At 44.3% G+C, this 288,358-nt stretch overlaps 2 protein-coding genes across 2 annotated transcripts; both read left to right on the plus strand.

The window, feature by feature from the left end:
* The first annotated feature begins 31,589 nt into the window (after positions 1-31,589).
* On the plus strand, positions 31,590-144,634 carry CHST9 (carbohydrate sulfotransferase 9). Its single transcript, XM_065399985.1, has 3 exons — positions 31,590-31,710; positions 122,207-122,244; positions 143,543-144,634. Exons 1-3 carry the CDS (start codon positions 31,590-31,592, stop codon positions 144,632-144,634), a joined length of 1,251 nt encoding a protein of 416 aa, XP_065256057.1.
* A 42,117-nt stretch (positions 144,635-186,751) lies between these two features.
* Positions 186,752-191,718, plus strand: AQP4 (aquaporin 4). The gene is made up of 4 exons (XM_065398228.1): positions 186,752-187,159; positions 188,004-188,168; positions 189,538-189,618; positions 191,443-191,718. The coding sequence occupies exons 1-4, from the start codon at positions 186,779-186,781 to the stop codon at positions 191,716-191,718; spliced, it is 903 nt and encodes a 300-aa protein (XP_065254300.1). The 5' UTR covers positions 186,752-186,778.
* The last annotated feature ends 96,640 nt before the right edge of the window (positions 191,719-288,358 follow it).

Consider the following 288,358-nt stretch of genomic DNA (forward strand, 5'->3'; position numbering starts at 1 on the left):
GGACTCTAAATGCATTTCTCACTTTTAATTGAATTTCTACATGCTTCTATGATTTTTCCTTTGGTCTGATAATTAATTTCTTCATTCCCTGCTCAGGTTTTCATGTTCACACACTAATTGTCTTTCTCAGGCTCCTGCAGTGTTGTGCGTCCCTTAACCTTGTGTCGGAGTCAGAGTTCTCTTCAGAATATTCTGGTTTTTAATTTGGGGCCAGAGTCTGCTCTCCCAAACCATGTATATCTAGAGTTACCCCATCAGCTTCAATGGAATTACTCTCGATTTACACTGATGGTGTGATCAAGGGCAGAATCTGGCCCTCAGTTGGAAATGAACTGCTTTTTCCCTTCTATGCAGCTCCTGCCATCACCTAGTAGGGTTCTGCTAATGCACCTTGGGAAATTCTTGACTGTTCTGCATGATTGCACCAAAAAGTAGAGCTAAAATGCAGGAAACAATTGCAATACTTGCTATTATATTTCTTCTGCCTTCCAAATGATTGCAGTGAACTTGGTACCTAAGAGAAAGCCAGCGTGACTAAAGGTTTAGTTCACTTCTCTAGAAAGAATGGCTAAATTCAAATTCAGCGGGTTATGTCTGCCTGGCCAGCTGCTATTTCTTCTTGTATGCCTGAGGAACTGCTCATTCACTGTTTGATTTAGGGACTAAAAAGACATTTACAAATAATCATAGGGCCTATGCTTCCCTCTATTAAACAGCAGTTAGGAGCACAGGAGCAACTAGTCATACTGAAAATTGGCAGCAAGGAACAGACAGCTATATGGTCTGATCCAATGGCACAATATATCAGCCATTAGCCCCTCTGCAGCAATTACATGGTTGACCCATTATGCAGTGCCCCGGGGTCTGGCCTGCCAGTGTGGGAGGGGCCAGGGGCTAGCGACTCACAGCATTGTCAACCTGGAAAAAGTTAGGCCACATTTTTGGCAGTATTAACTTTCTCTGCACTAGAATTGCCAACTCTCATGCCGAAGAATTAGGGACATGTTTGAACAAATCCGTTATAAAGTACTTAATGTAACTTGTTTGTTAATAACAAGCTTTCACACAAAGAACTGAAAATTACATCTACTGCACTGAGGTGCCTTCCATTTAAATTTCTGAATAATGTACATCAGTACTGAAAGATACATCTATATAAATGGAAATTAAAGATATGAAAATCATTAAATGTCCGATCAGCAATTAATAACACATTTCAAGCACTGAAAAATATCAGATACTAGCTCTCTTGCAACACCAGGTGATTCATATTGTATTAGGCAGACTATTCAAGTTATCCAGGAACAACCATAGAGTTAGGCAGTTACCTTAAACATACTTCTGTCAAATGTTTTATCTATCTATTGTTAAACGCAACACCTGAAATTACTCCTGCTGACCGGTACTAGAGAAGTGATTTTCTCTGTTTTTTCAGTTTGCGTAGTTTGTTCACTTAAAGATGAAAGACCTATTTAGGCAAAAAAATTTCACCAAGGAAGACATGGGAAATCAGCCCCTTGCCCTTCTGTGGAAGGTCATGACAATGAGAAAGTCAACCGTGGCTGGAAAGAAGAAAGATTGGTAAGAAATCTACTTTGAACAAAGACTGTAGCTTATTACATTTAGTCTTAGCCACTGAAAAGCATATTTTGTTTTGTTTTACTTGTAACACTTTATATCTTCATTCCTCTATATTTTAACTCACTTAATCCTACGGATATTTTCTTAATTTTTTAATTGTTACTATAAACCAACTCAGTGCTGTGTTTGAAGGGAAGTGTTTATTTACGCCAGTTAAGTTAATAAGATGTAATATACTTTTGTCTCTTTAAAGGAGCAACAACATATTTCTCTGAGTGGTCCAGGTGAGGGCTGGACACATCAGGGCACATGGTTTTGGGGAAATTTGGGACTGGGAGAGTGTTGGGGTCACCTTGTCAGTTGTAACCAAGGCTGGTGGAAGCCAGAGGAGGGCTGTAGACAGGCCAGTGGGATCAGGGTTGCTGAACCATGGCTGGCTACATAGTACACAGACACTTAAGGTGTGACCTGCATGCTTGTTGCTGAATTGTGAGTGTCCCAGGCAGAGACCTACAGTAGGAAAGCATTGTGAGGCACTCAGGATTACAAGGTAAGAAGTGACAACCGTTCAGTGGTCTGGATTGCACCTCAGTTGATGACATAGTCCCTAAATGCATGACTTTGCACTATTAAATTTCATCCCATTGCTATTACTCCAGTTTTCAAGGTTATCCAAATCTTGTAGTTGAAAATTCCGGCGCCCCCTATATTGGCAATACCTCCCAACTTCGTGTCATTTGCACACTTTATTAGCACACTCCCACTTTTTGTGCCATGGTCATTAATGAAAATGTTAAATAAGATTGGTCCCAAGACTGATCCTTGAGAAACTCCACTGGTAACCTTCCTCCAGTCTGACAGTTCACCCTTCAGCATGACCTGTTTTAGTCTTTCCTTTATCCACTTTCAATTCTCATATTAATCCCCATCTCCTCCAATTTAACTAATACTTTCCCAAAGGGAACTGTTTCAAATGCTTTATCTAAAATCCAGGTAGATCTACTGAATTTCGTTTGTCAGAGACCAACCTGATCTCTTTCTTTTGTAAAAATCATGTTGTATTTTATCCCAATTACCATTTACCTCTATGCCCTTAACTACTCTCTTTTTCAAGACCTGTTCTAAAACCTTGCATACAACTGAGGTCAAACAGGCTTGTAGTTTCCCAGATCACTTTTTTCCCTTTCTTAAATATAGGTACTATATTTGAAGTTCTCCAGTCATACTGTATGACATCCCCCCCTCCGAGTTTTCAGATTCATTAAAATCTTTGCTATTGGGCTTGCAATTTCATGTGCCAGTATCTTTATCTGGGGCCCCTGGTTTGGTCCCATTGAGTTGGTTGAGTTTAGCTTCCACCTCAGATGTGATCATTTCTACTTCCATATCCTTATTCCCATTAGCCACCCTGACCCAAGTTCCTCATTACCCTTATTAAAAACAGAGGCAAAGCATTCATTTAGGCATTAGGCCATACCTAGATTATTTTTAATCCCCACCCCATCCTCAGTGTTTAGCAGCCCCACTTTTTCTTTCCTTTTTTCTTTTTATTTATATGGCTAAAAATATTTTACTATTGTTTTAATTCCATTTGCAATGTCCAACTCTGCTTGGCTTTTTGCAGTTCTCACTATTTGCAATTCTCACTTTTTCCCTATACTTTATGATCTCCAAGAGGTAGCTTTCCTTGTTGATCCATCCCATCCTCTATTCCTTGTAGGCTTTCTGCTTTCTCCTGTTTGAGATGCTTGTTCATCCAGTTTGGTCTGCAACCTTTCCTTACAATTTTTTCCCCTTGCTTGGGATGTAGGCTTCAGATAGTTTTTGCAACTTTGACTTAAAATAATTTCAAGCCACCCTTACATTCAAATCCTTAAATTCTTCAGTCCAGTCCACTTCCCTAACTAATTTCCTTGATTTTTTCAAGTTTGCCCTTTTGAAATCAAGGACCCTCTTATGGACCTATTTTTTGTGTGTTTTGTTTATCCTTCCATTTGGTTTAAACTGAATTAACTCATGATCACTTGAGCCAAGATTGTTCTCTAACCGGTTCTTCTGATGTCCTTGCTACTTACCAATGCTAAATCTAAAATGGCATCACCTTTTGTTTGTTCAGTGATTATTTGGTGAAGAAATCTGTCAGCTGTCACATCCAGGAATATCTGAAGCCCACCATTATTAGTAGCAGTTGGAATATATTTGGCCCTCTTTGATTGCTTTGAAATCTCTGTTGATGTTACAAAGTCATCCTAACACCCTTTGTCTCGGGGATCTGGCAATTACCAGGGAATGTGATGTAATTAATGCAGGTGTTGTATACAAGACAAATTATTATATAAGGCAAATTTCACATACATTTTGCAGGACTGGGACTGAAAATGTGATCCACCATCAGCTCCTAAACACAAGCATGTGCTGCAGCTGAAGAAGCCTTGTCTGCTGCTAGTAGTAGATCTGTAATCCCTTTTCTATGACCTCAGCCACAAGAGGGCTACATTACTTACAAATGCAAAGCATTAATAGCTGCCTGTGCTATATGTACCATTCTAAAGGGTGAAAAGTAACTTCCCAGGAACTGAGGAAAGCTGGTGTCCCCCCAAAAATCTGTTTAAGACAAACAACATTACTCCTGTTTACTAAACACTGTTTAGATATGTACATTTAATAAAAGAATAGTACTAAACAATTTAAACGTCATTTTTCCTGCAAGTTGAATTGGCTGTTGGTTGTTGTAACAGGCTGGCAGTGTTTGCCTGAAATGCCCTATCTTGTTAGCAGGTTTTGCTGTTGCTTGGGGATACTAAATAGATTCTACTGTTTCATTGAGACAGGTGGCTAGTTACCCATCTGGAAAGAAGGAAAGTGGAAATGATAGTCTAGAGAAGGATGACCTATGGTATGGGCTGAACATTTATGACATAGAAACCCCTGGAGCAGCCAAGGGTGAGAAGATGGGTTGAGCTGAGCTGAGCTTAATGTTGTGTTAGTATGAATTTCTGTGTTAAAATCAAATTCCAGGAAGGGGATGAATTTGGATTTTATGTACTGTGTAGAGGGTTTCTATCTTTGGTACTTTTATGGGGACCCCGCACTTTTGTTTGAGTTCCTCACATTTTTTAATGTATTTATATTCACAACACCCCTGTGAAGTAGAGAAGTGCTATTCCCATTTTACACAAGGGGGAATTGAGGCATAAAGAGGCTAAGTGACTTGCTCAGATCACAGAGAAAGTCTGTGAAAGAGCTAAGAATTGATGTTTGAGAGCAGGTTGCAAATGACACTCACTAATAATGATTTGTGTGTGTATTTTGCGGCATACTTGATATTTTATGAACTGGGGAGCCTGAAAATGTACATAATTGTTTGTTTGCTTTTAAACACAATATTTAGAGAATCTCTTCACATCAAAGCCTAAAAGAGCTTATTGAAAACAAAGCTTCACAGTCTTAATGCACTGACATGAGCAGAAAATGAAAAGAAACTGGTGTCAGGAATGTACATAATGCAAAATCTGATGTCAGTGAAAGAGAATAAGAGAAGTCAATAAAAAAATCCTGTTACTTTAATCCACTGTTTGAAGTTTAAATAGGATTTCATCAGTGCTACTCTTTACAGATGACCTGGAAATCAAAACTAAAAACAAAAACCCACAAACAAACAAAACACAAAATGTATTTGTAAAACTGCAAAGGTGTTTGCCTACAAAAAATTGAACATTGTATTTTGACTACATTTGAGAAAATTGCAGTAGAAAGTGTCCAGTAATGGGGTGTCTATAGTGCCCAAAGCTTCTATTGAGGACATTCATGGTTAACCTAGGCCCACATCCATCAGAAATAAAAACAAACAGTGATGTTTAACTTACAAATCTATGGTCATTGCTACATTATAGGATGTGCATTTTTATTCCACTTCAAGGAATAATATTTATGTTAAAAATGCAAATTTATCTCGAAATAAGTGTCAGTGTTTGCTCCAATGATTGTAAACCTTTTCCAATGTTTAGCTGAACGTTTAGCTTTTAGCAACTAGTATTCACAAAACCAGAAAAAGTAGTAAGTAAAAACATTTTCCTTTACTCCTTAGCTGCTTTTGTAAATAAGGGATTTATCTTAATATTACAAAGCAACAGAGACGGTAAAGCCTTGTTGTGTCCAAGGTTTGGTGAAACTCCCAAACTGAGTTTAAGTTTACAAAACTAGCTTGAATAGGTGAACCTTTCTCCCCACCATCCCCTCTTCCTATTATCTGGATAGTATTAAGGCGCCCATCACAGTCAGTGATATATGAGCTCTAAAATAAATTAAACACATTCAAATAAAATGAGCACACATGCTTAAATAAAACACTCAGTCTGGAAGGTCTCAATTCAGGAAAGCACAAATAAGTCCTTTTGGGTATTAAATATGTGGGTATTAAGCACATGATTTCCTGGATAAGGATGGAGTGAGGCACATTCTTAAGTGCTCTCATGAACTGGGGTCATACTGCATTTTCCTCCCTTTCCTCGTGTAGCATTGTGAGGGTGTGAGTGGTAAATGTTATGTTTTCTCTATGGACAGTTATCGGGGGAGGAAAGCTATGGGTCAAGTGTTTTATTCTGAAGATAGAGCAATGCAGAATCATTATACTGTCTGGCAGAGGGGGAGTTCATTAGTCATGGGTCTGCTGCCAAGAAAACCTACAATACAAGGGGGCTCAGACAGTTCCAGCACCTCTGATGAATGCAGTTGTTGTGGTAGGTCACGGAAAGGGAGATGGTGTTTGAGATAGCTGGACCCCAGGCCACTGAGGCCTTTGAAGACCGGGGCCTTACGTTGGATTCATTAATGGACAGAGAACCATTGCAGCATCAGAGCAGAGGGTGATGTTTCTTTAATCACTCTTTGCTGCTCTGAAAGCAAGCTGCTGCACGTATCAACTAGAGCTGCTTCATGGCATTCACTTTCAGCTCCTGGTACATCATGCTCCAACAGTTGATGCTGCAGGAAATACATAGCCAGGTTTGCATTTGACAGAAAGGGACAGAGCTGAAAATGGTAGAAAACGTTTCTGGCAGCCAGCACTGTCTCTACATGGAGCTGAAGACTGGACTACCCCATCAGTGGGCCAGCTCTTCAAAATCTTCTCCTCTTTGCCACCAGCATCACCTCCGTCTTGCCCAGACTTAGGCCTTGTCTACACTTCAGGGGAAATTCGATCTAAGCTACGCAATTTGAGTGATGTGAATAGCGTAACTCAAATCAACGGAGCTTAGTTCTACTTACGCGATGTCGATGGGAGACGCTCTCCCGTCGACTCCCCCTACTCTTCTCGATCTGGTGGAGTACAGGAGTTGACGGGAGAGCAATCTGCGGTCGATTTAGCGGGTCTTCACTAGATCCACTAAATCGAGTGCCGATGCATCGATCACTGCTCGTTGATCCCCCGGTAAGTGTAGATATGCAAGTGCTTAGAATATCTTGTTGTAGCACTGGGAAGGCTAACTTGTAATGATGGCTGTGTTTGCTATGAAGGAGATATGGAGTCCAGTATCAATGCATGCTCCTGGCACTTAAGTGCCTTTTGTCTCACAATCTCTTCTAGGAATTTTGAATATATCAGGACATGCACAGGACTGAGCCAATATGGAATTGCACACAACGCTCTGAGGTCTGTCTGAGACAATAGGGTGCAATTCTGTCTGTCCCTGTCAGATCTCAGGCAAATAAGAAACACATCATGGCCAACTTTGTCAGAGGTGAGGGTGGGGATGGGGGCACACAGGGTCACATGCTGCCCTCCCCCCCCTTTGTCCTCCCCCTTTGCAGGCCTGGCTCACGCTGGCGCTGACCCACAGCGACCCTCCAGCCAGGCCAACGGGCCCCATGTGGGGGGCAAATTCCGCACCTGCCCAAGGATTGCAGGGCTGGACCTTCCAGGGGGTCACTGCTGGCCTATGTGGCCAGCTGCCTGCCCCAGTGTTTGTTTGGGTCTCGCACAGAGACCCAGGGGGTGGAGGGATTTAACCAGAGCCACGGAGTGGCTCATGTGCAGGAGCCCCCAGGTAGGGGGGACCTTGGAAGCCCTGGGTGGAAACCACCCACCCTCCAGGGGCTCAGGGCGGGGTTGCCCCACTCCTGCACATAGGTTTCCTGTTGACTCAGAGTCGGCCCCGCTTGGTCACATGGTGCTGCCAGGCCCAATCCCTGCACAGCAGCTGGCAGAGCTGAGCCAGTCAACTGACCTCGGAAGCTGGGCGAGGTGAGCTGTGAGCTGCACCCTGTAGGGCGAGGCAGGAGCAACAACTGGGCACTGCAGTGAGGGGCCGCTGCTTTCCAAAAGGGGAGACTGAGGCCAAGATAAGGGCTGCCGGGGTGGGGGGCATGATTCAAGTTGTTCGGGGGGTGGCTGAACCTTGAAGTTGTGTCCCCCCTACTATCAACAATTAGGTGTCACCTCTGAACTCTGTCAAACCCTGTTGACAGATCTAATGACTTTGCTAATGTATCTAGTCTACTGTTCATAGCTAAAAGGAGGCTATTCACTAAAGCAATTGGTGCTGTCTCAGTGCTATATCCTGGTCTGAAATCCAGCTGTGAGAGAGTCTAGGAAGTTGGCAGAAATCAGTTGTTAAAGTTCCCCCTTGGTTTTGCACCCTCCAGGGTGATTCAAATTTTTTGTTCAACTTCTAGCGAAAGGGAAGCATGTACTATGAATTATAGGCAACGTAAAAAAACTCAAAACAAAATTAAAAAACCTTCCAAACTTAGGCTAGCACAAACACATGTCCTATATAAGGCGCACATACTTCGATTCTTCACTGGGTTGCACCCCCAGTGTGAAGTGGATGTAGAATGATAGAGTTATCCACCCACTTTGCCACATGGAAATGACTACACAAAGGACCAGGCAATTGAGAATCAGGCCCATTGTATTTATATTTTCATTAGCAATTCTCTCTTCCTGTCTCTGCTCCTTTACACAGTCTATTTTTTCATTCTACCTAGTCTCTGTTTTTGCACTGGAATTTCCCTCTCTACTTAGGATTGCCGATTTTGGTTGGACATATTCCTGGAGGTTTCATCACGACATAACCTTTAATTCAAATTTAATCTTTATTTCCTGGAGGCTCCAGGACAATTCCTGGAGGCTTGGCAACCCTATCTGTACTACTCTTCCCCCTGCCAACCCCATAGTGTATGCAAGCCCAAAAACATCGTAGGTTTGAATTAGCCTTTTGAAGCTAAGTTCTTTGAGTGGGTTCAAAATGTTATCATTTCTAGTAAGCAATGTAAACATTCACCACGTAAAATGATCCTGTCTGGATAACCAAACAATATAATCTTTTATTGCATTCGGTCTTCTTCAGAGGAATTTCGAATTTTATGTGTGACTTCAGGGCAGCTGCTGGACTGTCATGACTTCATATTTCTGCCCTGCTTTTATTCCCAGTATTTAGAGCGTTTCAGATGGCAGTGGAATCCTAATGCGGGAATTACATATTTAATGGTGCAGTGTCTTCATTCAACAGATTGAGAGTCACTTTATAGGCACACTGCTCCACATATCACATTGTCCCCCCCACATCCATCTATAAAGTCACCTTGTCAACAGGTATAGAATCAGCATAGAACTTAACTTACTATCTAGAGTGCTGCTGGAGTGAGAGAATTTGGTGTGTCTGGCTGTGATGGGGCTTAACCCCCATCACCTGTAAGGCAAGAGAAAGAATCCCAAGTAGTCATGCTCTACACATGGGGAGGGAGGGTGAGTAACTAATTGCCTCCTAGTCATCTTATAAGAAGATGCGGGGAGCTCCATAGGGGAGAGACTATAGAGGACATAGGTCTTTCTGGTGGAGATAAGCACTGGGATAGGGTTTAACAGTGAGGTAATAATGGAGGAAGACTGCTACAGGAACAGGTCATTCTTCTGCAGGGAAAGGCCAGAGGTAGAGTCAACAATGGAATTATAGTGAAGCCTGAGGGGGCAGAAGGGCACTAGGTTGAAAACTTGTTTGGACTTTGTGTTATCCAGAAGACGTTTAGATTTGTAACAGCCAGAAGGCAAGTCAAGAGAAGAGGCAGTCTGAGAGGCCACTGTAGGTCTAAGGGAAAAAAGGACCCTGTGTAGTGTTGTGACCAGAGATAAGGAGGTGCTGCAAGGTGAGGACATGCTACTATATGGGCATACAGGGGACATGTAATGACTAAAGGGCATATACAGATTTTACTTCTCTGCCTTTAGTAGTTGTGTAAAAGATAAAACTTTTTTTATCTGCGTAATGCATTAGTGCAGTCAGTTGTAGCTGAGAAATGCAGAGTCCACATCTATGGTGGAGATGATCTGTTAAAATGTTCCTTCAATCAAAATGGAAAGGCATGCATGAAGAATGGAAAGGCATGCTGAGGTTTTCAAGAATGCTTTTTACAGTATTTAATCCAAACATTTTAGAAGTTCATGTGTTTAACTCTGTGTGATCACTAACAGCACTGGTAGATGAAACACTAAAAGAACTATCTCTGATTCTTTGCAATATGCACTAAAACTACACACTAGTCCTTCTAAGGACATTACAGGAAGCTAAGATTATGGTATTTTGGAAGGTATTTTTTGGAAAACAAAGATAAACATTTCCTTTTCCCAGAACACAGACTAGAGAATTCTAGTGGGGCCCAGGTCTTATAATGAAATTCAAAAGCACTAGAAAATCAGACCTTATTTTGAGCTTCCTGGGGGAAATGAATGAGCCCTGGTTTTCAATTGAACTTTTACCTAGTTTTGCAAATGAAGACAAAGGGTATTGGCGACCTTAGGATGATTCTGGTCGACCCAGGCCTTCTTTCAAAAGAAAGCCTCCTTATCCTAGGCCTGGTCCACACTAACCCCCCACTTCGAACTAAGGTACGCAAATTGAGCTACGTTAATAACGTAGCTGAATTCGAAGTACCTTAGTTCGAACTTACCGCGGGTCCAGACGCTGCAGGCAGGCTCCCCCGTCGATGCCGCGTACTCCTCTCGCTGAGCTGGAGTACCGGCGTCGACGGCAAGCACTTCCGGGATCGATCCGGGATCGATTTATCGCGTCTAGACAAGACACGATAAATCAATCCCAGAAGATCGATCGCTTACATCCGGACCAGGAAGTAAGTATAGACGTACCCCTAGATAAGGAATCCAATTCCTAACTTAAAAGTTTTTGGGGCTGAGGTAGATGTCTTCAAACCTCACTTTTAAGGAGAAAAGAGGAGCCCTGGTGAAGTTGCTGCCTCCCTGTCTTCACAAGGGTTTTTTTTGGAGAGGACTCCCTCCCCTCTACTAAAACAATGGGGCATTCCCTGCTTCAGAATACCATATTCTGGGCATAATTTAGGTCTCTAGCCACAGTCCTGCTGGGACTGTTTCCATCCCTGTTGCTGAAGGCAGGGCAGTAGCTATCATTTCTCCTCTGAAGAAGAGCCTTCTAGGACTATAGTGCAGTAGACATATCAACCTAAAGAACAGAGACCGGGGAGGAGGCATTTGAGGCCTCCTTAGGAAACTGGAGCCCATTAGATTAGTCTATCCACACAACTATTTGATCGGAAAGCTTTCAGGCATTTTAAATATGAAGCTTTCTCAACTGAAAAGAACAAACTTCATTTGAATCAATAGATATCTTTGAATGAGCAGACAACAGCAGTTCTTGCTGAGAGGCTTTGATGGCCCCTTCAATATGTGAATTAATGGGTGAATATTTTTTAGGCTGAAGTGCTATTGAGCTGGATGTCCCTACTGCCATAGCATTGCTTGACAGAGTCAAATTTTAGGCTTTTGACTGAGAAAGGAAGAGGTATTTCACTTGGTCTATTTTATCATGCAATATCTCTGAAAAGGGGATTCTTGTGGGACTTACCTTTTGTGCACATTTATTAACCACCAGCAAACAACAAAAGAAAACATAAATAGATTTATATTCTACTTAGACTAGCTGAAAACCTAACACTCAAGGGATCTTTAAAAAAGAAATAAAACTTTGATTTACAGTGTGAGTCTTGAAGCAGAGTATACCACCAGATTCACGTTTCCTCACTCAGGGCATGTCTATCTTGGATGGGGGAAATCAACACTATTAATGTAGCTATGCTGGTGCACGTGCACCAGTGCAGCGTCTACATTGGGTAAAACTCAACTTGCATCCATGTGACTTATCCTGGTGATTTGCTGGAGTAAACTCCACTGGAAAAGGATCAGGCCCTACAGACATATTTTCCAATCATGGTTGCTACTTGAGTCAAAGATTTTAAGTTTTCTAAAAATGTTTTTTAAAAATGTATATGACACCTTTGGGTTTTTATATATATGTAGATGGTTGTGTTAGGGAATATCTGAACCTGCTTTTCTGAAAACTGCTAAATTAAAACCGGGGCTATACGGCAGGCTCAATTAAGGTTAGTGCTTTGCTACAGCAAGTCTCAGATCCTGTGACTTCTGAGATTTGGAGGAAGGGGAGTGAGCCAGAGCTTACATAGCTGATAATGCTAAGTAGCAGCAGCTATGGCTTTCTTCCTGCACTAGCAGGAAGCCCGACCTTCCTCACTTCTGCTGCTGTGGGGCTGATCTGGCAGTCTACTCAAACAGCAGTTTTAAATAGGTTTTAACAGGTTTTTATTGCAAAACAATTGCTATTTTCATATTAAATAATTTGATCTGTAATTTTGGCAGGTTTCATTGCATTTGTGGCTTTTGCCTTTCTTCTGTGACCAGACCATGATTTCATAGTTTGCCATGGCAAACCATTAGCGCTATACATTGCTATCCAGCAACTGGGTCACTACTACTTTCAAAAAGTGATATTTTCTTTTAATGATTTAGATCAGGGGTCGGCAACCTTTCAGAAATGGTGTGCCGAGTCTTCATTTATTCACCCTAATTAAAGGTTTCCTGTGCCAGTAATACATTTTAACATTTTTAGAAGGTCTCTTTCTATAAGTCTCTATAAGATATAACTAAACTATTGTTGTATATAAAGTACATAAGGTTTTAAAAATGTTTAAGAAGCTTCATTTAAAATTAAAATAAAATGCAGAGCCCCCCGGACCGGTGGTCAGGACCCAGGCAGTGTGAGTGCCACTGAAAATCAGCTTGCCATAGGTTGCCTACACGTGCCATAGGTTGCCTACCCCTGATTTAGATACTACCTCGAAGACTGCACCATGCTGGCAAGAAAATAGTTTATTTTGAGTTATGAAAGTTGTCTCCCACAACTCCAGATGACTCAGACAGCCTGCAACCACCCTTTCCTATTTGTTTCTCTTCTGCCACGTGCCAGGCTTCAAAAGGGTGCTGACTGGATTAGGAAGGGCAGAGACCACGTACATGCAGTGTCTAATCTTGGGAAGATTCTTCAGCCCACAGCTGGAATATAGCCCCTGTGTTGTAACTTGTAGGGGTAGTGTGGTATGAGCTAAGTAAACTTCTAAAGTTGCAAAACAAAATGTTCCTTTTTGTTATGGGACAATTAATCTCCTCCCTTTTCTTTGAAAGGTCACTGGGCCTGACATAGTTTACAGATATAACTTTAATCAGGTGAGGACTGTGGCCTTTAAAGGCTTGTCTACACTACAGATGCTGTAGCTGTGCTGCGGTAACATGTACACTTGGTACAGTGATGGGGTTTTTCCACAGCTGTAGTTCATCCACCCCCCCAAGAGGCAATAGCTAGACTGATAGAAGAATTCTCTCGACCTATGGTGTCTATAGCGGGACTTAAGTCTGCTTAACTGCATCTCTCTTTTTTTACACCCCTGCGTGATGTAGCTAGGTCAACCTAAGTTTTAGGTGTAGAACAGGTCTGAGATCAGCAGATACTTCTCCAGGTAAATCAAAGTTATTGAATTCAGGGGTTATCTTTGATAACTACTAGAAGAAATTTGAGTAAACCCCATTAGAATCTTTCAATTAGTCTGTGTCGTCCCAGGAACCTGTAGCCCAACACGTTTATTGTTTTGTTCCAAAATTTAAGTGGACAATGCAACCAACTGAAATTTTCTCTGTAGTTTTTGCTAGGGAGTATGGCTACCCTAACATCAGATGCCTGCCAAGTTAATTAGGAAGAGGCTCTGAACCCAAGAAAAGTGGCAGGGAGCCTACATGCTCATGTGTTGTGGGGTCTTGCTGACATTAAACCGACTGCCCAACTGGTGTATGTACATTTGAGCCATGGCAATAGTGATGGCTGTGATAGTCTGTACTCCTATATTCACCCCCGTTACAGAACTATAATACTTTGTACAAAATGTATGCGTTGTGAGGTATCATCTGAAAACTCATAATATGCTGATCATTATCATCCTGGTGAAATGTGTGGCAATGTTGCATGCAAGGTTATAGGATTCCTCTGTATGGTATTACTAGACATGTTCCAAATCTGGGGGGAGCAGCCACAAACCAGTTCCTCGGAGACAAAAGGCTAGCCAATGTCTCAGTCAGCTGTCCACAAAATCAAATGGATCAAGTGGTCATTCTTTGGCAGGAAAGAGGATGTGGGTGAAAATCTACATCTTGACAAAGAAACAGCTGGGGGACCCCCATACAGGAGATTTTTCATCTCCTGAACCTCAGCTGGAGATGATTCTCAAAGAAGAGCAAGAACTATACCAGGAGAAAGGAGATGCCCCAAATGATTCCCCCCTTTCTCTCAACCCATGGCCTCCACAACACCTGAAGAACAAAAGAAACTGCTTTGGACTCGAGGAGTGATCCTGACTGAAAGGAATTCAGCCAGTAAGACCGCTGAAGCATGTGGTGAGAGAGACCTTTGCTTTGAATTCACGTAGCTTGTTAAGTTAGGTATTAGTTGCATTTTACTTTTATTTTCTTTAACCAATCCTGACTTTTATGCCTCATTACATGTCACTGTAGTAAAAAAGGAGCCTGAGACATACGCCCTTGTATCAGAAGCCCCGTGTGAGGCCTGAGCTAAAGTAGTGGCCGCGCCCTGGTAATATAAAGCAAAGTTAAGAAAAGTCAGGCTGTGAGCAGAAGTCAGGCTCAGCCTGCATGCAGTTCATAGAATCTGGCAAGAACAGGGCTGATATTGCAAAAACATATGCATTCCTAAGAAATACTAGGCACAGGACATTCAGGCAAACACAATCCAGAAGGGTGGTACCAGAATACCCCAATACCAACTATGGTACAAACACACTCCCTGAACATGATTCAAGGACAAACTTACTAAAGGTAAGGTCAGGATGACAGTTTTGATAGAGATGTTTTGATCGAACCAACATGTACAAGGTAATGGGTGGTAGCAAACCATGTCAGGGGGCAGTAACTAACTATGTCAGAAGGGCAATACATAACTTGTTTGTATCGGTGTATAAAATGGAGTCTCAGAGGGAGTGTCTTTGGCCAGCCAAGGGGGAATGGAAAGTCCCGCCATTCACTGAGCTGAGTCCATTGCAATGGGTATACATGTGTTAGTGTACCTGTAATCATTGAGCCAGGGCATTAGGACCATCCTTCGTTGACAATAAATCTGACCGAGTGCCTTCGCTTCTGAAACAGGTCTTGTGGTCTCATTGGGCAGTTTGATCGAGGTCTGCTGTGCCAACTATCTGCGCAGAGCTGTGACAACACACAGAGAGAACACACACGCAGCCAACATCTACTGGGTCATCACTTAAAATCTACCTATTTTGTAGTTAATAAACTTGTTCTATTGATTTATCTAAACCAGTGTGTTTGGACTGAAGTGTTTGGGAAACTCCATTTGGGATAACAGGATTTGTGCAGGTCATTTTCTATTCATAAAACAATGGACTTTATATGAGCTTGTGTTGTCCAGGAGAGGGCTGGGCAATACAAGACGTACATTTCTGGGGGAAAGTCTGGGACTAGGAATTTACTGGTGTTGCCCTGCAGTGTAATTCATGAGTGGCTGGCTGTACATACATGAAGCGTCCCCTCTCCACCCGGTTACCTTCTTTAATGCCAATCTGCTTACAGGTTTTGATGGACAGGTCTGGGTTCTTCTGGATCCCGCCACCCACTCAACAGGGTGTATCTTCTTTATTTTTTCCTATGAGTTTATTTGGTGGTGCCTCCACCCACCTTGCTCCTTCCTGGCATGGTCACCAGGGCAGCTTGGGAGGAAAATTCTAACCACAGGGTAATCCCCACTTATTTGCCAGATAGTTGGAAACTTCCAAGAAATAACAAACGCATGCAATATATTCAACACAATAACTATATTAAACAGGAGACAAATATAACAGGGTAAAACGCTGTTGTTAGGGTCACCGGTGCCCACGCTGCTAATACCTGTGACTTTCCCCAGTTATGTGACTTGATGTAGCGAATGTAAGATTAGTGTCCCGTTGGTACTTTGTTGGGGCCCTTGAAGACCTATGACAGGGGTTCTCAGACTTTTGTACTGGTGACCCCTTTCACACAGCAAGCCTCTGAGTGCAACCCCCCTTATACATTAAAAACACTTTTTAATATATTTAACACCATTATAAATGCTGGAGGCAAAGCGGGGTTTGGGGTGGAGGCTGACAGCTCGCGACCCCCATGTAATAACCTCACAACCCCCTGAGGGGTCCCCACCCCCAGTTTGAGAACCCCTGACCTATGACCACAAAATTCTTCTCTGCAGTGGTTTAGCAGTGTGGCTGACTGGGTTATAGCCCAATGGACTCACAAGTGGGAGAAGGTGGTAAATCCCTCCATAGGTTTAATATGCAGCGGGTTGTAAAATCCCCAAACCCTTACTCCCGGCTTGAGGACACAGTTCAGGGAGTAGGGGGTCCCCAAAACAAATTCCCTGACTGACTAACTAAAAGATGGTGCACTCACAAACTCCATGAATTTTCCTCAGGTTCAGATATGACTCTGGACTCCTCAGTCACTGCAAAGGGGCTGATCTCTGCTGGCAGGGATCTTCTTCAAGCAGGAATCAGGCTGCTTCGGTCCCAGGATTTCCCCTCACCACAAATGGGTGCAGGGCTCAAGGTGCAGGTTACACAACTATACTAAGATCCAAACTCTAGTCTCCTAGCCCAGCGTCCAAACACACACACAGCAGGCAGCAGCCCTGAGCTAGCAGGCAGAGCAGAGCTGACCATGTGGTGACTGGTCTTACCTAGGGAGCTGGAGGGCGAATCCAGCCTGGCTGGGGAAGTTTCCCAGCAAAACTCTACAAACTGGGAATTATCAGTGGAGAAGGAAAAGCCCAGCTGAGGGATCTTGCTTTCAGGTCTGTAGAGGCCAATTCTCAGGGGGAACCCTGCATGCAGGCCTGGGACTCACCAGCTCCCCACACAGCCAGTCCTGCCCTTGCCCTGGCTGACTGACTCCAAAATGGCTTCTCCACTTTCCTGAACTCCCTGGGAGGGGCATCTCACTCCCTATTGGTTTCTTGTTTGTTTGTTTGTTTTTGTTTTTGATTGACAAAATATATTATTATTATTATATTTCAGTATATCATGTTAACAATGCAAATTGGGATGAAATAATCCCCATTTCCAATTTTACATATGTCAGAGTTACTGTTAATAATGATGTGTCATTTTGGAAGAATGTAGGGTCTGGACCTGTAAGGTGCTCAGCACCCACAATTCCAGTTGAAAGCAATGGAAGATAAGGATGCTCAGAACACTCCAGAGAAGCTCAGCGCTTCACAGGATTAGGCATTTTGGAATAGGATTGTAAGAAATTTAATTCTACATTATTTTAAATTGTTTTGACTTTTTATTTTTGGACAGCACGTGATGATAGAACATTTTTAGATTATAGTAATGACTATGAGCTACAGCCTTTACATTTTTACGCAAAGTAATGGATTCTGAGGTTGAAATTCTTCCCCTTCCCACACAAACCTGTAATCAGACTTTGTATAGGGAACTCCATACTGACTGGACAGAAGGAATTCTACTTCAATCATCAGAAAGATCATCGTGCTACATCACAGACCATCAGCAGTTGCTATGTTAAGCTTATGGCTTGGAAAAGTTGCTGCTTTATCTGTGTTCTCCCCACACATGAGCTATGGGTCATTGAATCCAGGATCCCCACACTCATCCATCTACCTTAGATACATCACAATCCTCCTTTCGATGACAGCATTATTTGGAGCTGGCATGGAATATCCCTTTGTGGTGTGCTGGCAATTGGACCTCCCTCTGCATGGCTATCTTGCCCATGTCTATCCTCATGCAGCACAACTGTAAATGGTATGGATTGTCTGGATGGTCTCGTTCAAGCTTCCAGGCTGGAGTGAACTTCACCCTAATAAGCTCCGTACCTGTTGGGTTCCGGGAAGTGGGCGGGTGGAAGCCCGCCCACTGCTAAAGGATCCCCTCGCAGCCTAAGAGGAGGATTTACAGGACCTGGAAACCAACTGATTTCGGGGGACAACTAATGAAATAACAGGGATAGGAGTGCGGTCACAGGGTCAAAAGAAGGGAACCTGACGGGGACACTGAGCAGAGAACCCCGGACAGCGCCCACCGCTCCTCAAAGGCGTCAAGGGAGCCAGTGGACGCCGCTGAGGGGAAAAGTGCAGCCAGAAACATAACAGAATATTTGTGAGGAGCCGGTATAGGGGCTGCAACCTGGTGCACTCCAAGTAAACGTGCGCCAGGGTCTCCCTCACACCGCAGAAGGGGCAGGTGTCCGGGACAGGTGTAAACCGCGCCAAATACATGCCCGTGCTCACGGCCCCATGAAGGAGCCGCCAGCTGATATCCCAGATTCTGAGTTTGCCTTGGCTCCCCTTCCCTACCAGGGATAGTGTGCCTCACCCCTGAGCTGTCAGCAGACAGAGCCCCAGAAATCTTGGTAATCTCCTGGTAGGTTACATACAGTATAGCTGGGAGTGACTTACATGCTGGAGGCTGTGTGTGAGTGGACGGTGAATGGTAGCTCTCACAACAAAGTAGTGTAAAAGGCAATCCAGGTTGGAGAACTGAGCTGTTCATCAGCCCAGATTATATTCTGGGTAATGTCACAATGGCGATAAGGAGTACGTGTGGCAGCATGGAAGACTTTCTATAACCACCAGAAAAAATGTTGATTCCATTGTTGGCTTTAAGAAACAGGCGAGACTTCATTGCGGCAGAGTCAAGAAACCGCCTAGGTCTTCTGTGAGCTAGTAGCCTCCATTGTGAACTAAGACTAAAGAAATCCCTGAGGTAAAAGGGGGACTGGAAGTTGAGAGGTTATACCACCATCTTCTGCCATTGTCTGCTCACACAACACAAGCTAAGCAGAATCAGCATGTTAGTTCTTGTATGGGAAATCCCCAAGGAACATATGTGTACAAAACATAAAAATGTTGTGGCCATTTAATGTCCCATGATTCTTTTTATATTAAATTGGTATTATCTCTGGAGTCCTGGCTAAATTCTATTTTAGAATGCTTGTTTAGAATGTTAGCATGTTCCCCTAGCTAAATCCCTCTGGAAACTTCAATTGCAAAAAATTACATTTGGTTGTCTTGAGTTGCTTTGTGATGTTCAACAGTTGTTTCACTCCAAGATTGGTGTTAAAATGATCCTGGGACACCATCTGTAGCTAAACAGGGCAAACAATGAAAGGATACATTACTGTTACTCTATGGAGGGGTTATGCCTATAAGTGAGTGATGGGACTGAGTGTCAGTGAGTAGTTAGCAAATTAAATGCTGGAGTAATTCTAGGAGCAAGGTAGTATAGCGTTTTAAATTCAGCTGGAGCTATCTGGAGTAGAGTTGCAGTAAATATTTTCAACCCCCCTGAAGTTCTTACAGTATGTTGGGGGAGGAGGCTGTGGGGGGCTCTGGGAAATACTCTAAGAATTTAAGCCCTATACTTCAGTAAAATGCTTAAAGGGGGGAGAGGTGAAGACTAGTGTTTGGGGCACAGGTCTGGGAATTTGGACCTATTGAGTGCTGATTCTGGCTCTAACAATAGTTCACTATGTGGTCTTAAGAAAATTGTCATTTTGCCTCAATTTCCTTGTCTGTCAAATGGGATAATACTACTTGCCTGCATCTCAGGGCTATTTTGAGAATGTTAGATAATCTTTGCAAAGCATTTTGAACATGTAAAGTGCTATATTAGTCTTAATTAAGGTATTTACTGTGGATTATAATCCCTAAAAGTCTTTTGCACTGAATTCTATTACCCGCTGCTGCAATCTTTAACCAGCAGTACCAGTGTTACTCCTATTACCGGTGTTACTCCTATTACTCCTAGCTTACTGTATGTGCCACAACCTTTATCTGGACTTATACACACTGGTTTGATATTGCTGGGGAGTCAACCTAGGTTTGTCCAAACAAAACCTGTAGGATGTTGGTGGGGATGCCATTTAAATAAAGAACTATATGGATTTTGCAAACAAACTTGTCCTGCTACCCTTATTGTTCTCATTTACCAACCTTAGGTGTGGATTTTTTACAAGCTGATTCTCATGCAGTGCAGGGGGTGCGGGGTCCGGGGCAGAAGTGATGAATCCATCACTTCCAGGACTGACGGTGCTGGCCCACAGGGCCCCCCAAAGCATGGGACCTGGAGCAGTTGCCCCAATTCGTTGTATCCAAGGGAGGGCTCTGGCTAGCAGGGAATTTGATTGAGTTGAATAGGGCTTTATAGGACTGACTGTGTGGACTGGCTTGTTGGAATGTAACCCTGGGCTGGTCCCTGTTAGGTCAAACTGGCCTTCAGTTTAGATTTTATACTGAAAGGTTTATTTTTAAACTTCAGACCAATACAAATATCTCCACTCCAGTTTTGTATGCAGTGTAGTTGTACAGAAGACTAGAGAAACATGGGTTAGATAATATATCTCTTATCGAAACAACTTCTACTGGTGAGAGAAACTGGGAGGACTGGTCCCTTATAATATGTGCTAACTACTTAAGCTAAACAATCTGTTCCACCTTGGAGTTAGCTGTGAAGCTGGATGTTTCTTTCCCACACCTGAAGAAGAGCTTTGTGTGGCTCCCAAAGCTTGTCTCTCTCACCCCCCAGAAGTTGGTCCAATAACAGATCTAACCTCACCCACCTTGTCTCTCCATGCCGTTTAAAAAAGTGTCAGGCTCAAAACAAGGGCAAACCGTTTCTACTGCAGTGTTTGCAAGTCAGACCTTGTAGTGGTGGTGCCTGGGAACAGGAAAGGGAGACTGACCACACAGACGCAGGGGAAACTGCTAGTTCCAAACTAGTGGAGAGCAACGGCGACTTCTCAGAGGCGTCCGCTGTTAATTATCTGGTGCGTTGATGTTGATCACGTGGGTGAAGAAACGTGTAATGATTTCTAAGCCATAGTAACCTCGCTCTCTGGGTTAATTAACGACGTGCCCCCTGCAGGAGTGGGGGGATTAGACAGTAGGTAAATGAAGAACTGAGTACTGGAAGGCAGGTTCTGGCAGGACCGCGAGGAAGAAGGCGAGTGCCCCGCACGTGGAGCTGGGGAAGGCGGGCCGGCGGCGCGGGGCAGCCGGGCGTGGCTGTCCCTGTCCCTTAGTCCGGCGAGGGGGTGATTGTTCTGCCTTCCTCGATCAGCTCTGCGGGGGAGCAGAGGCTGGGCTGACTCGGCGTGCGGGGCTCCACCCTCCGCTGCCCTGGGAGCTCTAGCTATAGAGGGAGCAGGGGAGGCTGCGCGAGGCTGGGAAGTTTCCGCTGGGACCTGAGCTCCGGCAGGCGGAGATCCCATGACCTCCGGGGAGCTCGCAGCTCGGCTTGCGGTAAGTGCCCTCTGCAGCAGGAGGTGGGTATGGGGGCTGCTTGCTGCGTTTGTCCGGGGCGGGAGATAGACACGTTCTCAGCTCAGGTGACTTTGTCTCTGTGCAGTTATCCATGAAATGCGCTCGACTCTTCCCCACCAGGCTCCCTAAACCTGGGCTCTGCACAGAGCGAAATTACCCCGTTTCTGCCTTCTGCCTGTGTGCCTACCACTAGCTCTGCATGGGGCCAGGGTTTGATCGGACGCGGTTCCGATCTCTCTCCCCCATAGAAAACATCTATTGATCTCTCGAGAGCCTAGGTGGTTCTGCCTGGGGTACCAAAGGATTCAGGGGTGAAATGTCAGTGCTCCTATAATGCAACTTCAGTCCCTTTGCAAGGCTGGAATGAAGGTTTGTTGTTGAGGTTTAAACTAACTCCCCCCCCCCCATCTTAAAAGTTATTTAGTTCATTCACATCCGTTTATTTTCAATCTATTTGTGGTGATGGCTTTCACTAGCTGCCCTTGAACTTTTAGGTCCTGATCCAAAGCTCATTTGAGGTCATCCGGGGGGGAAATTTCCACAGACTTCAGTGGGTTTTTGGATGAGCCCCATAATAACTTAGTGGGTTCCTCGGTTTAATCAGTGAATGAAGACATGTAGAGAGTACCTCAGAAACCAGACAATTTATCAAAAACTTTATGCAAACTTACCTTCTGGTTCCTTGAATGATTAAGTAGTATCTTCACATAACTGGTGTTGTATAATACTATAGATCACTTGACAACTTTTGAGTTCAGTTTTGCTGTTTCCCTTACAGTTTTGTTCAGTGTATGCAAATGATGTATAGCATTGTCATTTTAAATGTAACTAATATTTTATTATGTATTTTAGTGGCACTCAAGTGGAAACTCAGCAATGAAAAACACTTCAAAAAAATCTTCATGGGAATAATAAAGGAAAGTGAGATGGATTGGTTTAGTGGGTTTTTGGGGGGAGAGAAGGGAACAGAAGGAAGACTTGTTGTTTGGGGTTTTTTTAGGGATATCAATGTGTTATGGACAAATTATGTCATGAAGAAGTTAAAGAGACTCTGTAGCTACGTTACTTTATTCTGTGACAAGTGAACTGAGTGGAAAGGTACAAACCTCCTACCTTTCTACTGATTGACTTTGGGGGGGGGGGGCAAATATTGTTGCACAGCAGAAACCTAGAATTCAGGACCTGGGTTCAAAAATAAAAGATTAGGTAGTGTTCCCTGGACAGTTTTTTGGGCAGCAGAGTGAGTGAGTGGGGCAAAAAGCAAGTCATCTTGGCATACTAATACCACTTTGATTCACTGCAGTCAATAAACAAGTTCCCCTATTTGAATGTAGAGAAATTATTAGACAAAAAGCAAAATCTTTTATCTAGTTATACACACACACACACTCCAATCCTGCAAATGTTTAAACATGTTTTTGACTTCACGCGTGCTAATCCCATTGCCTAAAATTAAGTATTTGTAAAAGTGCTTGCAGGATTGGAGCCTCAGGTGTTTTTAGGCAAGCATGTGTCTTTATTACTGCTCTACCTCCCACGTTCCCTCCTATTGTTTATTATGCCTCTTGCCATAAATTTAACTGTAAGATCTGCAAGGCAGAGATTAAGTTGTTTTATGATTATTTACAGCATCTACCCAATTCCCCTAATCATGATTGAAGAAGAAAGTACTGCTTTCTATGCTTATCACTGCCCCCTCTTCCTTTACATAGTCCCTGTAGAAAAGAAGAAAAATCTCATGACATGAGACAAATAATTTTCTCTCCTGAAATGATTTTTGTTTGTTTACTGATTAATTAATGTGAATTCCTTATATATGAAGCATTTAAGGGGTAGGTGCCATAATACACCGAGACTGCAAAATCGTATCCCAAAGATAGGGTAAATAGGAGCACATAGTTTACCTTCTGTATACCAATTCATACTATACAATATATGGCATGGTATAAAGTGCAATAATAACAAGGCATAATTCCTATAACAGTATTAAGGTTTACACTGTAATAAGGAGAAGTGAAATAGAAAAATGCTAAATATGTGTGCAACTGGGCTGAGCTGAGCGCTCTGGTAATGTTTGTATTTGGAATTTCCTGAGTGTTCTTGAAGCCTTAATATTTTTCAAGCTGTAGGGATTGGAGGGGTTTTGTTTGTGTGTTTTTGCTTGTTCTTTTTTTTAGCTTTACTCTTTTAAGTGACTTGGAATTGTCATTTGAAGATCCATTTTTATTTCAAAGTCCACATCAAATGTGGAACTTTACAACTCAAGATTTTTTTCTTCATCCTGAGCTCTATGAAAGTTATGTTGGCTTCCTTACTCACAATATAATATTGCTGGTAATAAGGGTTCTGAAAGCCAAATGATGCCTTCAGTTACATTCGGGCATGGCTGTATTACAATTGGTCTAGCAATTTGAAGAAGTGTTGATGTCCGCTTTCTTCTCCACCCCCCTCATACTTCTGTCTCCACTGGGTTCCCATGCAATCAAAGTGGCTGCCATGTACCTGTACTATCTGACGGCTTCACTGCCTTTTAGTTCAATGCCTCTAATTGGCAGTTGTGCAAAAAAAAAATTTTTTTTAAATCCTGCTCTTGAAGAGAAACGTGAATTGACACCTTGGAGCTAAAGAGACCCCACAGAACACAAAAAGGAGAATGAGCATGGAAGGTGAGAAACTGAAGCCTAAATCATCCAATATGTAAAAGAAATCCTCTAAATTCCTCACTTTTATATTCCAGGAGAGGTAAGTGATACAAGTCCAATGGCTGAAAGGTGCAAATTTTGAACAATGAAGGTAATTAACACCAAGTGTCACGGTGGATTCTCCATCACTGGAAACTTTAAAATCAAGATTGGTTCTTTTAGAAAGACGTGCTCTTACTGAACTTGAAGCAGTAACTAATTCAGGGGATTACTTATGTATTTATACATATGTATGTAATACTGTTATACAGGAGGCCTGGCTAGATGATGATCTATGAACCCCTTAAAATATGGATCCTTAAACCGGAACCTCTTTTAAATCCGGTATCCTGTTTTGCTTACCCACAGTGCACTATGTCCACATGCAGCACTTGTTGCAAACTTTGCAGCATCTGTGAGCTATTGCATCTATCCCAGAGTGCTCAGCTAGGTTCTGGGAGCAGGAAAATAGCAATGGTGAATAGTGCACATGTTCACAATTTTGATTTGTTCCAATGACTGATAAGAATAGCTCTGTCCAGTATGAGGAACCACGTGTGTTATGAAGGGCTAGGGCTATGACCTTCCACTTGAAGTTGCTATGGTAGAGTGTCAGCACCTTCCTCCCACCTGTGTTCCTGGAGGTCTGGCATATGACCTTTTGAGTTTTCATAGTTGAAAAGGTGAGGAGCTGGATTTCTTTTTCTCCTTTTAATTCCTTCAGTAACTTTTTTGTTCCTTGGTTCTTGTTGCTGAACTAACCGCTTTTTAACTTCTTGTTTCTAGGATACAGAGAAGGAAATAGGCTGGGCCAGTGTCCAGGAGGACATCCCTCTATGGAGTCCAGAAAGTTCTCCCCAGCATGCCACAGCACTACAATGGAGTCACTAAAAGACACACTGTTCTTTGGGGAAGGCTAGGGAAAAATGAGTGTGTGCTGGGGGATTATGGAGAGGTAAGTGGCTTCATCTGTGGTATGAGGGGTTGTGATAGCTCTACTATGTATCTTTCAAGTAATGACCCTGTTCTGTTTTCTGTTTTTAGGAGCATGTGAGGAACCACTGAGGTAGTGGGTGGACATCTGTGGTAACGACCAGTAAAATAAATGCACAGGGAGGGGATTGTCTCAGTGTCTGTGTCCATCTCTCTAACGGTTAATCTTCGTCCTTTTCTGTTTTTCAGGAGACTACCAAGGAGAAGGAGGGGCGGGGGGAGAGAAGACAGTGTTGCCAAACTTCTGTAGTTTACTATTTAAGTTTTTCACTCTGTTTCTGTGTTGATTTTGATTTTTGGGGTTGTGAGGTGGCCGTTATAGGGAGGTTTGAAAGTAGGAGTTACTCAGCTGCGCTATGCTCTGGCTACCACCAGATTTTCATGTGGACTTGCATGCTAGGAATCAAAAAAGTGATATGAGTGTCAAATATCTCTAGTGCAGACAGAACTGGGAAGTGCCACGTAGTTCCAGGACAAGAGTGTTGCTTAAGGGAAAGAGTGAGGACTGAATAAAGTGGGATTACTTAGAAGTTGTGGCAGAGGCATCAGGAGCTGCTTTCCCTCATTTCTGTGGGTCCTAGTGCCCAGAGTATTTTACCAGGTGGTGCTTATCCTGCAATGGGATGTACTTCTCTGGATTAGACCTAAAATCTGAAGGGAGGAAAAATAAAATGACTGTATGTTAATGGAGTGGGAGGTTTCTTGTTAAAGATGACAAAGTTACTAAATACTTTTGCTCTTATAAGAACTTGAAATATTAAAAGTTAATGAATATGGGCTCACTATAAAATTTCTAAGCTCTCATTGAAAACTTGTTGCTCATTACCCCTGGAGTTCAGTGCTGAAAACTGATATGTGCACTTCTGTTCTTCTAGCTTTCTGTATCACTTATAGATCTGAGCAACATGTGGTTATGTCTCCTAGGCCTCTAATGTCTAAACTTTTTGGTATGTATCTTATTATGGAATTCCTCCATAACTGCCTTTATTGAAGTCAGTGGGGCAGATTGTGACCCTGTTGATCTGTGCAGGAGGGGTTTGCCACCACCAGGTGAGTGCTGGTATGGAAATACCAGAAGGGTCATAACATACCAGTCTGGGTCCCCAAAAGGGTGCTGGGATGGCATCCTGGAGCATTCTGGCAGGACTTGAGTATGGTTAGCCAGACTTGGCTCATCCCTCCTTTGTGCAGAAGCGGGGTTTGGGGGCTCCCATGGCACTATCTCACCCATTTCCCCCTCTGCCTTTCCTGGATCTTGCGGAGCCCCGAACCTATGTATCCAAGCGTTTGCTTGGAGAGTCAGATTGGGCTGAAGGAAAAGTGGAGTTGGCTTGGGGGGAAAGGGGTGCAAGTCTCTCAGTTGCATTAACATTACCCCATAGCCTCCACTCCCAAGATTGCCTGGAGTAGTTGAGGTCAGGGGGGAGTCCCTGATAGTATATTTCCACTGGAGCCACACGGTCAAGGAATTAGGAATAGAGGGTGACCTGGAGTTACAGCTAGTGGGGACACAGGCTCCACACAGATGGCTCCACTGATGTTAGAGTAAGCTTTGTCAGGGGGGAGGAGCAACCCTCCCATCCCCTCAACAAGCAGTGGGGGCTAATCTCTGAGGTAATCCTTCCAGAGAGTCCCTCTTTGTTTGGGGGGGGGAGAGAGTTGTCCCCCTCCTGCAGTTTTTAATGCCAAAGGGGATAATCTGTCACAGTGTCGTTGTGGCTGCTTAAAATGTTCTGCAGTAGATTTGTAGACGCAGAGGTTTTATTTTAACTACTGCTCTGATTTTTCATATATAGATTATAAATCATTGAGTTAACTAAATTGCACTAATTATTCAAGCTAGGCAGTTTTAAAATTGTATAATGTAGCTGTAAGGCTCTGTTCACTGTGCACATAATAGTCTGAGCTGTGCTGTCTGAAGTGAAACTTGGCCTAAACATGAACACACACAATTTAAAACAACACATGTAGTGAGCTCTCAATAAGGAGATGATTGTACTGACTTTAATTGATACTGTTCTTGTAAGATGGGTATATTCCTAACATACCATGACTAATGCTAATTTGTGTAATTTCTCTCCCCCGCCCCAGCTTTCTTCCACAAATAAAAAATATATGGGAGTGCATCCTGAGGTTTCGCTAAAGAAAACGATGTGGAATTTACAATATCAAAGCAGAAATTGTCCCCATAGCAAGATGTTTGCTTTTCTTATTAATGGACTACCTTAGTCTGGTATCATCAGAAATAATACTAGATATCTTCCTACATGATTGAACTGTGTCAATGAAAGGGCTGTACTGGCAGCACAAGCCATTGGAGGCACACTTTCACTTAAGGCGCCTAATAAAGTGTTTCTCGTAAACCCCAAATATTGCATTAATTCCCAAGTAAGGTTTGATTCCAGCCACTCCCATATGATCAGAGAAAAAAGGACTGGAAAGAGAAGCAAGAAAACTGCACGTTTGGTTATTTGTGAGAGAAATTCCCATTCAGTGCATGTATTCAGGTTGTTTGGCTTTATTGTAATAAGACACACACAGCTATGCATCCCCAATAACTTTACCAAAAAGCTCAGGGTCTGGTAACTGCTAGAGAACATATTTCTTACCATTATGCATTCAGACTTGCTGAGCATCAAAAAATGTTACTTGTTTTTTGTTCTGAGTTCTTATCCAAACGAATGTTATGTAAATAACGCAGCTTTCTGTGGGCGATTGAATTAATTGTTTCTCCTTATAACCAGAAAGGGATCCCAACTCTATGAAGCAGGAATGCTTCTATCTGTTTGTTAGAGCTAATCCTATGGATATGAATATAGCCACTAAAACAAGTGTGCTGCAGTTCAGGTACAGGGAATGACAACAATAAGTAGGCTTGAGAACACTGGGAGCACCATGGGGAAGGGGTTGAATGGGAAGAGCCTCCTAGTTAAAAGAATGGAGGAGTTGGATCCTACCTCCCCCACCATTCTCGAAGCAGTTCAATGCTCCCTCCTTTATATTCAGCATGTTTTTAGTGTGGTTTCTCCTTCCACCAGTTTCTTACTACCACTCATAGCCAGGCACTGTACCATATCGGTAGCCGGAAGTGGAAATAGCTTCCATAGTAGGAGATGACAGCTCTGCATGTTAGTTAACCAGAAAGGAATACTATGAAATAAAGCTACTTAATTGCCTTCCTACAGTGTTCCATGTCTGAACTAGTTGTTTCATGACGTATACAAAAAAAATCAGCCAGAGCATAAGTTCAAAATGGTGTCTGTCACACTTGTGTCTAGGCATCTACATTCTTCATAGGTATAATGCATAAAATGGCAAATATGACATTGAGATATAGCTTAAATTTAAAGTAACAGGTTTGCAAGCACTTTTCATTGTACTTTACAAAGTATTTTAATTAGGGTTGTCAAGCGATACAAAAATCACTATTAATCGCACAATTAATCACACTTTTAATAGAAAACCATTTATTTAAATGTTTTTGGATGTTTTCTACATTTTCAAATATATTGACTTCTATTACAACACAGAATATAAAGTATACAGTGCTCACTATATTTATTTTTTATTACAAATATTTGCATGGTAAAAAACAAAAGAAATCGTATATTTCAATTCACTTAATATAAGTACTGTAGTGCAATCTCTTTAGAATGAAAGTTGAACTTACAAATGTAGGTTCTAAAGTTTTACATTCTTTTATTTTTGAATGCAGTTATTTTTTGTACATAATTCTACAAGTCAACTCAGTCCTACTTCAGCCAATCGCTCAGACAAACAAGTTTGGTTACAATTTGTAGAAGATAATGCTGTCCATGTCTTGTTTACAATGTCACCTGAAAATGAGAACAGGCGTTCGCATGGCACTGTTGTAGCAGGTGTCGCAAGATATTTACGTGCCAGAGGTGCTAAAGATTCATATGTCCCTTAATGCTTCAACCACCATTCCAGGACGCATGTGTCCATGCTGATGATGGGTTCTGCTCGATAACGATCCAAAGCAGAGTGGACCGACGCATGTTCATTTTCATCATCCGAGTCAGATGCCACCAGCAGAAGGTTGATTTTCTTTTTTGGTGGTTCAGGTTCTGTAGTTTCTGCATCGGAGTGTTGCTCTTTTAAGACTTCTAAAAGCATTCTCCACACCTTTTCCCTCTCAGATTTTGGAAGGCACTTCAGATTCTTAAACCTTGGGTCAAGTGCTGTATCTATCCTTAGAAATCTCACATTGGTACCTTTTTTGTGTTTTGTCAAATCTGCTGTGAAAGGGTTCTTAAAACGAACATGTGCTGGGTCATCATCCAAGACTGCTATAACATGAAATATAGGGCAGAATGCAGGTAAAACAGAACAGGAGGCATACAATTCTCCCCCAAGGAGTTCAGTCACAAATTTAATTGTCTTTTTTTTTTTTTTTTTTTTTTTAACAAGCATCATCAGCATGGAAGCATGTCTTGTGGAATGGTGGCCAAAGCATGAAGGGGCATATGAATGTTTAGCATATCTGGCACGTAAATAGGCTACAAAAGTGCTGTGTGAACGCCTGTTCTCACTTTCAGGTGATGGGGTAAATAAGCAGGCAGCAGTATCTCCCGTAAACGTAAACAAATTTGTTTGTCTTAGCACTTGGCTGAACAAGGCTGAGTAGACTTGTAGACTCTAAAGTTTTACATTGTTTTGTTTTTGAGTGCAGTTATGTAACAAAAAAAAATCTACATTTGTAAGTTACATTTTCACGATAAAGAGATTGCACTACAGTACTTGTATGAGGTGAATTGAAAAATAGGATTTCTTTTATCATTTTACAGTGCAAATATTTGTAATCAAAAATAATAAAAAGTGAGCTCTGTATAGAAATGTAGAAAAACATCCAAAAATATTTAATAAATTTCAATTGGCATTCTATTGTTTAACAGTGAAGTTAATCATGATTAATTTTTTTAATCGCAGTTAATTTTTGAGTTAACCATGTGAGTTAACTGCAATTAATCAACAGCCCTAATTTTAATGGCACAGAGTTGAAAGGAAAAAATTATACTTGACATAGTATGTTCAAGTTCTGAACATCACTTTACTTAACACACATTTAGAATTTAACATGAGCTTCCCATAAACAATAGGTATGTCCATACTAAAATGTGCTGGGTGAAAGATTAAGTTTTCATACACAGTAAAGTCAAAGTTATATGTGTGAAAGCACTGAGTTATTGAAATAGGTTCATATTTTCTCTTTCTTTTTGTGAATCACACGAAGCTCTGCATTTCTCTGGAAAGCATATATAATGCTTTGGTCATTCAAGTATGACTTGTTAAATACCTGCTACCTTTTTGTTTCCACAAACATGCACACACTAGGAATAGACTTATTCCTTTAACCGAGCGCTCATTTAAAACACTGCTTCAGTTGGTTACTCGTGTCCTCTGAAAGCTTAAGTTTTCATTGTATTTTTGCTTTAGTCTGCTAAAAGTGTCTTTGATCAGATATTCATTTACAGGGGCTTCATTGTACTGAATTTCAGAATATTTTTATTTGCTCTGCAATCTAATTTAACATTTACTTCTACATTGTACTCCATTGCTTTCAAAATCCAGCACATTCTAATTCACTTTAAGAAGCTTTACATTTATATTGTACAAAACCTTTTGTACCTTACTTTGATGAACTCTTAACATCAGCTTTTGAGTGGCAGGTGATGGTTGTTAAATGAACAATTTCCTTCTCCTGTGGCTCTGTGCCATACAAGAAATAAGAATTTTTCAGCCAAGTTTTGGACTTGATTCTGCTACCAGGGAAGTCGGTGGCAAGACTCAGGCTTTTAGTCTGTTTCTCTTCTCCCTCCCCCATATATTGGTAATGATTGCAAAGTGGCCAGATTCAAAATTCCATTAGTTCTTGTCACTTCAGGCTGGGTTATGTAATCTGATATAGGTTCTTACTGGTTTAGAGAAGGCTACATTTGACCAGCTGTGCAAGGGTGACTGTCTGTCCCTTACTTGCTGTGGAAAGGGTCTTCACACTTGCCTTGTGTAGTCTATAAAAGACTGGACTGGAGCAAGAAGAGGAGCCACAAGATTCTCAACTGCATGGATTTAGTAACACAACATTCTCCACAACTGCTATGGAGGCACTATGTCCTTTAGCTTTATAGTTAATAGGATGAAATGACAGATTGTGGGGAGCTGTATGTCAGCTTCTGGACTTGGCTTCAGGTTGTGGGGTTGATTTCCTGTCCCTCCCTTGACTCTCCATATTGCACATTCACAGAGCACGAATACTCTGGCTTTATGTAATGAATTTTTGCCTTCACTCCAGAAAAAAATGATTTCTCTTTGAGGTTCATTAGGGAAGTGTCAGTATTATGGAAAAATTGTTAGGACTATGGACATAAACTCAAGTGTTCCCAGTCCCCCTTGCTTAGTAGCTTACGTAACCATTATGCTTTGTGTTTATACAGGTTCTCCTGAAGAAAAGCCACTTAAGAGATACAGCTAGTTCTTGTGTCCTTTTTTTTATTCCAGGTTGCTGTCTCAAAGGAAAGGATGCTAAAGAAGATACAGCTAAATTAAGAACCTATTGGAAAGTGAATCATGCAGCTTTCTGAAAGGAGCTGAAATGCAGCCCTCTGACAGGGTCATGAACCTGAGACAAGTCTTTGTGACTGTATTGATGTTTGGAGTAGCAGGTCTACTCCTCTTCATGTACCTGCAGGCCTGGATTGAAGAACATCCTACAGGTAAAATAGTTTTCTTAACTGTATTGCCTCCATTGCTTTAAGTTGCTGCTTTAAGCTAAAAGAATGATTTGTTGAGAGGGTGTGGTGTGGGTTTTTTATGGGGAGGGGGCAGTGGAATGGGACTCTAACACTCTATACTACAGTGCAGCAATCAGCATATGTATCAAGGAATTGCCCCATGCTATGACTTGCATTTGTCGAGCAGCTACCTAAGGCCTTGTCTACACTACGGGGGTAAGTTGACCTAAGTTACGCAACTCCAGCTACGTGAATAATGTAGCTGGAGTCGACATAGCTTAGGTCAATTTACTGCGGTATCTACACTCTCCCGTCGACTTACCTTATTCCTCTCATTCTGGTGGAATACCGGAATCGACAGGAGAGCGATCTGCGGTCGATTTAGCAGGTCTTCACTAGACCCACTAAATCGCCCCCTGGTGCATTGATCGCTGCAGTGTCGATCCCGGTAAGTGTGGATATGCCCTAAGTGGTCTGCGTGAAGAAACATAAATGCAGGCAGGAGTGCCACTGTTGTACTAACACATTAGGATCTCCGTAAAACAGATTTTGGCTTTCTCTGAGTTTCATCTGAGTGACATGTCTCATGAAGAGAAGGCTTTAAGTCCTCCCTTCCCTTCTCTCCCTTCAACCCTGAACCCCCCCCCCCCCATTTAAAAGCAACTCTTTTTATTCCAAACACCTGTATCTCCTTTACAGCACCTCTCTGTTGCTTACTGTCCCCAGTTATGGTCTCTCTTCTAAAAATATGGTCACTTAAATGTTGCTACTAAGTAAAATAATTTGAAACACTTGTGAACATACAGTGCAATTTGAGATTACTCTAATATGGATGTTGAATTTACTCTTCAGCTGGATTTTTTACTTTATGCTCTGTATACCTGTGGCTTTTTGGCAATGAACTAGCTTGGAGTTTTGGAGAGTCCATAGTTGACAACTATCTTCAAAAAGCTTTTGTGTGCTTCTTTAATCGTATCAGTAGCAGCGTGCTGCTACTAAAACAGCTAGAGATTTTTAATCTGCAAATGGCTGTATTTTTTTGTTGTTTAAAAAAACGTAAAGCATGCTTTGTGCACTCTTCTGAACTGTCACTCTAAGAGTCTTTAGGGACAAATGTTTTTGCTGTAAGCAGAACTGGTTTTAGCCTTTGCAGTGTCCTGCTCAAAATGTACAAGTAGCACGTCTGCATGCAACGGCTATGTGACTGAAAACTGGCTATGTAGGAGTTTAGAAGACAGGGCCGGCTCTAGGTACCAACAAACCAAGCACGTGCTTGAGGCGGCATTCCGGCCATCTTTTTTTTTTTTTTTTTTTTTCTTGGGGCAGCAAAAGCCTAGAGCCGACCCTGGCAGCAGCGCGTTGTGCGCGGGGGGCGCCCTGGGGCCGCTGCGGTTTGTGTCGGGGAGAAGCGCCCGCACCTTGTGGCTAGGACGGGTGGGCTCCGAGTGCTGCACACTCCGGCTGGGGGCCGCCCCGTGGGGCACACGTAGGGTTACCATTCGTCCGGATTCCCCCGGACATGTCCGGCTTTTTGAGCTAAAAATAGAGTCCGGGGGGAATTTGTAAATGTCCGGACTTCCCCCGCCCCCATGCAGAGCGCGCGCGGCTAACAGGGCAGCCGGCCGGATCCTGCCACTTACATGGGGCTCCGACAGCCAGAGAGAGCCCCTCCTCCGCTTCCCCTGCAGCAGAGATCGCTCCCTCCCTCCCTGCATTCACAGATCGCCTCCGGCAGTCTGGAGCTCCTCCCCCGCTCCTCCTCCCCTGCTGCCCAGCATGCCGGGACGAGTGGCAGGGTAAGGGGGCCAGGGGGTCAGAGAAGGGGCAGGGAGGTTCTGGAGGGGGCAGTCAAGAGACGGGGGGGGTCGGGAGTTCGGGGGGGGGCTTTCTGGGGGGTGTGGATAAGGTTTTGGGCAGTCAGGGTACAGGTAGGGGGTAGGGTCCTGGGGGGCAGTTAGGAGCAGGGGTCCCAGGAGGGGGCAGTAAGGGGACAAGGAGCGGGGGGGGGGGGTTGGGAGCTCTGGGGGCGGGGCTGTCAGGGGGCAGGAGTGGGGAGAGGGATCGGAGCAGTCAGGGGACAGGGAGCAGAGGGGTTTAGATGGGTCGGGAGTTCGGGGGGGGGCTGTCAGGGGGTGGGGAGTGGTTGGATGGGGCGTGGGAGTCCCAGGGGTCTGTCTGGGGGTGGGGGTGTGGATAAGGGTTGGGGCAGTCAGGGTACAGGTAGGGGGTAGGGTCCTAGGGGGCCAGTTAGGATGGGGGGAGGGTCTCAGGAGGGGGCAGTCAGGGGACAAGAGGCAGGGAGGCTTAGGTAGGGGGTGGAGTCTTGGGGGGCAGTTAGGGGCAGTCAGGGGACAAGGAGCTGGGGGAGGGTTGGGGGTTCTGACGGGGGCGGGAAGTGGGAGGGAGTGGAAGGGGCAGGGGCGGGGCTAGGGCAGGACGGGGGCGGGGCTAGGGCGGGGCTCCTCCCGTCCTCTTTTTTGCTTGCTGAAATATGGTAACCCTAGCACACGAAGCTGCCTGCAGGTGCCGCAGCCGGGGCCCGAGCCTCCCAGGGGCTGCGGCAGGGCGTCCAGAAGCAGCAGTGGGGACATAGAGGGGACCGGTGCCTGGGGCGCTGCCGTGCGGGGCCCGCTCTCAGGGCTCCGCTCCCTCTGGGGCTGTCCTGCCCCGGCTCCTCAGCCCCCTGCCGGGGCAGTCCCCCCCCCCCGCTCTGCCCTCCCGAGTGCCGGCCGGTCCTGGAGGCGGGAGCCCTGGCTGGAGGGAATCTGTAGTGAGGCGTGGCCCAGGAGCCCTGTTGCTTACCCCGACCCTGCCAGCGGCGGACTGGCTGGAGGCGAGGGGGGAGCGGGCGGAGTCAGCACTGGTGGGGGGAGCCCAGGGCTGGGGCGGCAGGGGGTGCGGGTGGGGTGAGGGGGAGAGCCCAGCGCTGGGGCGGCAGGGGGTGCGGGTGGGGGAGGGCACTGGTGGGGGGGGGGTGAGAGCCCAGGGCTGGGGCGGCAGAGGGGTGGGGGGGCAGGGGGGGCAGGTGGGGTGAGGGGGAGAGCCCAGCACTGGGGCGGCAGGGGGTGTGGGTGGGGGAGGGCACTGGTGGGGGTGGGTGAGAGCCCAGGGATGGGGCGGCAGGGGGTGCAGGAGGGCACTGGGGGGGTGGTGAGAGCCCAGGGCTGGGGCAGCAGAGGGGGGCGGGGGGAGCCCAGGGCTGGGGTGTGGGGCAGCAAAAAAATTTTTTGCTTGGGGTGGCAAAAAACCTAGAGCTGGCCTGTTAGACTATCTGCTCCTACAGCACTGAACTTTCAATTTCTTAGTATATCTTACTTGAAGCCTGGTAAATTGCTGGAGCATCTGCTAAACTTCATTCTTGCTAATTTCAGAGTAGCAGCCGTGTTAGTCTGTGTCCGCAAAAAGAACAGGAGTACTTGTGGCACCTTAGAGACTAACAAATTTATTAGAGCATAAGCTTTCGTGGGCTACAACCCACTTCTTCGGATGCATTCTTGCTAATATAAATGTTCTACTCTGGTTTCAAAGGCTCTTCTAGTTGTGGTGTTACATGCCTCCTAACCAGACCTGGATTTTTGTAGGGAAGCAAAAAACTACATGCTCATTAGCACTCTGTCCCCTGCTAGGTTACAGGTTAGATATTTACTTCCACTCTTATCATTTTTTTCCTCATTAGAATACACTCTTTGCTATCTCTCCTCTTCCTCCAGGTGCTCATGTATTCTCTCACTGGCCCTAACTCCACGTTCTTCTATAGCTTGATCTCACTCACTCACCAGCCCCTCACATCTTTGATTTTTCAACAGTGCTATGACTCCCACATTCGCCTTATGAGTGTCCTCTTGACCTGGTCTTCCCCAAGCACCTCTGTGTCCTCTCTGATTTAGCTTTTCACACTTGCTCTGTCACTCGCACCCAGTTTTGAAAGTGACTCGCTGATCTCAAATCTTTCCTGAGCCATCTGTTGAATCAGTGATCTCAGCTTCCAACTCTACCATGTACTCTACTCCTCTGTCCTCTGCTCCTCTCTCCCACTGCTCTGTGCACCTGGAATCATCTTCTTGCTCTCTGTTCATGCTCCCTGCCCTTGTGTATAGCAAGGAAAGGGGAAGAATAGCAGCTAAAGGGGTCTCAGAAGCAGAGCTACCAGCTTCTTTCAGGAGCCACCTCCTCTGGTTTGCCAGAAGGGACAGTCTGATATGACTGAGCAGGTGCATCATACTAAGTGTCTTCAGTAAGAGAGGATGAAGGCCTCCCAGAGGGCGAGGGTAAGCATGCCCCCCCACACTTTTCTTAGCTTACTAGAGCACTGTTGTCTGGTGTGCTGGATTGAACTGAGCAGAGAGTGGGGGATCAGACCTGTATGGGGTAGCACAGCACTTGAGGCATCAGTGCCTGAAGGGTTCCCTGCATGGCTACAGGCCTTACCTGGGCAGAACTTCCATTGAAGCCAACATGTATGCAACAGCCTTGAAGTGTGGCCTTTTATGTGATGTCAGTGTGAGTTTTGCCTGAGTAAGGATTGCTGGGTTTGGCCCATTCTCCATGCCATCTTATGTATTTCAGAGAAAGCATCAAGTATTGTGGCATGAATTGAAAGCTGAGGGGTGAAAACATTATCTACCAGCTATTTCTTAATGTTTGTAGTGGGGCAGCTCCCCCACTCCCGCAGAAAAAGGGTTAAAGTCAGCCCTGGGAGAAGGTTGTGACTGAGAGCTGCTAAGCTGCTTGGGGAAGGGGCCACAGCTGGGCCTCGCCCCAATCAGGCCACAGCTGGCCTGCATAAAAAGGCTGTGAACCAAAGGCCCAAAAGAGACTCTCTCCAGGCTGGGAGAGAGCAGGGCCTGGCTGCCTGCAGAAAGGGTACTGGAAGTGAAGGAGGGCTGGGGAGAGCCAGTGGAGCAGGGGCGCTCCAGGCTGGCAACTCCCCAGGCTGCAGGGCCTGGTCTAAGGCCCATAGAGGTACTGGGAGGCAGAGGAAGGCAGCAGGTCTGAATCCCCTTGCCTATGATGAGTGGCTTTTACACTGCAGTCTGCCCCAGGGAGCGGGGGCTTGGTGATGACTGGCAGTAGCCCAGACTGAGGCAAGGTGGGGATTAGAGGGTTGGGGGGTTTCCCAGAGAAGGGAGGCCCATAGAAACTGGTGGGGGTATTGCCAGGGGGCAGCCCCAGGGTAAAGGGGCACCAGGGTCCAGGAGGGACACGGGGCTAGCTACAAGCGGGACACTGGCCTGCAGAGGGTGCCCAGGCTGGAAGAGAGCTAATTCCCAATGACCAGCAGGAGGCGCCGCAGGGGTGAGTCCCGCACCTTTACATTGTTGTTTAAATTTAAAGACCCTGTGAATAATAGCTCAGATATGTGGTCGAGGGACAGATGGCCTTATACCTGGTCCACTTCATACCTTGGCTTTTGTTCCTCCGTCAATGCCACTGGTCTGTTTCTGGATTCCTTCTGGAGTTCTCTATGCTCTGCCTCTATTAGTGGCAGTCCTTCGTTCCTGGCCTCCGTGGGGTAAAGGGCTTATGGCGGCTCAGCACTGGGGCCTGGTCTCTGCCACATGGAGTCCCAGAAGCTTCTCTTCAGGAGCTTGCAGTGCAGGACTCTGCACTCAGACTGAGCTGAGCTGCTCCCTTTTGAGCCCCACCTCCAATGTGAGCATGACAAGTGGCTGTGGCTAGGCAGGGCCTTCTGGGCCCAGAGCTGTTCATCAGGGTGTATGAGCACCACACCGTCACACTCTTGCACACCAGCCCTGCAAAGTTACCACAGCACACCAGCATTCCAAAACATACAGTTAGGATCCTTAACTCCAAAATTTCTCCTCTTAGTTGGTGTCTGGCTCCTGACATGACTTAATGTGGCTTAGTCAGTAAGTACAGCTGGCTGAAGACTACAAAATAATTTGTGAATAGATGCTGTAAGTTTGGCAGCTTGGTTTCATTGTTGTTTTTTTAACGGGGTTATATTGTTTGGCAAATATTCCGATGGGTGCTTGGTAGTCATGAAAACACACATGAATGGTGAATTTTCTTGGACTTCAGAATGAATGATTCATCTCAAAAGTTATGCCATATGCCCTCTCCTAGAGCACCACTGGTTCCTGAGGATGGAAAAGTCCACTTATGCCTCCCTCCTTGGTGACTTTGTAGCTCACCTGGGATAAATCTGGGTTCTCTATACACTTCTCTCCTTCCCTTTTAGAGCATCAGAGGAGCTGTGTCCCCTCCTGCAGCAGTTAACTTTCTTCTCCCCAACTCCCACTCTGTTTGGGCTCAGCACTAAAGCTGATCAAAACAATTCTGCCAAAACATTTTTATAAGAATTTGCCAATTAGTCAAAATCAAAATGTTTCACTGAGATGGTTCAACTTCCACAAAATTCCACCCGAACCGAGACAGGGTTCCATCACAAGAGCGTCTGGTTTCCTGCCAGCTTGCTCACCCAGTAGCACACCAAATGGACTGCCTAGGACCTGGGGCTTGATTCCCTTTTATGGAGACTTCTGAAATTTTTGGTTTCTCATTCAAAATCTGAACAAAATCAGATTTCAAAATATTGATTTCCTCTGCAAAATAGAACAGCTTTTTCTGCCTAGCTCTACCCATCACTCATTCCTGGGTAGTCTCAATCATATGCAGGCTACCCGGGGCATGTCAGTCAGGCTCCTTGCTCCTATAGACTGTTCATGTTTCAGCCAGGTTAATAGGCAGATCCTTAAGGACCGGAGAAACCTGCTCTTATCTGGAACCTCCAAATAGCAGGGGGATACATACCTAACGTGTCATATTTAGTATTTCTCATTTGTTAAGCTTTTATTAAAAGTCAATCTAATCCGGGAACAGAAAGAAGCAGTATCATGTGACTTAGATGGCCAGTCACACACCATGAACTGCCAAAGCAAACAATTCATGAATAAGCCTTTGTGTGAAATTTGTCCACATAAACTAGTCTGTGACTACCTAATATACTTGTAGAAACTGGGATCAGTGTGCAAAAAGGGGCCAACTTAGCAATAGACATTTGCAATGAATAATTTTAACCAGCTTCTTTTTAGTAAGCTTGAAATACTTCTATAATAGGAGTCTTGGGTAGCTTATAGGGATCATTTTGTGTCTGTCTATCTTACAAACTCAGCAGGAGCAAAACAGTACTACAGTCTAGTCAACCCTTCTCCAGTTACTGGTTGAAATGCCCCATTTCTCCTGAGGCTGCCCTTCTGGGAGTATTCAGTATTTATCCCTGTTGTCTAAATACCCACTGTGCATAATTTTTATCGACCCAGTAATGGCTTGAAGCAGAAAGAGCGGATTTAAAGGGATCAGTAAATGCCGTTTTGAGGGAGGTTATAGTGCTATTGGAAAATCTCCCAGAGAGAACAGGATATAAGTGGATGAATTTCACTCTATAGATCAAAACAGAGTTGGCTTTTTCTCTCTTAAATGTATGTCTGCTGAAGGGAGGTTGTACAGTCCTTTTCTACTCCTGTATTTGGCAAATATCTGTATCAAGGGTAGAGTTTGATACTTTGCATTGTAACAGTGTTATGAGTAAAAATACATGAAATGCCATATTGGATCAGAGCAGTATTCTAAGTTCATTAGGTGTATCTCCAGCAGCAGCAGCCAAGACCAGATATTTCAGAAAAAAGTGTAAAAAATCCCCATAATGAACCAGAACAACCATGTCCCTTGAGGGGGAAATTGCATCTGAACTCCAAGCATCTATTGGTTGGCCACTATCCTGAAACCTTTCTTCTAACTTTATATTTAACTGTACGATAACTGGGCATGCATTATCTATATAAATATTTAGTCCCCTTAGAACCTACTATGCTATTTTCCTCATATTGTGGTGGAGTTGGTTGTGTTCGAAATTATTGATTTTAATTTCCTTATCTTGTACAGCAAGAACAAAGTAATCTGAGTGCCTTGCTGGCTTTCTCAATGCCATTTATTCAATATGTGCTTAAATATGGCAAGTGAAATCTATGGATGTGGGTGGTCCTAAGCACCTGTATTCTAGCTTCAGTTCTTACTATTCTGGATAGTTATCCGTTCTTGTGAAGTTGAATGGGGGGAAAATAGCTAATATGTGACAGAAGGTGGGATATCAATCTTTAAATACACTGTAGAATTATCAGGCACATGATTTCTTTTGTTCAATTTAAACTGAACAGATGTTTTTGAAACAGGCACCTACAGCTTTGCTGCAGTAATGGGATGGGATTTAACTGAATTGTTTTTCATTCCTTTTTCCCCCCCTGGATGATTGTCTGCCAGTTTCATTGTCCTCAATGTAACCTCTTTGCCAGAGTTGAATCTGGAGCATATATTGAAACAGTGTGACATCTTCAAATCACTTTCCTGTTTTTCATACACTTGAAGCAAAAAAATGGATGGGATCTAGAAATCAAAGCAGTCAAATTTGCTGTACGTTTTTGTGTGAAGCCTATGGTGGATGATCTGAAAGGGGATATCTATTAATTGACCACACTGCTGATTGCACAATAGGCCAATATAACGTGTACTGATTAATTTATTTATGATTCTGAAACAAAAAGTGAACTTTGTTATTGGCAGCCAGTGTAGTATCAATCCCCCGTAACGGCCCAGGTTTGACTTTTATAACAATTCTTAGTTTAATAGCTGTATGATTCCAGGTAGTGCTTTTCTTAGAGATTGACAAGACTGGCAAGAAAACCTGCCTTGTTTCCTGACAGCTCGCCTGCCAGGTGGGCTACTGCAGAGCCTGGAGGCTCTGGAAGCCCCAGCTGGAACCCAAGCTCCTAGGGCTGCCAAGAATCCTGTGCAAGGGGGGGAACCTAGAAACCCGGAGAGCCTCTGCTCCAGCCGGGACTGACAGACACCTGGCTCTGAGTCTAAGGCAGCCTGCCAGGCGGGGTGGTGGGTGAGCTTTCAGGAAATCAGGCAGGTTTCCATTGGACAATTGGATGAAACTGACAATTCCAGCAGAACATGTAGATTGTCAAATTGGTATTTTCCAATTTTCAAAAAAAAAAATTGGAAAAATGTCCAGGCAGCTCTAGTTTATAACATTACATTAGTCTTACTGCAGACCTGGCATTTCATTTCATTTGGGGAATATTGAGGAGAATCCATCGTCTGACTTTTGATGATCATTTGGGTACATAGGAATTGAGCTACATATTATATTGGTATATTAATGGAGGAAGAATGATCCAGTGGTTTGGGGCCCAAGTTCAGTTCACAGCTCTGTTTCAGGCTTCCTGTGTGAAAGTAGGCAAGCCACCAGGGATAATAGTGTTTCCTTATTTCATTGGGTTGTTGAGGTGTTTAAAAATACTATGATGATGGGAGGGTGGGCGGGGGAGGCATATATACCCAGAATAGATCAATATTACTATACAAACAGCATATGATTTAGTTGGAACTATTCAGGACCAACTCTCAGGGTGCAAAGTGTTCAAGGAAGAAAACTCTCTCTACGTTTTTTTTTTTTAACTAAAGAAAAGAAGAAACTCTGAAGATGATGTAAAAGAAAAAGCAAGACTAAAAGGCAATCACGTAGTCTTTATTATAGTACACCTCTACCCCAATATAACGCGACCCGATATAACACAAATTCGGATATAACACGGTAAAGCAGAGCTCCGGGGAGGGGGAGGCGGGGCTGCACACCCCGGTGGATCAAAGCAAGTTCGATATAACGCGGTTTCACCTATAACGCAGTAAGATTTTTTGGCTCCCGAGGACAGCGTTATATTGAGGTAGAGGTGTACTTAAGCACGTGGGGACAAACTATTTTCTAAATTTTTACTGTGTTTCTCTGGAAAACATCCCACAACTTTTAATTGGATTCAATGCAACCTATTCGTGGTTTTATATTTTAATTTGAGGCTAGCATAGCTGAAAAGTGCATGTCACATCAGGAAGTAACTTTTTTTTCCTTCTCTGCCACTTCAAGTTTTGATCCCTGGATGTATTTGTGATGTGAACGTTACTACTCTTAACCAAAATACGGAGTAAACTAGTACCATGTGTTACTGTGGCTTCTAAGTCTTTGAACACTTCTGCCAGTCAAGTCTGGTTTAGTGGTCAAATCAATTAATAAAAAAAAAAAAGTTTCATCTTTGTGTGAAATCTTCACAATTCATTTACTTAGGGTAGTGATTTTTATGTCTTCTGTAGGACAATGAATTTTAGACACTACTATATGTACACTGTGGAAGAAACTGTACTCTGTTACACCTGTGCAGCCATGGAACTAAATAGGGTTGAATGTATGTAATGAAGAGCAGAATTTGACCATTTGGTTTAGGTGATGATTAATAGAAAACGTGGCTAAATCCCTCACTGCTTGGAATATCTCTACCTGTATGTGTATCCCATAGGTATTAGCAATGTTATGTAACAGCACTCCTTCCAATAAAATTCCCTACTGCAGGGCTTCTCCTGGAGACCAAACCCATAAGTATTATTGTCCTCTTACACAATGTGCATCTGTATCTTCTGGCAAGTATTGCATCATGAGTGACAAATTTTATAGCAAGACTTTTTGGCCTTGTCTCCACTACAGAGTTTTATCAACAAAAGGCAGTTTTTGTCAACAAAACTGAATGCGTACACACTGCGATGCAACTTTTGTTGGCAAAAATGCCTTGTTTTGCCGACAAAATAAAACCACCCCGATGAGGGACATAAGGCTTTCTGCACACAATTTTTGTCAACAAAGTGCCAGTGTAGACACTACGCTTGATTTTATCACTCTACTTGGTCTCCAGGAGGTGTCCCATAATGCCCAATCTGACCACTCTAGTCATCAATTTGAACTCCACTGCCCTGCAACCAGGTAAACAACCATGCTCCCCTCCCCCTTAGAAGCCCTGGGAATTTTTGAAATTCCAATTCCTGTTGACTCAGCATGGAGAGGTCGCATCACATCTTCCCAGGTGACCTTGGCGGGTTATCACAACAAATGCTCTCCCGCTTGGACCACTGTGGTGCGGGTGGATCTGATCAGTATATGGGGAGAGGAGGCTGTGCCATTCCAGCTGTGTTTGAGCTGTGGGAATTTTGATATCTACGGGCAGATCTGTCCAGGGTCGGCTCCAGGCACTATCTGAGCAAGCTGGTGCTTGGGGCGGCAGATTGCATGGAGGTGGCATTCTGCCCAATCCTAGGGTGGCACAGCCGCTTTTTTGTTTGTTTGTTTGGTTGGGTTTTTTTGGTTTTTTTAGTTCTTGTTCCGCTCCGTCCGCCCTGTAGAGGGCGGCGGCGCGGAGAACCAGAGTGCCCTGCAGGGCAGTCCTCTTCCTTCCCTCCCCGCCGACTGGAGCGGAGCCCTCGCGGCAGGAGGGGCCACGTGGCAGCGCCCCTGCTTTTTTTTTTTTTTTTTTTTTGCTTTGCCGTTCTGGCCGCCCCGTTTTGTTTTGTTTTGTTTTTTCGCTTGGGGCGGCCAAAAAGCCAGAGCCGGCCCTGGATCTGTCGAGGCTTGTGTGAAAAGGATTATGATCGGGACACGCTGCAGTGCAGAGTGAAGATAAAGAAACTGAGGCAGGCGTACCATAAGGCGAGGGAGGCAAACAGTCACTCCAGTGCTGCACCTAAGCCTTGCCGGTTCTATAAGGAGGTGGACGCTATCCTCAGTGGCAACCCCACCTCCACTGCCAAGAGCCCTGTGGATACTTCGGCGGGCCTGGAGGTGGTGGAAAGAGAACCGAACCCGGAGGACGAAGTCATTGATGAAGAAGTGGAGTTAGACAACAATGTGGAGCTCCCAGTGGGGCAGGCAGTCAGGAACTGTTCACCACTCCGGAGGTGTCTAGCCAGTCTCAGCAGTTGCTCTCCAGCAAGCAAGAAGTAGGAAAGGAGATGCCTGGTAAGTGGCTGTGGTTTGTCGAGTGCGGAGGTGGGTTCAGGGTATAGAAATGTACACGGCTGGCTGTTTCTGTATGCCGGACATTTGCCCATGCAGCTAATCATTACGGCTGAACAGGGTGTTGATGCATGCCGAAATCTCATGGGAATCCTCCAGAGAAATCTCTAGGAAAGTTTCCTGGAGGGTACTCAGCAATCCTCTGCCGAAGGTTCCTTGGCAGAGCTGCTTTGTTCCTTTCCCCATTGTAGGAAACTTTCCCACACCATTCGGCAATCACTTGTGCAGGGACCAAAGCGGCACACAGGCGAGCAGCATAGGGATCAGGGTGGAAGCCATAAGTGTGTAGTAGATGTACCCTCACTTCCCTGCTTACCCTCAGCAATGAGATCTGCTACAATGACCCCCACCTGTGGAAAATTGTGGGAGAATTTTTTCCCTAGTCAGCTGCACCACAACCCTTGCAGAGTGCTCTTTTTCCCCATACAGAGCGCCACCCCCAGCCAATGCTCATCATGCTTTGGGTGTTCGTCAAGATGTGTGCCGGCCAAGGGTCAGTGAGAAAGTGATTGTTATGTTGCAAAAGGTGTATTTTGCTGAAAAGTTTCAATGTTATGCGTGAACTTAACAATCATGTTTCTGTGCATTGTTCCTTGTGCTTCGGAAAATGTGGCCTTCAGGAACACCCCCCCCACACACACGCTGGCCGAGTGTCTCCGCCAGATAAGAAAGCGCCCAAAACAGAGCAAAGAAGATATGTTCCGGGAGGTACTGCACTTCTCCAATGCAGAGAAAAGGGAATGCAAGGAGTGGAGGGAAGTGGACAGGCAGGACAGAAAAGAAAATCAGAAGTTTGTAAAGGACGCTACTAAGCAGATGATTAAAATAATGGAGGACCAAATACAGATGCTGAAGTCCTTAATAATGCTGCAGACTGAGTAGATGCATGCCTACCCTCCCTGCAGCACATTGAGAACTCTTTTACATGCCCCCCTCCCCTCAAAAAAACCTCTGCTTGCACCGTCCTTTCCGGTTCCGGGTCTTCTCGGTTTCCCCTTCACTCCTTCCTCTCGGACAACTTTCAAAATGATAGCTGGACATACACACAGCTCTGAAAGTCTGCACTTCTATGGTACCACCTTTCCCACCAAGCGCGCCTGTGTGTGTGTGGTGTTGCTTTTATTAAACAAGAAAAGTTTTTGAACAGTAACTCATCTTTGTTTCCTACAAATTGAGATAACAGGAACTTTCCAATACATACACAGGTACTGTAATCATTTGCTTACTGGAATATAAGGCCCCAAATGTCATCATTGCTTCCTAGGAAAACTACATGTAATGTAACATTGCAGCACCAATCACAGAGATTACTGGTTCTCATTTTCAAAGTGTTGCTTCAAAGCCTCCCTGATTCTAATTGCCCGCGCTGGGCCCCTCTGATAGCCCTGGTATCTGGCTGCTCAAAATCAGCAGCCAAGTGGTCTGCCTCAACATTCCACCCCTGAGCAAACCTTTCACCCTTAGCTTCACAAAGATTATGCAATGTACAACATGTGGCTATGACCATGGGAATATTATCCTCATTGAGGTCTAACCTGCCACAAAGGCATCGCCAGCGTGCCCTTAATCTGCCAAAGGCACATTCCCCGGTCATCTGGCACCTACTCAGCCTGTTTTTGAACCGCTCCTTACTGCTGTCCAGGTTTCCTGTGTAAAGTTTCATAAGCTACGGCTGTAAGGCATACACCAGGACTCCCAGGATCACTATGGGCATTTCAACATCCCCCACTGTAATCTTCTGGTCTGGAAAGAAAGTCCCCGCTTGTAGCATAAGAATGGCCATCCTGGGTCAGACCAAAGTGACCACTAGCCCAGTGTCCTGTCTTCTGACAGTGGCCAGTGCCAGGTGCCCCAGAGGGAATCAACACAACAGGTAATCATCAAGTGATCCATTCCCTGTTGCTCATTCCCAGCTTCTGGCAAACAGGCTAGGGACACCATCCCTGCCCATCCTGGCTAATAGCCATTGATTGACCTATCCTCCATGAATTTATCTAGTTCTTTTTTGAACCCTCTTATAGTCTTGGCTTTCACAACATCCTCTGGCAAAGAGTTCCACAGGTTGACTGTGCGTTGTGTGAAGAAATACTTCCTTTTGTTTGTTTTTAAACCTGCTGCCTATTAATTTTTATTTGATGACCCCTAGTTCTTGTGTTATGAGCAGGAGTAAATAACACTTCCTTATTTACTTTCTCCACACCAGTCATGATTTTATAGACCTCTATCATATCCCCCCTTAGTCATCTCTTTTCCAAGCTGAAAAGTCCCAGTCTTCTCATACGGAAGCCGTTCCATACCCCTAATAATTTTTGTTGCCCTTTTCTGAAACTTTTCCAATTCCCATATAACTTTTCTGAGATGGGGCGACCACATCTGCACACAGTAGTCAAGATGTGGGCGTACCATGGATTTACGTAGAGGCAATATGATATTTTCTGCCTTATTATCTATCCCTTTCTTAATGATTCCCAACATTCTGTTCGCTGACCGCCGCTGCACATTGAGTGGATGTTTCCAGGGAACTATCCACAATGGGATTATGTTTTCCAATGTGCATTACTTTGCACTTATCAACACTGAATTACATCTGCCATTTTGTTGCCCAGTCACCCAGTTTTGAGAGATCCTTCTGTAGCTCTTCGCAGTCTGCCTGGGACTTAACTATCTTGAGGAGTTTTGTATCATCTGCAAATTTTGCCACCTCACTGTTTACCCCTTTTCCCAGATCATTTATGAATATGTTGAATAGGACTGGGCCCAGTACAGACCCCTGGGGAACACTACTATTTACTTCTCTCCATTCTGAAAACTGAGGGTGGTGTTCCTGAAGATGCATGCATTATGCTCCTTCCGGACCACCCCAAGTTGATGTCAGTGAAATGCCCACGGTGATCCACAAGTGCCTGTAACATCATGGAGAAGTGTCCCCTTCTTACTGATGTACTCCATCACAAGGTGGTCTATGTATGCTATCTATCACCCCATCACAGTTAGGGAAACCCATTTCTGCAAAGCTGTCCACTATTTCATGCACATTTCCCAGAGTCACGATCCTTCGTAGCAGGATGCGATTAATTGCCCTGCACACTTGCATTAACATAATGATTGACTTCCCGACTTCAAATTGATTCGTGACTGACCGGTAGCAGTCTGGAGTCGCCAGCTTTCACACAGCGATTGCCACACACTTCTCTACCAATAGGGCAGGTCTCATTCTGCACAGTTCCAGGAAGGTGGCTTTCCGTATCTGAAAGTTCTGAGGCACTGCTCATCATCCCACACCTGCATGACATATGATCCCACCATTCAGTGCTTGTTTCCTGAGCCCAAAAGTGATGGTCCACCCTCTGAAGCTGTAGTGTGACTGCCAAAGCAATCTAAAATTAGGAACTTCGTGATTAACTGCACTGTCATCCACAATGTCTTCATGACAGTTGTCAGAGCATAGGAGAGCAGCGCGGGATCCATCCCTTCTCACAAAGATACCCGGGGTGCACAGCAAACAAGGGCCATTGAAAAATGCCGCGAAAGAAAGCCGGAAGCCCCTGGAATGCTGGGACAGAAAGCAAAGCATCATGACACATTGAGCCTGGTCCCAAGATGTGCCTTGATCCACTCTGCCTTCCCACAACACCTAGTGGCAGAAGGTGTCGAGCTGGACAGTACATTGCTCACACCATTGATAGTGCTCCAACTGTGGACACACTCTGCCAACACAGGGAGCGAGTGTGAACATGACATCCCGATTTTTAGCATAGCGATTTTTGAGTGTCTATCACTTTTGTCAACCAAAACTCTGCAGTGTAGACAAGGCCTTTGTGTTCATAGTGACAATGCAACTTTCTATCTGCATGATCATGCCTGGAATTCACAGTGCACAGCTTAGCAAAAGCTGGCTGTGTAGGCAAAGTCATCCTCCAAGTTCCTACTAGCCAGTTTATCACCCTCCATTAAAGACAATAATATAGCAATTATCAACATACCCGAAGGCTAATAGAGATTTTCCTCTGAGCCTTTGCAGTGTATGTGGGCAAAATAAGACTACTAAGCAAAGACAACTTACTTCTGGCTATTGCCTTCACATCTTCTTATTGTAGTTTAAACTCAAATGTTAGCCTAAGATTCTTTCTAGAATTTTTTGATTAAAAGATAGTCCTTTGACTTGACCTGACTGCAAAATTAGGATATTACCATTTTAAAAAAATCTAACTGACCCTTGATACATTTACCAGTCACTGCCTCCTTGACTTTGCCACTACATGCAGGGCCAGCTCTAGGTTTTTTGCCACCCCAAGCAAAAAAAATTTTGGCTGCCCCCCGTCCCAGCCCTGGGCTCCTCGCCGCACCCCCCTGCTGCCCCAGCTCTGGGCTCTCCCTACCCACCCATCCACACCCCCTGCCGCCCCAGCTCTGGGCTCCCTCATTCCCCCCCACCATTACCCCCCACACACATCTCCTGCCGCCCCAGCCCTGGGCTCTCTGCCCCCCCTCCCCCACCTGCACCCTCCTTCCGCTGCAGCCCTGGGTCACTGGTAACTCGCTCCCACGGCAGGTCATTCAGCATGAATTTTAGATGTGCACAGAACACAGACAGGATTGGTTCCCATATGGTTACAGAACTGCAGTAAAGTGGAACAATTTTCAGCTTGTGTGATTGGAGGATATCTGGATGCATATTATAAGACTGTCCTACATAAATGAGGAAAAGTTGAGGTGCCTTTATTATTCTTTTCTTCCACTCTTTCTTTCTATGGGGAATTTGCCAAAGCAATATCACCGTCTTCCTTTTAAACAAACAAACAAACAAAAAGGCAATGGCTGTTGAAAATAGCAATTCCAGTCCTAATAACCACTGGGAAGCATTTCTTGCTCAATTTTATCCTACTTTTTCTACAGCAAGTTACAGTGGATCAGTATATTTGATTTGGGAGAAATGACGTAACAGCTGCCCAAACTGAGCTTGAGCACTCCTGGATTTTGAGGTGTTCAAATCTGGAAGGCAGGTGCGGGGGCGGGGGGAAGGGGAAGGGGGCTGTATGTATGCAGCAGTGTGTCTGGCACTGCACGGAGCCAGACATGCTGGTCTGAGTGGCACGGTAAGGGGGCTGGGGGGTTGGATGGGGCGGAGCTTCGGGGGGGCAGTCAGGGGCAGGGAGAAGGGGGGGGGTTAGATGGGTCAGGGGTTGGGGGGGCAGTCAGGGGACAGGCAGCGGTTGGATAGGCATGGGAGTCCTAGGGATTTGACAGGTAGGTGAAGGATCCTAGGGGAGAAGTTGGGGCGGTCTCAGGAGGGGGCAGTTGGGGACAAGGAGAAGGGAGGGGGGTGATCAGGGGACAGGGTGCAGGATGGGTTGGGTAGGGTTACCATATTTAAAAAATAAAAAAAGAGGACACTCCACGGGACCCTGGCCCCGCCCCTTTCCCACCCCCGGCCCCGCCCCAACTCCGCCCATTCCCCAAAGTCCCCGCCCTAACTCCCCCTCCTCCCTCCCAGCCACGCGAAAAGGGCTGCCCAAGCGCTACCGGCTTCACGGTTTGCCGGGCAGCCCCCAGACCCTGCGCCCCCGGCCAGCGCTTCCCCAGCGCAGCTGGAGCCTGGGAGGGGAAGCGCCCAGCCGGGGGCGCAGGGTCTGGAGGCTGCCCGGCAAACCTGTGAAGCCGGTAGCGCTCGGGCTTCGGGCAGCCCCCATGCCTCCGGACCCTAGCCGCCGGCCGGGCACTTCTCCTCCCCGGCTCCAGCTGCTCTGCTCCTCCCCTGACTCAGACTTCGGCTCTGTTTAAGAGCCAAGCTGCCCGAGCCAGCGCTACGGGCTTCGGGCAGCCCCCGTGCCTCCGGACCCCAGCCGCCGGCCGGGCTCCAGGCTTCCCGGGCTCCAGCTGCTCTGCTCCGGTGGCGCAGGGTCCGGAGGCACGGGGGCTGCCCGAAGCCCATAGCGCTGGCTCAGGCAGCTTGGCTCTTAAGCAGAGCCGAAGTCTGAGTCAGGGGAGGAGCAGAGCAGCCGCGGGAGAGGAAGTGCCCGGCCGGTATTTTTCCCGGACATGTTCCGCTTTTTGGCAATTCCCCCCGGACGGGGGTTTGATTGCCAAAAAGCCGGACATGTCCGGGGAAAAAACGGACGTATGGTAACCCTAGGGTTGGGGTTTCTGTGGGGGGCAGTCGGAGGGGTTGGATGGTGGCAGGGTGGGGCTATCCTCCCTCCCTGTGGAGTGTCCTATTTTTTGAATGTTAAAATATGGTATCTCTACCCTTCAGCGTGCAGCTTTCCATTCATAGCAGGCTGCAGCATGAGGTCTCAGCTACCTCACTCCCTCCCCCTCTTTCCTGTTGGTAGTGGCCAAGGGAATGCTGGGAAATGTAGTTCTTTCCCTGCTCCAGGGCTGGCTCTATAGGCAGGGAGCTAACCAAGGAACTACAGCTCCCAGGGCCCCCTGCTGGTTCTCAGCTCCCATGCCGGATCCCTGCCGCCCCTGAAAATGGGCTGCCCCAAGCATGTGCTTGCTTTGCTGGTGCCTAGAGCCGCCCCTGATTATATGCATTTCTTGGTTCTTGTGTTATTTTGCTCTTTCATTTCATTGTGATTGGGTTTTTCCTTGCCTCTGATTTGGAAATATATTTTATTCATATACAACCAAAACACTCAGCCCAAAACAGAGGAAGTTTTAATGTACTTATTGACAGCATAGCTCTACTCAGATAGTTTAGCTTAGCTTTTTACATCCCGCCCCCTTCTCTGGTCTCATAGATGGGCTCCTATCGTGGGTTTTTTTGCCTCCCCTCCCTTCCTCAAAGTTCGAGAGGTTGCATGAAGTATTTCACTACAAATAGAGCATATAATGGCACCATTTACCCTCTAATGGTATATCTATACTACAATGCAAGTCCATGCTTGAGACCAGACTCAAGCCTAGCCCCCCCTCCCCCTTGCGTCTACACAGCAATTGTGCTAACCCCGGGCTTGTACCCAGAGTCCCAGGACCTTGCAGGGCTAGAGGGTCTGCGTTCATGTTAAGCCAGGATCCAGGGTGTGAGCCCTATTGGTTTGCAATGTACATGTAGCCCTGCTTGACTTCAGTCCTGGGAGTATCCCACAATTCAATGGGACAACTTCCTTAGTCCTCTCTATCCTACCAATCTGCAATCCACTCTATTGAAAACTGAAGCTATCCCCTCTTTGCAAACAGCAGCAACTCAGGTCAGCAATAACCCATTCTCTTCAGATCACTGATCTGCAAGCACACGATCACAGAACTTCCTGGGTTTGCAATGGAACGCGAGCCAATGAAGCCTTTTGCAAAGTGAACTGCTTCCTGGAAATGAGCAGGGTGAGCAGTAAAGTTTTTTTACCATAGTCCTAGGGGTGGAGTGGCCACATTTTGGGGGAAGGAGGTGCTAGGGATTCTGGGATATAGTTACTTTGACTTGGGTCAGCGCACTGCAGTGTGGGTGTCAGAGCATGGGTTAGAAGAGCCCTAACATAGGGTTAAAATACAGTGTAGATGCTCAAGCCCAGGGTTCCTTGGCATGGGTCAACTGACTCAAATCCCACTAACTCTGGGCTTACTTTGCAGTGTAGAGTGAGTGTGTGTGCATGTGCACACACTGCTTCTCTAAAGTATAGAAAAGTTGTTCTAAGATGAATAAAATAGACTACACATTTTAAATTATGGAATGTGCAGGGTGAGAAGGTCACTTTGAGCTGCTTGAGCACTGTATCAGTGTATGAAAGCTCTAACTCTGTGGTTACATAATGTAATTTAGGTTGTATTAGCTGCATAATGCATAAGCTTCACCCCAGGATCTCTCTTCCTCCTCATGCTCCATTCCTGCACTATGCAGAATTTAGGAGGAAAGAGGACAAAGCTGGCTTCAAGCTACCATTTTACATCTCCTGTGTTCTGCTGTGATGGGGTCTACAACTCCCACACAAAACATAGGCATGAAGAGGTGGAGAACTTCCCTGTATGCAAACACCAAAACCAGCCCCAGACCTGCTCAGGTCTGATAAATCTCCATATGGAGAGTGATGACCCCAGCAACAGAAGCTGCTGGAGCCAAGGCCCAAGTTAAAAGAACGAGGAGTCCTTGTGGCACCTTAGAGACTAACAAATTTATTTGAGCATAAGCTTTCGTGGGCTAAAACCCACTTCATCGGTAGCCCACGAAAGCTTATGCTCAAATAAATTTGTTAGTCTCTAAGGTGCCACAGGTAGTCGTTCTTTTTGCTGATACAGACTAACACGGCTACCACTCTGAAACCTGTTCCCAAGTTAAGAAACCCAAGTAACTTATTACAAGCATTCACTTAAAAATAACTCCCATGTGATCTGCGATCCTCTTAAGCCGTGGATTGTTCCTTGGGTTCACAAATCCCCTTACATGAGTTGATTGGAGGAGGAGAGAGTTGAAGGGCTGTTTTAATGTTAATCACCCAGGGAGAGCATGGTGTGTTGGTTTTAGCTAATCCAATTAGAAACACTCATTTGTGTTAAATGTGAAAAAATATTCATGTCTGGCACTTCAAAAGTAGAATTTTGTAGGTGCATTGTGAAGTGAGGAAAGCATTTTTAGATGAAAAATGCTAAAATAACTTTCCCCACATAAGCTGTTTTTTTATTTCTTAAGGAACAGGCAGACACTGTCAGCTGAGTTGAGGGGAGCAAGCCTGTTTGCTATTGCAAATCTCTTATTTCCAAAAATTCTCAAATTTGGACAAAAATAATGCCTTAATGGGGATATAAGTTTTGATAATCTCCATTCTCTTTTGGGAGAATGCAGTGGAGGGGGAAGTTGTATGGTTTAAATGAGAAGGCATTATTCTTGACCTGGAATGGCCAGTGCTAATTTATTAGCGTGGTATTTTATCTGACCTGGTAAACCCTAAATTCTGATAAAGTGTTTACTTTCTTGGTCTGAGATAGGACAGAAGTAGCAGATAGTCCCAGCATAGAATACTCTAGTACTGCTAGGCATAAGGAGATAGACTTCCCCCAGTTCTCATTCTCATTAAACCAGCCATTCAGTGGCTTTGTGACTACGGTTGGCAGATTAAATGAAATGAAATGTATGCTATGCAAACTCCATGTGAGGATCAATGCTTTTTGTGGGAATGGCACAAGTTCAGATCAGTACTCTTAAAGAACATGCACAGTCAATCCAATACAAAACAGCTGTTATTGATGGAGGTTGGGAGAGAAAAGTCACAAACTTTGTGACCTGGTGTTCAGGGTGTTGCCCTTTGTAATACATTATTGAGCGCATCATTGAGTAAGAGAAACCACAGACCCTTCGTAACAGGATGGCTACACGAGAGAGTACTGAATCCTTATGGGCCTTACACCTTTTTCCTTTGCCTTCCACCTCCTACTCTGTTGCTAACTTTGCTGTTATAGCCTCTGACCCACAAACCCCTCAATGCCAACCAGCAAGGGGCTTACAAGGCTATTATGATTCTGGTATGTACATTCTTGTTCTCCAAAGAAAGTCATGTGAGGTCTTATGAAAGCCAGAGTCGCACTGGTGATTAATATCATTGTAAAATGTATGGATGGATATTCAGTATGTATACTGAAACTCTGTTCTAACATCTATATCATGGGAGAGGTGGAGAAACCAGTTTCCTATCAGAAAATGTTTGTCTGTCTGTCTCTGTCGCCATGTAAATTTAACCTTGTAAGCTAACCCAATGGGGGAGAGTTATTTACATACAAAGTCAACAGGGGCAGGAAGGGGATGTGAAATCACTAGGCAGCACATCAGAGAATAAGTCGGGGGTGGGGGGGTTATACTGACTCTGAGAACAGACAATGAACTCTTGGGGATATAAGGAGAAGGCAAGGTAGACACCCCTTTATCCTATACAGTAACTCTTCACTTAAAGTTGACCTGGTTAACATTGTTTCGTTGTTATGTTGCTGATCAATTAGGGAACATGCTCATTTAAAGTTGTGTAATGCTCCTTTCTAACGTCGTTTGGCAGCCACGTGCTTCATCCACTGTTTGCAGGAAGAGCAGCCCGTTGCAGCTAGCTGGTGGGGGCTTGGAACCAGGGTGGACCGGCAGCCCCCCATCAGCTCCCCGCTTCCCTAAGTTCCCTGTGCTGCAGCCGCCCAGCAGGCTAGCAATTGCAGCTGTCCCTCCCCCCACTGCCATGTGCTGCTCCTGCTCTCTGCCTTGGAGCTGCTCCCAGAGACTCCTGCTTGCTGGGAAGGCGGGGGGGGGGGGGGTTATGTCAGGGTGTTCCCCACCCCCCTGCTCCTGCACCACACTTACTCCTTCTCCATATAGAGCAGGGAGGGGACACCGACGGAGAGAGACAGAGCGAGCTTGGGGCAGCAGCTGCTGTCTCAACTTCTTGATCCACTTAAAAAGACAATGCACTTAAGAGTGGGTCAGCTTACTTAAAGGGGCAGTGTGCATCTCTCTCTCACACACAAAGTGTGTGTCTGTCTGCTATGCTGTCTCCCCTCCCTCGTGTTCGTGCTGCCTTGTGTGAGAGGCTACATTAACAACAATGTGTTAACCCTTGAGGGCTCAGCAGAGTGCTAGTTCATCATTTAGCAGTAAGGCATTCCCTGGGAAATATCCCTCCCTCTTCCACCTTCCTTAAAACGTAAACTCTGTGTATATCTATATAATATATAGTTTTTTGTCTGGTGAAAAAAAATTCCCTGGAACCTACCCCCCCCCCCCCCCCATTTACATTAATTCTTATGGGGAAATTGGATTCACTTAACATCGTTTCGCTTAAAGTTGCATTTTTCAGGAACATAACTACAACGTTAAGCAAGGAGTTACTGTACCTAGGAAGCAATCGGCTAGTGCGATTACAGTCATGAAAAGAGATCACAACCAGCCTTGGTTGAAACACGGCAAAGGGCATTTGGGGTGAGAAACTTCGTTAGACAGAAGATGAGCCTGTTAATTTTAATTTCTAGAAATTACGGCTTTATTTTATATGTAATTTGTTTCCATTATCCTTACTCACTAGCTCTTGAATCTTTTGATAATAAACTTGTTTTTCACTATAAATATATCTGTGCTGTGGTATCAAGCAAGAAACTGATCCTGAATTGAATCTTGCCAGCTGGTGTGTACACTGTCCTCTGGGGGACAGCAGACCTGTACTTCTGTGAGCCTGCATTGCAGAAGGGGCTGGACATTATAGGAGAATGCTTCACAGGGGAGTAGGGTACACTTATGATTAACCTGCAAGACAAAGTAAGAACTGGCATAACCCAGAGGAGAGAGTTTGGGTGGCCTACAGGCTGGTAGTGTCAGAGAGTTGACAATTAAGCACCAGCAACTCTCCTTCAAGCTGGAGGCAGGCCAGGTAACGAGAACCTGGGTACCAGACTGTCAAACAGTCCCCACATTATAGGAGGGACTTTAGCTCTCAAAACTTGATTAAGACTAGCTGTGAAGATTGGTGAGACTGGAACCTGGCTTAGCAGAGCCACCAGGCATTGTTCACCTCCCCACTGCTGCAGCAGCTGTAACCTGGCAGCTTCCTGCAAACCAGTGGATGTACACTATAGGAAGTCCCACCTAAGAGACTGACTGGCAGTCACCTTGAAGGCTCCCGATGGGCCCCATAGAAGCCCACAGGGTGTACCAGGAAGTGTTTAGGCAACCACACGGATTCCTTGCAAGCTGCCATGACAGAGTGTGCTTCTCTGCTCCCTAACTCCTGGCATCAATCTTGGTTCTGACTTGGATTTTGACTTGGGACCCCAACACAAGTTCAGACCTCTGGTACTGACCTCGGGCCAGAAACTTGGCCTCGAACTGCTTGACCCCAACCCAGGGCCCTGACAGTTTGCGTGGACCACCCCTTAGCCCTGGTGAAGGCCAGTCCAATGGGAACATGAAGGTGGTAGGTCATCCCCTACCCAGCATGTCTCAAAGGGCACCATAAATGCCTTACAGATTGACTGTTTTCAGGAGGAACTTCCCACACTGTTTGTGAATCTCACCGGAGAACCAGACCTTGTGGGTGCAGACGACACAGAAAACATTGTGCTGTGGACTTAACTGGCATAGTATGCTGCCGAGAACCAGTCCTTGCAGACTCCCTTGCTCCTAAGCAAGAATACTACACTACAGACATGCACCGCACCCAGCAGCCCTGGATACGGGGCTGACTGTTCCCATTCTTGAATGCTTCAGCAGAGACTGCTGAAAATTCAGGGGGTTTCTTAATGTCATTTGTTGTTCCAGCTCCACCCCTAATCCTATTCCATTGACACTTTCTGGTGTTTGCTAACTTTTTATAGATAACCCTGCTGACAGCACTTCTATACAAGAATGCCTCCTTCATCTGATCCCCAGCAACACAACAGGCGCTTTGTTGTCAAGATTGATGCCCCCAACCGTGCCTTCAGGGCCATACTATCCCAAAAATACAGTTCCCAACAGCATCTTCTCCCTTGTGCCTACTGCTCACAAAATCTTACTCTGACAGAATGGAATTATGAAATCATATATAAAGAACTTCAAGCAATCAAGACTGCCATTGAAGAGTGGTGCCACTACCAATACAGGTGTACACAAAGCAGAAAATTCTAAATGCCTTCACAAGGCTAAGCTGCTTAACCAAAGACCACTCTCCTGGGCCCCGTTCTTCACTCATTTTAACTTCACCATCACCTACCAGCCTGGAGTCCAAAACAAGGCCAATGATGCCCTGTCTTGAAAAGGGGAGCATCTCACCAGGCAAGACCTCTCTTGCACAGAGCTATCCCTGCGATTTCCTGGATGCTGCTATTTCTCAAGACCTCATGTCTTTGATCAGCTCAGTGGTAGGAGGAAGCCCCCTCCCAATGAACATCAGATATGGGATGTCTTACTCTATTTCAAGGGTTGCTTGTACATCCCACTGGGATGCCCCCAGCTGGAGGTCCTGAGACTCAGCCACAGCTTCTTGCTAGCAGCCCACTTTAGCAGCCTCAAGACCCTTTGCCTGACTGCTCACATCTTCTGGTGGTCCTGGATGTTAGCAATGGTGCACTCATACATACATTATTGTGAAGTATGCACTCGCGCCAAGAGGAGACACATGAGACCCCCTTTGTCACTCCAATACTTAGAGACCCTGGCTAGACTTTGAACAGCTACCACCCTGGACTTTATAACGGAGCTCCCTGTGTGATGGATACACTGTCAACCTCACCATAGTTGATGAAATAACCAAAACGGCCCACTTCACTCCCATTGCACACCTGCCTGTTGTAGAAGAGATGGCTTAGTTCCTGGTGATGCACATCGTCCATCTCCATAGGCTTCCCAAATAGGACACATCCAACCAAACTCTGCAACTTTTCTGGCACCATTCTGTCAGAAAACCTTGTAGCTGTTCAAGGTCCTCATCTACATGTCCTCTGCCTACCAACCACAGACTGATGACCACTTTGAGAGAATGAATCAGGTTTTAGAACAGTATCTACGGTTCTTTACAAATAATCACCCAAATGATTGGTCGTCTCTCCTACCTCAGGCAGTATTCGCCCACTATAACACCAACCATGTCTACACCAGGCAGAGTCCATTCTCCATGAATGTTCCATTCCCACCTTCAGCTGGCGCTACCTGCCATCTCCACGACAGCCACTGCATGGGTATAGCAGATCCACAACGTCCAGGAGGAGCTTAAGACACATCTTGAAAATGCTAAGAATAACTCCAAGCGATATACTGAGTGCCAGCTCCAGAATGCCCTGATTTTTTTGGCAGTTGGACAAAAGGTCTAGATCTCAGCATGATACCTCCCACGTGGACCATCCTTGTTGTAAACTGGATTACCAGTAGCTCAGCCTGTACCCCATCAGCCAGGTGATCAACCCAGGCTCCAGCAGCCCAGATCCTTCAGGGTATCCCTGGTGTTCCATGTATCGCTGCTGAAGCTACATGTCAACAACTCCTTTTTTGCTGACAACGGCCTCCACCCCCTCTAGTACAGGTCCAGGGTCATGATGAATATAGGGTGCATGAGATTTTTGGATTCTAAAATCAAACCTGGTTCCTGTTTGGTACCTCACCAATTTGGGAAGATTATAGCCCTGAGGGGAGCAATCCTGGGAATGGGCCTCCCAGCTCCTTGTGCCTGACCTCGCAGCAGCCTCCTATGTAGTCCACATAGACAAACACTGTGCTTGGGCGTGGGGAAGATGTCCCTGGAAGGGGGAGGTTAAGTAGGGATTGGTGGGACTCAAACCTGGTCAGCAGAGCCACCAGACTGTCACCTCCACACTGCCACTCAACGGCATCTATAACCCAGCTGCTGCCCATAAACCATAGCAGAAGTACACTACAGGAATTCCCATTCAAGAGACCCAATTGGTAGCCTCCTTAGAGGCTCCTGAGTGGCCCCTTGATCCCACAGAAGTTCACACGCCATGCCAGGAAGTGTCTAAGCAACAACGTGGATCCCCAGCGAGCTGCTATGACCAACTGTGCTTTCTCTGCTCCCAACATTGACCTTGGCTCTGACTTGGATTCTGACCCTCGCTCTGGACCCCGACCCCCAGGAAACTGACACTAGTGCAATAAAATCTTTGTTTATGCTTCACTAATTTGCACAAAAATCTTTGTCAAAGATTAGGAGAGATCATTTAATAACTCAGCACTGTACTGAAGGCGGTTGCTAGGACTTCATTATTTTCACAAAACATATTGCAGTAAATTAATGTATTGTAAATTATTAAAATTAAATTTGTCAAAATGAGGAAATTACTCTTTGATGTATTAGGCTTGCTTTTTTATTCACTTAGTTGCTAACTCAAAAGGTTCATTAATTCACAGTGGGCCTCTGTCATTACTGAAAATTAATACGCTTCATATGTAAAAGAAATGTATTTGTATGGGAGGAATAATCCATTTCTTCCCCTCACTTGGAGCTCCTGATGATGTCAAACATTTTGATGTTGAAGTACCAAGGAAGAGAAAAGGAAGACTTGCTAAAGTGTTACTACTCCTATTTTTTTAATGTTACCTAATCCAGAACAAAATATTTATCTATTTAATAGACACAAAGAATAACACAGACTTGATTGTCATGATTGTGATCTACAATTGTTTTGGCCCATTACAGATGGGGAAATCATTTCAGCATTTTTGCCCTCTATCTCCTCTGTTTTACTGTCCCACTTACATTTTCAAAATGAGCCTGCAGATTCTTGACTACTTGTGTAGGCCAAAATAGTTACTGATAAAGAGTGAATAGTTCAAAGATTTCATTAGCCCATGAGCAGAATTTCCTTCCTGCAAGAATTCATCTCAAATGGCTGAGGTATGTTACTTTTATCTTTTAAGATATGATTGATCATGGAGTATGACAAAACATTGACGTCATGCTTGAGACTGATTAACCCAAGTCATGCTACTAGATTGTGTGACTGATTAGCAGGTACATGCTAGCCTAGGTGGGGGAGCCAATTTTATGTCTCCAGTTACATAGGCTCACTTAAATATAGTGGAGTTGGGATGATTGTTTGCTAAGGAAAACACATTTTGGATGGCAGTTGGGAGGCAATTTAAACCAAGCAGAGACTGAGTTCTGTGATGACTGCCTAATGAATGGCTAGAGATGAATAGGCTACTTTCTCAAACTACAAGTGAACTTGAACATTTAATATTTTTTAAATGCGACTATACACGCTTAAAGTGGATGCCAGTCTGCATTTCAAATAATAGTATTCATTTGGGAGATATTTATTTTTTGTATCTTCTTATGCACTATCCATTTTTTTCCTCTATCCCATGGGGCCCCACTCCTTGGAAAAAAACATTTCAGTCAAATTGTAGAACTGAATTTTTGCTGTGGTCTGTCTTTCACGTTTAGATGGGCAGGAGGTTCAGTTACAATTTCCACTTCCCATTAGAAATGAGGAAACTTGAAACTGCTTGTGAAACTTACTATCCCTTTTGTCCTGTAATTAGATATTACTTTATGGATCAGTGGAATGACTGCACTTAATTCTAGAAATGATAGCACAGCACTTTCTTCTCCAAGGGCAATGATCAAAGTATTAGCAATAGAAAGTGTGAGCACTTAACCAAGTTCTAATGTTGACAGCAAAAGGCATATGTAGTAGACTCAATGGGGTTTACTGAAACACAGTTTCGTAACAAAAAAAATTGGTGTAACTACCAACAGTTTGCCATTAGCCCTTTTAATCTTTCTTCACTGGTCAGTCTGCCTTCCTCTCTCCCCTCCCCCCCCTTTTTTCCCCCTGTTCTTTTCTTCTCTTCTTTGACCTGCAATAAGTATCTCTAGCACACACACACAATAAAACCTTTTGCCAGATAAATTAGATTGCTCTGTTCAGCCATCAGGTTTTTTTCTATTAAGTAATGCACTTGCAATTTAGTAAAACATCTGACACTGTCATCTGAAATCTGAACTAGAAATTTGGTTATATAGGAATACAATCATGAAGAGCGAAAAATGACTGAAGTGTTGAGGAATAATGAACATCCATGTATCAAGCTAGAGGTGTCTATTGAGGGCTTGGGGTTAGTTCTGGTGCACCTTAACATCATTCTTAATCTGGCATAAAAAGTAAACAGTATCTTAATAAAACTCACCACTGATAGAGGGGGTAAAGTAGGAGGAATAACTTCTGCTGACAAAGAAATAATGTAGGTGGAGGAAGGATCATCTGAAATCCAAGTATTTAGTGGAGGGAGGAACCTGGAAAGCACCAATAACCGTGCATCCACAGAGGCATCATCTCACAGCGATGTTCTCAGAAGGGAGGTAAGAGTCCCTCTCTGTATTTGTCTGAACTAATCACACCTAGATTAATGTGTTCAATTCCTCTGGAAACACATTGCCAGAAAGATACTGACAAATTGGAGGCAAATCAAAGAGCAACAAAAATAATATGGTGAGCTTGGCCAATAAGGAAAGATTAAAATTATTAATTATACTTAGTTTGACTAGTTTATGATGTGCCCAGATCCTTTATCTAAAAATATTTCAATGTAAATGCCAAGGATATGGAAAAGAGACATTTAAGGTGGTGTAATTAAAAATGTTAAAGAGAACTTTCCAGACTGAACACTGGGAGAAACATCTGGCAGTGAGATAAAAATTCGGCTTTGGAATTCCCCAATGCTTAGAGCTAGATTTGACAAAACATTAGAAAATGAACTGTAGAAAAAAAACCTTCACTGGCAGATCTTCCGGTCTATTTATTTTCCCCTCATATTACTCCTTTAATTCCATGGAAATGTTTTTCACTAGAGGGCGTGTGGTCTTTTATTGCGGAAGGCCACAAAATATTTTTCCCATTTTTGTCTCTACAGGGACAGGAACTTTGTTTTGTAAAAACGATAGTTAAATAATGTGTGTGTTCTGGATCTACAGAAATGCACTTCTAAAAGTGAGATTTTTTTTCTTGGTGATCAGTACCTTCCATGGATTCCTCTAGCAAGTATTAAATATAATAGGTTACGGATGATTACATCACACTAACTACATATGTGCCAAAGACTCTGGTTATATCTACACTTAAAACACTATAGTGGTGCAGCTTGCCACTGCAGCACTTCAGTATAGACACTCATGACAGTGATGAGAGGGGTCTCCCATCACTGTAGTTAATCCACCTCCCTGAGAGGCGATAGCTAGGTAGATGGAAGAATTCTTCCACTGGGATTTAAGTTCCATTACTTCTAAAAAAGTGAGAGCTTGCTGGCATGAGAGGTCACAGGTCTGCTGGAGTTCTTGGGGTCAGGGTGAGCAGCACTTCCCTCTAAGCCAGTGGTTCTTAAACTTTACTGCAGCCTGCCACCCTTTTGGTTCTCAAAAATATGTTCTTGCACCCCTTAAACCGAGATATATTTGTTTGTATATTACAGTAATTGTGAAATGTATAATGTTAATAAATACATAGGTTTGATGAAACAAAGTAGTTGTACTTAATTTGTGTTTTTGATGATTTACCTTCTAAAAAAATCTGGCATGTCTCGCACCCCCACAGGTGCATGCGCCCCAGGTTAAGAACCACTGCTTTAAGCAGATCAGCATTTCTCTGCTAATGAGGACAGTAACAAGTGTTGAATGAAATAGTCATTAGCTTTTGTTAGATGAATGATTGTTTATGTTCAAAGCTAAGAAACATGCTTCTTCCAATGCTGAGATTCAAAGAAGAGAAAATAAATAAGGACTCACATTTTATACAAACTTTCATTAAGGTGGGCAGAATCCCATATTTATTTAACATGAACATGAGCAAAATACTGTAGATTGTGTAAAAATTGGCAAGGGTATCTGATCTTGTGGGGGGGTGGGGAGGGGAGAAGCATTTTACCATGAAGGGATACTATGTACATGTTACTTAGGCATTGATATTTTTCTTTTCTCGCCTTCTAGGATTAAGTAAATGGTAATACAGGCTAACAAAGACAACAGTAAATTTGACCAAGTATGTGGAAGTAACTGTCGGCTTTCATGGCTGTTTTCATTTTGTTTTCCTGTCTCTTGTTTATATTCCCATAGATAGAAGCTAGGAAATTAAACTGTAGATATTTTTTCGGTAGTGGTGGAATATTAAGAAACTTCTTAACTATTTATTACTCATAGTGGGATATAAATTCAGTTTATTGTATGCAAAAACCTCCTAAATTCACTCGAATACATTAGAGATCCATTGCAAATAACTGAATTAAATGAATGTGAGTGAGAAAGCAAATAATAATGCATCACTTCATTTATTTGACAAATGTACTTTAATTAGTTATGATAGTACTTCATAGAATTCTTTCAAATATTCTGTAATATCTTGTAAAAATAATTGATTCCTCTGAGACCTCACTACATCACTCTGCTATTAAACTTTGACTGAGAGATGAAGAAGCCTCAGAATTTCGTGAATGAAATTCTGTGTGAATGGATGAATGAAGTGTGAATTAAAGAGGTTCTAATACATCTGCTTTTGACTGCACTTGGTTAAACATAGCTGCAGATGAAACCCTCTTGGGGATGCAGTTCTTTCAAGTAAAACCAGCATGACTTTACAATACAGATCGCTGTTTGTTACAGGACTGTCAGCTACCTGTAGTAGTCTCGGCTGAGGTTCGGCCCTCAGCAGGGCTGTGGGGTATCCCACCGCCTCGCTCTGGTCCGCCGTCAGTCCTGGTCCAGTGTTAGTGTGGGACAGCAAACACACGGTTAGGGGCTCAGGCCCTCAAGCAGGGGCTGAGCCAATAGTTCGGGAACCCAAGCCCCTAAGCAGGGGCTGAGTCAATGGGTTGTAGCAGCCTAGGTCAGGGCGGGGCAGCAATCAAATAGTCAATCCGGAACCCAGGCCCTTAAGCAGGGGCTGAGTCAATGTTTGTAGCAGCCCAGGCCCTAGGTCAGGGCGGGGCAGCAATCAAATAGTCAGTTGGGAACCCAGGCCCTTAAGCAGGGGCTGAGTCAAGGAGCAAGAGGTCCCAGCCTCTCTAGGCCAGGAGAAAGGGGGAGTGGGTGGCAGGGGGGACGCAGGCCCTCCCACTCCACTGCATCCCAGCCCGGGGCCCTAGCAGCGGCGGAAACTCGCTGCTGTCAGTGGGGATCCTGGCCGCAACACACTGACATAGGCTCTGGCAGTGCTGCAGCCAGACTGGGGTCGGCTGCCCCCGGGCTACTTCCACACTCCCCCTCGTAGGGTACCTGGGCCGTACTAGTGTCCTCAGTGCTCTCCACCAGCATCGGTTCCTCCGGGTAGGTAGCGAAGGGTATGCTCGGCTCCTCCTCGGGATAGCAGGAAAGGGGCAGGTTCGGCTCCTCCTCGGGATAGCAGGAAAGGGGCAGGTTCGGCTCCTCCTCGGGATAGCAGGAAAGGGGCAGGTTCAGCGCCTCCTCGGGATAGCTGGAAAGGGGCAGGCTCGGCTCCTCGGGGTAACTGGAAAGGGGCAGGCTCGGCCAGTCCTCCTCAGGGTACCGGGCAAGGGGTAGGCTCGGCTGGCTTGCTGCTGTCTCCCAAGCGGGAGCTCGGCCACAGACGTCTGCTCTCTCCGCCGGCTTGTTCTCCACTGAGCTCTGCCGGCGGGCTTTTATACTTCTGGGTCAGCACCGTGACCTCCGAGGGGCGGGCGCCGGACCCGGTGGCTCCGCCCATGTTGGTGTTAGGGGAGGTTCAGCCCTCAGCGGGGCTGTGGGGTATCCCACCGCCTCGCTACTCTACCCTAAGGGTCGTTTTCCCGTTTAAGTTGTTTGCAAAAGGACGAAAGGGAAAGGCAGTCTTTATCCATAGACAGGGGCGGCTCTATGTATTTTGCCGCCCCAAGCACGGCAGTCAGGCGGTGTTCGGCGGCGCGCCTGCGGGAGGTCCGCCGGTCCCGCGCCTTCGGCGTACCCGCCGCCGAATTGCCACCGAAACCGTGGGACCGGCGGACCTCCCGCAGGCATGCCGCCGAAGGCGGCCTGACTGCCGCCCTCATGACGACCGGCATGCCGCCCCCCGCGGCTTGCCGCCCCAGGCACACGCTTGGTGTGCTGGTGCCTGGAGCCGCCCCTGTCCATAGATCTAAATAATCCATAACTAGAGCAGGTCAACACATTTTAAAACTTTCTGAAAGGTAATTTTAAGCCATTTGGTTTTGTGAGGAGTCCAAGTAGTAAGTCTGCTTTTTTAACCTAGTTTCTGCAGAAACATATTTTTTAATACATTTACTCGGACTAAAAACGTCTTACAGTATCAGTAACTATATTTGGTAATTGTCCAACAACTAACAGGTATAAAAACTATTTTAAAAATTCTAGCGGTTTTCTGCTGACCTACCTAACATATTTCTTCTAATAAATCCTCATTCTTTTCTTCAGAGCACTGCAATAAACTAGAGCATGGTAATCACTCTAAGTTCCATTTCTAAATTTATAGGGTTTTATTTAAAAAAACCCATGCTAGTCTTACTGCTACCATCCTAAAACAATACTGGGTCCCTGAATCTAAAACTGGATTTCTAAAGCTACATAAAAACATTACATTATACATAAAAACGATTCAAAGTTTAGTAGCAGAAAGTGACACAAGCACTTGAACAAAGCGACAAGTAGTAGAGGAGACGGTAGGTTTATGTAACCTTCATATAGCTTTTACTCGATAGAAGTGTCAGTATAAATTGACTATCCTGCCCCTTAAATTGCAAAACGTCAGTCAATTGCAGTTTTTTTACAGAAATTAAGTTAGTGTCAACTCACTTCAATGTTACACTGTTGTTGAGCCTAAAACAAATAAGACTTTCAAGCTCACTTGTGGCCAAAGGAGTTTGAGATATTTCTTTAGCTGAACAATAAAATGATGTAACTTGATTTTCTCGTTACGTTCACACATGACACAGCAGTTGCCACTAAACCAGCTGCATTTTCTGTGCCATGGTATCGTAGCATCAGAGATACACACCCACACCCCAGAAGAGATGAGACTACAGTGTATTTAAATTCAATAATCCTTTAATACAGAAACCCATTATGCTGACCCCCACACCCACTACTACATTCAGTTGTGTATCTGACATCCAGTCTTCTCACAGTAGAACTAGAATTCTAGATCACCAGTTGCAGTTTGTCACCATTTCTGTTTCAGAAGGATCTAAACAACAATGCAGTGTGCCATTAGGTAAATGACCATGCTGACATGTGAGTGGGGGCAAAAGTATCAAAGTAAGGGGACCTGGGGGGAGCCCTGCTACAGGCTTATATTTATTACGCATGAAGATGTGAAAGTAGATCTAAATGACTACTCATATCTTGTTTGACCACTGCCTGAGCTGGAAAGCAGGAGAAAAGACACATTGGATACCCTACTGCACTATAGTATACCTATCATGCATCCCCACAGTGCTGGACAATACCGCACATACATTCCCACCACCACCACCACCTGCATGACCACAGTCACGCTGCAGGGTGGATGCCATTTTGAAGAGCATGCTGCCCGGCCCTGCACCAGCATGACCTTGCAAGTCCAGTGCATGTGAGATCATACTGGCAGGGGTGGAGTGGCGCACTCTTCAAAATAGCGTGCCCTGTCCATGATACCAGCCAAAACCATGTCTGATTTTGTCTCAGTATCAGACAAGAGATGAAACTGTAGAAAAAGAGGACTATTTGGCGTAAAGCCAGGCAAACGGCTTACCTACAATGCTATGTGCTCTTTATAAATACCTGAAAAAGTGCAGAGGGCTTCCATGGAGTTCAGATAGCATCCAGACAAGAATATAAGGAAAGATTCATAATGCTAAGCTACAACTTGCTGCAAAGGTTTGCCAGGTTCCTTCTTGGCCGTACTTTTTTTTTCTTGTTAAGTCAATTGGTGGAACACTGATCATGGAGGGCTAAATGCTCCTGTGAGGTAGAGTGCAGCAAAGCACACGACTGGTGGAGAGGGCCTGATGATGATGTGGCTCAGTAGGGAGGAGATATGGGGCTACACAACATACTCCTTTCTTTTCCTTGCAGTAAACCTGTTGCCGGCACAGAGGCCCGAGGACAGCAACAGCGGGGTTCGTTGCCCGGCGTGCTTCGCGTCAATAAACATACCGGGGTGGAGAAACAATCAAAGTTTATTTGAGATCTCAAAGTGGTGCAAGGAGACAGGCAAGTCTCAAATCAAGCACACCAGCAAAAAACAGTTTCTCTCCTCATATACTTTTCACAACTAAGCCCCCCCTCTCTCCCCCTCTCTACCACACACACCCCCTATCACCCCCCCTCTCTACCGAAGGCATGTTTATACCTTTAAGCCGTTAAATCATTCTAGGGCTATACATCTAGCTTGTTAGTAACATTCCTCTAAACAGTTATTTGGTTCTGTTTACCTTTAGCTTATTACCCCTTCTCCAGCTAAAAACATGCAAACCTCATCATTATTGCTTGGTATCTGGTATGAGCAAGGTCGTAATTGGTAACTGGCTATTTACACATTCCAATTCCTGTCCTTGGCTCTTGAGGTCGATTAGAGTTAAACATGGAAGGACAGAGTTTAAACATGGAAGAACTCTGGTTCATATATATAGGCCTAATGACGTAAACAAACCCACAGAAGTCCCTCTGTGGATTTTGAGGGAGCACGTCTGCTCATTGAGGGGTAGGCTCCATGTGACATGTTCGGCTGGTAAATTGCCAGATTTCCAAACAAAATTCTATGTGAGCATTCATTTGCCCTTTACATCATGATTTCATCACAAATCCATTTACCCTGTCCTTCAAGTACCTAGATACCTAAGTCTTAACAGGCGCTTTAAGAATGACTTGTAATTTCTGCTGACAACCACTGGAAATTTTCTTTGTTGGATATTTTTAAATCTTGCAAATAGAATCCATGGAACTTCACATTCTTATTTTCTTTTTATTGTCTCAGAAAACTAAAGGTTGTTACATTTGGAATACCAAGATTTTATCTTGTAATTCTGTGTTAAAATTCAAGCTTGGCTTTAATTGTTTATGAAGATGCTGTAATCCATTGATAGTATTTTTAATATTAAAATACTACTCACCTAAATATAGTCCTTATTAACCAGTCTATATAAGTTAGTAACAAATGAGTCTCCAATCTAGATAGCCCTTAGCTGAATCAAATGAACACAAACCAAGCTGCCTAAACAAAGGCTATTGCTCTTTAATGCTATGGTGTTCACTCTCCTAAAGGAAAAAAAAACCTATTGACTTATATTACTGTTTTCCCATAAGAGTGAAATACTCTGTACTCCAGGTGTTTCCAGTTGCATGCACAGAGCCATCTAGATGGGGAGACTTCAGGGTGAAAGTGTGTGGCTGAGACGACGGAGTCAGGAAGATGGATTAAAATGTATTGGGCACAGGAGAACTTGCGGATAGATGGAGCGCCTGTACAGCAGGGATGGACTCTTCTTTAACCAATGTGTAGCCATACTGGTGACACACAGAACTAACTTTGCTTTGGTTGTTTAAATTACAAATGTGGTGTAAAGCCAACAGGTACTGAAGAGCACTTTGGTCAGATAAAGACATCTGTTGGTGAGGTCTGTAATATAAAGGCAGCTGGCTATCCGGTAGAAAGGGCAGGACAGAAATTACATCTGAACTGTAAGAGGGGATGGATTGAGATCAGAGGTACATTTCAGGAATATAACAGGGTGTCAGCCACTTAAAGGTAGTTGACATGCTAGGTATTATTGAAAAATTAATGGAATATTTGCAGTGAGGGGAGACTAGGTTGTAGAGGTGAAGAAATAGTATTAAACCTGAAAGGATTTAGAGATTCTAAAGAGAGAGAATTTCTAAGGCTATGGCTACATTTCAAGATGTAGAGTGCTGAGAGTTAAACCAGCCCTCAGAGACCGTAGCAGGGAAAGTGCTGCCGTGTGTTCACACTGTCAGTTGCCATCTTGCAACGCCACAGAAAGCAGTGCACTGTGGTAGCTATCCCAGTGTGCAAGTGGCTGCAGTGTGCTTTTCAAATGGGGAAGAGGGATGGAGTGTGACGGGGAGTGTGTTGTGTGTATGTTGGGGGAGAGACTGTGTTTTGGGGGGCAGAGAGTGTGTCAGCAAGCTGTCTTGTAAGTTCAGACAGCGGCAAGGGGAAACCCCAACATCAGCCCCCACCTCCACCCCGCGCCCCTCTCTCACAAATACGCACACACAGCAGCAGCAGCATTCCACAGTAATGGTTTGCTTTGTCCCGGAGCAGATAAGCATGCCGGCTGTCAGAAACGGAGCTTTGAAAGGGGATAACCGTGTGCCTGCAGCCAAGTTCAAAACAATGACCAGAGTGGCCACTTGACTTCAGGGGATTATGGGATGTTTCCAGAGGCCAATCACAGCACAGTAATGCAACATGTCGTCCACACTGACACCCAGGCGTTTCAGCCAGGGCGCAGCAAGCTCTATGCTTCTCATGGAGGTGGATTACTAGGGGCACTCCAGCCATGGAGTCCAGGTGCTCTAAGTGCCTTGCCAGTGTGGACACCTCAGGAGTTAGGACGCCCAGGGCTGATTTAATGTGCTCTAACTTGCAAGTGTAGCCAAGCCTTAAGTCGAGAGGACCATACTGTCTAGTAGTAGTACACCTCTACCCCGCTATAACGCGACCCGATATAACACAAATTCAGATATAACGCGGTAAAGCAGCGCTCTGGGGGGGCAGGGCTGCGCACTCCAGTGGATCAAAGCAAGTTCGATATAACGCGGTTTCACCTATAACGCAGTAAGATTTTTTGGCTCCCGAGGACAGCGTTATATCGGGGTAGAGGTGTATCTATATAGATACAGTTCCTAACTCCTAAAAATAAAATAGGGTTATATTACGGACTACTGCATTGGGTAAAAGATAATTGTTGCCTCTAAAAGTGACAGCACAAACAACAGTGCCGCTCAATGAATGGTAATAACTCAGGAAAGGTTTTCATTGTGTCTGGCCATCTAGGTATACACCTACCAACTTCCCCATCAACATAGTAGCTGGCTGTCCAAACAGCTATGGACAACTCATTGAAAACATTGTGTTTAAGGCACAGTAGCAGTCAAAATAAAAAATAGGATAAGTAGGTTAGAAAATAATTCTGAAAATTATTAAAATGCCACTGTATAAAGTAATGATATTCCGTCACCCTGAATGCCAGTACCACAAACACAGAAAGGGTTTAGAGATGAGTGGTGAAAACTAGAGATATGGAAAGATTTCCATGGGGAAAAAAGATGATTCAGAGAAGAGATAAATAAGGGGGCAAAATGTAAAGCAGTGGTCCCCAAACTGTGGGGCGCATCTCCTAAGAAGGCACAGAGGACATTCGGGGGGTGCACGGCAGGGCTGGCCAGCCCCCATAGGGGGCAGGGAGGGAGCACCCCCCAGCCGCAGTTCCAGCCACAGCTCTGCTCCACTCCGCCCCAGCCACAGCTCTGCCTTCATTCCCTCTCCACCCCCATCCTCAGTTCTGCCCCCAGCCCCTCCTTCAGCCCAAGCTCCTCTGCTGAGGAAGCCTTGGCTGTGCTGTAATGGAGGTGGGACGCAGACAGATTCCATTACTGGGAAGTGGGGATGCGACAGGAAAAGTTTGGGCACTAATATGTGTAAAGGTATGTAAAAATAATGAATGATATAGAGAAAATAATCCAAGTGCGTGTTTCCCTTTTCTCATAATACGTGGACCAAAGGACATCCACTGAAACGGAGAGACAACACATTTAAAATTGATAAAATACTTTTGCAACACGCAATAAATCTGTGAAACTCACTGCCAAAGTATACCATTGAGACCAAAAGCCTACCAGGATTTTCAAAATGGTTTAGGCATTTATATAAATGAAAATGCCTACAGTTACACTAGGCAGGGTAAGAAATATGAGAAATGCAAGCCTTTCTACTTGAGGTCATAAGCCAATCACTTAAGTATCTGAAACTAGGAAGAAGCTTCCCTTATGGGCAAGTTATTCCTTAGCTGTGCATTAAGGGGTTTCTTGCATGTTCATCGGAAACATGAGGTATCGGCCACTGTTGGAGTTAGCTTACTGGAGTAGATGAACCACTGAGAGTGATTTGATTTAGCAATTACTAAATTCCTCCTGAGCAAAGCTATAGTAACTGAATGTTCATCACAAAATCATACTCTGACTGGTACTGCTTGCTTTTCTTACCTCAGGCTCTGACACCCATGTTTTAAGAAAACCTTTATACTAATTCTTGACTGAAGCAACTTTATAGACTTGCATCTTTCCACATGGTGTGGGCTGCAATACTGACCAAGCCAAATAAGATTTTTTTTTCTGAGAATTGTAACTATTAACACTTGTCTGTTATCAGCTTTCGAGGCTAAATGTAGATCCAGAATACTACCACCATCTCCAATCACCCTCCCTCCCTTAAATAAATAAATAAAAGCAGAAAGTGTCAAAATGGTACTTTGGGTACTGTCCCTCTACTGAAACTGACCGTCACAGATTAGGAGCTGAATGCATTTACTGTATCCCGTGTGAGGAAAGAATTTTCTTCTATAAGCCTAAAATAGGGCAGAAAAATAAGTCCGGCAACAATATGGATTTACTTGCTATGGAACATTATTAAAGCAGAACTACCAAACCAGAAAGCATAGCCTTGTAAACTTAAAGCAGTGTCATTTTTGATCTAGGTGTTTTGGTCTCAGAAGAAATGCTTAATCTTCTAAATGAAGCTGAACATTTTTTCCCTGAATGGATTTCACGAAAATGTTAGTGTAGTGTCAGTACAGTTTACTTGCAAGTAGATTTCCACCAGGATGAATCTCCATTGATAGAGTAGCATCATAGAACTCTTATTTTACCATAGAAATCAGTGCTAGGTGTGGATAGTTGTAAACAGTGCTTGGCATAGATTTTTAGTAGCACCAGCAAGGGTGAATCTATAAAGATTTGATGAAATTTAATAATGATTCAGGTTGGCAAATTCTGGCTTTATATCCAGGTCTGATTTTTAGATTTGGAAAAAAATGTTAACTAATGGTACCTACTAGGGCTGTCAGGTGATTAAAAAATTAATCGTGCAATTAAACAATAATAGAGTACCATTTATTTAAATATTTTTTATTTTAATTACAACACAGAATACAAAGCGTACAGTGCTCACTTTATATTTATTTATTATTACAAATATACCTCTACCTCGATATAACACTGTCCTCAGGAGCCAAAAAAAATCTTACCACGTTAAAGGTGAAACCGCATTATATCAAACTTGATTTGATCCACCGGAGCGCGCAGCCCCGCCCCCCCCCCGAACGCTGCTTTACCGTGTTATATCCGAATTTGTGTTATATCAGGTCGCGTTATATCAGGGTAGAGGTGTATTTGCACTGTAAAAAAACAAAAGAAATAGCAGTGCCAGTTACAAAAGTGCCATGCGAATGCCTGTTCTCATTTTCTGGTGACATTTTAAATGAGAGATGGGCAGCATTATCTCCTGCAAATGTAAACAAACTTGTTTGAGCGATTGGCTGAACGAGAAGTAGGACTGAGTGGACTTGTAGGCTCTAAAGTTTCGCATTGTTTTGTTTTTGAGTGCAATTATGTAACAAAAAAAATCTACATTTGTAAGTTGCACTTTCATGATAAAGAGATTGCACTACAGTACTTGTGTGAGGTTTAATTGAAAAATACTGTTTCTTTTGTTTATCATTTTTGCAATGCAAATATTTGTAATAAAAAATATTAATATAAAGTGAGCAGTGTACACATTGTATTCTGTGTTGTAATTGAAATCAATATATTTGAAAATGTAGAAAAACATCCAAAAATATTTACTGAATTTCAATTGGTGTTCTAGTGTTTAACAGTGCGATTAAAACTGCAATGAATCGTGATTAATTTTTTTTAGCTAAGCGTGTGAGCTAACTGCGATTAATTGACAGCCCTAGTACCTACATATGTAGTTGATTTTCTTGTTTGCAAGACCTGTGTACAGTGAAAGACTCCTGGCTGCACGTTTTATTTAAATATAAATTCAACTGTAAACCAAAAGTAAGATTTGGCCCCATACAACAAGTCTATGCAGTCCTCCATCCCTGATATTGTCTTTGAAGATGCCTGGTACCTCCTTGCCTTTACCAAGCAGTCTTGCCAAAACTGCAAATTTCTTCTGTTAAAGGAACAGAGGTATCTGAGGAGGGATCCCATACATATTCACAGTATTATGGCCCCTTCATCTTCCTTCAGAGCTTATTGGAGTCCATTTTAACTTTCCACTCCAAGCCCAGCTGATGAATAAAATTGGGCCAGCCTCTCATTCCAGCCACTGTAGGAACTTTACCACTGGAATGCCAAGGGCTAGTTTGATTATTCAGCACCGTTGTGCAAGGCACCCCGTCCATTCCCTTCCACAAAATCTTCCTGTTATTCATAAAGATATTGAAGCCAATGTCCAAAATAAAAATGCTGCCATCTTGGTAAACCTCATGCATCCCATACACAATCTGCTTGTGTCTGAGAATCTGACCCTTAATGGACAGGATAAGCATCCCAATCTCCTCTTTCTAGATAGTTTGGATGCCCCTGCTGCTAGATAGTGGAGTTGTCCTTCGTCCTGGTGCAGAGGGATGCCTCGGTCACCGGGATTTAGCCCTTGCGCTTCATGCAGCAAGTCTATGCCTTTGAGCGAGCTGCCTCAAGTGCTTAGGGGAAGCTCATAGGAAAGACCTCTGCCAAATTTGTAAAGAATTCAAGCCCCAGATCCAGAAGGACAGTGCTGCTTGTCTGAAGGTCCTCCTCGGGGAGGCAGCCCTAAGACTGGCCTCAGAGCCACACTGAGACTCAGCACCTCGACCTCAGCGCAGAGCACTCCTCCATCAATGAGAGTCCCTCAGCACTGATCGTCTTCGCTGGTGCCTAAGAAGAAACACTGCAAGTACCAGGAGAAGAGCTGATCTCCGGTGCCAAGGGACAAAGGGGACAAACAGAGTGAGACCCATGTCAGGCTGCTTTTCATCCCCAGCGCTGCATTGCCTGGTGCCCACAGCCCCAGCTTCACAGCGTCATACGATGCCCACTCAAGACCAGTGTACCCATCAATTTGTGGTCCCGTCAACTCCCAACGCCTTTGTGGCTGCAAGGAACCTTATGACCCTGTTGGTGCCACTGGTGCCCCCAAGTGGCAGGGAGTCTGTGCCAGCACCTCGACCGGCACTGCGTCAGCTGACCAAGGGGAAACCCGTGCTGAAAGCCTCCAAGTCCCCTAGGCGACCTTCTCCAGCACCCAATGCCATGGCACTGTTCTGGTGTCCATAGTGCATCTCTTCGCCCCCATCGGACTCAGAGGGGGAATTGTATTCCTACCGCTGAAGCAGTCAACCGCACTGTTCCGCTGGCCACTACCACTCTGTCACAGCACTGAGCTCGTTGGAAACTCTGGGGGCCTGGCCACAGTACCCATGGGCCCCATCCGCCATGCAGTGGCCTTTTTGGAACCAGTGGGGGTTTCCACCACCTCAAGGGACCCCTTTGAGATTATCTTATTTGATTGTCTCAGAGGCTAGAGCACCCCCGGTACCACATACCAAACACGATACCGAACCCCAGGGGGAGGACTTGCAGGCTGCTGCTGACATTGAGGCACCAATTGAAGCTCCCCATCAGGTTCTAGCCTCATCCTCTCTGAATAAGGCCTCAGTGGCACCTGGAGTCTCTCCACCTCCAGATGACCATAAGGCATATCAGGACCTAATGAAGCAGGTAGCCTCAAACCTATGGGTCCAAAGGGAGGTGGTTATTCTGGCTTGTGTTCTTCCCCCTTGTTGTTAATATTAACTGTGTTAATTATCTGATGAGAATTTTTTTTTTTTTTAGTGAAGACTGAAGCAAATTTGGCATTGAGCACCTCAGCCTTCTTGATGATGTCTGTTTTTAGCTCTCTTTCCCTGTTAAGTAGTGGACCTCCATTTTCATTTTTTTCTCTTGCTCCTAATGTATTTATAGAACCTCTTCGTATTGCCTTTTATGTTCCTTGTTAGATGTAACTCATTTTGTTCTTTATCCTTTCTTACTTTTGTCCGACATGCTTGTGCTATTCTTTTGTACTCATCCTTAGCAATTTGTCCATGCTTCTGCATGTTGTAGTATTCCTGTTTTAATTTTCAAGTCCTTAAAGAACTCCTAATGCAGCCACATTGGCCTCTTAACTAGTCTTCCTATCTTGCCTTTGCATTGGGATAGTTTGCTGTTGTGACTTAAATAGTCTTTCAGAAACTGTCAGCTCTCCTGAACTCCTTTGTCCCTTTTATGGGGGAACACACGGAAAGTAATATATCTAAAAACAGACATTATTTAAACATCTAGGAAATGAATTTTATGCAGTAGATTTTGCCTCAGTGCCGTGTGTGTGTGTGTGTGTGTGTGTGTTTGTCCTGATCCAGATCCATTGACATCTATGCAGATGTGTCAACTCTGTGGGTTTACCAACCCATCTTTGGGGAACTCTCCTGTGATTAGTTGTTCTTCACCATTTTCCTGGGGAAATGCAGCTAATCAGAGATACTGCACAGGCTCAGGGACAACCCAACCTTTGGCTACTGGAGCAGGCAGAAGCCCGACCACGCCCACCATCTATGAGCTATAGAAACAAAGGGCTGAGGGCCTCAACTGTGCTCAGCCTTTGATTCTGGTCAGCTGGGAAGCAGCTACTCTTCCTGCCCCTAGCCCCTCCACCCAGACAGTGTGGACTAGGCCCATGTTCTCCCCACTCCTTGAGGTGTGTGCTTCCCCCTCTAAGTGCTGCTGTCCCTCACCGAGTGTAAGGTGGCAGCCATTTGCCTCATATGTCCCATGTATGGACTGCAGGACCCAGCTTCCTCCTTAATATGGGCTTCTTCTGGGGAAGTACAGTGATCTCCTCTCCTTCTGGCTCGAAGGGATGGCCAAATGCTTCCTACGTGTTCAGGAGACTGCTGTCCATTCAGTCCCTTGGAGTGCCAGGATCTTCAGGAATGGGCTGCAGCTTCCCCCCAACCCAGCAGTGCCTACTTCTCAGACTAAGTGGTGTTGAATTCCACCCTGCTGGCTTTGTTCAACTTCACCCTTATGGGGGGTGGGGGGGTTCCCCTGGGCCAGCAGGGTTGGAACCAGAACTTAACATCTCAGTCTGCACATCATGGAGTGGGAAGCAGCACCTCAGAGGGACATGGGGAGGGAATAGGGTAGGAGCAGCAGCAGCATAGGTGCTGGAACTACGGGTGCTGGAGGCGCTGCCACACCTCTTGGCTTGAAGTAGTGATAACGGCCCAAAGGCATGGTTTCCACCTTCACCACCACCGCTATAAACATTGTTCCAGCACCACAAAGAAGCAGTAGCTCAGGGGAATATGGGCAGCAGCTCAGGGGTCATGGGGAAGCACCAGCACTCATCCTAGGAGGGATGGGAAGGGGGCAGTAGAATGTCTGTTTGGGGGGCTCATAAGGAGAGCACTATGGGGAAAGAGCCAGTTGCGTGGGGAGATTTGTGGATTTCTTGGCCAGGGGAGACAAGAAGAAGATCACAGAGGCAGGGGTGTGGTGTGGTGTGTCCACATGCAGGAATGGAACTTCTGAATACTGGGAAATCTTGCTCTTCTCCTAGGCTCTGCGTCTAAGCCCTTTTATTCACAAGGAGAAAAGGGGTGGTGGTGACTAGAGTTAACTAACCTGAGGTAAAATCCTAGTGAAGATAAGGCAGGGTGTAGTTTTCACACGATTTAGCAGGTTGTGTTAAAGACCATGAGAGATCCTAGGATATATCTTGACCTACTAACTTGTGTGAAACCTATCAACTGCCTTGTCTTCACAAGAATTTTACCTCAGGTTAGCTAATGACTTAAATACATATCCTTTTTCCTAGTGAAGGTGCCCCCCAAAAGGTAGATCCTATGTTTGTGCTGCCCCACCCCTTATGATGTGTAGGGGTTAAGTTGGTGGAGGCAACTACTAACTGTTCTGGTCCTCTGAGGTGTACGTGCGGAAGGCCTGTAGGGAACGTGTGAGGATGGAGTAGCGGAATGTATACCAAATGAGTGGCTATATTTATGTAGAATGAATCAGAATGGGTAATAGCACTTTCCATACCTACCCATTCATTTATTTTCTCTGGGGAACCATGTGTGGGTAGAATGAAAGTGGATGTGAAATGACAATGAGTTGGGTATGTAATGGAATAAATGCAGGGAGTGGGTATGAATGGGAGAAATGGCAGTAGTGCTCGTGAATTTATACAAGTGTATGTATAACCTATACATATCTATGCTAATTAGAATCTACTGGGTTTCTCTTTTTAAGTGTTGGTAGTCTTCCCATTAACGTCAACAGGTATTGGATTAAGCTCATAGTATGCCTTATTTTGTAATAAGGACATCATTCTACTTACACTGCCTTCGTTCCCAGAATTTATAAGGCAGTACATTTATCTTTGGTTTTTATACACTATTGCATAGCTACCAGTTTTCCAAAAACATCCACTTTCCAAATGAAGCTGTGCTATGCAAGCTCAAGACTAAATTTCACTTGTTTTTTACCTTTAAAAAAAATTCTTCTTGGTAATGCCTGTTCTACTAGCTGATGGTCTTGATTTAAAATGTAGTTATGCAAGGTAGTTTTTGTGTGAAATCTCTGCATTCCTCATGGCACTTTGTTAGAAAGAGGAACATTAAGTTTAAATGAACATTCTTTGTATCCTAGCAACAGGATATGATTAATAATACCTCTCACATAAGTATTTGTAGATAAGTGCCTGAAAGTGAAAGCAGATTCAGAATTGGTTGATGAGAGATTGGTAGGGCAGTCAGAGAGAGAGAGAAAGTAATGTGATAATTTGTAGTGATCTTAGCTATAAAAAGAAAGAAAATAAAGGATATATTTATTGAGAGAAATCTCTCCTGGTGCAAAACAGGATGCATAGAGAAGTTCCCTTCCCCCCACCTATTAACAATTAAATGATGTAAGGAGGGCCTTTCTATACAAAGAGTTATTCTGAAATAGCTATTCCTGAATAATTCCATTGGTGGACACGCTTATTCCAGAACAAGAGTACCTTATTGGCAGGAGACGAGGACATGGGTGGCCATGCCTAGTGGTTGGAGCAGGAGTCAGCTGCCATAGCCTAAGGCAGGAATCAGAGCTAAGGTTCAAAACCTGAGTCAGAGACCAGATGCCAGACCCAAAGTCAGAAAACACATTTGAGGGTCAGGACCGGGTTACCTGGAGTGACATGGGGCAAGGGCAAGGGCAAGGCTGGGTTCAGGCTATGAGCTATTACAGCCATGGGTGAATACTTTGACCAGACACTGAACTACTGTTGCAGCTAGTCTTAAAAGCCAGTCTGCTGACTTTTCCATCCAATCAGGTGGGGTGATCCATCAGATGATCTAGCTGATGTGGCCCAGCTGTGATCATTAAGCTGTTGGGATTCTGAGCCGACAGAGCTGCTGGGGATTCCTGACACTTATTCTGACTTAATTTAGTGGATTAACCTAATTCAGAAGGCGGCACTCTTATTCTGGAATAAGTGTCCACACATGGAGTTACTCAGGAATACTTAGTCTGTTTTAAATTCAAACCCTATTTTATTCCAGATGAACATTCATGTGTAGACAAGCCCTGAGAGAGAGTATATAAATATCCTTGTTTCCCACTGTTAATTATCACTAATTTACCATCCATGTTTTCAACTTGTGAAGAAGCTGAAACGATGAACAATAATTACTGTACTATCATAGTTAAAAAGAAATGCAGTACAATTTGATACTTAATGTCTTCATAGGACAGTATCAGCTGTCTTTGGTCTAAAACAGCTCTTTTAACTCAATATTGGGCTTCTTAAAAATAAAATACCTCAAACATAGGATATGGTATTTAGTTTATAATTAAACTTTTTTAAATATAGAATTGCAGTTCTTTTGTCACTGACCAATTCTGTATTAAATAACTGCGTTATTCAGCTATTAAAAATAAATAAATAAAAAGCTTTTGTGCATCTCTAAATTTAATCGTATACAAAAAACATTATATTGAAACATGACTTGTTCTATATAGTCTTGCATTCGAAAGTTAGGAAATGCCAAAGTTTAGGTTCCCTCTTGTATGCTTATCCTATACATTGAAAGAGGCACAGGTCATGTGAACAGTAGCATGTGATCATGTAATTGAAGACTGTAATAGTGCATATTCACTGAAGTAAGGATGCATAGGCAACTGTAAATATGGCATTACTTAAGTTTCAACAGTTTGACTATGCAGTCATTTACCTTATTCAATTGTATATAGTTTCTAGGGTTTTTAGGAAAAGAAAGGTAAATGTAAATTCAGTAATGTGTAACTGTAGCGACCTCCCTGTGGTATTCCAGGCTTGAACCCTGAACCTTCAGCAATGCAGTACAGATTTCTGTCACTTGAGATACATAATGAACTTTGTCAGGTGACAGTAGGAGCAGGCTGTTCTCTAGTAGGGGCAGGGGAAATGGGCCTAAGGGCTTGACACTGGCCTTAGGGGGCTAGTTGTCAGGAATTGAACCTGGCTCAATTCCCCGCTATCCCCGCCACCCTCAGATGCTCCAGCACCTTCTGGCTGTTCCCAACCCAGCATGTGCTGCTGCTGCCAATTTGGTGGCAGCACGAATCCAGCCTTAGAATGTGTGTTCAATTTATTAATTTGGCAACTTGCCAGAATTTTCCTGCACAACCCAAACAAGAGACAGGAAATTATATTTTATAACAGTTTAGATCTCAGCAAAACCTGAACTGAATTTCATGGCACAAAGGAAAGGTTCTTCTCTGGCCTCAGGGCTTTTTTCCCCTGCCAAATATTAAAGGTCTGCTTCAAACAGTCAAGGTATTAGACTGTCTTTATAAAAAAAAAATAAAGAAAGAAAATGTATAAGAATCTTGTATGATGGAAGTTGTTACGCAACCTAAATGTAGAAGTTGCTACCTGCTCACCCTATAATACTGGGCAAATTAGTGTTTGTTTAAAAAATATGGAACAGCATAGCTCCTCACATGCAGGATATACAGGTTCTAGTTATCCCCAATACAATCCTTTGGGTTTTACCATAAATACCAGCATCTTTATTCTGCCATCTTTTTTGCCAACAGCTTTTACAGAAAGCCTGAATCTTTATAAACCTCCTCCATTTGGAGCAGAAACAAGCTATTATGATGCAGAAACACTGAAGACTATAGCTCAAAACCTGAGGAAGTTATTTTTTTTCTGAATTGTTTAATTATACTGATAGTGCACTATCTTCTACATGGAACTAGTAGGGAATTTTTCCAATTTTACAGGCCTGCATATAGTTTATTTTTATTTGCTGTTCAATGTCAAAGTGACATTTTCAATTTATTACTTTTGAGTCACAGAAGCTGTGGAGAAAAATCTTTTGCAAGGTTAACTGTTGATAGCATACATTGTAACCGGCCTGCTACATTTTCAGTCACTAAACTACAGACCAGCAATCATTCTCCTCCTCACTTTTTTTATTCTATACATGCAAGACTATTCTGTCATGCATGATTCTATACTTTACTAATAAAAGAGATGGGAAATGTTTCCTAATATACAGTAATTAGAAAATGTTATTTTGCTTGGTGGGGCTACAGTTTGTGCATCATAACATAGTCTTATGTTGTAATTTTGTAATGGAGTAGAAGGATAGGATTTGCTGTATTAAATTAGGAAATTGGTCCAACTCAATTGGTTAACTCTTCCTTTTAGAGAGAGTTAACTTGTTTGTGCAACAATTGACTGTTTTGCATCGATTGTAGCACAAGAGCGTCGGCTCAGCCATGCTGGACATTATTGGGTGAGAGAGGTACTGTTGCCTCATTTCCCTATTAGAGCTGCCCCAAATCTATTCAGCTCCAATGCTCTCTCCCAGCATGGTGGGCTATCATGTCTGACACCTGTCAGAGCTGACAGCTCCCTCAACCTGAGAACCTTTACCAGCTGAGACTCCCCCACAGAGTCTGCCCAGTTTGGCCGTGCCCCTCACATTATGGCCCTCCCCACAGTGAGTTTCTCACTTTCCCTCCTCTGCTCTGGTTCAGGTCTTCTTCTGGTAATCAGTTTGTGGATCCCTGGCTGAGACTCCATTTCAGCCCTACCAGACATTCTCTTCCCCAGTATTGTCCTTTTTATGAACTTTCATCCATTTCTAGCAGTGTTTGCAAATCCAATTCCTCAGCCATCAATGGTTTACTGGCTGGAGCCATAACATGGGGAGTGGAGCCTTTGGTTCATCAGTGTGGGACTTGCAGCTGCTGTACCTGTAGAGTTAAACCTTCAGAAGTTTCTACATTAGAAAAAGAAAATAAAGTTAACAAATTGTACCTTCTCAGATATGAGATTAGAATCCATAGAGCCAGGGATGTGTGGTAGGCTGTTATTAAAGTATAATGTCAGGGACTGGTATTCGGTATAATAAATACACTCCTGAATATTGACTGTTGAAGTATTGACGATACTGTAACAAAGCCATTGGGTTTGTTTTGCCTTTTTAAAAACTCATAATGCTTCATAGGAATTCCTCTAATATGTCCTATCTCAAAAGGATTAGCTAAAATGAATCCTGGGGGAGGAAACAAATTATATATTTTTTCACTCGGGGGGCCTGATACTGCTCTGACTAAAATCACCAGAAATTTTGCCATCAACTTCAATGGGAACAGGATCAGACTCAGCTGGCTCCATTTTCAATGAAGTATCTCCAAATCTCTGCCTGTGACCTACGCTATCCATCTACTACAAGTTAGACCTTCAGAGCAAATTCTGTCATGACAGACACATTTTCCTACCCGCATTAATGGATTCTGTTTAAAAATACAAAAAGGACAAAAACCTATAACCAGTTTCCTTTTCGATTATGGTTTCAGTGCAGCATTTGTTGTGCTGGCCAATCATATTTTTCACCCACAAAAGAGAGACTCTGGCAGATCCCTCCGTTAAAATAAAATCAGAAATTATTTTGAAATGTTATTTTCCAACCAGCCAAGTTTTAAGATGGGGTACAGGTAACAAAACAGCTGTGCTCTGCTGTTATAGAAATGCATAAGATTTTATTGTTTAACACAGTATTGAAATACAGTGTGTTTATGCAAGCAAAACAAATCTGAAATGATAAATGGCTAATGCAGGAAAAACTGACATGTTGCCTCATACTGACAAAACACAGATATGAAAATATTTCCATACAAAATAGGGGGATGCTACAGTATAAGATGAAATCAGTTACAATGTAGTGAAGTCTGTTTTCATTGACTAATAACTAAGGAAGGAGTAATTGCAGGATATGCGTATTGCGGTGTACATGGCCTAAATTTTCAGAAGTCATTTGTGATTTGGAGCTAATTTTCAAGTGCCTAACTTGAGATTTCTTGAAGGTGCTTGGGTTTCAGAAAGTGCTGAGCATCCACGTACCGTAGGTTGGGGAGTAGGGGGACAAGGAAGAGAGGTAAAGGACTGTGGAGTTTGATACCATTTTTTTCCCCTGACTCTGTCCTTTACTGTAACGTGTCCCAAGGTTGTTTTTTCTGAAAGGAGAAAAGCAGCTGGAGAGGTAGAACGAAAGCAGTGATTTGGCTGAGGAGAGGGAGGGGTGAGCATTGTTTCTGTCTCCCTGTTTAGTTAGCAAAACTCCTGCACCCATTTTTGTGATGCTGAATAAAATGGTCTCCTGTGCCCCACTGTTTTGCTTTGTGAATCTGATCACTGCATCTGTAAGTACTCTCAGTATCACAGCATTTTGCTGTATTGATGAGGAGCTACTGCATAAGCTGAGAAAAACCTTTGCTAAAATATTTGTCCCTGGTCAGGGTGGCCAAAACATTTTTGGGGGCTGTGCTGGGGTGCGCAGAATTGGGGCAGTGGGACACTCTCCAGAAGAAGATTCCAGGAGCGGTTTGAGAGCACTGTGTTGAGCTCATACCAAAGAGCAATTCAACTTCATGTTTTCGTTCTTGTGGAGGTCTATGGCAGGCACAGGTGCACTAGTGAGTATATTACATTTGCTGAATCTTGTTCTGCATACACAGAGTGGTGTTCATATGGACTCGCCCAGCTTTCTCTTTCACACACGCTTACTATGTACAATGTTACCATTGTTCCTTATTGTGGAATGAAGAGAGATACGAGTTCCTTTTTTTCTTTAAAAACAAGCAAACTGTCAAGTCAAACGAATCGTTTCTGCTTTCAGATGGCTTCTGGAATCTTGTCCTCTAGTAAATAGGTAAATATGTTGACCCAGTTGACATCCTTTTTAAATGTAACTTAAAATGGCTTTGAGGCTGTTATTTTCATTCATACTTCTGCTTTCAAGTGTTTGCGGGTTTTTTTACCCTTCAACTTGATATGTTTGGCCTTTTTGTTCTATTCTATTCTCCCTGTGTGTTCAACATTTAACTTGGTTTTCTGCAATTCAGTCTTTTTTCCCCCTCTGCTTGTGTGTATTTTCCTCTATATCTGCCTTTTGTTTCATAAATATTTTAGAAATGTCTATTTTTCATATTCAGGGGGGAAACTGTGCAAAAATAACCTCTCTCTTTCTTTGCCCATCTGTGTACACTTATGCTATCCCAGCCTGAGCACTTCCCATCAGTTTTGCCTGGCTATGACAACCCAGCTCCTGATCTGAGTGGCATAGCTGGACAAGACAACATCACCCTTCCACTGCTGCTCTTAACAGAAACACTCTTCAGCTATAATGCTGCTTTGATCTGGAACTGGATTGCCTTGCACATCTGTTTAAGTATTCAGTTGTAACATTCTGATCTTAATCTTTGTTTTCCCCCGGCTATCTGAGAAGCAGTGTCACATTGCTTGGCCGTGAATTCATATTGTCCCAGACTCTTGGGGAATAACATTTTTCCAGTCTGCTGATCTATCTTTATTGCTTATATGAAAAAAAAATCCACCAAAAAAAATTTAACACATACTCAAACTGCACTCAATAAGCCTTAGCTAGTTCAGTGAAAGTCCAGGAGGACTTGTGGGACACAGTGGTTGAAATGGTCTATTTTTATACCTACATTATCTGATTGTGGAAAATATAGACATATTAGCTCTCTGGATAAAGCTGAAAGGCTATTTTTAAAAAAATCTCAAATGCCCCTGCTTGTGAACACTTTTGTTCTAGTAAAGTTTTACCTGTTGTTGGCCTTCAGTTCAGGAGAGTTTTTCACACCTGTTGTGCTTGTATTTGCACATGCAGACAGGTATATGTGCATGCACACTGAATAACAAAGAGCTGGCATTTAAAAAAAAAAAAAAAGGAAAACAGAAACAGAGCCTAAAAATGAAATGGCAAAAACAAAGCCACAATAATACAGTAAGAAAAGGCTTGCAGGGAACTAAGAACAGTTTATTTTTAAAAATGTGTTAATGCTAACTATGAGACATAAGGGAAACAAGGTGAAACTTATAAAGATAGGCCCTGATCCTGCACTTGACTTTGTAGAGAGCCCCATTGCATCTTGTGGGCATTGGCATTCACCTATACTTACACTTTTATTCTCACTTTCTCCATCTGTAAAATGTGAGCTGACACTGGTCTGCTAAATGGGATTTGTAAAAGTACACTATGCGTTAGATCCTGCAAGGTACTAAGAACCGGAGCATGTAAGAGCATTGGTAACTTTCAGCATGAGTTCCCATGTTGACCTCAGTGGGACTTCTCATATGCGCTGAAGTCCTTTGGTGGGTGCGCCGCATCTTGCAAGATCAATTTTGTATAGCACTTTACAACCCCTCTTTAGTAGATCACGGTAATAAAGCGCTTACTATTTTGCATTTAAGATGAGTCAATGGCAGAGATGAACGGAACTCAGCATCTGCTGGATCCCATTCTAGTGCTTAGTCCGTTAGAACATTTCATTTTGTGTAGGCATTGCTCTAACTTCAGCAGCTTTTTCAATATCCATCAGGGTAAATTGAGAGAAAGCGACTTTTCAGCTTATCTCACACAGTCAAATTCAGTGAAGCTGTGAGTGCTCAGTGAAACTAGAGCAAATTTCAGAAGTTTTACACACTGTGAAAACAGCCAAAGTTTGTTTGGGGGAGGATTGGAGGTTATGCTTATTTTGCCCGGCTGTAGTAATGCAACAATAAGCAGTACAGTCTTATAAAGGATAAATCCATCCAGATTGTTTTCTTTCCTGATAGGAATACAAAATTAACTGTTGAAGGGAAAGCGGTAGGTATACAGTATGCTCCCAATTATCTGAATAGCATGGGGGACATGGATTTTATTTGGATAATTGGGAGTTCAAATAATGGAGAGGGCAGGAGCCATTCAGCAGCAGGGTGGCCTGCCCCCTGGCCAGTGGCTCATCCTCCTCACAGTCCTGGCCAGGAGCCTCTGCTCTGCCCTGCCAGGACCACAGCCTTTTCTGCACCTTGCATCTGCAGGTGAGGGCTCCTTGCACTGCTGTAGGAGTCATTCAGCAGCACGGCGGCCTCCCCCCAGAGCTTGGGACTTGTCCTCCTTTTTGCAGTCCTGGTCTGGGGGGTCTGCTGTATTATCTGAACCTCTGCATTATCCGAACCGCTTCCTTTCCCCCCAGTATGAAATACATGCTGCAGAGGGCATATATCTCATGCTGGGGGACAAGGAAGGGATTCAGATAATAGATTTCAGATAAACAGGAATATGCTGTAGTATGTGCTTGGATTTCAGTAAAGCATGTGATACTGTCTTATGAAAGTTTACCTGAAAAACTAATTCAGATTGGCTGGGATAGGAACATGGACATATGGACTTTAGATTAGTTGAAGGACTGTAAATAAAAAGCAGTGATAAATAGTGATGTATGGGGGGGGGGGGAGGGGAGTGGACCAAGGGGTGCTGTAGGCATTCAAGTTAATCCCAATTTTTATTATTTAACATCTTCACTAATACAGCTCCTGATTATACTGTTTACTCCCTTTTCCATTGCAAGCACTAATAGATAAATAATACAAAGGCAACTAATGAGATTAGACATGGCAGAAAACAATAAGATTCATCTTGGAAACATTCAAACTAATAAATCTAGTGAATAATAACCAGAAACACTTACCTGAAAGCAGGAAGAAACAAATTAGTAATTCTGAGAGAGAGATAAGGGTTGTAGTGGGTAGCAGTTTTGTGAGATCGCTTTGTAACGTAACTCTCCACAGTGTGCTTTGTACTTAAATATCTTGAGTAATTTTGTATCATCTGCAAACTTTGCTACCTCATGGTTTACCTCTTTTTCCAGATCATTTATGAGTATGTTGAACAGCACTGGTCCCAGTACAGAACCATAGGGGACACTGCTATTAACCTCTCTCCACTGTGAAACCTGACCATTTATTCCTAACCTTTGTTTCCTCTCTTTTTACCAGTTACTGATCCATGAAAGAACCTTCCCTCTTATCCCTTGACTGCTTACTTTGCTTAAGAGCCTTTGGTGAGGGACCTTGTCAAAGGCTTTCTGAAAGTCCAAGAACACAATATCCACTGGATCACCCTTGTCCACATGTTTATTGACCCCCTCAAAGAATTTTAATAGATTGGTGAGACGTGATTTCCCTTCACAAAAGCTGTGTTGGCTCAGTAGATTGTGTTCATGGATGTCTGATAATTCTGTTCTTTACTGAAATTAGGTTTGCCAGCCTATAATTGCCAGGATTGCCTCTGGAGCCTTTTTAAAAAATTGGCATTGCATTAGCCATCCTCCAGTCATATCTGGTACAGAGGCTGATTTAAGCAGTAGGTTACATAATACAGTATTTTTGTAATTTCACATTTGAGTTCCTTAGGAACTCTTGGGTGAATACCATCTGGTCCTGGGTGACTTATTACTGTTAAATGTTTCCATTTGTTTTAACACCTCCTCTATTGACACCTCAGGCTGGGAGCAGTTCCTCAGATTTGTCACCTAAAAAGAATGGCTCAGGTGTGGGAATCTCCCTCGCAACCTCTGCAGCAAAGACTGATCCAAAGAATTCATTTAGCTTCTCTGCAACAGCTTTGTCTTCCTTGAGCACTCTTTTAGCACCTCGATCACCAGCGGCCCACCAATTGTTTGGCAGGTTTCCTACTTCTCATATGCTTAAAAAAAATTATTGTTGTTAGTTTTTGAGTCTTTTGCTAGTTGCTCTTCAAATTTTTTTTTGGCCTGCCAATCATAATTATACCTGACAGAGGAGACTGGAAGGCTGCATATGACAGGAGTGGCTTTACTTGCGGGTCCTTCAGCCATTTTTCACTAGCTCAAGATGATGGATTCTGCTACCGGAGCCAGATGAGGTATGGGGAGAGGAGAATGGCCCTGCCCACCTGAACACACATGGTCCCCCAAGGACTCCAAACAGGGCCAGCCCTAGGTATATTGCCACCCAGAGCGAAAATATTTTTGGCCTGCACCCCAATACCCCCTAAGCAAGCTGAGTGATGTGGCACACCCAGAAGTTGACACTCAGGGCACTCTCACTGATTGTCCACCCCCAAGGCTGGCCCTGACTCCCAAGGAAAGGGTGAGCTAGAGTGAGTAGCATTGTGTTTAGCGTGTTTGTTGTTATCTATATGATCTGTACCATCTGTGTGTTTCTCATGCTTGAGAGCAATGCTGTGTTAGAGTCCTGTGCAAAGTGCATATGCGACACCTACCAAATGGCCCTTTGAAGAGGGAAACTAGAAGGCTTACACGTTTGGGTGAAGTTCTGGAGGAGGGGGTCTTTAAGCTATGGGGGAGCCTATGGAGCCAGCACTTGAGCCCAGGGGCTAGGCAGCTGCGTTGTGTGGTCCCAGCTCTCTGGAAGGGATCCTAGATAGAGGAGCTGTGCCTTGAGAATGCGTCTAGGGATCCTAAGACAAGGGCAGTGACTGGACTCTGTTCAGATTCTGAAGGGTTTAAAACACCAAGGGAAACTAGTGGTTGGCTCCCTTCACAGCAATCTGGTGAACTGCCAGTAGGGGAAGCCCAGCCAGATCTTTGACAGGGCCTTATCCTGACATTGTCTGAAACAGAATGCAACCACAGGTGTGGTAGAGACAGGCTCCATGTTTACTGAGTGTTAATCTAACCCCAAGGTCAATCCCCTCTCTAGTTTCTACAGAGCTGTTCCATGGCCACCAGGCTTCACTCCTTTCCCTAGAGTCTGAAATATGGCCACTAAGTCCACTTCCAAGCAAGTGTGTCATGAAAGGGGAAAAATCCAATGGACCCGGATGGGGAATTACACTCTAAAAGGTTAGAATTTTATACAGGTTTCCTAAGGTGTTCAGCCATATGTGGAAAATGACTGGAAAACCTTATGCTGAATAATCAATACTGAAGTGCCGCTGCTTAAGGATTTTAACAGAATATTAAAGAGAATATTCTCCAAATAAATTAGTACACAGATGGATTGTTTAATACTGAGCTAGAAGTTGCTTCTGAATAAGAGACCATTGCCAAGAATTGGACTGATCAACTGGAAGTTAGTCTGCCATACCACAGCATCTGCCAGTAGAAAATATTTTTGTTTTCTTGAAAACATTTTGCAACAAATGAATCCTAGTTCAAGCGTGAACTAAAAGAATATGTCTCAATCCCTCTTATTTTGGAGTTGTTAAATGAGAAATCAGAATTCTCAATAGGAAAATGATCCTTCTACTTAATCTGTAAGCGACTTGGGGCAAAGACGGTCATATCTGTTTTGGCCAGAGTCTAGCATACTATACTCCTGATCTTGGTGAGTGCTCCTCACCACAACTGTAATGTTTAAAAATTATACTATGAATTTGTTTATCAGGAAGTGACTAGGCATATTGACTTCCTCTAATTCATGCTGAGCTACATAATGGGAAGAAGAAGTAAAGCAGGCATGGGAAGATTAAGAATGTTAAAGAATGTAGTGATGTTATATAGATCAACAGTGACACATAGCATCATGATGCTTGAGCAACCATCAAAGATATTGAAAGATTATTGGCGATGTTACACTGTTTTATAAGTTCATCAGTAACAATGAATATTACATTAGTAGTGTTAAAATTGTACAAACTGATCACCAATGGTGTGATCCGGTTTCTATTGCATTCAGTGGTGGTCTTTCCATTGACTTTTCTAAGATGAGTTGGGCCAGGTAATTATAGAACAAAGAGATTTGAGCATCTCAAATGAGATTTGAGATGCTTTTTCACAGATTGTATAGGAACCAGGCCCTGTGTGGTAACTGCAAAATCCCCTATAGTTGAAGTACATGTAAACAGACAAGCAGCTGGTAAGCAGACTGCTGATAACATCACATCTTCTAAATAAATTGAAGATTATAGCTATGAGACCTGGACTTTCTGCTCAACAAGTTAGAGACCGAAATAAGTTTCTACTATTTCAAAGCAGAATGGGAATGGAGGGGAGAAGATGAGACCTGCACATGTAAACCCCAGAGCTAGAAAGCTGGGAGAAATGGAATTCTTTACTTCTCATTATGGGTAAAAGAGGGAAAGCCAGCTCTGGGTGGGTTAATTTACATATTCGTCCCAGCGTTCAATATGTATGTAGTGGTTTGAATTTCTGTTCTGTATTTTGAACTTATATTAAATGATTCATTTAATTGTATTTATGAAAGAGAAGAGAGCTTGTGAGAGGTATAGCCCGTGACAGTTGGGTCGCCCTGAGCTAAAAGGTTGTGAACTCTGGGTACAAATCCCAAAACTCCGGGAGTGCTGGAGGACTGTCTGAGGGACCAGGGACTCTGTCCAGAGTGCTTTTGTCTGCAGTCCTTCTGTGCCCTAGGTTTCCCATCTAAATCCCTGAATCTGTCGGACTGGACTGATGACAGTAGCAAATGGGGTTTGCTAACTTTATTCTCTATAAGTATATGCGGCTTGTGTTTTCCTAATTAAAGGGTGTTGGTGGTTTCATGTTACAGAGAATTCTGAGAAACACCTGGAAAGGTGACTAGAGAGGTTAAATTGTAGTTTCTGAGAAGTGGGAGTATGGCTCTGGATGGCAGACAGAGACATATATTTTATTTATTTAGAAAGGGTCCCCTGGGCTTATTGAACCTCTGGCCATTTCTGTTACCACCTATACCTGGCAAAAAGGTTACAGTTTGGGGAGGCTCACTCAAGATTTCTGGTGTAGTAATCTTTCCTAGCAAAGTCTTGGACACTCCACTGATTAGAGATAAAAGAAAAGTTGGTGTATTTGGGGAGATTTATGTTGGATTTTCATTATGGTTTTGTATATGTTAGAAAATTGGTGCAAAGGTGCATATTGAACGCAAGAAAATCACTTTAGTCATATAGGTGTATAGGAAGCATTTAATGAGGGCACCACCGAGACAGTGGAAACAACATGGGAAGGAAATTTTTGATGATGCTAAGGACTCCTCACAGATGGTCAGAGAGATGAGTCTAAAAGATGTACTCAGGCTGAACTCTTGGAAAGTGACAAGTATGCTTCCTTCAGTGATCTGGAAGAGACCTGATGGGGATTTCATTCCTTAAAATTGGATAGAAAGCCTAGGATGGGTGTGACAATTAGCTTCCCTTGCTGAAATCACATAGCTTCTCACAAACTGAAAACACCTGCATGTGAGTGCTAGATCTGTTATCTGTAGGAGAAGCCAGCGGTGGCCAATGACCTATCAGGATAAGCACCTGTCTCTCTGTCTCTCTCTCAAGCCCCTAAGGGAAGACCACAGCAACCCAAAAATTCAACCAATTTCATGAGAAACATGGTTTGGGTGATTCGTTAATTAATTTTTTTTAATCCGTGTGGTGTATGTGTGTGTGAGAGAGAGAGGTACTGTAAATATCCTACCATTCTTGCACACGCTGCTACAGAGAAAATCATCTTCTTTCCTATGGCATGACAGAGTAAATAAAATCAATGGAGTATCCTAAATGTTATAGTAATAGAGAGAGGGAGTAGGGAGAGGAGCAGAAAACATTTTTTATTTTTTCATTGTGCATGCTGGTAAAATTTACAGAGAGTGAGAGGAGAGACTTAAAGCAGTAACCGTAGACTTTTGAAAAAAAATATGAAAATAGCTGTGTATGTTACAAGTAGTGGTACCTATTTCAGGAGTTCAAATACTCTTAATAGCAGCTACCGTCTTGTTGATACTTAAAGGCAAGTCTGAAAATGGACCTTTAAAGCTATCCTCCCACTTCACAATCACAATCTAAATTAAAGAATACTTAACACGGACTCCCTTCTATGGAAGCTACTTTTATACTAAAGCAATTTATGCGCTCTGCTTCATTGAAAAGAAAACTAATAGAATTTTGATCATTTTAATAAGAGTATCCACTTAGAATGAAGTGTATGAGGTCAAATGTTACATGCGTTATAGTAATATTACATTTCCTAAATATCTGCAAAGCCCGTGAGCATTTGTGCTAGTGATGAGATGGACTCTTAGAAGAAAGTTTTTATACCTTTTGAGTACTTTCATTTGGAAAAGACATTTTATTTCTTGTTTATTGTTATTGAGTTAAATTTCTGATGGTCTTTCAAATATCAACCCCAGAATAATACTCATAATAGCAGGCAAGATCAGTTGGGCTCTTTGGGCTAATATAACCAATATTTAACCATAGACAGGTTGAGGCATGTTGTTATCAGTGGAGGGCACTTGAGTCTGAAATTTTGTTTCTGCCACTCATCCAACAGAATAGGAGTCTGGTGTTCTTTAGGACATGGTGCCAGCACCATCTTTTTATGTTGGCTCTTTTGCAGGCAGAATGATTAGATTGGTTGGTGTATAGCTTGGTTTGGGAAGGGGGGAGGAAGGAAATAAAATGGGGGTGAAGTCTTGGTGGTTGTTTTGGTGGGAAGGAAAAGTTATTTTTGTTCTTTACTTCTCTGATTCCCATAGAATAGTGGTCTATGTGTGTGCTAATGGAATTAATTGTGTTCCATGACCCTTCTTCCCTCATCTAGAATCAAGTTCCCTGGCTCAGCAGTTGTCAAGATCAGATTTCACTCTGGACCCATGATCTTTTTACTTGGCCAATCCGAGTCATCCAGAAACCTGCAGAAATGTTACCATTAGCCAACTGCTAGAGCCAGGCTTAGAGTATGTATTAGCACAAAGTTGTTGGCGCTCCCTGATGTGAAGGTGTCTAATCTCCCATCAAGTGTGCAGGTTTCAGGGATAATGCTACTGCTCCTCAGGAGGAGAATTTACATCATTTTTGTATTTAGCTTTAAAAACTCAGATATAACCTGTGATTATACAGTGTGGTTCTTTGGCTGGAGCACATGGAGGTTTAAGCCTATTGTCTCTGAGCTAGCAAACTTGACGCTTAACTCAGGCAGTAGATGCTTATCATTTTAGATCTATAGGTCCCAGGTTTCAGTCCTTCTGATGATAACCCACCCAGTGACATCTCATTAAACAAATATAGGGGTTGTCTATACAGGGACACTCAGCAAAATTAATCTGAATTAACAAAAGGTGTGAATTTAAAGTGGATTAGTTAAACTGTATTAAACCTCTGAGTGGACATTCTCATTCAGAATTAAAGTGGCTTTCGTTCAGCTTAGTTTAATTCAAAAAGGAAAGAGGCCAACACCTCAAACCAGGTGTGGCCAAATTCCAGGGGCTATACTATTAATTTGTATTGTAGATTGCAGAAAGAGAACATTTGCATGGTAAAATTGCGGCAGGAAGCATAACATGGGAGCAGGGGACACCTTAATCAAGATGGAGTCACCCCCTGTTCCCCCAGAGGAGACAGGAAACTGAACCCCAGGGGATCAATTTGACCTTGGAAACCAAGACAGACCTTGAGATATAAGGACACACAGAAAGACTTGAAGTTCTCTTTCATGGGAGGAGACAAGGAAAATCAGCGCCTTGGACTCTGGAGGGATCCTGGTGAAGAGTTAGCCAGCTATTGCTGGGCAAGGAAGATTAGTGAGGAAACTATCTTGAACAAAGACTGTAGTTTGTTAAGTTAGGTCTTAGACATTAGAAAGTGTTTTTTTGCTGTTGTTTATTTAACCATGTCATTTAGCCTATATACTTTTGTTAATATTTTTATTTTTACTATAAACACAGTGCTGTGTTTGAAGGGAAGGTTTTGTTTACCACACTTAAGTTAATAAGCTGTAATGTACTTTTTGAAGGAGCAGCAAACTTAATATCTTTTGTGACTGTACAGTGATAAGTGTTGTGCATTGCAGAGAAACACCTCTCAGAGGAGCTCAGGGACTGGAGTTCACTGATCGTTACCTGCTAGCAAAGGTTAAGAGTGGTAGAGTATTGAGGAGTTTGCTGGTTAGGAAGATGACTGGTATGGCAGAGAGCAGAGACACAGTCTAATCTCCAGCAAAGTTCACTTTTGCTGAGGCAGAGAGGTAACACAGTGGCTCACAGCTCTGGGTATCCCCAGCAGCATGTTACACCCTTAAACCGGAAATCCTAAATTTTGACCAGCGCTAATAGCAATTACAAATGATTACACAGGGTTCCTCACTAGGGTATCCTTGAACTGAATATTAGATATGTAGATAGCCAAATACATAGACTGAAGTAATAATTTTAATATAGCAGTGAAACATTTCTTGGGGGAAGGCTTATGCTTTTTATAAAGAAGCTGTAGTGCTGTGTGATATTAAAGGATATAATTTGTGAATACTAAGTGCTATAGTCAATGCATTCAGTGAACCTCCACAGCCTGAAGCTTTTCTTCTCTTGAGAGCATCTCTTCTACTTCCCTGCTCCGACCTGAGGCCCATCTGTCCCTAATGCTGGTATAGTTGGGTTGAGGTTGGGAAGTGTCATTGCCCAAGGGCGGTGTTGTATATGTGGCTGTGGGTTTGGCCAGATGCTGACAAAATGGTAGACTTCATGCCTCCCTCTCATGTGACAGTACACGTAGAAGCTAAATGCATTCCATGCTCCACCACATCTCCTCCACTAATGCCAAAAAAATAAGTTCTATGGTATTATAGGAGGCCAAGCTGCTGAAAAGACTATTAGCTGGTAATTGTCAAGGACCGTCTTCTAAGAAAGTGCCTACTTATTTGCCTTTAACCAGGAAATCTGAATGCAAAAATCCCATTCCCTGCTTTCAAAAGTCATACCCTCTGCTATCCTTAGTAGTTGTCGGTATTCAAACAGGCTTATGAATTTCACACACAGCCTACTTATTGGCAGCACCTGTTCCAGATATTTATTTACTTAGGAAACTACAGAGTTTACCTCCCTTTGGTGGAGATTTGATTGTTGCTGTTTAAAGGAAAAATAGAAAAGAATGACCAAGGTTTTTATCTCATTTTCTTAGTACCATAGGGTTTCTAGTGGGATGATTTGATGAGCTGGTCTGAGAGAGAGAGAGAGAGAGAGTTTGTTTCACCTTTCATTCAGGAACAAAGTAATCTTTAAAGGCTCGACATTTCTAATTCCTCACATTAAAATAATTGTTCTTTCTATTGTGTACACAACCCAGCATCAATATTTTTATATATTTCTATATTTCTGTATAATTTACGCTGGCTGAAGATAGAAACTTCTCAAAGTGTAACTACTCCCCTTGCTGGTCTGTTGCAGTAATGACATTTATCTTCTACTTTTTAACAATTTCCTCCCAATCTAGGACAACGAATCATCACTGTTTAAAGTTAGAAAATGTGAAACTAAACAAAGTCAACCTTGTGATAAGAATCAAAATGCTGGTTTGTTGATATACCCAATATAAGAGTAAAGGGTTTTTTTCTGTAGCTCAATGTTTATTTGTGTCTCACCTCTTCTGCAACAAGACAATTTATTGTCACTCTTGTATGCAGATCTTTCAGGAGAGTTTCAGATTCTTATTACAATAATTATTGAAACATTGACATGATTATATTTTCGCTATTTTTGTTTTATGCTGTGACTCATCCTGTAGGATGTGGATAGCGGTAAACAGAACTTTTTTTGTTCAAGATTTGGTGGAGAATTAATTATATTAAACTCTTGAGTGTTTATATTTTTATTTACATTTTCAAAAATCAGTAATTGAAACCCACTTCAACAATTGTCAGTGTTGTTTTACTAGTAGGGTGACCAGATGAGAATTCCAAAATATTGGGACCGCCACAGGGGGAGCGCCTTTTCAGTTGTTACAGTCACCCGTCCAAGTCTTCGGCAGCACTTCGGCGGAGGGTCCTTCAGTCGCTGACAGTCTTCGGCAGCATTTCGGCAGCGGATAATAAGCCTTGCCGCCAAAGAAGGAAGTACCCACCGCCAAAATGCTGCCGAATACCGTCGGCGACTGCGGGACCCGCCGCCGAAGACCCGGACGTTCCGGGTGAGTGTAACAATTGAAAAGACACTCCCCCTGCCGGTCACCGCAGCCTAAGCAACGGGGGGGCGGAGGGGGGGAAAGCACCTAAAACAAAATATCGGGACAAATTACATCCCAACCGTACTTCGGTCGGGATGCGGGACAAACTGCTCAATATCGGGACAGTCCCAATTTTATCGGGACGTCTGGTCACTCTATTTACTAGCTACCTCTGACTAAAGCAGCATAAGCACTACATTATTCTGACCCACTTCACCTCCAGCCTCTGTGCCTGGCTATGCAAGCCACCAAAATAGTAAGGGATAGAGGAAAAACAACATAGAAGCAACATCAGATTTTTACTGAATTTGGAGCCTTCATGAGGTACTTGCTGTGGTACATATATCTTTCTTCCGATCTAAGACTAATAAACTTATCAGGGCTATAACACACATGATCCACAGCTATGTTTAAACAATACACTAATTGCAACCTATTATAATGGTCAACTTGTGTGTTTGGTGTTATGAAGTTGTAGCCTGAGACTAATCTAGGGTGCAAAGTGCACTAGTGACAGGTAACAGGTTCTTTACTCTTGAGGCTGTGTAAGATATTATTAATTATGAGACTGGTGAAACACATGTAGGGACATGAAGATTTTATTTAGTATTTAGGTACAAAAATTATAGAAAAGCAAGATAAGTACAGGAACATATAAATATAGTAAAGCACCCCTTAGCTCCCAGCATTGCATTGTCCATACTCATAACCTGATGGAAGCCAGTGCAGACAAAGATGGAAACAAAGTCAGAGGAGAGCATCCTAAAATGGTTAGTCCAGGGTTCCACCTTCTTATCACCCCAATGTCCCAGCTAGGGATGGGTTAACCCTTTTATACCCCTTTTTTCCAGGCCACCCACATACATGTGGGACCATATCTGATCACATCTCAACCCCCTACTCGTAATTGGTATTCCAGTAGAGCAATTTTAGGATTCTGGTTATCCATATATGGCATTTTGATTGATTGTCATTACATTTCTAACAATTAACCCAACCATTTATATCCGTCCCTTTCCCAATATTTTTGATACATCAGTGCCGTTAGCTCTATTAAAATGCTACCATGTGTCTGTTTGTGGATTACATGTTTATCATGCATTGCCAAACAGTAACAAGATACATATTGCTAAATTGTATAGCCTTAGATCAAGCACGTATCATTTCATAACCTTCAGTCAAGCACGTAATACTCATACTAACTTATGCCAGAAGCCAACTTCTACTAAACCTCACTCTAAACCTTTAACACTTAATACTTAAGACGTATAGCCAAGCCTATTTATAATACGTATATTTTGATTCTTCTGCTTGCTGTTACAACTTCAATAATTTCTATAAGCATGCTTAGCAGATAGGTTGTATTTTACCCAAAACTATAGACCCTCCAAGATCAAGTCAGGGGTCAATGATCAGTGTGGAATAGATTTCCTCTGAGGAGACCTCAAGGGACTCAACATTAGCAGAATGTGGCATGTCTGCCTATGATTGTCCTGTGAAACAATAGAAGAATGTGTGATTTAAATTAATATTTTGTCCTTATACAGATCTTTAATGAGATCACAAAACTCTTTACAAAGGTGGATATGTCTTAGCCTAGTTTTGTAGATGGGGAAATGGAGGTACAAATTCCTTAAGGGTGAAGTTCACCCTGTTGTAGAGGGCCCACACAAGGTCCTTGCGACCATGTAAGGGCCTATGCAAAGATGGAGCTATGCAGAGAGCTTGAGGTTGGAGCAGGTAACAAAGTCTTCCATATGCCCTATATGCTGCAGAGATTTGTGCATTGGCCCCAAATCATTTAGCATGGACGGAACAGCACCACTGCATAGGAGAGACTGCAACCTCTATTCCGTCATTTGCCAGTCTCCCCATCATACCCTGCACAAAACTTGATTATTTGTGCCTTCTGCACTGTATTTCACTGAATAAGGGCCTGATACAAAGCCCGTTGAAGTGTGGGGGGGGAGGGTGGCCATTAACTTCAAAGGTCAGACCATCAATTTCAGTATACCTACCATCTGGAAACAGAAAATTGAATTATCAAATTGAATATTCAGAATATAAATGACTAAATTGAAACATTGTTGCTACATTTCTGTATGAGGTTCGTATGATGCAGTGATGGAAGTAAGTATTGAAGAGGTCTGTGCCTTTAAAAGGTTTTCTATTCAAGTGGGCTAAATTGCCTATTTTTTTAAATTAAACCCCCTGAGGCTAAATAGGGCTAGTTGAAGGCACTGTGGGATTGTAATCCAGAAACACAGAACTAATTTCCTTGTTTTACTTTTAAATTAGTTTTCTCTCTTCTGTTAACTAAAATTGAAATGTTTCAATTATGAATAATGCCAGGAAGAACTAGTACACTTCAGTGGAGTTAATGAATCACATGTGTTCTTGCAGCTTTGTGAATGACTGCACGGAAGCGGAGTTTCTGAGACCTGTCATTTAATATATGCTGCAATGCATGTTTTATTTATGATATATTAATTTTAACCATCTTAGCTTTTTTTGTTTTATGAACATGGTTTCTGTAAAATCTTGAGTTCATTTTAATATGTGCCAATGAAACTTCCATGAACACTGAATTGAATAGGTTTCACACCGGAATACAGTTAAAGCAGCATGCTTCTTGACCACATTTATTAGCCTTAAGAAACCACTGGATCAATCTATAATGATTTAGAAAGTATTAAATGCCAATTTATTCAGTGTATTATTGTATGTACAATCTAATTGTCTTGGTCAGCTTAGCTGAATTTTGAACATCAACAGAGTGTGATGTAAGTACTGTCTTAAAATCAGAGAATGGAGCTGTACTGATGCTAGGATTTTGCCTTATTTTAAAGTAATTTAAAAGGCTAAACTTGAGTTCAGAGCATGTAGTGATGATTTCTATTGGTCTAAAGCAGGGGTGGGCAAACTTTTTGGCCCGAGGGCCACATCTCGGTGGGGAAATTGCATGCAGGGCCATGAATGTAGGGCTGGGGCCGGGGGTTGGGGTGTGGGAGGGAGTGCGAGAGGGGGTGCAGTGTGCAGGAGGGGGCTCAGGACAAAGGGTTGAGGGCAGGAGGGGTTTGGGGTGTACGAGGGGGCTCAGGGCAGGGGGTGCGGAGTGCGGGAGGGGACTCAGGGCAGGGGGTTGGGGTGCAGGAGGGGTGCGGAGTGCAGGAGGGGACTCGGCAGGGGGTTGGGGTGCAGGAGGGGTGCGGGGTGTGGCAGGGGGCTCAGGGCAGGGGGTTGGGGTGCAGGGTGCAGGAGGGGTATGGGGTGCAGGCTCTGGCCCGGCGCCGCTTACCTGGAGCAGCTCCGGGGTGGCAGCGGTGCACAGCGGGGCTAAGACAGATTCCCCATTCCCAGCCAATAGGAGCTGCGGGGGCAGTGCCTGCAGGCGAGGGCAGCGTGCGGATCCCTCTGTCCCCACCCCCGCTCCCCAAGGGGCCGCAGGGCCGTGGTGCCGGCCGCTTCTGGGAGCGGCATGGGGCCCGCAGCGCCACGGGGGTGGCAATCCCACAGGCCAGATCCAAAGCCCTGACGGGCTGTAGTTTGCCCACCCCTGGTCTAAAGAGACAAAGCATTCTTAGGGAGTTTGAACATACATCTGTGTGTGTTTATACAGTGTGTGTATGTGAAAACAGTTACATCTTTGGACACATTTTATTCAGTTTTATTTGTTTTAATCCAGTATGAACTGTCTTCTGGATTCCATATCCTGGGTGATTCATTGTTAAACAGCTGTTTTAATTACTTAATGTGATATTCCAGAGCGGTGTATGAGCTCTTCCAGCTGGATCTAACTACCAAGCATTCAGGAGGGCTGTGCCTATTCCTGCAGACACCTTTGATTATGGTAGCGCAGACAATGAAGCAAACAAAACAAACTTAGTTTAGTTGTTACTTCATTAGAAAAGCAGGAACATAAAATTGATATTTATCAAGTAAGGGGGAAGTATGATTTCTTTCTTTATACAGAAGAAATCATATTCTCAAGCTTCCAAGCAAGCATTACAGAGAATAACATTATTTATTTAAAGGAATTGACAGTGGCCTTTTTAAAGATGACCCAGAATTATCTTGAAAGCTCAATTGTAATTAATATTGTGGTGTTCTCTAGACTGCATAATGGAAGAACACTTGAATTATAGCGAAATTTCCATTTTCTTCAACACGAGCAGAATTAAGCCTATGACAAGCACTTTTGAAATTCACACACACAAACTTGATAGACTATTTAGGAAAAAATGGAGGGAGGGTCTTAGTGGACAAGGAGTTTTCCTCAACATCATAAATTATATATAAAACTGATCAGTTACTCTTCTGCTCTCACCTATAGCGGGCAGCAGTATAAAACAAGCCCATCTGTAACCCCTTCTGAGATTGTTTCCAACTACATTAACTGGAGAAGAGGGAAAGTTATCTTTTAAACCTGCTTCATTTGCAGCCCCAGCAGCCCCTGAATATTACCCCTTTAATCCTTTTGCAGTAAAGGCTGAACAAATAAAGCCCAAGGAGAACAGAGATGGTTATGTCCTTTAACATATTTCCTGTAAATACTACAGATTAGACATCTTTGCTTTAGCAGGTGAGGCTTTTTGTAGTAATGTCCTAAGGGCTGCAGTGTTAGCGTAGAATGGTGATTTCTCCTTTACACTTTTTTTCATAGCTGTCAGTCAATGAGAAGCATAAGTGAAAACAAAGATGTAATTGTTATGTTGGATACTTAAATTTATTTTACCAAGGGCCTGATCATGCAAATTCCTTACATGAGTATTTCCATTGATCTCAATGTGAGGAAAGACTGAGTGAAGAGTTTGCAAAGTTATGCTCCAAATAAATGAGGCTCTTATTAGGCTAGCACTCTGATTTCACAGAGAGGTATTTTTCTCAAAATTACATCTGTGATTTTTGTATACTAATGTAAATGTAATGACCTTATTTTTATGGGAGATGGGGAGAAGTATATATATGGCTTGTAAATGACTGTGAAAGTTATCTGGAGATTGACATTGTCACTAGGGGGCACTTAACCACGCAAAATCAGCTTTAGTTTCCTTGAAAACCTTTCTTTTTGAAAACAGATGACTTTTTGAAATAAATATGTTGATCTTTATGAGGGATCAAATATATGAGCATATAGATATGGAACACACCTATATATAAAAGAGAACAGCAAGAGCGCAGATCTATAGTAAATCATTTTCTCATGGAAAGAGAGCTTGACAGAGTATCCTACAGTATTCCTACAGTATCTACATAGCACAAGATAGACAGATAAGAACGGCCATAGTGGGTCAGACCAAAGGTCCATCCAGCCCAGTATCCTGTCTACCGACAGTGACCAATGTCAGGTGTCCCAGAGGGAGTGAACCGAACAGGTAATGATCAAGTGATCTCTCTCCTGCCATCCATCTCCACCCTCTGACAAACAGAGGCTAGGGACACCATTCCTTACCCATCCTGGCTAATAGCCAGTAATGGACTTAACCTCCATGAATTTATCTAGTTCTCTTTTAAACCCTGTTATAGTCCTAGCCTTCACAACTTCCTCAGGCAAGGAATTCCACAGGTTGACTGTGCGCTGTGTGAAGAACTTCCTTTTATCCATATATAAGCTGCAAATATGGCAATGGAATTTATTATTTCAATAGCATGTACTGTGCTTGTATTTAGTCTATGGAGAGTTTATCAGGTGATAAGAAGTATGGAGTGTGGGTAAAGATATCACTGATATGGGCACTGGAAAACCTACATGATTTTAAAAAACAAAACTCAATTTAGGACTATAAAAATACTTCATTAAAATTTCAGCCTGAGAAAATTACATGCAAAAACTGCTCTGTGCATAAACAAATACCCCACTAAGGCTCTGATCCTGCAAAGACTTTCGTATGTGTTTGTTTTTTAAGCGAGTAATCCTGTTGTCAATGTGAGTACTTATGTGAGTAGAGCTACATGTGTGCTAAGGGCCTAATGAAATTTAAATATAATCTGGACTCATTGTTTTTAGGTTGTTTGTTTTGCCACAGCTCCACCTTGCCACAATGCAACTCTGATTAGATGCAAAAGATGTCTTTATAATGGATATTTGGCTGTTACTGGCATGACTTACAAGGTGTATTTGTGTATATAAAAGTACATATTACTCAGTAGTTACATGCATGGAAGGAATTTGCCAAATGACCACTTCTGCCCATACCGCCCTGTTGTTGGCCAACTATCCACAATATGAAAAAAAGTAAATTGAGAGTTCTGTTGATGGGTTTTTCTGTGCTTTTCCTATCTGCTACTGCCAGTCATGAAGAGTAAAAAAGATATTCTGGAGTTATGCATTGCCAGGGCATTTTAATGCTGAAGCATACAAAATACAAGTATTAGTTTACAAATACTTTAATCATTGTGGCATGCATTAGCATCTCTATATTTATGTGTCTGTTTAACATTTCTATACTACGCTCCATGGCCCTGCTGAGCTTCTGACTGAAACTTCTAATAGAAGGCCTCAGCCTGATGGTAGACTTGTTTTACTTTTGACTAGTTTGATTTGTTGGTTTGCACATTGAAGAGAGGCCATCAACTTGAAGTCTAGTTGATTTAAAAAACTGAGTTAAAAGTAGATAAATATTTAATGTGGGCATTTAAAATCCTCCAATCCATCCCCCTTTTGTGGAGGGACCACTAGAAGGAAGGCATAACATGTAAGGGTTGGAGCTGGGGAAATGAAGATATGATATATGAGGAATATTGCAATTTCCTGAGTTTTCCCTGAAGAATCACCACAGGTCTTTTAGTGACTTTGGCCACAATGGTGCAGTCTGATCCATGCAGACATGAAGTTCTGCCCACATGGCTCAGGTGCTCATATGGATCAGGGTCTACATGCTGACATTTTTTCCCCTCCATCTGCTGTGTAAATAGGGTGACCAGCTGTCCTGTTTTCCGACTGGGCTGTTAAAAGTCCGGTTGGCGGTGCTGCAGAACTCAGGCAGGTTAGTCCCTACCTGTCCCGGCACCGCGGACCACGCTGCACCCCGGAATTAGCCATCAGGTCCAGCTCCTAGGCAGGGAGCCACAAGGCTCCGCACACTGCCCCCACCCCGAGCACCGGCTCCGCACTCCCATTGGCTGGGAACTTTAGCCAATGGGAGCTACGGAGGTGGTGTCTGCGAGTGAGAGCAGTGCGCTCATTGCTGCCTGCCGCACCTCCACCTAGCAGCCAGACCTGATGGGTGCTTCCAGGGCGCAGTGCCGTCCGTAGTGCCAGGACAGGCAGGGAGCCTGCCTTAGCCCCCTCGCTGCGCCACTGATCGGGAGCTGCTGGAGGTAAGCTCGCCTCAACCCCCTGTCCCAGCCCGGAGCCTCCCCAAACCCAGAGCCCCCTCCTGCACTCCAAACCCCTAATCCCCCATCCCAGAGCCTGCATCCCCAGACGGAGCCCTCAACCCTCTGCATCCTAAGCCCCTGCCCCAGCCCAAAGCCCCTTCCCACACCCTGAACCCCCCTGCCCCACCGCCCAGTCTGAAGCCCCCTCCTGCACCCCAAACCCCTCATCCCTGGCCCCACCCCAGACCCCGCACCCCAGATGGAGCCCTCACCCCCCCTGCACCCCATCCCCCTGCCTCAACCCCCAGCCCTTTTCCTCACACTGAACCCCTCATCCTCAGCCCCACCCCAGAGCCCGCACCCTCAGCTGGAGCCCTCACCCCCTCCCACACCCTAACCCACTGCCCCAGCCCAGTGAAAGTGAGTGAGGGTGGGGGAGATTGAGCCACCGAGGAAGGGGGAATGTAGTGAGCAGGGCCTCAGGGAAGGGGCGGGGCTAGGGTGTTCGGTTTTGTGGGATTAGAAAGTTGGCAACCCTATATGTAAAGTGTCTCCACAGTGCAATCCATCATGCTACCTGGCAAGTTGCGACACTAATTTCCTTTCTGTTGCTTTTAAAAGGGACTTTGTTCAGTCAAATTTAGCTTCAAAATAGTTTTTTTAACAAGATTTTTGAATATTTGTAGGAGGGACCTTTACAACAAACATTCCCCTGCATTATTTGCAATCCAGAACAGAATAACACAGTGCTAGCTTATGAAAACAAGAAAATAAAATGGACTAGAAACTGGCCATAAACAAAACAAAACAAAAAACCTGATCAGTCTCGTTTTATTCTCAAGGCTGAAAGAAATACAAAATTAAACAGCCCTGTCAGAGAAAACAAACTAGCATGTAAAAATGTCAGTGAGGCATGGTGGTCCAGTGGATAATGTACTAGGCTGGCATTCAGGGTCCCTTTCTGGACTTGGCCTGCCCAGTTGCTGAGGGACCTCAGGCAAGTCGCTTTTCTTCTGTTTTCTCATCTGTAAAATGTGGCTAATAATACCATTGTAAAGTGCTTTTTAGATCTATAGTTGCAAAATGCTACATACTAGATAGGTTGTAGTATTATTTATTAAGGTGTTACTAATAGGATAAATAAGAGGTGCGCGTGTATAAATTTTAAAACTGACAATGTCTCTAATGGGTATGCCTGTTAAATATTTATTTGTGTTTTGCCTGGCTAATTTTTCCATTCTTAAAAATCAATGGTCTTATTTACCATAAAAATGATTCACTAGAAGGAAGAAAGAGGGTGTTTTTTTTAATGTACAAAGTATAATTAAATCAAATGCAATGATATTAAATTACCCATGTACTGTAATGAAAGCACAGCGTTTGCTATAATAATAGTTGGTAGGTTTTTTTTAAATGAATGTCTGCTTCTATGAACTAATCCTACCTAATTTACTTTTTTAAAAAGTTCAATATTAGAGACTATGGGATGTATCCTGGCACTCACTAGGGCTGCTTTGCCCAGCTCCACTGATGCGAAGCCTCTAGAAGGCCAGAAGATCAGCTCCTCCGGGATCCTGCATAGGGATGGAGTGCACTCTCAGGTGGCACAGTGACAGAACTGCTGTAGTGGCTCCTATATTGCCCCTCTTTCCCAATCCTTGGCAGAGAAGAAGGATGGTCTATGGTTGTGGCAGGGGGTCTGGGACATGGGAGACCAGGATTCCATTCCCTGCTCCATTATAGATTTCCTGTGTGACCTTGGGCAAATCACTTAGTTTCTGTGCCTCGGTTCCTCATCTGTAAAATGGGGATAATAGCACTTCCCTACCTCACAGGTGTGTTGTGAGAATAACTACACTGAAAGAGTGTGAAGCACTCAGATACTATGGTGATGAGGGCTATATAAGTACCTCAGGTAATTAGATATTCTGAGAGAAAAGGATTGTGGCCTGGTGCCTTTATGTCACAGAGACTCATGATTACTGGCCCTTTGGGGTTAAGAGTAGCTAGGCTACTGTTGCAAATAAAGGGTCCCCGTGTCAGTTCCTGGCCAGCTCCAAAGTCAGGGTTATTGTGACAGTTATTTTAAAGCAATTTTGATGTGCCCCTGCATTTGTGTGTGTGTGCACACACACACACACACACTGTGCAGAACAATAACATATAAGAAACACCACCACCACTCTCCTTTCTCTAGCTTGGTCAGCAGTTCAGTGTGTCATTAAGACATTAAGGGCATGCAGCTATCAAGGTGTCCTGAACAGACTCTCCAATAGTTTAAACTGTGGGTTTCTTTTTAGCTTCCCTTGCTGTTACAAGATATGGAATCACAATACACTCAGAGAATTGGGTAAGCACTAGATAAGTTTATTTTATTTATCTGATATTAAATCTTGGGATCATGGAGTGCATGTGTTACATATGAACAACAAACAGGTAATGTCTCTGAGGAGAAGTGTGTAGGACTGTATGCTGTCCAAAGCAATGGTTTAACCAAAGATACTTTCCATATTGAAAGACCAGGAACTTATAATGCACTGGTAATTGCCCAGAGATCTGCAAATCCCCACTGTCATTACAGAGAAATGTACCAATTGTTTTTGATACGGCCAGCGTGGTGAAATGAGGACAGACATGTGGATGGATTTTAAGCGGCACGTTGCAATGTTTATTAAATGTAAACACAAGGGAGGAATGCTACCTGCCCACCACCCATACTCTCCTATCCCAGGTAGTTATTTGGTTCCAGTGCGGGGGTTACATAGCTCCTTCCATATAACCCATAACTCGGGATAGGCTCTCTTCAGCCTACCCCCCAGGACTCAGCTCACTCTGACCCCTACCACCACCATCACCACCCCACAAAGAGGATAGAGGGTGCAGAAGGGTGGGTACCTCAGTCTACGAGGGCCATGAGGTCTTGCGCTATCCCATGAGCCGAAGACCCATCATCAACATCCCAGGTTTTTACCTCTGGGAACCATGCATTTTATCCACACTGGAAATTGGCCCAAAGTTGCAACAAATTAACTCAGCCAAGTACCTCGGTTAGGTAGCAAGCACATTCCTACTTAACCTACTGTGGCTTGAAGGTGCTGCAAGGAAGGCAAAAACTCCCCAATCCTCTGCCAGTTGGCCCATGGGAGAAAACATTCTTTCCTGGCCCCCAAACAGCCAATTGGCTAGACCCGCATAAGCTGTCAGGCAGGATTCCCATTCCAAGTTCAGGGAGGGCAGGGTGGGGCTGCTGGAACAGGGCCAAAAGAGGCTCCACATGGCCCCTGCCCCAGGCTAAACCCTGGGATCTGCGGAATGCTGGCCAATCAGCATTCCCCCACCCACACCCCCCAGCTGGCCAATGGGTGCCAGAGACTCCAAGGGGAGGGAGGAATGTCTCTCAGTGAGTGTCTCCCTCCCTTGCTGCTGGGGCTCTCCCCTTTCACAGCCAGCTCCCTTAGATCCCCCACCTGTTGAGATGTAATTTCAGTCCATGTGTCATTATTGGAATCACTTTTGCTTTAAAAAAGATAAGTCATGTACTGTAAGTTCTAGTTTGAAATATTTCTTCATCACTTGAAATTTCCTGTGTTTCTTTCTCTTGTCTCTCATAAATCTGTGTTCCATTTTTCTAGCCATAGTGTGACTATACTTACGTTTCATGTAACCATGGCTCTGTGCCGTGATTAACAGAGATGTTTGTCTTTCCTCTGTGGTCTTGGGAGCTAGTTATCTGTAATCCAAAGGGGAAGAAGGTATTGTGGAAAGCAAACACCTCAGTGATACACTTCGTTAACAACAGATGAAATCTGAAACTCTAGGTTGATTGCAGTTCTCCAGTTTTGGAGCGTATAGTTAAACATCTGATTCACTGCCCTTTTGAAAAATGCTGTCCACTCCCCTTGGCTTGGAGCCATAAATATTAACATGCAAAATGTATTTTCTGAAGTTTTGTTTCTTCGAGGTTTGCAGTATCTGGAGCCTACTTTTATATTTAAACAATCCAAAATTGAGACAGCTCCTAATAATAGCAATAGGCCAATATGTTCCTGGTGGCTAAGATCTAGAAGTATTGTTCTTCGAAGTCCAGTCTTGTCAAGTCATCTTTTTTCCCTTAGTTTCTTATTTAAATAATGTAAATAGTAATAGGTGTGGCTTTAGTTTTAGACCAAATTACTCTTTAATCAACAGATAGCTTTTCAGCTTTCTTTGTTGTTTCTTTCCACATCTCTTTAACTTGGGTTTGTAGATTAAGAATTGTATCCCATTACAAATGAACAGCAGTAATGGGTTAACTGGAAATGATTTTTCTTTATCAGCAGAAATTCTTAAATTCTTGCCCAGGAAGAATAATAAGTGTGACAGTGTCAAGTTTTATTGATAATCAGAATCAATATCTACTATGTTCTGTCAAGAGCAAAGAGGAATGTCCAGTCCCAAATGCTCAATTCAGTAGAAATTAGTAATTTACATGGGCATAATGGCAATATAATCTGAATGTCACTTAGTACTTGCTGAAGCTAATTTGGTCAGTAATTCACATGCTGATTCACACCAAGCATGCATGATTATTTTTTAATGTGATGGAAGAGAATATAGCTCACCAGGGAAGAATAAGCATCATGTTCTTTTTAGTCATAATACAAATATTTTAACTTAGTCATTTGGACCTAAGGACTTTTTCAGAATTCTCTTTTCATGCTTGTGAAATAAGCATTTAAATTGTCCTCCATGGATGCATTATCTCATGCATGTTACTTGCTAGAAATAGTCAACATGCAACCGGTAGTAACTAGATTTCCATTTTTAAATCATCCTTTTATTCGTTAAAATGGCTGCGACTTCAGTTGCAAAATTCTAGATCTGCTTCTTGTGCATGACATGGTTTCTGCCTCATCGTGGTGAGTATAAACATTACAAAATTGTTTTCTAAACATTTAGACATAAATAGTTGTTGATATGCAGTATGGCTACATTTTTCTAGTAGGTGTCTATTAAATTGCACCTGCATGTTTTATGTATACAAATTGTGCCCAAGTGCTGGGTTTTGTGTGTGTGCATATATTGCTTTGCAAGAAGCAGTATTAGTTTGGGGGGTACAAATGTTTGCATATGCAGAATTTGCAGGTGTGGTTTTAAAGGCCCATTTGACTCTACAACATTAAAAGTGCACATGAAACATCTATTTATAAATAATCTTTCAGTGTCGTCATTTGGCACAAAATGCATCATTTTCTTTTTTGCCAATGGGGTACTTTATAATGTCTGCACAACTCTTACTGCTGTTGTTTTCACTCTTTAATGAAAAGGAAACTTTTAGCATGTTTTCAATGAAATGTGTATGGTCTTGAAATGATTTCTCTAGATGAACTTGCTTCATCTCCCCTGCTGTTTCCCACTGTGTCCTGAGCACTGCCAGTACCTGAGTTGGCATAGGAATGATGGCACTCAAAAGTGAGATGCAATTGAGATTTTTAAAGTAAACACAAGATCCTTGCCAAAGCAGAAACCAAATATGTGACAATATTTGTAAAGCATGAAATGTCAGGATCCAGGATGTTTCACCTGTAGCAAAGCCTGGAATAAAGGAGGAGAGAATTACAGTTAGCAAATGAAATTTTAAACAATACATATTCATTTTAAATATCTTTATTACTCTGTATTTTTCAGCAATATGTTCTAATAGCAAAAGTTAACAGTAGTCTAGTCATAATTGTCAGTTTCAGGATAACTGCACCTGTATTTCCCCCTCCACAGTCCCTTGAGGGCTATAGAGCCCAGCATGGACACAAAAATGTGTATCCGCATCCGAGCCGCAAAAATTGTCTGTGGATATCCGCGGATTTGCAGGGCTCTACTTACTGTGGCTGGGCTGAGGCTCTGAGGCTCCCCACCCCCCACCGGAGCCCAGTCGGGGAGAGCCGCATGGGGAGCCTGTTCAGAGTCGCGGACCTTCCACGGGCCCTCAGCCAGGTGGGGAGCCTGGGAGGCGAGGACATGGCCTGAGGCTGCTCTCAGCCTCCCCCACCCTGCACCGCAGGCATGTGGACGGTCCACCGCAGCTCCCCACAGCTCCCCAGCTGTGCTCCACGCTGGCCTGGATGGATGGGGAGACCTGTGGAGCTGCCCGAGGAGATGCTCCTTAAACTATCACCCAGCATGCAAAAAAATTTCAAAATCAAAAGGGATATGGGTGTTTGAGAGAGGAGGGGGTACTTTTTATATTGATTTTAATATAAATACACCTTTTTTAAACCTAACACTCCTACTTTTGTAACAGTTATGAAAAGACCGAGCTCTAATAATAATATTCTAGGGAAAGGAGGAAGAGGTGATGGGTTTTAAAATATTTTATTAAAAGGAAATTGATTAAATCTAAAGTAAGCAAACAAGAAACCTCTTACCTGAAAATGCAGTCTCTCTCTCTCTCTCTCATGTATATATTACTGATAAATATTAGTATTATTTAGATGCTATGAACAGTTGGATGCCGAAAAATATCAAATTGTAATTGATATGCTGCTCCTATATTATTCAAATCAATTTCAGAACCAAAGCTGATTGTCATGATAATGATTTCTCCCCCTCCCCCCAAAGTTCTTGAGACTCACATGAGGCAAAAAGCAGAAACCTGATCCCCTGCACTTTTCAAACTCATATTATATTCTTGTCCATGAATGACCTTTTACAAATGACTACCAATAACTGCAGCTGAATACAAGCACCGGTCTTGGTAGCAAAAGGTCATACTCCAGTTTTATAAAATGTGGATAAATTTGTACTCCCCGCAGCAACGGATTGTTCTAGGTTTTTATATTGTATTTGACCAATCTTAATTCAAAACCTGCATTAGGGAAGATTACACTGTGCCTTTGTTTAGTTCTGCTTTTCCTCCTCCAGCCACCTTTCACTACAAATTAGATCTGTTAGAGAAAATTCCCTACTTTACAAGTTTTTAACATTCTACTTCAAAGGACTATAACCTGCTACCTTCTCCTTATTTTTTGCATCCTGTGCTCAAGGATTAAGGGCCAGATGCTATCATTCTTACTCCTTATATTAAGTAGCACCTTACTCTGTGAATAGTCTCTATCTAAGGACCAGAATCCTCCATCCTTATGCACTCTGGGTAATATTTACTTCATGAGTAGCCCCATTCATTTTAATGTGTGATGTTTCGGGAGTACTTAGGGCTATGAGGCACCTCAATACCACCTGCCCTTAGTGCGAGCAAGCCTTGTGTGTGTGCTATGAGTCAATGCCCTAACTCCACCAGCCTCTGGCAACACAAGCACTGTCTTCCATGTCTCTGCAGGCCCCACTTACTCTAGACCGATTAACTACAGGCACACTCCAACCCCTGAGTGCTCTGAGCCTAGAGTGCCCAGCCCCTGTTCCACTGAACACTCTCACAATTCCCAGATGTTCCATTCCCAAAGGAACAGGACACCTCCACTTGCCACTTACATCTTGGAACACAGCTCCGCTAAAAACACAGCACTTAGATCATAGGCGTGCGCAGCACATTTCATTAGGGTGTGCACCCAGGGAGCCCCACCCTAGCCCTGCCCCCGCCCTGCCCTAGCCCCACCCCCATCCACTCCCTCCTACTTCCCGCCCCCGACTGCCCCCCTCAGAACTCCCAACCCCCCCTGCTCCTTGTCCCCTGACTGCCCCCTCCTGAGACACCCCCCCACACTGTAACTGCCTTCCTAGGACCCTACCCCCTACCTGTCCCCTGACTGCCCCGACCCTTAACCACACCCCTGCCCCCAGACAGACCCCCAGGACTCCCATGCCTATCCAACCGCTCCCCGTCCCCTGACTGCCCCCGAGACCCTCTGGCCCATATCCAACCTGCCCGGGGCCCACACGAGCCCTCCCCCCCATGCTGGCCGAGAATGACCCGGCCCCTGCACTGGTCCCAGGCGGCTCAGCCCCGGGAGGTGGCAGGCTGAGCAAGAGGAGCTGGAGCAGATCCCTCCCCCTCCCTGCTGGGGAGGCGCGGTCAGGGAGCTCTAGCACCCCCCCACACACACAGCTCCCATTGGCCGGGGTTCCTGGCCAATGGGCTGGGAACCGGGTCAGCGCTGGGAGGGAGGCAGCGGGCAGCGTTGCCTCTGCCGAGACTCTCCCTGCACGCAGGGACGCTGGGGAGGGGTAGCTGCCCCCGAGGTGAGAGCACCCCACCCCCCGGCCCAACCCACCCTGCTCCCTGTTCCCCGACTGCCCTGGCCCCTTGTCCAACGCCCCTCAGGCTCCTAGCAGCATCTGGCTCAGCGCGGAGCCATACACACAGCCCCGAGGGAGCATGCAGCCCCGTCCCCCACAGCTCTGACTGCCCTGCATTAGAGTGTGCACGGGCACACCTGACACACCCCATGCGCACGCCTATGGCTTAGATCTGTATATATAGTAAAAACAAAAAAGAAGTATATTTAATAAAGAATAGAGGTTCGTGTGATACCAAGTAGAAATATTGGAAACAAATGGTTACATATAAAACAAAATCATAACAGGCAGTCTAGAGCCTAGTCTTACCTAATAAGGCACAGCCACGTCAAATAAAGTTTAGCTCACCTCAAAGTTTTTCCAGCGTGTTTCAGCCAGACTTGGCTGTGATCCTTTTTTTTTTAAATGAAGCAAACACATGGTCACTTTGCTTCCTAGGTGAAGGATCCAGAGAGCATTTTTGTCTCTTACAGTTGAAGTCCAAAAATCCATCGTCTTCACTTGCAAACAAGACTCCCTCCTGCTGGTTTATCTTCCTTTAAATTCCCTCTCTGGAAGATTTCACAATCTCTTCATTAGCATCCAGCTCAGACTGTAAATGGGCATCCATTGTGAACCATACAATACTCAGTTTCCATATAGCCAGACAGCTAGATAAATATCTTCTGTTGGAAAGGAACTTGTTGATCACCTTCTGGTGACAAGCCACAATTCACAGACTTTAAGAATAGAAGTTTCAGTATATCTATATAGCTCCTTACATGTTATCAGTACATACATTTTGCAATGGTTATGGCGACCATATGAGACAGGCTTTCAGTAGAGCTCTTATATGACACCCTTTCATGAGGTAGTATGTAGATATCAAACCCAGGGAATCCCTGTAACCGTTAGGCACCCCTGTGTCCTCTGCCAGTTGGCACCAAGAGTCCCTCAGTCACACGGGCTGCTTGTGGCTAAAGTACTACCCAGCATGAGTTAGGGTGGTCCCAAATAAAGGAACGCATCAGTATCAAGTCAGTAGAGAACCCTTATGTAGTTATGGTAAATTGAAAGAGCATTTGCCCTCCTCTCTGTTGCTCATTTTTGGCCTCCTGTTTCATTGGCAATTAAACACGTTTTATTTTGACGTGTATTAGCTGTAGACTAGGCTTCCCATGGAGACTCTGCTTTGGGACTATACTTTGTAATTGCTGCCAAGAAGCTGGATTCCCCCATCCGTAGATGGACTTGCTGTGTGCACATCAGGCATGCTTCTGCTTCAGAGATTCAAACAAGAGAACCCTTGTGGGCTCATGTGTACGCCGCAGTTGTTCTATTAGGTGACTCAAAGGGAAGCCTCCCTGGGCTTTCCTTAGTTGCCATGTTGTGACACTTTCTTGGAGAGCCCAGAACTGTGAGTCACTTTGTTCACCCCTTGCCTCAGTGATCATAGGTTCCTTTGTCTTAGAAATGGTCTAATCTAATGGAGATTATTTGGGGTTGGCATGTTTTAGAGCTGGATTTCAGTTCTTACACTTCTAGGAAAAAGAACAGTGGTTGACCTAGCCCAGAAGATGCCAAATTGCAGACCATGGGCTGCATATGGCTCCCCCAGTGTTTCTAATGTCACCGCAACTGCAACTTTCACTTTGGCTGGTGAAGCCATGGGTGTTCAACGTGGGCAGAAGTTGGGCAGGAATCAAAACCAAAGCAGAAATGGTGGGTGTGGTGCCAAGTCTACACAGCCCACAGCCATCAGCCTCCCAGCCCAGGTCAACAGACTTGGGCTCACAGGGCTCATGCTACCACACTAAAAATAGCTAGGTAGACATTGCAACTCAGGCTCTGAGGCCTAGGAAGGAGGGTGGATTTCCGAGCCCAAGCTCCAGCCCAAGCCGCAACTTCAAAGCACTGTCCACACAACTATTTTTAGAGTGCTAGCCCAAGCCCCGCCAGCCCAAGTCTGTTAACCTGGGCTAGGAGGCTCATTGCCATGGGTTGTACAGATGGACCCTAAGTGACCTAAGGTAGCAGCACAATGCGTTGATGAGATAACTGTGCATGTTCATGGATTTATTTCTGTGTGGGATAAGTAAGTACTGTGCCTTTAGTTTATCTATTTAGTTAGAGATGAAGAGACCAGTATTAAAACTAAACTCAGAGAATAGTCGGGAGGACATTTTTACAGACTATGTAATTTCCATGTAATCAATTGTAGTTGCCACATGGATGTTATGTAATCGCAAATGGGAGAAGAGGTATCCCTCATTAGTCTGAATGTGAAGTTTCATGTCTGTAAGGCAGTCATTGCATTATGATGAGGTCCACACTGTGAAAACGTTTGTGAAAATGCATCCATATGTTAAGCCATGATCCTTGCATACTTAATTGCAGATTACTAGGAACCCAGGAAAAGTACCATGACTTGCCCCATTAGACCTTTTGAAGTGCAGAGAAATCTGAAAAAGTCATGGGGTATGCAGAAAAAACAAACATAGATTTCAAAGCGGTTCTATGGTGATTTGGACATAAACAGAATTAAGCAAACTACTCTTGTGATCTGTTGGATACAGACCTACTACGTAATAAACATGGAAAATGCACACAGAATTCTATTGGAAAATGTTACATTAATATTGCAGTGATGTTAAAACTGCTGCATGTAGCATTCTGATGTCTGAATGTGTAGTTATTAAAGGAACTATGATGATGAAACAAAGCAATACAGATGTAGCTTTCCAATAAAAAATGAACATCCTATACTACAAATGGAAATAGTAGAAATACTTGTTCATAGAAAATTATACATCTCTTGTAAACATTTGATACTGCTGCAGGCATGGTAAAGGGCCAAATTCTGCACTGCCTTCTATCCTGTGTATTTTTCTTGGTTTTACTGGGATTGCACAGAGTATGAGTCCATTCAGAATTTGGCCCAGATCCAGATTCCATTTTTTTTTAAGAATGGAATCTTCAGTTTTCCCCTTCTTATGCTGAAAAGAGTTAATGAACAAGGCCCTAAAAAAATCCTATTAATACTAGAGCATCTTTGTGAAACCCAGAACAACTTATTTTGCTCTTTTTTATTTTTAAGTAATTACTTCATTAGATGAAAACTAAATGTGCACATGGATCAGCGCAAGACATTTGGCTACTTGAGCTTTCGTACATGTTTAGGTTCCCAGGGTCCTTTGAACCTCCCAGGGAACAGCTCTGCATCCTTATTAGAGACTGACAATTAAAGGTCTGTTTTCATATCAAAAATAATCACCAAAAATTAGCCAGGCAGACCTTGGAATGCTGTGAGAATTCAAACACTTTGAGATGGCCAACTTTCCTTCATTTGGTTCAATCAATATCAACTTGGGGTTCTTTTTATGTTTAACATTGCCAGGGTAACTTGTGAGTTGGCCTCGTGACAGCTGAGAAGGATTATGCAATACCATAAAGATGTAATTAATGCATTGTGGGCCCCAGCAATCATATTCAGTTGCATAATTAGACAGAGGTTCAGAAATATGTTAAAGGACATTTTTAAGGCAATGTTGTAAATAAGCAATTTGTAATGTTTAAAACTGATGTAACAAAAAGGAGAAAAATGTCATTGCAACTGAAAGAGGCTTGATAAGAGATATTTATACATAGACAGCAATATGAAGAATTTTTAGGGGAGCATTCAGCTTTATCCTGGAATATTTTAGATTTTTTTTGTGTGTGCAAGGTCCCAAGAGAAAGCAATATATTGAACCCTCAGTAATGAATTCTCTTCCTTAGTTGCCCATCTGGAAAATGGACCTCCGTACATTCTCTTTAAGGCCAAGGGGCCATGTTGTGGGGGAACGCAGGCATTGTTGTCATTTACCAGATCTTCTCGTTTCCTTTTGCTTTCCAAAAGTGGCTGTGACTGGTTTGGAGGTCAATCATAAAAATAGGGTTGACCACAACCAGTTAAAGTGTTTATTTAGATCTATACAATAAATAAAAAGGGGTACGTTCAAGGCTCTAGGTGCCCCCACCATGAATTTCAAAAACAAAAACTGATTGCAGAACTCCAAGTCTCCTCCTCACCATAACTCTGATTTTTTTCAAAAGCCCATCTCCCCAAAGCCCACGTACATAGATGTGCCTTGCTGCGTGCCCTGAAGATCAATAGTCTTGGGCTATTTCAGAGCAGGGGAAAGCCTGTTCCAGAGCTGAGGTCCCCTCATAGAGAACACTTTAATACAGGGGTCGGCAACCTTTCAGAAGCGGTGTGCCGAGGCTTCATTTATTCACTCTAATTTAAGGTTTCGCGTGCCAGTAATACATTTTAATGTTTTTAGAAGGTCTCTTTCTATAAGTCTATAATATATAATTAAACTATTGTTGTATGTAAAGTAAATAAGGTTTCTAAAATATTTAAGAAGTTTCATTTAAAATTAAATTAAAATGCAGAGCCTCCCAGACCAGTGGCCAGGACCTGGGCAGTCTGAGTGCCACTGAAAATCAGCTCACGTGCCGCCTTCGATTGCCTATCCCTGCTTTAATACCTGCCTCCTCCTTTAAATTGAAGGGGTCCAGCTGGAGCACCTTGGACAACCCCAACTGTGGCAATATAGCACAAGGAGAAAGGCGGTCTCTCAAGTAGCTAGGCCCCAAAACTTATTTTCCTCTTAGTCTAGACACAGCCTAAACCTTCAGTGGATTACATGTAGTGTTCACTTCCCAAACCCTTCTCAACCATCTGTAAGTATTTTTTCCCCTTAAAATGTAGGATGATGGCTTGATTTTTAAAAAATCGTTTATTGCTAGCATTGTACAAAGGGTGTCAACAGTGCCATGTAAGTTGGCGGATGTATGTATTTAAGGGATCTTATAATTAAACACAGTGGCACCTGCAGCCAGACACACGTTACACACGGTGTGTACCATTGGTAACGGCGAGGAGGAGCCATGCTGCACTGCTCACAGAGGTTTGCCCCATTGCTCTCCCATCATGACGGGGGTGGTGGGGCCAAAATTGAGTGAGTGGCATTGTGATCTGGTGCATGAGGTTGGGGGGTGTCACAGTGCCACTCAGGTTTGCACCCGCAACCCCCATGCACCATGCCACAACACCACTCACTTATTTTTGGTCCTGCCACCCCCTTTCATGAAACGAGGGTGGTGGGGACAAACCCAGAGCTGCGACCCCTGAACACTATGTCACAATGCCACTCCCTCAAGTTTAGCCCGTGGCTCTCCCATCATGATGGAGGCCTGGTGGGGTCAAACCTGTGTTGGCAGGGGGTGGAGAGCAGGTGGCTGACTCCTGAATTATGGGGTCCCCCTGTCCAACAGCCCATATCCCCTCTCAGGGATGGGGAGTGGCACTGTACCTGGGCGTGCCAGGCTGGAAGGTGGGGCTGAGCATGGCACAGACTCAGTGGGTAAGGCTCTGGGACCAGTGGCTGCAGCGAGGATCTCTCCATAGAGATTGATGGTGCACACCGTATCAGAAATTTAGCGGGGTGGGGAGCACCTGATTAAATAAAGTAGTGGTCTTTTGCTTTTTGAAATGAAACACTTCACTGTTCCTGTATGCTAAGGGAGGAAAAAGGCTGTCAGGAGTCATAATGTGCCTGGCTGTTTGAACACAAGAAACAGCAGCAAGCTGTTTTGAGTACTCGTCACCAGAAGAAATATTTCCTTACAGAAACTTTTGTAACCAGTGATCTTAATCATATGTGCACCGGAAGTAGTTGAAAATCTAAAGGAATTATGCCAGATTAATCTGCAAACCTCCACAAATATCGCTTTCTCTTGTATGGAGGAGGGGTGATGGAGTGTGAATACTTACGTGCTGTTCTCTGCATAGGTTGTGTATGTAAAGATATTTGAAGAACAAATGTTACAGTACATCATGAGAGCAACAACTACTGCATGGCCTTGTATCCAATATCTGTCACATTGTAATACATTTTAGTCTTTATATCCTTCATTCAAGTAAATGTCAAATTTTATTTTATTTAAAAATAAACTACCCTGGAAACACTAACGTGACTGAAAACACTGAGAACTCTAAAAAGCATGGGCTCTGTATATGTTATTTTAGGTTAAGTAACCTGAGGTTCATATAGGAAGGCCGCTTGTCACAGACTCTTCTAAAACAGCTAGAAATATTATCTTACCTTTTTTGTGGCAGAAGAAAAATGGCTTTAAAATGATTTAACAGTCAATCCAGTGAATATAAGTGAATCCAATTCAGTGAGACTAAGGATGTTTAGGGGTTGTCTACACAATTAGTTTGTGGCAAAATGGGGTGAGAATCTACCCCACACTAGTCTGCCACAGACTAACTACCCATGTGCGTCCTGATGACACGCATTAACAGTTTGATAGAGCATTTTGAGCTACTTCCATTTCAAATGGTTTCAGAGTGGTAGCCGTGTTAGTCTGTATCAGCAAAAAGAACAAGGAGTACTTATGGCACCTTAGAGACTAACAAATTTATTTGGGCATAAGCTTTCGTGGGCTAAATCCCATTTCATCGGACGCATGCAGCGGAAAATACAGTAGGAAGATATATATACACAGAGAACATGAAAAAATGGGTGTTGCCATACCAGCTCTAACGAGACTAATCAATTAAGTGGACTATTATCAGCAGGAGAAAAAAAACGTTTGTGGTGATAATCAGAATGGCCCATTTCAAACAGTTGACAAGAAGGTGTCAGTAACAGTAGGGGGGAAATTAGCTTGGGGAAATAGTTTTTACTTTGTGGAATGACCCATCCACTCCCAGTCTTTATTCAAGCCTAATTTAATGGTGTCCAATTTGCAAATTAATTCCAGTTCTGCAGTTTCTCGTTGGAGTCTGTTTTTGACGTTTTTTTGTTGGAGAATTGCGACTTTTAGGTCTGTAATTGAGTGACCAGGGAGGTTGAAGTGTTCTCCAACTGGTTTTTGAATGTTATAATTTTTGATGTCTGCTTTGTGTCCATTTATTCTTTTGCATAGAGACTGTCTGGTTTGGCCAATGTACATGGCAGAGGGGCATTGCTGGCACATGATGGCATATATCACATTGGAAGATGTGCAGGTGAACGAGCCTCTGATGGTGTGGCTGATGTGATTAGGTCCTATGATGGTGTCCCCTGAATAGATATGTGGACAGAGTTGGCAACGGGCTTTGTTGCAAGGATAGGTTCCTGGGTTAGTGTTTTTGTTGTGTGGTGTGTGGTTGCTGGTGAGTATTTGCTTCAGGTTGGGGGGCTTACAGACAGAAGCAATTGGCTCTACCCATATTCTTGAATTAGCTGCGGGACTGGAATTAAAGGTTGGAAACTGGAAATTTTGATCAGCCATTGCCTCCTGTGCTTTGAGTTTGGAGTTCATTTCTCATATCTTCCACTTTTAAATTGCTGAGCTGGGCAAAATGGTTACCAAAGTCAGCCATGAGAACAGCTGCCATGACATATCATCAAAACACCAGCATTTTCAAACTGGTGGTAGAATTAAAAAATTGATTCCCATCGTTAGTGTCCCCAAAAAGACTACACTGTGTGGAGGTTAAGGGGGGATGGATGGATGTGTGTATGTGTTTTAGGAGCATGGAAACCAAGGGCCAAATTCTTGTCTCGATAAAGAGAACTCCGATTGTGCTCTTTGGGACTGGGATTCAGTCATAAAAGTAGTGATGTAAGCATAAAAAGTTAGAAATCTTTTTTTCCCCCCAATTCAGAATGTTCTTATTGTTTTATAGTGCTCGTTAACGTGAAAGGAGGTTAGCATTGATCTGATCCAAATATAATACATGGAAGCACTTTGCAAGCTGCTTGATATGGCTGTGCCAATGTGCTTCAATCCTAATTCACAACATCTCTGCTAATACAAACCTTGGTCTCTTCTGAGACTGCTGCTGATGCCAAATCTATTTGGTAGTTTTCTAATGAGGTCAAATAACAACGAGTGAGTAAACAGAGAATGCAATATTCAGTTTGCTTGTGACCTTGAGTTTGACCCCTTTTCTCCCAAAGTGGACAGTCCTCTTTGCTGGTAGTTCATAAGGATGCTTAAGTGACTGCCATTGTAGTGATAGCATTGTGTTTAAACCACTAAAGAAAGAACTAAGGATGGTACCTCAGTTTCTCCTTTTAATTTTCCTTAACTGTGTCTATAAAATTGTCACAGATGTATTTTCAAACTTTCACTTCATCTTTAGGCTTGTTTGCGGTAGATACCCTAGGTTTGGATTGACAATGCAATTTGCATCTTGAAGCATCACTGTAAGTACAATGAAATGAAAAGGTTACTTGCACAAAACTCACTTTTCCCTCTGGGCTGACTTTAGAAACTCATTGATGTCACTTCCTTCCTCAGTCAGCAAGTGAATTTTTGTTAATTCTCAAGACCAGCTGTCCATGCTGTCAACAGAAAGCTATTAAAATTCCTTTAAAGTGAATCAAAATAGCCTAAAAACAAATATACTAGAAAACAGGAAAGCATCAGTATTCAAAGTCCACAAACCTCAGAGCAAAATAGTGTTGATCCAACCAGAGATTTCAAACCTTGTACTTTCCTAGCAACTTGTATATCGTTAAGGAATGTTAAAACACATACTCCTTAATCCTCTATTACCAAAAACCTTACTAGATTAAAAAAAATTAGCCCCAAAATTTAATTCCATTTCTCACAAAGATTATCTCAATAAACCTGGGAATGACTTACCGTAAGTCTCCCCTAAATGATGTTTCTTTTTTTCCTCTTGGAGCTAAAATGTACCATTTACATCTACCAAACAAAAATACTACACCAACATGCAGGAAATAATTATCATAAGATTCATTCTATGATACAGCCTACAATAGTATCTTATTTTCAGTTTTTCTCCTTAGGATGAGGATCAATAGAGAAGATCATTTTTCTTATTAATAATACCTTGTGTTACATTTAAAAATTCATAATACTGTTACCCAGTCTTTAAAAAATCTATATTTTGTACACTCTGTATGTCAGTACAAAGAAATCCTTATGAAAAGGGACACTATTTACATAACTATTCCTGGAAGAGGGCATGCCTAATGTCACTCAACAGCAATCCCCCAGGCCAATTAAAGACTGATACTGACAAGCTGCAAAGGGAGTCCCATCATTATTGGTCTAGAAAACCATGGCTGATATATGTAGAACTTGATGTAGGTGAATGTGAAATTCTTGGTCATCCACAAAGGATGTGGAGTACCTCCTCGCAGAGAGAGTGTAATTAATCTAGCCACACTTCTGACTATTACTGTATGATAGCACTTTGCAAGATACATTTACTGACTCTTTTACCTGAAGGTTGAAACTAGGTTTGATTCTACAAAGATATGTGATTTTTGATAGAAGCACATGTAACCCCTTTGGGGTTTAGAGAGCATGGCCCCTCTAAATCTTTTTCCTAGGGGGGAGGGCGGGAGTGAAAAAAAAGAAGGGAAACTCCAGGGGGGTGGCTCTGGAGCTCCGAGGGAGAGAGAGGGGGCAGCCCGGAGAGGCCCTCACAAAGTGAAGCAGCAGAGAACCTGCCTGAAGCCTGGGAAGGACAGGGCCGATCGGGGACACCCCAGGACAGGAGCCAGGAGGAGCACTGTGCCAGGGAGGAATCGCCCAAGAAGGACAGGCCGGAGTTGGACCCAGTATCACAGCTGCCCAGAGCTGCATGGGGCTGTGAGTACTGGGGCTTGTAACAAGGAAGGAGGTTGCTAGCTAGTTAAGTGGGGAGGTGGTTGCTCTGTGTGGCTTTGCAGAGAGCGGCAGAAGAGGGCACTGGAGGGGTTTGTTGGGGGAAAGTTCACTGGCGCCGAAGACGACCAGAAGCACCCAAGACTCACCACCAGACTGGAACTTTGCTCAGGACTCCTGAACTCTGTGTGCAGACACATTGCTCAGTGTCTGCCCTTCCAGACTGTGCTACCACTGGGCCTGTGGGGCCTTGGTTTAAATGCAACCCTGTTTTACTGCTCCCCCTATATTTCCCCTTGTTGTTTTTCTCCTCTCAGCCCTCTGTAAATAAATATCTCCCTTTCTTATATCCATTGTACTTTTCCTGTGGGTGGGTGTGTTCACTCTGGGGGGTTTGGAACAGGTGCCCCTGGGGTGGAAGGGATTTTTCCTGCTGCATTCCTGCGCATGCCTTCTCTTGGCCAGAGCTGCCTGCAGAGCAGACTCTATCTTGGCCACGAGGGCGCTAAAGTTACACACACAAACTCCCACAATGGAATAAAGTAACATCTATCCAGACTGGTATCTTGTCTCCAATAATATACTATAGAGAAGGTTCAGAGGAAGGTCAAAATAAGTAAATAAAACCATAATTCAACTAACCAATTTGTGTCAAGTTATTATGAGATGGAATTTCTTCATGGCTGGGGAGTAACTTTTGCCATCTCTCTCTCTCTCTCTCACACACACACACATACACACACACACATATATCAATGTTAATTTAGCTAGTGTAACTGTAGGTGTCAGTCTTATTCATGTATGTGTCTAAACTTTATCTAAATATTACTGATCTCTTCGCCGTAGTATCCTGCAGCAATGAATCCCACGGGTTAATTAAGATGATTCATAAAGCATATTTGCTATTTAACCATTTGAAATTCGTCTTCATTTTAAACGTCTCGGTTTTTGTAATGTCTGATGTAATTAACAGGGTAGCATGATTGACTTTCTGTCTATACCATTCATTTTATGACATCTTCACTACATCTTTCCTTCTCCTTTCCAAATGAAATAATATTTGTCTTTTTTCCTTGTATGGAAGCACCTTCTTTTCCCATTCACCCACCCAATGGATGTCTTCCTTTACAATAAAACATCTACCTTTGAAATCAGATCACCAAAATTCAATGTGGTTGCCAAGATGAGACTATATCATTGACTTAACTGGGGCTTTCCAGATTTTTAAGGGGGGAAAAATACTCTTCCAAGCAAGGCTTACCTGAGTTTGCTGAACTGGAACCAAGCTTTGGAGGTTCTAGCTTAGCAGACTTCAACATCATGTCAGAGCATACATCCCAAAAGAGCATATGTTCTAGGAGGACACCATGGAGCATGGTAGGCAGGAAATAGCTGGCTAAGAATCCTGCACTTAATACTCTATCTCCAAAGTGCAGGAACAAGGATGGATATTTCCCTGTGTGACTAGCCCTTCTGTCCCAGATTATGGGCCCAACTGTGTTGGCATGATGGTGCGAGATTGTGTATGACATAGTGTGCTGGTATAAACTACCATCCCATTACAACATAACAATTGCCAGGGAGCTAGGCAAAACAAAAACAAAAAATTGGCGAATAATAAATTCACTAAAAATGTATTTTTCAGAGCACTGAAACCATTTGTGAATCAGGGTGTAATTTGGCAAAATGTTTTGTCAGGAAAAGAAAATTCAAAAATGTTGAAATATCATTTCAAGTCAATATTTTGTTTAGGAAATGTTGTTTCAAAAGATTTTGTTCAACCCTAATGATATTTTTTCAGTTTTTTTTATTTGGACGAGAAAAAACAAAAAAATCAATTTTGGTTCTAAACTAACCCAAATTTTCTGTCTGATATATATATTTTGTTTAGCCATTGAACTGAAAAATCAATTGTTTACTCAACTCCAATTGCCTGTAGGTATTTCTTACAAAGATGGGTGCAAAAGTGGCCATATCCCATTCCTCTTATGCTTTTAAGGTTAAATTGAATATTATTATTAGGAGGTTAGCTACCTAATATTTTTACTTCCCACCAAATTCTGATAACTATGTTCCTGGTACATTACTGCAATCTAGGTTCCATAGTTTCATCACCACTTTTTAATAATTTCTTGTTACTCCGAGTGACTGACAGAGCCAGTCACCTTCATTGACTTCGAATGTTAGTTTAGGATAAGCGTTTTCCCCATCTTCCTGTGTGGTGAAGATCAATTAAAATAAATTACTTAGCTGGTCTGCAATTTCCTTCTTTCTTTATTTGCCTCATTATGCCTTGGTGGTTTAATGATTCTGATCTCTTTATGCTTTATTTCATATTATTAGTCTTGATATTTTTGGCTGGCTATCCATCAAATTCCCCCTTAGTGCTCTCAATCTCTAGTTTAAATGTTACAGACATTTGCTCCATTCTATTAGTGTTATCACTTTGGCTGGATTTCTTTTTTAAAGATCCTTTTTTTAGCCTCTGTGTACACTGTTCGTTATCATATTGTGTGTTCTGTTTTCCTTGACTGCCTCATTTTTGTTGTTACATATAAGATCATTTTATTCACTAAAATATGTTACAGCTAATTATTTATGTTTCTTTTTTCTTTCAGCGTCTGGAGAAAAATTACAACAGCAGATAATTAATCAGGTATTTTGCCAGTTTTACACACTTTTTTGTTACTCTACATTTTTTATGTACTCTTGGAAAATTTTAGCAACTTTGAAAGTGAGAAACTTATAGGAAAGGCTAAAGTTAGGCATAAGACAGGCAGATGGTGTGAGGTCCCCCCATCCTGCCCTACAGATCTGCCTATTTACTTGAGTTTAGTATTGAAACACTTCTTTCTGTCTGAGGCAATGGCCTGTATCTTGAGCAATTATGTGTGCCAGTTTGTCATCTTGCTCTGTGGTATGGACAAAGCCAGCAGGCAATTTGTCTACTAGGACCAGGTCTAAGAATGCCCAACTGCTGCCTTTGTATAAATGATAGTTGTGCCTATTTGAGAGCACAACTTTCTAAAAGTTGGTATGAAACATTTATGCTGTTGTATTACTGCACCATGTGAAAATGATAAACAGTGCATAGCTATGTGAAGTTTTGGGTTTGTTTGTTTTTTTAATTACAACTGCAAGTTTTGACTACTGCTTTGCTAAACCGTGACATTGCTTCTGACATTATCATACTCGGAGTCCAATGGCTGAGCTATAAAGTAAACTAGTTTTTGATTCTGCTTTATATTACGGCATCAATTAGGGAAAAATACTGTTTGCAAAGATAACATTTTAATATTATATTTACTATTTCTGTGTCAGAAGAAATGGGTACATAAATGAAGGTATTTACTATCAATTCAGAGTGTAGGAACTTGCATATGTTTGAAAATTATACTGAAGTGGAATTGTTTCAGCCAATGAAAGGCCAGGAAAGCTGTAGTTACTTGTTCAGAGCTGGTTTGGAATTTTTCAACAAATAATTTTCCATACAAAAAAAGCTGATTCATCTAAACTGAAACTGTTCGCAAAACAGGTTTAGGTTTGATGAATTTCCCGACCCCCTCCCTCCCACCCACCCCAATATGTCAAGAAAATAGTTTTGAAATTATCAAAAAAAAATGTTTTCACGTTTTTTAAATGAAAAATTCGGTTTTCTGGTTCAAATTGATTCTCTCTCTTTTTTTTTTTAAATTTAAGCCAATTAGACTAGTTTTTAAAAGGTTGAAATCAAAACAGCATTTTTCGAAATTATTGCAACAAAATGTTTTGGTTGACCTGAGATGAGAAAAAAATCAGTTGTTTTGGTGCATAAATGTTTTTGGGTATGTCTACACTACAGGATTAATCCGAATTTATATAATTCGAATTTAGGAAACCGATTTTATAAATTCGAATGTATTCGGCCACACTAGGCACCATTAATTCGGTGGTGTGCGTCCAAGCTACCGTAGTAGCATCGATTTCCAGAGCGTTGCATTGTGGGTAGCCAATAACATTGAATTGCCAATAACTTCGAATTGCGGCCACACTAACCTTAATTCGGATTAACAATACCGATTTTGACGCTACTCCTCTCGTCGAGGAGGAGTACAGAAATCGAATTAAAGGGCTCTTTAATTCGAATTAAATGGCTTCGTTGTGTGGACGGGTCAAGCGTTAATTCGAATTAAAGCAGCTAAATCCGAATTAAAGTCGTAGTGTAGACCAGGCCTTTGAGAGTTTGAATTTTTGTGCCAATTCAAGACAGGGAAAATTTTCAAATTCTTGAAAATATTTACAGGATGGGAAAACCATTTCTTGCCCAGCTGTATACATATTCTAAGCAGTACACTTTTTCTGAATGATGAAAGGATTTATTTTGCTTAATGATTATTCTGTTTTTCCTAAATAACTGCAAAGTATGTAAATCCCTGTACTCTAACTTATTGACTGAATGGTATAGCCCGTAGTTTGACTACACTCATGTTTCATTCTTAAAAATGTTCAAAAGATCAAATAACTGAACCAGGGCCGGCTCTACTGTTTTTGCCGCCCCAAGCAGCGCGCCGAATTGCCGCCGCGGACGGCGGGGGAAGTCTGTGTGCCGTTAGGGCGGCACGCGCGTTTCGGCGGCGGCGGCAATTCGGTGGCAGCTTCTGTCTTCAGCCAGAAGACAGAAGCCGCCGAACTGCCGCCGCGGGCAGCTGAACATAGAAGCTGCCGCCGAATTGCCGCCGCTGAGGAAATGCGCGTGCCACCCTAAGGGCACATGGACTGCCCCCGCCGTCCGCAGTGGCAATTCAGTGCACTGCTTGGGTCAGCAAAACACACGGACTGCCGCCCCTTGCAGATTTCCGCCCCAAGCACCTGCTTGGAATGCTGGTTCCTGGAGCCGGGCCTGAACTGAACTTAAGCAGACATATTGTCTAAAGAAAAAACAGTATAGTACAAAAAGGAGATATACATATCCACCCTTCTTCTGGGAAGCAATTCTTATCCCATAGCATGTTCACTTTACACAGAAGGTGTGCTTTGAAAATATGCATTTAAACAGTTACAAAACTCTCAATATGTCACTAAAATCCAACCCACCAGTTCATAACAGTTTCTTATCTTGTTGTTTTGTTCTGTACTTTTCTTATCTCTCTTTTGGATACTGCATTCTAAACCTGTAGTAGGACATAGAATGAATATATCTTGTCTTTGACAAGTTCTCTATTAGCTAATGCCAAATCTGACTTCAGCTTTGCAAAGTGTGAGCAGAAATGTGGGAAGAGCATAATATATTCAGTTAGCATAACTTGGCCAACACTTATGTATAAAATGTATATTACATTAGTAATGTGTTCATAATACACATTAATGTGGTGTAAACTATGTCTAACATATATGTAGTGGCTAATAAATGGAATACTATTATTCAATCAAAGTACAGAATAACATGCATAATCACTGCACTTTTGAATGATTACTTTATAACATTTTTTTAAATCTGTGTACTCTGGCTGCAGTCCTAAAACTAACCATCTATTTGCATGGATACCTCAATTCTACCTACACTCCATGCCCAGTCACCGAGTATAACCCCTGATATTAATTTTAAAAGGGATTGTGCTAAGTACGACTCAGCTTTTTTATGGGGGTCAATTAAGAGGATATTACTGAATAGAAAATGGATCAGCAGCTGTGGTGGCCACATTTGATGGAGGTATATGGCAGTAAAAACCTGACTGCAACAGTCAGTTGGAGCAAAGGAGTGTGTAGCAGCCAGTCAGCATGCCAGGGTAAAACTAAACACACCTAGTTCCTTCAGCCTTTGCTCATATGGCTTGTGTTCCATTCTCTTGATCATCTTTGTTGCTCACCACTGGATCCTTTCCAGTTTCTGTACATCCTTTCTATACATTGGTGACTAAAACTGGACACTACTCCAGCTGAGGCCTAACCAGTGCTGAGTAGAGCAGTACTATCACCTTCTGTGACTTGCATGCTATGCCTCTGTTAATGCAACCCAAAATTGCATTTGCTTTATTTATTTATTTATTTATTGCAACAGCATCGCATTGCTGACTCATGTTGAGGTTGTGATCCACAAGTCCCAGATCCTTCTCAGCAGTGCTGCTGCCAAGCCAGCTAACCCCCATTCTGTGTGAAATTGGTTTTTCTTCCCTAAATGTAGCACCTTACATTTGTCTTTGTTTAATTTCATTTTGTAGTCTATAGACCAGTTATCCAATTTATCAAGATTCCTTTGAATTTTAGCTCTATTCTCCAAAGTGTTTGGAGTAGCTGTGTGTCATCTGGACATTTGATCAATATGCTCTCTATACCTACATCCAGGTCATTAATAAAGATGTTAAATAACAATGGACCCAGAACAGATCCCTGTGGAACCCCCCTTGAGACCTCCTTCCAGTCTGACATCATTCCATTAATAGTTACTCTTTGTTTGCGGTTGTTTAACCAAGTATGTATCCACTTAATGGTAGTTCCGCCACTAATGGAGCTGCTGGTGTCCTGTTCTATATTAATTCCCTTTGAAGATTTCCAAGAATAAACTGGAGAAGATTCATTTTGAATTTACAATCTTATTTTTAAACCCCTTTGAAAAAATGTAGACTATCAGCATGAATGTGGTTTGATTCGAAGAAGTGTCACTTTGATTTTAAAAAGGTTAAAATGGAATGGATTCTGATGGCATGACACTTGCAGAAAGATTCTGTTTGTTTTCAGAACAGTGTAAAAGATTTCACATGCATGGCCAGATCCTCAGCTGATGTAAATTGGTGCAGTTCTCTTGAAGTCAATGCAGCAATAGTAATTTTAACTGGCTGAGGATCTGGCCCAGAACTTTTAGGGAAGAAGAACTGATTCTGTGGAATGTTAATGTGTGATGGAATTAAATTAGAATCCGGGAGGGACAAGTGTGTGAAATGGGGGGGGTCATAACAAGGCCAGGATGATTGAAGAGCAGACAAGAATGGGGAATAGGGTCAAAAAGCTACAAAGCTGCTTCCTCCTTCAGTGAGCTCCTGCTTGGTTAAATTCTGACTGAACAATGATGAATTTTTGACAGCTATGTCCAAATACTAACCACACTTATAGCCTGAGAAGTCCATTGCAATCAACCCCAGTCATGGATTTCTATATTTTCTACATCGTCATTAGCGCTCTCTAGTTTTTAAGCAAATTTTGGTGAAATATGTATAAATGTAAAATCAAGGCGCCATCCTCCTCCAGACAAAATATTTGTCTACAGTTTGCCACCTTCACTGACTCTTGTTCCACTTGATCTTCAGCCAGCTGCTGGCTTTCTCAGCCATCTCTTTTTGTCCATATTTGTTTTGTTTTTTTAGCATTGCCACTTCCAAGATCCTTCCACAGCAGTGAGTCACCCATAAATATTTTGCTTTCTGCTTTTGTGTACCCTACTCTATACTACCTTAGCAACCTTAACTTACATCCTGGTGTCTGTGTACAGCCCCAGAAGCCAAGATATGTGTTAAGTACCACTGGGGAAAAGGAAAGGAGACTGTTACCCGAAATTGGGCCAACTAGTAAGCTTAGGGAGGACTAGTGACCCACCAGAGTTTGGCAGAAAGCAGCACATTTATTATATTGATAGCTAAGCTCAAAAGAAGGGGAACGGGGGGGGGTCACACTCACACTCGCATACTCACGCTACCAGGACAGGCACGGCACTGGAGATGTCAGGATCCTTCAAGGTAAGTGTCCCAGAGTGCAGCAATGGATGGTGCGATGAAGGTAAGTCTTCCCGAGGCACAATGGAATGCAATGCGGCGAACCACTGGCCAGGCGATCCGGGTGAAGGGCCTTCACGGGAGGTACAAGCTTGTGAGTGCACACCTGAGCACATGGCCACTTCCCCTTTTAAGGACCTGCTCCTCATGGCCTGCAACTAGAGATGACTTGGCCGTGTCTGGTTGGTCACACTCCACCTCGGGCAGTGTCCATGCATTGGGTGTATGAGTGCTGCCTAATTAGAGTCCCAGACACCTTGTCTACCTGGGAGCTCTTCTGATCTTCCAGCTGTTCAACCAACCCAAGCATTTCAGGAGGGAGGGGGAGACTTCACAGGTATTCAAAGAGGGAGAGGAGACAAAAGAGGGGGGGAAAGTGTAACAGACCTTTTGAGCATACAGGTTATACATAGCATACAGATCACTGCTGCTCCTACAACACTCCGCCCCTTGATCTATGATCATTACAGTAGTCGTCGTTCTAGGGCACAGGTGATCTGTTGCAGGCAAACCAAACAATCATAACCAGGTGAATATAACTAAAACCATTACAACTGACTAAACACCAGATATAACATAAACACAAATAGAACAGGAGTACTTGTGGCACCTTAGAGACTAACAAATTTATTAGAGCATAAGCTTTCGTGGGCTACAGCCCACTTCTTCGGATGCATAAGCTTATGCTCTAATAAATTTGTTAGTCTCTAAGGTGCCACAAGTACTCCTGTTCTTTTTGCGGATACAGACTAACACGGCTGCTACTCTGAAACCTGTCATAAACACAAATGCAAACAATCACAATCATAATAATTGGGAATACAATAAAACTATCACTATTACAATAATTGGGTACATTGACAAACAAAATGAGGCCAAGTTTGATGCTGCAATAGCCATCAAACAATAAAAGGCAACCCTAACCCTTAAGTACACAAGAAATAAGATTTGTAGGAGTACCACAGTTGTTATGCAACATTAAACTGATTTGGAAGGTACATAGTAACAGAGAACTTGGTGAAATTGCTGATACTTAAAATAACATTTAGTTGTAGTTTATGGGGGCCCATGAGCTACCCTTCAGGGCTTGGGGAAGTAGAACCAGGGTACATAGAGGAAAGTGGAATTAACAATACAAGAAAATGTAACTAACAATACAAATGTATTAATAACAAAACTCAACAACAAAATGATTATTAGAGAACCTAACAAAAAATAAACCTGATGCATTGGGGACCAACGTCTTTTGGACAGAGGTGAATGTGATTGATAATTTGGTTGGCGTTGGGGAAAGTAGAGCGAGGAAAAGGCATTTACCCTGTCTAGTGTAGTATCCCCTCTCTCTCTGGACCCAATGCTAGCACAGGAGACCCACCAGAGACAGACACAGAACATGGAACACTGAACACAGACTTTGTCGCGACACTATAACCATGGTATTTTTATAACTCTTCAGCTGGAAAGCCACTTCACAGGTATTCAAAGAGGGAGAGGAGACAAAAGGGTGAGGGGGGTTAGTGTAACAGACCTTTTGAGCATACAGGTTATACATAGCATAGTCATACAGAGCATACAGATCACTGCTGCTCCTACAACAGAGACAGAATACTCCTCGCACTTAAGACCTACTTTTAGTAACAGTGATAATAACCCTGTATAAGAAATATTTTACATCCTGCCTGTTAAAATGTGTGTTCAAGTCAGTCCTTGGGCATCTAGTCCTGCATGTCCCATCCTTCACTCTCAGAGTGTTTGCAGAGTTAGACTAAATATGAAGTTTTTCTGTGAACTATTATAAGTTCATTACATATGATATTTTGTGAGATTGACCCTTTCCAGTTTAGTCCAGATTTCTTGCATCTCCAAACTCACTGCTCTGATCTTCCTCGGTTTTTTTCTTTTTCTCTACCTTTGTTTGAAACCCATTTAGAAAAAACTGAATCCATGTCCTCCCATATGGAAATGAAGCTACTGTGGTTTTGGTACTGCACTATTATTCCTGTAGTTATGTAGTTGACATCCCAACTTTGAGTCCACATTATTCATTGCTACTTACTTAATTCCCCAAAAAGTAGGGGCTTGAGGATATGTCTGCGACAGAACTCAGCACTACATCAGAGCCAGTACTGTTAGTCCTCTAAATCAACTTAACCATTATTTTGTTTCCCTGTGCACCATTTTCTCCACTGCACTTGAATGTACACAGTGCCTGGCAAGGTAGGCTAGTTCTGCCCTGGAAAAAGACCAAACCTGTAGACAGAATTCTAATACCCCTGCATGTATCATCCTCTTTCTTCCAATTTGGTCAAAGCTGGGGGGAGGGATAGCTCAGTGGTTTGAACATTGGCCTGCTAAACCCAGGGTTGTGAGTTGAATCCTTGAGGGGGCCATTTAGGGAACTGGGGTAAAAAAAAAAAATAATAATAATAATAATAATAAATTGTCTGGGAATTTGTCCTGCTTTGAGCAGGGGGTTGGACTAGATCAGGGGTCTCAAACTCAAATGACCAGGAGGGCCACATGAGGACTAGTTCATTGGCCTGAGGGCCACATCACTGACACCCCCTCCCCTCGCTGCCCCTGGCCCTGCCCCCACTCCACCCTTCCATGAGGCCCTGCCCCCATTCCAACCCCTTCCCTGAAGTCCCCACCCCAACTCTGCCCCCTCCCTGCCCCCAGAGGGGGCAGGCGGGGTGTGGTGGGGGCTCAGGGCAGTGAGTTGAGGTGCAGGGTGTGGCAGAGGGCTCAGGGCAGGGAGTTGGGGGTGGGGTACAGGAGGGTTTCGGGCTCTGGGGTGGCAGCGGCGCACACCGGGGCCGGGGCAGGCTACCTGCCCCAGCCCGGCAAGCAGTTGGAACCATGTCCCTGCGGCCCCTGGGGGAGGAGGATGCAGGGCTCTGCTTGCTGCTCCTCCAGGTACCTCCCCCAGAGCTCCCATTGGCCGCAGTTCCCCGTTCCCGGCCAATGGGAGCTGGGGGGGGGCGGTCAGGGCCGGCTCTGGCTTTTTTGCCGCCCCAGGCAAAAAAGCCTCCGGCCGCCCCCTCCCCAGCGCGGGGGGGGGGGCGGCGGCCGGAGCCCTGGGAGGAGGGCGGAGTGCCCGGCTGGGGCTCCGCTCTCCCCGGCGGCCAGAGCACCGGGGGGAGGGCGGAGTGCCCGGCCGGGGCTCCGCTCTCCCCGGCGGCCGGAGCCGGAGCACTGCGCCGCCCCCCTCCAGGTGCCGCCCCAAGCACAAGCTTGGTGGGCTGGTGCCTGGAGCCGGCCCTGGGGGCGGTGCCTGGAAACCAGGGCAACACATGGAGCCCTCCCCCCAGCTGCAGGGACGTGATGCCAGCTGCTTCAGGGAGTGGCACGGGGCTCGAGGGGGGCAATCCCGTGGGTGTAGTTTGCCCACCCCTGGCCTGGAGGTAGGTCGGGGGGTGGCGGTCTGCAGGAAATAGCCCTGCGGGCCACATGCGGCCTGTGGGCCACGTGTTTGAGACCCCTGGACTAGATGATTTCCTGAGGTCCCATCCAACCCTGATATTCTATGATTCTATGAAGTGATATGACTTGGCTGTACAACTATCCTATCCATTCTGAGTTTAGAACAATCCTTCACTGAAGAAAACTGTGTGTAATGTGGATATGGTATTCTCTTCATTGTGCAATGAAAGTGGCCTAGTCCTGTGGCTTAACCATAACACCATTCTATCTAATAATATTTCTGCCTCAAAGAGGGGTTGTGATTTTTCTAGCTCATGTTTGTACAGCACGTTAAAGATGTGTAGCACTGTGTATGGGTAAATAATAAGTGTTAGTATGAATTTCTCGGTGTAAGACTGCATATAGCCAGAGATGTGTTTGGGCTCCTTGCCAGCCTGGGTTCCCATACAATCTTATTTATCTTTTTTTACATTTTTTTTTATTTAAAGATAAAGTCATCCAACTTTACTGAAACACAAAGTGTGATTGACAGAAAATGTATATGCTTTGAGACCTCTAGAGAACTTACTCTCTTTCAAAGCAATTGGGGGGGAGTGGAATTTGTCATTGCTGAATTTATTTCAATATTCTTCATTTGAACCTCTTAGTGCTATTTCTAAAAGAACAGAATGTCTTGTTTCTGCAGATAGATAAGTGTGTTTACCTGCAGATAAGAATGGAATGGTCTCCGTTTATCAGGAAAAGATCCCTGTGGAACTTACCACATCCTCAACTAATGTGGAAAATATTGCTGTGTTCATAAAGCTGTTGCATTACATTATGTGCCTCTCTTCTCAGAAGAGCTTCTCCCTTCCCCCCCATTTTATATACTTTTGCTTTTTTGTTGCCCTAATGTTCACAGCCTAAAATATGCTCTTAGAAAGACTGATGAAGATGATTTAGGACCTGATTCAAATCCCACATGGCTACAATTAGGCTGTTTCACCATACTTTATGCATTATGGGCCCAGTTTTTAAACACAGGTGACCTAATAGGACATCCAAATCCCACATGTGGACATTCAGAACATCACTTAGGTACATTTATTGTCAATTTAGACAGAGAAGAGCCTGTCTGAGTGCCGAAATCTGGGGTTTGGATGTATTGTTCAGATGTTAATATTTAGAAATTAGGCTCTGTTTTTAAATTTATTTGATATTGATACAGTTATGAAATGTTGTTATATACTGAATTATTATCCAGTGTTTTTCTAAAATACTAGATGGGTTAAAGTGTGTCTGTGAAAAATAGTTAGCTGCTTTTAAAGTAAAATGGGATGAAAAAATACCTGCCTGCTTTGAGTTATGAACATGTAAGACAAAGAGACAACACTTATTTTTGTTTTGGGGTTTGTTTTTATTTTTCCTAATATGACCAGTATTGTAAAGGTTATTTCTTAACCCTAAGTACAGTGTACCTGAGAGTAAATGACTTCCAGAAATACATTTATCAACAAATAGGAGCCATCCGTAGCTTAAAGCACAAAGGCAAGTAAAATTATCTACACAGAAAAAAGAGAGATTACATATTAATCTCATCTGTTTTGCTCAAATAAAAGATTAATGTGTAACATACTAAGCTTCCTGACTCAAGATTGCCTAAAAATGTATGCTTTCCTAAGATCTAAGGTCCTTATTTACATATTATAGGGGTGTGCGCTGTATGCCAACTACTGCATTGTAGACATACAAATATTTTTGCTTGCCTAGAGCACTAGAGTCATCTCTATAGTCTTTTCCATAATGAAACTCAAATCATCCTCTTATCTGGTGTCAAAATTTCATTTGATGTTGCTTAGGCTACTTTCCTCTGCTTATGGATTTTAGCCTTGTATAGAGATAAGAATGCAAGTTTGATAAACAACGCTGGTCAAATATATTGACCTACTAGTGAGTCTGAAATGAAAATGCAACAAGCTAAAATCATACACAGAACTAATGGGACTCTTTTGCACTGATTCAGATGTGGTTTACTGGATAGTGATGTATGCTGGTGGTGTGAGAATCACGATGGTAATTTGACATATAGTGATCATATGCAAAAGCTTGCTGGTTGTATTGGATTAGTGGATCAGGTTTGATGTGAGCCAGTATCTGTATTTCGGATAATGAGCATAGAGAAATACAAGGCAGAATATTGCAGATACTGAAATAGCTGGGGTTTTTTGTAAAATTGTGACATTTGTCAGAAATATCACTTCCTATTAGTTGGCAGCATCCTGATATCAGAAAATTCTGGTCGAGTAATACAAATGTTACAGAAATAGTTCTGAACCACTTGTAACAGACTTAGTCAGAATTGTATTTGCTACATTGTATTTTGACAATATATAGATTGTATAGAATATCAGGGTTGGAAGGGACCTCAGGAGGTCATCTAGTCCAACCCCGTGCTCAAAGCAGGACCAATCCCCAGACAGATTTTTACCCCTGTTCCCTAAATGGCCCCCTCAAGGATTGAACTCACAACCTTGGGTTTAGCAGGCCAAATATGATGATATTACACACACAAAAACTATGTTAAAAAGAAATTAAGGATGCAAAGTCAAGCACTCATTTAGGAAATGCCAGAATTAAGGTTGCTCCGGCAACCTTAATTTGGCTCGCTTTTGCAAATGCATTATGATAAAGTCTTTAATTACATGATCGCATACTATTGTTTCCATAGTATCCCTACCTCATTCAATGCACAGAACAGATGGTGCTCATTTAATAAGCAGCTATTCATTATTTTGTTTTCTACTCATTGTTTAAGGTGTGCTCCCATACCTTATTTACTGCACTCTGTTCAAACCCGACTCTGAAGACAGAGTTATTAATTTCCTCATGGGGTTTTTTTTATGGTGCTTGTCACTATGGAAACTGAGTGCTTCACAAATGAATTTATCTTCACCTCTGTAAAATGGGGAACTGAAGTACAGAGTAATTGAAGTCCAAAGTATCCACTAATTCTGGGTGCCCAATTTGAAATGCCTGGGATCTAAGTTTTCAGAGTGCTTTTCATTATATAGCATTTTATGCATTCAAAGTGCAGCTCCCATTGACTTCAATCGCAGCTGTGAGTGCCCAGCACATCTGCAAATCAGACCCCAGGGTCTGAAGTTGGGCACCAAGAAAATGAAAACAAAGTTAGTGACCACCTGCTCAGCCCCAGGCAGGTGCATGCTATAGTGGATGGAATCTTTGTGGAATTTAGCTGTTAAACTCTAGCAAGTTTCCTTTGAGCATATGCAAACTGCAGTTTTTCAGAGGCTTATAATTTGGTCAACTTTGGGTGGATTTTCACAGAGATAGCAAAATGTGCATCCTTGACCCAAAGAGCACCTCCTTGCCAAATTTCAAGTCCCTGCTCCAAAGCATGGGGGTGCTAGAGCTTTTCAAACACAAGATTGCGAGATTTTTTTAACGTGGGCAAAACAGTGTATTTTAACCTTGTTCTCAGAAGCGTCTGAACAGTTTTGGTTGAAATTACTCAACATTCACCCTGAGGCACACACCTAGCATGGAAAATACCAGCCCAAATGGTTAGTCTGGTGAAGTTATAAGCAACTGCAAACAGGATCTTATCATGGGAAATATCGGGAAACCTTATCAGTGTTTTAAATAAATGTATCAAACACTATCTACTCTTCACCCCCATGCCCATTTTGTGGCTGCTCTGCTTTGTTTTTCTCAGGAACCTGAAACAGATACCAACGGGGGTGCCAGCATCTGAATTACCGTGCTAAAGTTATAGAAAATTCAAACTACCGTCCCTTGTAACTGTGCAAAGGTGTCTGCACCCCACACCCCAAATCCATCTTTTGAAAAATCTTTTTGAACGGGAATTTGGTATTACTTAATATTCATTTAAGCCCTCTTCCATTTACAGAATAGGAACAGTCCAAGCAACAGGAGAACAAATTTACTTAGACTAGATGCCTCATCTCTGATCTAGAGGACAACCTCTAGAGATGAGAGAGGAGATTTCGCATGTTGATTCATTGATGCTGGTGCTTCTGCCGAGGAGTGCCAACAAAGATACCAATTAATATATATTATAATGGAGGATTCTGTGATATTGCCACCCAGTTCCTATATTCTTATCTCCTTACTGCCACTGTAGTATCTGAGTGCTGTACTAATGAATACAACACTGCTGTGAGGTAGATGGTATCATCCCCATTTTATAGCTGCGGCAAAGGTGGGAATTAAACCCAGATCTCTTGAGTACCAGTCTTAACCACAAACCATCTTTCCTCCCTCTGGATTGAAACCACTAGCTCATTTTATACAGACCCCTGGAAGCTGTCGAATGGGAAGAGCATTTCCACAACGCATCCCTGTGCCAGGTTAGAAAAAGTGACCTAGACAAGAAAGGCGCAGCATCCTATTTCAAGTCCCTTCCACTTGGCGTCTGTCCACAGAAATGTGAAACAAAAGCGTTCCTCTCTAAAACACAGTTTGGTACATTGGTGGCTATTCCCCTTTGAATTTGTAAGCAGAGTTTTTGGAAAACTTAGGATTCCAGGGAAGACTGGCAGAAAGAGAGCCTCACTAACAAATGACTGAGAGGTATAACCAGAGGGGATGAGAAGAGGACAGAAGGGAAGGGCTGACCAGGGACATGGCTAGGGAAGGTGTCAGGACATGTGTGGGCTTGGTGAAGCTTGAGAGAAGAACAGGAGTACTTGTGGCACCTTAGAGACTAACAAATTTGTTTGAGCATAAGCTTTCGTAGCCCACGAAAGCTTATGCTCAAATAAATTTGTTAGTCTCTAAGGTGCCACAAGTACTCCTGTTCTTTTTGCGGATACAGACTAACACAGCTGCTACTCTGAAACCTTGAGAGAAGAGTACCACCGGTTCCCCTTCCTGTCAGTGCAGCCTTTGATTTATATATAGAATGCACGAGCCAGTAGTTTTCATCCTGTGCTTTTTTAAATGAGTATTGTCAGAGACTTACCCTTAATAAACTATAAGTAAGTGAAGTTAATAAGATACCAAAGAGTAGCAATCTTTTACCTTACATCTGTGACCAACTCTTTGTAGGTTAGTCAGTCTCTTTCAAGAGCTGTTATAGGGATTTGTTTAAGCTCACTAACGCTAGACTGCAGAATTTCTATATGAGGAATGTGTATATTTATTTATTGGGTCTGTTGTAATAATTGTTCTCGGACCATTGCCAGTTATTCTTGGCAAATATTGTCCTGGTGCCAAAAGACTGTGAATAGCCACTACTCTTAGCAGGCTTATAGAACTTATTTCTACGTGTCTATAATAGCAGTGGCTTCAGTCTGATATGTTGGAGGCAGGTGCTATGCAAGCCCTCCACATACCGCTGCTAATGCATCTTAATTCTGACCCTGGCTATCACAATCCTGAGCCTTTTCTGAGGAGAGACGTCTAATTGTGCCAAATTATGTGGTCATTTCATGATTTAAATCAATGAATACTGGGAAAAAACTACCAAACTAATTTTTACCTGTGACCTACATCAGGTTTAGAACCCAGGCAAAGAAGAGTGTGCAATAACTCAGTGACCTAACCAGTCCCCTCCCCGCCCCCCATTGGAAGCATATATTAGCTCCATCTGTTAGTTTTCCAACCTCGCATTATACTGTAGCTCCTACTTCAATCGTGTCACTGATTTTTTCTCTGCAATAACTACACTTCTAGGAATATGCACTACCTAACTTGATTTCTTTTTTCTAAGTCCCCGGTACAACTCTGCAGGAGTGTTGAGCTTGGTGAACACAAGCCTCCTTAGAAATAGAGCTGATTAGAAAATGCAAACAAATTTTCGATACTTTCTGATTTTTATCAGTTTCATTTTGAGAGATGTTTTCTAGCCAACTCTGATCATAAGTGGTGCAATGTAATGTTGGATGCACAAAAATAACTGATTAAGTACTTGCAGAACAGACTTACTGGCAGTTCAGAGATATAGCACCAGTAGATTGTCCCATTCTCTTGGCCAGAGATATGGGCTAACTCTACCCTATGATAAGCAGATGCAGGTACCACAGACGTACAGTAAAATTTACTCCCAGGTTACTCATGCAGTCAGCTCAAGCTGATGATGAAAGAACATTTCAGGAGGAGAGTGTGATGGTGTACGACAGGGGTCGGCAACCTATGGCATGCATGCCAAACACGGCACACAAGCCGATTTTGACTGGCATGCTGCTGGCTGCCGCGGTCCCGGCCCCCAGCCCCACTCAGCTCTCCCCCCCCCCGCCCACCGCTCTCCCCTGTGGGGGCAGGAGGCAGAAGCTTGGTCCTGCGGCAGCCAAGCTTCCCCCCTCCCCCGCTTCTTCCCCCAGCGTGGTGCTTTCCTGCCCCTCCTCCCCCCTCCCTCTCCCAGCCACCGATCAGCTGATGGCCCTTGCGAGGGGGAGGGGGACGAGTGGCAGCGTGCTCGCTGCTCCATAGAGGAGGCAGAGAAGAGGTAGGGATGGGGCCTTGGGGAAGGGGGTGGAACAGGGCATATCCCTTCCAGCCCCCTGCCCTGAGCTGCTCAGGGCAGGGGGCTGGGAGCACCCCCACAAGCCGAGCACCCCAGCCCTCTGCCCTGATCCCTGAACCCCCCCCACACACAGCCTTCTGCCCTGAACCCCCACACACCCCCAGCCCTCTGCCCTGACCCCTGAACCCCCATGCACACCCAGCCTTCTGTCCTACACCCCCCACACACCCCCAGCCCTCTGCCCTGACCCCTGAACCCCCCCACACACACACCCAGCCCTCTGCCCTGACCCCTGAACACCCCCCCCCCCAGGTCTGGGGTCTCAGCTGCCAGCCCCTTGCCAGCCGGCGTCCTGGCCGCAGGCCCCGCTCAACCCGCTGCCAGCCTAGGTGAACAGAACCCCAGGCTGGAAGCGGGCTGAGCAGGCTGGCAGCGTAAGATCAGCATTTTAATTTAATTTTAAATGAAGATTCTTAAACATTTTGAAAACCTTGTTTACTTTACATACAACAATAGTTTAGTTATATAATATAAACTTATAGAGAGAGACCTTCTAAAAAATGTTAAAATGTATTACCGGCACGCGAAACCTTAAATTAAAGTGAATAAATGAAGACTAGGCACACCACTTCTGAAAGGTTGCCTACCCCTGGTGTATGACATGATACTGTAGCTAGATTTTGACAACCAAAAAACCACTTTATTGACCCCAGAATTGTTGTTATTTAGCAGTGCAGAAGAACACTACACAACAGTTTCTTTCCCCCTCTATCTTTCCCAAACTCAGATCCACTCTGTCTGTTGGGCTCTTAATTTTACTATTCCTGTTAATAGATCAAGATCCAGCACTAAAATGTTTGAGGCACAATGGTGTCTGTATTACAGATCATTACATTTTTGAAAATCAGGCTCTGGAATATCACCCTTCCCAAGACATCATTATATTTTTTGCATGGCAGGATGCTATAATTGAGAACAGTTGAGATGGGATCCTCCTAGTGTATTCTATAACTACCACATCACATAATTGGATGGATTTTAACCATTCTTAGCATTAGTCTTTCTATCTCTTCCACCCAGTGGTTTGTGAAGGCACTGAGAGGAAGGACAGCATCATGTGCATGAATGTGGGTCTTTGCAGCTTATTGCTATTACAGTAAGGAGAAACCATTTTGTCAATGAGTGAGGAGTGGGGTATTTAAAAGAATAAAAAGATGAGGAAAAACTACATGCACCAATCCAGCCACCCCCAAAATTCCTTTTGTTCAGCACATTCACTGAATGGCAGGTAGCCAAATACCTTACTGTGACCATGTTAAATTCCTTCCCTTTGTATTTAGTTAAGCTATTTTTAAAATCTCTCTCTTTGTCTGGTTAGCGAAAGGGAAACAAGGGTTAGTTAGATCTACTGTTCTGCATTACCACAGAAATCAGACACATGGCCACTCCACAACTTCCTTTCAAATGCGTCAAATAACACACGTGAGTAATGAGAGAGACTGCGCAGCTACTGGCTTAGGAGGCAACACTTCAATTAACTGTAATTGTCAGATGAGTTGCACACAACCTGTAGCACAAGTTGTCAAAACATCTCGACAAGAGACTCTCTGCTCTCCACAGTGATTTTGGAACTCATTTCTTTTCACATTCTATTAGAGTCCAAGTTTTTTTTGACCATCCAGGAACAGTGAAGCAGTAGCTCTCATGTCCGTAGGGAGATACCAGACTTCCGAAAACATTGTAGCTAGTGACTAATCTGGGGATTTTCTGCTTGCTGACTATTGTTGGCAGGTTTTTAAAGTAACGTTTTAAAAAACTATAATTGCACCCAAAGGCTTGTGTTTTATAAATGCAGATAATGGCCAAGATTGTCAACAGTGGCCAGTGATTTGAGGTCTCTCACTTTTTGGGTGCTCAATTCAAGACACACTGACGGAGCATGATCTGCCGAGGGTGGGCGCTCAGCATTTTCTGTGGTGGGTGCTCACATTTTTGAGGCGAGTGTCTGGGCACCCAAAAATTTAAGCACTCAAAATCACTGGTTGCTTTTGAAAAACTTGATCATAATGTCCTGGCTTCAAAGAGCCCAGGAAAGATTTTCACTCCAGGAATGAATTATTTCCTTCCTGACAGAGAAATGGGTGGACAAAAACTTAGACTATTCTTTCCCAATCTACTTTTATTTGGAATATGTACATAGTTCCTGTTGTTGCATTGTAAACAAATGAATATCAAACAAAAAAAGCAGCAGCAAAACTTGCAGCTCCCAGAACTCCAGAAAGTGGCAGTTTTCTGACCTCCAGCTAGCTAATGGTTTCTCACACAAACACTATCCCATTTCACATGGATCTAACTCTGCCCCAAAAACATAGAAGTTCTTTAAGAGCATGTGGCTGGACTGTCATTCAGTCAATGTTCCCAGCCCCATGAGAGCCACAATAGCTAGATTTGCCAGTGTTGCATGGGTAATATTATCGTATTATTATTAATCATGTATACTACAGTAGTACCTAAGGGCAAACCAACAGGGGACCCTATTGTGCTAGGTGCTGTACAAACACAGAGTAGTGAATGGTCCCTGCCCCAAAGAGCTTACAATCGAAATAGACAAGACAGGCACATTGTGGATGAAGGAGTGTAACACATATGTAGAGTGAACAGTGTATTGGCTGCAAATTTCATGTTAGTTTCACAATTTTTTTAAAGATAAGTTTAGTTAGATGGGGATAAGCTACATGAAAAGAAAAGGGAAGGGAGATGAGAGGGACAGGGTAGGGGAGAAGAGGGTAAGAGGAGCACGTGTGGCTTGAAGCTCTTTCATGTATACTACTATTTTGCAATTTTAAAAAAAAGCATTTGATGTAACTTCCCTCTTAAGCACAGTTCATCCAATTGAAAAGCATCTATTGTTCTCACCAATTAACCCAGCTTATTACTCAATTATGTATACATGCTGTCAAGGCTGAATCCCCACTCTGGCACTTTGAGCACAGAAGGTGGGGGCCCACAAGAATTTTAAAAATTAATACTGGCCACTCCAGGCTTGTATTAAACTCCCAAGGTTACAGCTTTTCTCTGACCTTGGCTTGGTAAACACTGCCACCATCCAAATGCAAAAAAAACCCTTGGACACAGGAAGGCACACTTGGGAATTCCTCCCTGTGGGGTGCCCTCAAGCCCTTTCACCCCCACCCCCTGGGGAAGAGCTGAGAAAGAAAACAAAGGAAATTAGCTGTTGCTACCAGCTAATCAAACAACATGCACAAACTTCTTAGGACACCAAAAATCCAATCCTGTTCTTAAAAAAGGTAAATTTTATTAAAAACAAAAAGGAAAAAAATACATCTGGAATTTAGGCTTTTGCTAGATTTTAAAAGAGCAATTCCAAAACTTAAGCACCCAAAATAGCTTTCTTGGGGGTTCAGCTTAAAGGTTACAAGCAAACAAAAGCATCTGGGGTTAGCACAGAGGAGTCCATTAGTCATAAGAAATAAACAGAAATAACCCTAATCGTGTCTTTTTAAACATTCCTAATCTACTTACACATTTGGGAGTTCCAGATAAGTAGTTTTAGGTATGATCTGATGACTTATGATCATACCTGGCTTAAAGCTGCTTACAGCATTGCTGCTCTGTGTCTCTATTCTCTGGAGAACAATCACAGACACAAAGGGAAAACTTCTTTCCCAATTTTAAAGAGTTCTAGCCTTCCCATTGGCTCTTTTGGTCAGGTGCCCCTTTTTTTACCTGGGGGACTTTGTTAACCCTTTACACGTAAAGCAAGCAGAGAACAGCGACCAAGAGGGACTTTATAGCTTAGTGTCTGGCTGGGTGTTCATAAAAGGGAAAAAGGGAGCTACCCCACTTCATTTATCACACATGCAGAGGTTGTTTATCTCTTCTGTGAGTTCCAGGGGAGAGTTTCTTGGGAATTAGATGCTTAACTGCCATTTGTGCCTTTAAAAATCGCCCACCCTTAATTCCCATTCTTAAGTATAGTTTATAGCAGGGAGAGTCAATTATTTTTTGTCAAGGTCCAATTTTCTTGGCCCAGGTATAGTCAAGGTCCAGACTCCAGAGAAAATAATAAAAAATAAATGACAATAATTACAATAAATAAATAAAAAGATTTTGGGGTCCTTTCAAAAGCATCTGGCAGTCCAGATTTGGCCAATGGTCTGCCTATTGACTACCTTGAGTTTATAGCATCAAACACTGCAACCACTCATTATTCGTGATGCTTACAGTAGTATTTATTGACCTCTACAATATAATCCACTATGGAACACAACAGGAAAAGAAAATCAAATTAACAAAGCATTAAAAAGAAGCTTACATATTTACACAACACTTTTCTTGTTCTCGGAACTTCCAATGTCATCATTTTCCCCCCGTCTTTGTTCACCGCCATATCTGTTTGGAGCCTTTTTCTTCTTCTCAGCTTACTAAGAGGGGACCACTTTCAAGTGACTCCTGCTGCGTGTAAGTTGTTCTTGTGAAGTGTTACCTGAGGCTCCTCTGAATGGCTCAGCCCATCCTGCTCCAATGGAGTATTCACTCCTGTCACAAACGCTTCAGCATTGGTCCCTACATTTGTGTTCTCAATTTCTGAGGTAACCAGGTTGAAATCCTGTCCTCTTCTTGAAGCTCCTTTGAGTGTCCTCAAGAATAACTTTGATCTTGGTTCTGGGTCCCAAATGGACCATTTCTTGAGTCAGAACTGAATAGAGTCCATAGCAAGGTTATAGTCATCTCAGGAAGTCTATCCTTTCTCTTGATTTGATGGAAACAAGCCAGTTCTCCAGTTGTAAAAAGTTTCCCTATATGATTTTCCATCATACTACTTAAAACTCTTATACTTTATCTAAGGGTATTCAAATTTGCTGTCAAACATATTTTTGTATATGTATATATAGTCCAAATGATCCAAATTCCTTTGTTCCTCTTCCAAAGCATTAGCTCCTCAGCTGCTGATCAGATACGAGGAGTCATGAGATACCATTACACCTCTTGATTTCTCTCTTTATTGAGTTTTGAAAAACACTGAAATCATCAGGTACTGTTAGTCAGTCAGACTCTATCTTAGGCAAAAGCATGAGCAAGAACGTCAATAACCATGCTCCCCATTGGAGATACCCTCTCCCCCAAGATGTTAGTCCCCTCACTGCCTTAGTGGGGACACTCCTTTCACCAAAAGCACCATATTTTTATGTTGTTTCTGTGTTTTATCAAATAAAATTCTCCCAGAGGTTGGTTAAGGGTTTTGTAACCCCACAGTGTCCAGTTATTTTAGCATCACTGCATAACTTTAATACTAGTTATATAGATTCATCTACCTGCACCTCATGCTAGGTGTGTTTCCCTATTTCCAATGCAAAATTGCATCTTTTAAATTACAGACTTTTCCACTGTGACCAAAAGCATTTACTTTCTCTGTATTCTGAGAGAACACTATATTCCACAATGGTTGTGGTTCTCTTCTATTGAGAAATTCCATTGTTTCGCCACCATTCACTGTGGTATCACCATTCACACAGTGTGGAAGATGCCATTTTGTATTGACACACTTTCTGCTGTCTGCGGTCGTGGGAAGCAATAAAGCTGAAAATTCAGGCACAATGTTTGGAAACCGCTGCACTAATCCTTTCAGAGTATCTGCCTAAGCTTTCACTGAGTCACTGCTCACAGCCACTTAAATCCTGTCTGCGCTAGGAAATGTTCTAAACATTTGTCACCACTGCTACACAGAGTTCCATTCCAACGGTGTTTGGAACTTCAGGTACCCTTGGTAGTCAGCCCACCACCTGCTAACACCGTTTTAAGCACTGTGCTGACGAGTCTTGCTCTGGGCAGCTCTAATAAACCCAATGTTTAAAGTGGCTTCAGTGACTATAAGCTTGTCTACACTAGGGCTCTCAACGTTGCTAACACCAGAAAGGGGCCTAATGGTTAAAGCCAGCAGGGCTGGGCAGGTGCATCAACCTCCCTATGTACAGCTGTTCTGAATCTCAAAAAGATACTCATTTCGACTGACTTACTGGAGCCCATGTGGTTAAGAGGATCTGGTGTTAACAAGCTCAGTTTAAAAGCATATATTGCTCTCATCAGTTAACCCAACTCATAACTAAATTAGATGTATCTAAGAGTGGCTGTAAACCTATTCTGTGAGTTTCCTTCCCCATCTCAATAGAGCTGCTAGCACAAAATGTATTTTTCATACCTCTACCGCTTTTGCCACAATAATAATGCTTTAAGTGAATGGTGAAATATGCTTTAAATTTTCATTCTTTTAATGTTTACAGGATTCCAAGCTCCCGCACCCAGAGGAGCTTGCCACAGCACCAAAAAATCAGAGTGCTGCTGCTAACCTCAACAAGCGACAGACAACTGTAATCATGGGCACACATTCACAGGAGAAAGCCAGTCCTCTTGGTGAGATAGCCAGCTCCTTGGTGAGCCGATTATCTGAACAGCAGAAGATGACTAAAGCCTCTCTAAAACAACAAGTGAATTTACCACCAGTGATGCGCCCTTTAAATAAAAGTTTAATCAAAGATGACAGATGGAAAAACATAGATGAAGCTCAAGAGAAACGCAGATATTTTCTTTATGACTTCTGTAAAAAATACAGTAGTGAGAACCGGCTCAGAACCCATCTAGTGCGTATGGTATCCAGAATATACGTGGAGGATAGACACAAAATCTTATACTGTGAAGTGCCTAAAGCAGGCTGTTCCAACTGGAAAAGGATTCTGATGGTGCTCAATGGACTTGCCTCTTCGGCATACAGTATTAGCCATGATGCCGTGCACTACGGAAAGCATCTAAAGAAATTGGACAGTTATGACTTAAAAGGGATACAGACACGTTTAAATACCTACACCAAGACCATATTTGTACGTGACCCCATGGAAAGATTGGTGTCTGCATTCAGGGATAAATTTGAACATCCAAACAGCTACTACCACCCAGTGTTTGGAAAGGCAATTATTAAGAAATATAGACTTAATGCACATGAAGAGGCACTGAAAACCGGATCAGGCGTGAAGTTCAAAGAATTTGTACGGTATTTGTTAGATTCCCAGCGCCCAGTAGGAATGGACATACACTGGGAGCAGATTAGTAGACTCTGCTATCCCTGCCTCATCAACTATGATTTCATAGGAAAATTCGAAACTCTAGAGGAAGATGCCAATTACTTTTTGCAATTGATAGGTGCTCCAGCAGAGCTGAAGTTTCCTAATTTCAAAGACAGACATTCCTCCGATGAAAGAACAAATATGGAAGTAGTGAGACAATACTTAAAGGAGCTGTCAGATACAGAGAGACAGTTGACCTATGATTTTTATTACTTGGATTATTTAATGTTTAATTATACAATGCCAATTGTATAGCTCTGAATGATTTTAAAATTCTATCAGACATTTAACAATTTTGGCCTCAAACCAGCAACTGTAATATTACCATACAGCTCTGAGTGGAAGAAATATAACTGCTAAGTGTAATTGTCTTGACTTAGTTGAGATTTTATAAATGAAAGTGACACCAATTGACACAAAATTATAGGAGCAATGCACAAAAGAGACCTATAAACTATCTAATTTGCACTAAAAGGTCTGAAAAAAGCTGCTTTTGAGTATGGATTATATTGTGGAAGCAGTAATCCAGCCAGCTGTTTCATTAGCTCAGCTAATGTTCTTGTAATGGTTGAAAAACATTCAAAATAGCATGGATTTGTGTGTGTGTGTGTCTATATAGGAATAATGTGTCGAGTGTTTTGAATGTATATTTTTTGCTGTCTGTGGCATATTAATAAAAATCATTGGCTAATTCTGTAAGACATATGTAGTGTTATCAGTTGCAGTGATGTACCCATTTGTCACCTACCCACTTTCTTGGCATTTTAATTTTTAAATAGAAATCCATCATGTGATGTACACTATGATCCAAATCCTGAACTTAGTGGCCATCCTCAGTGTCTGGGCAGAATCATAGGGTGGAGGCTGTGGAACATCTGCAGAGGTTTCTGTGGAGGTAACATCAGTGCAATGGCTATTATCCACCTCCACAGACAGTGGTAAATCCTCCAGCCATGCCTCCTGCTAACTGTTGCACGTGAGGTATGGACCCATTATTTCAGGACCATTGGTAACCATGATCACAGTTCAGTAGGAATTGCTCTATTGCAACAGACACTTCCAGCAGAATGCCATTGGTAGTGCTCTGTGTTCTGTTACCTTTTCTCTCCTTTGCTGAGTTTGGGCCATCAAGCAGCAAACCTCAGAAAGATGGAGGATGCAGCATTCTGAAGTGACAGGAAGGGAAATGGCCACTGTAATCCCTGAGGCAGATTTATGGAATTTGAGTACAAAATCCCATCATCCTGGTTATAAAGGAGTGGAACCTGGGGGCAAGAGGGTGGACTGGCCTGTCTGTGATAGATAGAATAAAGCCAGGTATATCTTGAGACTATTGTATTTAACTTTATAACTATTATCTATATCTCTGTGAGCCAGGGATTGTATGCTGGCTGGTTGGGGAGAGTTGTCAAGCTCCACGAGGAACTAAAATCACTGGGGGATGATTAATGCAAAATACCAAGGCTGGTTATGGAGCTACCCAGCCCTTTGAGGCTTGGGCTTCCTGGGGGAAGGGGAAATGACTGGTTTTACCTGGTTTTAGGAGGCTGAGACACAAAGCTTTTTGGAGGTATAACAGACTCGGGGGTTGCCTTTTTGATTCAGTAAATGGACATGGCCTTTTGTTCAAGGGAGCACCCAACCCTGCTGAAGGGTTGGAAAGACTGGGACCTGCCAGGGTCTCCATAGGACAGATGGGGAGTTACTGGTAAAGCATTTAGATTCTGGTTTTGTTTTGTGTGTTTTCATTTTTATCCGTGAATAAACCTACGTGCTACGTGGTCATTGGTAAAAACACTCTAATTGTTCTGAGAGAGAAACTAAAGAGCAGGGGTTGGACATTTGTCAGACCTGCTTGGGATAATCACAGTGAAGTGCCAGGGGGACTGCAGGCTAAAACCTCGGGTCAGAAGGGAGTGGGACATGGGTCTCTGCCCAGAGAAAGGTAAAGGCCTGGGATCTGAGCAGATCACGGAGGTGGGGTTAAAGGTGCAGTTATTCCGAAACTGTGACACTATCATCCCTGATGCAGACAGTTTCTTCTGAAGCATTATGGAATAGATGCTCGGAATGTCCCAGAAGGGGAAGAAAACCCTACATTTTTTGTAGTTTTGAACAATTGCTTCCAGTCTCAGAATATGAGGACTTGTAGAATGAGGAGACCGTTCTACAGGAAACTGTCATAAGTAAGTGACTCCCCCTTCTTCACTATCAGATTTACTGCTTCCCAGGTTCCTTGTGCCAAATGACTGTATGGCCCTGATCTTGCCAAAGGCAGTTGCTGAGGTGAGGAGGTAGGAGAGCTATTTACCCACCACATACATACTTTGAGGAATAGGGGGACCTCAATGCCTTTTTCTACTCTCAACTTTCAGCCTGTGGCAGAGGAGAGGGGAGGCCAGTTCCAACCCCAAAAGTGCTGCTGCCCACAGCTGGTTCCCTCACCAGTAGAACTGTCGAACAGCTGATGAGCACAGGTAAGAGCACCACTCAAGGCAGAGAAGTTCCACACTGAGCCATTAGAGGGTAGAGCCTACCTTCCCCCCTGCTAGCTGCACTTGTAGTAAGGGGAAAGAAGAGTCCACTTCTCACATGACTGGAGCATATGGAAGGAGGAAGAGGACACCTTTCAGCTCTCCTCCCAGCGAGGAGGAGGAAAATACAGCTAGGAAGGGAACAGGCAGCCTGTATTGAGGAGACTGTATGCAAAGGTTGGGGGGAGAGAGAAGAGAGAGTGGGAGAAAAATGTGGAGTGAGGACACCGGGGAGAGGGAACATTTAGTTCTAGGAGGACACAGAGGTACACAATATTCTAGGCATGTGTGCACAGGGAAACATGGCAGCATTGGGTGCACACACCTAGATGCATGCACAATATGGACATATACTTTATTTTACAAATGTAGGACATTGTGGGTCTTTTGGAGGAGAGTACTTGGTACATCTTTGTAGGCAACTTATGGGCAAAAATCACTCCACTGATTTTTTTTTCCTCTTCTTCCCCCACCCCCTCCAAATGTTTTTGGTGGTTGCTACTATGAATCCAGTAAGCCGATGGAACTGTACATGTAAGTAAAGTCATGTATGTGCTTAAGTGTTTCAGGGATCAGGGATTGTGTGTTGAATCCTTTTCCCCCAGATGTAATTGCTGGCCTTTCTTCAAGGGCCTCTGACTATTCCTCCTTGTAGGATTTGGCACCCTGGCCACAGAACTGCCTCGAAAGGTTGTGTCCATTGGGGGCACACAAGTGCGCTCCTGTGAGGATGACCTCAGTGTACTACTCTCTATAAGGGAGTGCACCCCCAACCACCTCAGTTCCTGGACCGCTACCAAAGAGAGCTAACAGAACTCACCCTATTCATGTCTTTAGTGAATAGAACCTTCTCAGCCCCTTTTTTGTACTTCCTTAGTTTAGTGCAAGTATTTAACTAATCCTGAAATTTCCCCCCTTTTTTTCATAAGAACATAAGACCGCCCATACTGGGTCAGACCAATGCTCCATCTAGTCCCGTGTCCTGTCTTCTGACAGTGGCCAATTCTCAAGTGATCCATCCCCTGTTGTCCACTCCCAGCTTCTAGCAGTCCCTTGCCCTGGGAACTTCCTAGTTCCTTCATTAGGGCTATGCCACATCCCAAGCCTCATAAGCATTTCAAGAGGTGCGTCTCTTGTTCTGCTATTATACTACCGTCTGATGCCCACATCCAGAGCCTATTGTACCTGGGTGAATTGCCACAGACTGCACATCATCACCTAGTATGCAGTCTGCAGTGCCTTTAATCCCTGGACCAGAAAGGAAAGAGACACATGAGGCTCCAGGCTCACCTGGCTCAGATGGCTATAGCCCAGTGCTCTGGCAGGTCCATTGCTGGTGTGGAGACCAGCTTCAGTGCCAACATCCTCACCAATCAAACCACAGAATCACCTCTCCACTCCACTTCCACTAAGGGCTCCAGATGAGGATCGCACCAATCCTGGGCAGGAGGCTAGTATCTCAGCCAGTGCTGCTCTGACTGAGAGAATTTCTCCCTGCACAGGGTAACCCTCCTGAGGACCCATATGAGTCATTGTTGAGGGAGAATATAGATGCTTCCTGTCCAAAGTTCAAATTGGGGCATCATCCATCTCCCTGCCTGGTGAGCATAGGCAGCCAGAGGAACTCTTGGGGAGAATGGAAGTACATAAGTAATCCACTTTGACATTTTCTAGATTCAAACTACAAAGAGGCTGGCTCTGTCCCTTAGAAGTGGCTGTCATAATTCAGCCAAGAACACCTGGCTCTCACCTGTCTCATCCCCTCCTGTAGCCAGAAGAGCAGGATATTTAGCAAGGGCCAACAGTTTTTATTCCAGCAGCCACTGGCCAATTTCCCAGTGGTATCTGCAGCACAGGAGAAGTCCAGGGATCTGCAGCCTCTCAATTACCCCCTCAGACAGAAAGAGGCATAAACTTTCTATTAGAAAATCTCAACTTGAGAGACACCTGTTTTCATGTGCTGATCAAAAGATTTGCACCAAATACCTCAGGTTCTGTGTAGGGTCAAAGCACTATCACTTCAAAGTCCTGCAATTAGATCCATCCACCATGCCTCAGGTATTCACCAAGTATCTTGCTGTGGCAGTTGCTCACCCAGACACCCAGGTGTCTTTGTTTACCTGTACTTTGATGACTGGCTGCTAATAGCCAAATCTCCTCAGAACTTGACATGGGCAATTCAATACATGTGCAGTCTCTTCTAATCACTGGATCTCCTAATTAACAGGGTGAAAGCTCCTCTTCATATCACACGAGGATCTCTTTTATCAGCGCACTTCTCCACTTGACCCAAGCCAGGGCTTTTCTCACAGAAGAGACATAACTTGGGATGCAACAAACTCTGACTACACTCAGGGAGCAACCAGAACAGACATTCAATTTCACATAAGACTCTTGGGCCTGATGGTATCCTTCCATATGTCATTCCTTATACTCATCAGTCCATGAGACCATTGAGACACTGGCTTGTAGTACATAGCACTCTTTGGTGTAAGGTACATGCTTGGTCATTTCCCACACAAACAAAAGCCACATTCACTGCTCAGAAACCAAGGTGGGGAAAAAAGTATGTGAACAGAACAAACACAACAATATGCAGAACAGGGAATTGTATGATGAACCCAAAGGATAAGACATTTACCGGAACATGGAATGTAAGAACATTATACCAGGCAGGAGCACTTACGGTAATGATATACAAGTTGAAAAGATATTTGTGGGAAATCATCGGTCTATGTGAAATTAGCTGGGAAGGCAAATAAGAATGCTACCACAATGAACACAGGATATCGATACTGGGAAGAGAAGATGGTGGACACCAGGATGGAGTTGCATTAGTGCTAAAGCCGAAGGCAAGCCAGGTTCTAATGGTATTTAACCTAATGTCTCCTCATATATTGAAGGTGAGATTTAGAATCAAATCTGAATCGTATAAAAATATATGTACCGAACACAGTAGTGCCCAAGGAAAAAAATGATGAATTTTATAGCAATCTACAGAAAGCAATACAAGACGCTTCAAGACAAGACATGTTATTGATGATGGGAGATTTTAATGCAAAAGTAGGATAGGACTGGAATTCCTGTGCCAGAGCAATAGGCAGATTCAGACTGGGTGAAGAAAATGCAAGAGGAGAAAGGCAGAATTTTAGTAGCCTAAGTAACAACCAGGTGATAATGAACACACTACTTCAACAAAGAAAGCTGTGAGCAAGTGTACTTGGATATCACCTGATGGGCAAATGAAGAAAATGATAGGCTCTGTATTTGTGAATCACAGATGGAAATCAAATGTGGTTGTGCAGATCATTTGTGGACGATATTGAATTCGATCATCAATTAGTGCTGACATCAATGAAGTTGGCTACCAGCAATTGAAAATGTGCCAAGAAATAAAATGTATGACAGGGACAAATTGAAAGAGCCAGATATCCGGAAAGAATACAAAGAAGCCGTGCAGAGAAACATCACATCTCTGGTGAAAGAAGAAATGAATGTTGAAAGACATGGAACAATGTAAAAAAATGGGATTATGAGAGAGGCTGGGCTACAAAGCCAAAATGAAGAACCCAAAGTGGATACTGATGGAGTGCTGCAATTGAGTGACAAGCACATGAAGCTGAAGGAAATAAAAAGGAAGACATAAGTCTAAGAGCTAAGTTCAATAGTTTGACTGGAAAGAGAAAATACAGAGAGACAGAAACAACTGGCTATGTGAACTACGTAATGAAGCAGAAGAATACACAAAGACAAATATGGCACGGGCTGTATCGCATGATAAGAAAACTGACTGGGACATACGAGTTGAAGATGTCAGTGGTGAGATACAAGCATGGGCAAATAATTGAGGACAAACAAGAAATGAAGTGATGAAAGAGTATTTTGAAGACATGCAGAACACAGTAAATGAAACGGGCCTGGAGAAGCTTGCCAGTACAAACAAGGGAGAGCAGATGCTGGAATTCTTAGAAGAAGTAAAGACCTCAATGGAAAGTCTGAAAAAGAAAAAGGTGCCAGGAAGTGACAACAATCATGCAGCTTTACAAACAACAGCAAGTGCTGAGCGAATGGGGGAACGTGATAATAGTACCAATCTATAAAAAAGAAGATAAGAGGAATCATCTTATTGAGCATGCCAGGAAAAGCATTCACCAAGACATTGCAGAGGAGAATGAAGAAGTATGGAAGCAGCACTTGCAGAGGAACAGGCCGGATTCAGACAAAGTGCAGTAGATCAGCTATTTGTGATAAGACAGATATTGGAGAAGTACATAGAACACAACTGAACCTGTTTTACAACAACTGTATAGACTTCAAACAGGCATTTGATATCATGTTGCAGAAAGGGTTATGGCAAGTCTTGATAATGTATGGCATCCCTGAGAAATTGATCAAGCTGGATGAGTGCAATGAGAGTAGACAAGAAAATGACGGAATGGTTCAGCATGACCATAGGAGGAGACAAGGATGCAGATTTGTTATCGTCAGATTTGTGCACCTTTGTTTTGAAATCAGTAATGGCTGTAGCGCTCTGAGATGAAACAAGAGGAGTCCTATTATGTGGGAGGAGTGTGCATAAACTTAGACTTACAGATAGTGTTGACCTCATAGTGTGACCAAGGAGGATTTACAGAAAAGAAATGAGAAGGTAAATTGGGAAAGCAGAAAATTTGGACGGAAGATCAGCACAGAGAAGACAAAATCATGGCAATTGGAAGATGAGAGAAAGAGGTAAAGATCAAACTTGGAGACGAAGAACTGGAACAAGTGGAACAAATTGTGCACCTTGGAGGACTAGTATTGAAGATGACACAAAAAGAGGAATCAGAATAGCCGCTATTGCATTCAGAACACTCTGTAAGAGCTGGAAGGCTAAAGTCAAATCAGTATGTGTGAAACAGTTATCGTGCTGATACTGCCGTATGGGCCGGAATGTTGAAGTCTGATGAAAGCCAACAAATAAAAGATTTTGACTGTGAAAATGAACTAGCTGGGGGGACTACTGAGAGTTTGAAGACTTTAAAAAGTAAGAAATGAAGTGATGAGAAAATGGTTAGGGAAAGAAATAACATTGTTATAGGAGATCCAAGAAAGACAACTGAGATGTGTCTTGGACATGGGTCAAGAATGGGCCCAGAAAGGATACCATCACCTCCCAGGCCCTGACCCCCAGAGCCCATAAGAAAAATCAAGGCAGACACAGCCAATGTGGTACCTAGATCTCCCTACACCTGTCTGGAGAACCACCTACCCTCTGCCTCTCTCTCTAAACCTCCTGTGTACACAGCAAGGGAGGAGTTTACATTCTAATCCAGATACATTCCATCTAGCAGTGTGGGGGATATTCTGGTAACTGCAGACTGTTTCTGCTCACAGGGAATCCAGATCATCCCATTGCAATCTAGGAAAAGCTCCACTCTCAAGTGCTACAAATAAAAATGAAGTTGGTTCTCCATGTGGGCCAGTTCAAACAAAACAAAAACAAAGCCTAACCGTATCTCAAGTCAGGGTCCCTGCAATCCAGGCCTACTTATTATACCTGAAATCACAAGGACTAGCCTCAGCTTCCCTCAAGGTGTGTTTAGCTGCCATTTGAGCCCACCGGAGGCATATTAAAGACGGGCCTACATGCTCTGCTTTTAGGTCTCTGAAAACCATTCTTTCTACAAAGGAGCCTCCTCTGTCCTTGGATTTAAACTCGTACTGACCAAACTCATAGGCTCTGTCTTTGAGCCTCTTTGGAAAGTATTTTAGAGCATCTCCCTATAAAGGCAGCCTTCCTTATAGCCATCAATTCCACAAGAAGGGCTAGTGAACTCCACCCACTCGTGGCCACACCACACTATACCATAGCTCATAGGGACAAGGTGACCCTGAGGCCACACCCTAATTTTATGCCCAAGGTGATGTCAGACTTCACCTTATCCAATACATCTCCCTTCTGGAGTTCTCTCTACACCCCCACTTCCACTGCCAGGAAACACCTCTGCACACTCTAGATGTTAAAATGACACTGCTTTTACCTGGAGAAAATCAAACCCTTTTAAAAAACCCAACAGACTATTCATAGTCTATGGGGAAAGATACCAGGGAGAACCTATTTCCAAGCAGAGACAGTCACATTGAATAAAAAGACATATCTTAGGGAACCCTGTAGAGACTGCGGTTCTACAGAGGTATTCCACCAGAGCCATTGCTGCACCTGTAGCGTGTCTGACATATTCCTATTATGCAGATATGCAAAGTAGTAACATGAAATTCAATGCATATTTTTACCAAGTACTGTTCCTTATACTTGGTATCCTACTCTGACACCCAATTTGAAAGAGCACTGCTACAGTTCAAGACCACTTTACCCCCCTTTTATCCAAGGGGCATGGCTTGCTAATTTCCTATGAGTGGGTATGCACACCGGCCTTCAAAAAAGAATGGAAGATTGCTCACAAGGAACTTTTGATCTTCAAGTATTGCCCCTATGCAGATCTACTGGCTAAGTCATATGAAAACTATTAACTGCCTAGGCTTCACTAGGATTTTACCTCTTTAGTTAACTCAAATGCACCTTTTTCCCTAGTGAAGGCAAAACCTCTGCGTTCTACTCTGTTATTTCTCTGTCCTGATGAGTGTTCACTCCCAGTTCAAATCATCTGTGAATTCCTTTGAGGTGCTGTTTAGACCTCTTCCAGATTGTTAAAGATTTTAAATAATAGATGACCCAACACTGATTCCTCTGACACCCTTAACTTTTCTTTTGCCTTTTTGTGGTTTTCTGTATGCGTATCTACCGCAATTTTAACTCTCATACAACATAGTGTTTTTGTGTACTAATGAGTCTCAAAGATTTTGTATGTTTCCACCATGCATGAAAGAGAGATGGGTTTTGATTCCACTAATAAGGTATACAGGCCAAGGATGTGCTTGAGTTTTGTAGAAAATAATTATTTCAGTGGTATAGATAGAATGATAAACTACAAAGTCACTGAATGAGAACCAAACCTTAAACTTGTTCCCACTAAATGAATGATAAAACTTCCATTGTCCTCAGTAGTGCAGGATTGGGGCCTGAAAGTGATTTTGGAAAATATGTATTTATATTTCTGTTGGACAAGCAGCATGGTCTCACATCATGAAAAATAAGATTTCACCAACTAATTCTTATTAGTTAAAAACTGTTTGAATCAAGAGAACATAAGAACATAAGAATGGCCCTACTGGGTCAGACCAAAGGTCCATCTAGCCCAGTATCCTGTCTTTCGACAGTGGCCACTGCCAGGTGCCCCAGAGGGAACGAACAGAACAGGTAAGAGGGGAGAGATGGTGTTAAAAAGTGTTGAACTTGTGCTAATGAGAGCAAAAATGAACAAAGAGCACTGATTAATGGGCACACATCATCTCCCTGGATTTCGCAAGTCTAATACATTTTGCATCTACGATTTGCGGTGGGAGGGTACAAGCTAAGTGTGTATGCACAAAACCATATTTGTTTTAGTTGCACTGTTATTCAATCGCACTTGTGAAAGTAATTTAACTTCAGTGTGTGCTCAACGTCAGATGTCATAGCCCCTAACTGCACTTAAAATTCATTTTTTGAAAATCTAATCCTGACTGTTATAAGGAAAAGGCTCTCCCCGGTCCTCTTCAGCAACCTGAGGGATTAGGATGATCTCAGTAGCAGACTCTAGATTGTACTTTGCCTCATTAACCACATTTTGAAACTCACCATCCTGCTTTGCCAGGAATTAAGTTACATGATTTAAAATTAACATAAGAGTTTAGTATAATTGAATTGGGACTGTGATATTTGACTTGTGGGATTACAATAGATAAAGGACTAATTTGCAGATAACCTCTATTTTTAAAAGTAAATTTTAAAAGGTCACAGGGAGTCTGGGTTGTAAATCAGCTGATGTTTAGAAAGATCAGTAAGCAAAATCATAAATTGAAGGTCGTCCAATATAATCTATATAAAAACCCACCAATGTTTGTTGTACTCAAAATTATATGACGTGTTTTTGGCTGACGTACGAAAATGCACATTGCAGTATAGTAGGCAATAGTATCTTTAGGCCTACTATAAGGATCAACTGCAATAAGCAATGCCTGTCCTGGGAGCTACGTTAAGGTATCCACATGTCTTCCAGTTCAATTTTTGTTTGACCTTTTAAGCTTACTGTGCTATGTAAGTAATATTTGGTCACTTGATACAGGTTTTGCTGTAATAATACGTAGTAGTGTTGTACGACCTTTGTTCTGAGGATCTCAAAATGTTTTTCAGACATAAGTCAGTTAAGTGTCACACCACTTAGGCACAGAGAAGTTGAACAGCTTGGCAAAAGCATTATAATGAGTCAGTAGAAGTGCTGGAATGGAACCTACGTGTTCCAATGTTCATTCTGTTCTAATCACTAGACTGCACTGCCTCCCTCCTGGAACAAACAGCTAACAGTTATTTACTTTAGGCAAAATGAGGAAAGTAAAAATTTCCTATACTTCCCTTTTTTTAAGGCATCAAAATTAATACTTCAAATCAAATTAAAATACACTGATTTGTATGTCCATAAAAACTAGAGGCCAATTTAAAAAAAAAAATTTACACCAAAGCACTCACTGGGAGAACTTCCCCAAAAGACCAAACTTACTGGAGCTATTTGGGCCCCATATATTAGTGTTAGGTGGCTGCTTTTAACTTGGAAATCACCAATTTAATTTTAAATGTAGTGAAAATTACAAAATTACACGTTTACAAAATTGGAGAGGAAGTTATCTTAATAGAACTCCAAGAAACTGTGTGTGTGTGTGTGTGTGTGTGTGTGTGTGTGTGTGTGTGTGTGTGTGTGTAACACTTATATATAGGTTTGGGAGGGTTATATTTTTATTGGTAAATGTCAGTAAACATCGATTTCACTGTACACACAAATTAATGAACAAATATTTCCATTGACAACAATCTAAATACACAGATAGACAAAGTAAGAAAAATGCTTCTTGAGAACTTAGTAGAGTAAAAATCTAATGATTTAGAGTAGACTTTCGTATTCAGCTTGTTACAAATGAACTAGTGAATGATGAGTAAAAACAGATATCATTTGTTGATTTAAGGATATTTACTTTGTATATTTTGACATGTGCTGTTGACAATTTGTGTGAATGATTTAAAAAGCTTTAACTTTTTGAATCTGTCTACTGTCATTAAATAATTAACTGTGTCCCCCCCTGCATAATTTCCCACAACTGTGAGTTCCATGATTTATTTTGCATTATGTAAAAGAGTACATCAGACTTCTATTTATTGCCTTTGAATTTCATTGGGCTTTCGTACTCAGGTACGCAACCTTGCTTCATATCTTATTCTGAAGATGTCAGAGAAAATTGAGGACTTTTCAGTTATGTTCAAATAATTCACTGAATTGTTTCAGCTCCATTTTGTGCAGTTGTTAGTCTCAAGAATCAGAGCTTCTGTTTCAGCTCTGTGTCAAAACACCGAGAATTATTAAGGTTTCACCAAGCACTGACCTGAAATAAAACTACAGCCAAGTTGTCTAACCTGGAGGAATGGTCCCATTACACTGTTCCAGCCATTTAATCCAACATAAAGTAGCTGGAATAGGAGAGACAATCTTGTCCTAATTTTTATTATGATCATTAGACTAATTCATTTCATTTCAATATAATATCCCAAAATAAAATGATACTCAGCTGTACTGTTCTACAGACCTAAGCTTTGAGTGCACTGAAGCCCACCCATGTAGCTACACTCATTGGGGATGTCACGGGGCAGCGACTCACCCTGCAGCGCCTCCTGCTGGTTGTCCAGGGAATTAGCGTTTCCAGCCTCCAGAGAACCCTCTGCAGGCCGGTGTCCCGCTTGCCACTGGGCCCGAGTCCCTCCTGGACCTCGGTGCCCTTTTCAGGCCGGGGTGCTGCCGCCTGGCAGTATCCCCACAGATTTAGGTCTCCCCTCCCCAGCGAACCCCGACCCTCTATCCTCACCTCAGTCTATGGCCACTGCCAGTCAGCACCTAGCCCCCGTTCCCTGGGGCAGACTGCAGTGTAAGTGCCACTCATCACCGGCAAGGGGGGTTTGGATCTGCTGCCTTGGCCTACCCTGGGCTGCACCTCTGCAACCCCAGTACCCTTCCTGGCCTTTCATCAAAGGCCTGCAGCCTGGGGGTTTTCCAGGCTGGAGCTCCCCCAGCTCCTCTAGCCTTCCCCCAGCCCTGCTCCACTCTAGGTACTTTGCTCTGTTCCCAAGCAGCCAGAGAGAGACTCCTCTCGGCTCCTGGCTTCACTGGCTTTGATAGGGCCAGCTGCAGTCTGATTGGGGCGTGGCCCAGCTGCGGCTGCTTCCCCAATCAGCGAGCCTTTAGCTCGCAACCCCAGCCCTCTTCCAGGGCTGGCTTCAAGCCCTTTCAGGGCAGGAGCGGGTGACCACCCCGCTACAGGGAACTACTGGAAAACTGCAGAACATATTGAAATATTATCCTGGGTACTTTTCACTCTTAGAAAGTGATTACGATAATGATTAGAAGGAGGGGAAATTGTCACCTGCATTTCAAAAATAAAGAGAAAATCCCACGTCGGCTACCATAACTTTTCTTCTGTAATAGCCCTCGATCACTCCCTTTTATCTTTGCATTTTCATCTTCTTCCTTTCTCATGTCCCTTACATTTACAAATGTCTCCCATGCCAATTTGTCTTTCAATTTCCTCCTCAAACACATACTTCTTCCACAAAGCCTTGCTTTCAGCATTGCTCGCTCCCCAAGATCTGCTGTGCTGCACATTGGAAACATCATCCAGAGAGTTTGTATCTGAACAGTACTGTGTGTCAGAACTAGGGCCCAGATTTACAAAGGTATGTAGGCACATAAAGAGGGAGGTGGGATTCACAAAAGTGCCTGGCTGAGATTTACAAAAGCCGCATAAGAGGGTAGGCACCTAACGCCCATTGAGCACAGGAACAGGGCCCATCTCCTCAAAGGTATTTAGGCACATAACCTACTCACATACTTTTGTAAAATCCAAAAGGCACCTATTGGCATTTTTCAGCACCTAAATAACTATGTAAATATGGTGCAAGGGTGCCTATTCTGCAATGTTTCCAGTACAGGTGCAGAGATCCACTTACATAGAGTTCTGGGCAGCTCTGGGCAGCCCTGTAAGCTGCTAGAGAGCGGGACCGTGAGTTCTTCCACATTTTCACAGTGCCAAGCACACTGACGGACTCAATATATATATTTTTTTAAAACTCAGGTTTTCCTGCCACTCAAATTGGTCGTCGCCGCTATCAAGTCACAAATGACTGACTGTCCTTACCCTGAGTGAATGGGAACTATTCTTAAAAAGTTGCAAATGTCTATGTACCCACTGTAACTGCAGCCAAATAACACGAACCTGACGAACTGGACTTGGTGTTCTGAGCACATGTGACAAAAGCATTTAAGATTATTTTAGGGTTGCATTATCTTAGAGATGCATACCAGCATATATAAATCAGGAGGAGGATCTCCTGTATGCCTCTAAAGTTCCTCGTGACACTCACAAGCCTTTTGAAGACACCAATGACATATCAAGGTATGAATTTGGTGCATATGTTGTTAGTATTCATTCATGTTCATCCGAAAGACTTGACCCAGTGATCAATGGAAGTGAGCTGACTTTAGGGAATTCATAAGAGTACATTCATTTGGGAGCTCACAAAATATTAAAGCCAGTTCTCCAAGTCTCTCTCTTCTGGAAAGGCCATTTTGCATCTTGTTTCCCAAGTAGTTCCTTCTTGTCAGCATTCTTCTGCTGCTAACATTTCTCCTTCTTCCCCACCCAGCTTCCTACTATCTTAGATCCTTATCCAAAATGGCTTGCAGAGCAGAACTTTCAGATGTCCATTTGAAGAAGGTGCTGCAGCAAATGAGAGAAATACATTAGGCAGTCCCATCTCTAGCCATAGATGATAAAACCAGTCACCGGGTGACATTTGAAAACTGTTTTAAAATGGACTATAGCAGCACATTGAGACATTACTGTTAAAAATATCAGCACAAGAAATATGTTCTTTTTCTCAAGCTAATTACTTAGCTACAAAAGATTGGATCCAGATAGATTAGCATTCAACCTGTGAAACAATTTCTCTTTATATAAAAATAAACATACACACATTGTCAATTTTTTTAAAGACTACGAGGGGAAACAAAATTCTAACCCGTTTAGAAAACCAATTTCTGCTCATACAACTGAACTCACCCCTCTCTTGCCAATTCACTCATTCTCATGTGTCTGTGTGTATAGATTTTACATATACACACACCCAACATATATGATTAAGATCTGTGATATGGGCTTGGGGATTTAGCCACATGTATCCATTCAATGGGTGTTGTGGCTAAATTCTGTAGTTGGCTTTGAAAATCTCTATTATATATATTTTAGACATACATATTAAAATAGGCACCATTTTATCTGTATGCTCTTTGCACTTACAGAGATTAGAATAATTAGATATAATGAAGAGAGAGTGGTGTATACATGTTGTATGTATGTAACATATATTGTGTGTTTTATCAGCATGAGTTGCATAGAGAAAGTAAATAAGGAAGTGTTATTTACTCCTTCTCATAATACAAGAACAAGGGGACACCAAATGAAATTAATAGGTAGCAGGTTTAAAACAAACACAAAAAAGTATTTTTTCACGCAACGCACTGTCAACCTCTGGAACTCCTTGCCAGAGGATGTTGTGAAGACCAATACTATAACAGGGTTCAAAAGGGAGCTAGATAAATTCATGGAAGATAGGTCCATCAATGGCTATTAGCCAGGATGGGCAGGAATGGTGTCCCTAGCCTCTGTTTGCCAGAAACTGGGATTGGGTGTCAGGGGATGGATCACTTGATGATAACCTGTCTGTTCATTCCCTTTGGGGCACCTGCCATTGGCTACTGTCAGAGGACAGGATACTGGGCTTGATGGACCTTTGGTCTGACCCAGTATGGCCATTCTTCTGTTCTTATGAGTCTCACATGTTTTGAAGCCACCTGTGAGTTAGTCCAGTCATCCCAAATGAATCCGGGTTGTAGTACAGGAATTTCAAGTTTGCATCATTAGTGGCCTTCTTTTTCGGTTGTCCAGGTTGAGGTGATATAGGGGAAGTGTTGGGGCCAATACTAAGGATGTGTGAAGTGTGAAGTCATAACTAATGCCCTGGTCACTCTGGTCATCTTATGTCTACAAATGGAAACTGTCCCCTTTTCCATTGACTTTTGCCATTTTTCTAAAAAGAGGGAGGTAGGAATAGAGAGGGTAGCAGATAGCCCCTAGTGAGACGCAGGGAGGCTCAATTGCAGCTGGAGGAGATGACACATTCTAAGGAATGGTGCCTCTCGAATCAACATGTCATAAGATTGGCTCTGGGAAGCACTCTCAGCTCCCGGGGCAGGGGAGGGTAATGACTCTTACAAGCTCCCTTGTATGGAAGGCAGGGCAAAACAGCAACGTTTATAAAATCTGTTAGACAAAATTAGTCCCTCTCCCACCCACTGCTATTGCAAACCCCTCTCACAAATCTTCTCAGCTGCTGTCTTCAGACTATTTGCTATAATGTGAACAGATCCTTTTGTACACACAAACTCCACTGACTTAATGGGAGTTTTGGGTGGGCAAAGAAAGGCAGGATAAGGCCCACATTTTGTTTCCCATCTTCTCTTCATTAAAAAAGTTAATAGAGAATAAGGCCCAAATTTGGGTGTCTAAGATTAGGCTCCTAAATCAGCACCTAAAATAAATGGCTCGTTTTCACAGCTGCTGAAAATTCCCTGCTACTGCCATTGAAATCAGTAGGAAGTGCTCAGCAGGGCTGCCGAGAGCGGGTTCGGGCCCCGGTGAAAAAAATTTTTCGGGCCCCCCAGCAAAGGCGGACTGGCTAAACAGGGCCAACGAGATGGGGGAGAAGCCGGGCCCCGGGCCCCCTTCCGGACCGCCAGGCCCTGGTAATTTGTCTAACCTCCCCCTCTCCCCCCCCGTTGGCCCTGGTGCTCAGCACCTTTGAAAATCAGCCCACTTCTACTGGATTTTGGAGCCTGAATTTAGGCATCCAGCTTTAAAAATGCTGGCAAAGTTCTTTTAAAAAACCAAATGCAACCACTATCCCTCATTTGTTCTTTTGTGACGGGGCGTAGAAACATCCTTCAAGGCAATGTTTAAGGCTATCTTAAAAGCCTTAAGCCACTTCCTTTATTAACAAGCTGATTAAAAAAGGGGGAGAGAAACTTTCATGACACCCCGAGGCTTCTCTTTATCATTTTCAGGACATCTCTTCTTTATGAGCATAGATGCATTCCTCTAGTTTATTCTAATCTGCCAAAGGAAAACAAGCTGTCCCAGTGACAGCTTTTTTTAGGCTAGAAACTGCTATTTTTCTCTCTGGTTGCAGAGCTGTGCACTTGCTGAATGAGAGAAGCAGGGTATTTGTCATGTAAAATCTACAGTTTCTGGACTTTCTATTATTATCATGCCTTACCCCTTGTTTTGGCTCAGGAGCAAAACCACAGTGATTGGACAATTATAGGATGGGGGGGGGGAGCTTGTCACAGACCCTTGCAATTGTCTGTGTTCCCAAACCTCTGAAATGCTCCAGGCCTTTCAAAATCACATACAAGGGAAGCAATGTAGAAAAGGGCTCTGTTCTTTTAACCAGAACATTCCAGTGCCTACAGGACACTTTCCATTGAAATGCATAAAAAGTCTCCAATAACTCTTGTAATTCTAAGAAATCTCTGGGGTGTCCCCAAAGGCTTAGATTCCCTTCACTTTCTATATGTGGCTTAAATTCTTCACTTTCCAAGCAAATTGCACTTGCCTGAAAGTCAAGTGTTTGTTTTTCCCCTGTTTTTGCAGCCTTCTCACTTGAATGATGAATAAAATTTAATTTGTTTTCCACCCAAATTGGGTCTCATAAACTTCCATAATCTCTCCCCTGTGAACCCTCCCAGAAAATGCACACTGTAAAGTAAAGGGGACAGGACTCTGTTCAGTGCCAGAAAAGAACAGTCAGTTACCCTACAGTAAACACTGGTTCTACAAGATGGTGTAATCAGTGGGGATCCCAGTGTAGGTTAGCATGCAGAGGAGACCGGAGGTTATTTGACTAGCAGTGCCTATTAGGGCCACACAAGTGCTCTGTGCCGTCTCATGTTCCCATAGAGCACGAGCACATAAAGAGATCCACACTGACACTTACTTGAATAATAAGCAAATCAGAGCTACATGAGATTACCAGATAACGCATTTCACTAAGCGCGGCTTATTCCCTGACTCCTCCCAATGGGCCTGATTTTCCAGTGAACGCAGCATCTGCTGAGTGCAGTACAAGAGGGTGCTGTCAGGGAGCCAGTTATGGCTATCTGATTTTCTGCCTGCCCTGGCACAAGGCACAGATTAGACAGCCTAGGGGCTGAACCCATTGGCCATGGTCCCCTAGGAATTGCCAACCAGCTGAAAATAGCTACAGCTCATCACAGTACAGCTACTCCCCCACCCTGCTCCACCCCTGAAATGGCCTTTGTGCCAGAGATTGTGGGAAGAGGAAAGCATATGAGTCAGCTCTTGGGCTTCACGTGGTGGGTATCCTCAGCAGGGAGGCTGTGGCCAGTCTCTGCTTCCTTTGCACTGCCTCAGTGCAGAAAGAGAGTGGGGGGGTGGAGGGGACAAGAATCTGACCCACTAATTCAGCAAACTATGTGTCACAGCTGGACCCAGCTTGATCTGCAAGCCTCACCTACTTATTGGTCTACCTGTTACAAATGAAACCAAGCTGTCAAATCATGTCATCAAGAATTAGGAGGTTTTCATTTTATTGTTTTATTCTTGTGTGTTAATATGTTTATTTCCTCGCCATTATTTTGTCCTAAAACCTTCTAAGATCCCAGATAAATCTAAGATGAGATTCACCATTAATGTCTGAAGAAGTTAATGGGCTGCTTGAGACTGACTCCACGGTTAGGTACAAAATTTGCTAAACTCCTGAAGAATCATTATACGAGAGAGAGAATCCTTTATTCCAAGAGACAGAACTATCAGGACCTCAATTAAAGCTCAGTCACAGTCAGAAAAGTGACTGCAAAAATAACATGGTGCAGTTGCATATTCAGTCCCTCTCAATGACTTCCACATCAAATGTGTTCATTTTACAAGTCAAAAAGAGCGGACTACCAGCTCTGCAAACTCCCCCTGGATCTGAAAAACAGGCTGTGTATTTTTCTGCCTCTTCTTACACTTCCAGGAATAAAGATTCCACAATCAGAGCCTCACTGATAATCGTGTTGATGATGCGTGTAGCTGAAAAGAATCTAGCTCACTCTTCCATAAATGTGCTGGCTTTGCATTACTAACAGTAGTAAAAACTTGTTTTTGTCAGTCGAGTAAGCTGGCATATGGTTTAAACTGGAAGGCATTGGGTACAGCAGGCATTTAGTTTATAAAAGTGTGGAAAATCCATGTGCAAGGGAAAAATCCCTGGGAAATTTTCATCCCTGTGGATCTATTTATTCAGGGATCGAGCTTTTCTAGAATATGGCCTGGAGGCAGGGCCGGTGCAAGGAAGTTTCGCGCCCTAGGCGAAACTTCCACCTTGCACTCCCCCCGCAACCCTGCGGCAGCTCCCCGCCCCCCCTCCACCCTGAGGCGCCCCTCCCCCCCCCCGGGGCAGCTCCCCCTCTGCCCTGAGGCACCCACCCCCCGCAGCTCCCCACCCCCCGGCCCGGGGATCCGTGCGGCAGCTCTGACCCAGGGGTTCCCCTGGGCTGCCAGCGGCGCGCTGACCCAGGGGTTCCCCTGGGCTGCCGGCGGCGCGCTGACCCAGGGGACCCCCTGGGCTGCCTGCCGGCAGCTCAGACTCCCTCTCCCTCCCAACACAGCGGCCGCTGTTAAAAAAAAAAAAATTGGGGGAGCCGCTTTTTGGTGCCCCCAAATCTTGGTGCCCTAGGCAACCGCCTAGTTGGCCTAAATGGTAGCACCGGCCCTGCCTGGAGGTAAGGGTAGGATTAGCAATATCTGAATCCTTTTTTACCTCTAAGGCACTACCTGCCTTCACCAAGGAAACTCACTTCGAACAGGACTCTGGACACACCTATCCAAAAATGGGAGTTAAGAGAAAGAGAAACTTGCTGATTCTAAAGCTACATGCTATGGAAAACTGCCTCAAAATTGGTCTATGGCACATTAAACACGACTTGTCTAATTTGCAAACAAGTATATGAAAAATTACTCCCAAAGACCTCCAGAATAGTGTCAACTTCAGGCATTTTGGAGAGAATGTTTTTTAATTATTTCGTCTCTGTTCATTCACCACAAAAATATTTAAATCAGCTTTATAGAGCAACAGCCTGCATGTTCTAGTGTGTCCTAGCAAAATGTCAGTAGCAAAAACAAAAACCAACCAACCTATGAGAAGTGAATAAAACATGATACGATCCTTGACAAGTCTGGTTTCTCACTCTACTGCCTCTCTCCCCTACTGTCCAACAATGGGTAGTTCCAGGACATGCATAGGTAATGGACTAAGAGAGAGGTCTTTAAACCTAGCAGACAAAGGCATAACAAGATCCAGTGGCTGGTAGCTGGAATTAACAATGGCCAAGTAGGAAATAAGATTCAACTTTTTAACAGTGTAGCTTTGGAACAGCTTATCAACAGCTGTGGCAAATTCTCCATCAGCTGGAGTCTTTAAATCAAGACTGTATGTCTTGATAAAATGCACACTGTATCTCTTCTCAACCACAAATTGTTGGGCTAGAGACAGGAATCACTGCATGAAATTCGATGCCCTGTGTTATGATGGAGACAAGACTGATCACAATGGTCTCTTCTTACCTTAAAAATCTATCAAATCTATTAAATATACTAGCTTTATGTAACTGCAGCATCTATGCTACAATCTATTAGGATCACATGATGAAAAATTAAATACTGTCAGAAATGAAAACATTGTTCCCCAAAGTATTTGAGGAAAAACATGCAGTCAGTTTTTCTTTATAACCTTGCACAGCAAAATACCTAGTCTTGTAAACAAACATTCGTCATCAGATTCTAATTGTCAGTTAGTTCTGTGGAAACTGGACCTTATTATAAAAATGAGCAATAACACCTTTAAAGGCATTGGCTGTAGTTTTCAGAAGGTCTTAGCATCAAGGGAGAAAATATAAAATAAATAATTAGTCCCAATTATTAAGAGGACAGTTACTATTTTATAAACCAGAAGGACAGTCTAAAATATGTGAAGCAGAACTGACTTTTCCAAGTATAGACAGCATAAACTTTGCATGATGTAAGTTTTTAGTGCAGCTAAGTAAAACTTATCTTTATGATGATTTTTTATATTTTATTTCATCAAAAAAGATTATTTTGTGATTACAACAGAGAGCTGACAGTCAGGAGATTCTGGGTGCCAGGTAAAATTTGTGACATATTTTCTACACGGATTTGGACAGCTCAAAAGTAGATATTCCTAATACTGTGTGGAAATTGATTCTTGTGGGCATAGAGCAAGGGACAGTTTTCAGAAAGGGAAGTCCAAGGTTCATGTTCATCTTGGTACAAATAGAGCCTGTCAAACAAACCTGATTTCATTTGTTGAGATTACAAGTCTGGTGCTGCATAGAAATAAGAGACTTTTGGAATGCATTTGATTGAGCACTGTATGACATTCTGATTAGCACTATACAATATCAATAGAGCACATGGATTAAGAACTGGCTGGCAGATCTCAAAAAGTAATTGTCATTGGGGAATCAACATTGAATGAGGGTGTTTCTAGAGAGGTTCCACAGGAATCAGTACTAGGCCTGATGCTAGGCAACATTTTCATTAATATCTTGAAGTCAACATAAAATCACTGCTGATAAAAATTTCAGGTGACACAAAGATTGGTAGAGCCCTGCATGGATACAAAATTTGTATCCGTATCCGATCTGCAATCCACAAAAATCATCTGCGGACATCCGCAGATTTGCAGGGCTCTAAAGATTGGTGGAGTAGTAAAAAACAATGAAGCCAGGGCAGTCCTACAGAGTGATATGGATCATTTGGTAAATTGGCCTGTTCAATCAAAATACGTTTTAATACAGCCAAATGCAAAGTTATAGGTTTAGGAACAAAGCACGCAGGCCATGACTACATAATGGAGGACTGTATCCTGAAAAGCAGTGATTCTGAAAAGGATTTAGGGGTCGTAGTGGACAATCAACTGAACATGAGTTCCTACCGTGATGCTGGGGTAACAATGGCTAATGCGACCCTTGGATTTATAATCAGGGGAGTAGTGAGTAGGAGTAGGGAGATGATTTTACCTCTGCATATGGCATAGGTGAGACTGATAGTGGAATACTGAGTCCAGTTCTGGCGTCCGCATTTTAAAAGGGATATTGAAAAATTGTAGGGGGTGCAGAAAAGGGCCACAAAAATGATTGATTTGAAACAACTGGGAAAATGCCTTACAGTGAGAAACTTAGAGAGCTCACTCTGTTTAGTTTATCAAAAAGAAGATTGAGAGTTGACTAGATTACAATGGATAAATATCTTCCTGGGGAGAAAATACTGGGTACCAGAGGAGCCCTTTAATCCGGAAGTTAAAGGCATAACAGGAACCAATGATTGGAAGCTGAAGCCAGACAAATTCAGATTAGAAATAAGGCACACATTTTTAACAGTGAAAGTAATTAACCAATGGAACAATCTACCAAGGGAAGTGATGGATTCTTCATCTTTTGATGTCTTCAAATGGAGACTGGATGCTTTTACGGAACATGCTCTTTAGCCAAACACAATTATGCTTTAGTTAAAAACAATTTATTCGGCTCAATACGGGGTAACTGGGTGAAATTTATGGGCCTGTGATACAGAGGAGCTCAGACTAGATGTTCTAATGGTTCCTTATGGCCTTAAACACTATGAAAATCATGTGTCAGCAACTGTTCACCCAGTTACTGAAAGAACCAGTGAAAATTGAACAAATGCAGGAACAAATGGGTAGTGAAGGAGCTAAATCACCTTTTGCTTGATCAACCATCTGCTTTGTGCATGCAACTAGAACATTTGCACTTTAAATCTAAGTTCATAATTGTATGTACTTCTTTACATGTGAGCCTTAGGCGTCCTTGTTTTGAAAATTGGCTCCTAAGTGTCATAAAAAAAATCAGGAATTTTTGCACAGGTTGATACTCTCTTTTTTGCAAACAAATGCAGCCATCCGCATAGAGAAATGGAGCACATTAAGTGCAACACTTTTACTTTTACTGAGGAAACTGTAGGTGAACCTTGCAGAATGGGAAAAGGTGGTGGTGTATATGAAGTGGAAAACTAATTTGCATATGTCTGATAAAATTTGTGATTGCATAAATGAATTTCACTTTTACTCCTATCACAAGGCTGATACACCAATAAAATCCCACCGACCCGTCTCCCCCATACCACTTTGCAGCAGTAACTGCAGCAGCTTTGGGTGTGCAGTGGAGTTTCTCTTGTGTTCCCACTGCATACCCAAAGATGCTGTAGTTACCGCCCCATAATCACAGCAGTTTCTAGCCATGTCTGCGCACCGTACATTGTGTTTATTTTGCACTTTTGTTTTTCAAATAATGTTTAACAGAGGAACATGGCAGTCCAAACCCCGCATCTCTCAAACTGTTTCCCAGCCTACCAAATTTTCAATTTTGTTTGTTTCTACTGTGGTTTGCTCTTATAGAGTTGGAAAAACAACCAGTTTCCAAGCTGTCACATTAGATAGGTAATGGATAAGGACTAAAGAAGCTAGCCAGTCATCCATCCACATTACTGATTTTTTGTAAAGCCTCTAACAAAATCTTGAATGAATCACTGTAATGAATAGTCATTTTGTCCCTTTCTCTCACTTCTCTTTACCTAGCATAGGACTCTGTGTACATCCACTGTAGGTACAGAGTCCACAGAAAATGGAGAAGGAGAGTAAAACTAAACCCTCTGGAGGATGGCCAGCAGCAATGTCAAAATCTCTTGACTGATTTCCCAGGGAATTCTTGATCTAAATGTCAGGAGTGCACATCCCTGCAGCCAAATCAGGACCAGGCTGATACCTAGGCATGACAAACTGAGCTACCTATGTGAAAAGATTACACTTTTGTGTAACTATAGTAATTTAAACTTTACAAATATGCAAAGATTAGATTTACATGAAGGGTAGAATGGTTTTAAGATCTTTTTAGTTGGCAAAGCTGAAGTCTAAGCATATTTGCGATCTTAAGACATTTCCTTGGGGTTTGATTGAGATCTTTCATTTTACTCGATCGAAATTTGTAATCAGATGCATCTGTCTCTACCATAATAAACAACTGTAGCAAAACTGTACATATGTTAAGCAGGACAAGCTTAATTTGGATATAGATATTTTTAATTGTTAATTGAGCTAGTTGTTATTGGGATGTTGTCAACTTGAGTGTTGTACAATTGCTAATTTTAAAAAATTCTGGTAGAGCACTTTTTAAATGGTATGATCTGATTTTATTTAATTCCTTTTAAAAAATACAGGTTTTCTCCTGTTTGGTTGAAATTTAGAAGCATCTTTTGGGTGTGCCACAGATGAGCACCAAATATGCCTCAGGATGACCTCTCCCCCAGCATCCCCTACCTCTTGCTCTGCTCATACATGCCTGCTGCTTCTTTGGTTTCCATTTCAGCTTTGCTGCTGCTATCAGTGGTAAACACCCTTGTGGAGAGGTTGGGTGATCTTCACCCAGAGCACTGCATATGGGGGTGTCAGGCTACCACGTGAGCACTGCTGTGCTTGACACTTGTGCTAGCCTGGTAGTACTGCTGAAAAGGATCTGGGAGTTGTGGTGAATCACAAGTTGAATATGAGTCAACAATGTGATGCAACTGCAAAAAAGGCTAATATTCTGGGATGTATTAACAGGAGTGTCATATGTAAGATGCAGGTGATTGTCCCCCTATACTTGGCACTAGTGAGGCATCAGCTGGAGTACTGTGTCCAGATTTGGGCGCCACACTTTAAGAAAGATGTGAATAAATTGGACAGTGTCCAGAGGAGAGCAACGAAAATGATAAAAGGTTTAGAAATTCTGACCTGTGAGGGATGGTTAAAACAAACAGGGCATGTTTAGCCTTGAAGAAAGAAGCCTCAGGGGGATCTGATAACCTTCTTCAAATATGTTAAGGGCTGTTATAGAGAGAACAGTGATTAATTGTTCTCCATGTCCACTGAAGGTAGGACAAGAAGTAATGGGCTTAATCTACAGGAAGGGAGATTTAGGTTAGATATCCGGAAAAACTTTCTAACTAAGGATAGTTAAGCTCCGGAATAAGTTTCCAAGGGAGGTTATGGAACCCCCATCACTGGAGGTTTATAAGAACAGGTTGGACAAATACCTGTCAGGGATGGTCTAGGTTTACTTGGTCCTGCCTCAGCACTGTGGGCTGGATTTGATGACTTCTCAAGGTTCCTTCCAATCCTACGTTTCTACGAATCTATGAGACTGGAAGTACAACAAAACAGTGAACCATCAACAAAACAGTGAAACTGATTGTTCTAAACAAAGTGCTATCGTATACTCAAAGTTAAACAAACTGGGAAAACTAATAGAGAATTTTTCTAATATTTATGTAACAACAACTAAATACAGATATATACATGACAGTTCATGAGGTGCTGAGAGACTCCGGTAATGAAACTCATGTAAGTACTTAAGATTGGTAGAACAGTTGATACTATTTTTATGAGGGAACATGGTCTTCAATCTGATTTTAAAAGGACACAGAGTTTCTGCAAGTGGAATTGTGTTTCTAAAAGAACAATAGATAATCAGAAGTGGCTACATCTCAGTTTCAAAAAAACCTTGGACTTAAGAGCCTGAGTCTCATTGAAAGTCAATGGGACTTACGATCCTACTTTTTTCAAAAGGGACTTAGGCAACATCACTTAGGCGCTTTTAAAAATTGTATCCAAATTGCACTTAAAACAGTGACTCCTTAGCTACTCCCCGTAAGGTGCTCAAGAAGTGGAGAAAGTTGTGATTAAAACAAGCTTCCATTTTTGATGTAATATGTAAAAAATTATAAAATTCTAAAAGAATTGTGTGAGAACTAGGGTATCTGGGGAGCTTAAAGTCATAGAATCATCATAGAATATTAAGGTTGGAAGGGATCTCATCTAGTCCAACCCACAAGTCAGCTCACTTCCCGTTGGACCTCGGAGCAAGTGTATACATTCTCCTTTTTTTCCCATACCTATCCTTTTGGTACAAGCTGGACCCCTCAATGCTAGTACTCCAATAATGGGAGTTGTCCAACCAAGTCTCTGTAATGCCAATTCAGTAAATCATAATTTTCTTCATAAGCTCTCCTTATCAAGTTAGCTAGACATTGACCAAAGATGCTCTTCCTAGTATTTGATAGATGGAGCCCCTCCCAGCACAGTAATCCTCTTTCCTGGAACATCAGCTCATTGTCAAAGAAGCCAAAGGCCTCTCTCACTGACACCACCTGCGTAACCACACATTTACTTCCGTGATTCGATAGTCCCTAGACAGGCCTTTTCCTTCAACAGGGAGGATGGACGAGAACACCACTTGCACCCCCAGGGCCAGCTTTAGCAAATGTGAGGCCCGATTCCTGGGGCTTGTACGCACCGGGCAGCGCTCCCAGTCTTCGGCAGCACTTCGGATTGCTGGCCGGGGGAGGGGGATCGCGGGGCTTGCCGCGCTCCGGCCGGGGTTGCGGGGCCGTGGGGCAGCCGTGCTCCGGCCGGGGTCGTGGGGCCACAGGGCTTGCCACACTCCGGCCAGGGTTGCGGGGCCGCGGGGCTGTCATGCTCCGGCCGGTGCTCTGGGCAAGGGAGCGGGGCCGCTGAAGATTTAAATTTTTTAAAAAATTTAAATTTAAAAAAAAATTTAAATTAAAAAAAAATTAAAAAGGCGCCTAAGGCGCGGGGCCTGATTCCGGGGAATCGGGCGAATCGGCCTAAAGCCGGCCCTGTGCACCCCAAACTCTTTTATCCTTCTTCCCAGAGCCACATAGTCTGCAGTGATCCACTCCAGGTCAGTCTTGGCAGAATCGCTGGTTCCCACATGGATAAGTAGGAAGGGGTAGTGGTCCGAGGGCTTAATGAGTCTCAGCAGACTCTCAGTAACATCCTGAATTCCAGTTCTAGACAAGCAGCACACTTCTTGGGATTCCCTGGCTGGAGGGCAGATGGATGACTCTGTCCCCCTTAGGAGGGAGTTTCTGACCACCATCAGGCTTCCCCTCCTCTTGGGAGTGGTGGTCATGGATCCCCTATCCCTAGGACAATGCATCCCATGCCTTCCAGTCGACAGGGTCTCCCGATCCCTTTTCTCAGATGACTCTTCCAAGGCATTCTCAGCAGTAGACCCGTGCAGAGAGCCTGAAAGCAGTTGCTTACCTACTCTCAATTTGTCCAGAATACATTTGTGTAGGGGGGTTGTGGACGTTCCTTCACTGGAGGTTTTCAAAAGGAGGCTGGATACCCATCAGTCTTGGATGGTTTAGACATAACAAATCCTGCATCTTGGCAGGCGGTTACACTAGATGACCCTTGTTATTCCTTCTAACCTTATGACTCTATTATTCTAACAACAAGATTATAAGGGAGATAAAATTAAGAACACTTGAAGTACAAGGAAGATGAGGGGAGTTGAGAGCACCAAGAAGAAAACACAAGTTGCTTCCTAGTTATGTTGTCTATTCTCTATCCTCCCAACCACCCTGTTTTTATCTCAGAAACCCTATCAGCCATATCTGGCACACTTACCCAAGCCGAGTAGCACCTTATTCCACAAGTATTTCCACTGAAATTAATGGGACTATCCACAGATTGCTACTCAACGTCCAGTGTCAGAATCTGATCCTATGAGATTTTCAGCCTTTTTCTCCATAACTATGCAAGATTATTTTGGCTGGAATTAGCTGTGTAAAAAATATCATAAATTTGAGGAAATCCCAGTCCCTTTCCAAACTTTGTGGTTTGCCTCTTCATCCATAATGGTCCAAACCAAAGCCCCACATACAAGCATCCCTGAAGCTAGATCTGAATTTTTCCAAGTGGACGTGTCTAATCTTAATGTGCAATGACACCTGCAAGATCTTTAATTTGTAATACTTCTAAAAATGAGGCATTTTAACAGTTAGAGGAGAAGGAAGAAGTTCAACTATATTACTAGTTTTCTCAGATGTGGATTCAGGATAAACATCATTTTGGGATTTCTCATATGTTCTTTTATAAGATTATGTTTTAGCTGTGCTGGACATAGAAGCAGCAGGAACATCTCTCTCTGAGTGTTGGCTAACGTCCCATAAACCCTGTCTGAGTAATAGTGGTGACACAGGCTATTAATGTTCTCTCTTGTGAGTCTCCCATTTTTTGATTACGTTTAATATTCATCTTTATGCTGATCAAGTGGCATATGGCAGATCACTCAGATTAGACACAGGACACATACAAGAAAAGGGAGCGTGGTTTTTTGTTTTGCTAAATTAATTTAGGGGGTGTGAAAATTGCAGGTTTGACAGCCATTAGAAGGAAATTCCTCAATTTAGCCACAAAACAGGTGCATTATGTGGAGAGACTGTGCAAGCTACCTCACACCACCTCAACTCGGATATGGAATGACCTCTGGGAATGAAAGGATAAATCAGTCTCCATGCCCATTCCTTCCTTGGCCTCTCTACCAAGAGTGTGATCAAGAATGTCAGTCATGATAATGGGTTTTGTGATGTAGGTGTCCATTTGTATGTGGTGGACTGAAGCAGCCAGAAAATTACTTGTGTGTGTTAATGGAAAAAGAAAGGTTGGAGGAATTGCAGCGACAGAGTTGTGTAGAAGTGTAGTGAAACAAACTCTCTACCCTTCCTCTCTCTCCCCCTCTACTTCCCTTCAGCGGGTGCAGAAGGTACTGAATACAGCAGAACTGGTGCAGGTGAACTATACAGATGGGGAAGGAAAGTCCATGCAGAGAATCTACTTCTGAGGGGCTCCCTTGTCTGCTAGTGCCAAGAGAGGTTTGTCGATGGGACGGGGGGACACAGGACCAGGGCTACATGGATAAAGCCCTGTGTGGAGGAACCCCCGTCCCAATCCCCTTCATGTAAGAGGAGATGCAGGAGCTACTTGCAGCTCTGATATTTAAAAAAAATAGTGTGGTGAATGTAAAATTGGATTATGTGTTAATGTGATGCTATAAGGAGGTTAAGTTTCTGGAATCACTGACTGTATCAGATTGTGAATGGCATGACCTGAAAAACCCTTACCCAATGGACTGAGCATAAAAGCAGAACTGTGCAGTTACAGCTGTGTTGCTTGCTGACTGATGTTGGATATAATCAAATGAAACCCTGAGAACAAGACATTCAAGCACTAAATCAGTTGTTTTACTTTGGTTTCTGATCACAAACATCTCTTGCACTTCCTGATTTGATACCCCTGGCCACTTGGCTGTAGGTAGGTACACACACATGATAAAACACAAGTATGCTAGCATTTTATCATCTTGTGCTTACTACAATCTCTAACTAATATTAAATATGTGGGCCTGATCTTCTATTACCGTACACCATGCGTAGTCATTTACACAAGTACTGTTTGATTTGGTAGTGTTTTAAATTACACCCACTTTGCACTGGTATAAAGAACTACACATGGTGCAGCATAATAGGGACCCTGTGACAGGATGGACTTGACCCTGCCCCAGAAAAGGGCAGTGGAAAGGGTCTTCCAAGCTGGTCTAGAGAGGCAGTGTGGGATACAACCAATCAGGGCCCAGCACGTTCATATAACAAGAGCTGCAGGGCCAACATGAGTTCAGTTTGCTGGCAGGGAGCAGGGTAGTAAGAGGTGCTCTTGGCTAGCTGCAGGGGCTAAAAGGGCTGGACAGATCAGTTACTGGCAGAGAATGGGGGAGCTCAAGAATAGCACCTGGCTTGCTGCTGGGACTCAACTAAGGGGGAGTGAGGAAGGAGCTTCTGGCTGGCTGCTGGGATTCAACTAAGATGTGCTACAGGGAAGTGGCCCAGGGAAATGTAGAGCAGCATTTAGTAAAGAGATGCAGCACAAAGCTGTTATACTTAAAGGGTCCCTGGGTTGGGACCTGGAGCAGTGGGTGGGACTGGGTCCCATTCCCCCAACACCAGCCACTGGAGGAAGTGACTATGCCCTAAGGAAGGAAATTAGAACTGTGGCACTTCAGGGAAGGGCGCTGCACTGGGACTGACTCAGCAAGGAGCTGCGGTCAGCGAATTGAGTCCAAGAGGGGTGGCTCAGCAGGAAGGCTGGGGTCACTGAGGACTCAAGTAGAGGCAAGGAGTCTCCAGGGAAGAAGCCCTTGGGGTGCTGCTCAATTCCAGAGTAGGAGGAACCTTGCAACCTAGCTGGAGCAAGCGAGGGTACCACAATGGGGCCTGTAGGACTGTTTTAGAAGACTGAGCCCAGGGAGGGCTGCAGAACATTGGGGACTCTGTGGATTGTGTACCCAGGAAGGGATTTTTCTGTGCCTGCAGTTTTTTTTCTGCTCATGGTGCCCCTTGTGCTTGTCAGGTGAGTATTCATTGACTCAGCCCTCTGGCTGATTCGCACATTCACCTGACAAGCACAAGGGGCACCATGAGCAGAAAAAAAATATGCAAATCAGCCGGAGGGCTGAGTCACAGAAGACTCACCTGACAAGCACAAGGGGCACCAGAAGCAGAAAAAAACCCTGCAGGCACACACACACACTCGATCAGGGGGTGCTTGCGAGAGGTGGGTGCCATCCCTTTACAGACCCAAAATCTCCAAGCAAAAGATAAGGCGGTCCAAAGTGGTGGTGATAGGGCTCTATCCATGCTTCTGTACCTTCCCAAATGCCTCTTCAGCTCTCAGTAGCTCTCCAGTAGTCAGAAAGACTTCCCAAAACACTGTAATCAGCCTGGAACATGCTGGCAATCACATAATTAATCTTGAAGCTTATTATAGCTTTGATAACAAATACATGTATTTCCTGTGTGCATGTCATTTTTAACATGCTTTTAAAACCATACAATTTCATATTTTAAAAGCTCTCCTATAGAATATAAACATGCAAATTCTATATATAATGCACTCAAGGGCCAAAAGCCACTAGAAAGTACTCTCTTGGTGCTTTGATCCATTCCCCCCCACCCCCGCTTTTTTTTGAAGTCTCAGTTTATACAGACATGCACATTAATCTCCTTCCAAAAATAATCTTGTGCAGAATAACACTACAGTGACCTGGTGCTTAGTGTTACCTTAAGGCTTTTTCTGTAGTTTCCAATGGTTCTTTCGCAAGGTGGGAACAGTTTGAATTTCTCAGTAGCTCAGTGGTCTGAATTCACCAGTTTTACCATTTTTTTCATCTTCATTATGATCCCACCATGGGCCAAACTTCAGTGAACTCAGCAACCTGAAGAGGTGTTTGCTGGTGTCCATGTTTTGCAGTAATTCTAGTTCTGATAATGTACCGAGAGTTATTTTATAACAATAATATTGCCTGGTAGTCAGCAGCAGAATAAAGTTTAGATTGCAAATCACAAAGTACTGGACGTCAACTGTATAGGAGTAAACGATACTAAAGCCCTATACTCTGACAGTAGCAGTCACCATCTAACAAATGCATAATTTTGTTTCCAATTTTTTCTTCATTCCAATTACTTAAAAGCCTCTGCTGCAATGGAAGGTGTAGTTTCTGCTGCTGTTTGTTTCTTACTCTCATTTATAAGACGCAGCAAACCAGACGCATGATATAAATGTTTCCATCATTAACAACTATGACAGTTTCTAAACAGTGTCTAAAAGGATGATCAGGTAAGGGGAAATTGTTTAGAGTTCAAATATAACTTGCCACATGGTTCAAAATCTTTCCACCCCTCCACTCCAAAAACCCAATCAGACAAGTAGCAGTAATCTGACTCCCAGTGCACTCAGGGCTGTGCTCCTGGCTCTTAGAGCTCTGTCTTCACTGCACACCATCCAGGGAAGGAATGAGTGACAGACCAGCAGCAAGAAGCTGGGGGTAAGTGTCTTGCTCTTACTAAGGAGCTACGCCTGAGTTTGTTCAGTGGACTTGAGATGTCCAGGTGCAAAGGTAGCCCGGGCAGGCATAGATAGTGTGGGGAGGGGAGGGGGTTTGTTCCTGATCTTTTGTAATTAGATGTATTTATTAGAGAGTATTCTGACTGTATTTTTCCTGCCACTTTTAGAGCAACGAAGGAAGTCTGAAGAAGGGAAAGGTGGGGAAAATATAGATCTCCTCCCGAGCCAGTGCACTCAGCATCTCCCAGCCCGACCCCAAACCCAAGCGAGCACTCACCCAAGCGCTTCCCTGCTTTCCAACTTGGCTCGGCAAGGGCTAGCTGTCCAGCGCCACTTGAAAGAAATTAGCAGGAGCCGGCACAAGCCGTTCAGAGCAACAAACCCCGCTTTGTGCTGGGGCCGGGCTGGGCCCTGTCCAGCCTGCGGGTGCGAGTTGCAGCCAAAGGCCAATCGGCCGCCCCCCACGGAGCGCGGAGGGGGCAGAGCGGGGAGCGCAGGCCGGGGCTGCAGCGCCGAGAGGGTTAAATTTCTCGGCGCGCCTGTTGCCAGTGTGAAGCCAAGGCAGCTGCGGCTCTGGGGGTGTTGCAAGTGGAAGCGCCTCGTCTGCCCTCCCCAGGTTCCTGCACCCAGGAGCCCGGCTCTTGTTCTCGTGCCCCGCTCCCTGCTTTCATTCGCAGCCACCCCTCCCTGCAGCCCCACCTCCTCCCCTCTCCCCGAAGAGCAACACACGAGCGGCGCCTTTAACACCGTCCCCGACCATCCCCGCTGGCCCGGGGCTGCTGGACTGGCGTGCCCGCTCGCTTGTGAGTTGCGCTCTTGGTGCTTTTTGTTTTCCGCTCCCTGGGCAGCCGGTGGTTGGTTTCCAGAGCAAGGGAGGGGCGGGGAGGGATGTTTGTTGCATGATCTTGGCCAAGAAAGTTTTTGGTTGCGGTGGGTGAAGCTGCCCTAGTAACTGGGTTAGCCCGTCACTGTCTGCTAGAGGGGTGGGGGTTTTGTCCGTGTGCAGAACGTGAAACATTAAACCACACGGGGCTGCAGAGTGGTCACTAAACGGTCAGAGGCGATGCGTTGTCTTTCACCCGTTTGGACAGGGTCCAAAAATACCTTCGTATGTAAAGTGCTTTTAAAAGGCAGCTCGTAATACGCCGGTCGGTATTTTAGGGTACAGGGCTTGTTGCAGAAAGTCACTGCCTTTTGTGGCTGTCTTTCAGATTTTGCTTCTGAATAACCCTAAGAGAGTTATATAGTATTTTTAAGCAAAAAAATGTTCTTTAAAATTCCCCTTCTGTTGTTTTAGGAGCAGAGTGCTAATCATCCACATTTTCCGCAGCATTTAGTTTAACAGGTGACATGTGAAAACACCGTGGAGCTGTTGCACATGAACTACAGTATTTATTATTACTCTCTTCTGCGTGTACAGATAAGGCTTCTGCGCTCTTAACCTGGACAATTATCACTGGGGATTTTGAGTCAGGTGCTGGGGGACTGTATTGCTGCAAGTACTATGGTGGAAATAGCCCACCCCCTGCTGGCCCATCTCCAGGGCAGCACTCATCCATTTTTCCTCTCCTCCAGAAAGGAAATGGCTAGAGGAGGGGGTTTCATTCACTGTCCCAGGGCTTCTTAAGCCAGGGAGCTGCAACCACCCTCCTTTTCTTTATGTTCTTAAACTGTCTTTCGCTTGTAATGTGGGGTCACTGTTAGGGCTGCCAACTTGCTAATCACACAGAAGGGAATGCCCCTGCCCTGTGCCTCCTCTGAGGCCCCGCTCCCATTTGCTCCATCCCCCTTTCTCAGTCACTCATTCTTCCCCACCCTCACTCACTCACACTGGGCTGGGACAGGGTTGGGGTGCAGGAGGGAGTGTGGGCTCTGGGCTGGGGGTGCAGGCTCTGGGGTGGGGACAGGGATGAGGGGTTTGGGGTACAGCAGGGGGCTCCGGGCTGGGGCAGAGGGTTGGGGTGTGGGGGGGATGAGGGCTCCGGCTGGGGCTGGGGCCGGGAATGAGGGGTTTAGGGTGCAGGAGGGGACTCCGGGCTGGGCCAAGGAATTGGAGTTGGGGTGCAGGGGGGTGAGGGCTCTGGTTGTGGGTGGGGCTGGGATGAGGAGTTTGGGGTGCATGAGAAGGCTACAGGCTGGGGCAGGGGGGTGTGGTGTGGGAGAGGGTGCGGGGTCACGACTTACTGTGGCTCCAAGGAAGCGGCTGCCAGGTCCCTGCAGCCTATAGGTGCAGTGCCTCAGCAGGCACACACACCTCCCCGCAGCTCCCATTGGTCACTCTTCCCGGCCAATGGGAGCTGTGGAGCCGGTACTTGGGGCGGGGGCAGCGTGTGGCACTTCCCTGACCACCTCAGCACCTAGGGGCCACAGGGACCTGGCAGCTGCTTCCGGGAGCAGTGCAGAGCTAGGGTAGGTAGGGAGTCTGTCCTAGCCCCGGGCCCCGCTGCGCCGCCGACCAGACTTTTAATGGCCCGGTCAGTGGTGCTGACTGAAGCCACCAAGGCCCTTTTTGACCAGGCATTCCGGTCGAAAACCAACTGCCTGGCAACCCTAGTTACTGTCTAGAAAAGATTGAGAAGCACTGCACTGGATGTTTCCATCCAACCAAGTCATAGGTTTGGTTTGGCTTATAAGTTATGGGTTATTTTCCCCCGAAGAACGTGCAAAATTGGGTTGAATTACATTTTGAAACCAAAACAAAATTGGTGAGAAAAGCCTAGGACAGCATGCGCTTGCATAATTGCATTGCTACAGCAGCTGACTGTCTCACAAGTTGTATGCAGGGTAGTTGTAGATGTGTCCGTCGTCCGTCCCAGGATATTAGAAAGACAATGTGGGTGACGTAATATCTTTTATTGGACCAACTTCCGTGGCAAGAAAGACAAGCTTTCAAGCCATCCAGAGTTCTCCTTAGACATCCAATGTCTGTTTGAGCTGCAGGTAGCTGTGTCACAGCAGGGCTCAGGGTGCTCCAGCTTGCTATTGAGATGACTGTTAAAATATTTGTGAGATTCACAAAACATTGAAACAAGGGACACGTGGAGTGTTGTTTGTAATAATCCTGCATTCGCTTTGTTTGCTCTGCTCACTTCTAATCACTGACATAATTTTAGTTAGAAAAGGATGAATTTTTAAAATTTAAGTGAACTTTCTTAGTGCAATCTTTATTAGTAGTATTGCTTATAGTAATGCGTAGAGACCGTAATTCAGGTTGGGGCCCTATTTCACTAGGTAGGTATATAGTAAGAGACAGTCCATGCCCCAAAGAGCTAACACTCTAAATAGACAAGGCAGGCAAAGGACATGAGGGGAAACTGAGGCATGAGAGTGTGAAATGACTTGCCTATGGTCACACAGCAGATCAGTGGCAGAGTGAGAAATAGAACTGATGTCTCTTGACTCCCAGTCCACTGCACTACCCTCTAGGCCAGGGGTCGGCAACCTTTCAGAAGTGGTGTGCCAAGTCTTCATTTATTCACTCTGATTTAAGGTTTCGCGTGCCAGTAATACAATTTAATGTTTTTAGAAGGTCTCTTTCTATAAGTCTATGATATATAACTAAACTATTGTTGTATGTAATACGGTTTTTAAAGTATTTAAGAAGCTTCATTTAAAATTAAATTAAAATGCAGAGATCCCCGGACTGGTGGCCAAGACCCGGGCAGTGTGAGTGCCACTGGAAATCAGCTCGCGTTCCACCTTTGGCACGCGTGTCATAGGTTGCCTACCCCTGCTCTAGGCCATAATGCCAATCTTCTTAGCAATCACAGTTCACATTTCAGTGTCATAGCTACACTGGCACATCCATGCCCATAGGATGTTAAAGGAGAGATGTGTGTGATGGCCGTCATGCTGGCTGATACACCCAGGTCCTCCAGAGCAAAAGCATGAGTAAAGAGTTACAGCTCTGTAACTAAGGGTTGTAACAACTCATATCCTCTGTGGATCAGCACAGAGGGGAACCAGAAACACACTCATTAGCGGGTTACATGTGCATAAACAAAGCAAACACTTAAGATAATACTTGTAAAAATATAGATGAAACAATACAGGGCTACTGTGTTTTTCCATGAAGCTTAACAGGATGGAAATTCACCTTCTCTTGATAAACAGAGCCTGACTATTCGTTTGTGTAATGCCTTAATATAATACTTGGCTCTTAAATAGCACTTTACATTTTCAAGACCTTAAATAAACATTAACTGAAAAATCCATAAACACTCTTACCCTGATTGCCAGTTTACAATCTGCCCTTTGTAAGGAGCAACCTGTTGTTGCACTGACCCTGGAGCAGCCTAAGAGAGACTGTGGCTTGGTCTACACTACAGAATTAGGTCAAGGTAAGGCAACATCTGATTATATCAGTGTCTACACTACAGCCTTGCTCCAGCCGATGTAAGTGCCCTACTACACCGACATAATAACTCCACCTCCACGAGAGGCAGAGGGCTTATGTCCGTGCAGTTAGGGTGACACAGGGTCTACGCTGTATAGAAACTGCATTACTTTCATCGGCTGTTGGCTGTCATTCTTGTCAATTTCACAGCTCCTGACAAGCCCTGAAATTGACAAGGAAGGCGGGTAGGTACCCTCCTGTGAACCTTGTGCCCGGCTCACAGCTGGGGCTGTCACTCCAGGGTAGGTGGAAGGCTCCAGCTGTAAGCCCGGCTACCGCCCGGGCTCTCAGCTACCCGGTCCCCACAGAGCTAACTGCTGGAGCCTGGGCTCCTGGCTTCCCATTCGTCACTAGGAGCCCAGCTGCCACCTGGGCTCCCCACTCCATGTGGGGAGCTCCATGCTCAGAGCCTGGGCTGCTGCTTGGCTCCCAGCAGAGAGCAGGGAGCCAGGAGCCCATGGGGCAGCTGGGCTCCGGATGGAGAGCCCCGCAGGAAGCTGACAGCCCGGGCTCTCAGCCCCCCCCGCCCCATACTGCCCCTCTTAACTCGGAGGAAGCGCTCAAGATGAGCACGAGCACCATCAACAGTGTGGACATGAAAAACCACAGTAATTACTGCGGTGGCTGTAAGTTGACCTAACATAGGTGGACTTAATTTTGTAGTGCAGACAGGCCCTGTGACTCCCCAAATTAGTCTCTCCGCTGCCCCTGGGAGGGAGTAAACTGCATCAGGTTGAGTCCTAGATGTATAGATTTCAAGGCCAGACGGGACCAGTGTGATTATCTAGTCTGACTTCTGATATAACATAGGCCATAGAACTTCCCAAAAAGAATTCCTAGAGCAGAACTTTTAGAAAAACATCTAATCTTGATTTTAAAATTGTTAGTGATGAAGAATCCACCACGACGCTTGGTAAATTGTTCCACTAGTTAATTACTCTCACAGTTAAAAATGTGTTCCTTATTTCCAATCTTAATTCATCTAGTTTCAATTTCCAGCCATTGGATAGTGTTATATCTTAGTCTGCTAGAATGAAGAGCCCCTAATTAAATATTTGTTCCCCATGTAGACACTTATAGACTGTAATCAAGTCACCCCTAACTCTTCTCGTTGTTAAGCTAGATAGATCAAACTCTTTGAGTCTGTCACTATAAGGCATGTTCTTTCCTCAGTCTCATGGCTTGTCTCTGAACTCTCTCCAATTTATCAACATCCTTCTTGAATTGTGGACACCAGAAGTTACTCCTGAGGGAATTCTGTGCCAAAAAAATTAAAATTCTGCACACAATATTTTAAAATTCTGCAAATTTTATTTGTCAATAAATAAGTGTGGAGGCTCCAGCATGGCAGTGGGGAGCACAGGTACACTGACTACACAGAGGTAGGAAATCACCCTGCACCTCCCCTCCCCCAGACATGGACTCAGCGGTAAAGTTACAGCTGACCCTGACATAGTGCAAGGACCAGGACTGTCCCAGAAACACTCCAGGGCCCTGCCCCTCTGTGCCAAGCACACTAGATTTAGGCAGGCAGGCTCAGCCCAGCAGGATCCAAGTATGGAGGGGCTTAGTGTAGGGAGATCCAGGTGTGGGGTGATAGGGTTCTGTGTGGGGCAATCTGGATGCGGGTGGCTTCGTGGGGGGTCCGGGTGCGAGAGAGATCTGGATGAACAGGGGCTCATTGGGGGGTGGTTTCTGGATGCAGACAAAATGGGTCTCTGCTGGGGTGTCCAGGTGAAGGTGGTTGGGGCTCAGCAGGGGGGAATGGGTGTGGAGGGCTCAGCGGGGGGGTCCATTTGCTGGCTTGGTGGGGTGCAGGTCCAGGTGCTGGCTTGGTGGGGTTCAGTGGGGTGGAAGTCTGGGTGCGGGGGGCTAGTCAGGGTGGTCCAGCTGCAGAGATGGGGGTTCGAATGCAGGGGCTGGTCTGGGTGCAGGGGTGGGGTCCAGATGCAGGGAGGTGGGGCTTGGCGGGGGGGTCTGGGTGCAGGGGGCTCTGGATGCAGAGAGTGAAGCTTGTTGGGGTGTGGGTTTGGGTTCAAGGAAGTCAGTGGGGGGGTTCTGGGTGCAGGGCATGAGGCTTGGCAGGGCAATCTGGGTATGAGGTGGGTCTGGATGTACGGGGGTTGGGCAAATGGGGGAATAGCTCCCCATACAGTGACTCCTGTCCCCCACAGCTGAGGAGTGATGGGAGCAAGAAGCAGGGTGGGGGGGGGGGAGTGCAGAGCTTCCAGCAGCTGGGGAGGTTTCTGGAAGTGGGTCTGACCCAGCCCTGGCTGCTTCTTGCAGAGGAAGAGGAAGTCCCATCCTCCCCAGCCAGACAGGACTAGTAGCTGAACCTGGCACAGGATAGGAGCCACTGGCCAGGATGTTCCTAGCCCCCCCCCCCCCCCAGTGATTACCACTCCGCTGGCTGCTCTGGGCTCCTGAAACAATGCATCCGCGCTGCAGGGGAACGGCACATGACCAGTCTTGTGGCTTCCCTTTGCTTCCCTGTCAGAAAGTCATTTTTCTGTGGGGAAGCAAAGAAATCTGTGGGGGACATGAACTCTGCGCATGTGCAGTGGCACAGATTTCCCCCAGGAGTAAGAAGTGGACACAGTATTCCTGCTGCAGTGCCAAATATAGAGGTAAAATAACCTCTCTACTCCTACTCAGGATTCCCTTGTTTATGCGTCCAAGGGTTACATTAGGCCTTTTGGCCATAGCATCACACTGGAAGCTCATCTTCATCTGATTATCCACCACAACCACAAAATCCTTTTCAGAGTCACTACTTCCCAGCATAAAGTCCCCTATCTTGTAAGTATGGCCTACTGTCTTTGTTCCTAGATGTATGTATTTACACTTAGCCATATTAAAATGTATACTGTTTGCTTGAGTCCAGTTTACTAAGTGACCTGTCCTCTTCATTATTTACCATGCCCCCAATTTTTGTGTCATCTGCAAACCTGACACATCATATGCTCTCTGATGTGCTAGTGTAGCTATGCCAACAGGTACATTTGCCAAGGCTTTGCCCCTTTCTGCCTACTTGTGCAGGGGTGGGGAAATGAAGCGCCTGCTGCCCCTGCATGCTGGGAAGCAATAGTACAACACACTGGTGCAAGGGAATAAGGAGGCACTTCAGGCCCCCTTACATTCCACCAGCCTACAGGACAGGCCACAGTGCCCTCTATCTGACAGGAACGTATTTTTATTCTAATTTTACAGAGGAGGAAAATTAAACACAGTGGTTGTGACTTGGCCAACATTGCACAATGACTCGAGAGTAAATCCAAGGTGAAGACTAGGAGTTCCTGTCTCCATGCACAATGCACCTGACTGTTGGCAGGGAAGTAGTATTTGGTTGGATCTGTGTTAAGAGTTAGGCCAGTGGTAGAGGGTGGGTTTAAGTGACAATCTCGTTTAGGATTCAAATTCAGTGTCAATTTCATAAGCTGTTTTTGTGAACATTTGGCCATTTTGAATGATAGAAATGTTGCAAGATTAGCTGTTGTTGCATGATTTCCACAGTCTTAGTGTGACTAGGTGTATTCTGCCTTTGCAGCTCCCTGACTGGGAGCCCCGCGGTCCTACTATACCCCAACCCAAGAAATAGCGAGCTGAGAGGAGAAGAACAGCGAATATGGATCCTCCAAGCTTGTCTAAAGAGGAGTCCTTAGAACAGCTGTTTTGGAAACCACAGGGACCAGGTCCTCCAAGGGCTAGAGGGGTCTGCAGCAGCCAGTCAGGCCCTGGTGACCCAGATAAAAGGAACTGCAAGGGCCTTAGCTGTTCAGTTCCTGGCTGGGAGCAGAGGGGAAAGGAAGGGTGCTGCCACAGGAGCTTGTGGGATAGCCAAAGATTGTTTTCTGGCAGTATTTTGCAGAGCTGGGTTTGCGAGGAGAGATAGTACCTAAGAATCTTAACCCTGGGATAAGGATGAAGTTAAAAGGCCTGGTGGGAAGAGGCAGCAACTGATTGACTCAAGCAGTGTGTGGCTGCTGTGTGTAGGGTCCCTGACCTGGGTTGGAACCCAGAGTAGCGGGCAGGCCTGCGTTCCCCCACAGGTAACATGGCATAAACCCCAAGAAGGGGACGGAGTTTGTTTGGGAGCCTGAACAAGTGGCTGAACTTAAAGGACGCAGAGCCGCTGCTGAAGTCCCTAGCGAGGGCCAAGAGATTGTTTATTTATTGGACTCTTTAATACCCTGGGAGGGGTTCACTCAGACTTTGTGACTTGGACAGAGGGCTAAGCCACTGAACACCCACCAAAGTCAGTCTGCAGGAAGCACCTGAGAGAAGGACTGCAGTACTGCATCCAGCCCCAAGGAGGTGCTCAAGAGGTAAATTCTTCACACTGTGGTTGAAATCTTGTGAAAACAATCTCATCTGGGTCAAAAAAAATGAAAAAATTTGTCCCATTCTTGTTCGGGCCCTGACTGAAACCAAAACTATAGGTGCTGGTTCATATCTGTGTAGCCAACATTTTAAAGGGGTTTAAGGTTCCAGTTTTGCTTCATCTCTTCATCTGCTTAATCTTCATTGCTTCAGTGGGTAATTGTCCCAGGGAAATGCAGCAGTAAATAGTTAAAGGGAAGCAGCAGGTGGCTGCTACTTATAAGGTCCCTGGGTTGGGACTTGGAGTAGTGGGCATGCTGGGTACGTGTACACACACACACACACCAATTCCCTGAAGAAGGGGAGATTAAACTGGCCCAGGGAAGGGGCTGAAGACCTAGAAAGAGGGGCTGCATTCCTGGGACTTCTGTTACAACACACCCATACCCACCCGAAGGGGACTGAACTGTACAGAGTGATTCAGCTGGGACAATAGGTGAACAATCTCCAAGGAGGAAGCCCTGGGGGCACTGCTCCGTACCAGAGCAAGGACAATTTAAGACTGAGCCCAAGGAGGGCTGCAGGAACAGACCAACTGTAGGTACTTGATAGGCCCTGTTGGACTTGTGTCCAGAAGGGATCTGTTTGTTGTTTCACAATAACAGAGGGCTGAGTCACTGAAATCTGCCTAAGAAGTTTAACTGCCAGCAGGGATCACCACAAGCAGAGCAACGCAGAGGGAGTACAGGTATAGACACACACTCAGCCAGTACGGGTGCTCACGTGAAGTGAGTGGGCCCTGCCACACCTCCCTTGAGAACATCAAAACTGCACTGCTGAGAAATTCATGGTCATGTGTGCCTCTAGTGCTTATGAAGATACATAATGCATTCTTTCAAGTGTAAGTGTTGTTAGGTATGTACTATGGCTCAAATTACCTTAGGTAACCAGTTATTAAATTCCTCCATCCTTCCACTTGAAATTCTGCTCTGAGTTGTAGCAGTTCGACATTTTTATTTTCCTTTGTTTAAATAAAGAAAAAGAAAATCTTGTTTGCACTCCTTGGAAACTCATAAAATGCTCCCTTTTTGGTTTATTCTCAATTTATTAATACTACAAATAACTCTTCTTCAGTAACCCACTTTCATAGGTCTCTGGACATGTAACAAAAATGTAACTCATCATGAAGGCAGTGTAGCCTAGTAAATATCAGTGCTGGTGCACAATTGAAACCAATGTGGTACTTTCTTCCCCCACCCACAGTTCTCCACACTACTTATACAATAAATATTACTACAATTCGCTCCTCATCCTACAAACATAGCCCAAAAGAAATTGAATGTTTGATTCAGGGGACAGAATTTAGGATTTCTTGTATTCTCCTGGCTAAATTAATTTTACCCAATGTCCATCCTGAAGAATGTGTCCTCTATGCATAAATATGTTGTTTCTTATTGACACAAAATAATATTTCAAAAAGAGGCTCCCTTATAAACCCTTCCACGGCAACTTCCAAAACTGCAACATCAGTGTTGCAGTTTGGGAAATTATGATTTTGATTGGGCTCTTGGCCTTTTATTGAAATATTGTATATGTGCTGTAAAAGTACAAATTTGCATAGAAAGGGAAGCTATCCATAGAATAAACACAAGGGACAAAGGGGCCACTGAAGTTAATGGGGTTTTACAGTATGCAAGTTCAATGCAGATTTTGGTGCAACTAGAAGGACAAACCTACTTATTTTTAAAAAAACTATAGGCTTCTTTACCTGAAACTCCATCTGTTCAGAGAGACTTTCCTTAGCAAACACGACTAGTTGCCCTGTGTCCTTTAGACTGCAGTATACTAAGAACAGGACCTCCTGAGCATGAGTGATGTTTCTTTAGTCTCTCTAGCAATGCACATTATTATTAGCCCCACCATAGGGTGTCCAGTGTTGCTGCCATCCCCAGAAAGTCAGCCAGATAATAATCCTCTACAGCAAAATCTAAGGCTGACTTGGTGACTTCTGATGCAGATTTGTTTTCTTTTTCAGTAAGTGTGGACGTCTGTGTAAGTGTGAGACCATCATGGTGGCATTTAAAGGCGTCTGGACTCAGCCTTTCTGGAAAGCTGTTTCAGCAGAATTTTTGGCCATGCTAATTTTTGTCCTCCTCAGCCTTGGCTCTACAATCAACTGGGGTGGATCTGAAAAGCCTCTGCCTGTAGACATGGTCCTTATCGCTCTCTGCTTTGGACTGAGCATTGCAACCATGGTGCAGTGCTTTGGACACATCAGTGGTGGCCATATTAACCCTGCTGTGACTGTTGCTATGGTCTGCACTAGGAAGATCAGCCTTGCCAAGTCTGTCTTCTATATTGTTGCCCAATGCCTGGGTGCCATAGTGGGGGCAGGAATTCTCTACCTTGTCACACCCCCAAGTTTGGTGGGAGGCTTGGGAGTTACTACGGTAACAACTTTTGCTCCTACTCTTAAAGTAGAATAACTTTTTAGTGTCAGATTTAAACCCAGAAAGTAGAAGTGATGGTTTAAGTGCATTGCTGGTTTATTTACAACTCCTATATGTGACTTAGATCTCTCATTAGGATGGGTTTATGCTGAGCAATATTTACAGCAATTCTTTTACAGAAGATTTCTCTTCTAGAATTCCCCCAAATCTGGTAACAGCAGGTAATGCTAATCTACGTTCACAGTTTAAATATACATGCATGAAATACAATTTCAAGAAGAATTCTGAAATTAATTCTATGCCATTATGATGGTGATTGAAAAAACATCAATTTAAAATGACACACTTCTGAAATAGATTGTGCCTTAGATTTCCACTTTGGTCTAAACTAATAAGGAATGCCATCAGTTAGCCCTGTTGCAGGACTTATTAAAAATGCACTTGAGCCACACGCTGCTTAATTTTTAATTGAAATTTCAATTAATTAAGTCAGGGCTAATTAATGAATTTATAATTGAATAGTAAATTACAGTGCTCCGAAGAAAAAAAGTTGTGCAAGTTTAAGTGCAGCATTTGCAAATTCGATATGTAATAAATGCAGTCTAGCTTTGAAGTTCTACATTAAAATCCAGTAAGAACTTTCTTTGTCAGTCCATCAGTAATTTTCCATGGCTGTCAAAAAAAAAAGGGTAGGAAATGAATCCATACCTTTCCAAAGTACAGTGCTGTTTCATCACTGTGCATGACTAAACATTTTAAATCACAAAACAATTAACATTTGTAGTAGCTTTTTGAACTGCAAACTCACCTTTGCTTCAACTTCGGTGGTTGTTTCCTTTTCCAGGTACACGGAGATCTTTCCGCTGGCCATGGACTCCTGGTGGAGTTGATAATTACATTCCAGCTGGTTTTTACTATTTTTGCCAGCTGTGATTCAAAACGAAGCGATGTCACTGGTTCAGTGGCTTTAGCAATTGGATTTTCTGTTGCAATTGGACATTTATTTGCTGTAAGTTAATGACTTCTGTTTAAATAATAGAGCTCTTCTTCCACTGTCCCTACTCCAGAACTAGGTGGGAGCTCCAGGAGCCTTTAGAGGTGTAATTCTTTAGTAGCCTGTTGGGGATCCATTGCAAAGCCCATTGAAGTCAATGGGAGGCTTTCTATTGATAGGGCATTGGATCAGGCCTTTATCTGTCTATGTAGATGTTAATTTTGTTAATTCTGTCACTAGAAGGGTGATCTGGAGAATGATAATATAGTCTGATACTACAAAGGTGGGCAGGAATACAAAATCAGAAATGGCTCAAAGTGGTTTGGGTGACAGTACAGTAACTCCTCACTTAACGTTGTAGTTATGTTCCTGAAAAATGCAACTTTAAGCAAAACGATGTTAAGCGAATCCAATTTCCCCATAAGAATTAATGTAAATGAGGGGGTTAGGTTCCAGGGGGAAAATTTTCACCAGACAAAAGACTATATTTTATATATATATATATATATATATATATATATATATATATATATATATATATATATATACACACACACACACACAGTATAAGTTTTAAACAAACAATTTAATACTGGTACACAGTGATGATGATTGTGAAGCTTGGTTGAGGTGGAGGAGTCAGAGGGTAGGATATTTCCCTTACTGCTAAATGATGAACTAGCAATTGGCTGAGCCCTCAAGGGTTAAGTCTCTCACTCTACAAGGCAGCAGGAATGAGGGAGATATGCGCATTTCCCCTTTAAGTACACTGCCTTGTTAATTAGATCAGCTTGCTGAGACCGCAGCTGCTGCAAGCTCCCTCCGTCCTGAGCCCTGGTGTGTCCCCCCTGCTCTATGGAAGATGGGGTAAGGGGGGTGCAGGAGCAGGGGGGAGGGGGACATCCTGACATTAGCCCCCCTCTTCCTTCCCTCTCCCCTGCACAGCAGGCAGGAGTCTCGGGGAGCAGCTCCAAGGCAGAGGGCAGGAGCAGCACATGGCAGTGGGGGGAGGGACAGCTGAACTGCCGATTGCTAGCCTGCTGGGAAGCTGCAGCACAGGGAATTTAGGGGAGCGGGGAGCTGATTGATAGGGGGCTGCCGGTCCACCCTGGTTCCAAGCCCCCAGCAGCTAGCTGCAACGGGCTGCTCTTCCTGCAAGCAGTAGACAAAGCAGGCGGCTGCCAAACGACGTTAGAAGGGAGCATTGCACAACTTTAAATGAGCATGTTCCCTAATTGATCAGCAACGTAACAATGAAACAACGTTAACTGGGATGACTTTAAGTGAGGAGTTACTGTACTGCATTACAGCAAATGGTGATAGTAAATGGTTGAATAATAATGTTCTAATAATAGCAATAGTTAACATTTTATTTTTACTGTAGATCAACTACACTGGTGCCAGTATGAACCCTGCTCGATCATTTGGACCTGCAGTTATCATGGGGAAATGGGAAAACCACTGGGTAACTGCTTTTATGCTTCATTTACAATAGCAATGACCAGCTACCAAATTATATTTTTTTCTTCATTTGCTCTTCTTATTCTTCATAATGTTCCATAAAGACAATCACTGAGAAAGATGGCCACTGACCTGCTACAAACTTTACCATATTTATCTATTCTTTGCCTAAAGTACAAGTCTTAAAGTTGTACTCTGTCCTGTGTGGGATGAATTATAATTGCCTATTGTGTATTTGGAGGTTGGGTTTTTGAGGAGGCTGCAAGCATGGAGAGAGAATCAGGACATGTTAAAAACAAAAAACGCAATGTGATCAAAAGAATTGTTGTTATTGGAAAGAAAGATACTTTGAGCTTGACTACAAACCCCTCAGTCAAGCTGGTGAGTAGTTACTCAGGTAATCCACTGGCTTCACATTTTCTAAATGCTTCTAAAAAAAGCGGGCCAGATATACAACATGAGAACTTCTCCGTTTTGATCTGGCGTCAGTGGTCATACATGAGTAACTTCTCACCAATGTGAGATAATGGGATCAGTATCTGGCCTTGTAAGAGTAAGACCGTAGCTAAAAGCATAGATATTTCCTGCTTTGATGAGCAAGCATCAGCCCAACTAAGAGTACATGTGTAGGAAGCTTTTTTGATTAATAGATTTTGCAGTGCTGACAATGCAATAGTTTATTAAAGCGTTCTGGATAAAATAATTGTTAAAAACAAATTCACGTGTGATAGGCGAGAGGGGTAATGTCTTACTTTCCTCTAATTAAAGCCATGACAGGCATTTTTAGAGACACTTCCAATATTATTTTTAAGAAGGCCACATACTTTCGTGTTTATCTATATTTCCTAATTTGAAACAATGGGCCCATCTTATTGCCCCTGCAGTTCATAGCAAAACTTTCATTGCCTTCAACTGGAGTAGGATCAGGCCTGTAGGCTCTGATCCTGCAAACGCTTACACCATGCGTAACTTTTCCTCCATTAGTCAACGCACAGAAGTGGATTTACTCTTACCACCAAATGGTTTATTCAGCTTTTAAAACAACTGTAATTATTCACAAGATTAATTAATTATCTAAAGCCGTCTAATACATAACCAAAGCTGTAAATATGTGTATAGTATTTATTGTAACAACAGCCCAGGGGAAGCAGAACTGCTGTCCTAGCTGCTTGAAAGATCTCTTCTGCTCCTGAAATATGAGACAGTCACCTGCCCTTAGCAAAGGCAGGTGGGACCTGTAACAGTACATGGCTAACTAGTATTGCAGGACTATTGGGAATTATGTTGAAGCAAATTGGCACACCATGGATTTGTGTGCAAATAGGATAATTAGAAGTCTAATTGCCTCTTCTGGGTGAACAGAAATCAGGTATGCAGAGCTGTCTGCAATTTCAGAGACCAGGTTTGGATTCTTTTGAAAATGTGGTCCTAAAAATAGAAGTAGAAATATGTGTTTATGCACTTTGATTTGTTTTCTGCATTTATACACCAAAAAATGAGGTGTTAATCTCCCTGTACTTCAGATTTCCCTTCTACAAAACTGGGATGATAGCACTTACCCATCTCATAAGTGTGTTGTGAGGACAAATTCATCAGCGTTTATGAAATGTTCAGATACTATGGCGTTAGAGACCACAGGAGTACCTAGACAGACACAGCCTCATTGCTCAGATCATGTCCACTTCTGAGCAAGAGAGGTTGGTTAAGCTCTCTACTCAAGGGGCTTTTGTGGACAGTCATCCATTTAAAGTCTTCACTAAATTGCTTTTCTCTGAAACATTTTCCTTTCCATCATGTACCCTTGTGGGGTTTCTTCCCTCTCTTGTAGGTCTATTGGGTGGGACCAATAATAGGAGCAGTCCTTGCAGGTGCCCTTTATGAGTATGTATATTGCCCAGATACTGAGTTCAAGCGACATTTTAAAGATGTCTTCGGGAAGGCTACCCATCAGTCTAAAGGGAAATACGTGGAGGTGGATGATAGCAGGAGTCAAATAGAGACTGACGACTTGATCCTGAAGCCTGGCACGGTTCATGTGATTGACATTGAGAGTGAAGACAAGAAGGGGAGTGATCCAACCAATGAGGTGTTATCTTCTGTATGACTAGCAAGGAGCACTGAAAGCAGAGAATGGCCTACTAGAATGTCCACAGATATCCTTCCACCCATTAAAGAGACAGATCTACTGTAAACCAGACACCTGCAATATCTGAAAATGTATGGAGATGACAGCAGCTATGTAGTTGCTTCACCAAGCTATACACCTGCTCAGTTTGATTAGAAATTTACTATATTTAAGAGTCCCCACAGATTCTTCCAAATTCAGAAATGTCCTTTTTTGGGAGAGAGCATTCCCAAAGTCAATTTGAAAGAGCTGATAGCATTCCCTTTTTAATAAGGCCATCAAAAGCAAGATGGAAATAGAGATGTTTAACATTCAGATTGACAGTTAAGACTTATCTGCAAATGCCTATAGCATGCAGACGTATTTATCAGATTATTCTTCTGACACTTAATTGGCTGTTGTCAACCCTGATTAGAATGTCTTATCCATTAAGTGTTCTTTGCAAGGTTCAGTGACAATAATGCCAAAGTACAGCATGTAACAGATTCATCCAAATTTAAGGTAGTATTTTTTGTTCTTGTATATCCTATCATTATTTCTTTACAAACTCTGAAAAAACTATATTTTCATAGGCAAAAATTGGTTCCTGTCAGTCATCCTACCAATTTTCATCCATTACATATCCATGTTCTGGTGTAAAAAATACTGCCTTCCTCCCGTTCCCCACAACTAAAAATATTGAAGCCAAAGGCTCTAATCTACTGCAATAATGCTGTAAAACCTTTGAATGTATTGTGTGCAGGTTAGCATAGTTGTCTATCTGGTGAAACATTGTCTTGAGATTCAGCTATTGACCATTTAGTATTAGCTGACTATAGGTTATGAAGGGAACCTGAAGGCCCACATGTTACTCAGTAACTCAAGCAAAAGGAAATAAATGTTCAGGTATCAGAAGAAAGGAAGGTGTTGTCTGTTTTCAGTGCACTTATTCAAACAAATATCACTGTGCTAATTTATATAACTAAACATTTAAATTACTTACCCACTTTGCTGACAATCTTATTTTTATTTATTAGCAAAAGAAAGGTGGATTTTTAAAAAACTTTTAACTATATTGAAGCACTGACTGGAAAATATTTGTAATAACAGGTTATATTGATATGATTGCTTTTGGTTTTGACATTTTTTTTGCAAACTGGTCTCTAGTTAGTTGAACAGCATCAATGATTGTGGCACTGTTCATATAATCTTATTCTGTCATTTCTGTGGCAAAGTTTTCTCTGTTAATTAAATTTGACAGTAAGAAATGCAAGCATGTGATGCTTTTTAGAGAAACAGGGAAAGGGATGTCCCAATGATATTACATGCAAAAGTGCTTAAGTGACCAATCCTTCCTTTATAGAAGTGTTTCAACAGAGGTAGCTAACCCAACATAAAACCTTTATAGAATCTTTTTAACTAGCTCATGGCTTTGTTCCTAACTAGTTGCGTTGGATTTTTTGTTTTTTTGTTTTTTGGGGTTGTTTTTTTGTGATTTTGGCAATATGCTATTACAGTGCTTGTTGGAACACCATTTTCTGTCACCCTAGTTGTATAGGTTGTATCTAAAACTTGAAATCTGTTCATGATTATTTAACTACAGTAAAAAAAAAAAAAGTGGATTGTATGTAATAGACTTGTCTGTCCTTTGATTTACAATATGTGCAAGTGTGTAACTCATTAAAATGAGTAAGGGGGGTGTATGTATGTATATATAGTAATGGGATAACAGACCACTGCTAAGTTCAAATCTGTGCATCATTGCATAAGGGCATGTCTATCACCAGCTTATTTCAACCAGTAGTCCAGGCATTATCATGTTATATTCATATTCCTGATCTCTTCCTCTCTTTGATAGCGTCTATCTCTGTATTTTAGTATTCTTTCATGTTCACGTATGCTCTACATTTTTTCAGCTGTTAGTTTGTTGCAGCTGGTAATGTAACCAATGACCTATTAAGTGATATGTGGGCGGTTTAAAGCTTAAAACTTATTTTGTTTATGATGGCAGACGGTCACTGCAATAAATACACCAGGTGTGTCATCATAATCCCAGAAACTAGAGATGGAGAAGACTTCTTGTATCCGCTCTGTCAGTATAGGATTGTTTCTTACAGTAGATGTACATCATGGCTACTGTGTTCAAAATATTTATTTTTAACTACTGTAAACCAAAAGAAAAAGATGAACATTGAAGGTGGGGTGAACTTAAGCAAATACTTTCAGTTTGCAAATACCTTAAGTAATCTATCACCCAAATGACTACTGATCTCAGCAAAAAAATGTGATTCCTGAAGCATCTGATATATTGTAATTCTTAACCCATTGAAGTACTAGAAGCTGTATCATTGACTACGATGGGAGTAGGAGTAGGCCAAAAGTCTCGTATCGCATGCTGTGCTTATATCTGGTATATATGTTAGTACACAAACTTGCTGCAATATATTTTGTTTCTGGTTATCAGTACTCTGCTACAGCAGCTAGTTAAAAACATCCTTTAAAATAATCTTACATATTTCCATCTTTTAAATGTTTGGTTACAAAGATGTAACATTTGTGCTTTGCAATGTTTAGTCTGCAGCTTATGAAAATGTATGCCAGATATTCTACACTTGACAATGTTGACTATATAAGAGAAATTACAATCTGGATATTTTATTCTAAGATCAGAGATGCAAACTAGTTATCAAATTTATATAACTCACCATCAAGGCGTGTGCATCTGAGTTGTGCAAGGACTCATTAAATAAACAGGCATGAAAATATACACTCAAGTATTTATTATTCTCTTGTATGAACCAAGTCATAATTGTACAAGTTACTGTAATTCAGGATAAATTGTGTAAAACAAACTGAATACAGGGATGTTTCCACAAAGTTATGTATTATTGAAACATTAGTCACCACAATATCAAAGCTAATGTAATAGTATTTTAAACTTCCAACATGTAACATTTGGAATAATCTACTTAAATATATGCTATAAAATAAATAGGTGCTTGTCTGGTGCATTTCCCTTCATTGCTGTATCTCATAGTGTTGAGGTATTGTAAATAAACTATTGTCTGTTTAAAAAAATATATTTGGTCACTGGAAAATATTTTAAAACTATAGCTAAAGTACATAGTAATACAAACAAACAGCGGGTGTCTGAGACCTTCAAATTAACAAATTTGTGCTGTAAAGAATGAATGACTGTGTGAGAGAGAGCGTCTCCCATCAGTGAACAGATGGGTGTGTTTCTGGAAAGACTCCACAAGTTTACTGACACAAGTTAACAAATTTAGGCAAGGGGTTAAACTCGTTTAAGTGCATCGACATCAGGAGTTTGCGCCCATTTAGGTAAATCAATTTAAAATTGAGTTAGAGTAGTTCCACTCTTCTTGTAGAGCCAAGGGGTAACATTTCTCAAATTTTTATTTGTCAAAAGTGACATAGGCTCTTAAGTGCCTAAGTCGTATTGTCTGTCTTTCCCTGAGCACTAAGTGCCTAAGACATGTCAGAAAATGAGAATTTGGCTCATAAGTCACATGCGCACTTTTGAGAATTTTACTCAAGACCTTGGAAGATGATTGGTAAACTTGCTGAGGAGCTAACAGAAAGGCCAGCAAATGTGGAAAGTGTGTCAGATCAACGGCAACTGTATCCTCATCAATGGTAATACAGGGAGTCTACTGATAAAAATTACCTCATTTCCTCAAAATCAAAATACTCCTCAAATCAACTTCCTCATAATCAAACTTTCTTTTGGACTCTTATCAAGAGTAGATTGTAGAGTGTTTCATGTATTTTAACCCCTCTTAACTTTTACCAGTCTGATAGGACTATCTTGGTTATTAATGCTTTTTCTTTCTTTTTTGTCCTTTACCAGTTAGAAAAACAACTGATACAAGTACAAAGACTGTAAAAATAACCTCACTTAAAATCACAAGATACTCTTGAATGGAGCAACAAATCTTTTGTTATTAATCTCTAACCTTGTCATTTATGAGAGAGAAAAAAACAGGCACCTTCTATGGTTCTCACTATTCCACTCATAGCAAACATGGTTCATAACCTGTATCCTGTAAGTAGATATGGTAGCTGCCTGTCAAACTTTTCATCTCCAATTCTCTTTTGGCTATGAATGCTCAAAAAAGCTATGCAATTCATCTTTTTTAGAAGATTATATCATATAAAGCATAATAGGCTTGTGTGTGTGAATGTACAACTGGACATAGCTGCAGGACTTAATCTTTCCCATGCTTCCACCATCATAAAAGGAAATGGTACAGTAGTACAGTATCTTAAGGTGCTAGAACCTTGACATGTTCCTCTCTGTGTTGCTGAAGTCCATTATTGCCTTTAAAGAGTCATGTAGATTTTTTTTCACTTGAGCCATTTAAAGGCAATGTGGTTGTTTACTGTGTTTTAGAACTTGAGGTTCTAGCACCATAAAGTACTGTACTCAGGGCCGGCTTTAGGAAGTGCGGGGCCCAATTCGAACAGTTTTGACGGGGCCCCGGCAGGGATGACAAAAAAAAAAAAAAAACACGTAAAAAAACACGCGGGGCTTGTACTCACCGGGTGGCGCTCTGAGTCTTCGGCGGCGGGTCCTTCACTTGCTCCGGGTCTTCGGCGGCACTGAAGGACCTGCCGCCGAAGTGCCGCCGAAGACCCGGAGCGAGTGAAGGACCCGCCGCCAAAGTGCCGCCGAAGACCCGGAGCGCCGCCGGGTGAGTAAAAATTAAAAAGGTGCCTCTAGCCAGGGAAGGGATTCTCGGCCACTTGCCCTCCACTCTGGGCGGCCCTGCCACTGGGCGCAGGGCCCGATTCGGGGGAATTGGTGGAATTGGCCTAAAGCCGGCCCTGACTGTACTACTCTCCCAATATTAGGCAACCGGGGACTGTTCCCTTTTACATCATGATTAAGTCCAGCTATTCTGTATGCTATGTTGTGTCAATTGATTATTTGCTTTGTAACAGCATCTCATTAGTTAATGTGGGGTCAGGCTGACTCAGCATTCATTTGTTTTTTTGTTTTTGTTTTTTCTTTCTTTCTTCCCCCCCCCCCCCCAAATGCCTGAGCCTTTGTAATTCTGATGATGAGTCTATTCTATTCAGGTTCTCATTACCACTCCCATCCCCATGGTATCTGTAAGCCTAGCTACTTAACAAGGATCTCTTTAGATTGACATGCTGCCATGTTATTTATTCTGTGCAAATAAATTCTAACTGAATGGGCTCGCCAATGATCAGGGGCCAAATTCTTCAACTTCACTGGATCTATGTTGATTTAAACAAGCTGAAGATCTGGCCCTGGTGTTTTTAGAATGGGGATAGAATCAGCAATAGCCCAGAGGTCCAATAATACATTTTGAAAAGACTAATGTGTTTCTGTGGCAACTTCCAGGGCTCTGATTTGACAATGAAAAATTGAGGAGCAATCCAGTACAGCAGTATGCTGTCCCTGTGCCTTCTGAGCATATACCCAGGAATATATAGTAAGATAAAGACTAACGTGTAATGATTAAACATGACAGAGTAAGGACAAAACGAACTCCAAAGACCAGGCAGATGTACAGAGATGTTTGGCTGTGCTGTTGTTTGCCCACTGGTGTTGCTCCAGAGAAACAGCTGCACAGCATCCTCTCAGAGCTAAGTCAGACCAGCTGCACTGGGTAGGTTGCACACAATCAAACACAAATGTTTCAAATGCAGTTCCCCTCTCCCCCCCCCTGCCCTTTTCACAGCTGTCTAGAGCAGTTGAAGTCTACGGGGGGAGGGCATACATTGCTAGGGTACAATGCAGAAGCTGCTGTAGCCTCGGGAGTGAAATGTGAGTATAATGCTGTGTGTCCTGCAACCTTTTATCTTTGAAAAATCCTAGAAAATAAAACATAGGCAGTCTTAATATAGAAGATCAGAGTCCCTCTGGATCTGTCTGCCATCCAGGTCACTCCTAGAGCTATTCTTGAAAATTTCATAGATTAATTACACTGAGTGTAAATAACTTCCATCTAACTTCATTTAATACCACTTTCCTTTATCCTTGGATACAAATTTATAGCATCTAAGGTTTTCAATATAACACCTATTGCCATTTTATCTGAGTACTGGAGAAAAGGCCAAAGCAAAATGATCTTTTTCTTTCTCCAGCCAGAGGAGCATGGTTTTGTGTATATGTAGGATTTTTTCCCTCTTACATATCTATTTTCCTTTCTGTACATCACAACTTTATTTTATATACCATCTTTCCAACATGCTGCATCCTGAAATGCTTTAGAGACTTAAACAGCACAATTAGTTTACAGTTTACCACAGTGATGTCTCTTACTCTCCTTATTCACCCAGGAATATGGATTGAGGATGCTTGAACTTTTTTTTTTAATGATTAGTATCCTCATGTTGCAGTATCTGTTTACATCCTTTGCTATATGTTCTCCATTTCTACATCTTTCCTCCACAGAGAGAAGTTCTTTCTAAGCGGTTTGAGCAGAGCTTGGCATTTAACAATGAAGTTGCAAATGCCTGAGTTTCTGATAGAAACTTTTAACTTTTGAACTTTGTTTTTGATTTTGCTGATAATTTTCCATATTAATAATCAAGACACCGTGAACTTCACTACCAGCTGGACTGAAATTCTGCCTTTAAGTTCTGGGATTCTGTGACTTTGGTGTAGCAGACTGGAAATTGTGTGGAAGCATAATTTAAATTAAAATCCCCTCCATTTTTAAAGCAAACATGAAAGCAGAATAATACAAGCCCTGCATTGTTATGTACTAAAATCAATTTAGTGTATGTTGTCCCCAACACATAACTGCATCATAGACAGAGTCAGGTAGAGGCAAACTGGAGGTTTTAGCAGGGGTGAAGGCATAGTTGGGTCTTTTGACATCTGAGAGCGCATGGGAGACATTTGAGATAAGCACAGTCATTTTGTATCCCTAGATGTTTGTTCTAAAATGATCAAATAAATAGCTAACATTGGGAAACTCCTGTCTTTAGGTTTCAGAGTTTACAACCCATTGAGAAGAATACGGCAGTTCACACCTCCCTAAGTTATTGTTTCAGGCTGTCTGCAGATGAATGAAAATAACACTGCATTTGTTAACCTGGAAAATGTGAACCAAATGTAAATTTAACATGAGGGCTTAATGAAAGCCTAGATTCCGGAGTCAATTTGGTAGCAAGGGGTGGATTCCATGACCTATTTCTCAGCCATAGAAATGCAGAATTCTTAGGGCACTAATAATAATTGGTTTGTATTTATGTAGTATTGACTGTGTAGTTGAGTTGAATTCATAAAGTTGTTGATCTGCCAAACCCCAGAAAGGACCAGGACATGTTGTACGATAGGGGTGGGCAAACTACGGCCCAGGGGCTGCATCCAGCCCTTTAGACATCTTAATCCGGCCCTCGAGCTCCTGCTGGGGACCAGGGTCCAGGGCTTTCCCGGCTCCAGCCAGGGAGCGGGGTCAGGGGCTTGCCCCGCTCTGTGCGTGCTGCAGCTCCGCAAGGCTCCTGGAAGCAGCGGCATGTACCCCCTCTGGCTCCTACACATAGGGGCAACCAGGGGGCTCCGCATGTTGCCCCCACCCCAAGCACTACCTCTGCAGCTCCCATTGGCTGGGAACCAAGGCCAATGGGAGCTGCAGGGGCAGTGCCTGCAGACGGGACAGTGCGCAGAGCTGCCCAGCCGTGCCTCCATGTAGGAGCCGGAAGGGGGACATGCCCTGCTTCCGGGAGCTGCTTGAGGTAAGCGCCACCCAGAGCCTGCACCTCTGACCCCCTCCCATGCCCCGACCCCCTGCCCCAGCCCTGATCCCCCTCCCACCCTCCAAATTCCTCGGTCCCAGTCTGGAGCACCCTCCTGCACCCCCAATCCCTCATCCCCAGCCCTACCCAGAACCTGCACCCCCAGCCCGGAGCCTCCTCCCACACCCTGAATGCCTAATTTCTGGCCCCATCCCAGAGCCTGCACCCCCAACTGGAACCCTCACCCCCTCCCATAACCCAACCCCCAATTTTGTGAGCATTCATGGCCCGCCATACAATTTTCATACCCAGATGTGGCCCTCAGGTCAAAAAGTTTGCCCACCCCAGTTGTACGAGGACCTTAATAAAGTAGGGACTTCTAGATAGAAGATTGCTCTCTGCTAAGTACTTGAAGTCTGATGTCTTTCTGCTCATGATCTCTTAACACATACTACACTGTTCATCGAAGAATCTGAAAGCAGCTTGAAAACACTGAATCCCACAGCTCTGTTGTGAAGTAGCTAAGTGCTATGTTGTTTTACAGATGGCTAAACACGAGGTACAAGGGAGGTTGTGATCTATCATTGTGTCCCAATAAGTTAGTAACAGACCTTGAATGGAAATAAAACCTAGGTATAACTCTTGCTCAGAGCAACAATAAATCAATCAAAAAGGGATTGCTTTTACTCCTAAATTTCCCTGGTAGTGTCACAACCCCCCCTCCCCCTTAAAAATACAATGCAAATAACAATGAGAACATTATTAATCTCCATTTTTATAACAACACAACCAGAATTATTCAGAATGTATCAAGTATTGGTGATGCACATGGTGAGAGTGGGTGCCTAGCAGAAGCGTATGTGCCAGGCCCCACAGCCTTTAAGGCAGGTATTTTTCCCCAACTAACCCACCAGCGAACTGGAAGGCAAAGTCATCTTGAAAACCTTATTCAAGAGTATCGTGATTACTGTGGAACCCCACTCCACATAGCAGCAGCAGCAGGAAGGGCTACCCTAATTGTTCAGGGGATGGTCCTCTCCATCCACCCAGAGCCCTGGTTGGTTAGAGAACTGGTGGGAAATCCCACCCCGACTGTTTGCTGCCAGTTCTTCCAATGAAGGGTGGGGATGCCACTGGAGAAATGACTTCATGGGCTGCTGTGGAGGGTCTATCATGCTTCAGGCCCATAGTGTGAGCTCAGAGCTGGAAGGCAGGCCTAGGGAGAAGCTAGAATGCATGACTACTATGAGCTTGCATTACAGTCAAGATTCAGTCATCATCAAAAGGAACAGAGGGGTGACCTGACTGGTGAGTGTGGGACAACTGTGGAGGGGCAGTTTGAACGGTGTGCTTACTGGTAGCATTTGAGTTACCTTTGAAGTATTGGCTCCATTAGACCAGTAAGGCCAGACCCAGCTATTCAAAACTAATGAGTTAGGCTCCCCCCAAAATCATACAATTGGCTTTAAGGTCATGAGATTTAATAAAAAAAAAAAAAAAAAAAAAAAAAAAAGTTGGCTTCTTTTTATTTACCTTCTGGATTTTGAACCTGTGTGCAGTCAAGTGATAGTTTTACAATTTCCTCTGCAATCATGAGGGCTGAAAACTTATTTTTTAATAATAAATAAAAGGTGGGATTCTCACGTATGTATGTGACCCCCGTATCTGGGGTTTGGGAAATACACCTTCTGTTGTGAGACTGGTGATAAAATCACAAGTGCTGGCAATACTGTCTTGTTTGCATTAACTCTCCCTTTCAGTGACACTGGGCTTCTGTGATAAAGGTGCTGGACTAAAGAGATGTGCATTGGAATGATTCCTGGGCAAAATGCTGTCACCCCAAAGGCTGTAGGAGTGTTCTTCACCCCAAGGCAAGGGGTGGGAGTTTGGTAAAACCTACCGGAGAAGGAGCCCTCACCATAATTTCAATTGGTCAAAACTTCGTTCCAGGTTGCCATATACTAGATTTTTTGCCCCCTGTTAAGTATGGTAGAGTAGTTGGGAGAAACCTATAGATACCAAAAGACTCTCTTTACAGATTTCTTGCATAGACCCTGTCTGGCCTCAAAGCTGACTCTTTTGAGAGTCCAAACAACTAGAGTAACAGTATTAGAGTTGCTATATATTGTTGTGTTGCTTGTTCACCAAACTCAGTGTTCCATCAAAATATTTTCCGTGTCATCTACAAAGCTTTTGTCAAAATACAGTTGCAAGTGTAGCCTGGTGGGGAAGGTGTTTGTGCTGTTAATTAGCAAGTCTGAGTTGAAGATGAGCTCATGGTCTCAGGGGCAGATATTATTTGTTCTAATCTCTTTGGGGAATGAGCTATCATCTCTGCAAAATGTCACCTGATTTATGATGGCCATTCGTATCAATACACTGTAACAGAGTTTTAATTTTCTATTGGAAGGAAAATTCAGTACTGTCCAGAAAAATATATTAAAATTACAAGTCTGAAATGCACAAGAGTCCTAATTAATAGTAAAGAAGCTAAGCCCTTTGGGATGTACTTTTAAATCTAGAGATCAGAGTGTCTGGTTCCAGAAATGTGCATGCATTTAGCATCTTTGCTCTTGAAAACTGGGACCATGAGCATTCAGATGGGTTCTTAGGAACCTACAGAGTTGTCAGTGGGCACATTTTTCTGATCGGCATGCACACTTGTGGTAAATATGCACGCAAGTCCAAATACATTGTGTGCGCTTATGCATGGACTTCTGATTTGTTTTAAACATTTTCCCTTTATGTACACTATTGTGGAGAGCACTTCTGTCCTAGCTGGGATAACAATTAAGAGCCAGCATACCATACTGTATAATGGCAGCTGAAACTAAGCCAGGTTGCATAGTGGATACAGCACTAGGACTCCAGAGACCTGGGTTCTATTTCCAGCAGTGCCACTGACCTGCTAGGTGACTTTGGGCAAGTCACTTTACTGCCCCGTGCCTCAGTTTCCTCATCTGTAAAGTGGGAACAATGATAATCGCCTCCTTTGTAAAGCACTTTGAGCTCTAATGATGAAAAGCGCGATATAAGAGCTAGCTATTATTATTGGTATTGTAATTATTAAGTAAGCTGGAGCCTGATAAGAAACAACCATCCATGTCTTTCTTTGATAATCTGTAACGCAAACTACATGTACTTAATGCATGGACTCTCTTTATAAATCAATCCTGCCAGCTCTCTGATCATTTTTCTTGCCCATCTCTGAACTCCCCTGGATTTGTCAATGTCTTTGTGGTTGTGTGACACCTGGAACTCACTGCAGTATTACTGATGTGGGAGAAAGATTAAAACCTCCCAGCTCTAGGATGCCTCTGAATATGAAACTCAAAATTGCCTTTGCTTGCTGCCATGCTGCATTATGAACTCAACAGGCCAAGTTCTGCTCTGATTTATTACCTGTACAGTTCCACACCATTGACAGACTAGGAGGTGTTAATATGCTTTTTCCTCAGTAGCTCTCAAAGAGCTTCACAATCTTTTTAACGTATTTATCCTCACAGCACGCTTGTGCGGTAGGGAAGTGCTATTTTCTCCATTTTTCCAGATGAGGACCTGAGGCACAGAGACCCTCTGTGACTTTGGGCAAGTCCCTTAGCAAGTCTGTGGCAGAGCAGAGAATTGACTCCAGGTGTCCTAAATTCTAAGCTAGTGCCCTAACTATCGGCCTATCCTTCCACTCATAAGTAGCTTATCATATGCACTTTGCTGCCTAAAGTCACCTCTAGCACTCTTTTAACATTACCATTTGCTGGTTCTTTCCTTCCAATTGATTAACTGTATTTTTCAGATTGTTTTTCCAATTTGAATCTCGCTGACTATGAAAATTACAATTTTAAAATGCTGGGGTGGGGGCAATTTGAAACTCCACAAACATAACTAGGCACCAAGCCTAATCCTGACCAGCATTACCTCCTCCTTTGTCCTGCCTCTGTTCTGCATCAGGGCAGGAATCCACGTCAATGCTCTAGGTGCTAGGGAGGTCCAGCTATCCTGCCAGCTCATGCACCATTCCTACAAGGAGCACAATTTGCTAGCTAAGTACTATGGCTTGCCCCCAACTGATTGATCCAGGTGCTGGTTAGGGTTGCCTGCTGCATTTCATTGAACGTGTCACAAACCTTTCTGGCATCCTGACCTAGCCAACAGCATCCTAAAAGCAAAGGGCATGCCAGGCAGTTTTCGGCTCTCCTACTTGCTGCTGGTGAGAGACTATCAGTCATATCCTGCTATCGTTCCTGACTAGAATACATCAAACCTAGGAAATCCCAACATCCCTGAGTCATTAAAACTATAGGCAAAAATATTAACTTTTCTTCAACAGAGCTGCCAGCTTTGAAACTTTCACTTTGTAGCAACCAAAGAGGTCTGAACTGGTGAGACGGGAGAGGGAAGAAACAAGCAGAAGCAATGAGATGGCCAAGAAGCAGGAGGGGGGGAAAAAATCAGTGCAACCATAAGGTAAAAACAACAAGCATTTGTCAAGCTTCATCAGAGCCTTCTGCACTTGCTTCTTTACATGCACATTGTACAATCTCGGATAGGAGGAACTCAGCACTTGTCATTGGTGAGATAGCTTTGCCTGCTCTGTTTAAATTACAGCCACATTGTGCCACCTTATGGTAACACCAGTTTCTTTTAGCTTTAGCTTCATACAGTGATAAGGCAAGTTTTTTATCTTTCATTATTTTGAAAACGATTTGAAAAGAGAATAATTCTGTTTAATATGATATACTAAGACAGAGAATCCAACTTCTTTTCTAAGGTGCCAAGAAACTGCGGCATGGCTATAAATCTTGTGTCACATGCACTGAAAGAGTTGTAGAAATTTTAAAATATAGGCTAAATGTTGTCATACTTGATCTACACTGCTGACTTGCCTGGCACTTGCACCTAAACAACCTTGTTTGTTATATATAAATAAATGGAGATATACCTATCTCAGAGAGCTGAAAGGTCACTGAGTCCAGCCTTCTGCCTGCCTTCACTAGCAGGACCAAGTACTGATTTTTACCCCAGATCCCTAAGTGGCCCCCTTAAGGATTGAACTCACAACCCTGGGTTTAGCAGGCCAATGCTCAAACCACTGGGCTATCCCTTCCCCCATTTCTATATCTATAGATATTCTAAAAAATAAATCGCCTTTTAACAACTGCATCAAGTAAATTGCATGTACCTGGATTTAATGCTTTATGTCCTGAATCCTTTACAAAATACATCCCTTCCATATTCTCTTGTAGCAGTACAGTATTTAGAGTAGTGGAGTCAGGCAAATATTATACTTAGGGACTTGTTATGTATACTTAAAGATAAAAGTCTTTCAATAGAAAATACCCTTCCAGTGACACCCATATGACTTGTTTTAGCTGAGACAAGGTGGATGAGGCAATATCTTTTACTGGACCAATTTCTGATGGTGAAAAAGACAAGCTTTCAAGCTTACACACATTCCCATAGCACTTCTCCCCACAAGCCCTCTTCACCTATTGTCTCTCATTTCCTCTCCTTCCCTTTTACTTTTTTTCTTCTTTATTTCCCCGTTTACAACAGTTTTTCACATGTGACTTGACACACATTATTTTTGCTCTCACTGGATATTTCAACTCTTTGCACTCTATGGGACATCCTCCGTCATTAAATTGGACACATCTGTCCCCAATATTCCACTATGCCATTTTACCTGCCCCCAGGAAATTTGATGTCCTCTGTGTACTCCAGATTTACAGTTCCAGAGTGGGGCAGAACTTGTAGAGGTGAAGAACTTTATTTGTCATAAACTACAGCTAAGACAACAACGCAGTGATCAGCAGTTCACATACCCTTCCTCTCCTTTATACCTGTTACTATCATAATAAAACCTATTACTAAATGATGGCAAGATTGTCTTGATAGTATATGCTGCATACTCCAAGTATAGATTGTTCCCATAATGACCTGTCATACTAGGGTAATGGTGCCCAGAAGCACACACCCTGGTATTTCTTACTGGAATTCATTTGTGTATATACTTTACCTCTGGCACACAGCCTTCAAAATTCACTCCACTGGGCCTGCTCACCTGTGTCATCTGACTGAAAAAGCAAACAAAACAGGCTAATATTTTTTTCTGTTGATATGGCAGCATCAGCAATGGCGCAGGGCTTTGATCTTTGATTTCCAGTCTAAGTCAAATCTGTCCTTAATTCCAATGATGTAAAAAGCATTCCGTTCCAGTACCTCTGGTTAGTAATGTAAAGACAGATTATTTTCACTAGAGAAAGGCAAACTAGTTTGGATAAAATAAGAACCAAATTTTAACTGAGCCTAGGCTTTTAGTGAGATTTGTAAAGATCTCTGATAAGATTAATTAAAACGACTTCAGTTGTCTTTGCACTTCTTGATTTTGGTTGGCAGTGGAGGGATCAAAAGACCTGAGACAGACAATGGGCACATTGCAATTGGGTCAAGTTCTGCCACCCTTATTGCAGTACTTTACACCACAAGCTGTCCCAGAATCCAAGTAAGGGGTGTCTCAATGGGAGTCAGGGTATCAGACTGTGGCCCTCACTAAGCTTACACCGAAGGTCACATGCTACGTCATTTAGTTCAACTTGTTTGTTTATTTCTCTTATGCCTTGTATTTGTGTATCAAAAGATCATACTGTTAAAAATTAAACAACCCCCCCCCAGCTCTGATTAATATACTGTAAATAGCTCAATGAGCTCTAGAGATCATGCTTTTAAGGTGGAGTCCATAGTCGGGAGCAGTGTGGTGGTACACTGTCATTGGGGATGAACGGGGGGGGGGGGGGGGTGCCTCCAGGAGAGGTCTGTAAAGAAATCTGACCTGAAATGTGGCAGCTGAGCACGCCCTCTCCTGTACCATAGGTTAGTTGTTCCTGCTGCTTGTGGAATGCAACTCTTCATTCACAATGTCTGATCCTTCTCCTGTTTACTTCAAAGGGAATAGGATTGGGCTAATATGGTAGTGACCGTGAGTAATGAGGTGAACAAAATGTTTGTGTCAGAGCCAGGACATTTGCCACATTACTTTTCTCCTTTTTCCTCCCTTTAACCATCTGTACTCTGACTATAAATATTCAATAACTTCCCGGTCAAAGAATGTATTTGCCCCTCCTCCCTCTTCACTTTTTTGGTTTTGCTCACTGTTAGCATCATTTGCTAAATATATTAAATGCTGTTTACATGGGTCATTAGCTTCAAGACCTTCATGTTTCTTTCACCAAAACCCTCTCTAAGGGTATGTCTACACTACGAAATTAGGTCGAATTTATAGAAGCCGGTTTTAGAGAAATCGGTTTTATACAGTCGATTGTGTGTGTCCCCACATAAAATGCTCTAAGTGCATTAAGTCGGCGGACCGCGTCCACAGTACCGAGGCTAGCGTTGACTTCCAGAGCGTTGCACTGTGGGTAGCTATCCCACAGTTCCCGCAGTCTCCGCCGCCCATTGGAATTCTGGGTTGAGATCCCAATGCCTGAATGATGCAAAAACAGTGTCGCGCGGGGTTCTGGGTACATGTCATCAGGCCCCTCCCCCTCCATCAGAGCAACGGCAGACAATTGATTCGCGCCTTTTTACCTGGGTTACCTGTGCAGACAACATACCACGGCAAGCATGGAGCCCGCTCAGCTCGCCGTCACCATGCGTCATCTGGGTGCCGGCAGACGTGGTACTGCATTGCTACACAGCAGCAGCTAATTGCCTTTTGGCAGTAGACGGTGCAGTATGACTGGTATCCATCATCGTCTTATTCCTCAGTGAGTTCGATCAGAGGCACCTGGGCAGACATGTTTTGTCTCCTGGAGACTCAGTCCTGCCGGCAGTCCTATTGAACCGTCTTGACGATGATGGCTAGCAGTCGTAGTACAGCATCTTCTGCCAAGCACCCAGAAGATGCCGATGGCTATCGGTCATGCTGCACCGTCTGCTGCCAGCTTAAGATGTAAACAATAGATGGACCAGATTTGTTCTGTATTCATTTGCTTCCCCCTCCCTCCATGAAATCAACGGCCTGCTAAACCACGGGTTTTGAGTTCAATCTTTGGGGGGGGCCATTCTGTGTGACAGTTGTTTGTGTTTCTCCCTGATGCACAGCCACCTTTGTTGATTTTAATTCCCTGTACCTGTAAGCCAGGTCGTCACTCGCCCCTCCCTCCCTCCGTCAGACAATAGTTTCACGCCTTTTTTCAGCCCAGACGCCATAGCACTGGGATCATGGAGCCCGCTCAGATCACCGCGGCAATTATGAGCACTATGAACACCACGCGCATTGTCCTGGAGTATATGCAGAGCCAGAACATGCCAAAGCAAAACCAGGCGAGGAGGCGATTGCAGCGATCGCAGCGCTGCGTCGAGAGTGATGAGGAAATTGACATGGACATAGACCTCTCACAAAGTACAGGCCCCAGCAATGTGCAAATCATGGTGTTACTGGGGCAGGTTCATGCCGTGGAACGCCGATTCTGGGCTCGGGAAACAAGCACAGACTGGTGGGACCGCATCGTGTTGCAGGTGTGGGACGATTCCCAGTGGCTGCAAAACTTTCGCATGCGTAAGGGCACTTTCATGGAACTTTGTGACTTGCTTTCCCCTGCCCTGAAGCGCCAGAATACCAGGATGAGAGCAGCCCTCAAAGTTGAGAGGCGAGTGGCGATAGCCCTGTGGAAGCTTGCAATGCCAGACAGCTACCGGTCAGTCGGGAATCAATTTGGAGTGGGCAAATCTACTGTGGGGGCTGCTGTGATCCAAGTAGCCAACGCAATCAAAGACCTGGTGATATCAAGGGTAGTGACTCTGGGAAATGCACAGGTCATAGTGAATGGCTTTGCTGCAATGGGATTCCCAAACTGTGGTGGGGCGATAGACGGAACCCATATCCCTATCTTGTCACCGGAGCACCAAGCCACCGAGTACATAAACCGCAAGGGGTACTTTTCAATGCTGCTGCAAGCCCTGGTGGATCACAAGGGACGTTTCACTAACATCAACGTGGGATGGCCGGGAAAGGTACATGATGCTCGCATCTTCAGGAACTCTGGTCTGTTTCAAAAGCTGGAGGAAGGGACTTTCTTCCTGGACCAGAAAATAACCGTTGGGAATGTTGAAATGCCTATAGTTATCCTTAGGGACCCAGCCTACCCCTTAATGCCATGGCTCATGAAGCCGTACACAGGCAGCCTGGACAGTAGTCAAGACCTGTTCAACTATAGGCTGAGCAAGTGCCGAATGGTGGTGGAATCTGCATTTGGACGTTTAAAAGCGCGCTGGCGCAGTTTACTGACTTGGATAGACCTCAGCGAAGCCAATATTCCAATTGTTATTGCTGCTTGCTGTGTGCTCCACAATATCTGTGAGAGTAAGGGGGAGACATTTATGGTGGGGTGGGAGGTTGAGGCAAATCACCTGGCTTATGATTACGCGCAGCCAGACACCAGGGCGGTTAGAAGAGTACAGCAGGGCATGGTGCGCATCAGAGAAGCTTTGAAAACCAGTTTTGTGACTGGCCAGGCTATGGTGTGAAACTTCTGTTTGTTTCTCCTTGATGAACCATCCGCCTCCCCCCCCACCCCCCCACCCCGGTTCACTCTACTTCCCTGTAAACTAACCACCCACCCCTCCCCCCTTCGAGCACCACTTGCAGAGGCAATAAAGTCATTGTTACTTCACATTCATGCATTCTTTATTAATTCATCACACAACTAGGGGGATAACTGCCAAGGTAGCCCAGGAGGGGTGGGGGAGGAGGGAAGGAAAAGGACACACTGCAGTTTAAAACTTTAACTCTTATTGAAGGCCAGCCTTCTGATGCTCGGGCAATCATCGGGGGTGGAGTGACTGGGTGGCCAGAGGTCCCCCCCACCGCGTTCTTGGGCATCTGGGTGAGGAGGCTATGGCACTTGGGGAGGAGGGCTGTTGGTTACACAGGGGCTGTAGCGGCTGTCTCTGCTCCTGATGCCTTTCCTGTAGCTCAACCATACGCTGGAGCATATCAGTTTGATGCTCCAGCAGCCTGAGCATCGACTCTTGCCTTTTGTCAGCAAGCTGACGCCACCTATCCTCTTCAGCCCGCCACTTGCTCTCTTCAGCCCACGATTCAGCCCACCACCTCTCCTCTCATTCATATTGTGCTTTTTTGCACTCTGACATTGACTGACTCCACGCATTCTGCTGTGCTCTGTCAGCGTGGGAGGACATCTGGAGCTCCGAGAACATATCATCCCGAGTCCGCCGTTTTCTCCTTCTAAGCTTCACTAGCCTCTGTGAAGGAGAAACATTTGCAGCTGGTGGAGGAGAAAGGAGAGGTGGTTAAAAAAGACACATTTTAGAGAACAATGGGTACACTCTTTCACGTTAAATCTTGCTGTTCACATTACACAGCACATGTGCTTTTGTTACAAGGTCGCATTTTTCCTCTTATATTGAGGGCCTGCCGGTTTGGTGTGAGAGATCACTCACGCAGTGCTGGGCAACAGATTTCGGCTTGCAGGCAGCCATGGTAAGCCACAGTCTTTTGGCTTTTTTAACCTTCTTAACATGTGGGAATGGTTTCAAACAGCAGCGCCCTCATTTCCCATACCAAGCACCCATTGGGTTGGCCATTTAAAATGGGTTTCCAATGTAAAAGGAGGGGCTGCAGTTTCCGGGTTAACATGCAGCACAAACCCAACTACCCCCCCCCCCCACACACACACACACAATTCTCTGGGATGATCACTACACCCCTCCCCGCTACCGCGTGGCTAACAGCGGGGAACATTTCTGTTCAGCCGAGCAGGAACGGGCACCTCTGAATGTCCCCTTAATAAAATCACCCCATTTCAACCAGGTGACCGTGAATGATATCACTCTCCTGAGGATAACAAAGAGAGATAAGGAATGGATGTTGTCTGCATGCCAGCAAACACCGGGACCATACGCTGCCATGCTTTGTTATGCAATGATTCCAGACTACGTGCTACTGGCCTGGCGTGGTAAAGTGTCCTACCATGACGGACGGGATAAGGCAGCCCTCCCCAGAAACCTTTTGCAAAGGCTTTGGGAGTACATCAAGGAGAGCTTTCTGGAGATGTCCCTGGAGGATTTCTGCTCCATCTCCATACACGTTAACAGACTTTTCCAGTAGCTGTACTGGCCGTGATTGCCAGGGCAAATTAATCATTAATCATTAAACATGCTTGCTTTTAAACCATGTGTAATATTTACAAAGGTACACTCACCAGAGGTCCCTTGTGTGCCCTCAGGGTCTGGGAGCACGTCTTGGGTGAGTTCGGGGGTTACTGGTTCCAGGTCCAGGGTGATAAACATATCCTGGCTGTTGGGGAAACCGGTTTCTCCGCTTCCTTGCTGTGAGCTATCTTCATTGTCTTCATCATCATCTTCCTCGTACCCTGAACCCGCTTCCCTGTTGCATGATTCTCCATTGATGGAGTCAAAGCACACGGTTGGGGTAGTGGTGGCTGCACCCCCTAGCATGGCATGCAGCTCCGCGTAGAAGCGGCATGTTTGCGGCTCTGCCCCGGACCTTCTGTTTGCCTCTCTGGCTTTGTGGTAGGCTTGCCTTAGCTCCTTAATTTTCACACAGCACTGCTGTGCGTCCCTATTATCGCCTCTGTCCTTCATGGCCTTTGAGACTTTTTCTAATATTTTGCCATTTCATTTACTGCTACGGAGTTCAGCTAGCACTGATTCGTCTCCCCATATGGCGAGCAGATCCCGTACCTCCCGTTCGGTCCATGCTGGAGCTCTTTTGCGATCCTGGGACTCCCTCATGGTTACCTGTGCTGATGAGCTCTGCATGGTCACCTGTGCTCTCCACGCTGGGCAAACAGGAAATGAAATTCAAAAGTTCGTGGGGCTTTTCCTGTCTACCTGGTCAGTGCATCTGAGTTGAGAGTGCTGTCCAGAGCGGTCACAATGAAGCACTGTGGGATAGCTCCCGGAGGCCAATAACATTGAATTCCATCCACACTACCCCAAATCCGACCCGCAAAGGCCGATTTTAGCACTAATCCCCTCGTCGGAGGTAGAGTAAAGAAACCGGTTTAAAGGGCCCTTTAAGTCAAAAAAAAGGGCTTCGTCGTGTGGACGTGTCCAGGCTTAATTCGATTTAACGCTGCTAAATTCGACCTAAACTCGTAGTGTAGACCAGGCCTAAGACTTTCACAAATGATGATTTCTGATCAGTCCTTTTATGGACAAAGGAGTTAGATTAATGCATACCCGTGTCTTAAACACACAAACCCTCACTCAAATCATGCCAGTAACTGCCTATGTAGATCTATGGTTTTTCCTTTTTAAAGTGAGAAAATACTCTAATCTCAGCAACTATGCATAGGAGCTGTCATGATATTGGTTAATGCTCTCACAAATAATACTTAGGAGAGTTGCATTATATTTTACAGAATATATATGTGCAGGTCATATATGTGCAGACTATATCCAGAAATGACATAGCCTTAGGCAAAGCAAATAAACATTAGATATATTAACTAATGAAATAATGTCAGTCAAATATTATTTTCTCTTTGATAAAATATCAGCTCCTTAAATGACCCTCTTAATGAAAACTACACAGCATGCTAACAGTCTACCTGATCTCGCTATCCAGTGAGGATACAAAGTTGTGTGACTGAGCTCTACCAGAATATGAATACAAGTCTAAACATAATGCAACACACACACATTCTAAATCCACTATTGAGGAACACTTGAGCAATGTCAGAGCCTCATTGTGCTAGGTGTTTTAATACAGTAGAAAAGAGCCCTTGCTCTGAAGAGCATACAGTCTAAACAGACAAGATGGCAAAGGGTTGGAGACAGGTATACAACATATAAGCAGAAGATTGGGAACTGAGGGACACAGAGGGAAACTTATTTTCCTAAGGTCACAGAGGAAGTTTGTATCTGAAGCAGTCTAGATCAGCGGTTCTCAAAGCCGGTCCACCACTTGTTCAGGGAAAGCTCCTGTTTGTTTACCTGCCGCGTCCGCAGGTTCGGCTAATCGCAGCTCCCACTGGCCGCGGTTCGCCGCTCCAGGCCAATGGGGGCTGTGGGAAGTGGCGTGGGCTGTGGGAAGTGGCGTGGGCTGAGGCTTGTGCTGACCGCCGCTTCCCGCCACCCCCATTGGCCTGGAGCGGCGAACCGCGGCCAGTGGGAGCCGCGATCGGCCGAACCTGCGGACGCAGCAGGTAAACAAACCGGCCTGGCCTGCCAGGTTCAGGGAAAGCCCAAGCGGCACACCGGCTTTGAGAACCACTGCTCTAGATCATTTTGAGTCTCAATTCAATGCCTTAACTACAAGCCCATCCTCTGTCCCAAGGTACTAAGATAACTAACGAAAAGTTGTCAAGAAAATAAACTACACACCACACGAGTAAGAGAACTTTAACAAACAAATATAAATATAAAGCCAACCGGCTAACCCAGCATTAAACAGAAGTGATTGCTATTACAGTGCAACATATTTGTGTGACCTCTTTAGTTAATTAGCCAAATTAATGTTTGGTTTGTTTTTCTTCTTTGTGCTAAGGTCCATAGATCTGTTACAGTGGGTACTTCAGCCAGCCCAGCTTGCATCTTGGGGGCAGAGCTGGGCCTGTCAGACACTGGCAGCAGAGGAATGCCTCATGCCTTGGAGGTCCCTCCTGAAGGCTCCTCCAGTTTTATCCGCCTCCCCAGCAGCCTGGGGCTCAGCCAGACCTTCCAGCTGCAAAGGGTTTTTTGTTTTTTTGGTTTTTTTTGTTTTTTGAAAAAATTCCAAACGTTTGCTTCAAGCTTCTGAGTAATAATCCAGTTCAGTAAAGTGACTGTCTAACTGTCAGCCATATCACCGGGCTGATTCTTTCCAAGAGACTGTCCCCTTAATGCCTCTTCCCCTTCTGAGTAGTTTTTAGCAGCAGCTGGGGCCCCTGAAGGCTTCCCTTTTTGCCAGAGGTAAAAAGGAAAGGCCTGTGTCTCCTGCTCCAGCCCTTCACAGAGCGACTCACTGAGGCGATCTAGCTTCCGGGATGAGGGGCTGCCCCTCCCCCATCTCCATGAGGAGCGCAGTGCTGGAAGGGGAGCGTATCAGATGGAAAATCATGCCTAAGTCCCTAGAGCACACACCAGCAGCCAGACTCCTAACTGCAGAGCTCAGTTGCCTTCTCCCCTCGGGCGGTGGATGGGGGGCATTGGATTCAACATAGACAATGCCAGTGCCAAAGGGTGTAGTAAGAGGCCTTGGCTCTAGTGCGTAACAGGGACAGCACTCCTGGGAGGCGGGAGTGCATGGGGAGCCTTTAACGCACAGAGACAATGGACTGAGCTTTTCCTGCCCTCCGCTTTACATAGTACTAGTTTCACTTACACCGCCCTGCAAATCAGTAAGTCACCTGGAAAATAAGGGCCAGATTTCCTTGCATGTTGCAGATGCTTTGCATGGCTCTAGCCATGCAAAGCAGCTGTAAACCTAAGTTAACTGGCTTGTTCTTTCTGGCTGCTTTGCTCTGCTTCGGAGTACTGGTAAATCTGCCTTTAAAAGTTTAAAATTTAAAAAATTACTTAAAGTTGATACTACATATGTTCAAATCATTAGAAATATTGCACGAAGCATTCCTTTTGGGTTTCTTGTTTAGCATTAGTGTAGAAAATGTTTAATGTTTAATTACGTGTTTTTAATTTTTAAAAACTTAAGGAAATTCTCAGGGAAAATGGTACATTAAAATGGAGTTTACAGTAAGGGTATGCTCAGTAACTTAAGGGAAAAATCATTACAGTGATGATGTAATTATCCCCAAACCAAGCATTATTAACCCAGAAATTCAGAGTTAAGGTTACACTTAAAATATGTTAAGGTAAGAAATGCACAGATAAGTGACCCAACCAACCCTAACTTTGTCCTGATTCCACCCCCAGGTAGCCCTCACAACTGACAGAGAAGAGCTCTGTGAGATCTCAAAAGCTTGCCTCTCTCACTAACAGAAGATGGTCCAATAAAAAATATTGCCTCACTCACCTTGTCTTTTTAATATCCCGGGATCAACACAGCTACAACAACACTACTTGCAACATTCATTCCCAAAGCAAACTCCATTTTTTTGTCACAAAAATTCAAGAAATATCTTCCTTCCTGCTATCAAGCCTCAGTCCAATTCTTAGGAGCACTGACAACTTAATTGGCAGAGAAGTCCTACGTCTCCTGTCATGAGATCTGTCAAGTGGCCACCTGCCCATCAGTTCACCAAATTCTACAAATTGGTCATCCAGTTCCCATCCAATGTCATTTTTGGCAGAAGTCTTCTCTATGCTTTTGTGCCCCAGTAAGGGGAAGATGGAATGTGTATAATTTACCTCATTTTTGGATGTCTGTAGAAGGGCTCGGCCGAGGCTCGTCCCTCCACAGGGCTGTGGGGTATCCCACCGCCTCGCAATAGTTCGCTATAGGTCCAGGCCCTGGGTCAGGGCGGGCCAGTAAACAAACAGTCAGGAGCTCAGGCAGGGGCTGAGCCAATAGTTCAAGAGAAGCCCAGGCCCTGGGTCAGGGCGGGACAGCAAACAAACAGTCAGGAGCTCAGGGTTCTGAGTGTCTGGTGCAAGGGGGAGACTGCCACCCATGAGTGGGGTGGCAGGGGGGACGCAGGCCCACCCACTCCACTGCATCCCAGCCCGGGGCCCTAGCAGCGGCAGAAGACTCGCTGCTGTGTCAGTGGGGATCCTGACCGCAACATACTGACATCGGCTCTGGCAGTGCTGTGGCCAGACCAGGGTCAGCTGCCCCTGGGCTACTTCCGGACTCCCCCTCGTAAGGTACCTGGGTTAGGGCGGTATCCTCTGAGGTCTCCAGCACCATCGGTTCCTCCGGGTAGCTGGCATGGGGTAGGCTTGGCTGCTCCTCGGGGTAGCTGGCGAGGGGTAGGCTTGGCTGGCCCAGCCAGTCCTCGGGTCGGCCGCAGCCTTCCGGTGTTTTCCAACCCGGAGCTAGGCCACAGGCATCTGGCCTCTCCGGCGACTGGCTTTCAAGTGAGCTCGGCAGTTGGGCGTTTCTACTTCCTGTCCTGCGCCATGACCTCTGGGGGGCGGGCGCAGGATCCACTGGCTCCGCCCACGTTGGTGCTAGGGGAGGCTCGTCCTTCAGTGGGGCTGTGGGGTATCCCACCGCCTTGCTACAATGTCCATAGTTTAAAATATGATCCTGCTTCCCACCCTGCAGGCACTGTGCTGTGAAAAGCCTGCTGTAATGGCTCTGTGTACTTTAGCATGATGAAGAATAGGTTAACGTATGTGAAAATTTCCTTTCTTCGAGTAATGAAGTCCATAGATCTGGCCTACCCTGGGATCATCTGGAGTCAGAAAGAGATGGTAATTGACATCCAAAGATTCAGGTTCATTTCATCTGCTCAGCAGTAGGATAAACTATTCTCCTTTTCAAAGCATAGTTAGCAAAATCACTAACTTAGGAAAAAAGGATAGAATTATCCAGGCTGTGGTATTTGTCACAGCTGGAGGGAGTGGTGCATTCTCTTGCTGCCAGTGACTGACAAGTCTGGTTATGTTCCCAGGCAGAAGCACCTATTATAATGGGTCTTATTACTCAAAGGCAGGAAACTTTCGTACAAGCTTGGATACATTTTCCTAGGTAGGTTTTGGAAGTATCAATTTAAGAAAGACTTCTGGTTGCCAGAAGATACAATATATGGTGTAATTTCTTCTCTGGTGTTCTCTGTAATCCCATCAGTTGGCATCTAATTCTAGCACAGGGGTCGGCAACCTTTCAGAAGTGGTGTGCCGAGTCTTCATTTATTCACTCTGATTTAAGGTTTCGGGGGCCAGTAATACATTTTAACGTTTTTAGAAGTCTCTTTCTATGAGTCTATAATATCTAACTAAACTATTGTTGTATGTAAAGTAAATAAGGTTTTTAAAATGTTTAAGAAGCTTCATTTAAAATTAAATTAAAATGCAGAGTCCCCCCGAACTAGTGGCCAGGACCCGGGCAGTGTGAATCAGGGCCGGCTCCAGGCACCAGCCCACCAAGCTTGTGCTTGGGGCGGCACCTGGAGGGGGGCGGCGCGGCGCTCCGGCCGCCGGGGAGAGCGGGGCCACGGCCGGGCTTGCCGCCCTCCCCCCGGCGCTCTGGCCGCCCCCGGGGCTCGCCGCCCTCCTCCCAGGGCTCCGGCCGCCCTCCCCCCGGCCGCCGGGGGGAGAGCGGAGCCCCCGCCGGGGCTCGCCGCCCTCCTCCCAGGGCTCCGGCTGCCCTCCCCCCCGGCACCCTCCCCCCGGCGGCCGGGGGGAGAGCGGAGCCCCCGCTGGGGCTCGCCGCCCTCCCCTCGGGGCTCCGGAGGCTTTTTTGCCTGGGGCGGCAAAAAAGCCAGAGCCGGCCCTGGTGTGAATGCCACTGAAAATCAGCTCGCGTGCCGCCTTCGGCACGCATGCTATAGGTTGCCTACCCCATTCTAGCATTTCACAAGTGTGGTTACCATAATACTGCAAAGCAGTTTAACTCAATTTGTTCAGTCGCTTAGAAGAAGGAGCAAGCTGAGACTGTTTTTAGCCACTTGAAAATGATGCATTACAGATCTTGAATGTCAATATATCTATAGAGTGACTAGGTGGTTCTTAATGAATGTAGAAGAGGATGTCAGTCAAGTGCAGTCCTCCTGCACAGAAAGCCATTTCTCTTCTGTCCATTCTAAAATGTAAACTGTGCTCTTGGATTACCACTGAGCATTCATTAATACATCTGAGTAGAAGGTGTCTACTATACTGTGCTGATGAATGTACCAGGTTCCCCTTCCTAACAAAAAGTTCTTCCAAGCAGACACCACATCTTCCTATGCTTTTGTACAAAACCTAACACGGTGGGGCTCTGAGCCAGATTAGGACCTTTGGGTACTACCCTAATATAAATATTGATTGATTTTCAGTGACGTGTTAATGGAAAATGGCCACACAGCAGGTAAGGTGGCAATCTAGCATCAAGAAAATTGAAATGTTCCTCCCACCCTTGCCAAAACACAAAACCTGTTACAGTTTAGCGACCAGCTTCCCATCCCTTGTTTTCAATCACAAAATAAATACATACCCTTCGGGGGGGAGGTCTTTCCTTCTGGATATCTATTTATAAGTTGACTGAAAAGTCTGTGTATGGTTCTGGAGTAGCGGTAAGGAAAACTGGACAAGCTGATTTGGAGGTTTGAAGGGAACTCCTTCACCCATACTTGGCCAGAATGGAGAGGATGGAAAGTCATTCCTCTCAGCTCCTGCCATTCAGAATTATTGTCTGTGGCATCTTTTTTCTTTCTCACAAGGGAAAAAGACCACCAGGAAACATATTTAGAAATCATCTGTGGCGCACAGAAGGAGAAGAGAGAGAAAGTTGTTGGTACGTTTCAGCATGCCTCGTTAAAAACATCTCTAGGCGCTACAAAATGTATGTTATCAATATGCATATGTGATGTCTCTGAGGCAGAGTTGCCTTTGAGGTATATTTTCAGCAGGACAACATTTTCCCAAGTGAGGCAAGGAACAACAGTGAATCATATGTGGGAGGGAAAATCCTTCAGGCTATGTACAGTATTTATTCCCTTTTGTGTTTTTGCTTTTTTTCCCCTCTCTTATTAATGGCTTTTGCAATTCCTGGTAACACTGCATTGCTCGCTGGCAGAAAATGGTGGCTCGCTTGCAATCAGATTGTTTAAGGAGCGAGGTTGTATGTACAGGGAAATGAAATGGTTGCTGACAGCAATAGAATAAGAAAGTTTCCCTGGATCCTCAGCCCCATAAGTGAGTGTCAGTCTAGATGCTATTTGGGGAATGGAATTTTGCTCCCAGGTAGACAAGGGTTCCATGTTACATTACTCAATGTTCTAGAAATACACATGCAGATTTTGATATATAAAGGATGAGGTCTTAAGTACACACATTCTGTACATCATATTTTTAAAATTCCAACTGAAGATATCAGCAGGAGAGCCAGAGAAGTTGATCTCCATGTAATCTTAGGAAAGAATAGCTCCTTGCTCAACTTAAAACTGACCAATGCTTTGATTTTTACCTCTTGCCTTATTAAAGATGAGTTCCACCCTGAAAAATGCTACAAAGCAGAAAGATGCAACAAAGGGAGTCATCATGAGCTACCATGAAAAGTTGTTTGAGTTCCTAGCACGGCTGAGTGATATGACTGGCAATAGGAATAGTATTTCCCCTAAGTACTGACCAATAATTGGGAACTGATGTGACCTGTGTCATGTATTTAGTAGACAGCAGGTTGCTCAGGGTTGAGCAATAAATTGTAGCTGAGCGAGAGAGTTGTGCTAAAAGGACCATTACATCCCAGCAGAGTCATCCATCCTCCAGAACTCTATCTTGAAGTGATACCTATAGCAGTCCCAAACAGTATGACAGCAAATTGTCCAAGTAATGGGACAGAAATAAGGGAGACGACATCTCAGACAACCGGCTGAATGAGCTTGGCATGCCATGTTGATGGGGTATTATTATTATTTATGATGTTTTGTAATATGGTAGCATCTAAGGACACCAGCTGAGAATAGAACCTCACTGTGTAGTAAAGTAAGGGACAACGTCTACCCTGAAGACCTTACATTCTGATAGCCAAGACAGGGAAACGGTTGAGGAAGAAAGGATAAAACTTGCAAGCAGGGCAAGCAATGTGATGAGTTACAAACATCGTGTTAGTTTCATGGTTTTTTTGCTGGTTTGTTTCAAGCTGTGTGGTTTTTGCTTTTTTATACTTTTGTTGTTTGAAAGGAGATTAGCTAAACAGACAGAAAAAGTGGGGTAGAGGGACACTGCAGTGAGTGGAGAAAAAGTAATAGGAGAAAAGAATACAGGGCAGAAGGAGGGTAGCATGAAGGTCAGGCAAAGTGAGATCCAAGTAAAAAGATTGTGCTGGAGATGGCAGGAGGGAGTTGGAGCGAATAGGCATTTAGCAGAGGGGAAAGAACATCCAGAGAGTGGTAAAAAGCTGCTGGGGACTGATGACCTCACAGGGTACATAGGTCCTTCTGTGACTGACTGTTTCTGCTGCTGAGGGCTGAGTTTCTGGGTAAACCCCTGCAGTGATTACTTTCCCTAAGGTCACATGGCTGAGGGCAAGGGTTGGGCTGCATGGGCCTTGGTGCCCCTGGAACGGGGATCTCCCCTGCACAGTTCTATGTCTGCAGGTACTGGAGGGAAGGGTTCCATTTTGGCTGAGACTCAGTTCCCCAAGTCTGGCTTCATCATGAGATTCTTGGGAACTACTGTGCAAGGAGAGACTGACAACAAGTTGAAAACCATGACTTGGAGTTGCAGGCCATTACTGGGCACTGAGGCTGATGAGTATGGTAGAAGGAAGTCTTTCAAGAGTACAGTAGAGCCTCAGAGTTATGAACACCTTGGGAATGGAGGTTGTTTGTAACTCTGAAATGTTCATAACGCTGAACAAAATATTATGGTTGTTCTTTCAAAAGTTTACAACTGAACATTGACTTAATACAGCTTTGAAACTGTACTATGCAGAAGAAAAATGCTGCTTTTAACCATCTTAATTTAAATGAAACAAGCACAGAAACAGTTTCCTCACCTTGTCAAATCTTTTTTAAACTTTCCCTTTATTTCTTTAGTGGTTTACGTTTAACACAGTACTGTACTGTATTTGTGTAACCCACACACCTCTAAGGTGTGGTGTTCTGTCCCATCAAGTGGCACCGAGACCACTTAGAGATTAATGAGTCTGCTCTACAGCCTTAACCAACAGCCACATGGCTTTTAGCTCATGCAGTAGAGGCTCATGCATTTAGCTCCAGAGGTCCCAGGTTCGATCTTGCTTGCCAACGACTGGGGGTCTGTTGGCGTTACATTTGCACTTTTTTTTTCTTTTTTTGTCACTGCTGCTGCCTGATTGTGTATTTCTGGTTCCAAATGAGGTGTGTGGTTGAATGGCCAGTTCGTAACTCTGAGGTTCTACTGTATTAGCCTGGTCCAGGTGAATTTAATTAACTGCATAAGATATTTTAGAGATTTTAGGGAAATACTCATGGAGTAAGTTAAGGTTTTATGCACATATGTTTGCGTTTTATATAGAGGTGGTTTCTTTGGGTGTGATTAATATGTCTGCTTTGAGCTATTGGCTTTCCCTATGCTAGATGTCCCTGTATTAAATAAATAGGGAAAGTGCTCTAGTATTGCAGACACCCTGAAGATTGACTAATAAGTAAAGCACTTCTTCTTTTGTTAATAGCTTGTGTGCATGCTTAGTAGGTCTCATTTTTGAGCAGCCAAAGGGAGTGTTGGGGGCATTCCCACTGCCGTAAACAACCACCAAGCAACTTGAAATGTGCTATTACTACTCTTGTAAGACAAAACCAAACTGAAATACAGTCTACTGCTATCCTGGTACACACACACACTCTCTCTCCTTCTCCTCCGGAAGACCGTCACAAAGTTTTAAACTGTGTTAAATGCAAACCATCCAACATGAGATTGCTCACTAGTTTTTTGCTGACTGGATTAGCAGAGATCCAGTGGTCTGACAAACTCTTTGTTTTACCTAAAGTAAGGTGAATACTAACAGTTGCGGCTGCGGCTGACTGTTCCTCCAGGATTGTATCTTGTTCTGTCTTTTAGATTTGTTTTCAAAATCACTTATCCAAGACTTCAGCTGCCTGTACAAAATTTAGAATACTGCATCAAAGATACATACCCACAGTACCAGATTCACTTGCCCTCTCCAAAACCAAACTTGTCTCTCAAAATTTAAAGTACCAATTTATTCAGTCATGTGATGGGGCAGCTGCCCCTCACTGGCAAAAAAGGGGTTAAAAGCAGCCCTAGGGAGGCTGTGCTGGAGGCAGCCAGTTAGAAAGGGGCTGAGAGGAGTAGCCAGTCATGGCCCGGCAGGCTCATATAAGAGAGGCTGCAGGGCAGAGTATGCTTCAGTAACTGACTGGAGCTTGAGGGGAGAAGACCAGACTCCAAGCAGGAGGAAGGAGCCCCAGCACCTGGGACAATTCAGTGCTGCAAGCAGGGACTGGGCGAGCTAAAGAGAGCTCCTGGCTGGCTGGCTATGGCCTGCAGGCTGAGGCCCTGAGGTAAGGGCAGAAAAGGGTGCTGGAGCCACATGGGAAGTGGCCCTGGGACAAAGAACTGTAATTGCCACTGAGGTAGCAGGTCTCCCAGAAGGGGAAAACACAGAGCGTGGCACAGCCGGAGGACAGTGTCACTGAAATGGATGCTGCAGTCCTGTGAGTGGCACGGGTCCTGGAATGAAAGTGACGCAGTGAGGCATTGCCAGAGGAGGGTGCCCTGGCGAGGAGAGCTAATTCCTATGACAGCCAGCAGAAGGTGCCAGAGTGGTAAGTCCCACCCCATCACAAATCCCCTCAAAAATAATAACCCCCTCATAAGATCATCCCATAGCCTTCAATCCAACCCATCATGAAAAGCCCAAGAAACTGTGTGAGCCTTGAGGTGTGTCCCAGATTTCAATGAAGTCTGGATTTGTTGGATTTAAGGGTGGACATAAACCTCCAGTTGATGACCACTCATGTAAAATGTCCTTCTCCCTTGTTCAGCTCTATTGAGCTATTAACTCAAGCACAGTTGCTAATTACAATTGCCTGGTATCACCCAGAGGGTGAAAGGCAGTCTCCCAAACTATACCTTCAGCTTAATCTAGAAACTAAGTGGAGCCAGTGCCGACAATATAGCTCCATTATAATGTGCTCCTTTTGCAAAGAAACTACAGGAAGATGACTGGGTTTTTTTCATCTAATCTGGAACAAATAGGGGTATATGTTACTTTTAATATAGCTAATTTCCTTAGCAGTCAGTTATTGCTAGGGTGACCAGATAGCAACTGTGAAAAAACGGGACAGGGGTGTGGGGTAATAGGAGCCTATATAGGAAAAAGTCCCAAAAAAGGGACTGTCCCTTTAAAAACAGGACGTCTGGTCACCCTAGTTATTGCTAGGATGACCAGGTGTCCTGATTTTATAGGGACAGTCGCTTTTTTGGGACTTTTTCCTATATAGGCTCCTATTACCCCACACCCCTGTCCCGATTTTTCACACTTGCTATCTGGTCACCCTAGTTATTGCCAGACATTTGCAGATGTTCTGAAACTGTTCTATCAAGCTTTGAGTTCCATCCCCAGATTTTGTTGCACTTGTGCCATTTAGAACTAGAGAAAGCTGATTGGCTAGTGCTGCATCAAAGGCAAAACTACCCTCTAAATAGTCCATTTTTTTTTCCATTGGTTTATATAAAATGCAAAGAACCCATATTTAAATATTTCTTTTCAAAACATGCATCCAAAATATTAAAAAAAGTCTGATAAATTATACTGAATCTGGCTTGGCTTTTCAGTTCTCTTATCTGAATGGTTCACAAGTTGCAACCCTTATCAGATTAAAAGGTACCTGCAGCTATATTCAGTAATGTATTTAAGAAGACACAAAGGAATACATCAGTGCCATGTGTGTTATACTTCTGTAAAGTATGAGCAATGGCTATTCAGCATTTATGAAACCTAACACCCATATTAACTGAGAGGAACAGTCCTCATTTTGTATTCGGCTAAGGCAAAAGTGGCTGCAATTAGGTAAAACCTTCTTTACCATCAACCTGTTCAACACAGCTGGCCATAGACCATTTGTCTAGCTGGGGACACTGATTGTCCAAAGCTACATTCTGTTTGTCCAGCTGGGTCCCTCTGATGTCTCAGCTCCCAATGGTGCATGGCTGGAACCTCATCACTGAAAAACACACACCCACAATGGCCATAGGCAGCCCCCAGCAGCAACCCCAATCGCCAGGCACTTCCTCCAGAAGCATTCACCAGACACCTAACTGCAGCTGTGGTCTTAGCACCTATTCCCCTCAATATCAGCCACTCCTGTAAGAGTATATTTCACACAGTAAGAGAGAACTGTGAGGAGACAACTCTCCAGAGCAGCCACATAGGAGACCAGTGAGCAAAGTTTGCAAAAGGGTTCAGCCTGAAGGCAGACAAAGGCTTATGGAGATGAGGAGGGTTCCCATATGCCTGTGGCTGTGCCTTCCATAAATGACGAGCAGACAACCTTGCCCAGGGGAGAAGGACTGCCCACAGAGCTTCAGTATGGTGGGACTATGCTCAGATGACTATATATTTGGGATACCCTACTGACCAGGAAAGGAATGCCTTGCACCTTGGGAAGACCAAGTAAACTGTTTGTTTGCTGTTTTTAAGTAAGCAAAGCCCCCAAAATGGGAACCTTAGTTGAAGCACCTAGACATATGCAAGTACTTTGGAGGGCCAGAAGAGGGCATGGTGTATCAGATACCTGGATGTGGTAGCCCTCTCTGAATGACCTCATTGCCTAGTGGCAAGAGGATAAACTCCCTAACGTAAGCAAATGTTGTTACTTCATATATTTCAAATTATTCAAGAAAGACAATGTAAGTGAGGTATATTCAGTACTTCTTGGGCAAGTCTGTGAAATGGATACTGTTGGGTTTGTATTTCGTAGCAGTTTCTATTAACCACTTCTCTCCAATGTGAATTACGACCTTTAAAAATACACTGGGTCTTATTAGTGTTTATATGAAAACCACCATCTCTGAGAAAGGTGGTGTGTGATTTTGAATTAATAACCTTTTGAAAACAGTGTGGATTTAAAGAAAATGTTGAACTGTGCTAAATGTAGTTTTGTGTGTAAATCTATAAATTTGGGCCATTTTAAAAAAATATATATAGAATAACTTACTAACAGCTCTAGAGTCCACCATTAAGGAAAGAATCAAAAGCCACAAAAGGGAAAAATCAGTATTTTGTGCTTAGTTCATATGCCAACAATGACCAGAAGATGCCCATCCCCCAGCACAAAAAAATCCAGGACCAAACAAAAATCACCTCTTTGGTTCTTGCTTTTTTTTAATGTTATCTGAATGTTGCATTCATCTGTTCCTAATCTGTTGATTTGTGTCTCAAATATGCAAAGAAATTCTTCAATTCTTTTATCTACAATTGCAGAAATAAGACATTATAGGTGCCAGTGCTGTAGAATTGTGGAGGGAAAAAGCTTGTTTGGTTGTGTGCTTACAAAGTTACAGGCAGGCTTCTGCAGAGGTATGCAGCTTTCACCCCTGAATTCCAAAGTTTGAAGATGCAAACAGTTTAATATCTCTTTTAAATTATGGCAGTGCTAGCTTTTAAAGGAGAAACTTAAATGTCAGACCTCTTGCATCAAGTGGCCTTTTCTTGCTCAGAAAATTCCTTTGGGATCTTAATAATTCCAAGCAAATTAATCGTGTGTGCTCCCTGATTGTTAAAATTATTTTATTTTATTGCCTTGGGATGAAATCCGGCTCTTCTTGCTGTTGACTTCAGTGGGGCCAGGATTTCACTCATTGACTCTAACCCTTGAGGAAAAGGCCTTCCTGGCAGCAACTGCTATTTCTGATGAGTAATTTGGCCAGTTTATGGCAGTTTTACAGGGCATACTTTGTAATTTTGTAGGACAGCAGAGCAATTAATTTTTAAATTGATGGAGCTAAAATATGTGGTTTTGTTGGTATATTACACTGTACTTTCAGATACACACTTTTAAGACTTTTCTATGTCAGGATTTAGAACTTTAGGGTAACACAATACATGGAATTCACTCTGACTGAGAAATCTGCTTAATGGATGCTGTCCCCCAATGTAGCAAAAAGGATTCCTTTGTTCTTAATGACAGGTTTCAGAGTAGCAGCCGTGTTAGTCTGTATCCGCAAAAAGAACAGGAGTACTTGTGGCACCTTAGAGACTAACAAATTTATTAGAGCATAAGCTTTCATGGGCTACAGCATCCGAAGAAGTGGGCTGTAGCCCACGAAAGCTTATGCTCTAATAAATTTGTTAGTCTCTAAGGTGCCACAAGTACTCCTGTTCTTTGTTCTTAAGAAAGGGATGCTTCTTTCCTCCCCAAGTCTCTGAAACTTGGTATGAGTTCAATCACAACACGTTCCCTGCTAAAGAGCTTTCTCTTCCCCCCCTCCCCACCACCCAACTTGATCAAAATCCTTAAATTATCTGTTTATGCTACCTATAGGCCCCTGATAATTAATAGAATAGGGAGAGTAATTTTGCTGCAGGGACATAGGTTTTCATTTTGTGTCATTTACAGGTGTAGTCATTCTCAACACTTGTTCTTTTCATAAGAAGTAATGCACCATCAAAGGGCATGAATCAGTGCCATTTCTGGCAGTACACATTAATACACATTCAAAAGGTACAAGAGTTGCTAGGAGAAGACTGTGACCCAAGGACCCCTTAGTGCGAACTGAGCAGGGGATTCTGTTATGTATATTCTGTTTCACCAAAGAATGTCTTGTGAGGTCTTAAATAAAAGTCAGGGTCACACTGGTTTTGATATTGCTGTGAAATGTATGTACGGATACTATGTAAGGAGCTAGGTATGTGTGCAGCAGAGGTGGAGAAACAGGTTTCCTGTCAGACAGAAGATATTTTATACACCTGTTTCTCTGTCAGCATTTAAATTAAGCATTGCAAACTAACACAATGGTTGCACATATGAAGTCAACAGAGAGGTGCAAAGTCCACAAGGAAGAGCATGCAACAACTAACAAGTATAGAAACCCAGAGGGAGGGGAAGAGAACCTTACCTTGAGATACACTTCCAAGGTTTGCTGGACTATATTTGGGCAACAATCATGCTGCACGCGGTTACATTCATGACAATGGGTTCTCAACGGAGTTTGGATGAAACGCTGCAGAGAACTTTGAAGGATAAAATAAACTTCTTTAGATGGGAGGTTAGCTTGTTAAGTTAAATGTAGTCTTTAGAAAGCATGTTATAATGTTGTTTTATATGTAACCTGATATTTCTATTATCCTTACTCCCTGTCTCTTGAATCTTTGATAACACTGCTCTACAGCCAAAATGCTTCTGAAATAAATGTAGTCAAACTTTACTAATTCTGGGTCACTGAGAACGAAAATGATGCTTAAAATTGTTGATTGGCTCTAGTTTTCAAGATATGCTATTGGGTCAGTATATACGACCCTTGACTTGGGAATGGCAGAGGATAAGTGAGTTATAAAGGGAAGGGATCTCAATTTAAACCAGAAATGACTAAAATACATCTTTGACTGGATCTATGAATAAATCTATGACTGGGTTTGGACAGTACTTGCTTTTTAGGCAAAACAATGAATGATGCAATCTGAAGCTGGTATTGCGTCATACATGATATGAATTGCATCATGTTATTCCTAGAAGTCATGGATGATGCAATCATAATGAAGCTTACATCACTCTGCTGAACAAATTGCCCTATATCAGCTCTAGAAATCATAGTGTCGTGCTCTCTTATTTGTCAGTGTTTGATTTTGCAAAGGGACACATTTCTGTTTAGCCAAAGTGAGCAGAGATGCCTCGTACTTCTGTGAACAGTGCAGATAACTTCTGCTATGTTTGTGGTGAAGTGACTTTTGCATCACAAAAGCGCAGTATAACCACTATGGTTAAGAAAGCCTATCACCTTTATTTTGGCTGCAAAATTGGAGATCAGGACAAGAGGTGGGCCCCACACATATGCTGCAACACTTGTGCAACAAATCTTCGCCAGTGGTTGAACAGGAAAAGGAAATCTATGCCTTTTGCAGTGCCAATGATTTGGAGAGAGCCAACAGATCATACCAGCAATTGTTACTTCTGCATGGTGCCTCCAGTTGGGAAAGGTGTGTCAAAGAAGAAAAAGTGGACTGTGCATTATCCAAACATTCCATCAGCTATACGCCCAATACCCCACGGAGAAGGACTGCCGGTTCCTGATGCACCAGAATCATTCTCACTTGAGTCAGACGAGGAAGAGGATGAAACTTCTGGTCCTGAACCATCAATGTCACAGGACCCACATTTTCTCCCATCCTCCTCCTCTGAACCACACCTCATAACAAAAGGTGAACTGAATGACCTTGTCAGGGATTTGGAACTACCCAAGAGTAAGGCAGAGCTGTTAGGCTCCAGACTACAGCAGTGGAATCTCCTGGCAGGTGATGTTAGGGTTTCCATGTTCCATGACCGTCAAAAGGATCTTGTCCCATTCTTCTTCATGGAAGGTGATCTTGTAGCCTGCAACATCGATGGTGTGATGGCAGCCCTCAACATCGTTCATGATCCAGATGAGTGGAGACTGTTCATTGATTCATCGAAGACGAGTCTTAAAGCTGTTTTACTGCATAATGGGAATGTTTTGCCATCAATTCCAGTTGGTCATGCAGTCCATATGAAGGAAACCTATGACAACATGAAACAACTTTTGAGGTGCATAAACTATGACCAACATCAGTGGCAGCTTTGTGGAGATTTGAAGGTTGTTGCTCTCTTGCTTGGTCTGCAGACTGGATACACAAAGTACTGCTGTTTTCTCTGCGAATGGGATAGTCGTGCAAGAGATTCCCACTACATCAAGAAAGATTGGCCACTCCGACAGTCATTGGAGCCTGGGAGGAAAAGTGTTCAGCATCCACCACTTGTTGAATCAAGGAAGATTTTGTTACCACCCTTACACATCAAGCTGGGTCTGATGAAGAACTTTGTCAAGGCCATTGACAAAACACAAGCAGCTTTCAAGTACTTCCATGGAAAATTTCCAAGGTTAAGTGAAGCTAAGATAAAGGAAGGTGTCTTTGTTGGTCCTCAGATTCGTGAACTTCTTCGAGATGATGCATTTGACCATGCACTGCGTGGCAAGGAAAAGACGGCATGGAAAGCCTTCCAGTTAGTGGCAATACATTTTCTCGGAAACAACAAGGCAGACAACTACAGGTTGTTGGTGGAAAACCTCCTCAAGGCATACAAAAGCTTTGGTTGCAACATGTCACTAAAGATACAATTTTTGCACTCTCATCTAGATTTTTTTCCACCGAACTGCGGAGCAGTGAGCGACGAGCACGGCGAGCAATTTCACCAGGATATTGCAACAATGGAGAAACGCTATCAGGGCAAATGGAGCCCATCAATGCTTGCAGACTATTGCTGGACAGTGACAAGAGATGCTCCATTTAATGAATACAAGAGACAAGCCAAGAAGCGCCGAGTAGACACTGAATAGGACTAAACTATGTACATAATAGTGTTTTGCCTTTTGTTTCATAATAAATTTTATTTATATAACCCTTTTGCTGATTTTTAAAGTGTTACATAAACAGGACAGGTGAAATATTATCATGTAAAGCAACCATAAACACATGAAAAGACCTAGGTTTACAATTTATGATTAAAACTCTACTATCTACACAATATACATAGACATAAAATGTAAAAACTTAAATATCTTAGAAACAGTAGCCAATCAGTTGTTTTAATTGTCATATTTGAATTCAGCACATCAAAATACATAAATAGCACATTTTATCTCTGAAGCAGATGACTTCTCAAAAATTGTAGACCAGTGTAATTGTTGTTTTCACTATACGCATATTTCAATGTTGTCGTATTAAGCCAGGTGCTGATCCTGAGTTGAATCATACAAACTGATGTGTACAATGTACCCTTGGGGACAGCAGACCTAGTATTTGTGAGAGTGTTCAATGGATAAGGGGCTGGACACTACAGGAGAATGCTTTGAAGGGGCTTGGGGACTGGAGTGCAGCTACTGTTAACCTGCAAGGCAAGGTAAAGTCTGGCAGAGTCCAGAGCACTTCAGCGTCTAGTTGGCTGGTGGTGTTGGGAAGCAGAGACCCAGTTAAGCACAAGTAAGTCTCCCTCAAGCTGGAGGCAAGAGAGGTAACAAGGTGACTCATAGTCCTTGGTACCCTGAGAACTGTCACAAAGACAAAAGTCACATGCAGTGCCATCTAAATAATTTCTTATGTTTCTAGTCCCAAATTAAAAGAGAAATAAATGTTAACTGGATATCAGTTTAGCAGTTTCTCATGAAGCTAAGAGCTATATTCCAAATCATTACAGGGATCTTTATAAGCATTAGTTATGGATTTCAGCGTAAAACTTATTGTAATCTACACCAATAAGAAATCTTGGAATTTGTGGTCTCTCACGTGACCTCAAAACAATACCCAGGAATGGATGGCAAGTGTTACTCATGTCAAAGGGACCACTATAGAGATAAAAAGGCAAACACAAGATAGTAATAAAATAAAAAAAAGGGGGGGAGCAGGAAGGAGGAGGCCGGTGACAGTATTAAGGTGAGGAATAGATTGCATATGCATGTGTAAGAAAATGATCCAGAATTTGGACTTAATTAACAGTCACATAATTCAAAATGGGCCTGTAACTTCATCAAAGAACTTTAGTAATATGACATTTGCTCTTATACATTATGTTTGTGATTACTGGAACTGTACACATTTTACAAGATAATGGTTAGAAAGTTGTGCAGTCTGGATTACAAGAAAGTACAAACAGCAGCAGCAAACATGAGGGGGAAAGGATCTGAGAATATTCATAACATGTTATCTGATAACCTGTCATTATACTATTGTCGTCATCTTTGTTAAGGCTTTGATTTTTTTTTTTTCAGACCCTCCCTTGGAAACAAATGAGAGAGTTTGAATAGTAAAGAGTTTAAAACATCTGCCCTTTTCTTAATCTAAAACAAAGAACAATTCTTCACAAATCATATCCTTCAAATAAGTATCAACAAATGTGTACTAATTAACAAATTAACATCAATAGTTTTGGCACTGTGAAAGATTCAAGAATCAAAAATACTCACTAAAAAAACAATTAATAAAATGCTTTGATTCCTAGGAAATAAAAGTATTTTTATTGTAATTAAGATTATCATTCTTTTATGTAAGATCTAGCCTATCCTAAAAATGGCCATCAAAAACAGAACATCTCCATTCTCCTTGTATTCACAATACAGTTACAGTTCTTTGGCCAGAAAGTAACTCAGGATCAGGTCACTCCCATCCCTAGAGGGTGAAAGGAGTATCTACATTGTGCTGTAGATGTGAAAAAGATATCTCCAAACCAGTTTATGGTTTGGGATTTCATAGCCTTACTCCAAAGGCAAAGCAGAAGCCAGAGGTTAAATAGAGATTCCATTGAAGTTAATGAAAAAATTCCCATTGACTTCAATAGGTTCAGGATTTTTTCCCAGGAGATCAGAAGAGACTAATAAATGGTTTATGCAGAGCCTGCTAATTAAGACATAGCAACAAGAAGTATGAACAAAATGAACTCTGCTTGTGAAGTTTCATTCTCCCAGAACCTCCACAAAGTGATGCATATTAAAAGCATTAATGAAGGCATTCCAGTTTGTCCACAGAAAGGCTGTTTGTTAGTTTCTAATAGTATCTGCTATTTTGTCTGTCTTTCAAACTCCAACATTTTGAAGATGAACATTTCTATAACAAGAATTTTCAATACATGTCAATTCTGAATGTGCTGAAGGCAAGAAAGGTGCAGCAACTGTAAGTGTCACAGGTTGTGGTACAAGGCAGTAAATATGCAGCAGACCTTGACCACTATACGTACGATCCATGTCCAAGGGGCCCTCCGTAGAATGATCTGTAGAATTACTAGAATAACCAGGAGAAGGACAAAACCAGAGGGCACACAGAAGAAATCCACTCCAGAACTTAGAGCAGTGATGGCCCTGAAATGTCAGGTCCTCAGTAATGGGTGAAAATGTCCAGGCAAAGGATCAGAAAATGGAAATAATAAGGAAGTCCCAGACAACTAATCTAGTGGTAGAGGAGCAGGAGCATAGCAGATTGTGGGTGTAAAGGAGGACTCAGGGTGCTGGAAAGGAGGAATGGGATGGAATTGGGATAAGGTGGTATCTGAGGAGGACCTGGGCATGGAAGGGGACATGGCTGAGGTCAACAGGAGAGAGGGGACTGGTCAGGAAACTGTGTAATAGGGAGGTTAGAGTTCAGGGACAAGATATCTCTGGCACTTGCTCTAAAATGGCCTGAAAACAGGAGCTCTTGTCATTGCAAAAACTCCTGCAGCAGAAAGCAAAATCAAGTGATTCACAATTAATTGAGAGTTGGCAACACTAAGGGGAGGAGGAAGAGTGGGAGCTGGGGCATCTATCTTTCTAACTTCTCTTGTACAGTGTTCCCATGTACTTACATATTTAAGTATTTGAAGTACTCTACATACTTGTAAGTAAATTCTTTAAATATTCTGTACTTGGAACTTGTATTAAGTACACTTTAAAGGTACGTGCAGATTTTAAAAGTTACTTATGCTTCAAGTACTTTTTCAAAATAGTGGGGGTTTTTTTGTTTTGTTTTTTGAACAATCACATCCCTCCCAACCGTCCGGGATTCTGGTGGGCCCCCAGAACTCACTATCCCATCTTGGGAGCTTCAGGCTTTGAGTTCTGGCTGCCAGGGCTTTTTAATATTGGCCTTGCCAAGGAGGGTGGCAGCCCCACCTGCTTCCCTTCTGGTTGGTCACTGCAACTGGCAGTGGGGAAACTCTTCCACTATGTGTTTGTTGACCTTTTCTTGCCAGACAATTGCAGGGAATACGGGAGCTGAAAGTACTTGCACTTGTTCTTCATACTTTTACATATGAATACATAAGTTCTATTTCCACAGCATACTTGTACGTATAAGTACTTCTGTAATGGAGTACTTGGCACTTATACTTGAGTCCTTTGTATCAGTACTTACGGCAACACTGCTTTTGTGGGACACTAGAGACTTGTAGCTTCAGCTGCTCCCTCAATACAAACCAGACTCCTGGGTGTATGACTTGGAGGAATGCACATTCAGCTCCTTTAAAACCTCTTTGGTCCTTTTCTTCCTTCCCCTGTTGGTCTCACCTAGACAGTGTTAGAGAGAAGTAACTGCAGTATTTTACTGATGAGCAGCCCTGTTTCAGGATAAACTCTTCGTTATGAACAGGAATTATGTACAGAATGATGTAACAGAACTTCCTACTACTCAAGGATAGCTGCAGCCTGCAACTACTCTGTCCTTCTTTGTCTCTGCCCCCAGCAGGAAGTGTGTCCTGAGAAACCACAGACTGCTTCCAGAGTCTGTGGCATCTCTATAGCTCCTGGAAGACTTAATCTGTAGCACATCTTTCCTTTTTCAGATCCCCCTTTTAAATTTCCTGACTTAGTTTAACTTAACAGTGGTTTAAGTATCACACTACTACAGGTACAATAACGGACATAACTCGTCAGTTGGCATAAACACAATCCTAACATGTCTCAATCAGCCTCTTGGGGCATGTCAGCCATCTTCCCAGTCTGCTGTATGGGAAAACCTTTAGTCAAATCCTTGTCTGTAGCAAACTGTTCAGTCTCCTCACCAATAACAGGGTCAGTTTGTGTCTTGTTTTCAACTTGTATGCCTGCTCTCAACTCACTTGGCTCAGCCAAGTTGTCCAGTATCTTCAGCAGATGCTTACAGTTCCTTCATACTATTTTGCCTTTGATCACCGAGTATGAGGAGGTGACACTGACCCAGGAACCTCATGATCCCAACTGGCAGAGGGCCCAGGGGTGCATAAGGGTTACAGGGATGCCCTGGATCTGGTATTTACATTCTAGTTCACCAAAGAGTGTCTTGTGAGATCTCTAATGAAAGCCTGTGTCACACTGGTCATCAATATCGTGAAACAAATGTATGGATGTTGTATAAGGCGTTATGATTTACACTGAAAATTATGTTCTTAAGGTCTGTGTCTAGTGACTGGTCACCAGCAAAGATGAAAAGCAGGTTTTCTTTCAGAGAAGAAGTATTTGTCTGTCTGTTTGCATGTAAATTAAGTATTGTCTGGTTTGCAATGGGCCTTCACAGTTTTCAAGTACATAAAAGGTTATTACAAGGAGGAGAGAGAGCAATTATTCTCCTTAACCTTTGAGGATAGGACAATGGGCTTAAATTGCAGAAAGGGTGGTTTTTAGATTAGACATTAGGAAAAACTTCCTAACTGTCAGGGTGGTTAAGCACTGAAATAAATTCACCAGGAAGGTTGTGGAATCTCTGTCGTTGGAGATTTTTAAAAGCAAGTTAGACAAACACCTGTTGGGGATGGTCTAGATCAGAGGTAGGCAACCTATGGCATGCGTGCTGAAGGCGGCACGTGAGCTGATTTTCAGTGGCATTCACACTGCCCGGGTCCTGGCCACTGGTCCGGGGGGCGCTGCATTTTAATTTAATTTTAAATTAAGCTTCTTAAACATTTTTAAAACCTTATTTACTTTACATACAACAATAGTTTAGTTATTGTCTATAGACTTATAGAAAGAGACCTTCTAAAAACATTAAAATGTATTACTGGCACGCGAAACCTTAAATTAGAGTGAATAAATGAAGACTTGGCACACCACTTCCGAAAGGTTGCCGACCCCTGGTCTAGATAATACCTAGTCCTGCCATGAGTGCAGGGGACTGGACTAGACCTCTCGAGGTCCCTTTCAGTCCTACGATTCTATGATTCATTCACAAGTTTGAACCTTCTCATCACTGTGGGAACTATGATCTGTGTTCCCTTTAAGAGCACTCCTGAGATCACTGAAAGCTCATTTTTATAGTGGGAGTATGTAGGTGGGAAGTATTGTAGGGGAAGGGGTTTTCCTCCTTTACTTATTATTTGTATCACTGCTTATAGCATTTCATTTTGAGCTGTTTCTGCCTCCAGTTCATCCCACATGTCTGGGGGTACAGCATTTGACACTTCCGTCACATTCACGTGTATATTTATTGCTTTTTTCCTGTCTATTGTCAGATGGGACATACCTCTTGAGTGTGTCTGTCATTACTAAGTGGCATTTGGATTGGAACTCCATGGTGATGACCTATTTCTATATTTTCAAAAGTGGTCACTGTATCCTTGTGGAGCTCCTCCAAATCCTGTTTTGTGTATCGCTATCAGTGGTTTGTGATAAGCTTCTGCTTTGAAGCTACAGCACAGAGAAAGTCATGAAATCTTGTACCTATGCTAGGTTTGGCATATGGATATGTTCCATGATACTGTAACCCTACTTCTCCTAGCACTCCTTCTAAGGCATCTGAGGAGAGTTTGATGTCTTTCAATGTGTGTGATGTGGTATAGAACACCACACAGGTGACAAAAGTGGTCTGAGAGGCCAATTATCCTACTCGGCTGCATGTGGAGGGGTTCTAGGCCTAATTGGTGATCAAACCCATCAAGGAAGGGTCTGGGCCTTCATAGAGGAAGGAGCAAACAGGCTTCTGGGGGAGAAGCCGAGGAGACCCAGGTGAAAGGTAGCTTTATCTCCTAAGCCTGGTCTACACGTGAATAACGTAGCTGAAGTCGATGTACTTAGACCTACTCACCGCAGTGTCTTCACTGCGGTGACTCGACTGCTGCCACTTCCCCATTGACTCTGCCTGTGCCTCTCGCGGCCGTGGAGTACAGGACTTGACAGGAGAGCGCTCGGGTCGATTTATCGCGTCTAGTCTAGATGCGATAAATCGACCCCCGCTGGATCGATCGCTGTGCGCCGATCCGGCAGGTAGTGTAGACATACTCTTAGGCTGAGAGAAGCCTGGGACGTTGGAAGCCTGACTAGAGACTGGAGTGCTCGTCTCAGTAGTTGCTGATGTTCAATGGCAGTGCCATGTCATCAATGGGGGGAGGGATAGCTCAGTGGTTTGAGCATTGGCCTGCTAAACCCAGGGTTGTGAGTTCAATCCTTGAGGGGGCCACTTAGGGATCTGGGGCAAAATCAGTACTTGGTCCTGCTAGTGAAGGCAGGGGGCTGGACTCGATGACCTTTCAAGGTCCCTTCCAGTTCTAGGGGATAGGATATCTCCATTTATTTATTCATTTATTTACACTTACATGCCTGCCAGATCCTCTGGCGTCTGGCTCATTGTTCAGTGAAATATTTCTGGAGCCATTTGTATTCCAAAAGGCAGTATTGGGAATCAATATCTGCCAAATGGTGAGTTGAAAGTGCAGATATCAGAGCTCTGTGTCCAAGGGGATCTACCAAAATCCACCAATGCATCTAACTTGCTGAATTTGGTTCTTGCCATATCAGACAACAGTTCACTTCTCGTGGGTATGTGGAAGTATTTATGGTTCATCCACAGCTGTAGTCCCCCTCCTCTTTTCTCTACAATTACTAATGAGTGAATCCAATCTGCTGGCTGTTCTATTCTCCAAATGATAGCATTTGATGTCATGTTTTGCAGGTACTCTTCTAGCCTCTGTCTTAAGGCTTGTGGAACATTTTATGTAGCATATGTCACTGGTTCTGCATCGTCTCTGAACTGTATCTTGCATGTTACTGGGAGGCACCCGTTTCCTGTGAATACATCTACATATGACATTAACACTTTCATATCTGGTTCTAGGTTGTCTTTCTGTCTCTGTGTCATACATCCTGTTAAGGACACGAAGCACCTCACACATAAATAGGCCTAAGATCAGTTGCTTGCCTCTGTGTAGCACCACAAACTCTCTTGGTTTATCACTTTTCCTTTGCATGCTGACTCTCCCAACTCTGGAATTTTTCCTCCATTATAGTCTTTAATAAATACTTTTGACTCTTCCACTGGACATTTATGTGCAGTGTGTCTTCCCACTTGTTCAAGACTAAGGACTTTAAGCTCTTGGAAGTGTGCCCTACCCTCATTCCAAATTAGTGTCTGAAGGGAGATGAAGGGAGAAGTAGGGTTGAAGGAAACTCTGTTCCACATGCTGTTTCTGGAATGGCTGTAGTCATGTGACTGAAAGTTCTGCTGATAGATGTTATGTTATGCTTAGAATTACCTAGTAAAAATGGCCACCTTCTCCCATTATTTCCAAAGGGCCTGATGTCAGGCTGCCCTCAGCTAAGATGGATCTGATGATTGATGTTGTAAAGACATTCTTATGTTAGAAAAGCTGCGCATCTCACAAATCTTTATTGAAAAATAATTGGAAACCTTGAGATGGAGAGAAAGTGCTTTGTGTTTCCCGGGTATTCATTTTCCAGCTCCATTTTATAGCCCTTGTACAGGAGGGGAATATTGGTGTGGGGGGAGAAGGTGGGAAACTAGGAGGGGAGAGAGTAAGGCAGTAATAGGGGAAATGCCGTCCATTTCCTCCATCTTAGAGGTGATAGCAAGGAGAGTCTCCATCTGAGCCGTCAGAGAGAGGCACACATTTCTGTGTGCATCGAAGGTCAACTTTTCAACCTGAAATTCTCTCACACGCATTGGCAGAGGAGAAAAATACTTCAAATCAAGCTTTTTAGTCTATCTTTTTTAAAATATCATGATTTTGGCCTCCCCTAATAATTTTTGGTTTGTTTGTTTGTTTGTTTGTTAAAGCTTTTGAGGCTAGTAATACTGCTTTATTCCCATAGGAGAGCAGCTGAAACATTTGCCCTCTTCATGGGAGGAGAGGAGCAGCAAAGAGACTGTCAGCTGGTGAGGCGGGTCTGTGAGGAGTGTGGGGGGTGTCATATCACTGGGAGGCAGGGGGCTATGTCGGGGATCTGCATCAGTTGTCAGGAATCTGCCACACCCAGTTGATGCAATCTACAATGTGTGCGAACTTCCATCATATTGTGTGGAGATTTGGGAAGGGGGAAAGTGTCTATATTTGTGTGTATGGAGGTTCTGTTTCGGTGGTGGGTGGCACTTTGGAAAGTACCATGACTTATCTGATGCTAGTGCTCTCCCTCATTTACTTTAGTAATTGCATTCTTTATATTGTAAAAGTGATATTACCTTGTCTGGTGAGTAAAGAAAATAGCCCTTATGTTAAGTCTGTTCCAGGAAGCTGTTCTTCCTTATTGTATCTGGCGTAGGGATATTGTCTATCCAATCAGGTTTTGGAGCAGGGGAAGCATGACTTGGACCCAGCACTCCTATACATAGATTCTCTCTCACTGCTCCTCAGGACACATCAACCAGCATGGATCTGCTCCTCTAGTGGAAGCAGAACATGAGTGGGTCCTTCACATTATCTTGATTAAAAGAGTTGATGCCTACTATGTCCAAGAGTTAATGCCTGCCATGTGATTAGGATGAATGAATGTTTATCTTCCAGTTCTTTTTTGCCAGCTATTTATCTATACATGTTCCACACTCCCAGAGTTCCTAAGGCAACATCCATAGAATTTTTTCAGTTGTTTTTTAGCTGAAGTCTTCCATAACCTACAATAGAAACTATATGAATGACTGGTAAAAGAATACTAATTTTCAGAATGAATTGGGTGGCTTAATATAAGTAGAAAAACACTCCATATAGAACAACTTGGGTATAGTTCTGCAGAGAATCCTGACCAGATAGGTTTGTGCATTTAAACAAACATCCCTAGTGTTTCTGAGAAGTTTCTCTGAGGAGCTAGTATGTGCATATGAACCCACTGTTCTACAAATTGAAGCTACATGTTTAAGTGTTGCTTCAAGGCTTATGTAGAAAAGTGTGTGATGAAGGAACTGAAGAGAATGTTTGGTGACAGTGAAATTATGAAAAAAGATTCTTTGACTCCCAGCTGACAGAATTTGTTGTCAACTTAGTGTTTAGGGGCTTCCTACTTACAGTACTAAAACTGTGTTCATTTGGACTTGGATGCTGGTCCATAAGTGCATGTGTATATAATATTTTATTTGTAAACCGAAAAGTCCTTTGTTTAAACACAATGGCAAAAGTGTTAAATTAAAAATTTGCACATTAAATTATTTCTTATTTTTAAAATCTGTAGGCATTCAGAATAAACTGCCTTTAGTCTAGAACAATGGATGAAAGTAGACATCTTTTATATGCTATCTCTGACTTATAAAATAGTTTATTAAATACATTCAAACACTATGGGTAAAATCTTGGTCAAGTTGAAATCAATGGCAAAACTACTGATTTCAATGGGCAAGGATTTCACCCTATATCTTTATATAATAAAACTACAATTTAACTATAGATTCTGCTACGATAAATTTATAAACTGCTAATCTAAACCCCTAAGAATGAAAAGATGCCTAGAAGGTGGAATACATGTTGCAGGACAGGATTAGAATTCAAAATGACCAAGACAAATTGGAAAACTGGTCAGAATTCAATAAAGATAAGTGCAAAGTACTTCACTTAGGAAGGAAAAATCAAATGCACAAATACAAAATGGGGAATAACTGGTTAGATGGTAGTACTGCTGAAGAGGATCTGGGGGTTATAGTGGATCACAAATTGAATGAGTCAACAATGTGATACAGTTGTGAAAAAGGCTAATATCATTCTGGTGTGTATATAGGAGTGTCATTTGTAAGACACCGAATGTAATTGTCCCACTCCTACTCAGCACTGGTGCGGCCTCAGTTGGAGTACTGTGTCCAGTTTTGGGTGCCACACATTAAGAAAATTTGGACAAATTGGAGGGAGTCCAGAGAAGAGTAACAAAAATAATAAAAGGTTTAGAAAACCTGGTCTCTGAGGTAAGGTTAAAAGGGGGCATGTTTAGTCTTGAGAAAAGAAGACTGAGGTGGGACCAGATAAGTCTTCAAATATGTTAAGGGCTGTTATAAAGAGGATGGTGATCAATTGTTCTCTATGTCCACTGAAGGTACAACAAGAAGTAAAGGGTTCAATCTACAGCAAGGGAGAATTAGGTTAGATAGTTTTTCCTTATATCTAGTTAATATAAGGATAGTTAAGCATTGGAATAGGCTTCAAAGGGAGATTGTCGTAGTAGGTTTTAAAGAACAGGCTTGACAAACACCTGTCAGGGATGGTCTAGGTTTACTTGGTCTTGCCTCAGCGCAGGGGGGCTGGACTTAATGACTTCTTGAGGTCCCTTCCAGCCTGACATTTCTATGAAGCTAGGTTCCTAGAATATTGGATGTGTCCTTGTCAAACAAATGTGACTCACAAAAAGCCTTTTTCCACAATCCCTCTCAGATAAAGCATATCTGCATGCTCTTGGGAGAGGGATCTATTCACCTATAGCTTTGGGGATCATTTGAAGATTTGACAATTGTTGGGATTCTCATATTTCTTCTTGACTTCATCCTGTCTTCCTTTAAAAGATATGAGCACAGATGGACTCTGGCTATATGTATCAGAGGGGTAGCTGTGTTAGTCTGGATCTGTAAAAAGCAACAGAGTCCTGTGGCACCTTATAGACTAACAGACGTATTGGAGCATGAGCTTTCGTGGGTGAATACGCACTTTGTCAGACACATGTGGTGGAAATATGGCCACCTTGAAATCTGGCTATATGGCCATCTTGATATGACCATTTCCTTTGAGACAACTGGTGTAATGGTAATATGCTGTCAAACAGCCTCATACCTTTGCAGTTGAAGGAAAAGGGTGTTTCTTACATCTGTTGACTACATAATTAGCCTGACTACATAAAATATTTACATTAACTTTAGTAAATATCTGCACCTCTGCATGTGCTCTAAGTGCCCATGTAATGCCACTGAATGCCTTCTCACAAATTAGCAGTAGTTATACAGAAGGGTTAATTGCAGCCCTGTTATAGTATGCACTGACTTGCAATCTCTTCCCTGTACTTTTCTAGAGATTGCTGCTGCTATAGGTAAACAATGATGAAAGCAAAGCTGAAGAGACAGCAGGCAGATGAGGGCACCAAGAGACAGGGAAGAGAAGTAGAGGGGTGAGTCTCTGTGTTTGCGATGGTTTCCCGTGGACCCACTGAAAAAGTCACATACTGCAGAGGAGGTGAAAAACCCTTCTGCAAAACTGAAATAGATGGGGGTGAGAGGAGAGATGACATTCACACATGGGTATTTTAGCGAAGAACAGTATTGAAGTTGGTGATGGGGATGATGCAGTGCCACAGGAGTGTCTATGGTGGTATTGGGTGGTTGAGGTGTATGGACTGATATTGGATGCTGTGGGGAGTGAGAAATATTTCTGTATTTATAGCTTTTGAAACATGGTGTAGAAGGGTGCATCTTCCATTGACTTATCAAGGACTGCCTTTGACTTTGACCAAGTATTTTAAAGGAATTTTCAAAGTCATTTTAGAAATGCCCCACCCCTGTGTAGGTGTGTTGGCTCAATAAGGACATGCCTACAGTTTAACTCGGCGGGGGTTTTGTGTATCTTCATTAAGTAGTAATCTAAGATCAAGCTAATTTTACCATGTATCTTTGGGGACACAGCACAGCAGTTTTGAAATGAATGCTCAGCATTGTGGTAAGACATCCGTGGTGCATTGCTCAGCCACTGCTGTGTATGATTCTGGAATTTTTTTACACACCACATGCTGGGATTTCTACCCAGAAGGCAATGGAATTCTGGGGTTTGGGGTCAAACAGAATAATTCTCATGATTCTTCTTGTTTCTTTCCATCCTCCTCCTCCTTTCTGTGATTCTACACCATTTTCTCAGCCAGCATGGGGGAAATGATGATTGCTGCACTCCTCAAGGTCATGACTCTAAACAGACTGCTGGTATACTATCTAAAGTAATGCAGTGCCTTTAGAATCAGGGTGATGAGGGCACACGGGGAGGCTGAAAACCATCAGACACTTCTACATCTTTTCCTGGAGCAGATTCACTTGGTGGAGTACCACTTTGGGGGCTCTACCAACTAGTGCTGGGACAGGATAGTGCTGCAGACCTGAGATGACCAGCAATGGCAGCACAGCTCCAGGATGTCAAAAACTACTTTCCTGGAACTCAGTGGAGTGCTCGCCCCAGAGCTACAGTGGTGGACCAGCTATAGGAACACTCCTCTGAGTGCGGCAAAGGACGTGGCCATCCCTTTCTGGAAGCTCAACACCCCTGATTGCTACCAGTCAGTTACTAACCAGATTGGTGCTGGTGGATCAACCATCAGGGCTGTCATAATGGAGGTTGCTATTAAGGCTGCTATTTATTAAGAAGGCACTGTTCCACTAGGATATATGGCTAGTCAATGTGCGGGTGGTTTAATGGCTTTGCATGGTTTGTCCCCTAATTGTATACAAGTCATTGATTGGACCCTTGTGCCCATTCTTTGCCCCCAACATCCGGTCTTGGAGTACATCAACAGAAAGGGGTATTTCTCTCTGGTGATGCAAGACCTGGCTGATCATGGATGGTTCATCAATATTTGTGGTGTGATCTGGAAAGGTCCATGATGCCAGGATCTTTTGAAGCTCTGAATTTCTTAATGGAGCGACAAATAGAACTTTGTCACTCATAGTCTATATGGACGATTAATGGGATTGCCATTCCTCCAGTCATTCTGGGAGATCCAGCTTATCCTCTCCGCCCCTGGCTTGCAGAAGCTTTTGCTGGCCGATGAGATAGGGAAAAGGAACATCTCAGTTCTACCCTGAGTAGTTGCAGAATGGATTATGGCATGCGCATTTGGAAGACTGATAAGTAGTTGGAGGATCCTGATGTCGAGGCTAGATGCTGAGGAGGAACATTATTTCCGTGATGATAGCAGCTTGCTGTGTTTTGCATAATCTTTGTGAGAACAAGGGATAGAGACTTGCACATGTATGGGAGCAGGAGGTGGGCACATTGGTGAACATTGTGAACAGCCAGAGAGGAGGCCCTTATGGACTGATTTAACCACTTAATGCCACCCTCCCTATGTGCTCCTGTGCTCCTACTTCAAGCCTAGGACCACTTGTGACAAATGTATATATTTTGTGTAAGGGTTAGTGATTATTATTGTAAGTTAAATAAATTTTAAAAGTGGAGCTTTCTAGTTTCCAAACCTTTTCAAAGATGAAGCTGTTGGTCTCTTTTTTGCACCATCAAACTGTCAAGATATCTGCATTGTTAATTTTCTTTATATTTAAGATATTAAAACACTCATGTGAATTAGTCTTCATAATTAGATATAGTAGCTAGAATATATTACACATTACTTTAGTGTTTTCCTTTAATACTCCTTTTTATGATCTTTTTCCACTTTTGTGGCAGCACATCTTTATTTTAATTTTTTTAAATGAAATTGGGTTTACGTGCAGATTTTGAGTTAACTGAAATCTCTTCCTCCCCGGCCATCTGTCACGCATCCTGGAGTGGCTGACGACCGTGAGTGCCTACCTCCGGGCAGACTGTCAAAAACAAGGCAGACACCCCAACCTGGTGGCTTGTTTTATAATTAGTTTTCACCAAGCCAGAAACAAACATGAACTCCTGGATCACTATAACAGTCTCACCACAGAGTCACTGATAGTCCCCTTAGAATCTCCAGTCTATCTTGACACCCAGACAAACTGGACTTAGTGATAAATGGTCACTTACACCAAAAATCACACACTATTCGGGTTGCTCCCAGTCCCAAGAGACCAGTCACTTGCCCCAGATCAATTGGTACCTTAGATGTTACACCAAAGACAACACCTGTAGCCAATCCTGTAATAAAATAGCTAAAGGTTTATTAACTGAGAAAAAAAGAAATAAAAATTGGTTACAGCTTAAAGCAAGCAAACATATGCACAAATGAGTTGCAGTCTAAATCCCAAGAGTGACAGAGTTGTAGTGATCTGTCAACTCAAAGTGTCTTTCAGGGCAGACCCAGAAGCCAGCCCCTGGTGATCTCTGGCTTCAGTTTGGTGGCTCTGGTTCTGTGAGCATTCAAACTGCAAAGAGATGGAAAATTTTCCATCTGTCTTTGTTTTATTTCCTTCATTAAGCCTCCAAGTCCATAGGGCAAGTTTCCTCGCACATAGCATTTCCAAAGTGCAATAGGGTCAGTAATCAATCATAGAATATCAGGGTTGGAAGGGACCTCAGGAGGTCATCTAGTCCAACCCCCTGCTCAAAGCAGGACCAATCCCCAACTAAATCATCCCAGCCTGGGCTTTGTCAAGCCTGACCTTAAAAACCTCTAAGGAAGGAGATTCCACCACCTCCCTAGGTAATCCATTCCAGTGCTTCACCAGCCTCCCAGTGAAAAAGTTTTTCCTACTATCCAACTAAACCTCCCCCACTGCAACTTGAGACCATTACTCCTTGTTCTGTCATCTGCTACCACTGAGAACAGTCTAGATCCATCCTCTTTGGAACCCCCTTTCAGGTAGTTGAAAGCAGTTATCAAATCCCTCCTCATTCTTCTCTTCTGCAGACTAAACAATTCCAGTTCCCTCAGCCGCTCCCCATAAGTCATGTGCTCCAGCCCCCTAATCATTTTTGTTGCCCTCCGCTGGACTCTTTCCAATTTTCCACATCCTTCTTGTAGTGTGAGGCCCAAAACTGGACACAGTACTCCAGATGAGGCCTCACCAATGCGGAATAGAGGGGAATTCAGCATTGTATTCAATGCAATCCATTGTGTTACGATGTTCCTTGATGGCCCATCTGCTTTTGACAGTAGTTCTAGATGGGGGAGGGGAAAGCACTCTTCTGATTTGGGGTCATAAGTTTAGAGAAAACATTTTCAAAGTTATAAAGAAAAACTTACATATTTCCTTTATAGCATGGAATACAGACATTACAAATACGATTAATGCATTCGACTTACAAACATCCTATAGTGTCTAAACACTAAATATTTTCTTATAAAATGAATACCTATTTTGAGCAACACTAACACAAAAGTGAACTGGTCTGGTCTCAAGCTATGAGTCTGTCAGTTCTTAGCTAATGTCTGCAGCCTTGGCAAGAGCTGGCTTCCGTCCTCCAGGTGTCACACCATCCTATAATTTAGTTGGTTTAAAGCCCACCAAGTGAACCCTTCCAGCTTTCACCCAGGAAGACAGCACACCATCTGCCTAAGCCAAGATGCTATCATCCATGCTGTCACCTAATCAAGACACTATTCCAATGTTCTGTAAATCCTAGAATCATAGGACTGGAAGGGACCTTGAGAGGTCATCTAGTCCAGTCCCCTGCACTCACGGACGAACTAAGTGTTATCTAGACCAGTGGTTCCCAAACTTTAACAGCCCGCGAACCCCTTTCACTAAATCTCATGAACCCCCTCCTAAAAATGAATGTTTCCAGGGATTTAAGTTTAAATTTCTTCAGTGTGATGGATGCGCTTGCTTTGCTCTGCATAGCTCTTGGAAGTCCGGAACCACTGGAGAAAGTTAAAGTCACCCTGTGTTACCAGACCTGAATGTCTACACTACGAAATTAGGTCAAATTTATAGAAGTTGGTTATTTAGAAATCGTTTTTATAAGGTCGATTGTGTGTGTCCCCACACAAAATGCTTTAAGTGCATTAAGTCGGCGGACTGCGTCCACAGTACCGAGGCTAGCGTCGACTTCCGGAGCGTTGCACTGTGGGTAGCTATCCCACAGTTCCCGCAGTCTCTGCCGCCCATTGGAATTCTGGGTTGAGATCCCAATGCCTGATGGGGCAAAAACAGTGTCGCGGGTGATTCTGGGTACACAGAATCGTCAGGCCCCACCCTCCCTCGCTCCCTGCCATGAAAGCAATGGCAGACAATCGTTTCGCGCCTTTTTTCAGCCCAGATGCCATAGCACTGGGATCATGGAGCCCGCTCAGATCACCGCGGCAATTATGAGCACTTTAAACACCATGCGCATTATCATGGAGTATATGCAGGACCAGAACCTGCCAAGGCAAAACCAGGCAAGGAGGTGACGGCAGCGCAGCGACGAGAGTGATGAGGAAATAGACATGGACATAGACCTCTCACAAAGTACGGGCCCCAGCAATGTGCAAATCATGGTGTTAATGGGGCAGGTTCATGCCGTGGAATGCCAATTCTGGGCCAGGGAAACAAGCACAGACTGGTGGGACTGCATAGTGTTGCAGGTGTGGGACGATTCCCAGTGGCTGCAAAACTTTCGCATGCGTAAGGGCACTTTCATGGAACTTTGTGACTTGCTTTCCCCTACCCTGAAGCGCCAGAATACCAAGATGAGAGCAGCCCTCACAGTTGAGAAGCGAGTGGCGATAGCCTTGTGGAAGCTTGCAACGCCAGACAGCTACCGGTCAGTCGGGAATCAATTTGGAGTGGGTAAATCTACTGTGGGGGCTGCTGTGATCCAAGTAGCCAACGCAATCAAAGAGCTGCTGGTATCAAGGGTAGTGACTCTGGGAAACGTGCAGGTCATAGGGAATCCCATTGCAGCAAAGCCATCCACTAACTGGTGGGGCGATAAACGGAACCCATATCCCTATCTTGGCACCGGAGCACCAAGCCAGCGAGTACATAAACCGCAAGGGGTACTTTTCAATGCTGCTGCAAGCACTGGTGGATCACAAGGGACGTTTCACTAACATCAACGTGGGATGGCCAGGAAAGGTACATGATGCTCGCATCTTCAGGAACTCTGGTCTGTTTCAAAAGCTGCAGGAAGGGACTTTCTTCCCAGACCAGAAAATAACCGTTGGGGATGTTGAAATGCCTACAGTTATCCTTGGGGACCCAACCTACCCCTTAATGCCATGGCTCATGAAGCCATACACAGGCGGCCTGGACAGTTGTCAGGACCTGTTCAACTATAGGCTGAGCAAGTGCAGAATGGTGGTAGAATGTGCATTTGGATGTTTAAAAGCACGCTGGCGCAGTTTACTGACTCGGATAGACCTCAGCGAAACCAATATTCCCATTGTTATTACTGCTTGCTGTGCGCTCCACAATATCTGTGAGAGTAAGGGGGAGACATTTATAGTGGGGTGGGAGGTTGAGGCAAATCGCTTGTTCGCTGATTACATGCAGCCAGACACCAGGGTGGTTAGAAGAGCACAGCAGGGCGCGGTGCGCATCAGAGAAGCTTTGAAAACCAGTTTCATGACTGGCCAGGCTACGGTGTGAAAGTTCTGTTTTTCTCCTTGATGACCCCCGCCCCCAGTTCCCTCTACTTCCCTGTAAGCTAACCACCCTCCCCTCCCGCCTTCGATCACCGCTTGCAGAGGCAATAAAGTCATTGTTACTTCACATTCATGCATTCTTTATTAATTCATCACACAAATAGGGGGATAACTGCCAAGGTAGCCCGGGAGGGGTGGAGGAGGAGGGAAGCGCCAGGTGGGGTGGGGGAGGAGATAAGGACACACTGCACTTCAATAAGTTTTAAAGGCCAGCCTTCTGTTGCTTGGGCAATCCTCTGGGGTGGAGTGGCTGGGTGGCCAGAGGCCCCCCCCACCGCGTTCTTGGGCGTCTGGGTGAGGAGGCAATGGAACTTGGGGAGGAGGGCTGTTGGTTACACAGGGGCTGTAGCGGCTGTCTGTGCTCCTGCTGCCTTTCCTGAAGCTCAACCATACGCTGGAGCATATCAGTTTGATGCTCCAGCAGCCGGAGCATCGACTCGTGCCTTCTGTCAGCAAGCTGACGCCACCTATCCTCTTCAGCCTGCCACTTGCTCTCTTCAGCCCGCGATTCAGCCCGCCACCTCTCCTTGTGTACATATTGTGCTTTTCTGCACTCTGACATTGTCTGCCTCCACGCATTTTGCTGTGCTCTGTCAGCATGGGAGGACATCTGGAGCTCCAAGGACATGTCATCCCAAGTGCGCCTTTTTCGCCTTCTAATTTTCACTAGCCTCTGCGAAGGAGAAACATTTGCAGCTGGTGGAGGAGAAGGGGAGGTGGTAGTTAAAAAGACACATTTTAGAGAACAATGGGTACACTCTTTCACATTAAATCTTGCTGTTCACATTACACAGCACATGTGCTTTGGTTACAAGGTCGCATTTTTCCTCTTATATTGAGGGCCTGCTGGTTTGGTGTGAGAGATCACTCACGCAGTGCCAGGCAACAGAATTCAGCTTGCAGGCAGCCATAGTAAGCTACAGTCTTTTGGCTTTTTTAACCTTCATAACATGTGGGAATGGTTTCAAACAGCAGCGCCCTCATTTCCCATACCAAGTGGCCATTGGGTTGGCCATTTAAAATGGGTTTGCAATTTAAAAGGAGGGGCTGCGGTTTCCGGGTTAACGTGCAGCACAAACCCAACTAACCCCCCAGCCCTCCCCCTCACCCCCAATTCTCTGGGATGATCACTAACAGGGGGGAACAGTTCTGTTCAGCCGAGCAGGAACGGGCACCTCTGAACGTCCCCTTAATAAAATCACCCCATTTCAACTAGGTGACCGTGAATGATATCACTCTCCTGAGGATAACAAAGAGAGATAAGGAATGGATGTTGTCTGCATGCCAGCAAACACCGGGACCATACGCTGCCATGCTTTATGATTCCAGACTACGTGCTATTGGCCTGGCGTGGTAAAGTGATCTACCATGGAGGACGGAATAAGGCAGCCCTCCCCAGAAACCTTTTGCAAAGGCTTTGGGAGTACATCAAGGAGAGCTTTCTGGAGATGTCCCTGGAGGATTTCCACTCCATCCCCTACACATTAACAGACTTTTCCAGTAGCTGTACTGGCAGCGAATGCCAGGGCAAATTAATCCTTAAACACGCTTGCTTTTAAACCATGTGTAATATTTACAAAGGTACACTCACCAGAGGTGCCTTGTGTGCCCTCAGGGTCTGGGAGCACGCCTTGGGTGGGTTCGGGGGTTACTGGTTCCAGGTCCAGGGTGAAAAACGTATCCTGGCTGTTGGGGAAACCAGTTTCTCCGCTTCCTTGCTGTGAGCTATCTTCAATGTCTTCGTCATCTTCCTCGTCCCCAAAACCGCTTCCGTGTTTCGTGATTCTCCATTGACGGAGTCAAAGCACAGGGTTGGGGTAGTGGTGGCTGCACCCCCTAGCATGGCATGCAGCTCAGTGTAGAAGCGGCATGTCTGCGGCTCTGCCCCAGACCTTCCGTTTGCCTCTCTGGTTTTGTGGTAGGCTTGCCTTAGCTCCTTAATTTTCACGCGGCACTGCTGTGCGTCCCTGTTATGGCCTCTGTCCTTCATGCCCTTTGAGACTTTTTCTAATGTTTTGGCATTTCATTTACTGCAACGGAGTTCAGCTAGCACTGATTCGTCTCCCCATATAGTGAGCAGATCCCTTACCTCCCGTTCGGTCCATGCTGGAGCTCTTTTGCGATCCTGGGACTCCATCATGGTTACCTGTGCTGATGAGCTCTGTGTGTTCACCTGGGCTCTCCACCACGCTGGGCAAACAGGAAATTCAAAATTTCGCGGGCCTTTTCCTGACTACCTGGCCAGTGCATCTGAGTTTTGAGAGTGCTGTCCATAGCGGTCACATTGGAGCACTCGGGGCAGGGCCGGCTCCACGCACCAGCCCACCAAGCTTGTGCTTGGGGTGGCACCTGGAGGGGGGCGATGCGGCGCTCCGGCCGCCAGGGAGAGCGGGGCCACGGCCTGGCACGCCGCCCTCCCCCCGGCGCTCTGGCCGCCCTCCCCCCCCCCCGGCGCCCTCCCCCCGTCCGCCAGGGGGAGAGCGGAGCCCCGGCCGGGGCTCGCCGCCCTCTCGCCGCCCTGCCCCCTGCGCTCTGGCCACCGGGGGGAGAGCGGAGCCCCTGCCGGGGCTCGCCACCCTGCCCCCGGCGCTCTGGCCGCCGGGGGGAGAGCCGAGCCCCGGCCGGGGCTCGCCGCCCTCCTCCCAGGGCTCCGGCCGCCCTCCCCCCCTGGCGCCCTTCCCCCGGCCGCTGGGGGGAGAGCGGAGCCCCCGCCGGGGCTCGCCGCCCTCCTCCCAGGGCTCCGGCCGCCCTCCCCCCCGGTGCTCTCCCCCCGGCCGCCGGGGGGAGAGCGGAGCCCCCGCCGGGGCTCGCCGCCCTCCCCCCGGGGCTCCGGCTGCTGCCCCCCGCAGGGGCGGGGGAGGGCGGCCGGAGGCTTTTTTGGCTGGGGCGGCAAAAAAGCCAGAGCCGGCCCTGACTCTGGGATAGCTCCTGGAGGCCAATACCGTCGAACTAGAAAATGAGAAGATTCACTCAAGTCTCACTGAAGCAAAACAGCACTCCAGAGAAAATGACAATTACTGAGGCACCTTAACACTGCTACACTGGCTACAACGTGCTTCGGGCTGGTTTGGCTCGCAAACAGCTTTACTTCCGCCACAAGGTCCGTCCCTACGAGGGACAAATTAGCTTGGACCACCCCCTACGTACTGCATGGCCCCTGCTCACTCTGCCCTCGATGCCAACTTCCTCTGTCTGACAAGGACAGGGGTCCGAGCTGCCACCTGTGTGCCTGGGGTCTAGGCTGCCGCCCTGCCCACCACAGAGCTCAGGCTACTGGCCCCAAGACGGGGTCTGGGCTGCTGACTCCGCACTCCTTGGGGCTCCTGCTGCTGGACCCCATTGACTGTCCCGGTCAACTGAGCTCCACTGAGCTCGTGCTGCAGGTCCCACTGACCGCCGGGGCTGGGGCTGCCAGCCCCAACTGCCCGGCCCCGCTCTCCCCGGGGCTTGGGCTGCCAGCCCCGCGTGGAATGCTGAGGTTGGGGCTGCCGGCTCCCCTGCTGACGGGGGCAGGGCTCGGGCTGCCAGCCCAAACTGTCCTGCCCCGCTCTCCCTGGGGCTCGGGCTGTCTGCCCTGCAACCGGGTCCCACCTGCTGCCTCCAATGCCCGGGGTCCACTGGCTGCCATTAGTGAATTTTTTCTGGTGAACCCCCTGTAACGTTCTGTGAACCCCCAGGGGTTCGCGAACCCCAGTTTGGGAACCACTGATCTAGACTATCCCTGACAGGTGTTTGTCTAAGCTGCTCTTAAAAATCTCCAATGATGCATTTCCACAACCTCCCTAGGCAATTTATAACCACTCTGACAGTTAGGAAGTTTTTCCTACTGTCCAACCTAAACCGCCCTTGCTGAAATTTAAGCCCATTGCTTCTTGTCCTATCCTCAGAGGTTAAGGAGAATAATTTTTCTCCCTCCTCCTTGTAACAATCTTTTTTGTACTTTAAAGCTGTTATCATGTCCCCTCTCAGTCTTGTCTTTTCCAGACTAAACAAACCCAATTTTTTTCAATCTTCCCTCATAGGTCATGTTTTCTAGACCTTTAATCATTTTTGTTGCTTTTCTCTGGACTTCCTCCAATTTGTCCACAGTGTTCCAGAAGTGTGGCACCTAGAACTGGACATAATACTTCAGTTGAGGCCTAATCAGAATTAGGAAGAATGACTTTTCGTGTCTTGCTAACAACACTCCTGCTAATACATCCCAGAATGATGTTTGCTTTTTTTTTTTTTTACACAACAGTGTTAGACTGACTCATATTTAGCTTCTGATCCACTATGACTCCCAGATCCCTTTCCATAGTACTCCTTCCTAGGCAGTCATTTCCCATTTTGTAGGTGTGCAACTGATTGTTCCTTCCTAGGTGGAGTACTTTGCATTTGTCCTTATTGAATTTCATCATATTTTCTTCAGACCATTTCTTCAGTTTGTCCAGATCATTTTGAATTTTAATCCTATCCTCCAAAGCGCTTGCAACCTCTCCCAGCTTGGTATTATTTGCAGACTTTAAGTGTTCTCTCTATGCCATTATCTAAATCATTGATGAAGATATTGAACAGAACTGGACCCAGAACTGATTCCCACGGGACTCCACTCGATATGCCCTTCTAGCTTGACTGTGAACCACTGATTACTCTCTGGGAACAGTTTTCCAACCAGTTATGCACCCACCTTATAGTAGCAAACACCTGCTCTCTACACTATCAGTGCAACCATTTGTTGGGCTCTCATTTCAGTCTTCTCTTTTCTTTGTACTGGAAGGAACTCTGAGAAGATTGGTCACCCTACGTTGTGGTAGACAGCAAGTGTGAAAAATCGGGACGGGGTGGGGGGTAATAGGAGCCTATATAAGAAAAAAAAACCAAAAATCAGGACTGTCCCTATAAAATCAGGACATCTGGTCACCCTACCACAAAGGCCTGTGTATTCAAGAGGTCAGACTAGATCAGAGGTGGGCAAACTACAGCCCGCGGGCCACATCCAGCTTGCAGGACCGTCCTGCCCGGCCCTTGAGCTCCCTGCCGGGGAGGCTAGCCCCTGGCCCCTCCCCTGCTGTCCTCCTTCCCCCACAACCTCAGCTCGCCACGCCGCCAGCGCTCTGGCCTGCTGCTCCTGCCGGGCGGCGCGGCAGCGTGGCTGCCTCTGGCCAGGCGGCAGGGCTGTGAGCTCCTGCTGCTCTGAGTGGCATGGTAAGGGAGCGGGGGGGGGGGGGGGCTTGGATAAGGGACAGGGAGCAAGGGGCAGTTGGATGGGGCAGAGGTTCTGGGGGTGGTGGTCCGGGGGTGGGGATCAGGGGGGTTGGATAGGCATGGGAGTCCCAGGGGGCCTGTCAGAGGGTGGGGGTGTGGATAGGGGTCAGGGCAGTCAGGGGACAGGGAACGCGGGGGGGGGGGGGGTTGGATAGGGGGTAGGTCCCAGGGGGCAGTTAGGAGCGGGGGTCCCGGGAGGAGGTGGTCAGGGGACAAGGAGCAGGGGCGGTTGGATGGGTTGGGAGTTCTGAGGGGGGCAGTTGGGGCAGGAAGTGGGAGGGGTCGGATGGGGGCAGGGGTTAGGCTGTTTGGGGAGGCACAGCCTTCCCTACCTGGCCCTCCATACAGTTTCGCAACCCTGATGTGGCCCTCGGGCCAAAAAGTTTGCCCACCTCTGGACTAGATGATCAAAGTGGTCCCTTCCGGTCTTAGACTCTATGAATCAACCTATAGTGGTTTTGTGGTTGTCCCTCCCCATCAAATGGTGCTTCGCTATCAAACAGTGAAATCCTTTCTTATTACTTCTCTTATACTTGCAGCATCTAGGGTAATGCAAACCATTCTGTTCTGGCTGGCCACTAGCTAAATCAAAATGCAAGATCTCTTGCCTCTTTTTCTCCCTGGTGGATCCAAATAAGTGATTGCCTTTCATTTTCTGGTTGGGCTCTTGCCTGTCCACGGTAGGGTGACCAGACAGCAAATGTGAAAAATCGGGACAGGGAGTGTGTGTGTGTGGGAGGGTAATAGGAGCCTATATAAGAGAGACTCAAAAATCAGGACTGTCCCTATAAAATCAGGATATCTGGTCACCCTAGTCCACGGCCACTTTCCAGATAATATTGAAATAAATTATTTTGTGTGCGCACATCAACAGGAGATTATACCACTTAAATGATCTTCTAATTCTAATATGGGGGGCAATATTTAGATAAATTTAGCAGATGACTGAGAGGGGTTATAATGGAAGTAAAATCTTGGGGGAAAGTATACTGTTTTCACCTTTGGTTAATGAAGCATTTAGAATGGTTAGCTAAAACAGTGGTGCCCAAACTTTACCTGTCGCACCCCTCCTTGCCAGTAATGGAATCTGTCTGCCCCGCCCCCTCCATTACAGCACAGTTGGCTCAGCAGAGGAGCTGGGGCTAGAGGCAGAGCTGGCCTGGGGGTGGAGAGGAAATCAGGGCGGAGCTGGCCTGGGGGCAGAGAATGAATGAGGGCGGAGCTGGGCTGGAGGGGAGCTGCAGCTGGGGCTGGAGAAGGGCTGGGTGGCGCTCCCTCCCTACCGCCCATCCGTGGGGGCTGGCCCGAGACCCACTGCATCCCCCCTTCCTCTGCACCCTCCTGGGGGGCATGCACCACAGTTTGGGGCCACTGGGTTAAAGGGTGGAAATGTAATTGGGGTAGGAGGATGCATAACTCTATTATAATCCCCTTCTTCCTGCACCTCCACCTCAGCTTAAATCTGCTGAATCATACTCCAGAGTTCTGTCTTTTTTTCCAGGACTTCTCAGAAAGCATTACACAGAGTTAAACCTCAGGGCTATTGTATGCAGGTAGGTAGTCATAGTTCTTAATGAACTTCAGACAGAAGGTACCATATTGATTCTTAGTAAACATTTAATGCACAGAAAAAACATTGTAAATAGTATAATATATTGTAAATAGTATTTGAAATACTATGAATAACTTTTTTAAACAAAAACTTTCAAGCAATAAATCTACTGATGTTTCTTATACAGATTTTCACCCACCCAACTGCTAATTGGCTTCATATCAAACAGTGAATATGTGTGGGGCCTGCAAGACTTCACAATGAAACCTTCATTGACATTTTTAGTAGGCTTTTCTGAAACTGTATATTAACAGTCACCCTAATTCTGGATGTTTCTAGACCACTGTCCTGCCCTCTGCACGTCTGCAGAGAAACCAAGGGGAAGGTCTACACTACGGGGCTCAATCGACCGAAGTTACACAACTCCAGCTATGTGAATAACGTAGCTGGAGTCGACGTACCTTAGATGGACCTTTTGCGGTGTCTACACCACGCTGGGTCGACAGCAGAATCTCTCCTGTCGACTTACCTTATGCTTCTCATTCCAGTGCAGTACCGGAGTCGACGGGAGAGCGAGCGGCGGTCGATTTAAGACCCACTAAATCGACCCCTGGTGGATTGATCACCGTGCATCAATCCCTCGGTAAGTGGAGACAAGCCCCAAGTATTCAAACTAAAAGTGCTCTCTCCCTTCCTTTGGACTAAAAAAATAAGTCAAATACTGCAGTATAAAGCAGGGTTACAGAAACATGGGACTTTGTTAGGTACCTGAACTCCACATGGGATATATATGACTTCTGTTTCCTGAAAACTGTAGCAGGAAGCCAGAGAGGAAGAGGGCTGGGTATAGGTCTAGGCAGAAGCTCTAAAATGAAACAGTAGCTTTAGGGGTAATGCTGTTTTCCTTATTCTGACAGTGTTCTTTGATCAGTGTTAGAAGAAAGCAACTCTTTATGTGATTCTTTAATATTGTCTTCTCCCTGGGACTTTGCTGCTGTACTTATGTAAAATGTCATCTAAGCAGTGAAGAGAGAAAGATTTGTCTGCAACCTGAAATTACCAGCAGCCACCATAATATGACTTCTCAAGTTTGCTTTGCTTCAGTCACTACTGAGGGGCTCTGAGGTGTGGTATTATTACTATCTGGTGGCATTAGTTAATTGTGAAGCAGTACCCACAGATAGTCTTAATGCCTTGAGTAGTTTTATTCTGTGAAGAGAGACACAGCAACATCCAGGGATTACGCACACTACAGATTTGATTTTTTTTTTCCATGAGCAATTAAGCACATAGCAAAACATCTAATTTCTAATATTTCCATCTTTCATGTCATCTGTTTGCTTCCAAACATTTGTACAAAACTTTCCCCATTCCCACCCTACATGTTGCTGAAACAAGACTGGGCTAAAGATCCTAATGTCAATAAAAAAAGTGTGACCTTTGAGATACTCCCGAGAATGTGGATGTGGAATAGGGATCTAGCAGGTTGACCATGCTGGAACTGGACTATCAGTATTCCAAACCATGTATTCCAAAATCATGAGTCGGACCCCGTCAAAACTTTTTGTGTGTGAGAGCTTTTTCAGGAAATTCAACCAGAAACATACAAAAATATGCATACAGGTTGCACCTCCCTTTTCTTTATGACTGATGAGAAGGTTGCTTTCCCATCACCTCTTGCTGTGCCCCAGCAACCTCTCCTGAACGCTGCCCCTGCCCAACTCCCTCTCCCACTCCACCATCTTGACACCAGAAGTGGAGGAGGGGGAAAGAGTAAATTTGGGCGCGAAGGTGTGGGCAGCAGCGGAGGGTTGGATACATGGTCCCTTCTTCCTTCCTCACCCCCATGCTCACCTTTGCTCCTCCCCACCATAGTATCATATGGGCATTGAAGGAAGATGGGTAGGCGGTACCACTGCTAACCCCCTATTCTGCCCAGCAAACAAGCAGTAGGGAAGCCAACTAAGCTGGTAGGCATCAAGAACTGCAGCTGTCTCCAGCATGAACTGCAACCCAGTGCCTATAGTCAGCCCAGGTTACCAACAGTGGCCTCTAGAGGCTGAAGTGATGTCTAATGGATTTCAGCCTGAAATCCCAGCCACCAGGAATTTCTTGCAGATTGTAATAAGCAAGTAACATTTCTCCAAAATCATGAGCCAGGAAGGTAAAATGGGAACAACTGCAAAAATGTGCATTTATTAGTTGTGCTTGCACAACCATGTTTATCTACAGTCTTTTTTGCAAGTGCACTGCATGCATCTGCATTGTCTTCAGTGTATCTGTTGTACCCGCATTAGAAAACATTCCCCCTTCCTTGGACCCAAAAAACGTATTCAGTGTGCAAACCTGGCAGTTGTGTATACAAATTAGATATTTGCCTTTGAAGAATAAATTACACACACATGCTGATTTGCGTATACAATTACCTATGTTTGTGCAAATAGAGGTTTGCACTTGCAAAGCTGATTAAATAAATCTTCAAAATTTGCAAGTGTAAGAGGCTCACTGAAAATTTGACCCTAAATATTTTAAACTTATGAGGACATCCCCTTGTTATGATGCGAGTCACCAGATGGCACTGTTACACATAGTCTTGCAAGTTCTTTTCTTAGCAGGCAAACAGTGTACAGTCTGATGAAATACAGTGTTAGTTTTGTAATGAAGTTTCTTTTTCAGGGAGCTGTTGCAAACAGCAGATCCCTCTCTAGCCATCTCATTTCCATTCCTACCCTATTAACCCCACACATCTTTACAGTTTAAAGGCTTTGCACAGCTGATGCCATTTTTCCTTACACTTATATATGCGAACAGCTGGCTTGCTTGTTTTCTCTACCGTTTTCCCCAAATAAACTATCTGGAGAAATGCTACTATTTTAGCTATTAGGTATAGCTATTGCTTTGTTGACTTACACAAGCATGTGTTTTAGACTGTAAGGATTTTACGTTGTATTCATCACCTGGCACTCAGATACTATTGTGATGGGTTCCACATACAGACACAAGAAGATAGGGGAGTTCATTTTAAAAGCGGCTTTCTTAAAGCAGGTTAGCTTGTGCTTTTCTCCCGGTCATGAAAGCCTCCTGCCTTTTTGTTTGTTCCAAATATTAACCATGCCAAAAATACTCTGAGCTACTGAATCTAAGTGGTTCAGGATATTATAAATTACAGAAAAGCAAGCAAGAAAGGGATTCTTTTTGTAATGATAAACAACAGTTCTCTGCTCTGACCAGCAGGAGGAGAGAGAGCTCATTTAATGGAGGTGTTTTTGCAGCACCTCTCGGCAGAAAGTTGAATACCTTTTTTGAGTCCCTGGTCATCCTCAACTACTAGTGATTTAATTAAAGAAATCCGGTGTCAGAAACAGTGTAAAGAGATTTAGTATTCTTTTTTAAATGCACTGTTTTTCCCTGTGCACAGTCTGAGTCATGAATACAAAGTGGGGGATTCCCTTGTGAATGGTAGTTAAATTTTGTACTACCTCAGTTAAGATGTTAAAGCAGACATTGCCACTAGCATAATGGTAGCTGCATTTCCAGGCTGTTCCCTAATGAACAGTGGTGCAGCTTCTCTGATGTTGATCTGCTCTTTTTTTCTCTCTTTTTCCCTCCTCCTCCCCCTCCCCTCCCCCCCCCCCCCCCCAGCTTTGAGGATTCCAGGCCACCCATACTGTCTGCTAGTTTCTAAAAAGTGGAGCTTCTTTCAAGCACTTCCCCAAATGGGGTGGCTTGAAACTACTAGAAATGATGTATATGGAAGGTTAGACCAATTTAGACAGATTCTGCAGCTTACACATGGTCACATGAAAGTTGGAGCTTGAATTGGTCACAGGAAATTGACTACATGTGCAGGGAATAGTCTATAGCCTTTGCAAATTTTGCTAGTAGCAGTATAAAGAGGAAACCAAGGTTATTGCTAGAGCATACAAGGCAAGATTTTACGGAGGACTTTCCTTCCATTAAGTGCAGAAGAGTTGTAGAGGCTGGATTAGCAAATATAAACTATTAGAATTTTGAGTATCAGATTGGGACTCAGGGCTCTGCTCTCCGCTGTTGGTACAGCCTCTGCAATTTGCCCTAGAACATTTGAACCCAACAGCTTCTTTATCCATCGCATCTGTAGCAATATCAGGGCTGCAAGTACTGTTGATTGAAGTTCGTTTATTGTTATTTTAGGGCCAAATCCAAAACCAACTGAAATTAATGGGCATCAGCTTCAGTGCACATTGGATCAAGCACTTACACTGCTATAGTTGGGATGCTGTAATAAAGGCTTAGGGCTTGTCTACGCTGTGCGGCAATGTGCACTAGGGGAATGCACTTTCTAAAGCACGTTAAATGGTCCATGTAGGCCCTGCTGGCACTAGGGAATCTTTAGTGCTCACCAGCAGAGTCTACGTGGACCGTTTCATGTACAACACTTTAGTGCATTTTGAAAAGCTCTTGGAAACATCACTACATTAAAGCTCACTAGGGAAGCTTTAGTGCACACCAGCAGGGTCTCAGAGGACCAATTAATGTGCAATATGTTAGCGTGCTTTAGAAATCAACCTTCTTTCCCCTTAGTGCATGTTACCCCACAGTGTAGACAAGCCCTTAGAATGAAATGGCCATACGAGGCTCATCTTCTTCTAGCCACTTAAAACATTATTTAAAAGGCACAGTTTGGACTGAAAAATCTTCAAACTTCAGCCTCAAAGGGAACTTCTAAAGGTTTGTTTGAATGCTATTCTGAGGCCCCGCATTACCATAGTATCTCAGTGCCTGACAATCTTTTAATGCATGTGTCCTCACAAAACCCCTCTGAGGTAGAGAAGTGGTAGTGGTGTTCCTATTTTAGATGGCAAACTGGGACACAGAGAAACTAAATGACTTGCTGAAGCTCATTGAGGAAATTTGTGTCAGTTAGGGTTACCATATTTAAAAAATAAAAAAAGAGGACCCTCCACGGGCCCTGGCCCCGCCCATTTCCCCACCCCCAGCCCTGCCCCAACTCCGCCCCTTCCCCGCCCTAACTCCGCCCCCTCCTCCCTCCCACTCCCAGCCATGGGGAAAGGGCTGCCCGAGCGCTACCGGCTTCACGGTTTGCCGGGCAGCCCCCAGACCCTGCGCCCCCGGCCAGCGCTTACTCAGCGCAGCTGGAGCCCGGGAGGGGAAGCGCCCAGCCGGGGGCGCAGGGTCTGGAGGCTGCCCGGCAAACGATGAAGCCGGTAGCGCTCCGGCTTCGGGCAGCCCCCCTTGCCTCCGGACCCCAGCCGCCGGAGCACAGCAGCTGGAGCCGGGGAGGAGAAGTGCCCGGCTGACGGCTGGGGTCCGGAGGCAAGGCGGGCTGCCCGAAGCCGGTAGCGCTGGCTCGGGCAGCTTGGCTCTTAACAGAGCCGAAGTCTGAGAGGGGAGGACTCACAGAGCAGCCGCGGGAGGGGAAGTGCCCGGACGGCATTTTTCCCAGACATGTTCCGCTTTTTGGCAATTCCCCCCGGACGGGGGTTTGATTGCCGAAAAGCCGGACATGTCCGGGAAAAACCGGACGTATGGTAACCCTATGTCAGTACCAGGTCTCCAAAGTCTCAGGCTAGCACCAGGACCATCCTTAACTGGGAACAAGAGATGTTTGAATGCTATAAGATAATCACTGTTTCCTTTTAGTCACCATTTTGTTCTACAGCCTACATAGAAATAAAATAATAGCACAAAAAGTAACAACTGTGACAGGGTCAGGCCAGATGGCTACAGGAGAGTGCTCATGTTGGGTTCCGGGAAGTCCCACTGCTAAAGGACCCTCCCCCAGCTTTTGGCAGAGGGGTACAGGATTGGGGGAAAGCAGAATCCACGTTTTTGCCCCTGGGGAAAAGGAGGCTGAGCGTTCATCTCCCCATTCCCCTGTTACTCGTCCCAAATTTCCTGTACAGGCAGAGGAGTCCAAGAGGTGCTATCACTCTATGTCCACCGAGCACCTGAGGAATAAGTGTCCCTTGCTGAGTGGAAGCTGCAAGTAACACAGGAAGCTGCTGCTTCTCAGAGCCCGGCTGCTGCCTCTTTCCACACAGGATTTGTAAAGCTTTTCCACACAACCAAGCAGTGAGCATATGCATGCTGTTAAATTGAATGGGAAAGTGCTGCTTGGACTAATCGATAGGGGGGCTGAAATTTCTGTGGTCAGGAGGGACCTAATCCAGGAGAAGGATTTGTTGCCGGGTAAAATGGCAGAATTAGAACTGGTGGGAGGTTACAAAGTCCTTGCACCTTTAGCTCAAGTACACATGCAAACTAATCATTTGCAGGCTGAGCTGACTGTTGCTACAGTGGCACACAATTTTGCACCGTTTCTACTGGGGAATGATTTCTTTAATGTGGCAGAATCTGTCCCAGGGTTGGTTAACAGTGAGAAGGAATCTTGTGCTAAAAGCCCCGGGGGGAGGGGAGGTGAAGTCACATGGACTGCTGGGGGAATAGGAGAGTGTCTCTTAGGCTACATCTACACTACAGGGGGGGGTCGATTTAAGATACGCAAATTCAGCTACGCGAATAGCGTAGCTGAATTCGACGTATCGCAGCCGACTTACCCCGCTGTGAGGACGGCGGCAAAATCGACCTCCGCGGCTTCCCGTCGACGGCTCTTACTCCCACCTTCGCTGGTGGAGTAAGAGCGTCGATTCGGGGATCGATTGTCGCGTCCTGACGGGACGCGATAAATCGATCCCCGAGAGGTCGATTTCTACCCGCCGATTCAGGCGGGTAGTGTAGACCAAGCCTTAGATTCCTCTGTAGCAGTAAAGAATGCAGCTTTGGGGGCAGAGATGGTTGTAGCCAGTTCCTGTAGCCCCGGGGCTCAAGGCAAGTCCCAGAGGGAGGGGCTGGATGAAGCCAGCTCCTGTCCCCTAATCATCTCCCCGGGGGAGGGGAATGTATCACCTTGTAGCAAGAGGGCCACCCCTGCTGCTGACTGCCAGGAAGTTGCAGGTCAGCAGGGGGCAGGGCCTGCCCTGGGGTGCACAGAGACGTGTGTCCCGAAGGTGGAAGTTGGGGTCCTGATGACCGCTGTGGTGGGAACAGACCCCAAGGACACTGTAGCTGGAAGCAAGCCCAACCTGAGTGAAAAGGGGGGAATTTTGCTGGCCAGTGAAGCGTCTGTCAAAACTGGTAGCTGCGAGCCCACAGCTGGACCAGGGTCACCTTCCCTTTTGGGGGACACAGGAGTGTCTGACCCAGAGGGAAGCCCAGAGAGGGAAACCCAGACGAAAGGTGACAGGGGACCGGAGAGTCCGCCCACCTTTTGTAGGGAGGATCTTTCCCAGGAGGAGGGTGAAAAGTCTGCATTTAAAATGCCAGACCCCTCTCCTGTGGATCAGGTTTTGAGGGAAAACTGGGGGTCAGATCACCTGGAGGGGAGGACCCTCCTGACTGACCTGTTGGGAACAGAAAGTGGGGTGTCCAAAGGGGTTTTACCAATCCAAGGCACTCCATTGAAAGATGTTCCTACTACGCTTGTAAGAGATAAAACTGCCTCTTCAAGGCAGGAGGGAAAAAATCTCTGCATGGGTGAAACTTCACCAGGGAGTGGGGTCCAGCCCAGAGAAATTCCAGAGGGAGGGTCTGAGAGCAGGCATGGTTGCAGTACACCATTTCCTTGCCAAAGCCTCAAACACATGCCTGAATTAGAAGCCTTCCCCAAAGAAGCAGAAGAATCTGCATCAGAGGGCCTACAAGGGTGCACAAAGAAATGGGAAAATGCAGTAGACACTAAACAAGCTAAATCGTGTGAACAAAGCCTGTCCACTGTAAATTTGCTGTTAATCTTGTCTGTTGCTAATTAATCTATGGGTTAAAACAAAGGAGTTAATACTAGTGGTAAACGCTTTAAAGATGTGGGACATACCTGATTGGTGGAAGAAACTGTTGTACATGCTAGGGTTGGTGCCAAGACAGCCCCACGAGCATGTTACTTTTCAGCCTTTACCTGTAAAGGGACTGGAAGCTTGGCACAGCAGCAAAAGCATAACAGGCCCATGCTGCTGTGTAGAAGGGGAAACTGAGGCACACCACCTCATGGCATTGGTGGGGGTAACAGCTGTGCATATCTCTCTATCAGTGTTCTAGAGGGCGAACAATTTATGAGTTTACCCTGTGTAAGCTTTATACAGGGTAAAATGGATTTATTTGGGGTTTGGACCCCATTGGGAATTGGACATCTGAGTGTTAAAGACAGGTACACTTCTGTAGGTTGCTCTCGCTAAGCCTACAGCTGTTAGGGGACGTGGTTCAGACCCTAGGTCTGGGTTTGGAGCAGGCTAGTGGGTCTGGATCAAACCAGGCAGGGCCCTGAAGTCCTAAGCTGCCAGGGCAGGAAAGCAGGGGCAGAAGTAGTCTTGGCACATCAGTTAGCAGCCCCAAGGGGGTTTCTGTGATCCAACCCGTCACACCCTCATCTCGGGGAAGCTAGTGAAACGCAGCCAGCTGATGCAGGCCAAACGTACAGGGGTAACATGCATCCATGGGGCGGTTAGTTATTACCCCACCATCCCGGTAAAGATTGAGATCCAGGGGAACATTACCGGGGTAACAGCGGGGGTGGTCCCTAAACTCCCAGACCCCGTTCTCATAGGGAGAGGTTTCCCGGGTTTGGAAGCTTGCTTCCAGCAGAGGAGTTGGAGGAAGAAAAGGATCCCAAAGTTAAGGAATTGTCTACCGCAGAATGAGATGTCTCAAGATCTGTTCCCCATTCCTGGGAGGGTCAGGAAGACCAAGTGGGAAAGAAGGGCAGCTAAGGCCTTGGGAACCCGGATCCTGACTCGGGGCCAGAGGGCCGCCCTCGTAGGCATGCAGACATGGGCAGCAGATAGGGAGGCCGCTCCAGCAGGAGAGGGACTCAACCCCCTCTGTTGGTTTGGACGATGCCACCGAACCGGCAGAGGCGGCAGAGCCAGGCCCCCGGAGCTCAGGCAGGTTAGTCCCAGGAGAGAGAATTTCGGGTGGGACCAAGCGGAAGACCTGAGATATGATAACACCAGGAAGGAGGTGGCTGAAATAGATGGGGTATCCATAGACTGAAAGGCCCAGGGACCAGGACCCTACTTCATGATCAAGAAGGATCTCTTGTACCAGGTCGTAGAGATGCAGGGACAGGAGGTACAACAGCTCCTGGTGCCACAAAAGAATCAGAGGGTGGTGTTACACCTCGCCCACAGCCACCTTTTTGGAGGGCACCTAGGGGCAGAGAAGACCCTGGTACGAATCCTACAAAGGTTCTTCTGGCCAGGAATACACTAAGTCCAGCAGTATTGTGCCTCCTGCCCTGAGTGTCAGCTACACAGTCCCCCTCCCCACTTGAGGGTACTTTTAGTGCCTCTGCCAATCATAGAGATCCCGTTTGAGCGGATAGCCATGGACCTGCTGGGTCCCCTGGAGAAGACGACCCAAGGCCACCAGCATGTGCTTGTTGTCCTGGACTATGCCACCCGGTACCCATTCCCCTGCAGAACATGGCCTCCACGTTCATAACCAAGGAGCTAATGGAGATCTTTGCCCATGTAGGGCTACCAAAGGAAATACTGACCGACCAGGGGACCCCTTTCATGTCAAAACTGATGGAGAACCTATGTACTCTACTCCATGTACAGGCCCTGAAGACTTCTGTCTACCATCCGCAGACCAATGGTCTTGTGGAAAGGTTCAACAGGACCCTCAAGGCCACGCTAAGGAAAGTGGTAAGTCGGGACGGGAAAGACTGGGACACTCAACTGCCTTACCTCATGTTCACCATCGGGGAGGGTCCTCAGGCTTCCACCAGGTTTTCCTCCTTCAAGCTCTTATACGGGCGCCACCCCTGTGACATATTAGACATAGCCAGGGAGACCTGGGAGGAAGAACCCAACACAGGGAGAAACATAATTGAGCATGTGCTACAGATGAGAGACCGGATAGGGAAGGGAAGACTTGGAATTCTACCTCCCAGGAGTGGAAATATCCTGGGCTAGTGTCCTAGAAGTTATTTTATTGGGGAAGTGTCGAAGGACCCCAATCAGGGATTATGGCTGAATTGGGCAAACAAATAACACAAACATGGTCTCTCCCCCCAGAGTGCTTACAATCAAGCATTTAGGCAATGCGTAACAGCAGCCTGATCCAAAGCGGACTGAAGTCAATGGCAGTCTTTCCACTGACTTCAGTGGCCTTTGGACCAGGCCCTATCTGAATGGAGGTGAAGGACAAGGTAACAGTAGAAACAAATGCTTTTGTGTAACTTTGTAGTCAGGGTGGTCTCAGTTGTCTCTCTGAATGCTGGTGGCTTCCAACATGAAAAGCTCTTTATCCCATAACCAGTCTCCTCTGTTGTTTTCTAATTTTAAACTATGCACATACACACTCACACCCTCCTATGAGCTACATTTTTACTATTCTCCATTCTTCAGACAGTGGGCAGATTATTGACACATCCCTTTGCTTCAAACTAACCAAACGCCTATTTTTATTGAACAGAAAATGTGCTTTTTTGAGAGTGTTAAATGTCAGGAAGTAATTTACATACTGTTCTTTGGGAAATTCTGGGCAGGGGGAATATATTTTGCACATTTGAGCTGGAGCAATCCCTGTGAGGGTGATGCCTTGCTACTATCTCAGCTATATGCCTTTTGGATAAATAACTAAAGATGTTCAAATTTATTTGAGCATAAGCTTTCGTGGGCTAAAACCCACTTCATCGGATGCATGCAGTGGAAAATACAGTAGGAAGATACACACACACACACACACACACACACACACACACACACACACACACACACACACACACACACGACATGAAACAATGAGTGTTACCATACACACTATAACCAGAGTGATCAGTTAAGGTGAGCTATTACCAGCAGGAGAGAAAAAAAACTTTTTGTAGTGGTAATCAAAATGGCCCATTTCCAGCAGTTGACAAGAAGGTGTGAGGAACTGTGGGGGCGGGGGGGGAATAAACATGGGGAAATCGTTTTACTTTGTGTAATGACCCATCCACTCCCAGTCTTTATTCAAGCCTAATTTAATGGTGTCCAATTCGCAAATTAATTCCAATTTAGCAGTCTCTCGTTGGAGTCTGTTTTTGAAGTTTTTTTTTGTTGTAAATATTGCGACTTTTAGGTCCGTAATCGAGTGACCGGGGAGATTGAAGTGTTCTCCAACTGGTTTTTGAATGTTATAATTCTTGACGTCTGATTTGTGTCCATTTATTCTTTTACGTAGAGACTGTCTGGTTTGGCTGTACATTGGCCAAACCGGGCAGTCTCTACGTAAAAGAATAAATGGACACAAATCAGACGTCAAGAATGTACATTGGCCAACTGGACAAAACACAAACAAGTTTTTAAAGCAAGGAAAAGGGACACAAATGCTTACGCTCATTGGTGGAACATCCACAGTGGTGAACTACCAGAGAGAGAGGCATAAGGAAGGCTAGAGATCAGACTGCATTCTGCTAGTTTAAAAAGGGGGGAAAGGCACTTAATTACAGTATTTCACCATCTTAGACTATGTAAGCACCCAGATTCTTGTGAAAGTTGCTTTTTCTTCAGCTTGTGACTCAGAAGAAAACTAGCACCCTGATGCTGCAGAGAGATGCTCATAGGAGGATCTTTCCATCCATGAAGTCAGCGGGGCTCAGTGCAGGTGCAAGGGTCTGTTCTCATGGAGTCACTTGCAGACGGAAGGCAACAGATTAGAATATCAGCAATCCTGAGGTGGTGTGGCTGAAACTATGTGCATGAGGTAAGTTTGCATAGGGCGTACCTGACTAAAGATAGATCTGGCTAGTGTTGTCAGCACTGAGGGCCTGATTCAAAGCCCACTGAAGTCAATAGGAATCTTTTGCTTGACTTCAATGGATTTAGGATATAATCCAAAGTTTATTTTTTTTAAATTTACTTTTAAAAGCTTCCTAAACCAAGTTGCTTATTCCAGAAGTCAGATTTTATTTAAAAAAATTAATGAGTTGGAATTTGAAAGCTCTTATATAACATTTTATATCTATACACCTTACAGCCCTTGATAAAGGTGGATAAGTTTTATTATCCCCATGTTACTCATGGTGAAAATGGAGGTTCAGAATGTTTAACTGACTTGCCCAAGGTGTCTCAGTGAGTCAGTGGCAGAACTCCTGATGAAATTCAGATGTCTTTCCTCTCCTAGATCTTACCCACTGGCCCATGCTGACTTTTTAGATGAAAAGAACAAAAATATTCACATTTATTCATGGAAAAATACAGACATCCCTCAGGATGACAGTAACTTAGAGAAGACTTTATACTATATGATTTGCAACGTACAACAAAATGCAACAGTTATACCATTAAATAACAGCAAAGAGAGAGAGAAATATATTTTCTGATGAGATGTGAAAAGAAGTGGAGAGTCAGTGAGGCAGAGAGCTACAGCAAAGGCTGTTATAAGGGGCTGAAGAGGAGAAGATTCTTGCACTGGGGTGGCCAGTTTGTAACAAGAGTTGCAACTCACAAAACACACACATTTTTAAAAAAAATCCATTAGTAAACAATTTTCTAACATACTTTAAGACACATCCTCCTTTCCTCAGTCATGCAAATAGTTCCAGTGCTGTCAGTGACACTACTTGGGTGACTAAAAAGAATAGGTTGTGGCTTAAGGCCAGCTTTTATTTCTCCAACTGTTTAATAGTTGGAATATATTTTAAATAGATTATTTTCTGATTCCTAGTTCTAAACAAATTCTTAACCAAACTCTATTTTGTTTTCCAATTAAAAATACTAACCTAAACCAAACAACAATCCCCACTACAGCTGCCAACAACAACCACTAATGAAAAGAATAGCTACTGAAAAGGAAATCTGTAGTGGTTGGTTCACATACTGGGGGCCTGATTCTCCATTGCCAATCACCTCATTTACTCCAGTGCAAAGTGGGTGTAAAACGCAACCAAATCAGAGTGGTAGCATTCTACTGCCACTTTGCCTTTGTGTAATTGACTACACATGGTGCAGGACAGAGGAGAATTAGGCCCATGACCTCTCTTCTGTTTGATCATATTGTTTTCACCAATGGAGTGCAGTATAATTGCAGATGTTTGTAGGTTAGTAACTCCACAGCCTCTGGTAATAAAAGTATTATACATAGCAATACGGCTCGAATACACGACCTGTAGAAACATCTTACCCATTTCATCAACCACACACTTCAAAACTAGAAAGCTATATGGAACAAAATAGTAAGTTGAGGCCAAATCTGAAGGGGCATAGGGAGTGCTTGCTAAAATAATGAAGGATGGTCTAGTGGACAGGGCTGGCTCAAGAAACCTGGTTTTAATTACCATCTTAGCCACAGACTTCCTGTGGACAAGTGCCTCAGTTCCCCATGTCTAAAATGAAGATAACACTTCCCATGAAATGAAGATAACACTGAGAGGTTGTGAGGATGAATGTATTAATATTAATGTATTAATATTTCTGGTGCTTGGATACTGTGTTGATGATGGCCATATTAGTACCTCTCTAACTAGTTAGATACTTCTGCCCAGAGAAGCACCAAGAGGACTGAAGTTCTACAGTAGACCAGAAGTGGCTGTGGAGCTCAAGAAAACTAGCTCCTTTCCTCCTCGGCTGGAAATTTGATCTCAACCAGTCTCTCTCAAGAACCAGTAGCCCTTGAAGGTGCCTATGCAGAGAGAGAGAAAGAGGGACTCAGTGTGAATCCCCTTCCAAGATCAGGTGCTTGTGGGTAGTGAGATTATGAAGTTTGATTGAGGAGTTCAGGATATGACCCCCAAAGGCAAATATTTCTTTATTACTAATAATGATTAATATTTTATTCACCTCCAATGTCAGGACCTATTCAAAGACCTGATCCATGGTCCATTGAAGTCAACAGAGAGGTTCCCATTGATTTTTAGTGGGTGCTGGATCAGGACCCCTGAATAAATAACCACTGCACATTTTTAGTTACTCAGTATATTGTTTATACTCTACAGTTTATATCATTTTTACAAGAAAACTCAGCAATTGGTATGTATAATATAATTTAGGCACATTTCTCTAGAGGAATATGGGAAAATCACTAATGGGCTCATTTCCTGGCATCACTGACTGCTTTCCGCCTTAAAAAAATAAACTAATAGAGTTTTTGGTACATTTCCAGCCACTTTTGACCCCTCTGATCCCAGAGGGAAGAAAACTATGGAAAATAATGCCATGGGGAGGAAAGGATGTTTCTTTGCTGTACCAGTGCAACTGGGGGAAAGTTTAGTGTGATGGAATAAGCAGTTTCATTGTATCTAGAAGGCAGATTTCCTTGCTAGGTTATATGGGAAATTATAGTTAATTGAAACGAGTGGGGAGACCATCCCATTCTAAGATAATTATTGGGCATTTCCTTGCATTTAAATGGGAGTATGTTTTAGGTGTTTACTTTCTCTAGCCTTCTGTGTAGGACCTGATCCAAAATATTTCACGTTAGAATAGTTCAACCATATAAAGATGTTTTAGCTATAAAAAGAGTTGGCAGTTTAAAAGGTCAAGTTAAACAAAATACAACCAGTGCTTCTCCTCAAGTCAGAGCTCCATGTTTGGGTTTATGTGCCTGAGAAGAAAGGACAAGTTATCCCAAATTGTGTCTTGTTAAATTTGAACATATATATTTTTATACATCTTTACATGGATGAAGGGTTTGGGGTTTTTTAATTTTGTAGGGGTTTTTAATGTGAAATATTTTGGATCTGAAACTTTGCTTTAGAAAAAGGGAAATAATTAATCTATATAGTCACTTTGATCGGAGAAATGTTAGTAAGCATGTAAGTAAAAGTATAATCCTAGCAGGATTTGAACTTGCTACCTTTTGAAATGTGAAGCAGACTTACACAGAGAAGCTCAAATTCAGAGGTGAATTTAAGAAAGTTTAGAAAGAGTCTCAGATGGCGTAACTTGTACTTCCAGACACCCCAGTGTGTTATGTCAATTTAGATGCTCACTAGACTCCATTAGCCTCGCAGATGCTGAGTAACTTAGATCCCCTTATACTGACTTAGTCCCCATTACAGCTATTTACACCCACTCTAACGAAGTCTAAGGCTATGTCTACACTACAGCCTATGTCGGCATAACTTATGTTGCTCGGGGTGTGTGAATAAACCACCCCCCTGAGTGCCATAAGTTACACCGACATAAGCGCTTGTGTGCACAGCACTAGGTCGGCAGGAGGACTTCTCCTGCCAACATAGCTTCTGCTGCTCACGGAGGTGTTCTTTTAATGTCGATGGGAGGGCTCTCTCCTGTCAGCATAGAGCATCTTCACCAGATGCACTACAGTGGTGCAGCTGTATCGGTACAGGTGCAGCACTGTATGTATAGACGTGGCCTAAGTGTAAGTTGATGTAATTTACACACCAAGGAATGGGAAGAAGGTGTATGTTCCAGAAGTCTCCATGCTACTTTAACTTAAACCTTCCTACCCCACCTTCCATCTTCCTGAAGTGCAAATTTCTCCAATGTGGATTTCCTTAGATATTGAGGGGGGGGTCTAAGAAGCTCTACGGGAGTCAGACTGAGCATAAAGGAGTCTAAATAAAGCTAAGAAAGCCTGTTTAGCAGAAAGGTTACTCACTTAGACAGGACCTCTGAGTCAATGATCGTTTTAATACTGACTTCAATGGCGGCAGCACCAGACTCTAAGATGCCAGGATAGACCATCTTTACTTAGAACCTAATCATGGTTTGTTAGAAGTCACAGGCAAAACTCCCATGAAGTCAATTGGGACCATGATTAGACTATTACCCTTCATGGGGAATGTGGAGCTATTTTTTGGTTACTAAGGCCACGTCTACACTACCCACCACTTTTGGCGGCCTTTAGTGTACTGGGTCCCCACTGCAGTGTGTTGGTACACGTGTCATTGAAAGGATCTGGCCAGGGGAGGGAAGGCAGGGGCCATGGCTTCAGCTGTTCCCCACTGCCAGAGCCTTTCACTGTGGGGAGGAAGAGCTCTGGTGGGAACGGGGGGAGCCAGTGAGCCTTTTTCCCACTGCTTCCTGCTGCCAGAGTCTTTCTGGTCAGCGGAGAAGATGCAGGGAGTTGACAGCCTTTCCCTGCTGCCCCTCTGCCCAAGCCTTTTCCTGTGGAGGTAGCGGGCCACTACCCAGCTTGGGCCAGTAGAGAATGTGCCCATACCCTTCAGGCATGTCTTTACGGCTTGATCCAGGCCTCACTGTCTCCACTGCTATTTATATCCATGCTAGGGGAGCTATGCATTTATGTACACTACACGCTGCTGAAAGAATTCTGCAGTTTAGACACACCTTAACAACTCCCCTATATTTCCATTAAAATATTTGAATGGGGGGGGGGGGAGTTGAAGTTAAAAATTTCATGAAACGGGCTATGAAGTTTGGACAGTGTGGTGTCTAGTTCCTTGCCAAATATCCAAATAGTTAGAGAAAATCAAACTTAATTTCTTGTTTTTATTGTTTCTTCAACAAAAATGTGAGCACATGCTGCATTTTACAGTATTGCTATATATAATAATAATATATGGAGCTATACCTATCTCATAGAACTGGAAGGGACCTTGAAAGGTCATCAAGTCCAGTCCCCTGCCTTCACTAGCAGGACCAAGTACTGATTTTGCCCCAGATCCCTAAGTGGCCCCCTCAAGGATTGAATTCACAACCCTGGGTTTAGCAGGCCAATGTGCAAACCACTGAGCTATCCTTTCCCCCCCCCCCCTTGTATTTCTCCATAGATGGTATGGTGTATGTAGGTGTGTAAAGGTGCATCTGTTTTCTTTGTACTGTAAAGCACCCTGAAAGGTAAACTGGGCACTCTTTCCTGTCTGCAAGGGCACTCCCTGTGATCTAATTCAAGATGCCCGCTCTTACAACAGCCTGGCTACACACACAGTTGTATCAGTTGAATGACTGAATGATAAACTGGTGCAACTTCACTGCATAAACAAACCCAGACTGAGCCCTGGTCTACACTGGAGGGGGGGGGGGGGTCGACCTAAGATACGCCGACTTCAGCTACACTATTCGCGTAGCTGAAGTCGGCGTATCTTAGGTCGGCTTACCTGGCCGTGAGGACGGCGGCGACCACTGCCGCTCCCCAGTAGACTCCACTTCCGCCTCTTGCGAGCTGGAGTTCCGGAGTCAACGGGGAGCGCCTTCGGGGATCGATTTATCCACATCTAGATCCCCGATAGATCGATCCCTACCCGCCAATTCGGTGGGTAGAGAAGACCTGCCCTCAACACACTGTGCTCTGTGTCCTGAAGACTTTTTTGTTGTTGTTGTTGTTTCCTTTAATCTAAAATAAGTCATCCAAACTGAAATACATATTGTCTTAAGAAAAATGTAACAGATGAGGAACTTATAAAAATATTTTTGTAAATTTTCTGAAGAGGATTTAGTCTGGGCAAAACCACACTGTTGTATTAGGGCAATACGGACTCTCCAGCAAGTTTGCTTCTGTGCAGATAATAATGACATGACAGCACTCTTTTCCTACCAGCTCAAATCATTCTTGTGCCTCTCAGTTAGCCTATCCAGACAGGAGGGAGACTTTCTTGCTAGACTCTGCAGTATGAGTTTATTTAAGAGGGAAATCTCCTGGCAGGATCATGTGGTATTAGTACGTTTTGGTGGTGTGTTTTTTCCAGAGGAGACAAGCTTGATTTATTTCTGCAACATAGCTACTGTACTACTTCTCTTTCTCTGTACCGAAACTGCATTCTTAAAGGTGGACATTTAAGATTTTATAGTATCGTAGAGAGAGAGAGAATGTATATTTAATGTCAAGATGTATTCTCCTGATGCCAACATCATTTTCGTATGATAAATATACTAACCGATTTAGTTTAACTGTTATTTCTGGGGAAGAATTTGCTTCAGTCATACAATGCCTTTCCTTTTTTCCCTCTTATAATAACATCTTAGAAAGCAGGAAGAGTGTATTACACTAAAACAGCCTTAGAGTGAAGTTCTGCTCTGAAGATATATTACAGCAATATTCCAGGAAAGTGAGCTGCCAATAACTGAGGAGGAGGACTTGCTGATAGGCTGTATTACTCATAACATGACACAAGAGAAGAAAGGGGCAGCTTCAGTATAGTTCTAGGACGAAGCTCAGCAAATGAACAGAGGAGGGGAAAGCTGCTTTGATTGCCCTCTGCCAGGTACCAGGAGGAAAAGCTGGTGCTAATGTTAAATCAGGTTGGGGGTTTTTTTTTTTTTTTTGTCTAGACAAAATATTTGCCACAAAGGGTCAGATTCGCACCTGGCATAATACAAGCTATGAAAACATGAATGATTAAAATGAATTCCATTGTGTTCACTAATGTGGAGATATACAATGCTATAGTAAAACCTTCTTTCAACAAAACCACAATTGCATTGCCTGTCAGGTCTGATAATCCTGTATTCAGCCAGACCTGAAGAAGAGCTCTGTGTAGACTCAATAGCTTGTCTCTCTACCAACAGAAGACGGCCGAATAAAAGATATTACCTTACCCACCTTGTCTCTCTAATATCCTGGGACCAACATGGCTGCAACAACCCTGGCTATAACAAGATATGTACAGGGGGTCCCCGGTATACATCGGGGTTGCGTTTTTGAAAAAGGCAATGGATACCGAAATGACGGATACTGGGGAATTTTTCCCCATAAGAAATAATGGCCCACCCCACCTCTTCCCGCCCAGTTCCACCCCCTCCTCTGAGCATGCCCCATCCCAGCTGTTCAGTGGCATGCAGGAGGTGCTGGGAGGGAAGGGAAGGAGTTGATCGGCGACCCATGTGGCTGCTGGCAGACGGGAGGTGGTGCGGGGGAGGGGTGGCACTGCCAATGGTTGCTAAGACACAAAAGGTGAAGCAAGTAAGTTGCAAATGAGGAATATGTGGATTGGGACTGATGTGAATTGGAATACTTTCCCCTATTGATAAGCAATGGATACACAAAACGATGGATAAGAGGGAGACGTATACCGGGGGATCCCCTGTAATATATTCCAACACATCTGATTAATTGTTACAATGCAATTCTTTTTAATGTCTTTAGGTATTTCAAAATTTTATAATGTTAATGTTTGTGTTAGAGGAACAGGACAAAGGACTGGATGCCTTGGTATAAATCACCATAGCCCCATTGAATCCTTTGTAACTATTCTGATTTACCCCAGACAAAGATCTGGTCCAAAGGTTGCTTGATTAAATGTGCACATCAGTTGTAAACAATGAGGTGAAAGATATTGTCTCTGGCTTTTTTAAAGCATATAGGAAAATGGAATATTTCTCCCTAGGCACAATCCAGGAGTAAGCTCTGGACAGATAAATACATAGACCAGGATTTCATTGTTTTTGATGCATTTAAATTAGATGATTAACAAAAATTTTAATGTGACTGTGTACAAAACCTTGCACCAATATTGTGTGTGTGTGTGTGTGTGTGTGTGTGTGTGTATGAGGAAAGAGAGAGGGGGCGAGAGAGAGAATATGAACTAGATTACTCATAGAAGTAAATGGCTTTTGTTCTGAATTGGTTGGTCCGATTGCATCTGGCCAGAAAGAAGGAACAGTGAAAGCTGATTCAATAGTAGAAGCTTTGTTTGGTTGACATGATTCTTGGTACTGTAGTTGACCTCATTGTAGGTTGTCACTATGATGCATCATTCCTGTCTAAAAATCTGGTGGTATGGTTTGGGTACCTTAAGTTTGGAGGCAAGTGCTGTATGCTGAAGCCTGTAGTGGATCCCCTTAACTCTTACAACTTTTGTGGAAGTAACAGAGAATTTTCAGAAGGGTAGGAGCTAACAAATTACTCCTGGTATAGGTCATCCTCCATGTATCTACACTAGCAATAAATACACCCTGCACACCTGTGAGCAAAGACAGAGTAGTAGACACCGAATTGTGAATCGGGTTGTCTGCTGAGGCTATTCATGTGGTGATGCAATTGACATGCCACCCTCTGCTCAGGGCTGTGCCTAAAGTCACTATTGAGCTCTTTGGGCTTGTCTACATGGCACAGCAAAGCACATTAGAGGGGTATAAGCTGAAGAGCACTCTAACATGTTGCACTCTAACTGTCCTGTGTAGACTCTGCTGGTGCTCTTGGTACCTTTTAGAGTGTGCCAACAGGGTCTACAGGGAGCAGTTTGAACACATGTTAGAGTCCTCTATAAATCACGCCCCTCTAATGCGCTTTGCCGCGCCAAGTAGACAAAGCCCTTAGTCACTACCTTCTCTTCTGTTTATAATAACAATAGAATTCTGCTATCTGCTTGACTAAGAAGGGGGAAAATGCTGGGTTTTTTCCTAGTATGGAAAATACAGGATTCCAGATTTAGCTAGGGCTTTGCCACAGAGGCACCAGAGATTTCTCATTCTGAAGGGAGAATATTTCTATCTGAGTATGTGATCCTTAACCCAGCTAAAGCATGAGTAATGCTGATGGGTGTCAAACACTGTTGTGTATTTCTGACTTTGCTGAGGCTGAACACTTTGTGTTGGCTGGGCTTGTTGAAGCTGTGACTATTTCTATGTGACTGTGTGTTCTAAGAAATGGAGTCTAGGGACAGATCTTGGTCCATCACTGAAGCACTGCAAAGGGACCTTAAAGTTGCCCTAAATGGGCAGTAGCGGATTCCTCCAGAGTATCCTGGGGCCCTTGACTTCAGGGACGGGAGAGGTTGTTTCAAGGTGACGGGGGTGGGGCACTCCTCGGCTGATCTAAGGTGCACTTGTTCAAAACTCCCAGCCAGCCCCAGGCCTGGGACTCCACCACCACCTCTGCTCCACAAAGCTCTGGCCTGACAAAGGTGAGGATTTAGCTTTTTGTATGTATTAATTAGAGATAGGCCTGAATCAAAACACTTGAACTTTCAGGGAGTTTGGAATCCAAATGTACATCTGAATCCAAATTCCTATGGCTGTCTCTAAAATAGGCTGAAACAAAACATGATCTAAACAACCCCAAATGCTGTGGGATCAAAATCCAGACTCTGCAGCTTGGTCCCATCTCTAGTGGTGTTATTGGCTTAAATCCTGATGTTTTTATGCAGCCAATGGGAGTTTAGCCTGCTTGAGATTTGAGTAAGACTTACAGGATTTGGCCTTTTGCCCTCTCTTGCTTTGTCTTGTGGTGACTCTTTTCCCCCTCTTGTTCAGCTCTGTAACATGTTTAGTAAATTTTAAACCTTATAAATAACAAGTAAAAAAGAAAATTCCTTATCTGACAGTCTCATTGTATCTGTCATCTCCTGTTATACTCTGTGACATGACAGAACCCAACATGAATATGATGCATTATGACATGACACATGACACCAGTTACCCAACATTGTACCTCATTAAAGGGAACTGTAAAGGCATAAGCCCTTTTCATTAATCTCTTGTTCCTTTCACTGCTGTCATTAGGAGTTCCGTTTTTTTATTCTTGGCCAGTTTCCCAATTGTTTGATCTTGAGTGTTACAGAGAAACAGAGAAGAAAACTATCTGAAAGCCTGAGGACCACCATACCTCCTCTCTGCAATCATACGAAGCTGATCTTTTGAGATAGGCCTATCTGGTCCTAATAAGGATTCCCTGCTTAATGCCCCAGAGGAAAGCAAAAAAATTTGAATTTTCCTGGGGTAATTTCTTCCTGACCACAAATTTGGTGATCAGAATTAACCTTATCCACATAAGCAAGAATCATCATGGAAAATCGTCAGTCTCTAATCTCAGTTTTACTCCAAAATACAGTTGAATTCCAAAGCAACTAACAATTGTTTTCTTGAATCACAGTAAAGCAGTTTCTACCAGAACCTGCAAAGGCAGAAAATTCCAACCACTGATTACCTGCTTAGTAAAAAGCTCAAACATGGATTAAGGTTAACTGTGAAGCAAAACTGCTTAGATTGTAATCTCTTTAGATGAGGGACTGTCTTCAGTGTTTCTACAGTGCCTGGCACAATGAGATCCTGCTCCATGACTAGGCCTTCTAGGTGGTATGGTAATACATATAAATAATGACAAATCAACAACAATATTGTTTTTACTCTCCGCTGCTCCTTTATGATGTGTAAAGCCACACTCAGACTTTTTTCTGCTAATTTTTTTATATACAGAATACCGGGTCATAATGTGGTGCAGCAGACACGTGATTGTTCAATTACACTATCATGCAAAATTGAATATGATGAAGAAATTAAGGCTTTTTTGCATCTGCAGAAAAATGTATTAAGTTCCAAGAATGGGAAGAAGCTGAGTTATACTTGATAGCTCAAATGTTTAGGAAATGCATATTAAGAATGGAAAAACATAAATCTGGTTTTCAATTACCCTGGTTGGTAATGCTCCAGCGTATACAATGCAGGCATCCTCTGGATTGATCTAACATCTTAGAACTGGATAACAAACTTCTGAGCAGTATATGTAGTGAGTACAGCTCACAAAATACTAAGGGTGTCTTCCTAATTTGTATAACATTTTAATAGCAGGAAGGGTGACTGAGACATGGATGTGTATATAACTGTGGTAAGGCAGATCAATCAGTACCATACAGTGGGGTGGACATCTGGAGACAAGTTGCCAGCTCCTGCAGCTACATTAAAATCAGGGAATACAGCTGCAAACTGTTATGACTGGTATTTCCCCCCAGATAAAAGAGCATATGTATATAATTCAGGTGATGGAAGATGTTTCAAGTGGTATCACTTGGCTGCTTTATCCATGTTTGGTGGAATCAAGGGGTTTTGCAAATGAACAAGGGTAAAACTTTCCTCTCTAGCTCACTGATTCTAATCGGATTTGGCTGAATGTTGTTACCACCTGAAGATGGTTCATCTGCAGTTGTGAATTGAACTGGTGGCCTCATTCTAGTTCTTAGCGGACAGATGTTTGCATCACAAAAACACCATTACAGACACCTTGATTGCTCTGGTGAGGCTGACAATAAGAAATTGAACAAGTATGGAGATAGACTGACCATTAGAGATGGCCTCCTGCTGCTGAAAAGGCCACATATTGGCCAACCAGCAACAGCAAACTTGTGCTGTTGCATATACTGTGCTTGCTGTGTGGATAAATGCCCTCACCTTCTTGCACTGTCACTCTCTAGCGGTTCATAAACATTACATGCAATTTAACAAAAGGGAGAGTATCACAGGCTTGGATTTGCAATTGGACCCCAAGGTCTTGTTATTGCTATTCATGGAAAAATGTCATCTAAAAGTCAGAAACCCAATTTTCTATTTGTTAGTAGATGCCAGATGTTATATTGCAGCTCCGTGGAAGAAATCTGAGTCGCTCACCTTGACTAATTGGTACAACCGGCTAAGGGATGTACTAATGTGGAAAAGATTAGTGATATGAGGAATCCTGAATCAAAAAAAATAAAAATTCTGAACACTTGTCTGCAACTCTGGCTTCATGTTTCTGACTGCTCCTGGGGGGTGGGGGGGGGGAGGACACACGTTTGCCAATCCACCAAACATATTTTTCTTTGCTAAGCTCATATTATATTTCTCTTTATAATTTACAGTCACTGTACAAACCATACCAGCTCTGACTGTTTTGGGAATGAACGCTTTAGCTATGGGTTTGTTTGATCTTTAAATGCCCAAAATAAAAAGTTATTTTTAAATACAGTATGAACCCCTTGAGCTCTTTCACTGCAGAACGTACATTTTCTGTCAGTAACAGTATTCTTTTGACATTGCAGGTGCTAAGAGCTGTCTAACACAAGTGGCAACTCTACAGTGAAGTGCAAATATTGCTAATACATTCTAGATATTGATATATAAGGCCCAATTCTGCCAAGAGCTCTGTATGTGTGTGGAACCCCATTGATTTCAAATGGTCCACCTGTGTGGACCATTTGTTCAGAAAAGGGCAACAAAAATGATTAGGGGTATAGAACGGCTTCCGTATGAGGAGAGATTAATAAGACTGGGACATTTCAGCTTGGAAAAGAGGCTACTAAGGGGGGATATGCTAGAGGTCTATAAAATCATGAGTGGTATCGAGAAAGTAAATAAGGAAGTGTTATTTACTTCTTCTCATAATACAAGAACAAGGGGACACCAAATGAAATTAATAGGTAACAGGTTTAAAACAAACACAAGAAAGTATTTTTCATGCAACACACTGTCAACCTCTGGAACTCCTTGCCAGAGGATGTTGTGAAGGCCAATACTATAACAGGGTTCAAAAGGGAGCTAGATCGATTCATGGAAGATAGGTCCATCAATGGCTATTAGCCAGGATGGGCAGGAATAGTGTCCCTAGCCTCTGTTTGCCAGAAGCTGGGATTGGGTGACAGGGCATGGATCACTTGATGATAACCCGTCTGTTCATTCCCTTTGGGGAACCTGGCATTGGCCACTGTCAGAGGACAGGATACTGGGCTTGATGGACCTTTGGTCTGACCAAGTTTGGCCATTCTTATGGGGTTCTCAGCACAGGTCTGCCTGAGCATAGAAGCTGCATTTTGCTGAAAGTAATGATCCTGGATACACACAGCATCCAATATAGCAATAGTCCACTACAGGGAGGCAGAATGGCAGTGAGAGTTACTGGATAGAGCATTAGATGGGAACTCCGGAGACCTGGGTTCTATTTCTGGTTTGGCCATTGGCCTGCTGGATGACATTGGGCAAGTCATTTAATCTTCCTGTCAGTTTCCCCATCTGTAAAATGGGAATAATGATACCAACCTCCTTTGTGAAGCACTTTGAGATCTGCTGATGTGAAGCACTATCTATAAGAGCTAGGTATTATTATTTATTAATATACTGTTGGATATGAGGCCAAGGGATGAGTGTCTTCAGCCAGCCAAGAAGTGCCCAGGAGCCTAATTCATAGCCTATTGAAGTCAATGGAGACTCCTCACTAACATCACTGGGTTGGATTTTGGCCCTGGTAATACCAATCCACACCCTGTAGTCACTCGAAGTATGGCTGCTTCTTTTGAAATGTCTTAAAAAAGACTTCAAAACTTTTTTTTTTTTTTTGGAAGTCCCAGGTTTTGTATGATTTATACAATATAAGTTCCCACCGTGAATAGTATGTATAAAAATAAGAGGAAGTAGTAGGGATACGGTTATAAATCTTTTTTCTCTTCTGGGTTTGGAGTTTGTCATTAATTTAGTTTTTCTACATTTTTTTTCTGAGGTTTTCCGGATTATTTTGTCCTCCTTCCTCCTCTAATGTCTCATGAGTCCTGTTGCCCTTTCAGTTGCAGTCTGTGGCCAAAATGCCACTTTTGACTCATTCCTGTCATAAAAATCTAGTGCCAGATTCAGCCCATGCTACACTATGGGATTGCGTACCTTAGGTCGACTTATTGTGGCATCTACGCTGCGCTGGGTCGACAGGAGAAACTCTCCTGTCAACTTACCTTATGCTTCTCGTTCCAGTGGAGTACCGGAGTCGACAGGAGAGCAATCGGCGGTCGATTTAGCGGGTCTTCACTAGACCCGCTAAATCAATCCTCCGGTAACTGGAGACAAGCCCAGAAAGAGTAATTCCGTGCTCTTCAAGATGTCTCATTGGAATCACTTCTCCCACAGTAAGGTACTACTCAGTGGGAGTGAGGGCATCTGAATCTCACCTGAAATGGGGAACATTAAATAGGTCCCAAATTTAGAGCAAGATTCTTTTGATGCCTTACGCTGAATACTGCCTTAGTACAGGATTAGTTCCAATGACTTCACTGGGACTCCTTGAGGAGTAAGGTACTACCCAGCATGAGTAAGGGCAGCACAAGGTACCCATTGGTTTTATATTAAAATTGGCCAGAATGCCTAAAACACAGTTGCATTTCTGTACAAGGTGCAATTAAAACTTGCTGCTTTCCCACACCCCAGCCTTTCCTTCTGCCCTACTTACCACTGAACTCCCACCCCCTGCAGCTGCCTCTTTGCCTCACAACATCCCATCTTTCTCCATGTCTTTCATGGCAGCAGTGGTAAGAGACAGCTGGACAGGATAGGATAAGAAGGCGCTTGTGGGCTTTGTCTCCCTTGTCATCCCAAACCTGCACTTTTATTTAAAAGCATTATTGAAGGATAGCTGATCTTTTTACCTTTCTCCTCAACTCCCCCTCCCCCCTCAGCTATTAAACATAATTGATGTAGGGGAGTTCATTTTTGTTGTTTTTCCATATTGAGATCCCACTAATGCATCATTGGGAGTTGGTGTCTTATCAAAAAGGCCAAAACAATTTCATCATAGAATATCAGGGTTGGAAGGGACCTCAGAAGGTCATTTAGTCCAGCCCCCTGCTCAAAGCAGGACCAATCCCCAGATGGATTTTTTCCCACAGATCCTGTAGTGAGTCGGTGTGGCTCCCCTCCTGCCCAGCAGAGGGAGCCCCCTTACAGACGCCCAAGTGGGGGGAGCCACCGCCGCCTGTTCCCGCCCCCCCGGAAGTCAAGGGGCGGGACAGGAAGTATAAAAGCCGGCCGCCAGAGCTCAGTGAGGCCCCAGCCGCTGCAGGGAGCAGACGTGTGGCCGGGAGCTCGCGGCCGGGAGACCTCCGAGGCCCGGGGCTGTTGCCCTAACTGGCTGGAGCTGCCCCGAGCCCACTACGAGGAGGAGCCACCGGAGCCCGCCTGCTCCCGTCGTTGGGAGGAGCCGTTGGAACTCCCCCACACCAAACCCGAAGGCGAGACGCCACCAGGGCCCCTCCGCCCCTGTTGTTACCCGGAGGAGCCGCCCGAGTCCCATTGGCCGGACTTCCCCGAGGAGCTGCCGGACCTGCCACCCAGCCCCGGCCGAGAGGAACCCATGCTGGTGGATTGGACTGGGCCCGATGCCACGGACAAGGTAGGCCCTGAGGGGGAACCCGGAAGTAGCCCGGGGGTAGCCGACCCCGGTCAGGCTGTAGCCACGTATGAGCCTATGTCAGTGTGTTGTGGCCAGGATCCCCACTGACAAAGCAGTGGGGCTTCTGCTGCTGCTAGGGCCCCGGGCTGGGATGCAGTGGAGTGGGTGGGCCTGCGTCCCCCCCCTGCCACCCCTGCTCACGGGTGGCAGGCTTCCCCCTCTCCCAATGCTCAGCCCCTGCACCAAAGGGCCTGAGCCCCCTGACTGTTGTACTGTTGCTCAGCCCCTGCACCGAAGGGCCTGGGCTCCCTACCTGTTCTACCGTTGCTCAGCCCCTGCACCGAAGCGCCTGGGCTCCCTACCTGTTCTACCGTTGCTCAGCCCCTGCACCAAAGGGCCTGAGCTCCCTAACTGTTGTACTGTCGCTCAGCCCCTGCACCAAAGGGGCCCGAGCTCCCTAAACTGTGTGTCACTCAGTCCTGTGAAAAGGGTAGGAGCGCTGACCCAGCGAACTATACCGCTGCCCCACCAGTAGTGAGTCGGTGTGGCTCCCCTCCTACCCGGGAGGGTCGAGCCCCGGCACGAACCCTCCACACGTGGTACCAGAAGTGGGGACTTGCGAGTCCCTGCCCCTGTGAGAAGGGGCTGGAAGAGGGAGGGGCCATTGCCCCCCCCCCCCCCCCCCCGTTGTAGTAAGGAGTATGGACATGGAGCGTTTGTTCCAGCTGCTTGCGGAGAGTCAGGAGCGGCAGCAGGCGGCCCAATTGCAGCAGCAGCAGCAGCAGGCCGCTCAACTCGCGCAGCAGCAGCAGCGGGATGCCGCCCATCTCCAGCAACAACAGGAGCAGCATACGGCCCAGCTGGCGCAACAGCAGCAGTTGGTGCAGCAATTGGGGAACCAGCTGCAGCAGCTGCTGATCACGCTCCCTCGCCCCACTGTGGGGCCAGCGGGGAAGAACGGGGGGGTGCCGCGTTCAGCTGCTCCCCTCCGCCTGACCAAGATGGGCCCGGACGATGACCCCGAGGCCTTCTTGGTCACCTTTGAGCGCGTGGCACTCGTCGCCGGGTGGGCCCAAGACCAGTGGGCTACCCTTTTAGCCCCGTATCTGACCGGGACGGCCCAGGTGGCCTACCGTGGACTGGCGACAGAGGAAGCCCGCGACTATGACCGAGTATAAGACTGAGAATATATTATTGCCCTTATATAAATCCATGGTACGCCCACATCTCGAATACTGTGTACAGATGTGGTCTCCTCACCTCAAAAAAGATATTCTAGCACTAGAAAAGGTTCAGAAAAGAGCAACTAAAATGATTAAGGGTTTAGAGAGGGTCCCATATGAGGAAAGATTAAAGAGGCTAGGACTCTTCAGTTTGGAAAAGAGAAGACTAAGGGGGGACATGATAGAGGTATATAAAATCATGAGTGATGTTGAGAAAGTGGATAAGGAAAAGTTATTTACTTATTCCCATAATACAAGAACTAGGGGTCACCAAATGAAATTAATAGGCAGCAGGTTTAAAACAAATAAAAGGAAGTTCTTCTTCACGCAGCGCACAGTCAACTTGTGGAACTCCTTACCTGAGGAGGTTGTGAAGGCTAGGACTATAACAATGTTTAAAAGGGGACTGGATAAATTCATGGTGGCTAAGTCCATAAATGGCTATTAGCCAGGATGGGTAAGAATGGTGTCCCTAGCCTCTGTTCGTCAGAGGATGGACATGGATGGCAGGAGAGAGATCACTTGATCATTGCCTGTTAGGTTCACTCCCTCTGGGGCACCTGGCATTGGCCACTGTCGGTAGACAGATACTGGGCTAGATGGACCTTTGGTCTGACCCAGTACGGCCTTTCTTATGTTCTTATGTTCTTATGAGTGAAAGCTGCGATACTAGACGCGCTGGACGTCAGCCCCGAGACCTTCAGACAACGGTTCTGGGGCCAGACTTACCCCCCCGGGGCCAGACCGCGGCTGGTGGCCCAGACCCTAAAGGAGGCATGCCGGCGGTGGTTACAACCTGACACCCGGACAGCGGAGGAAGTGACCGAACAGGTCATCCTGGAACAGTTCATCCACACCCTGCCCTCCCGAGAGCGGGCCTGGGTGCTCCGCCACCGGCCGGCGACGCTGTCCGCGGCTGTGTCACTGATGGAGGACTTCCTCGCCGCCGAAAATGCGGTGGGCCCCACCTTTCAGCGCCCCAACGCTGGGTCCGAACCAGTCCGCGGTGAGAAGAAGGAGAACACCCCGAGCGAGCCTCGACACCCAGTCCCCAAAACCGACCCCCATACGGAGCCCCGGGCCCGGCGCATAGAGTCGGCCCCCTGGACGGGGCCAACGCCCCCTGGCCAGGGGCCCCCAAGGGCCCGGCGGAGTACCCCCCGGAGCCCAAGCCGAGTGGGGCCCCGGGGTAGGCAGCCTGAACTCGGTCCCTGTTTTGGCTGCGGGAAGATGGGACACCTCCAGCGGGACTGTCCCGACATGGACTGCAGTTACGGACAAGTGTGGGCGGGACACAATCGGGCCCGACCATCCCTGAACCCCAAGCTAACAGTCCCCGTGGCCGTTGGGGGTCGGGTAACTTGGGCCTTGATCGACTCGGGCTGTGGCCAAACGCTGGTCCGCCAGGAACTGGTACCTCAGACCGATACCCGCTTGAGGGTGATCCATCTGCAGTGTATCCACGGGGACGTCCGACCGTATCCAAGCGCCCGGGTTCCCCTAATGATCGCGGGTGTCACCCGGAATCTGGTGGTCGGCGTAGCTCCCCACCTAGCGTATCCCGTGGTCTTGGGTCGGGACTGGCCCGCTTTTGAGGAAGTCCTCCGACCCACGCTGGCCCTGGAAGCAGACCGCCAGGGGTCCTCACCCGAGACCACCGCCCAGGTCGAGGCAACCGAGGCGGACGTCCCGGATGAGGCGGTGCTGCAGCCAGGGCCCGCCCTTAAACCCCGCCTCGACACCGACTTCTGTCGAGATCAACGAGCGGATCCTACCCTCAGCCGCTTTTATGAGCAGCTCGCGGCGGTGGACGGGAGCGTCGCGGATCCCCAGCAAGCCACCCAATGGCCCCACTTTGAGCTGCGCAGGGACCGGCTCTACCGAGTAGACCATGACCCCCGCACACGGGAGCCACAGACGCAACTGATGATGCCCCTCTGTCATCGGTGAGCCGTAATGAAACTCGCCCATGATGTGCCGGCTGCTGGGCACCTGGGGCAAGAGAAGACCCTCGCCCAGATCCTAGCACGCTTCTTCTGGCCGGGAGTCTACCAGGATGTGAAGTATTGCACCTCCTGCCCGAAATGTCAGTTAGCGGCTCCTCCCGGGGTGCCCAAGGCGCCCCTGGTCCCCATGCCTTTGATGGAGACACCGTTCGAACGGGTCGCCATGGACCTCGTGGGCCCGCTCCCAAAAAGCGCTGCTGGGTTTCGGTACATTTTGGTACTCGTGGACTACACCTCCCGATTGCCGGAGGCCGTCCCTTTGCGGAGCATTACCGCCCGGACTATCGCGGGCGAGCTGGTGAAGATCTTCGCGCGGGTAGGGCTGCCTAAGGAAATCTTAACCAATCAGGGGACTAACTTCACCTCCCGGTTGTTACGCCAGGTCTGTACACTCTTAGGAGTCAAACAACTCCGCACCTCAGTTTACCACCCGCAGACGGACGGGTTAGTGGAACGGTTTAATCGGACACTTAAGGGAATGTTGCGGAAATTCCCCGTAGACGAGCTCCGCCACTGGGATCAGTTCCTTCCGCCCCTGCTGTTAGCCATCCGGGAGGTTCCTCAAGCGTCAACGAAGTTTTCTCCGTTCGAACTATTATACGGACGCAGGCCGCGGGGCCTCTTGGATGTAATGCGAGAGACTTGGGAACAGTCGGCCTCCCCAGCCCAGGGCCTCTTAAAATACATCCTACAATTGCAGGCGTACCTTACCCAGGCGGGAGCCCTGGCGCGCGAGAATTTAAGGACGGCACAGGAACGACAGGAGCGGGCCTATAACCAGGAGGCCCAAGTGTGGGAGTTTCAGCCCGGGGATCGAGTCCTACTCCTCCTGCCGTCAAGCGAATCAAAGCTGTTAGCCCGCTGGCAGGGGCCTTATGAAGTAGTACGCAAAGCGGGTCCGGTCACCTACGAGGTTAGGCAACCGGATAAACACAAAGGAACCCAACATTACCATGTGAACCTGTTGAAGCTGTGGCGTGGCCGGGAGGGCCTCATGATTAACCCTTGCCCGCCCGAACCGGAGCTGGGACCCCGTGTACCCCTGAAGGAGGACCCCCCGGCACCCCTCCTAGGTGAGTCGCTCACAGAGGAACAACATAAACAGGCTAACTGTCTCCTGCAGGCCTTCCGGAAGACTTTCACGGTGATACCGGGCTATACAAACCTGATCTGGCATTCGATCCAGACCGAGCCCGGGAAAGTTGTTCGGGAAACAACCCGGCCCCTGCCCTACCGGATGCGGGAAGAGGTCGAAGAGGAGGTGCGAGCCATGCTGGCTTTGGGTGTCATTGAGCCGTCCAGGAGCGAGTGGCGCAGCCCGGTGGTCCTGGTGCCCAAGCCAGACGGCACCCGCCGTTTCTGCATAGATTTTCGGAACGTGAACACCATCTCCCGCTTTGACCCCTACCCGATGCCCCGCGTAGACGAATTACTGGGCCGCCTGGGAGAGGCCCAGTTTATCACCACCCTCGACCTTAGTAAGGGCTACTGGCAAATTCCACTCGATGAGACCTCGAAGGAGAAGACCGCTTTTGCCACCCCGACTGGGCTATATCAATTTACCCGGATGCCTTTCGGTCTCCATGGGGCCTCCACGACCTTCCAGCGGCTGATGGATCACCTGCTACAGTCCCATCACGAATATGCAGCCGCCTACCTCGACGACGTGGTCATTTATAGCCGCCGCTGGGACGACCATCTGACCCGGGTCGCGTCGGTCCTGAGGTCCCTGTGGCAGGCGGGTCTGACGGCCAACCCCAAGAAATGCCGTATTGCCTGGCAGGAAACTACCTACCTCGGCTATACGGTTGGGGGCGGGCGCGTAAAACCCCTTGTGGGAAAAGTCCAAGCCCTTGTGGACTGTCCCACCCCGACAACGAAACGACACGTGCGGCAGTTCCTGGGCCTCGTCGGATATTATCGACGATTCGTCCCCCAATTCACGTCCATCGCAGCGCCCCTAACTGGGCTACTGAGTAAGGATAGCCCCCGGCAGGTACAGTGGTCCCCGGAGTGCGAGACCGCCTTCCGGACACTTCAGAGGTGTCTCTGTCAGGAGCCGGTTTTGTACAGCCCGGACTTCAATCGGCCATTCGTCCTTCAGACAGACGCCTCCAAGGTGGGATTGGGGACGGTCTTGTCCCAAGAGGTGGATGGGAAAGACCATCCTGTGCTGTACCTCAGCCGGAAGCTATTTCCCCGAGAAAGGAACTACGCGGTCATAGAAAAGGAGGCCCTCGCCGTGAAATGGGCCTGCGATGCCCTCCGTTTTTACCTCCTTGGAGCACCATTCACCCTGGTCACGGACCACGCCCCCCTCCGCTGGCTGATGCGCATGAAGGACAACAACGCCCGCATCATGCGCTGGTACTTGGCCTTGCAGCCTTATGCGTTCACCGTTCAGCATCGGGCTGGCAAGGACCATGCCAACGTGGACTTCCTATCCCGCATTGGGGAAATGGAAGGGCCTGGCCCCGATGAGCGGGAGCCAGTCTTGAGGGGGGGGGGGGTGTAGTGAGTCGGTGTGGCTCCCCTCCTGCCCAGCAGAGGGAGCCCCCTTACAGACGCCCAAGTGGGTGGAGCCACCGCCGCCTGTTCCCGCCCCCCGGAAGTCAAGGGGCGGGACAGGAAGTATAAAAGCCGGCCGCCAGAGCTCAGTGAGGCCCGAGCCGCCGCAGGGAGCAGACGTGTGGCCGGGAGCTCGCGGCCGGGAGACCTCCGAGGTCCGGGGCCGTTGCCCTAACTGGCCAGAGCTGCCCCGAGCCCACTACGAGGAGGAGCCACCGGAGCCTGCCCGCTCCCGTCGTTGGGAGGAGCTGTTGGAACTCCCCCACACCAAACCTGAAGGCGAGACGCCACCAGGGTCCCTCCACCCCTGTTGTTACCCGGAGGAGCCGCCCGAGTCCCATTGGCCGGACTTCCCCGAGGAGCTGCCAGACCTGCCACCCAGCCCCGGCCGAGAGGAACCCATGCTGGTGGATTGGACTGGGCCCGGTGCCACGGACGAGGTAGGCCCCGAGGGGGAACCCGGAAGTAGCCCGGGGGTAGCCGACCCCGGTCAGGCTGTAGCCACGTATGAGCCTATGTCAGTGTGTTGCAGCCAGGATCCCCACTGACAAAGCAGCAGGTCTTCTGCCGCTGCTAGGGCCCCGGGCTGGGACGCAGTGGAGTGGGTGGGCCTGCGTCCCCCCCTGCCACCCCCGCTCACGGGTGGCAGGCTTCCCCCTCTCCCAATGCTCAGCCCCTGCACCAAAGGGCCTGGGCTCCCTACCTGTTCTACCATTGCTCAGCCCATGCACCAAAGGGGCCTGAGCTCCCTAAACTGTGTGTCACTCAGTCCTGTGAAAAGGGTAGGAGCGCTGACCCAGCGAATTATACCGCTGCCCCACCGGTAGTGAGTCAGTGTGGCTCCCCTCCTGCCCGGGAGGGTTGAGCCCCGGCACGAACCCTCCACAGAACCCTAAATGGCCCCTTTAAGGATTGAACTCACAACCCTGGGGTTAGCAGGCCAATGTTCGAACCATTGAGCTATCCCTCCCCAAAGGTCATTGAGTCCAGCCCCCTGCCTTCACTAGCAGGACCAAGTACTGATTTTTTTGCCCCAGATCACTAAGTGGCCCCCTCAAGGACTGAACTCACAACCCTGCGTTTAGCAGGCCAATACTCAATCAGACCCATGTTTTCAAACTTGGGAACTGAAAATGAGGCATCTAACATATAAAGTATGAATCTGATGTTTCAAAGATGCTGATCATCTGCAACTCCCAGGGGAACCAGTAGGAGTTACAACTACTGAATTCCTCTGAACATCAGGCCACTTAGTTGCCTAAATATGAAACCAGGGCCAGATTCTCAAAGGTGGTGCCTAACGCCCTTTGAGGATCTGGGCCTAGGTGCCTAACTTTAGGCATTGAATTTTGAAAATTTTGGTTCTTAATGTGTCTAGCCATATTCTTCACAGGCAAGAGAGTAATGTAACACTGCCATGTTTCTTTAAGGGTGAAATTTGCCCCTGTGCAGACAAGCAGCTCAAGACCTTATGGACCACATAAGCCCTGACCACAGGGTTTATATGGTGTACAAGACCATGTATGGGTTCTCCATACTGGAGTGAATTTCTCTGTAACTAACTTGCAAAAGAAATTCAGTGAGAGAGAAAACATTAATATTTAACGGGGGGGAAATGCCTCTCTCTATCAATATTGTCTGTCTCCAAGTGTCTAAAAGGATCTAGCAAATAACAAAGTTTAAAAAAGAATTAAATTCTATTTTTTAAAGTAACATGATAGTGTTTCTCTATCTACCTAACAGATATTGGATTACCTACTATTTCTATCTATTATTAGGATACTTACTAGCCTATGAATTCCTGTACATTACCAGAATCCACATTTCGGGTACAGACACATACTTCTTAAAGGTACCTCAGTGTACTTAGAATTATGCCAGGACTTTGCAGGCTGTTTCTAGAGCACTGACGACAACATTGTTAGAAAACAGTTTGTGAGCTGGAATAGCATTTATGAATTGTCATGCAATTGATCCAGCTTCTCCTCAGGATTTTAACTTCCAATTAACACTCAACAGTCTCTGTGTGGACAGAAATATAAAAGTCTGGGATTATCCTAGAAATGTCACACCTCTCAGTACACACACAAAGACATTGTCATATACCAGTATTGACTTCAGGTGGTAATGACTGACTTGACAGATGGAAACCCCCAAATAGAAAGTGTTGTCTGTCTGAAATGGACTCTGATACCTGCACCAGATTGAGAATGTTTTGCCTAATGTTGTTTCAGTTGCTACCTAAAATAACCATATGTGAAAAGGGATAATTTGCTTTGTACAACTCTTTTGGTGTATAGTCAGTTTAACTGCTTCCTCAATATAGCTTGGGCAATGAAAATCAATCAGATTGGCTTCACTTCTGTCTATAGTCATGGTCTTGTTCTTACTGCTCCAATATTTGGGGTTCAAACACTGCAGAAGGATGCATATTGATGTAAAGGCACCTTTTTTCACTGGAATTTGAAGAATAGTGCAGGAACATTTCTACTGGTGTTAGATTTAAAAAAAACACCTTGCTTATACATCATTTAAAATTTGGACCAAACAGATTGCTGATATGCCTTTAGTACCTGCTCAGAGGCATTTTGAAGGGAACAACAATGAAATACAGAGGTAGGGTCTGATCCCTTGGGCTGCACAGTACCTTCCATTCCTGCTGACTGCAGTGGGAATTGAGCACACAGCCCATCACAGGATCAAGCCTTTATAGAATAATACATTTCTAGTCCTGCTTCCACTAAAATGAATGGCAAACACACAGACCCATTGCTTATAATGGGGCTAGGATTGGGCCCTAAGAAAGAGGAGAACAT

Source organism: Emys orbicularis, chromosome 2, assembly GCF_028017835.1.
Source record: "Emys orbicularis isolate rEmyOrb1 chromosome 2, rEmyOrb1.hap1, whole genome shotgun sequence".
Classification (NCBI taxonomy): Eukaryota; Metazoa; Chordata; order Testudines; family Emydidae; genus Emys; species Emys orbicularis.

Excerpts from the sequence above, each read along its gene's own strand:
- CHST9 (XM_065399985.1), top strand. The coding sequence starts at position 31,590 with ATGCAGCCCTCTGACAGGGTCATGAACCTGAGACAAGTCTTTGTGACT. Across the intron at positions 31,711-122,206 it reads GATTGAAGAACATCCTACAG|CGTCTGGAGAAAAATTACAA; the intron begins GTAAAATAGTTT and ends TTTTTCTTTCAG. Across the intron at positions 122,245-143,542 it reads AACAGCAGATAATTAATCAG|GATTCCAAGCTCCCGCACCC; the intron begins GTATTTTGCCAG and ends TAATGTTTACAG.
- AQP4 (XM_065398228.1), top strand. The coding sequence starts at position 186,779 with ATGGTGGCATTTAAAGGCGTCTGGACTCAGCCTTTCTGGAAAGCTGTT. Across the intron at positions 188,169-189,537 it reads CAATTGGACATTTATTTGCT|ATCAACTACACTGGTGCCAG; the intron begins GTAAGTTAATGA and ends TTTTTACTGTAG. Across the intron at positions 189,619-191,442 it reads GGAAATGGGAAAACCACTGG|GTCTATTGGGTGGGACCAAT; the intron begins GTAACTGCTTTT and ends CCTCTCTTGTAG.